The 288,358-nt window shown below is 42.3% G+C and overlaps 3 protein-coding genes, 1 non-coding gene and 2 pseudogenes across 5 annotated transcripts; 4 read left to right on the top strand and 2 right to left on the bottom strand.

Moving 5' to 3' along the window:
- Positions 1–15,880: 15,880 nt before the first annotated feature.
- On the top strand, positions 15,881–16,017 carry LOC127205413 (small nucleolar RNA SNORA17). Its single transcript, XR_007832628.1, has one exon. It is a non-coding gene; the product is annotated as a small nucleolar RNA SNORA17 (small nucleolar RNA).
- Positions 16,018–25,154: 9,137 nt separating this feature from the next.
- Positions 25,155–66,361, top strand: LOC127204916 (diazepam-binding inhibitor-like 5; annotated as a pseudogene).
- A 9,592-nt stretch (positions 66,362–75,953) lies between these two features.
- On the top strand, positions 75,954–160,974 carry Lin28b (lin-28 homolog B). 2 transcript variants are annotated; one of them, XM_051164335.1, is made up of 5 exons: positions 75,954–75,998; positions 83,092–83,273; positions 111,675–111,859; positions 113,680–113,751; positions 160,364–160,974. In XM_051164335.1, the coding sequence occupies exons 1-5, from the start codon at positions 75,965–75,967 to the stop codon at positions 160,719–160,721; spliced, it is 831 nt and encodes a 276-aa protein (XP_051020292.1). In that variant the 5' UTR covers positions 75,954–75,964; the 3' UTR covers positions 160,722–160,974. The 2 variants fall into 2 exon arrangements, with proteins under 2 accessions (XP_051020292.1, XP_051020293.1); XM_051164336.1 differs by lacking the exon at positions 75,954–75,998 and adding an exon at positions 81,975–82,036.
- On the top strand, positions 152,839–152,909 carry LOC127205423 (uncharacterized; annotated as a pseudogene).
- A 14,542-nt stretch (positions 160,975–175,516) lies between the features above and the next one.
- Bves (blood vessel epicardial substance) lies at positions 175,517–207,017 on the bottom strand. The gene is made up of 7 exons (XM_051164454.1): positions 206,760–207,017; positions 202,926–203,050; positions 199,596–199,783; positions 198,647–198,755; positions 192,812–192,979; positions 191,861–192,002; positions 175,517–175,660 (listed from the first exon to the last, which is right to left on the bottom strand). The coding sequence occupies exons 1-7, from the start codon at positions 206,983–206,985 to the stop codon at positions 175,530–175,532; spliced, it is 1,089 nt and encodes a 362-aa protein (XP_051020411.1). The 5' UTR covers positions 206,986–207,017; the 3' UTR covers positions 175,517–175,529.
- Positions 207,018–229,762: 22,745 nt separating this feature from the next.
- Popdc3 (popeye domain containing 3) lies at positions 229,763–258,604 on the bottom strand. Its single transcript, XM_051164467.1, has 4 exons — positions 258,467–258,604; positions 232,808–233,526; positions 231,580–231,688; positions 229,763–230,404 (listed from the first exon to the last, which is right to left on the bottom strand). Exons 2-4 carry the CDS (start codon positions 233,290–233,292, stop codon positions 230,123–230,125), a joined length of 876 nt encoding a protein of 291 aa, XP_051020424.1. The 5' UTR covers positions 233,293–233,526; positions 258,467–258,604; the 3' UTR covers positions 229,763–230,122.
- Between the last annotated feature and the right edge of the window lie 29,754 nt (positions 258,605–288,358).

Here is a 288,358-nt window from a genome sequence, read left to right on the forward strand (position 1 = left end):
AACTGCAGATGAAGGCGGGTGGACCAAGGGAGGCTGCAGCAGATGGTCATCTACAGAACTAAGGATGAGACTCAGAGGCAGGTTCCGGAGGAAAGGAAGGAAAGTGAAGGTCTGTAGCTAGCCGACCTGCTTCCCTCAGCTTTCAGTTATTTTCAGTGAAATTAAACCACTTGGCTACAGAACAGGCTTAAATAGCTGCCCTAAAAATAGTTCATCATCACAGCCTATCACAGAAAAAAATAAAAATCTGCCCTCCTCATAGCTTTTTGTAATTCTGCTGAGATGCTCTGGTGACTGATTCAAAGTTTCCTAGATCAAGATCCGTACTCTGTATATAACAAAACTTAGTTTTATTTTCATGTATGAAAATATAAAAACAAAACAGCTATGAACTATTCTTGAGAGTCTTTCATTTCCCAAAATTTTCAGGAAGAAATAATAAAAAATATATGCTTCAAAAATATTAATCCAAAAAAATCAAGTATTATAGCAAGATGCCTAGGTTCTCCAGAGAAACAATTGATAAAACATGTATATGCATATGTATTTCTTAGATGATTTATTATGAGGAATTTGTCCACATGAATATGAAAGTTGGTGAATCAGGTGTCTACGGTGCCAGCCAGCTGACTTGAACCTGGAACATGAAATAGTGCAGTTCCAGACCAAAAGCTAGAGTCCCAGGACAGTGGTGCTGCAGACAAAATTGGGAGCAACACACTGAAGAGCACCTTCTTGTTCTAATATTTTAGTTCTACTCAGGTCTTCAAGAGACTGGACAAGCTCTATGTTGTGGAGCACAATCACTTCGCCAAAAGAAAAAAATCACAAATTTAGATGATAACTTTGGGTCCACAAGATGGAACAACACTTGCCACCCATCCTAAGGCCTGAATTTGACCTCCAAGCCCATGAGGATCCAGAGAACTGACTCCCTCCCACAGGTGTGCTTGACCTCTATAGACGTATTGAGGCATGAGCATATTCACCCATGTGTCCATGAGTGCACATACACACAAAGTAGATAAATGTAAAAATGAATGTTTAAATGTTAACCTCTTACAAAAACACCACTTCAGTTAACACACATTGACCATTCCATAAACAATATCAGTATGAGCAATTTAAACTTTAAAGCAAAAAACTGCTCATTGGAGAATCACCAGGGAGTCGATAATATGAACCTGTAACTAACAACATAGGCTAAAAATAAAACTTCACTGTACAAGTTACAAGGAAGAAATTTCATCACCAGCAGGGTGGAATATTAATAGTCTGAAACTGATAAAAAAAAAAATTAGCAGAAAAAAACAAGTTTGGGTATACAACATCCAAAATATTCAATGGCCGACTTCATCCAAGAGTATGTGTGAGCTACCAACTTCACCTAAAAAAAAAAAAAAGAGGATGTGCTGTATCTTATATTTATAAGAACACAAAGAATGATAGTTCTCATCTGAACAGCTTCAGTGAGAAGGCAATTGGGAACAGTAATAACCAAAACCAGATTACAGTAGGAGAGAACCAAAGGACTGGAATGCACAGAGGCAACTGCCAAAGGGAAACAAGGTAGTCTGTGGGCTGGAGACACTGCAGGAAAGGCAGGGTACACTGCAACCAGAAGAAACCATGAGCCAAGAAAAGCAGCCACAGGTCTCAGTAACCACGCAGTCAAGCTGTCCCTGAGCAGCCACAGGTCTCAGTAACCACGCAGTCAAGCTGTCCCTGAACAGCCACAGGTCTCAGTAACCACGCAGTCAAGCTGTCCCTGAGCAGCCACAGGTCTCAGTAACCATGCAGTCAAGCTGTCCTTGAGCAGCCACAGGTCTCAGTAACTGTGCAGTCAAGCTGGCCCTGAGCAGCAGAGTTTGGGGTCCCTCCTTTGTACTAATGGAGTGCTGCTTCTAACCTCATCGCCATTGTGATAACGTGAGATCTTCGGAATCCCATCTTTTAAGTAGGGAGTTGTGATCCCGCTGTGCTGTACATCTTGTGCAGCTGTAACACTCTCCCTCTCTATGTAGAGACTTGAATCAGATTATGGAACTACAACAGAGATGGGGGGGTGTACAGTTGAGAGGTACAGCCCATGCTTACTGTGCTCAAGGTTCTGGGTTAAATCACCAGCGCAATAATAATGGTAATAATAGCAATAGTAGTTCTGAAACAAGAAGACCAAAATGAGAAAAATGGGTGGTTTTATTTTTTCATTGAAAAATAAATCATTCATATTACATCTCAATTGCTATCCCATTCCATGCATCCTCCCATTCCTCCCTCCTACCTGCTTTCACCCCATTCCCCTTCCCTATGACTGTGACTGAGGGGGACCTCCTCCCCTTGAAGACAATGCCATGGTATCAAGTTTCTTCTTGGTAGTCTGCTATAAATGGGTGGTTTTAAAACCATCATTAAAATTACTTAAGTATTTACCTAGATTATTGTTGGTTCATTAATGGACTCCTTGGGGTCGAGTTTTCATCATCTATTGCTATTTGTTATCTCTTTGTTTGTGGTAGGATATTCTCAAAATCACCAAGACTTCAGAATGGCCTTGAACTCTTACTCTGAATCTTGAGTGCTGGAATTATAGGCAAATGCTACAAGACACAGCTTATTTAGTGCTAGGAATTGAGCCCAGAGCTTTGCTCATGTTAGGCAAGCACTCCACACAACTGAGCTACCTGCCTGGTCCACAGATCTATTTGTATATTGAAAAATCATTAGTACAATTGCTAAGCTTTTAAGCCCCTTCATTTCCTGTCTGGGCACATAGCTCATAGAACCTAAAAATTAATGATAAAGACAGATTTTACAGCACTGGCTATTTCTGTCTTTGCTTCAAATTTTTTAGTGTTTTCTTTTAGCCTTTATTGCTGCTTTATGTGGATGAGTGTTTTGCCTACAAGTGTGTCTATATACCACATGTGTACAGGGCCCTTGGAGGCCAGAGGAGGGCTTTAGATCCCCTAGGACTGGAGTTACAGAAGATTGTGAGCTGTCATGTGGGTGCTGGGAATCAAACCTGGGTCCTCTGGAAGAGCAACAAATGTCCTTAACCATATGGCTGTCTCTCCAGCCCCGATGTTTTAGTATTTGACACAGGTCATGCTATGCAGCCAATGGTGACCCAAACTCTGTATATGACTTCCTTGTCTGTGCCTCCAGGAATCACAGAATCACTTGTATGTAGCAACATGCTCAGCAAACACAGAGATTTCTTAAATGTTTTCCAAATAATTACATTATTATTATTATATTATTAAAGCTAGAAATGAGTGCTTAATGATAGAAAAACATTCTGGGAATGACTAAGAATTTCAGGAAAGACTTTCCCAACACTCAAAAAAGATGAGGCAAACAGTAATCTAGTAACTCTCAGTGCCACTTCTTCCCTGCAGTGTGTGCAGCAGAGTAATCCAAAAATAACTTTTACAGATGTAAAAAAGAAGAAGATGAAAAGTGTTTGGATGGAAAGATGGAATTTGTAATCATCTTGAGGTATACTTAGAATGTGCAAGAGACCTAAACAACAGTTATCTCTAGGTTCTAGGTGCAAAAGAAAAGGAATGTTAAAAGTCTACTTGACTATGATGGCAGAAGAAGCCATCCATGCCAGACCTTAACGGCCATAATCGAACCTTATGCTATTGGCATAAAAGCAGTGCAAAAAGTATTAAGAATTTTACACAGGGGAGCCATTCGTTCTTGCTAACACATCAATAGTGTGTTGGGTTGAGAGTACAGTAGATAAAGAAAGACTAGTTACAGGATTACTAAGTGTTTGCATAAGGAATAATTATCTTAAAGGTAGCCATGAAGGCACTGTAGTCCCAGCCACTCAAAGAGGATGAAACTAGAAAATATCTTTGAGCCAAAGGTTTGAGACCATCTAGGCAACGTAGAAAGATCCTGTTTATGTCTCTGTACAGATAGGTGAATACATAAAAAAAAGTAGATAGATGGATGGAGATAGATATATGATAGATAGACAGACAGACAGATAGACAGACAGATGACTCTGAAAGTAGAGAAAACTGGAAGGATTGAGAAATGTTTTATAGTGAAGTCAGCAATGTTCAATGATAGACCGGGTAGGGAAGATGGCTTATCCAATTACATGGACTATTGTACCATTCCCAAGAATAGAAAACAATGGAATAGAACCAGGCTTGGAGGAGGAAAGTACATCATTGAATGCTGAAACACCACAGAGATATTGACACACAAGTATCAGGCAGATGAGTGTCTGTCATAACTACCAAGCGGTAGGGATGTATTTGGAGATGTACAGGTGACATATAAAGCCTAAGAAGGCATCAAAAGTGGAAATTAAGGAAGTTAACATGTTCAAAGTATCCCTATAGCTTAACCTCCCATAGAAGGAGTTAGCGTCCTTAAAAGCACAATATCGGTATTTTCGATCAGACTGATTAAGAAAGAAAAGCAAGAGAGACATGCAGTGAGATGCTGGGGTGAAGGAAGGTGTTTGCTTTATTGTTCTTGTTTCTAGTTGTCAGATAATTGAAATGAGTACTCTACTTCAGAAAAATAATAACCAATCGTGTTAATTCTAAAGGACAGTGAGATTTTGAGTAAAGACGTACAAAAGTCTAACAATAAGAAACTTACACAAAAAGTGTTTATGTACTCTTCAATTTTTCAGCCTTTAAAAATGGCATATAAGCCAGAGGCAGTGACTCACATCTGTAACCCTAGCACTCAGGAAGCCAGATGGGAGGTTAGCTTTAAGATCAGAGAAGTCCTGTTAAAAAAATTTTAAAAGTGTGTGAGAAAAGGACAGCACTGATGGGGGTTGTTAGAGGGAGGGAGCAGGCAAATGAACTTCTGAATGGAAAACTAAATAATGAGAAATCTGTTCACATGAGCTCCCGTTGGCGCTGGTGAGAGACTGAGACAGGATCTGACTGTGTAGCCCTGACTATCATGGAGCTCACTGTGTAGAGCAGGCTAACCTCGAACCTTCAGTGATCTTCCTGCCTCTGCCTCCAAAGTGCTGGGAATGCAAGCATTGCAGCTGTATTTGCATATCTAATTACACTGTACAATCCTTTCTAAATTATTTATTTTTAAGATTATAATTACATCATTCCCCCTTCCCTTTCCTTCCTCCAAACCCTCCTGCTTACCTTGCGCCCTCTCTCTCTCTTTCTCTCTCTCTCTCTCTCTCAAATCCATGACCTCATTTTCTTTTCTTTTCTTTCTTTCTTTTTCTTTTTTTTTTTTTTTTTTTTTTTTTTTTTTTGTATTTAAAGCATTATAAAATTTACCTTAGCAGATTTACTTATCACAGACTTACTGGTCACATTTACATAGTTTTTTTTTTTTTGTAAATAAAGTATTTTTTAAATTTTTTTATTAATTTATTCTTGTTATATCTCAATGGTTATCCCATCCCTTGTATCCTCCCATTCTTCCCTCCCTCCCTCCCATTTTCCCCTTATTCCCCTCCTATGACTGTGACTGAGGAGGATTTCCTCCCCCTGTATATGCTCATAGGGTATCAAGTCTCTTCTTGGTAACCTGCTATCCTTCCTCTGAGTGCCACCAGGTCTCCCCCTCCAGGGGACATCATGACCTCATTTTCTTTAGTTGCGTGTGTAAGCACACATCAATAATAGAGAGAGAGAATCTATATTGAATTCAAAGCCCTCTTGATAGTCTCTTCCCATCTACAATGAGAGGTGCATGCAAACAGCAGCTGATCCTTGTGGATATGGTGGCCGGCCACCAAAGCTTTCTCAGGGATAGATATTATAAGCCTGTATGTACTTTATGTCTGGATTCTAAAATGTACTCACTCATAGGAGAAACATGAATTATAGGATTTATATAAATCATGACTATATTGTCAGAGCTCCTGGCTGTGATTACAATAAATCTGGTGTTTCAGTCTTTCATATATTTATAACAAAAATGCAATGGCTTATGCTAATATTAAAGTCAGCGGTGGATCTTCCAAAGTCAACCATTATGTTAGATATACACATATTAGGAATAGACACCGACAATATCCACAGTCTGACTCATGCTGAGCATTCAAGTTTTTAACCATTCAGACTTTTATAGAAGTCTGTGGCTTTAACAACAAATAAAACGAAACAGTAATGACAGTCTGACTTTTCTGGCTTGTATTAAATTCGGTTACTTCAGTGATCATTCTGGAGGGAAGATGCAAAGATCTTATTTCCTCCCAAAAAACAATGGTTTCAGGAAAACTAGTACTATTGAACTTGTATATCTGATCCTATCCATTTTTCTTTGTGTGTAGGTTTTGTTATAGTAAGTGCCGCCTCTCGAGTGTGTGTGCGTGGTAGGGCAGAAATCTCACAGCAGGTGTCTCCCTCTATCTTTTCCCACTTTTTGAGACGGAGTCTCACTGAGCCTGAAGCTCACCATTCGCTTAGATTGTCTTACCACTCCCACCTCTAGCCCATTCCCACCCCACCTCACCCCCAGCACTGGGTTACAGGCATTAGTGATCACACCTGGCTGAGTGATCACACCTGGCTGAGTGATCACACCTGGCTGAGTGATCACACCTGGCTGAGGATCAAAGAGCCGGTCCTTGTGCTTGCACAGCGAGCGCTTTAGCCACTGAACAACACCGCGACCCAGTGATGCCTTCCTAACACTTACGTTTGGCTAGATGAGTGACGTTGGTGAGTTGAGTTCATCATGGATAATTTAATCTCAAACCCAATACGTACATTTGTGTACTTGACTGAACAACAAAGTACAAAAAAGTATAATGCATTAAGTAGAGTGAGTACATAATAAAGTGTAATAAATAATGTAATAAAGTAAAATAAAGAATAAGGGGGGTAAGGAGAGATGGCTCAGAGGTTTAGAGCACTGTCTGTTCTTCCAAAAGTCCTGAGTTCAATTCTCGGCAACCACATGATGGCTCACAACCATCTATAATGAGATCTGGAGATCTGATACCCTCTTCCAGTATGCAGACACACATGGGGGCAGAATACTGTATACATAATAAATAAATAAAATCTTTTTACAAAAAGAATAAGGCCTTGTCTTACTTCCTAAGCACTTACTTTCTGAAGGTAGAGATGTGATAGTGATGTGTATAATAACGCAGAGACCTCATCAAGGTGTGGCCAAAGCCTGAGGATGCCAGGAAGCAAGCCCTTGCTTCAGGCTCGGAAGGGAATCAAGCGGAGTTCCTGCCGGATGGAGGCCACATTTACACAGGAAGTCCTGAAGTGACCAGGATGATCAGCTGAACAAGCAACAACAGCCAGCGAGCCTCAGCAGGGGCAGCGGGATTAACTAAGGCTTGTGAGGCTTCGGGAATTGGGACTAACATATCAGCCAGATCTCTGTTAGCCTTCATTGACAGATGTAGACGCTTGATGCTGTTCCACCAACCATGGGAAAGGGAGCAGGGTGAAGTCGCAACAGCTGAGAGCTGAGAGGCTAAGAGAGTCACCTAGGTGACTAGAACAGACACTGTGCTCAGGCGGAGCGAGGAAGACAGGCAGGTAGAAGTATGATGGATTCTCAGGGTGCAGCATCTAGACTCCAGGGCAATAGGCCGGATGGGTAAGTGTTAACGATGATTTGGATGTCAGGAAAAGTCAAGAGTAGAGTAGGTCTTTTGAGAAGAGCTGGCTCAAAATAGTTTAAAAGCTGGGGAGGGGCATATGTCTACAATCGTAACATGTGAGAGGTTGGAAACAGGAAGACTGCACATTCAAGTCGGCCTGAGTCTGCCTGTCTGCCTGCCTGCCTGCCTGCCCCCCCTCTCTCCCTCCCTCCCTCCCTCACCCTCTTCCCCCTCTCCCCTCTCATACACAAAACGATTCAATTCAATTCTCTTGCCTTTCTTTTCTGACTGAACTGAATGTCTCGCACATGCTACCCAAGAGTCCTATCAACAAGCTTTAGCCACAGCATGACTCTTTGTAACTGATGCTCATTAAGAAAGACGTTGGCTTTAAATTTGAGTCATTCCTTGCTCATGAAACTGAGCCTGAGGTGTTCCAATTTAGCACCATAAGCCTTTATTTCTGCTTTTCCTCCACTGAAAACACTAGACTCACCAGTGAATATATGAGCTGGCTACCGTGTGTCTTGCTGCTTCTATACATGTACTCTAAGAGCCTTAGGCTGGAGCCTGGGGACACTATTCTATACTCATCAAATAAATCTGTCATCTGAGTACAGCTTTTCCACACTCATATTGCTGAGGCTTAATTTAACTAACTCACTTTTGCTCTCTGTGGTGGTTTGAATGAGAACAGCCCCCATAGACTTAGATGTTTCAAGATTTGGCCTCTAGTTGGTGGGGGCACTGTTTAAGGAGGCCTAGGAGGCATGGTCTTGGAGGAAGCATGTGACTAGGCATAGGCTTTTAGGTTTTAAAGCCATATGTCATTCCCAGTTTGCTCTCTCTGCTCCCTGCTTTCAGTTCAAGATCCTGTTCCTCTGACCTTGCCTTTGCACCATCATCATGCACTCTAACCCTCTGGAACTGTAAGGCCAAATAAAGTCTTCCAGGCCAGTCATAGGGGCCGACACCTTTAATTTCAGCAGTCAGAAGCAGAGATGGGTAGATCTCTGTGAGTTCCAGGCCTGCCTGGTCTATAGAGCAAATTTCAGGCCAGCCAAAGCTGCATAGTGAGACCATATCTCAGAATAAATAAATAAATAAATAAATAAATAAATAAATAAATAAAATAAGTAGATTGTTCCTTCTGTAAGTCCTTCTCTAACTGTCTTGGTGATGGTGTTTTATCACAGAAATAGAAAAGTAAGTAATACAATCAGTGTTTCAGAAAGATCTGGCATGTAAGAACTAGCAACCAAAGATAAAAAAATATCAAGAGATTAAAGACAGAAATAGACAAATCCAGCATTTCATAGAATGTTGTTTATTAGGGACTTGTAGACATCAGAATACCTAGAGTAATAGCAAGAAAGGCAAATCCTAGAGCCATGGGGTAAGAAGATTGAACTGCTAAAACAAAAGTGTGCTAACAAGAATACACCTGGGCTTTTTCAAAAACTGGTTAGCACATCAACGACCCCAGTGAAGAGACAGTCTGAAACCTCACAGAATGTTTTCAGAAGTGTGAGGTCCCAGCACTTTGAGTCAGGATAGTGAAGAGTTCTAGGCCAACCTGGGATTACAGAGAAGTTGTGAAAGGGATGGGGGAGAGTATGGGCGAAAGGGAAGGGGAGGGGAAGAGAGGAAATCTGGAGGCCAGAGATGTGGCTTGCCAAGCCTTCTATTTCCAATACTGCCAAATAGAAAATAAACAAGCAGAGCAATTGTCTTGTTTTTAAATTTATTTTTATTTTCTTACATATACATTTATATTATTATACATATATACAATAAGCTACCTATAGCAAGAAGAACCATGAAACAATAAGAAATTATATAAATGTTACATTCATAGTGTTTTGGCTATTCGTGTTTGGCAACCTCTAAGAAAACGTCTTTCCTATCATTGTGAGTCTAAAATTCTGAATGTAAATCAATATATCATATGTCATCTCTATCAGCTTAAAACATCTATCTAGACCTAAAAACATCTTAATACTAAACAAATAAGCTTAATTGTAAAATTAAACTATCTAGTCTTCAACCCTATCAGAGACTTGAGAAGGAATAAAATTAATTACATGAGTAGACAGGAAATACAGGTTAGTAGCTTCCAAAATGAGAAGGTGACAGAGACAATTTGCTGTCTAAACAGTCACCCAAAACTCTCTATAATGTTGGAGCATCATCTTCAGCCTTCTGGCCCAATATATCTGACAGACATATTTGTGAGGCAGGAACTATTGAAGACTTCCTTACCCTGTCTTGGCAGAGTTTGGCTATCTACTCTGCCTGCATCCAAGCTTGCCCATTTTCAGGCAGAATTCTGTCTGTGGTAGAAACGAAGACATTTTGCCCAGTGGCTTGTTTGTCACATTTGAAGCCATCTCCATAAGGAAGTACATTAACCCTCATCTTCTTTGAGATTGGCTGGATGTTGCCAGGAGTTAACCTGTATTATTGTCGAGGAATGTTTAAAATAATAAAAACATCTTTAAATGTCATATTCTGTAGGTCTTTGAAGTTGTTGAAGACCTTATCTATTTTACCTTATTTATCTACAAAATCATATCTGTTAAACCTAGGATGTATATTCCTGTGATAAAAATAGACTAGTAATTGGCATGACCATGATTGATCAACTAACAATTAACTTGTATTATTTAATTATCCTAAGCAGCCTGAAATAGCACTTTCAAAGTATTGGAAGTAAACCTTGTATTATAATTAAGTTGTATGGGTATCATACTTCATATTACAGTACATATATAGATAGATACACACATATATATGTGCGTGTGTGAAAATAATCTTACATTTGAATTCCACACCAATATACCAAAATTAAACTTATTTTGCCTCAATATACAAAATTATATGCCAGTGAATTGAAAATAACCTTGTGAGTAACAATTAAGGCATTAAGTTGAGGAGTAGATCCAATAATCTACTTTTTTTTCCTATCATCCTCATATATTTCTATATTCCCTCTTCTTCCTTTTCAACCCCTATCTCCAAACCTAAGAACGAGAGACAAAGGAAAAGAGAGACATCCCTGAGTCCAACCTTGATTTCTATCTAAATAAGACCAACAATGACTTATAACCAACTCCCAATGAAAATGAACATCTATAGCCCAATAAAGCAAACAAAAACCTTCCCAACCCCCCTTAGGGGAAATGGGGAATCATTCTCTTAAGGTTTCCTCCATCTGATTTGGGATGAATAATACCTTTGTAGGGTCCCAGATAAAATTAGGGAAAATGGTTAAACAAGCTAGGAATAGCATTTGTGGTCCAGTTTATAAATGGTTTTTTTATTAATTTATTCTTGTTACATCTCAATGTTTATCCCATCCCTTGTATCCTCCCATTCTTCCCTCCCTCCCATTTTCCCATTATTCCGCTCCCCTATGACTGTTCCAATTCCAGGCTTAATTAAAGTCCCGTGTGGGACAATCTGAAATGCTGAACCAATTGGGATTGGAACCTTTCTTTGAAGCTATGCTGGGAGATGTTCTGTTCTGATGAGGAACAGCAACTGAAGCATATGGTGCTGGAACATGAAGGATGCAGGATGTCAGTGTCCAACATGCGGAGAGCAATGAATCCTGTCAGGTCTGGCTCAACATCAGTGTCCGGTTCTTTTGTTCTGGAAACATGTAATTTCTCACAAGCATTACACAGTCCTAAAATTATAAATGAGAGGCAGTTCTCTGCTCTTTGCATGACAGAGGAAAGACATCTGTAAGTCTTCATTCGTGCCATATGAAGAAGAGCATCTAATCACAGAGATTTGGTAAGCAACAAGAAGCATAGTCTATGTATAGACATTCACGTCTCGGCCAGTCTCAGAGCTCTTCCCATGTAGTGGGATTAGCAATGTAAGCTACCTGCTTGCTCTGTACTTTGAATTCTTCACATCCTGATTGTAGTCCCCTCCCTCATCAACTTATGACCCTCCCTCCTTCCCTCACACCCCCTCCACCCCTCTCCTTGTCCTCAGAAAGGGGAGACCTCTTTCCCTAACATCTGACCTCAGCCTATCAAATCTCATCTGTACTACCTGTATCCTCTTCCTCTGTGGCCTGGCAAGGCTGCCATGCCAGGAGGAAGTGATCAATGTTGGGGGACCAGAGTACATGTCAGAAGTAGTCCCTATTCCCCATATTGTGGGAGCCACAAGGAGACTGTACTGCCTATGTACTACGTCTGAGCAGAGGGTCTAGGTCCGCATCATTCATGGTCCCTAGTTGGTACATCAGTCTCTGTATTGGAGTGTGGCTATCCTATATTATGTGGCTAATATCTGCTTAAGAGTGAGTATATACCAGGCGTGTCTTTCTGGGTCTGGGTTACCTCACTCAGGATGATGTTTTCTAGTTATATCCATTTGCCTGCAAATTTCAAGATTTCCTAGCTTTTAATAGCTGAGTAGTATTCCATTGTGTAAATGTACCACAGTTTATCCATTCTTCAATTGAGGGACATTTAGATTGTTTCCAGATTCTGGCTATTACGAATAAAGCTGTTATGAACATGAGCAAATGTCCTTATTGTATGGTAGAACACTTTTCAGGTATATGACCAGTAGTGATATGGCTGGATCTTGAGGTAGCACTATTCCTAATTATCTGAGAAAGTGCCACACTGATTTCCAAAGTGGCTGTACAAGTTTGTATTCCCATCTGCAATAGAGGAGTGTTTCTCTTTCTCCAACTCCTCCCCAGCATGCGCTGTCACTTGAACTTTTGATCTCAGCTATTAAGATAGGTATAAAATGAAATCTCAAAGTTGTTTTGATTTGCATTTCCCTAATAACTAGGGATGTTGAGCATTTCTTTAAATGTTTCTCAGCCATTGGATATTCCTTTGTTGAGAATTCTGTTTAGCTCTGTACCCCATTTTTAATTAGGTTACTTGGTTTGGTGGGGTTTAATTTCTTGAATTCTTTATATATTTTATATAATAGTCTTTGTCAGATGTAGGGCTGGTGAAGCCAGTCTGTAGGCTGTCATTTTGCTCTGTGACCCAGATGGGCTAGCCTAGTAAGCAGCTGGTGGGCAGAGAGAGACTCAAGCCCAAAGCTTCTTGGGTGCCACACTGTCTTTCTCGGAATGGCAGCTAATGTGGATTGTGGCAGGAGCCAGGACTTAGCTCTGCCTGTCTGCTCTTTGTTCCAGATGAACCAGACCTGTAGGCAGCACATGGTCAGAGATAGATCTAAGACCAAAGCTGCAAAGTGTCTCACAGTCCTTCTTAAGATGGCAGCTAATGTGGGTTGTCTCCAGGGACTTTTCTATGGGTTAGCTGGGTGGCCAGGGGTTGGACCCACCTGTGCTCCACACAGTTTAGGCCTCTCTCACCTGGGAATCAGCAGCTCTCAGTTTGTAGCTCTCAGTTTGGTCATTAGGTCACTGCACATTCCTGGCTGTCCTGCTGATCCGACACAGTGTGTGATCAGCACCGCCATCTTGGATCTCGCAATTGTCTTTTAAAAGGAAGAGAATGGGAAACCGTCTGTGAGTGGCCAGGACTAGCCACCACCTGACTTAGCAGTTTTGTTTATCCTGAAGGGTTTAAAGAAATGCCAGGGTCACCTTGAAGTCAAAACAGCCATTACAATGAAGATGGCTCTAGTTTGTTCAAGCTGGATTCCTACAATCATCCCTGAAGAATGTTTTTTTTTTTCCCCTCTCCTTTTCTTCAGGATAAGAGCAGCAAGAAAAGAGAAGGTTTAATGCCCCAGGGTAGAGCACTGTAGGACTAGGGAGAAGAAGTGTGTTTACTGTACTGCTGGCCTGACAGAGAACTGTGACCCACACAGATCACCTGGCAAGCTTTACTTGCATTTTAAGTTGAGTAGTATATAATGTGTTCATATAATGATATAAAAAAGCATAGAGAAAAAAAACGCCCAATATCAGCAAAAGAAGACAATTGCTACTTATCAATAAGGAAGAAATAATGGGACCTCATGCTCAAAGTACCCCTCCTATGCAGATAATAAATCGAGAGGGAGGCAAGTTTTATCAATATTGAAGCATACAGTTAGAAGATGCAGGTATTTTCTTTTATTACTTTCATTACTTTCAGCAAATAAGTAGCAAGCTCAAAAGGTAGTGAGAGGATCAAACTTACTAAAAGGCTCATGGCCAGAGTCACCTAACCTCCACAGAGACTGGCCAATCCCAGTTAGAGTCATGTAGCCGCAGAGAGGATTCCTCTAGAAACCTTTAAAAGAGCCTGCGAACTCCCTCTGTGGGTCACCGCCATCTTGTATGGATGGTTGACCCCTGTATGCAGGCTGTTTCTGTGTTTGTTCTTTGTTTTTACATACTATTTGAGTCTGGAGCCTTCCTTCAGTGATTCTTGGACCCTTATAGATGGGTTAGTGGAAAGAAAAGAACGTGGGAATAGGTTACTTAGCAGAGTAAGAGAAGAGGTTAGCTGAGATTATGTACAAATTATTTTAGGCTATGCATTTAAAGAGTAGCTTGTGCTTATACTTGTGGGGAACTGCAGCTGTCCTGGTACTGACCATTACTTGTTTTTGTCTGCAGTTGAAACATTACTTCTTTTTCTCTACAGTTGAAACAGTGTGCTCCACTGGTTGCCTTCATTTTCCTTGTTTTTAGTCTCATAGCTTGGCCCTTGGTTTGCTTCCTCTTGCGGATTTTCCACAGTGCTGTTCAATCCCTGTATAAGCAGCTCTGTTACTCCCAATAAACGGCATTCTCTTAGCACAAATGACCCACTGTTGTGTCGTCTTTTCAATCCACAGACCCTCACCGTAGCCTCACTTATTTCTGGCTGCTCCTCAAGCCACATACATGGGTCACACCCAAAGCAAGACTCATGCAAAGAACACTAAACTAAACATAGTTGGTTGCTGTGCACTTAGATTGTCTTCAATAAAAGACACACTGAGGAAAGAAAAAGGCCCTGGTGAAATTTTCAGTTGTCATAGTAATCTAATGAAATCACAAAATTAAACTAATATCTGCTAGTCAAATATTCCTTTCCACTGAATACAGTTTGTGTGTGTGTTTGTGTGTGTGTTTGTGTGTGTGTGTGTTTTGTTTTTGCTTTTTAGGTTTTTGTTTGTTTTTCTTTTTTTGTGCATAGTATAAGCCTATTTCTTCTTAATCCCTCTTTGACTTTTATACACATGTCAATATAAGGATTGTGGCTGGGCTACGGCAGTACATGCATTTAACCTAGCACTTGTAGGGCAGAAACAGGTGAAACTCTGTGAGTTCAAAGCTAGCCTGGTCTCCAGAGTGAGTTCCAGGACTAGACAAGAAACTTTGTCTCCAAATAAATTAATAAATAAATAAGGATTGTGATTCATGGGACACAAAAAATGACTAATATGTGGATAATGTGGTCATCATCCCCAGTACAAAGAGACCAGAGGGTAGGAAAGAGAAAAATCAGGTCAAAGACTCGTTGACTGTGTTCATTAGTGCATCTCCTCGGCTCTTCCACAGGGCTGTGGTCTGCCTCCTTGCCTGGTTTCGAGAGACCATATGTGTGCTGCATGGGAAAGCGAGTCCCATCAGTAGCTGGCCAGGGTTGATAGCAAAGATCCTAGCAAAAGAGACTCATTTTTCCTTCTAACAGAGACTTATGGAATGAAAAACAAACCCTGACATTTAACTTAAACCAAGATATCCCAAAGTTTATATTAAAAATGTTTGTTTTGGGTCTTTGATTTGGGGTGGACTTTGCTCTCATGGTATGCAGTGCCATGCATATATATGACAAGCTCTTTTTTTTTTTTTTTCCCTCCAAACAGAGTTTCTCTTGTAGTCCTGGCTGTCCTGGCCTCATTTTGTATACCAGGCTGACCTCACTTTGTAGACCAGGCTGGCCTGAAACTCACAGAGATCTGCCTGCCTCTGCCTCCTGAGTGCTGGAAGGCACTAAAGGCATGCATGCGCCACTACGCCCAGCTTGACAGCCTCTTCTTATTCCTCCCATATTTGCAAGGTTCACTTATTTTCTTCAGCCTTTGCCCAAATTCCTCTTTATCAGAGAAGACTTTGTTTACTTGGTTTTTGTTTTCAATTGTGATAAAATTCACATAAGCTATCGTGGCCCCCTAAGTCATTTTCAGTAAATAATATAACTGTGAAGAGCAGTGCTGGTGGGCTAGAAGGCATTCAGCAATTCGGATGTCCACACAGGATGTGTCTTTTGATTATGATCGGTTTATCCACACAAACATTCCTCACAATACCATGCTATTGTAAAGATTACAGTAGTCTCATGTAAAGGGACTTGTCATGCCCGATAGGCATTGCAGGTGTGTCTGCTGTCAGTAGGTGCCACACGTCAGTAGACAGCATAGAGGAGAGAGGATATGTTTACACTCAGTGTCCTAGCCTGTGTGAACAGCTTAATGACAAGTAGCCTAACTCTCCCTGGAAAAAAGTGAACCTGAGACAACTACCAATTCAGCACCAGGGGCCTGGACAGGGAGTCCGCCTGAGATGGCCACCAGTCTGGCACCGTGGAGGCCTGGATGGGCTCCCAGGGTAGAAATCAATCAGAGGACTATAAGAGCCTGTCTGTGACTGCAGGCCCTGGGTGCGAATGAACCAGAGATGACCACTGGTCCTGTACTGTGGAACATGGACAAGGAGATAGCCTGAGAGGACCATCAGTAGCATGCAGGCCTAGGGGGCCACATACCCTGTCTAAGATGATTCCTGCTTGGTGCCATGATGCACGGGTGGGGCGTAGCACTCCTAAGATCACCCCTAGGATGACCCCAGACACTCAGAGACCTTGCGTACCGCTAAAAGAAACAAGGAAGTTGTGGGAAAAATGAAAGAAAAACAAAAGAACATGGGCACAGTAAAGAGAACACAACTGAAGGGTAGTGAAAAACAGCCTAATGTCAGAAGCCAATGATGGCCTCTGCAAACATGATGGGGTCCTGGCCTATGCTGTCTGTCACCAGAACCCATGTCTGGGTTTGCGGCCCTGCAGTAGCAGTAGTCTGTTACCCCCAAAGGTCATGTGGACATCACAGGTCTGGGCTGCTGCCTGCGGACACGTTGATGTCTGAGGGCTGTACAGAGCTGGCCCCACCTCTCACTTGGGCAACATGGAAGAGCTGGCCCTGGGGACACAAGAGCAGGAGAGATGACCCTATACCTTACCAGCTGCAGCACTTGGGAGTTCAGGCTCTGTTCCTTGCCTTGGCAACACAGTAGAGCCAGCTGGCCCTGGATGAGACAGCCCCAGCGTGTGAGAGAGGGAGAATAGGCCCTGCCTTTTGTCTACTGTGCAGTGTAGCCTAAACAAGAAAGAGATCCCCTCCCTTCCCTTTTGTCCTCACCACCTGTGGCAGGCAGGAAAGCTGGCCCTGATGGGGTTATGAGAGTAGGGGAGCTGACTGACCCTGCCTCGCACCTGCTACAACACTCGAGAGAGCAGGCCCTGCACCTCACCAGGGCAGCACAGTAGAGCTGGCCTTGTACATGGGGGTTGCAAGTGAGCCAGCTTTTAGGGCATGGGTGTGGGAGAGATGGCTCTGCCCCTTACTGGCTGTGGCATTACAGGAGTCAGCTGGGGCAGAGCACAGCAACTTGACTCAGTGTTGTGAGTGTAGGAGAGCTGGTGGACTGACCAGCTTAGATACATCTCTGGCCCAGACTCAGGGCTTTGAATTGGCCCACTCCAACATCTATCCCATCTATAAACTGCTGGAGTACATAAAGGTGCCAGTCCTATAGACCTGGTGCGGCCAAGAGTTCTGGGAGTGCTGTTTGAGAAAGTTGTAGTGTCCTGGCAGTCAGGTATCCTGAAGACACTGCTTGAAGAAGTTCCAGTGCCTGGACACCTTGGATTGACCCTTTAACCCCTTGATGGAAATTTCTTACTGTGAAAGGCCTCTCTACAAGGGCTAGAGTGGAAATAATGTAACAAAAGCTGGTGCTAATAAAAATTAATAAAACTAATGTTGGTTCCCTGGGGAAAACAGGGATGCAAAAAAAATTGAGTCTTCCATAGAATCTATTTAGATTTACTGTTGGATTATTAATGATATTAGTAAGCATAAAATAATAAAATAGAGGATCTGAGAAATTGTTTAAAGAGAAAATTTGAAAGCTGACAAGATATAACTGAATCACCAGGCTTTTGGCATAGCCATATCTAACGGGAACAGCAAAGGGCATAGAGCCAGCACAGCTGGTTGACAAAGATCCAGGAAAGCTGAGCTGAGTGATGCAATCACTGTGATAAGGTCCCCTACGCTTGGGGCTTGATCTCTACGTGATACTGGTACAACTTGGGGATATTGAATTGGTGGAAATTTTCTTATGGATCATTTGTGCCCTCTCCCCAGAGTACTGCTTCTAAGCTTCCCCAGGAATGAATGGACTGACCACACTCATCCTCCCACTTTTAGGGAGATATCCTTATCTGACCCTATCTGAAGGTCTTTCGTATGCCATGGAGGTTGTGACAAAAGTAATTATGCCAGAGACCTCCTTATGAGGAGGCTCTGACTCACAGACACTTTTTGTCACATCTGCCTCTGAACATTCCTAACTCAGGAACAAGATAATCAAAACCAAGTCAACTTATAAAGGTACACAATATCCAGTGGTAGGCTAGAGAAGCTGGCAGCAGATCAAATTAAAGGCCTCTTCCTTATAATGATGGACAAAGAATGGTATAGATAAATGATAAAAGAAAAAATATTAAGACCTCCCTTTCTTAGAAAAAGTTAACTCATACAGGGCCACTATGGTGTCCTATGACCAAGGAACAAAAAATACCAAGGTTAGCTATATAAACAAATTCTACAGATATATAAAATAGAAACATGGAATTATGGCAGAAATTGAATAATAATGCAGCCACTTTGGCCTGAAGATTTTTCTTGGGCCTAGTGACAATTTGCATTCTGACTATTAAAGAGTTGATAATATACTGCTTGGGGCATAGCAATCTTCCCAGGCTGGCTTGGAGATTTTCTTTCAGTCTAGTGCTTTTGAAACCACAAGAGCTACCAACCGGAGAACAGGCTGTCATGTTTTGACAAAATATGCCCTTAAAACCTCAATATTGTTAAAAGCTGGGTTATGGGATTGATGAGGAAAAATTATTGTAATAGATAATTCTGTTCTGTCACAGTTTATCAATGCGATTAAACTTATGACCAAGCAGAAGTTAGAACATGTGGATGGGCACAAAAATGATATGAGCTGCGTTTTGGAACAACATGTGTCTATCCGTGCCTACTGTGTTCTGTATGAATAAGGAAGCACTCGGACTGCCAGTCAGTCAGGCTGTAACCTCCTTCCGATCCCTGTGCCTGACTCACTCCTCCCTTTCTTTCCCCATCGTTCTTGCACCCACCCTTCTTCAAGCCCTTCCCTCATCCCGTGACAGGACTCCGGCACAGATCCAAAACTCTGTGATCTCCGTGGTGCAGGGCAACAGCAGAATATCCAAGAGCAGTCCCGGTGAAGTTGCAGTACTGATAAAGCCCCGCACCAGGCCAACAACTCATTGCAATGAATATTTGCAAGGAAAGAAATGTGGACAAAAGGTATACTGGGGGACATAGTGTGACACACCATGGCTTCCAAAATGACAGGTTTTTTTGTTTGTTTGTTTGTTTTCTTCTGTGGGGAAGGAAGTTGCAAAAGTGGAAGTGGGTAGGAGGGGAGGGAGAGATGGGTGGTATTGAAGTCCATGATATGAAACTCACAAGGAACCAGTAAAAAGGGTTTTTTGTTTGTTTGGTTGGTTGGTTTTTTGTTTGTTTGTTTGTTTTTGTTTTTGTTTTCTTTTTAAAGACATCTCACCAAGTGGGGAGCAGTGGGCAGAAATTGCTGCAGGCTGCCATTAAAGAATCCTCTCTGGCGAGGGCGCTTCAGGTTCGAGTTTGGCCCATGTTCCTCTGGAAGTCTCTCAGCTGTGGCAGGTCAGAAAGATAACATGGCAGATGACGCTGATGGAAGTTCCAAAAGATCCTCGAGAGCTTCAGCCAACTTTTAGTACTGACAGGCAGGCATGTGTGAACCCACCGATGGTGCCAGAAGCTCCCCAGTCCCAGGAGCCAGAGTTACACGTGATGGTCTGTCTCACAATCCCTTTGCCAGTGGGGATCAGCACAGAGGCTTGGGGAGCCTGTCTCTAGGGAGCACGGCTGTGCAACCCTGGGGGGTTGTTTGCTTGTTTTGTATTGTTTTGCACTATCTGGGTTCACAGCTTAGGACTGACAGCTTACTTTTTTTTTTTCTTCTACTACAATATAGGATCATTGATGACAGTAACTTCCCCTATTTTCATTTGCTGCTATATCCCCAGAACCTAGCACAGTTGCTGACAAATACATGAGTACAATATGTGTTAGTATAAATGACGTTCAGTAGGAAAAGCATGCATACACTAATTTCGCAACCACAGGATTAGTCTGTCCTGGACCATGCATACTCTTTCATTTCCTTGCTACAGCATGGTCTGGTGCTTTGTATTTGATTGTTAATTATTTTGCCCCCTGAGATCAGATTGCTGTCTTTTACAAGCAGACTATCACATACCCGAAATGACATTTGTGAATCTTGCCTCCAAAATTATGCATGATTGGCTAAATGAAATGACTTTACCTGGGCAGGGCAGAAGAAACGTAGGTGGGGCAAAGGTTCTCAGGGTGAGAGGATCTCGAGGGAGACAGATGCAGAAAAAGGAAGAAAAGGCAGAGCATGTGGTTAGGAGGAGCCTGCTATGAGGGTCTGTGAGGAGATAAACAGTCTAAACGGGAAACATGTGCAAGTATTTATGGGACGGGAAGTAGCCCGGCTAGGAATTATTAGAACAATTGACATGGCATGTGGGGCTGGGAGATAAAAGATAGTTTGGATCGGGGGACGGGGTGTGTGCAGAGGGGGGAAGTTTCTGCCCAGCCCCAGAGTTTAAGGCATATTAGAATCTAACTGGTGTCTGTGTATTTTATTGACATGGTAGTGGGTTAATTAATAACCACCATAATAATTATAAGCATTAATAGCAGATATTAATAACCTATTTTCTACAACAAGCCCTCTATTAGTAACACTTTCTTAGTGTCATCTTGTTAAGATTTCCTGGTTTTTTGTTTGTTTGTTTGTCATCACTCCAACTTTTTGGTCCCTTTTCTCTATCACATCCTGAACTACCTCCAGTCCATCAGTGTCTCCAGACCTGTGAACATATTGACTCTTTCTTTCTATCTATGCTGGTTGGCATTACCTTGATGCACAAATCAAGTCTCTGAAGTAGAGACAGGCTGCTACACTTCAGTTAAGAGCAATAACAACTCAGTCGTTCCTCCTGTCCCAGTTCCTTGTACAGGGACAATGCAATAAAAGCCATATTTGTATTCTACAAATACAGTAAATGAGGTGTAGGAGTGCAAAGGCAAGGAGAGAGAGACGAGAGCTAACATGGAAGGAAAGAAGCAGAAGTCCTTTTGCGACTGACAACTCTCTTTGGATTTGGTGTACCCCAAGTATTTGGAGCAGCAGGGCAAGAAGCACAGAAAATTAAGCAATCCTAGTCCAGTTGTGGTCAGGCTATCATTGTCTCAATCCTGGTTCTTCAACATGGTCCCCAAAGTCATTATCCCTGCCATCACTTAAAGGGGGCAAGTTTCAGAGGTTACTACTTTTGCTCTAGGGTACAGCCCCATTATCCTAGATAACTATATCATGGAGAATAAATCTGTCCTGTGCGGTACTTTTGTTGTGGATCCCAAGGTTCCTACAGTTTTCAGACAATGACCTGTCTATGTGCCTCCAAGCTTGAAGGAGGAGAACATAGGTTACGTAAACACTCCTCCCGGATGGAGCATGCGATTGAGTGAACCTAGGGCCTGTTTCTGCTTTAGCTGGAAAGGAGGTGAGGAGAAGTGAGCCTGCCTTAGTTTCTGGGATAGAAATCAGGTTCCTAAAATGTCTGGTTCTCCTACTGTACAGAGTTAACCCCACCAGGATGGCGTTCAGATGCAGGGATTATATATAAATACTGGTTGTCCAAGTTCATACTGTTTGTCTCAGCCACTGTGCTGTTCCTCTGAAGAGACACCACGACCAAGCAACTCTTACAAGGGAAAGGGTTTAATTTGGCCTCGTTTCTATTTTCAGAAGGTTAGTCCATTGTCATCATGGTAAGCACGGAGGCACGCAGGCAGGCTTGGGCTGGAGAAGTAGCTGGTAGCTCTACACCCAGATCAGCAGGCAGCAGGAACAAGAGAGACATAAACACCCCTGGCAATGAGTTCCAGGCAAGGCAGGGTTATACAGTGAGACCTTATTTCCAAAACCAAGAGAACAGCCAGGCATGGTGGTGTGTGCCTTTAATTTATCACTCAGCGGGCAGAGGCCGGCGGCTCTCTGTGAGTTTAAGGCTAGCCTGGTCTCAAGCCCCACAGTCCACACCCCTACACTTCTTCCAACAAGGCCACACCCCCTCCAATAAGGCCACACCCCTCTAACAAGGCCACACCCCCTCCAACAAGGCCACACCTCCTCTAACAAGGCCAAACCTCCTCTAACAAAGCCAAACCTTCTAACCCCTCTCAAGTAGTGCACTCACTAACAACATGCCTTGTTCTGCCTCTATAATCTTGTGATTTACGCATCATAAACTGCTCCATTGTTTTATGGTATGCTCAGAGAACTGGCTGACATAAATCTACAATGTATACATTTTCCATGAACATAAAAAGTAACTAAATTGCACTTTTATAGACACTCGCTATGTACCTCAAGCTTGAGCTTAGCTATAAAAAGGCTTTAGTGCTTTTAGTCTCAGCCACTTCTCTCTCCTACTTCAGAGGAGACTGCAAGTTTGGCCCAGCCATACAATAAATTTTCACCTTGCAGCATTTTGGTGGTTGTTCCAGCTTTTGAACACCACAACAGATGGCATCACCCACAGTGACCTCGCCTTCCCACATCAATCACCAAAGAAAAAAATGCTCCCAAGCTTGGCTGCTGCCCAATGTTACAGAGGCATTTTCTCAACTGAAGCTCCCTTCACTCACATGACTTTAGCTTGGGTCAAGTTGACATAAAACTAGCCAGCACATAGAGCAAACATTAATCAGCATTCCTTCATGGTCTCTGCTTTATTTCCTGCCTTTCCTGCCTTCAGAGATGGACTGTGATCAGGACACTTAAGCCAAACAAATTTCTTCCTACTCAAGTTGCTTTGGGTCACTGTTTTATTATCAACAGAAATCAAACCAAGACAGCATTGTTGTCTTGGTATTTTTTTAAATAAATTTAAAGTGGTGCACACCTTTAATCTCAGCAATTGGGAGACAGTGCAGGTGAATGTCTATGAGTCTGAGGCCATTCTGGTCTACAGAGAGACTTCCAGAACAACCAAGGCAACCTTGTCTCAAGAAACAAAAGAAAATTAAATGTCTACATGTATGTTTATGCACCATGTACATGCCTGGTGCCAGCAGAGGTCAGAATATGGTGCTGGATCCTCTGGAACTAGATTTACAGATGACTATGATCCACCATGTGGTTCTAGGATCCAAACCCAGGTCTTCTGTAAGAATAGCAAGTGTTTTAAATGTTGAGCAACCTTCCAAGCTCCATTTTGTTGTTGTTGTTTTGTTTTGTTTTGTCTTGTCTTTTTTGGTTTTGTTTCATGACAGGGTTTCACTATGTACCCCTGGCTGCCCTAGAAATCACTTTGTAGACCAAGCTGGCCTCAAACTCACAGAAACCCACCTGACTCTGCCTTCTGAGTGATAAAGGTGTGCAGCTCCACACACAGCTGTTTTCTTGGTTTGTAAAACAAGGTTTCACTATATAACCCTGGCTTGCTGAGAACTCACTACACAGATCAACATGCCCTCAGATTCTGGGTGTTCCTCTTGCCTCAGTCTCCTAAGTGCTGAGATTATAAGCATATATAATCATTACCAGCCTTAAACCTTTTTGCTACTGAGTTTTCCCAGTATACACAAAAGCACAAGGAATCTATAACAGGAATCTCCAAGTATCTATAATCTATCTTCAGTGACTATTACCATGTGACCATATAGACTCGTTTGCCTAAAATGGAAACTTTATTTTCTCCCTTTATGTAACTTCTCTTTTGATTATTTTTTCATAATATATAGAAGATATTTTGTGCACAGACTCTAATCTACCTACTATTCACAACAACTTTTTATTTAAAATATAACTGGGTGTGGTAGTTCAAGCCCACTTGGGATCCTGAGGTAGGAGGGTCATTTGAGTACAGAAGTTTGAGTCGTGCCTGGATAACATAGCAAGATCTTGTCTCAGGGAGAGAAACACGCATGCGTGCGCGCGCACACACACACACACACACACACACACACACACACACACACACACACACGAAAGAAAGAAAGAAAAACAGAGCTGGAAAGACAGAGACAGACAGAGAGACAGAAAGAGAGTGAGAGAGATTTTAATTACTTTAAGGTTATGTCTGTCTCTATAATTCACAACTTCTGGGCAAAGGGTGCTGGAGAGAGTGTTCAGTGTGGTCAAGATCAATTGTTTCTCTCGCAGAGGATGCATGTTTGATTCTCGGCACCCACATGGCATCTAACAACCAGTTGTAACCAGTTACCCACACACCTACATGAGCATACATATCATTAAAATTTTAATAATAAATTACAACTTGTAAAAAAAAGTTGTCTACAAAGGCTGGAGAGATGGCTCAGCAGTTAAGAGCACTGACTTCTCTAGCAGAGGACCTGGGTTCAACTTATAGCACCTACACAGTGGCTCATGTTTGTTTGCAACTCCAGGTCTAGAAAATTGGACATCCTGTTCTGGCCTTAACTCAGGGCTGGAGAAATGGCTCGGTGGAAAAGAGCACTTGCTATTGTTCTTGCAGAGGACCCAGGTTCAATTCCCAGCACTTTCATGGTGGCTCACATCTGTGTCTAACTCCAATTCCATGGATCTGATGCCTTCTTCTGGCCTCTATAGGTACCAAGCATGCATGTGGTGCACAGACATACATGCAGGCAAACCACCCATACATAAAAATAAAAATAAATAATAAATCAAACATTTTTAATAAATAAAGAGAGCTAAAAAAAAAAAGAAAGAAAACTTTGAGGGAAATGACCTCATAGTTATACCTGCATTCAATGTTTTTTTTCAAGCTGTGGTTCAACTCAGGAGGCTGCTGCACGTTGAGTTCCTGTGTCAATGCACCCACATAGTATCCCTCAGTTCTAGATTAAAAACAATGTTTATTTTCCATGTGTGGCAGAACAGGGTTGGAAGGCCTTGACCATGAACTGGACTGGAAAATAAAGTGAAAGAAATGCAAACATTTTGAAGAAAAAGCCATCAAACCAACCAACCAACCAACAAAACCCTTGAAGGGGCAGTGCTGATTCAGAACCATGGACAGAGACACAGGCAGGCAATGCTCCTGAAACCAGCCCAGCTCTCCCTAGTAGCCTAGTAGTGAAGGCATTGTAACAATAACTGGAGCCAAAGCACCGACACGGTTAAAACTGCGGAGACCAATATGGCACCATGGAACTCAGGCAGAAGAACGGTAAAGGCAGTAAGAGAAAGGACAAGTTAAATCTGAGGACTAAACCAATAACGAGCATGACAGAAGCCAAGTCTGGATAAAGCAGAAGAGGAAAGGCAATCAGAGGCCTTTCAGGTGGAGGAGCAGGCAAGCAGGTCCTCACACAGTGCACAGGCAGTAAGGGCCAGAACAGGATGGCCCATTTTCTAGAACTGGAATTGCAAACAAACATGAGCCACTGTGTGGATGCTGGAAACTGAACCCAGGTCCTGTGCTAGAGGAGTCAGTGCTCCTAACTACTGAGCCATCTCTCCAGCCTTTTGCAGACAATTTAACATAAGGGAGTAAGATGAATTCAACTTAAATTGACTTAAATCTCCAAGCACACAAGGCATGTCATAACAATGACATTGTGATCCTGTGTGGGCAAATACAATCTGGCAGATTTGCAGGGCTCCCACATGTAAAGAGGACTGGACAGGTGCTATTGAGTACATCCATGGCCTCAGCCCTCAAGATCGCTTTGTTCTTGCCATATAGAAGCAGGTATCTTAATTCACCCTTGATTCTCACTATTCTGGAGGAGATAATAATGATGATGATGATGATGATGATGGCGATGACGACGATGACAATGATGATGAGGCCACTGTGGTGGCACAAGCCTACAAATCCAACACTTGGGAAGCCAAATCAAGAGGCTCATATGTTCAAGGCCAGCCCAGTTTGGGATTTCATAGTGGGAGTCTATATTGAAAAAAATCAATTCTTTGTCGTTGCTTCAGCAACAGATATACTAAAAAAAAATTTTTGAAAACAGTGTGGTGATGGAACATACCTTTAATCCCAGCACTCAGGAGACAGAGGTAGGTGTATCTCTGAGTTCGAGGCCAGCCTGGTCTACAAAGCAAGTTTCAGGACAGCCAGGGCTACACAGAGAAACCCTGTCTTTAAAAAACTAAAATAGGGCTGGAGGGATGGCTCAGGTTAAGAGCATTGTCTGCTCTTCCAGATGCTCACAGCCATCTATAGTGAGATCTGGTGCCTTCTTCTGGCAGTCAGGTACACTTGCAGGAAGAACATTGTATACATAGTAAATAAATAAATCTTTTTTAAAATTATGTATGTATGTATGTATGTATGTATGTATGTATGTATGTATGTATGTATTGCCTGCATGTACACCTGCACACCAGAAAAAGGCACCAAATCTCATTGTAGATGGCTGTGAGCCATCATGTGGTTGCTGGGAATTGAACTCAGGACCTCTGGAAGAGCAGACAGTGTGCTTAACCTCTGAGCCATCTCTCCAGCCTCAAAATAAATTTTTCAAAGAAAATCTGAAATAAATAAATAAATATTTTTTAATGGCAGAGGGCAGGAAATAAAGAGAAAGCTCAGTAGTTAAAAAGACTAGTTGTTCTTTTGGAAGACTTGAATTTAGTTTTCAGCACCCATATCTAGCCATTCACAAGCCCTTGTAATTCTAGACTTTATCACATGTATACATATGTAGCATACACTCGTTCAAACATGATAAACAGGAATAAAAATAAAATAATCTGCAACTTAAAATGTGGAAAGAACAAGGAACAATCAAGGATGGGAACACTGATGGGTAAAGACAAGGTTCTTTCTCTACCCTCTTCTTAATTGTTTCACTTCATTTATTTGTTTGTTGGGTTTTGTTTTGTTTTTTCCAGACAGGGTTTCTCTGTGTAGCCTTGGCTGTCCTAGACTTGTTTTATAGACCAGGCTAGCCTCGAACTCACAGCGCTCTGCCTGCTTCTGCTGGGATTAAAGGCGTGCATGGTTTGTTTGTTTATCTCTCAATAGTCGTGTGAGGACTCTGAGTGCTTGTGAGAACACTCCAAGAAAGCAAGTCAGGAATCTTGTGACCTGTCTCTTTAAAACACGGAGTTGTTCCTGCTCCTGGAGTGAGTTTACTTCAGTTATTATTGCTGCTTGCTGTTGCTATTCAATTAGATGTTCAAGTTGTCCTTCATATGTCTCTATGGGGAAAAAAAACCATGTTTTAATCACGCTTGGCTTGTCCTTGCAATTGTATACAGATGGAACTCATGAAGACATCATGCAAGTGACCATTTTTAACCCTCAGGGGACAAATTGTCCAAGGCTCTGAGTAAAGTCCACCATTACACGAGACTTTAGTTCGCCTCGTTTATCGGTTCCATCTTCCCAGGTCCCACTGCCCCGAGAGCAACAACAAGAAGGGAATCTGCATAATCCCCTTTTATGTGTGTTAAGTAAGCATTTCTAGAAGAAACAATGCAACAGCACAGTCCTTAGCACTGGCCAGGTGTGGTGGCACACTCCTTTAATACCACACCTGGGAGGTAGAGAGAGGCAAGGGGGCCTCCGTGACTTGGTGGCCAGCCTGGTCTATGTAGTGGGTTCCAGGATAGTCAGACCTATACAGTGAGACCCTGACTCAAAAAACAAAAACTAAAACAAACAAAAATCAGAGGCTTCTTTTTCAGAGGTTGAGTATTAAGTAACTAAAGTCATAGTTAGTAAAGATACATGATGTGAAACCACATGCCAGCTTCACTTTTTTGGCGTTACTGGCATGTGCCATAAATACAAATGCCATGGTACTACCATAAGACTTTCCATGGAGCTCTATGATGGATTTGCTAGGATGTAACTTGCTGAGCCTCTCACTCGTTGTTTTCGTTACTGTTTAATGGTGCTGGAGTTGAATCTAAGACTTCTCACACACCAGGCAAACACTCTAAAGCTACAACCCTAAGCCGTGTTTTTAATAGTAATTTTAACATATAAATATAATCCTTATTGTATTTGAAAATAGACATGAGCTAAAACACAAAGGACCTAGTTTCCCAACTTCTGCAAAGAAAAATTAGAGGTTTTTGGCCCAAAGAAGCTTTGGGATGAGAGCCTATCACTGGAACCAGGCTAGACCAAGCTTCTTAAAGATACAGTACACCTTTCTCTTGCAGGAATTGTATGGTCTCACCACATGTGTTTGGATTGACAAGTAGAGTTCTTTTGTCCTTTGGGAAATCACATGCCTGGTCATAAAAGTAAACAGAAAAACTGCAAAGTGGGGCTTTCCCCACTCATTAGACGTCCTTCCTCTTATCAGAGCAAGTTAAATAGCAATCCAAGAGAGTAAATCTTTCCTTCTATACTATTCCAGGAAATATATGTGTGCCTATGTACTTATGTATAAGAAATAGGCCTTTATATATAATAATTCATATGTAAGATCTATATTAAATACATAAATATATGTTCACATAGTTCCTTTGCCCACAGGTCCTACTTTTGCAATTTATTTATTTTATGTAAATGAATGTTTTGCATGTATGTATGTATGTATGTACACAGTGTATGTGCAGTCCCTGAGGCAGTCAGAAGATACCAGATCCCATGGAACTGGAGCTACATATGGTTGCATGCCACCATGTGAATGCTGAGAGTTAAAAGCTGGCCCTCTGAAAGGGCACAAAGTACTTTAAACTCCTGAACTGTCTCTCCAGCCTCAGGTTCTACTTTTAGGAAGCAAAGTTTTCACATATTAGAAAAAACATGGAAGGGCCCTACTGTGTACAAGTTATGGTAAAGAACCCTGTTATGTGCATGGTCAAATGAATTCAACTGAAACTCTGAATTCTGGGGGAGAGAGTATTAGAATGGCTGCATTGTGATCAGGAGACTGCCCCAGGTGCCATTTGTACATGATAGAGGCACCCAAACTCTGGAACAGCAATACGCCATGTAGAATTTGAAGTGGCCCTCACTTCTCTTGAGCAGCTGAAGGGTCCTGTAAGTGACAAGAAGAAATTAATAGTGTACGGCTTCTGCAAACCACCCAGGGTGACTACAGCATCCCTGTCCTTCCAGCCACAGATGTAGGAATCAAGGCCAAGTGAGAGGCATAGAATGTCAAGAAAGGGATGCTCAAGATGGCTGCAGTGAGCATCTATGTTGCCAAAGTGGACGATTTGAAGAAAACGGAGGATCTGTAAGGATTCTTGGGCAAACAGAAGGAAGTAGCATGTCTCCACTGGTGGGGAATGGACATCTAAAGAGAGACTGGTGACTGCAGTTATGTTGAAATGTCAGAAAAGTTAGCTGCAACATCAGTTAAATCACTTGAACTGAAAAAAAAAAAAGTGAAGGTGTGCTATAACCTAGTGGATGAGTAGGCACCATCTCTCGCTGCATCTGGCTACACCTCCATAGGTACTGGCAGCACTCAGTCATACAGTTAGGGGTCTCTATTGCTGCTCTATGGAGCAGTTGTCCAGTCTGGAGTGAAGGGGTTTGGCATTTGCTTGACTGCCATCACCAACACACACAGCACTCATTTTCATTCCATCAAAATCAGTCAAACTGTTCGGAGAAAGTCCTTCATAAACGTACATATTCAGGTTAATTAAACTTACTCTCAAGCAGGTAGTGCTGCCAACAAGTGGATTCCATGTGTGCCAACTATCTTACAGGTCACAGAAGCTGCAAAGAGATTATGGTAAGGAGTGGGCGGATGAGCAAACAGGATAGCTAGAGATGAGTGCTTTGATTTGTCTAATTTGAACTGAGCCCTTTAAAAAAGAAAAACCTGCCTAGACTAAATAATTCAACTCTTTCTGATGCTTTTAAATTTTTCCAGTATGCTTAAGCCTTTGGAGTTCTAAATTCTCATTGTATTTGCCAGTCTTCTGCCTCTAAAGAATTATAAGAGATATGAAAATGCACTCCCACAGACCTGCATTTCTAGAGGTTTATGCTTTCTCGAGAGACTATATACTGTCTGTAAGATAAGGTTTTAACAACATCCCTAAAACTACTGTAGAAAAGCTGTCAACGTGAGTATCTTCAGCAGCTACGTGGTCCGCAGTTATTAAGAACAGCTGGAAATAAGAGTCAGTGATCCTCCACATGCACATCGGAGATTAAACTTCGTGATATAGTCAGATAGCATGAGAGGAAGCCAAGCAGCAAGGACAGCAAGACAAAGACAACACTGGCCATGGTGGTGCGACCTTGTCACCCTAGCACTCAGGAGGTGGAGGCAGGAGGCTCACCCTGGGCTACATAAGCCGGGGAGACTTGGGGACCAAGTGCACTCTTTTTGTAAGACCTCACTTTCTTAGCCAAGTGCAGTGGTACACACCTAGGATCCTTTATGTGGGAATTAGGGGAAGAAGGACCAGAAAATCAAGGCCAGTCTGGCTATACTAGACTCTGTCTGAAAAAAAAAAAAAAAAAGCCACCAAGCTGGGGCTGATGGAACTGCATTAATTCCTTCTGAAGGCAGTAGCTCCAGGGATCTAATCACCTCCCATTATGTGCCAACTTTTAATGGTGCCTACCATCTCCCAATATCACCATCCAGGAGCCAAGCTGTTTCACACAATCCTTTCTCCAACCATGCCTCCCTTTTAATTTTCCTGTGTAAAAGAGTAGGGTGCCATGGACACCATCCTGGGATGGGTCTGAGGTCTCATCTTTGTGGGACGGGCGTCATTGGTGGATGGTCTCCCATGTGCAAATTCATTCCAGGAGCAGGTCCCAGTGATACTGTCCAAGAAAAGGAGGGCCCGTCACTGCCATCACTGAATGGGCACCCATATTGGATTATGGGATCACATCAGAATAAAGAAAGCCGAGGGAACTAAGATCATCCCCAAGAATGAGGTGTAGAGCGCAGGCTGTGTTCCTTGTGGAGTGGCTGCCATCTCTTGTCATCCAAATGCTGAGTTTGCTCTCCTGGCTATTTCTGGGAGGCCTTTTTCACACTGTTTCCTACTCTGGCAGTTTTTCTTTTTCACAGATTGAGAGATTTGGCAGGTTGGGTGTGAACAAAGGTCACAAGTAAATGTAGGCATGCTAGGCTAGCAAGCTGGCGGTACTATTTCAGGTCATCTAGAAACGACTGATTTGACATTTGTTTTCATTTTCTTGCTTTCTTGCTTTCTTTCTTTCCTTTTTCTCTTTTTCTTTTTTCAATAGATGGCAGCGAGGGAGCTGCTCTGCTACATAGGAAACCCCGACCCAGAAGCAGGTTGTCTACAAATGGTTAGCACCAGGTTCCACACAAACGTGTGTGCATTGACGTATTAGGCGAGAGAGTGCGGCCCTTTTCTGGCCGCACCCTGTTTCCTGGATGAATGCCTCTCTGCACTGGGCCCAGTCTTGATGCGCGGCAGGGTACTTGTTTTAATTTTCTAAGGCAATCAAAGCTATCACCTCTTATAAAGAGTAGGTCAGAGAAAGATGAAACAAAATCAGTTTCAAGCATAATCGGAAAAAGGAAAGGTTACCTATGTGTTTAAATACAATGCTGTGTCTATCCGATAAACATTTAAAGGGTCTGATCCTACTATTTTGTAAAAGATTTAGTTATTTATTATTATGTATACAGTGCTCTGCCTGCATGTAGGCCTGCAGGCCAGAAGAAGGCATCAGATCACATTGTAGATGATTGTGAGCTACCATGTAGTTGCTGGGAATTGAACTCAGGACCTCTGTAAGAGCAGTCAGTGCTCTCAACCTCTGAGCCATCTCTCCAGCCCTCTGAGACTACTTTTAATTTGCTTTGTTTCTTCTACTTTCTTCTGTTTTCCTACCTTGCCCCACTTCCTACATTTACACATACACGCACACACACACACACACACACACACACACACACACACACACACACACCCCTCAATCAAAAGATGAGTAAAACAATATGTTGCTTGTTTGGGAGGGAAGGAAGGAGAGAGTGAGGGAGCGAGGAAGGGAGGGAGGGAGGGAAGAAGGGAAGGAGGGACGGAGGGAGGACAAAAAGAAAAACCCAAGAACCACTTTACATGGTGCGCTAGGAGCCAACCAAAGAGGCACAACTTGAAATAAGTGAGGATGAGGTATTCTCTCATGCAACCGCATGAATGGACAAAAAGTGCATGCTGCATCTGCAGCTCAAATCTAATATAATACATATAAATAAGTATACAGAAGGAAGCCTGTAGGTCTTGAGGCAGAAAGTAGAGGTTGACATTTGCTCACTGGATTATATGAGCCTGCAGATGAAGGGAGACAATGAACAATGAAGTGCAATGTCATAATTGGAAAACACATTCTGAATATTTCATATATTTGTGCCCATGATTGGAGAAACTAGATTTTTCTCAATGACTCTGACGAGAATGTGTTGCCTAACTGAGACATCGCTGACAAAGAATAAATCGTGTGTGTCTGAGACATCCAACATGACTAATGGCTATGCATCTATTCACCCATGAGGGCAGCAACCAAATCAAGATGGTGAACTTACCCGTACTCCCCACTGCTTTCCTTATGCCCTTTATGATTCTTCCGCCCTACATTTGTATTTGTTACTTCTCTTCTTCTTGGGGCAAAATATCTGACAGGAGTTATTTAAAGGAGGGAAGGGTTTATTTTAGATTATAGTTAGGGAGTACAGTCCCGCAAGATGGGGACACAGTGGGGAGAGTAACCTGTATAACTCAGATAACCTGGTCATGCTCCGACAACAGCCAGGAAGCAAAGAGAGGTGAATGCTAGTACTCAGCTCAACTTTTTTTAATTCTGTCTGGGACTCCAGACCATGGAAGGGTGCGACCAATATTTAAGGTGGGTCTTCTCACCTCAGCCCAACCTGAAAACTCTTGTGGCCAGACTCTTATCTTCTCAACAGACTCAGTTCTTCTTCTTGCTGCATAAATTAATTTGAATTTACTCACCTATTCATTGATAGATGCTTGAATTATTTCTATCCTAAGCTTACTGAGGTTCTTCTTGTTTAAAAATAAAATAATTGGGGGTAGAGAGATGGCTCAGTGGTTGGGAACACTGGCTGCTCTTCCAAAGGACCTGGGTTCAAACCCCAGCACTCACATGGCAGTTCACAACTGCCTATAATTCCAGTTCCAGGGTACTTGACACTCCAACATAAACATACATGGAGGCGGAAAACCAATGTAAATACAGTTAAAAATAAAATAGTCTTTGTGCTCTTTGGTATTTGTGCCTAGCAGTTTCTTTGACTGCACATTCAAGTCCGTCTGTCTCCTTTCCTTTCTTTCTCTTTTTTGAGGCAGATTTTCATGTGTCCCAGGCTGCTCTCACCTTGAACTCACTATATAGCCAGGATGGCCTTCTGATCCTTCTCCCCTCATCTTCAAAACCCTGAAATTACAAGTGCACAGCACCACGTCTGCTTTATACCGTGCTGGGGACTGAACTCAGGGCTTCCTGAGTGGTAGGCAAGTACCCTACCCGCTGAGCTAAATCCTTAGCCACATTATTCATTTCTTTCAAAACTTTTTTTGAAACAGGGACTCATGTAGCTCAGGCTGGCCTCAATCTTGATGTGCACCCCAGGTTGGTCTTGAACTCCTGATCCACCTGCCTCCACCTCCTAAGTGCTGGGATTACAGGCATGCCCCACTTCACCTAATTCCCTTGTTTTTTTTTCCCCCAGAAACATTTCTAAAAATAATATACTTTCAGTCTTTACACACACTGAACTTCTACCAGTACACAGTATGTGTTTTATAGATATTTATTAAGAGGGCAATGGATATGCTGACCAGGCTCTGCTTTGCCACCCTTCCAAGAACAGTCAGCTCAAGACCTCAGCGAGTGGATCCTGAGGGAAGAAAGGGTGAGAAGAAAACAACCAGGAATGAGGAGACTAAGGGGGCAGTGAGCACAACAGAGACAGACTTCCTGTAAGATAGGCTTCAATGAGATAGCTCATTTAATTGCAAAGAACAAAGGCTATTTAAACCTTTGGGGAGTAGGTAAAGGCTTTTTGGGTTGAGTGTACATCATTGGCTGGGGCTAAGGTGCTGGGAATGCCTTATTTGCATAAGGAGGAATTCCAAGCACTTATTAGATACTTGCTCTCTTATAAGGAGAGAGGAATTTCAACGTGTAACCTGGCCACCAAGCTACTTGACCACAAATCATGGCAGAGGTGGGGTCATAAGGCTATGTGTACAGGCACACGCAGGCCAAAGGCAGGGAGGGGGCAGTCTGACACCTGTCACGCTTAAGATGAGATTCTCAGGGTTTGGACATGCCTCGACCTCACTCATGCTCCAGGCTGGCTCCCCTGAGTCACACAGCCCCACATCCCCCCTTTTTGTTTTATAAAGGGAGGCAACATTGTAGTCATCAACCTCTAGGTTGAAGGTTTAATACTGATCCAGAACCTGGTTGCTAGTGACTCTCACATGTTGCTTAATTGCTGTTTTAGAAATTAGATGAAACAGGAGACTGGGAGGACCAAGGTCCCAATGGCCAGTATGGATCAGGATCCTCAGAGGGTCCTGGCACTCTTTTGGATGGCAGCCCCTGTTCCTATAATTTTGTAGTGTCTATAATAGATTTCTCTAACAAAAACGTCTCCAGTGCTGAGCAGCAGGAAGATTAGGGAGGGGCTGGGTGGTAGTGGAGTTCGAATGGAGACTGACAAAAGCAGCCATAAGAATGAAGGAGAGAGAGGCCTGTGGGAGGCACATGCCTCGGACATTGGCCACCAAGTCATGGATGTCCTTCCAGGAAATCTTGTTGTTCCATGTGGGGCAGCGTCTTCTTCACTTCCTCAGTCTTTGCCCCATAAATGAAAGACGGGCCATCTTCTTGGTCGATGGCGTGATATTGGACATTTCTGGCTAAGACCCAACCTCTTCCCTCTGTGAGGAGAGTGTGGGATCTTTTCCATATTCTGTCCAAGGTTTTGTGCCATGGTACCAGGATGGGAGGAATTACCCCTGGTGAGTGCCAATGGAGGAGATAGGGTGGTGTTTGAAGCTCTTCTAAATATTAGATATATTTAGAGTGGCAAGGGTCATCATTAATTTTATGTTAGAGTGTAAGCATTTGGTTCTGTGGGATGTTTTGTTTTGCTTTATTGTTTTCAAGACAGGGTTTCTCTGTATAGCCTTGGCTGTCCTGGACTCGCTTTGTAGACCAGGCTGGCCTCAAACTCAGAGATCCACCTGAGTGCTGGGACTGCATGCATCTGCCACCATGCCTGGCTGTTCTTTGTTTTAAGTTCGGCTTTTAGGGTTTGAGGTGTTCTTTCTAAGATTCTTTGGCTCTGGGGACTGGAAAAAATCCTGATGTGGTGGGCATTTTCCATTGCGAACAGAAGGATTTAAACTGGGAATTGATAAAAAAAAAAAAAAAAAAAAAAAAAACAGGGCCGTTATCATTTTTCCTAATCTGTTGAGGAATGCCCATGTTGGCAAATGTGGAGAGCAGATGGTGAATTAACATGTTTTAGTTTTCTCCCATTTGAAATGAGAGCATGTTTCAAGTATGACAAAGACATATTTTTGGCTGTCAAATTATGGAGTGTGGGTGATAACAATTTGCCATAGGGCATTGGACTAGAGACCTCAGGAGTTGGTGGTCCTAGTTTGTAAAGACTGGGGTAGTAATAAGGGATGCACAAGAGGAGGATTTTTTTTTTTTTTTATTAATTTATTCTTGTTACATCTCAATGTTAAGAGGAGGATTTTTAAAATCATTCTCTGAAGTTGAGCAAGAGAGCCAGGGTTGGGGGAGAACAGGTGGGAAGCCCTTTGAGGAATTTGTGTGTGCGTGAATGAAATTGATCTGCTTGCTTAACAGAGGCTGTGAATATTCCTATAGATTCAATCCCCAATCAGTGAGGAAGTTTCCCTACGATATAGTACCTGTCAAGGTCTGTGGGCTCTGACATGTTGCATGTGGAGAGGAGTGGCCCTCCCTGTAGCAGTATGGAGATGCAAAGAAGCGGGGAAGAAGGTAGATTTTTGTCTAAGTTGATAAAGGATCTAGCCTGCCAAGGGAGCAGGTTGACAGCATAAATACCATCGGATAAGAGAGCAAAAGGAGCCGGGCATGGTGGCGCATGCCTTTATTCCCAGCACTCGGGAGGCAGAGGCAGGCGGATCGCTGTGAGTTCAAGGCCAGCCTGGTCTACAAAGTGAGTCCAGGATAGCCAAGGCTACACAGAGAAACCCTGTCTCGGGGAAAAAATAAACACCAAACAAACAAACAAAAAAAGGGAGCAAAAGGTTTTTCAACTCCTTCGAAGTCTAAATAAATGGCATACATTTATTTGTATTGGATGAATGATGGGGCAATTCTTTGAATTGAATACTGTAGGAGGTTGTTTAGAAAGTTTTGGTTTATATTATGTAAACAAGTTTTCGTTTTAATCCCAGGTGTGGGACATGGGGCTGCTCCAGTTTGTTCACAGCTGATAAGTGCCTCATGAGAGGGCGAGTGATGTTTGTCAGTTGGGAGGTACATCGTGCAGGGGTGTGGTCCCCAATGCCAGACCCAGAGATTGGGGCTCAGAGAAAAAAGAAGGCTGCTGGTGCTCCCCCCTGCTGCTTCTGATTGCTGTTGATACAGTTTGATTAGAAGTTGAGATATCCTGAACCTTGGTTAGACTTGCCCCAAGGTAACCAATGACCCTACACAGCAGCAAGTAGCTAAGAAAAACTACGCCCCTTCTCCCCACTAACGTTCTTTCTCTCCTACCTGGTGTTGAGGTGTTGGGAGGGATTGGGGTGGAGAAGGGAGAAAGAGATATAAGAAACTAAAATAAAAATAGATTTTAAAAATACACCAACAGGGGTTATCCTCACAGGAATACTATATTAATTCTGAAGCTCCCGTATTTCTTCCATCAGTAAGTATTGAGGGAACCCTGGTGGGGTGCTGGGGTCAGGTAGCCAGGGATCACAATAGCGGTAGAACAGAAACCCATCTTTTGTTAAGGTAATGGTTATCAATTTGTCCCAGGAATTTTATTAGGCTAACAGTAAAACAAGAGTGATTCCTGAATAGCCATTGAGTATCAGAGAGAGAAAAGGGGGGTGACAATAATATTGGGTTCTTTTCCTAAGGTTCTCAGAGCTCTATCCCTGCCATTTCTGAGCATAACAGTGCCTGCACCTACCTCAGTTAGAATTCTAGCTGCACCGCCCACAGGGGCTGATATAGTCCTCCCTTGAGAGTAAGGGAGGCGTTCACAATAAGGAGCTATACGGGCACTGTTGGCTCATACCTAGCAACTGCCACATCTTTTAGGGCTGCACTAATGAATCTAAAGCCTCAACTGCCTCAGAAGAGAGATCTCAGGGAGGAGGTGCTTTTGTCCCTTTTAAGAGATCAAGAGAGGCTGTAGAGTACTTGTGGGGAGGGAAAGCCATGGTGGAAGCCAATTAAGGTTTCCCAAAAAGCTTCGTATAGAGGGACAAGTAAGGGGGCTCCCATTTTCTGAGAAATAGGGGAGGTGTATAGGGGAGGGAGAGTGGCATCAGTATATAAAGTGAATAAATAAATAAATAAATAAATAACAAAAATTTAAAAATCTAAAAAAACTTCATGTACTGCTAATTATACTGAGTGTGCCTCTATTAACCAGTTATAAAATTACTAAAAAAAGAAAAAAAGAAAAAAGTTTGAGGGAAGGAGCAGGTAGGTTTAAGAGGGTATACTAAGGTGAAGGAAGTTTCTGTTCCTAAGAATGTGATATTCTGAATAAGCTGTGTTTTATAAGGAGCTATTTCAAATCCAGGGACGATAGAGAAGGTATTAATAGATCCTTAAGTTGGGAGGGAGAAGTGAAAGTGTCTCCCAACACCAAGACGTCATCTTCATAATGACAAATATATAGACCTTTGTCTAAGTAAGGTTTTAATGTGGTGGCACTAGCCTTTTGGCAGATAGTGGGACAGTTTTCCATTCCCTGAGGAAGAACAGTCCCTTCATACTGTGAGGCTGGCTCAGAGTTGTTAATGGGGGGCGGGGGATACTGAAAATGCAAAGCATTCACAGTCTTGAGGGTAAAGGACAGGGGGAAAAAAGCAGCCTTTAATGTTTATTGCTAACAGAGGGGCGTTGGTGGGAACGACAGAGATGAGGGGTAGCCTTTGGGGGAAGCCCCAAATCCGAATGGTTTTATTAGTTGTTCTTGTAGCAGTCTCCAGCCCCCTGAGCTCTTGTTTACAGCGAGCACAGGGTTTCTAGGAGCTACGGGGAGGGCGAATATGATGGAGTAGACGCTGCGCTGCTCTTTCATAGGTGAGCGAGGGCTTCAAGTTTCTTCCTTGATAAAGACCGCTGTTCAACCCAGATAGGCTCCTTAGAAAGCCAGTTGAGGCAAGGAGTGTTATATTTAACAGAGGTCCCTGAGAATTGTGGGTAACCGGGGGAAGGATTGTAAGGTTCGTATGGGGATAGTTATCATTATGGGTACAATCATTTACTCTACTGTAACTTTCTTTAGGCTGACTGGTGAGCGTGTCTCTTAGAGATTCTAGAATGTCTCTTTCTAGAATACTGGTGGCAGTGCTGCCCACAGGGGTGTATATACTGCCTGTGGACCCATCAGGCTTCTTTGGTGATGAAGGTATGGGAGCAGCCTCCTATGCCTAGAAGCTGGGGGCCAGGAACTAGTTCCCAGTTTTGTGGGCTGTCTTGTTGCCTTAGGATCGTCTATTATGCTCCAGTATCAATGAGGCATTTGAATGGTTTGTTACCCATTTCTTAGAGTTATTTTTGGGTGGTAGCTTTCTGAGATGCTGGAAACCCATAAAGCTCATGGGAGCAGTTTTCCCTCTTCACGTCAGGGTAAAGGGCTGCCTTGTTTTGAGTATAAAAGCTCCAGTGGTTTCCATCCTTATCGTAAAGGGTCTGACAAGGTTTCTTCCAGTGGAAACCCTTGGGGCATCGAGGACAGAGTCTTGCGGTGGTGGCATTTTTGGTGGAGGGGATCCCCCTTAGGGGCATTTGCTTCTCTGATGACCCTTTTTACCATACTTAAAGTACACCTCGTAAATTTTTATCCTTGTTGAAAAGCCTGGACAATGGAATCAGCCTGATGATAAGCTATCCCAACAATCCATCTATCATAGTGTTCACCTTTGAGGCCTTGGCAAGCAACCTGCATTCAGAAGTCAAGCCCTCCCAAATGATATTCTTAAGAAGGAGGTCTCTGGATGTAGGGTCTGGAATTTTTCTTTAAGACCATTTTAGTTCTAAGACTAGTCAGAGAGTATCTCTTCCCAATTTTTGGTAGAGGAAAGGCAAGGAAGAGGCAAGGTCTTGTAAGCTGGACAGTGGGATGATTCAGTCATAGGTTTAGAGCAGGCAGAGGTGCACCTGGTTCCAATATCTTACTGGCGCACCTATCTGCTGGGCTCCTGTGGAAAAGGTTCCTTGGCAAAAAAGCTCCTTATATCCCCATGTGATATTTCAGCCCTGATTTTGCCTTGACCCATTGGAGGCATTCATCTCTGTAGAGAGCCTCCCATTGCAGAAACAGTGGACCAGCTAGAGAGGGATGGTAAATATCTTTCCAGTCCTGGGGTGTGTTTAAAGTGATGACTTGACTTTGGAGGAGGGACTTAGTCCAATAGGCAGACATGGATGCCGTCCTCCTTGACTGACTGCCTGAGCACTTTTAAGTCTGAGCCTGGTAAGGATACTAATTTAGAGGCTTAGCCCAGGTGGGGTGGACATTAACCGGGAATGCCTGGGTTTCCAGATGTGCAGTGGAGTCCCAGGGGTTACAGAGCTGCTTGGTAGTGTAAGGAGGGGAGGAAGGAAGAGTGTCCTGAGATGTACGGAGGTAAGGGAGAGAGAGTACAAGGCAGACTGGGTGGGGCCAGAGTGTTCTGCTGAGTCTGAGGGAGCAATTGTTTTGCAAGTCTCCTCTATGCCCTTTTCCAGAGCTACTAGATCTGCAAAGGACAGTTATCGAGATAGACGCCATCATCAGAGTCATCTGACTGTGGGGCGGGGGGAGGTGACATGTCCTTGGTGGGCTCCAGCTTAGAGAAATACCAGAGCTAACAAGCATTACAAACCAAATGGATCTAACATACATTTACAGAACATTTCATCAAAACACACACACACAAAAATGTAACTTTTTCTTAGCACCTCATAAAACTTTCTTCAAAAAATGACCGTATACTTGGATACAAAGCATGTCTCAAGAGATTAAAAAAAAAAAATTGCAATAACTTTCTGCATTCTCTAAGTCTACCACAGATTAAATCTGGATATCAACAACAACAGAAAGCTTACAAACTCATGGAAACTGAACAACTCTCTACTGAATGAAAACTTGGTCAAGACAAAAATAAAGAAAAATAGACTTCCTAGAACCCAATGAAAATAAATCCACAAAAAAGAAAGAAAGAAAGAAAGCCGGGCGTGGTGGCACACGCCTTTAATCCCAACCCTCGGGAGGCAGAGGCAGGCGGATCGCTGTGAGTTCGAGGCCAGCCTGGTCTACAAAGTGAGTCCAGGATGGCCAAGGCTACACAGAGAAACCCTGTCTCGAAAAACCAAAAATAAAAAATAAAAAAATAAAAAAATAAATCCACAATATACCTAAACTTATGGGACACAATAAAAGTGGTACTAAGAGGAAATTTCATGGCACTAAGTGCCTACATTTTTTTAAAAAAAAATAGAGAGATCTCATACTGGTAACTTAACAGAGTACCTAGAAACTCTTGAAAAAAGAAGTAAGTACACCTGAGAGGAATAGATGGCAAGAAGTAATCAACCTGAGGACTGAAATCAATAAAATAAAGACAAAGAAAATAACACAAATAATTAATGAAACAAAGCAGCAAGACAGACAAGCCCTTATCCAAACTATCTGAAAAAAATGGAGATAGAATATCCTAGTTAATAAAATCAGAAATGAAGTTGGATGCAGGGGTGGCACAAAACAACAGACACCAAAGAAATTCGATGAATCATAAAACATACTCTCAAAGCCTGTACTCCTGCTTGGCAGTAGTGGCTCACACCTTTAATCCCAGAAATCAGGAGGAAGAGGCAGGTGGATCTCAGTGAATTTGAGGCTATCCTGGCCTACACAGTGAGTTCAGTGACAGCCAAAGCTACCCAGAAAGACTCTACCTTGAAAAACAAAAAGAAAAAACCTGTACTCCATCAAATTAAAAAATTCAAAAGGAATGAATACCTTTCTCAGTAGTACCACTTACCCAATTTAAATCAAGATCAGATGAGTTTAATAGACATATAATCCCCAGTGAAATAAAGGTAGCCATTAAAAGTCTCCCAAACAAAAAGAGCCTGGGATAAGATAGTTTTAATGCAGAATTCTGTCAGAATTTCAAAGAAGAGTTAGTGACAATACTCCTTTCAAGTTATTCTACAAGAAAGAAACAGATGAGCCAGGCATGGAGCAGGCTGTAATCCCAGCACTCAGGAGGCAGAGGCAGGCAGATCTCTGTGAGTTTGAGGCCAGGCTGGTCTATAAAGAGAGTCCAGAACAGCCAAGGCTACACAGACAAACCATGTTTTGAAAGAAGAAAGAAAGAAAAGGAACAGATGGAACATTGCCCAGTTCATTATATGAGGCCACAGTTAGCCTTTTACCCAAACCATAAAGATCCAACAAAGAAACAGAATTATAGACAAAATTTCCCTTATGACCATAGATGCAAAATACTCAATAAAATACTTATAAACCAATGAAATAATATATCCACCACAGCCAAGTAGGCTTCATCCCAAGATGCAAGAATGATTCAATATTTAAAAATCAGTCAGTGCAATTTACCATATTAATGAACTGAAAGAAAAAGAAAGCACATGATCATAAGGGGCATACCTAAACATAATACAGGAAATTTGCAGCATGCCTATAGCCAATATCAAATTAAATGAAGAGACAGTTCAAAGCAATTCCACTAAAATCAGAAACAAGACAAGGTTGTCCACTTTCTTTAATCTATCCAACATAGTCATGAAGTTTTAGCTAGAGTAATAAGACAACTGATGAAAATCAAGAGCATACAAATTTAAGAAAAAAGTCAAAGTATGATTATTTGCAGATGATATGAGAGTGTAAATAAGTGATCCTAAATATTTCACCAGGAAGCTCCTACACCTCTTAAACACTAAATTGAGGTGGTTTAAGATTAACAACAGCTCTAGGTGAGAGAAGCATGGGAGAATGGGGAAATAGAAGGATCCAAAGGGTCCTAGAAACCTACAAGAAGAACATTGTGATGGGCAGACCTGGGCCCAGGGGTCCTGCTCAAACTATGGCACCAGCCAAGAAAAATACGGGAAGTAAACGTTGAACCCCTACTCAGATCTAGCCAATGGACAGGACATTCTCCACAACTGAGTGGAGAGTGGGGTCTGACTTTTACACTAACTCTGGTGCCCCATATTTGACCACATCCCCTGGATAGGGAGGCCTGGTGGCACTCAGAGGAAGGATAGCAGACTACCAAGAAGAGACTTGATACCCTATGAGCATATAAAGGGGGAGGAAGTCCCCCTCAGTCACAATCATAGGGGAGGGGAGTAAGGGAAAAATGGGAGGGAGGGAAGAATGGGAGGATTCAAGGGATGGAATAACAATTGAGATGTAATATGAATAAATTAATAAAATATATTTTAAAAGATTAACAACAGCAAAAGAAGTCCTCCTATAAAGAAGTGACGGAAAAGAAATCAGGGAAACAAAAGTTTTCACAATAGCCTTAAATACTATAAACTAGCTTAAAGTAACTCTAACCAAGCAAGTGAAAGATTTGCATGATTAAAAACTTCAAGTCTTTGAAGGAAGCATTTGAAGAAGGTAGCAGAAGGTGGAAAGATCTCCCATGCTCATGGATTGGTAAGATTAACATAGTAAAAATGTCCATCCTATCAGAACCTACAGGTTCAGTGCAATCGCCATCAATAGCCTAACACAATTCTTCACAGACCTTAAATGACAAATCTCAACTCCATATGGGAAAACAAACAAACAGTTAAAATAATCCTGGACCAAAAAAGAGCTACTGAAGTCATCACCATCCCTGATTTTAAGTTGTACTACAGAACTATAGTAATAAAACTGCATGGTATTGGCATAAAAACAGACACATCAATCAATGGAATTGATTTGAAGACCCAGACTGAAATTCACATACATCTGGACACCTGAGTTTTGATAAAGAAGCCAGAAATACACACTGGAAGCAAGAAGTCAGTGTATTCAAAAAAAAAATGGTGCTGGTCGAACTGAATGTCTGCATGTAGAAGAAAGAAGATCCAAGAACGTAGAAGATCTATGCTTATCACCTTACACAAAACAGAAGTCCAAGTGGATCAAAGACCTCAGCATAAAACTAGATACACTGAACCTGAGAGAAGAGAAAATGGGGAATACCCTGGAACACACTGACACAAAGGACAACGTTCTGAACAGTTGATAGCAGTGTAGGCACTATGATCAACAATTAATAAATGGGACCTCATGAAATTGAAAAGCTCTTGTAAGGCAAAAGGCACTGTCAATTAGACATAGCATCCTATAAAGTAAGAAAATACTTTTACCAACCCCCATCTGATAGAGGTCTAATATCCATAATATGTAAAGAACTCAAGAAATTAAATATTAAAAAACCAAATAATCCAATTAAAAATGAGACACAGATCTAAATGGATAATTTGCAATAGAAAAATATCAAATGGCTAAAAAACTTAAAGAAACGTTCAACCACATTTTTTTGATTCGCATCAGGGGAACGCAAATCAAAAACTACCTTGAGAGTACATCTTACTCCTGTCAGAATGGCTAAGATCAATAACACAAGTGACAGCTCATGCTGGTGAAGATATAGAGCAAGGGGGACACTCCTCCATTGTCGATGTGAGTTCAAACTTGTACAGCCACTGTGGAAATCAATGTGGTGGTTCTTCACAAAGCTAGAACCCAAAATAGATGCAGCTATACCATGCCTGGACATATACCCAAAAGACACTCCACCATACCACAGGAAAACTTGCTCAACTATGTTCATTGTGGCTTTATTGGTAATATCCAGAAGCTAGAAACAAGCTAGACGTTCTTCAGCAGAAGAATAAGGAAAATATGGTACATGGACACAACAGTGATTACTCAGCTGTTTAAAAAAAATGGCATCATGAAAATCACAGGCAAATGGATTCAATTAGAAAAAAAAAATAATCCTGAGTGCAGTAACCCAGATTCAGAAATACAAATATGGTATGTATTCACTCCTAAGTGAAAATTAGCTGTTAAATAAATAATAAGCAAACTACAGTCTGTGGGCCTAGAGAGAAGAGGTAGTGATGAAGGATTTGGGGGGCTTGAGGGATGGTTCAGTGGTTAAGAGCACTGGATGCTCTTCCAAAGAAGACAAGTTCAGTTCCCAGCACCAACATGACATCTAACAACTATATGTAAGTCCAGTTTCAAAGGATCTGCCGTGCTTTCAACCCATAGACATGCAGGCAGACCAGTGCACATAAAACTAAACAGATCTTTTTTTAAAAAAGAAGGGTTTGCGGTATGCATGGAACTCTCTGGGAAGAGAAAATAAAATAGACCTTCCAGGTAGACTGGGGATAGGTAGAAATTGTAGGCATAAGGTTATTATGTAATTCAAATGCTGAGTTTTGTAACCTCCATATCTAGTTGCAATCCTTGTTCTGAGAATCTCCTGTCTCAATGTCGTGTAAACGTTGCTCCTCAATTGTCCCCTGGTCTGACAATAAAGCAGTTTACAGACAATTGCTGAGTAGGGAGAGAATAGGGCTGGACTTCCCGCCAGCCAGGGGAGGAGTTAGAAGAGAGGAGGAAGTAGGGGACTGAGCCATAGGCAGATGTCCAGGAGGGACCAGGAAAGAGAGCTCAGCAAGGAAAACTACAAAGTGCATGTATCTCTGGAATGTATGCCAGTGGAATGTATGTTAGGAGGAAATCAATTTAGCTTAGAGGGTTAAGAACAGATTAATAACTGCTCAGTTCTTGTGCTGTGAAGCTTGCTGAAATAATATAATAGAGTCTCAATTATTTGTATGATATCTGGGTTAAAAGAAACTAGGAAAGAAACACATGCATATAAAAATATAAATATAAAGTATAAATAAAATATAATGAGATCTGGGATTACATGTATATCACCATGCCCAGATAAAAATCAATTTTCAAAAAAAAAAAAGCAAATTTTTAGAAAACAACGTAAATTTTTTTTAAAAAGTTCAAGGTCATCTTTACCTGTATAGTGGCTGAAGGCCAGCTTGAGATACAAGAGACTTTCCCTGTCTTAGGGTGGAAAATGTTTATTTCAGGGAGTTTGGAAGACTTACCTGTCCCCTGGGAATTCCCAGCTTCCTTCCACATCCTTGTTGAAATCCAATTACATGTATGAGGATGGTGTGATGGACTTGCAAGTGGGATGTATAAAAGGAACAACAGTTGAGTATCTGGAGGTCGATGTGTAGCTCAGTGGCAATGTCTGTCCAGACTGTAGAAGGCTCTGAGTTTTAACCCCAACACCACAGAAAAGAAGAAAAAAAATTTTGGTTTAATTTCAAGGTTTCAAAATTATTCTTCCTAATAATTATTTGACATGTATAGGGTTTTAAATGGAGAAAAAAAATATTAGCTAAATTTAGAAATACCTTTTAGTTTCTCAGAGATAAGAGAGACACATTTCATCAGATGCCTAAGGAATTGGAGTATTAGGTGCACACACACACACACACACACACACACACACACACACACACACCTAGCTAACTAAGAATTTTTTAACCCACATATGGTGAAGGAGCCAAATGAAGACTACTTGAACCAAAATCCAACAGCAACCACTAGATGTCAGCATTTAAGAATTCTAATTTCAGCAATATTCGTCTTTACTCTTTTATAAAGATTGAAATCAAGACTATGATTGGTGTTTTTAAAAATGCTAGAAACTAAACATGACTTGAAATAGATGAAATATTTAGACAACAGTAGAGTAAGCCCAATTACAATGACTTTTTTGTTGTTTTTGTTTGGTTGGTTTTGAGATAAGGTCTTAATATTTACTATATAGCTCCAGATGACTTGGAACCCACGGAGATCCACCTGTTTTCACTTCCTGACTGCTAATATTAAAGGTGTGTGCCAGCCTTTAATCTCAACACTCTGGAGGCAGAGGCAGGCATTCTCTGAGTTCAAGGCCAGCCTGGTCTGCAGAGTAAGTTATGGGACATCCAGGGCTATACAAAGAAATTCTGAGTAAAAAAAAAACCAAAATGGACAAACAACCAAAACATAAAAGAATAGTCAAATAAGATAAAGGAGTGTGTCACCACACCTGGCAACAACTCCTGTAACGAGGATAAAGCTCTTTGTGTAGCAACAGGGCTCAGTGGGGAGAGGCACCTGCCACTAGGCCTGACAACTTAAGTCCAATTCCTGGAACCCAGGTGGCAGAAGGAAGTCAATGCATATAGGTTGTCTTCTACCATCCTCACATGTGACACTGCATGCACACATCCACACAAACACACACAGAATAAACAAATGTGACAAGGGAGGGAGGGTACTAATATCTCATTTTAAGAAAAAAAAAAACTTTTTTACAATGCCATTTTGTAAGAAATCCATTCGCAGAATGGTATTTTGTTAGAACAGATCCAGGGCAAAATTCTCCACATGAGAGTCTCCATAGGCAGTGCCTTCTTTGAAAAGCCAAATACATCGATTTAGAATCTATGAATCTGAAATACTCTTTACGTCACTGATGAAGATACTGCTCTGCTCAAAAGAAGCGCCATCTGAGCATCTACAGCTTCTTCCTCTGGTGGGCAGTGTGCTGGAGTGTCTCCACTTAAAACAGTGTCTTCACAGTGCTGTGCACTGAATCTAGGGCATTGCACACACGGGGCATGAGCTCCACCACTAACTATATCTCTGAGCTCTCGCTATTTTTAATCTTTTTCTGGAGACAGGACTTACTCTACCGCCTAGGCTGGGCTCAAGCAAATCCTTGCTTCAGACTCTCAAGCAGCCTGGAGCTCAGACATGCACTTCCAAGCTTCTCCTTCTACATGGAAGCGGTGGGATTTCTAGATTCTATACTACTTTACTTTGAGGCAATTTCAGAAAAACAAATAAAAATGAGTGACAGGATACTCAAAATGTCATCTTTTTCTCAGGCACAGTTATCTCTCATAGCTATGGAGAGCAGGCTGAGGTGTCTGCTGGGGGAGGATTGTGAGTCTGAGGCAGAGAGAAATACAAGTCTAATTAGCACTGTAATAAACCATTAGGAGGCTGTCTAGGTTGCCAGAGGAACATACACTTTGGCTCAGCCAAGTGGCATCACTTTCATCAATGTGTCAAAAGAAATAATGTAATTTGTTAAGCCGTTAGTTACTTCCATAAGTAACCATGTTGTCTATATCTGAGGTTCTGTGTCACACTGTGGATAAGTGGCTTCAGTTTCTTCTACCACTTGAACTTGGTTTTAGAATAAGAAAATGACTTTTATTCTGATTTTTAATTAAAAAACAGTAAAATTATACCATGGGCTATCATATTTGTGTAAGCAATGTATTCATATTGCTTTCTCTTGCCCCCAACATTTTAACTGCCCCAATTTTTGTTTGCATGCTCTGAGTCTTTTTTCCTAGACTATTAGGTTTGAAAGGTTATCATTAGCATCAAGAGCCTCCTTTAGTAATTACACATTTACAGTCTGCTTCCTCAACGTAGTTACCAAAATTAAATTCTGTTTAAACACATACACCAGGTACTACTGACCCTGTCCTATATAGTTCCTTTAATCTCTTAAAGAAGAAAAAAAAAAAAGTTTCTGAAGGTTTCAAATTTCCCCTTCTTCCAGAAAAGCCGATGTGAGTGAAAAATTGTCCAAGAAAAAAATTTTTAAAGATGGTGTGGATCTCTTGAGAGCATTTGTTTTGTTTTGAGACAGGGGTCTGCTGTCCTCCAAGTGCTCCTCCTCTGCCTCAGCCTATCAAGTTGGGACTAGACCAGTGTGGCACCACACCCAGCTAGTGTTATTTCTGTTTTTTTCTGTGACATATATGCAACTAATATTTCAAATCCCTCAAGGGCTGCTAGAGAATTCCCATATTCTTCTAGTGTGGCTCTTCCCCAAACAAAATGGCACAGGCTCATCTCCCCGTTGCCAGGTACAACTCTAAGCCCTGGAGGCGCTAGAGATAAAAGTGGGAGAGGCAGACTGGTAAGGGATAGGGGAAGACAGGTAGCCCAATGGTCAGCCACCAGAAGATCTACCCCCCCCCCCAACAGAGGCAGCTCACTTCTCATCTCTTTTGAGCCTTTATCTACTGAAAATGTCCCACATAGCCTATGTCTCCCCAGCATGGTTACACTTCTGCCAACACCACCAGACAAGCCAGGCAGCCCTGGAAAGGTAAAAGCTTCATTGATAACAAATTGTAGCAGGGAACCTACAGGCACAGGCAGCCTGTACATTACAGAGGAAATGCCTTTTGCACCTATGAGGCAACTGCAGGTATATATACAGGAAGGGGAATGACGTCACACCGAAACAGTACAGCAAAGGCCTGGGAATTAAATTGTCCGTGTAATTTATAAGTAGATCTGGATCTGCATGTGCCCGCTAAAAGAGAAAACGAAAAAGGACTCAGAATGTTCTATAACTTAAAAGTACAGCAGACAACAGAAAATTCCATGGGGTGGCTATAACTCAGTGAAAGAGCAAAGTCTGTATACTGAGGCCCTGGGTTCAGCCAAGGAAAGGAAAGAGAAGGAAAGGGGTAAACAGAGGGAAGGGAAGGGAATTCTTCCTGTCATAAATGGCAGGAAAGAGCTGGAGAGATGACTCTGTGGTTAAGAGCACTGGATGTCTCAGGTTCCATTGCTAGAACCCACGTGGCAGCCCACAGTGATATGAAACTCCAGTCTCAGGGGATCTGATGCTCCCTTCCTGGCCTCAACAGGCACAGGTACACACATGGCTCACAGACATACACACACAAAAGCAGAACATCTAGACACACGAAGTTTTTCAGGATTAAAAAAAAAAAAAACTACCAGGAGAATTGCAACTTAGCAATTAAATGACATCAATACTTAAGATAAATAAGATGTGAGTTTTAGCCATCATGATAAAAAGTGTGTAAACAAGCAGTTATGAATTTACTTGGAATAAATGCAAAGACAGAAAAAAAAGAAAAACAGCAAAGAAAGTTGTTTTAGAATCAATGGATGGCGGCCTTTACCTAGGCAGAAGGCAGATCTCTGTGAGTTTGAAGTCAGCCTAGTCTGCATAATGAGCCTCAGAACAGTGAGTCTGTCTCTAAACAATGTTAGGATTAAAACTGAGATGGCATATGCAACATATATGAATATAGAGAAATTTATTGTAGAAGCGTGGGAAAGAAAGGGGAAGGGGGGACAATGGAGGGAGGAGGGAAGAAAATAAATATAAACTGGAAAATACAGTAAGCAGAGTAAACCTGATTAAATAAGACAAAAACAAACAAAACACAGCAAACACCTCATGGAATTAACTCAGAGTAGAGATCAGCAGGCAGAAGAATTGACTTTGAAAGCACATAAACATGGGTTATCTTACAGAAAATAATCCCTTTCCCGGTTGACAAGCAAGAACGTGTCTTTTGTACAATGAATCCTTTTTCTGATTAAATCTCATCTCATAGAGGTTGAGTGGGTTTTATTTCCCCTTGGTCATAACTTGCTATAATGTAGTAAATTTTAAATGAAGACATGATTGCTCCTAGTTATGGTTGAGGAGAAGGTTTTGATTGTAAATACGAGGGAGAGAATAGCCAGAGGTGTCTAAGAGCCCAGAGCAGAGAAAGTGCTAGGCTGAACATGGCCAGTATACTGAACCAGGCCATGAGAGGAAAGAAAGAGGGAGAGCACAAGAAGAAAAGAAGAGAGTGAGGCAAGAGGGGGTGAGCGCATGGCCAAAATGGTTGTGTTATGTAGGGAAGAGGAGCTGCAGGCTCAGGCTAGAGAGGTCTAAGAGGAGGCAGGGCTGAGAAGTGCCAAGAGGAGCCAGGATTCTGTGACACGTATTTGTGATGCTGAGAAAGCCAATGGCCAGGTCCACTTTGATATGTTAATAGGCACCTCAGTTAGCCATTTGTCCTGAGTTTTTTTGGGACCTAATAATAGTAGGCATCAATCCCAAAGCTTTATCTACCAAGTTTTAAGACTTAACAAAGCAGAAAGTTTGTAAGCTACTTTGAGTTCTTCATTTAGGTATGTTAAAAACCAAGATCATTCTCTGCATACTTCTACCTCTTATTCAACAGATATTTGGGGTGTGTGTGTGTGTGTGTCTGACAGAGAGAGAGAGACAGAGAGAGAGGGAGAGAGAGAGAGAGAGAGAGAGAGAGAGAGAGAGAGAGAGAGAGAGAGAGAGAGAGAGAGAGAGAGAGAGAGAGAGAGAGAGAGAGAGAGAGAGAGAGAGAGAGAGAGAGAGACTGAGACTTACCATCTTACCATGTAGTCCTGGCTGGTCTGGAACTTGCAAAGTAGATTGGGCTGGCCTCATAGTTGCAGCAATCCTTGTGTCTCTACTTCCCCAGTGTTAGGATCACAGGGCTACCACAATGCCCACCCAGCTCAATAGGTATTCAGTATCGGTCCTCACATAAGCTAGTGTGACTTTGTTCTATCAGGACCCAGAAGCATAGCCTCCAAATTAGAATCAGTTCATTGAAAAAAAAAAAAAAAAAAAAAATCCCAGACTTCAGCACAACTGACTCCACGATGGAAGTACCACTTAGGCTACAAAACTCAGCGTGTAGCAGTGCCACCTGCCAAACACAAAATAAAAGAGACCTGATCCATCAAAGCCCAGAGTTCTGACAGTTTCTTAATGTACTAACTTGGCTTTTTAGCTTCTGTCATTCTGCTTGTGGGTAGCTATTCTTGTTAACTGAGGTAGTTCAAGCCAGGACATGGTTTTTGTGTTTAAAAGCTCACCTTGAAAAAAGCTTGGCTGCACTGGGACTCCGAGCACCCAGGATAGTTGCTGGCCAGCTTAAACCTATGTCCACATAGTCTTCTGTGGTGGATACCTCTCAACACTGATAACAAACCTGTGAGCTCCTAGTTAGGTCCTGCTGCAGGGCGTGGCCAGCATGTCTGCCCTCTACCTAAGGGCAGGGCTTCCCCTCTCCCAGAGGTTGACTATATAAACCAGACATTTTGGTTCCAGGGTCTCCCCCCTTTTTCCCCCTACCTCTCTACCCTCTCTCCTTCCCCCCCAACCCCCAGCCTGTCCTCCCCCTTTCCTTCCGCCTCCTGTGTAGCTTCCAATAAACCTGCGGTTATATATTATAACTTCGTCGCCAATTAGCTGTTACTGTTTATTTAATCAATCACTCCTGTTTGTTCTGTCAGGTTTGAGAAGTTTAAATCTATCTATATAATTCTTAATACAATAATTTACTGACTTTTGTACAAAATTTAAAGAAACATTTTGTAATAATAAAACAAAACAAAACAAAAAAAACCAAAAAACCAAAAGAAAGAAATTAAAACCTAAGTCATAGTCCCATCAGAGTAAATTGAGCACCTCTCAATAACATTAGAAAAAAAAATCTTCTGTGCCTGTATTGGACCAGTTCACAATCCTGTTTTATGGCCTCAATTTACACTGTATTTTGGAAACAATTCTGCTACCTTAAGTCTTAGTTTAGCTGTTTCAACGCTTTGTGACTTTAGGCTTCCAGTGTTTAGACCAGACGTCTGTTAACTAATTAGCTTGAGCTAATGACTTGCATATTCTAATTGCCCTAGCCAGTTCTGCCCGGCTCCGCCCTAATGGCTAAGACCCAGGCTTTTGGCAGTTCTTCCTCTTGGCAGACATTGCCCCCTCCTCTTTAGGCAGGACAATAGCAGAGGGAACTTCGCAACATGAAATGAGATCCTCACCACTTCCTCTGCTGGGCTCATAAGCTCATTATGACTACTACTACTACACACACACACACACACACACACGCACGCACACACACACATACACACACACACACGCACACACACACACACACACACGCACGCATGCACGCACGCACACACACACACACACACACACACACACGTTTCCAATGTTCAGAGCAAGGCACAGCCCTTGAGGAAAGGTAATTAGCATCTACCACACTTACTCACCCCTCAGGTGGTTCTCATATTCTGAATGTTTTTCTGAGTTTAAATTCTAGTTTAAAGACTTAACCAATTTTCTGCGTGTTCCTAAACAAATTATTTAATACCCATCCTTCACCGACCCAAGTCTAAATTTCTCAATTTATAAGAATTAAAAGAATGCATGCCTTAGGACTCTATGGTAAGAAGCAACTGTGCAGCACAGCACCTGGAATGTGAAAACACCCAATAATTATTGACTAATTATTGACTGCTGTCACTCTTTCCCGTATTTTTGGACTGTGTTATTTTCATCTCTTACCTATTGAGTTCTGCAAGGACAGGATAATCTTACTAACTTCAGTACCATGTAGGCTGAAGCTGGCTGATTCTGTTTCATGGCTACTGACACCACCAGTGATGGAGAGTCTTGAATGAAAATGAGTACATGATAACTCCAAGATATGGATGAGGAGAAGGGTTTTATTATAGACACAAGGGAGAGTCCAGACCAGGGAGAGAAATGGTAGACTGAACATGGCCAGCAGACTGAACCACACCATGAAAGGAAAGAGAGACGGGGAGATCAAGAGAGGAAGAGGAGAGAGAAGAGAGCAAAGGTGTCAAAGAGGGAGAGAGGGAGAGAGGGAGGGAGGGAGGGAGGGAGGGAGAGAGAGAGAGAGAACAAATGCATGGCCAAAATGGTGGCAGGTGTATATAGGAATGAGAAGCTGGGGGAAGCAAAGCAAAGACCCTGGGCTGGAGAGGTTTAGGGCAGGGCCCAGGGGGCAGAGGGCAGGGGGCAGGGCCCAGGGCCCAGGGCACAGGGGGCAAGGGGCAAGGGGCAAGGGGCAGGGGGCAGTGGGCAGAGAGCAAGGGGCAGGGGGCAGGGAGCAGGGGGTAGGGGGCAGGGAGCAGGGGGTAGGGGGCAGGGGACAAGGGGCAGGGGGCAAGGGGCAGGGGGCAAGGGGCAGGGCGCAGGACGCAGTGGGCAGGGTGAGAAGTGCTTGGAGGAGCCACAGGCACTGAGTGTGAGCCTGGTCCAAGCTTTCTTTGGAAGCTGACACATGTGAGTTAAGATTAGGTTAAGGATCCTTACTAAATGTTGAGAGGGGAGAGGGAGGAGGAGGAAGAGGAGGAGGAGGAGAAAGAAGGGACCCTTGACTCCTCTTGCCACTTCATACCACTCCAAACCCATCTCACTCCACCCCACCCCATCCCACAACACACACTTGAGGACCATGTGATGTCTTGCACTGGCCTTCACATAGGCACCTCCATTTTTACCACTGCTCCTTCTGCCTAAGAGTGATAAGTCCTGTGCACCTTTCCCAGGTAGCACCAATGATGACTGCATTGCCCTGAGTCCCATGCTATCCAAGGAGTAGCTGGAAAGCCTGGTGAGCCTTCCATGGATTTCTGAGGTCAGGCAATGACAGTATTCTAACTCTGCAGAAGGTTTGCTCTTTGGCTCAAGAGCTGCACCTAGCTTTGACTGAGCTGTGACCATTCACATACCAACACTGAGGACTTGATTGATTTTTTATAAGCTCTGAAAGTCCACATACTACTAAACCCAACAAAGAAATCACTATCGAAGAGGAAAGGAAAACTTTCCATAACAAAAACAGATTTAAGGCATTTACAACCACTAGGACGGTTCTCCAGAGGATTTTGGAAGGACTACTTAGGTCCTAACCCACACACAGCACTAAGTGGATTCACTTTGTTTAAGAAAAAGACTGCATGACATCAGGACGTAAATGTGTTGGAAGGGAGAAAGGAGCAGTTGCAGGAGAAGAAACGGGGTTGATTTGGTCAAAACACATTGTGTGCATGTACGAAACCCTCAAACAGTAAAAGGAGGGGAAGTGAATGAAAAGCCCAGTCATGAGACCCTCATAAGATTGAGGGAAATCCCTGAGTTCTTCAATCTGACGTCATCAAGAGGAGCAGGAAGTTACCGAGGTGCCCCTGCCCTCTTGTGGTTTTAAAGATTCTAATTAGAAGGATCATAGAGGGGCAGTACAGCCTGCACATCTGCATTTCCAACGCTTGATAGAAACGTTTTGAACTATATTATTGTTTCCCGTTGACTGCTTTGCCAGAATTAATTCATATAATTAATCATGATTCTATGTGACTTAGTGAATCTCTTCAGGAAGATGAATTCTTAAGCAAGGTGGGCCTGGTAGGGAAATTGTTATAATGTTATTTTATTTGTATTTCTGTATATTACTATTGGGAGAAGGGACAAATATTGAGAGCAGTAACCAGAGAGACTTACGACTAGTACCGTTATTCTTCTTAGAGCACTTACTATTTCTGTAGAACTAAAGTTAATGTTATTTGTGTTATTTTCATTTTATAGAAATAATTACTTTACACACACACCTTTCTTAATCATGCTCTCATATACACATATATGTATACACACATATACATATTAATATTCCTACTTAGCACTGTCTTCTAGAACTGTATCTGGAGGCTGAGGCTCTCTGCTCTCTCTGAAATTGACAGGCTTGAGGCAGTGACTGCAGAGAAGTGGATTAACCTGCAGTCCAGACCTAATGAGAAGAGCTAAGAAGCTCGGTCAGTTGTGGAGAGAAGACCTAGGTTTCAAGCTAGTTTTTTGTTTGTTTGGTTGGTTGGTTTTGTTTTAATTTCTACATCTCAATTCACTGTATATATCCTAACTTGTTCGGAAGTAGGAAAAGAAAAAGGACTGTTATTTAATGTCACTCAACTATCACCAGAAATGGGTGACAAACTAGCGCATAGTGAAGGAAGAAGAAAATACAAAAAGTGGGCAATAAACAAAGAAATAAAGGAGAATATTCAAGAAGAATATATTAAATATATGTGCAAGTAATACAAATAGTACCAATAACTTTCTATGCCATTCCTCACAGTGTCCTGAGGACTGTGTACCCACTAAAGTCTAGAATGTTGATTTCTTTCCTCTATGTGTGCTGCTTCTATTCAGCTTTTTACACGTTAATAATTTGGTGTTTTATAGCAAATGTTATTGTAGGTGCAGCTATTGATCATTAAGGAATTGTAGTGAGAGTTTTGGTTTCTTTAGAAACCTAGTTATGTTATATGAATATGTTTTTGTGTTAATCCCAGGTGTGGGAAAAGAGGCTGCTTCACATCATTATGATTTGCCTCATGCACTGGCAGAGGTGTGGTTTTGTCAGCTGCAGATAGTTTAATTCTGGTGACTCTGGAGAGGGTATAAATCAGAGAGCCCACATAGGACCTGTGGCAGTGGCTGGTCATGGTGGTGGTGGTGGTGATGATGATGATGATGAAGGTGGTGGTGGTGGTGGTGATGGTGATGATGATGATGAAGGTGGTGGTGGTGGTGATGATGATGATGATGATGAAGGTGGTGGTGGTGGTGGTGGTGATGATGAAGATGATGATGATGATGAAGAAGGTGGTGGTGGTGGTTTGTCTTGCTGCTGAGTTTGCCGTTGCTGGTTTGCTGGATTACTAGTTTGCTGGATTGCTGGTCTGCTGGATTGATGGATTGATGAACTGATGGACAGATGGATATTCTGACAATAAAGATTGGACTAGCCTCAAGGAACTCTGCATCCCTAATCAGGAGGAAGTAGCTATAGACGTCTGTGCCCCCCTTTCCCTCTAATCATCCTCCTATCCTACCTAGTGTGTGTGTGCATGCGTGCGTGCGTGTGTGTGTGTGTGTGTGTGTGTGTGTGTGTGTGTGTGTGTGTGTGTGTGTTGGGGGAACAGATTAGGGTAGAATAAGGATTGGAAGGGAGGTAGAGGTATAAGAACCCAATAAAATAGATTAAAAACATGCCGACAAGAAATTATGTTATGGACAGAGGAGAATTACCTTATAGTTAATGATCATCTACATAAAGAGAAAGCTTTCATGTATTTTACAGCTACTGTACAATGCATTGGTTCTGTTGGAAGAACCTCAGAATTTGTGATTGAAGGGCATCTGAACTGAAGACAAGGAATTTAAATGTCTGCCTAAGTTATCTGGTGTAATTAATCTGTAGAGTACACTTGGAAAGATAAATGGAAAGCACATTCTCACTTCATAGTTCCGATGTCTGTTTGTTGTTGTGTTTTTGAGACAGGGTCTTACTAAGTAGAATTGCTGCTCTGGAACTTATCATGTAGACGAGGCAGGCCTCAAACTCACAGAGATTCTCCTGCCTCAGCCTCGCAAGTGCTGGGATTAAAGAGTAAAAGCATGTACCACCGTGCCCAGCCTTTTATTCTTGATATTTTTATTAGTTCTTTGAAATTTTCATATGATGTATTTAATTACACCCTCCCCATCACCCCCAGACCCCAACTTCCCGTAAGTCCATATGCACTTTGCTTAGTTGATTTAAAGGACATGTTCTCCTGGTTCCCTCCACCCCCTCTGTCTATTACATTCTTTCTGTCTCCTCTTCTGAAGGGTTTCCTGAATTCTAAGGGATTTGATGAGGCATCTATTTACTCTCTCTCTCTCTCTCTCTCTCTCTCTCTCTCTCTCACACACACACACACACACACACACACACACACACACGTGTGAGTGTGGGTCTCTGCATCTGTTCTTATCTGCTGTTAAAGGAAGCCTCTGTAGTGATGATGGGAGAAGGCATGGATCTATGGGTATAGCAGAATATAATTAGGAGTCATTGTATTGTTCTTTTTTATTTTTTTTAAGACAAGTAGGATTTGGTTTTACCCCAGGTCTCTGGACTAGTTAGTCTATGGTTCTTGGTCACTGAAGCAGTGTTGCCTATGAGTTCCATTTCATGGGTGATCCTTATGTCTAATCAGACATTGGTTGACTACTCCCACAAGTTCTGTGCCTAACATATTTTGCAGACATGACAGATTATAGGTCAGTAGTTTTGTGGCTGGGTTGGTATTTCAATTTCTCTTTCTGTGTCCCCCTAGACCCTTCATCTACACCTAACCTCTCTGGAACTATAGATTGTAGCTTGGATATCACTGGATTAACAGTTAATATCCACATATAAATAAATGCATACCATATGTATCTTTCTGGTTCTGAGTCATCACATTCAGGATGGTTTTTTTTTTTTTCTAGTTCCATCCATTTGCCCATACGTTTCATGATGTCATTTTTTTTAAATAGCTGAATAATACTCCATTGTGTGAATGTACCATTTTCTTTATCCATTCTTCTGCTGAGGGATGTCTAGCTTATTTCCAGTTTCTGGCTATTACGAATAGAGCAGCAATGAACATGGTTATGAAAGTATCCTTGTGGTAGGATGGGACACCCTTTGAATATATCCCTAAGAGTGGTATAGTGAGGTCTTGAAGTAGATCTGTGGGGTCAGGAAAGCTGTGTGACCAGGGGAGCTGGTCCAGAGCAATAGTGAAGTTCAGATTTGTCCAAACCCTGAAAATCTTGTCATGAGACTGGCAGGAGTAAGACTGCTTCCTCCTGGCTCTGGGCATGCATGTGCTGACAGACTTAAGCCCTATGCCATTCACCTCTGGCACCCTTGAGGTGGTCGTGTAGCCTGATGGACAGGTTTCAGGTCAAACTTTCTCTCTCCTTATAAGGACATGTCCAGCAAGCACCTGGAATTCTTCTTCATGCAAATGAAGCATTCCCAGCACCTTGGCTTGAGCCAGTGATGTATAATCACCCTGAAAAACCCCTACTGACTCCCCAGGGGTTATATAGTCCTGCCTAACCCACCCATCCCGCCCAACTTTTATTCCTTCCAGTCCAGCCGAGTGCACAGTAGTGCCTGGATACCCTGAGGAGAAAAGCAGACTTGGGGCAGCATAAATCAATTCCCAATTTTCTGAGGAACTGCCATATTGATTTCCACAGTGGATCTACATATTATTTGCTCTTCTATTAGCAATGAAAGAGTATTCCCCTTGCTCCATACCCTTGCCAGCATGAGCTGTCACTTGTGTTTTTTATCATAACCATTCTGACAGGTTTAAGATGGAATCTCAAAGTAGTCTTGTTTTGCATTTCCCTGATGGCTAAGGATGTTGAACGTTTCTTTACGTGTTTATCAGCCATTTGAATTTCCTCTGTCGATAATTCTCTGTTTAGCTCTGCCCCATTTTAACATTGGATTATTTGGTTTTTGATATCTAGTTTCTTGACTTCTTTACCTATTTTGCATATTTCTGACATTGCTACCAGATATGAAGCTGGTAAAATCTTTTCTCATTCTTTAGCCTGCTGCTTTGTCCAATTGATGTTGTCTTTTGATTCATATAAGTTTTCAGTCTCATGAAGTCCCATTTATTAATTGTTGACTTTAATGCCTGTGCTATCATTGTTCCATTCAGGAAGTTGTCTCCTGTGCCAATGGTTCCAAGGCTATTGCCCACTTTCTCTTCTGTCAGGTTCAGTGTATCTAGCTGAGGTCTTTGATCCACTTGGACTTGGATTTTGTGCAGGTGATGAGCATAGATCTTCTATATTCTTGGATCTGCATTTTTCTACAGGCAGACATCCAATTGGACCAGCACCATTTGTTGAAGATACCGTCTTCTTTTATCCGGTGTACATTTCTGGCTTCTTTATCAAAAATCAGGTGTCCATGTGTGTATGAATTTATGCCTAGGTCTTCAATTCAATTCCATTGATTGACATGCCTATTTTCGTGCAAATACTATGCATTTCTTATTACTATAGTTCTATAGTACAGCTTAAAATCCGGGAATGGTGATTTATTGTTTTACTGTTTAGGAGTGTTTAAACTATCCTGTGTTTTTGGTTTTCTATATGATGGTGAGAATTATCCTTTCAAAGTCTCTAAAGAACTGTGGTGGAGCCTGGTAGTGGTAGCACACACCATTAATGCCAGCACATGGGAGCCAGAGGCAGGTGGATTTCTGTAAATTTGAGGCCAGCCTGATCTACAGAGTGCATTCCAGCAGAACCAAGGCTACAAAGAGAAACTCCATCTTGAAAAAAACAAACAAACCAAACTCACAGACAAAAATAATTGTATTAAGATTTTAATGGGGATTTCATTGCATCTGTAGATTGCATTCAGTAGGATGGTTAATTTTACTATGTTAATTTTAATCCTACCAATCCATGAGCATGGGAGAGTTTCCATCTTCAGATATCTTCTTCAATAATTTGAAGTTTTTATTACACAAGTCTTTCACTTGCTTGGTTAGAGCTACCCTAAAATACTTTATAATATTTGAGGCTGTTGTGAAAGGTGTTATTTCCCTAATTTCATTCTTAGTCTGTTTGTCATTTATATATAGGAGGGCTACTAATTCTTGTGTGTTGATTTTTGTGTTTAGATTCTTGAAGCAATTTTCTTCTGTGATTTTTTTTTTTTCTTTAAAATATTTTCTGGGCCTTTGAGCTGGGATTCTTCCCATTGTTCTAGTCCGATTCTTCTTAGGTTTGGTGTTCACATAGTGTCCCAGATTTCCTGAATGTTTTGTGTCAGGAGATTTTTTTTTATTTAATATTTTCTTTGATTGATTTACCCACTTCTTCCAGTGTATCCTCAATGCCTGAGATGCTCTCACCCATTCCTTGTATTCTGTTGGTGAAGCTTGTCTCCATAGTTCTTGTTTGAATTTCTTAATTTTTTATTTTCAGAATTCCCCCAGTTTGTGTTTACTTTATTGCTTCTTTTTCCATTTTCAGGTCTTGAACAGTTTCCTTCTACTGCTTGCTTGTGTTTTCTTGGATTTCTTTGAGGGACTTATTCATTTCCTACTATTGTTTGTATTTTTCTGGATTTCTTTAAGGAATTTATTCATTTCCTCCAATTGTTAGTTGTGGCTTTCTGAATTTCTTTAAGGGATTATTTATTTCTTCTTTACAGACCTCTATCGTCTCCATACAGTTGGTTTTAAGGACTTTTTGCTTTTGGTTTTGTGCTTCATCTATGTTGGAATATTCATTTTCTACAGTGGTAGATTAGCTGGGATCTAGTAAAGACGTATTTATCTCTGTTGTTGATTGTGTTCTAATTCTGGTGTCTAGGCATCTGGATTTCGGATAATTCTAGGTACAGGTGATGGTTTCTTTGTTTCTCTTTGCTGGGTATCTTCTTTCTTGGTTTCTGTTTCCTCTCTGAGTTTTTGGAGAGTGGGATGGCTGTATGCTGCCTGGTAGGACATTTTCTTTAGACTTGCTAATTGTGGCCACTGTGGGTTCCAGGTAAAATGTGTCCGGGTATTGAGAGCCGACACCTAGGAATAGGGATAGGCTGTATATCTAAAGGCGTTCGCGGTGGAGGGGGGGGGGGGGAGGGAGGAAAGCAGTGTGCTCAACCAGGGTCTTCTCAGTTTGTCTCCTTTGCAGTGAGGGGAAGCAGCGAAGACAGGTCACTGTGTAGGCTTTCCTACAGCACTGAGGCTCAGGTTGGGATTGGATCTAGAGCGACAGAAGGAGAGGGTAAGATGCGAAGACTGGCAGGAGCAGTCTGTGAGTTGTGTCTGCTGGAGTTGGGGTCTAGGACAAAGCAACAAGTGGGGAAGAGGGAGGGTAAGAGGTAAGGTCTGTGGGATCCACAAGAGATGTGGGCAGAGGGGAAAGGAAGGCTGCAGATGTTCCGTTGCACAGATCGGGCTTAGACTGGGATTGGATTTGATGGAGAGGAGGGAGTGGGGAAGGAACTCAGTTAGTTTCCCTGTTTCCCTGGCCTGCTCCGCTGGTGTGTCACAGAGAATGCCTGAGCCTGTTGGAGGCTGGCATATGGCATGACCTGGGGAAGAAAGGTTGGAGGAGAAGATCTTTGTGATGCATTGGGGATGAGGTCAGAAAGAGAGACCTCAGCAGCAGTTCTGCTTCAGAGCTGGGGGTGAGACTGGAGGAGCCCTGGGAGCCATGGCCCTTGGGTTACCAGAGGGTGCCTGCTGGGCTTGGGGGCCTGGGATAAAGCAGTGAGTCCAGGGAGGGAGGTTAGAAAGGAGAGGTCTGTGGGATCCAGGAGATGGGAACAGGAGCAGGGAAAGCTGCCACAGATGTTCTGCTCCAGAGCTGGGGATGAGACTGGGGGACTGGATCTGAGGGAGCAGAGGGAGAAGAGAAGCTCTGCAGGAGTTCTCTATAAAACATTATTTTAAAAAGACGTTTGATTTTTATGCTGGTCCGTAGGATTATGTAACACTACGAACTACAATAATATCTTTTTGGTGAAACACTCTCTTTTTCCTGTTTTGTTTACCTGACCAGACTAACTGCTCAAGAGAGACTATTTGCAGCTAATTAGCATACAGTGCCACAGATTCTGTTTAGTGTAATTTTGTTCTGAGGTTCTCACTATAACCTGGGCTGGCCTCAAACCCTGGATCCCCCTGTTTCAGCCTCCTGAGTGCTGGATTCACAGGTGTACACTATACCTGGCAGCCATGAATACTTTTTTAAATTATGTAAGTGTTGAACATGTGTGTGTGTGTGTGTGTGTGTGTGTGTGTGTGTGTGTGTGGTGCATTTGTACATGCAGGTATGTACATATGTGTGGAAGCCAAACGACAGCCTTGGGTGTTGTGCTGGTTGGTTTTTGTCAACCTGACACAAAGTTCGACATACCTGAGAACAGGGAATTTCAATTGAGAATGGCCTCCATCAGATTGGCCTGTGGGACATTTTCTTGATTACTGACTGATATGGCAGGGCCTAGCCCAATGTATGCAGTACAGTTCACAGGCAGGTAGGCCTGGGTCATATAAGAGAGGTAGACAAGCAAATCAGAGGAGGACCAAACCCATAAATAACATTCCTTCAGGGACTTTCCTTCAGTTCCTGCTTCCAGGTTCCTGCCTTGAGCTTCTGACTTAGCTTCCCTTGGTGATGCATTATAAGCCAAATAAGCTCTTATCTCCACAAGTTGACCTAAACGGGTCATTTCTCAGGAACACTGTCTACATTTTCTCCATTTGGATATGGTCCCACTGGCCTCGAATGCTTCAGATAGGCTGATCTGGTTGGCTAAAGACACCCCCCCCCCCCCCAGGCATCTGCTTGTGTCCCCAGAGTGGAGCTTATAAACATGTGTCACTGTGCCTGGCTTTTTCCCTTGCTGGGAAGGTAGAAGGCCAAGAATACACAATCAAGGCCATCCAGGGCTGCAAGTGAGTTTAGGACCAACCTGGGCTACAGATCACTCCATCTATAAAACAGCAAAACAAAACAAAGCAGGATGGCAAAACAGAAAGCAGACTTTTTAAAAGTGGAATCTTAAAAAAAAAATATGTCCCTGGACTGGGGAAGATGGCTTAGTGGCTAAAGTGCTGGTTACACATGTGTGATGACAAGACTTCAGATCCCCCAAAGCCTTTATTAAAAAGCTGGGTGGGCATGCCAGACTGCCTGTAACCCCAGGGCTCAGGAGGCAGAGATGCCATCCTAGGGGCGAGCTGGATACCTGCAGTAGCTTGCATCAGCGAGCTCCAGGTTTATTAAGAGTTGCTACTAGTTGCGATTGAGGAAGACATCCAACCTCAATTCCAGGGCTCCACACTCATGAACACACACACACACACGTGTATGTATCCCTGCATAGCACACACTTGTGAACATAAGTACACACAAGCGCGCATATCACAAACACATACTGTGGTTGTTGAAATGTTAATGTTCTCTAGACATTTGAGAACTTGGTCCCCAGTTGGTGGCGTTGGGTAGGTTCAGGAGAAAATAAATCACTGAGGGTGGGCTCGGGGGTTCCAAAGTCAGGCATCCTCAGAGGCTACTTCCTGCTACTTGCTTCTGGTTAAGATGTGAACTCCCAGCTTGGCTGTTCCTGCTGACACACCTATCAGCAGCTTCCTGCCATAACTGGACTCTTATCCCTCTAGAGCTGTAAGCCCAAATAAACCCTTCCTTTTCACTTTGGTCGTGGTGTTTTATCACTGCGATAGAAAAGCGACTAATACGCATATGTAAAGCACTTTCCATAGAAGTAGCATTAATCGTTTCTCATACTTTGGTATTTTTACAAAAAAAATTGATCATTTTTTAAAAAAATCAAAGCTACGTAACAAGTATACATTGTTCTGCTCCTGTGCCCACTTTCTCTCAGCCCAGCAGGCATTCAAACACACTTTAATTTCTTAGGTGTCCTGAGTGTTTTGTTTTGTTTGATTTATTTGTTTATGTATTTATGTATGTATTTATTTATTTATTATGTAGACAGTGCTCTGCCTGCATACACCCCTGAAGGCCAGAAGAGGGCATCAGACTACATTACATATGGTTGTGGGCCACCATGTGGTTGCTAGGAATTGAACTCAGGACCTCTGGAAGTGCAGCCAGTGCTCTTAACCTCTGAGCCTCTCTCCAGCCCCCCTGAGTGTTTTAATATGCAAATATAAACATACATTCATCCCCTCGTTGTCCCTTCTTCCTATAAAAGTAGTAGTATGGTGTTTGGTTGCTCTTATGCTTAAATATTCCCTCATTCTTCCCTATGAGGACACAGGAGATTTTATATCCACTGATACGACTGTTAAATGTCTGGCCAATTCTTCATTTTTCTCTTCTATAGATACAGGAACACTAATAAAAAAAAAAACCTTACAGTTTGGGTAGCTCTTAACTTTTAATTTTGAAAATAAGATCATTTACATCAGCGATGGTTACACAGACAAAAAACAAGCCTCTGTGGTTTGAGTTCCTCCTTTTACTGTGACAAATGGAGGAAACATCTATACAAATATAATCAGCTCTTTGTATAAAATATGCTCATTTTTAAACTAAGAAGCAAAACTGGCCAGTTATAAGCATGATGTTCATTATAAGTTGTATTTTGTTGTGTCAAATTGCATTGCAGTCTCAACCCCGGCACCTGTATATTGCCTTATTTGGTCATAGAGTCTTTGCAGAGAAAGTTGAGATGGTTATGCTGGGTCATAATGTGACATACTGGCTTCTGTATTGAAAGAGGAAATGCAGACAACAGAGACAAACATGTACAGAGAGAAGAGGATGTGATGACAGGGGCAAAATCTATTCACAAGCCAAGCAACACCTGCAGCAAGCTGTCTTGGCTGGAAATGGAGGCTCCCCTACAGCCCTCAGAGGGAATTAATCTGAGTGCAACTTTATTCCAGACAGCTGGCTTCCATGATTGTGTGACAATAGATTTCTGTGTTTCAGCAACCTTGATTGTAGCACTTTGTTATGGTAATCATAACCAACAAAATATTATTCATAAACCCTCCTCCTCCTTATTAAAACTGTTTTAGAGTAGGAAAGCTATGTAGAAACCAGAGCTTTTCAACATTAAAGCAACATTGTAATTCATTAGTAAAATGACATGGTGTCTGGGATTTATTTTTCTATTTGCCAGCCATAGAAAATAAAGGGCAGGAGAGGTACAACATGCTGAGTTTCCTAATTCCTAAATGTCTTGCTGATGTTTTCAATGCAGTCTATTTCTTCTTCATTCCTATATAAACTGTTGCAGGAAAGCTAAGAGAGTCGACAATCTTTGGGAATAATTACTAGATGTCACTCTATGAGCAAAGCAAATTACCACCATGACTCGAACTCAAAACATTGAATTTTTAGAAAGAAATTGCCAGAGTCCTGTCTTCTGACTTCTTATTGGCTTTGGTCTTGTTGAACTATTCCTTATTCTAAAGACTATCAGTTTTTCCTCATACCCAACATGAAACGATGCATTAAATTTTTAATTGTTCAGTTTTCATTTCTGTGACAGCAGCACAATGATGGCTTGTTGACTGCTTAAGATATCAACTCTGTGTTACATTGTTACATTTTTTTTGGTTTGGGTCAGAATCCTCTTAAGACTAAATAGATATCATATACATATCTTACACACCTAAATTATACTGAAAATGCTACGCTTTAAAAGTTATTTAAAAACAAAGTTCATTCTAAATGTCTATCACTTGTAGACATCACACATAAAGAAAAATTACTATAATGCTAAGTCAGCACGCCACATTTCATACATAATACATACATACATAATTAATGCCTTTGTTTTCCATTTTTAATAATCGATGTCTGCATCCTTTCCTCTAAATTGTATTTAAAATCATAATGCAAGGTAGGTAGCAGTATAACATCATCTACAATTAATTGCTACAAGGATTTTAAGTAATGCATCTAAAAGAATCTTAAGCAGATGAGATAAATCTGAGGATGATGGTGCTTGTGGCCACTCTTAACACATGAGTTGAATTCCTGACACCCACATGGTATAAAGAGAGAGCTGACCCCTGCCTGGTGTCCTTTGACCTCCATATGCTGGAGAAAACACAGACACACACACAGACACACACACACACAGACACACACACACACACACACACACACACACACACACACATTCTCTGTCCTGCTCAGTAAGTTATGTAAGAAATTCTTTATGTATTTGCCAATGAAAAGGTCTCTTTAAAGTAAATCATGTTTCCCACTGACTAAATGGAGAAGTAGACAGCCATCTTGGATATGCCTTCAAAGGAGCCAACTGGCTAATTCTTAGAGGAATCACAATAGGATTTAACTTCTGATTAGCTTTCTGATTTAGCTCACCCCTTAAGCTAGAAACGCCCTTTCCTTGAAGGCAGAGCTGCAGATAGCTGAACTGGGTTCTGAATCCTAATCCATTTGAAGGGAGAATATAGTCATCTTTACATAGCAATGGTTTGGTGACAAGTATTATTCAGCCAGTTGGCCTTTATTGGTCATTTCCAGAGTTTCACAATTTTAGTTTGATTTTTTTTAACTGTGTAATTTTAGTTTTGAACAAACCTGGATTTGTTTGTTGAAATATTTAATCGCCTGAAAAAAATCATCCAACTAATAGTCAATTCACACGGCTAAATATCCGTGTGTGATTTTTGCAGCTGGCTGATCATCGCTGTGAGAATGGAACGAGGATAAGAAAGAACGAAATTATCAGAAATAAAACAGGAGCGACGGCAGTGGTGTGGGAAGTTGTTCCAGGGCTACACTCACACAGCCTCATTTCTGGCCACCGACGTCACGGCTTTTTATGTGACAAGTAGTAAGTCTAACCGATTTTGAGGTCGAATATACATTTTATTAGGCACAGCGGATGCCAAGGTTCCCCAGAGTTCCTGACGGGGTGGACGCCGCACTTTGAGGGTCAGACGCACTTTCTCCTTACTGGCCCGAACCGGAGCCGCTCGGTGCTGGCCAACCCACTGAGTTTCGCTGCACCAAGCGCGAGCCTGAGGGAGGACAGCTAGCCGGCCGCCGCCACCGCGCGTGCTCTGTGCGACCCCCGCAGCCTCGCGGAGAACAAGGGGGCTGCGGGCCGGGTGCGCGCGACCCCAGCCCTCGGGGACGCGGCCGAGCGGGTCTGGCGGAAAGGGCGCGTGACCGCGGGCCCAGGCGGGTGCGCGCGCGCGCGCGGGGGCGCGAGGGAGGGAGGGGTGGGTGGGTGGGTGAGGCGGGCAGGAGTCCCGTCGCGGCGGCGCGCGCACGCCGGGCCCAGGAATGAATGGAAGGTTCAATCTCGCGCGCTCGGCGCGGGCAGCCAATGACGCGGCTCGGAGCGGCGGCGGGCAGGTGTGCGCGAGCCTCCTCCGCCTGACGCTGGGGCTCCGGTCTGTCGAGCCGCCCCGGGGTAGGGGGTGGGGTGGGTGGGGGGACTCCGCGTGCCCTCGCGGCCCTCGCGGCCCCGGGCGCCCTGAGGAAGTGACAGGCTCGGGGACGCCGCGCGCCCTCCTTCCCGCAGCCGGCGCGACCATGAGGCCGCGGAGGTGAGCAGCCCGGGCGGGGGTGCGCGCGGGGCGCCGGTGTCGCCGGCGAGCACCGTCGAGCGGAGCCCGTGGTTGAGCTCGGCGGGAGCGCGCGGCGGGGGGTGGGTGGGGAGGGTGACAGGTCCCGCGACGCCGCGGTGCGGAACGGATCGCCGCAGCCCTCGCTCGCTCGCCGCAGATGCGGGCGGTCCATGTACTTCCGGGTTCACACCTGGGGTGGCCGCCCGGTGCGCGGGTGGGCGCGGTGCGGTCAGCGCGGCCGCCCAGGCTCGCCGCCGTCCGCGACTCGGGCGGGCTCGGAGCGGGCGGGCGGACCGGCGGGCGGCGGGGGTGGCTGCGCGGGAGGGCGCCGGGGATGCGGGACACCCGCCAGGGGGCGTCCGCACGTGCCCGCCGCCGCCGCACACCCAGCCGCTTTGTACCGGCCGGCGTCGGGGACCCTTCCCGCTCGGTCTCGGTGGCATCGGTTCACGCATTAGAATTCAGCGACTGAGGGGGAACTGAGAAAAACAGATGTCGGTGGTGTTTGAAAAGGATAAAACCAGGGAAGAGAGAGAGAGGGGCAGCAGCATCAATTGACTGCGGGAACTGGGTGCGGGGTCTTGATGATGAGGATTTGTACTCCGAAAATTTTTATTTTTTTAATGGAACGTTCGTAAATATGAAGAGTTTCCGAGTAACATCTTGCAATATGTGTTTAGTTCTTTTATTGGCAAATATCTTAAATAGTAATAGTAAGGTCGCCATTTTGGATTGTTTCATGTTAACAGGATGAATCCCAGGTGCCATTGTTGCCTTGACTTCCTTTCTATGGATTTGTTCTCATATGTAGGTTTTAAAGGTTGTCCTCTAATATTACTGTTCACAGACGTAGTTTCTCCCGTACAGATTTTTATGCTTAGAATTGTAAACGCAAGAGAAAATGCATCGTGTTCCTGTATTTATTGTGGGCTTTATTTTTGGTCAAAAATATTGTAGGAGTGGATAGGACATAACATCTTGTAATCCAGTGATTTAAAACGTTTTTACAACATTGCTGGAAAACTAGAAGCAATTTTTTTTCACCCATCAGGAAGTTATGTTTTAATTTTGTGTGTTTAACATTTAGCTGAACATTAATGTAAAACAAAATTAAAAATCTAACAATTATAAAATATCACAAGCTTATCAGATCTTTTTAAGGAAACCCTTAACAATTAAAATTGAGTACTTGGAAATGTGTGCCAGTTTTGTAATTTTAATAAGATGTAAATTTGTGAGATGAATCTTCCTACTCTGTATTTGAGCAGATTTGATAGGGGAACTAAATTAGTCTTTAAGCTAAGTCATATAAAAAAGAATCTGATATAATTGGTTCTCCGTTTAAATTAGTAATACGATCCTAGTTCATACTGGGTAGAGTTCTCAAAGAAATATATATTTTTATTAAAATTAATACTATTTTTCGTTATGTATATTGACTACTGAAGTCTAATGTGCCTGGTTTCTTAAAGCCCTTTAGGATTTTAACTGCCACAGGCTTTCTAACACAAGGGTGCCCATAAATAAGAGTTTTAGACTTTACTAATTTACAACTAGGAACAGCTGATAGTTGCTTGATAATGAAATAGCTTAAGCACTTAAGGAATTTAATATATTCAGTGCAGATTGCTGATATGAATGAACTGTGTATAGATACTTTGCAATGGCTTTGGAACCAATGGTCTGGTGATTATATTACCAGTTACAGTATATTAAACGTAAGTTCAATATAAAATATACTGGGTTGGGGGTTTTTGTAAATGAAGCAGGCTGAAATGTCAAATGCTTGTGCTTAGTTTTCAGGATGACTTATTTTAAAAGGATGTTGTACATGTGAGTTCCCAGACCCACTAAACTTTGAGTAAATAAAATGGATAAAAATTTGACTCTAATGAAAGGAGAGGTAGTGAGTGTTACCTGTTTGGAACTTTAAGAATGATTGCTACCTGGGCTTGTCATTTTTCTTTTCTTTTTTTTAATTTTAATTTTTATTTTTTTATTTTTGTAACAAATTGCTATAGTACTTTACAATTCATTAATAGAGGAGAAAATATGCTCCTAAATAAAAGGTATATACATAGCGTTCTTTAGGTGCAGGGACTGGTATTTTTAAAATAATGCAAGTGATAACCACATTTCCCCAAGCTCTGATCAGGAGATAATTTATAAACATCTTCGTTCACAGTTAAGATAAAAGAAAAATAGGAATATGGAAGTGAGTCAAGTGAGACGTGATTAAAGCTACTAACCATGAAAGGGACATCACAACATTTCATTAGGGGAAGGGTTACTGGAACTTTCTTGTGTTTTAAAATTGTCAAGTGATTGAAACTGTTGTATTTAAACACTTTAGGACCAATGACTGCTTTTCTTGCTCTTTAATAGGAATGTTTTTTTCTTCATAAACATAGTTTTTGATTAACTACAAGTGAAGCAAGACTTTCTAGCTTGCCAAACAGAGCAATAGAAATTCTTTATACCCAGATACTTCAAACTGAATTATTCATACATGTGAAGAATATGATCTGTAGGATTACATTGCTTTGAAAACTTACCGTGCATATGCTTAATGGTATTATGCTGAATTTCTGACTATCAAGTCGCTGACCACAGTGCTGAATCAAGACAGCCATCTTGGTCCCTGTCCAATCTAACTGAAAACTGTATACAGAAATTGTGTGGAGGTTCAAGGAGAAATTTGTATATTTGTGTTTTATATGTATTTCCATTTAATTAGTTTTTTCCACGCAACTGCCTATCACCAGAAGATGTGATAAAGAAATTTTATTCTGAAAGTATATTCATTTACTGTTCAGAATTGATTTTGAATAATATGTGTTAAATCAATAGGATTGATGCTAGAAGGCTTTCTCATTTTTTGAAAGCTGCAAGATTCTGGTGACAGACTTTTATAACTAATTTAATCAGCCAATGTATTAACTATAAAAAAAAAAAAAAACCCGCAAACAAACCTGATTTTAGTTGATGGCAGTGCAAGGTTGTATATGAATTTTTATTTGCAAGTTTTGATTGAGGCTTATGTTTTAACACCATCAAAATCAGTATCAAAATGTGTGGTTATCATATACCAAATTATAAACTACCCATAAAATAAATTTGACAGAAATAATAATATGAACAATTTCCAAAAGAATATAGAATTTAAAATTGTCTAAGCACCTTGGGAAAATTTCTGCTGTTTGAGGCAAGAGGAGCATCAGGGTTTCGATGCTTGAGCACTGATGCATTGTGCCCTACACTGTGAGACAGGAAGCAAACAGAAATCACCTGAGAAGCTCTGTGGTAATGAACACACTGTTTAGCAAGGAAAGTACTATTTTTAGCGTAGAACTTTGACATTATTTTCTAAAAATAGAATGGATTGATATGCAGGATCATCAAATTAAGGGTCAAAGGTGACAAACCAGGACAAAGGGCATGTAGCTCATTTTCAAGCATTCAGTTCCTAGGGTCCCCCCCCCAATGTTTGAACAAAAGCTTAATTATATAGGAAAAAAAAAAAAAAGACCTAGTGTTGAATGACTAGGTCCAATGATGGAAGAACACATTTCAGATTGTTCAGATATTTCAAACGAGTGTTGCTTTTACATATTTATGAATGTCAGCTACTTCTGTGTTCTTCAGATAACCTCTTTATGCAACAGTGGCCCAAGGTCTTTACAAACATTTCATTATAATATTCTGGACTACATATTAAGGTTAAAATATTTTTTGATAGATTAAAATTTTAGAAATTGGTCAATGAAAAAATTAGTCTTGGTCTCACCTCTATCAAATAAAATGCTATTAATTTTTATATAACTGACATTACGACATTAGGTCGTTTTCCGTAATCATAAGCAATGTTTTTATTAAACCAGGATTTAAAAATAATGTTTATCCAAACTATTTGGAATGTGCTAACGGTTGTGGTATTTAATTCTACCTCTGGTCATATAAAATTTTAAGTATTAATAATGTATGTTAAAACTAAGCATATGTCAAATAAAATACAGTTAACATTGTAATGAAGTATAGCCATTCAATTTTACTTGGCATCACTTTGCTTACTCCATAACAAGCTATTTTAAAGTCACGCATGGCCTTCAAAATCTTGTGATTAGCTTTATAAAGATAGAAAACTTGCCACTGCTTGATTTTTCTCTTTGCTTCCATTGCTAATTTTTCTTCTTTTAATGTGACTTTTGAGCTTAGTTATATAAAGGTATTTCATGTGTTAGAAAGTAAGACATTTGCATTAGAAAAACCATTATGCTGTGTCCCAGTTGTATTGTAAGTCAACTGTTTTATTTGCATTTAGTTTAAAGAGTTATGCTTAGCAATTAGCATTTGTGCCATGGCCTTCATCTTCACGTGCTCTTGAGAGCATGCTGGTTGACTCAAGTTTTATTTCTAGAATGAAGTATTTGCTTACAGCATTTGAAGACATGAAGCTGGTAAAATTTTAGATTGCAAAATGACTGAAAAGTTAAATTCATCTTTTGGATTCAGCAATGCTATAAATATTGCCCTCTTATATTTTAACTTAACTTGAATACTTTGTACATATGAAAAATAATGTGACTTCAATTTTTTTCAAAGCTAACAAAATTCTCTGTTTTCAACTTAATTTTAACATGTTTCATAACATTTTATTGTCTTACAATTCCAGTAACCTAAGATTTTATAAACTGTAAAACAGAATGTATTTGTGCTTCATCTTTAGAACATTAAATTTTCTACCTTTGTGTAATTCAGATACAACATAATGTGTCCAGTTATTGTTAAAATTATAGTAGGATATTTAGTTGAGTTACAGGGTAATTTATTCTAATTTTAGGTAGGATTTAAATTTAGTCTTTCAACTAAATTTTTAGTGAATAATTAACATATGATTTTTAGCTACTATTAAACATTTTAAGATTACTATCTAAGAACATTTTGAATGAAGTACATTTTGATAAAATTCTGGAGTATTAAAGTTTTACATCTAATATTTTGTATGTGTATGTTGTATTTTAAGTTATGGTCAATGTAAGTAAGTATTTTGCTTTAGACTTTCTCTGGTTAATACATGCTTGCTATATGATTTTAACTAGTCTTGTTTAAAACCTTTTTCTGAGCTATATTAAGAAAAATCATTGTTGCCTATTTTGCTTTTCAGAAATCTATTTGATACAATAATATTTAGGTGTACTGTAAGTAGACTAATTTTTTCTATAAGCTGTAGGTTGAATATTTACTATTAATATCTTTATAACAGTTTAGTCAGTACCAATAGTGGCACACACCTTTAATCCCAGCATTTGGAAAGCAGAGGTAGGCGGATATCCATGAGTTTGAGGCCAGCGGGGTCTACAAAGAGAGTCCAGATCAACCAAGGATACACAGAGAAACTCTGTCTCAAAAACCAAAACCAAAACCAAACCAAAACAAAACAAAACAAAAAAATCTAATATCTTGTCTAATATCTATTAAAATGTTGGAAAATTGTAGAATAGTCCTTTTGTGGTGAATATTATTCTTAATTGCTAAATCACTTTTTGGGATATAAAGCTAGCTTCCCTTTTTATTAATATTAGGAATAAAAGATAACAAGAAACAAAATCCAGAGTAATATGTTTTACACTTGTATTTTTAAGATTTGTTACTCAGTATGGTTAACAGTTTGTTAGTGTTTGAATGAATGACTTAATTCAAATTAAGAATAATTTTCCTAGACAGTTAATTGCCATAGTGGATTTTAACAACATATAATAAATACTTTTACATATTGTAATAAGAGACATAAAGTTTAGGAATGCTTATAGTACAAAATGATTCTAAGTAAGTAGGTCTAAAACAGAAATGATGTATGTGTGTGTGCATGTATGTGTGTGTGCATGTATGTGTGTGCATGTGCATGTATGTGTGTGTGCATGTATGTATCTCTATGTTTATGTCTCTGTATATGTCTCATGCTCTGTATTGAAACCAAGAGCTCATGCACGCTAGGGAAAGCCTACCATCTAAGCTACACTCTCAGCTCCTGTATAGTTAAAACAAACTAAATTTGAAAAAAATATATGAATTTTATAGGTTGAATAATCAACTTACTTTCTTATGAAAAGAATCTTTTCTTTTTGGTGAAGTCTTTGTTTCTTTCATAAAAGCCATTCTGCATACTGACAACTCAGCTATAGAAATTATTGTTTATAATACTATGTTTCAAAGCTAGGTAGTGGTGGCACATGGCTTTAATCTCAGTACTTGGGAGGCACTTCTGCGTTTGAGGCCAACCTGGTCTACAGAGTGAGTTCCAGGACAGCCAGGGCTACACAGAGAAATTCTGTCTCAAAAAGTAAACATCCCCTCCCTGTAAAAAACCCAAACAAATCAAAACAAACAAAAACCAAACACTAAACACTACAGGATGAGCCATAACGCGCTAAATATACCACAGTCTGTGCTGCCATGACATCTAGTGAAGTTGGGAGAAAGAGCATCTCTTCACAAGGCTATTACAGTAATTACAAACCAGAAGTACATGGTAGCAGCATTTATTCAGTAAAGAGTACATAGAAGAACTTCAAGTGGAGGTCCAAATGATGAACAGTTGGCAGAAAAATGTATTCCATGATTTTAGTTCTAAGTCAATTTTAATAAGAGTTAATATGCCATTCTATAAAATATTTTAGGAAATCAGACTATTATACAAAAATACCCATATATAAAATGTAAGTAGCTGTTCTTTGATACTACTGTTGGATGTATGCATTTAAATTATTTTCTTTTGAAAATGTAAAAAAATGAACATTTGAATTTTAATTAATTGCGTATAACATTTACCTGTCCAATTCCAGCTGCTGTCAATCAATAAATAGTGTATGGATTGACTGTAATCCATTTCAAAACCTAGTTCTGTCTACTAACTCTTAATTTGGAAGAATGTTCTGATATATTTGTAATCCCAGCAGACTGAGTCAAGAAGATAACTACAGAGGGATACCCTCTCTTCAACAACCAAAGGAAAGACAAGGAAATAGAAAAATTGAACTTGTACTTAACCTGTAAGCATGTAGCTTAGTGGTAGTGATTTGTGCTAGGTCCTGGTTCCAGAACAGCAAAGCAAACAAGACCCAAGCATTATTCAAATGTGTGAATTTTGTGTAATAATTTTATTTTATTTTCTGTTAAAAGAATATTTGTATATGAACTTAATAATCCAAAATATATAAGTTTGCATAATGAAAAACCCAAGTTGCTTGGCTTTTGTTTTCCTTTTTGGAAAGTTCCTTTGAACTCTGGATTCTCCCTTCATAATTAAGAATTTTTGCGTCTTTCTTTCTTTGTGAGAAAAGGTCTTAACTATAGCCCTGACTGGCCGGCCATGAATTCACTGAGATCTGCTTTCCTCTGCCTTCTAAGGGCTGAGCATGGGCTACCATACCTGGCTTGCTCTTTCTGTCTGTCTCTGTCTCTGTCTCTCTCTCTCTCTCTCTCTCTCTCTCTCTCTCTCTCTCTCTCTCTCTGTGTGTGTGTGTGTGTGTGTGTGTGTGTGAGAGAGAGAGAGAGAGAGAATTTATATAGTTACAGAGTTTAAAACTTAGGTAGGGAAAGAAAAACATTAAATGTATTAAGTGACTAGAGATATGTTCAAGCCATTCTGTTTAAACTTAAGTAATTGGATGATAACTCAGTGGCCAACAGGATTTTCTCTTGAAGTGCTATTACTTATGTGGCCTGTTCATTACAAATTTCATTGTGTTGTGGCATTTGTTAATAGCTATACTAGAAACATCAATACTTAGACTTTTGTTTCCATTTATTTATTTATTTGCAGTTTTGTTTGTTTGAGACAGGGCTTCTCTGTGGAGTGCTGGCTATCTTGTAACTTGTTCTGTAGATGAAGCTGGCCCGGAACTCAGATCTGCCTGCCTCTGCATCCTGAGTGCTGGGATGGAAGGGGTATGCCACCTCATCTGATTTAATATTTAGATTTTTAAAATGAAAGTTTTTACTCTTAAAATTTGGGTTAATAGGTATTTGACATCTCTAAATATATTTAATTATTAATTAAATATATTGATATTCAAGTAACTATATCTTTAAAAAGTACTTGAAAGTTGGGTATGGTGGCACCCCATGTTCCAGAGGCAGGCAGATCTCTGAGTGTAAGGCCAGAGTGGTCTACATAGTGAGTTCTAGGACAGCCAGAACTACATTGTGAGACCTTTCTGTGCCTACCCAAAAGTATTTGAAGACAGGCACATTGAGTCATGCCTGTAATCCCAGGATTTGCCTGTAATCCCATGATTGGGGAGACTGAGGCAAAAGGATTACTCTGTTTGAGACTAGCCTTGGCTACATAATTGAGACCCTGTCTAAAACAGTAGAAAAACAGTGTGTGAGTGTAACAGCAGATCTAGTAATCAGTAGTATAGGGTTATAATTAGTTTCTTAGGAACATGATTAATTTTCTATTCTTTATCTTCCAAAATATATCTGACTAGATAGTCAAATTTATCAAGAAGCATGGTATTATAAGTTAGGTAGATTTTTAAATGAAAAAAAAATTGAGATTGTTGAATTACCGTATAAAACTTAGTATTAAAAATTTAGCCAGGTGTGGTGGCTCATGCCTTTAATCCCAGAAGCAAATGGATCTCTAAATTTGAAGCTAGCTTGGTTTACAAAGAGAGTTTCCTGGTGCCCAGGACCGTTACACAGAGAAACCTTATCTCAGAAAACAAAAACAAAACAAAAAACCCAACAGATAATATTCAAAGCTACATTCATACAATTGTGATTATTGCAAATAAATGCTCTTGCTTTATTATTTTTTTAAGGCAATGTCCCTTGATAGAAGTAACAGATAAGTTTATGGCAAATGGTTATCAACTCAGCCAGGTGGTTTTGTAAAGACTAGTTTGCAGGTGGCTTCACACAGTTAAAATATGGGCGTTTCCCACAAAAAATGGGCATTTATTCTTTTTAATGAATTGTTAAGTTTCAAAAGCAGAAATTAAATAGGCAACTACTGTAGCACTGATTTGAGCTCTCTGATTTTAGGTTCTTCAGAAGAGGATGAGGTCATTCAACCAGGTTTCATCAGCCCCAGGTTAGTCTTTTTTGTAATTAAATGTTTTACTTAACCCAATGCCTTGAATGATCAGTAGAGGCATATGAGAGAACTTGACCAACCCTAAGGATTTTACATTTTTGTTTTTCCACATGGGCAAGATTGACATCATGTCCTAGTATACACCCTCCAGAATATCCCATCTACATACCTGCTGTTTCCACCACAGTTGTGCGGGTGCCATGTTTTTACTCCCACTTTCCGTTTGACAGACGGTACTTGGTTTTGCGGTTTTCTTTTTCATAACTTGAGCAAGACAGGTAACATGCTTAAACACTTCTGGAGACAAATCCTTTGTTTACTCACTTCTCCGGTTCCCGGTAGGTACTAACTAGTATCTGTTGGATGAAAGTACAGACGCGGATGTGTTTTCAAGTGATCCACTGTCTGTCGAGTGGACTTTTCAGGAAGCATCATAATGCAGGGAGCATCCTTTATATTGCTCTTCATGGTTCATTAGCCTATTGTAAAACAGAGTTGTTTGAAGCTAAACCTAGACTTTAGACATGGAATTTTATTATTTATATTATTGATTTTTTTTCAGTAATGCTCTTATTTGATAATATTATGTTACTCTGGCATTTGTCCTAATGAGTTTAAAACCCGAGGTTAGTTGGTTTGTTTTCTTGTCTTGTTTTTGAGAAACAGTCTCAGTATGTGGCCCTGCCTAGTCTGAAACTTGCCATGTAGACCAGGCTGACCTGGAAGTCACAGAAATGTGCCTGTCTCTGCTTTGAGTGCTGTGTGCACCTCCACACCTGACTATGTCTCTTAAATCAGTGTGCCTTTGGAAGCACTCATGAGAGTTGTGATCCACAACATTTATAACGATTCATAATGAGTGACATTTTAATGTTAAGTTTACTAATAAGGATTATGCATCCAGAGAAAGGCTCAGATATTTAATGGAGAAGCCATAGCCAGTGCTGTTATTTTTGTGGAGTACAGCTTAAGGTGTTGATGGTGCTCTTAATGAGTTTCATGAAAAAGGACACTGCTAAAAGTTGCTACAAAGTGTTAATAATATCACCTCCTTTCTTCTTACTATTGACTGTGGAGTTAACCTGGAGGTAAACTGGCATTTTTAGGCATTTTTCTGTTTGGAAAAAAATTTAACACTGATGTGTTCAATGACTGCAATAAAGTCTCCTCTTGATGACAAAGGGAATTTAGAAAAGAGGGTACCACTTTCACCCAAGAGAGGCTGTTGCTGCAGGCTGGGCTATTAAGCAGAAGGCTTTGAGTATCAATGGGACACCTACCCTCACGCAGTTGATCAGGAAACTGAAGCCCCAGCAAGTTAGTAAGCGGAGGCTGCCAGTCAGGTTGGAGGTGTGTGACTCCAGCCCCAGCCGTCAGATTTCAGCTGGAAGATTTTTTCCCCCCAGGATTTGCTTCCCCTCTTTTCACCTTTTATTCCCTACCTTTCTCCAGCTTCCTATTTCTGCTGTGCTCACTAAACTCTCAGAGTAAATATTGAAATAATCCTAAGAGGTAGCTCGTACTCTTTTCAGCTGATTATTTGTTTTTATTACGTGATGTTTTAAATAATTAACCTGTAAATGGTTTTAGGGGACGGAGAGTAAATATGTGTACATGGTGTTTTTCATCCTACAGACTCAGACATTTCTATTTACTGTAAAATGATATTTGAATTATGAAGCTCACACATGGAAGTAATACAAGTGGAAACTAGTGCCTATCATTTTTTAAAAATAAAGTTCTTTTGTGCTGTAATGAATAGTTATGTAAATCTTATTTATTACCAGGTGATTGTTTACAAAGCTATCATTTTAACTAAAACAATTTACAAAAGTGTTTGTTGAACCAATCTTGAAAATATGTGAGAAAAGTAATACTCAGTTTTTCTTTTCTTTTATTGCAAGAGAAATGCAATTATAATGGAATTTTGCTAGATTTTCAAAATAACATTTTACAAATGGTGCCTTAAAGATAATGCTCATTTTATGAATGTATCGTTCCGAATTTTGTTCGACCGCAAAAGTACCTGACCAAAAACCCTTTACAAATAGCTTGTTTTTTGAAATATAAGCGATTAAGTGAAAAACTCAAGATTTATGATTATAAATTCCTCAGTTTTCACAATAGTCTCCAAGCGATTTAGTTCAGAAGGCATATTTTCATAATTAAGAGATTATTGACAATTCTGAATAACTCGAAGAAGAAAATTTGCTTGAAGTCAGGGCATTTTTGTCTCCCGTTAGGAAAACAAAAACAAAAACAAAAACAACCCAAAAAACTCAAGGAGACCGGAATTTTGTTTTTGGAAACAAAACCAAAGCGCTCTCAGATTCTGGAGGTGCGGCTAATAACACACTTAGTCGGGGTCGCACTTGCTTTGACTCCTTGTTTTAATCTACACGAGTTACTGTGAGTACTTGGCTGAAACGCATTGAGTGCGTGGAATCGGATTGGCTTTTTCCGATTCAGGTCCCTACGTAGTCTTTGCCCGAGCTGCCCTGGAACGGTCACGCGGGAACAGACGGGGTCCCCAAATCCACAGTCCCCTCCTGCCCTCCGCTGTCCAGATCCTCCTGAGAAAGGCTCTGCTGATGTGTTAGCTGTTTGCCAGGCTCCCAACTGCAGGCTCCGCAGCTTGCTCATTTTAAGCATGGCCGTGGGGGTCGGGCTGTGGAGGGGGGCAGTCACTTTCCGAGTTTCTCCTGAGTCTCCGCTGAACCTTGCTTAGATGTAGAGCGTTCTGGAATCACACAGATAAAGAGATCAAATTATAAACGAGACATGCATAAACTCAGTAAAAAAAAGTTTAGATTGGGGCTAATGTTTTGTCCTAGTAGTTAAGATAAGGATTCCTTTTGTTTGTTTTGAAGAGCCAGATGACAAATGTTTAAAAGTCCCTTACTAAGACATCAGCAGCCTTATTTGGAATGACTAGATTTCTAGAGGAAAGATGGTAGAATAAGGGGAGGGGGGTAGGAGACAGAAAGGTGCGGAAATTTCTGGAAGAAAAAGGAAGGAAAGGGCGGTATGCAAACCCTGGAGTCCCACGCTGGGGACTTGGGGCCCTGGAGGCTTGGGGACCCCGGCACAGAAGCTGCACCGGAAGGTGCTAGCTGCTGAGAGAGTTAGGGCTGCTGACCTCTGCTTACTTGCTGAGCGAACAAGTCAGGTCGGTCTCAGCCGCTCATAGTTTCCCCAAGAACCAAGGCTCTGCTTCAGCAGGCAGCAAGGACGGAGGTTCTTGCAGTGTGGTGTTGGGGAGCGCTTCAGATGAGAAAACACAACCGCCTTTAAAACCCTGGGAAGCCTAAACAAGCATGATAACCAAATGAGATAGATTGTTTGTCTTCCCATCCAGTGTTGAGTTGGGGAGTCAGGGTAGGACTTGATCTAATTTAAAGACATTTTGGAAGAGCTATGATAAATCAAACTGTGAAACATTTGGCTTTTGAAGGTTTAAAACATGCGTTTTAGTCAAATGCGGGTCTTTCTGGCACTAAAACCAAGTAGGAAATGAGAAAAAAATTAAAACCAGAAGACTTCAGAAGGTGACAAATTGAAAAGCATTGTAGGAGACCCGTAAGAACCATTTTATGTGGTAGAAGCACTCTGAGCCTTAAGAGCTTATGGTCAGTTTATAAAAAGGCTCAAAAGATTTGGGGAGGGGGCAGACAAGACGCATTTTTAAAAAGGCAGTGCCATACCCTTGAGTTGATGAGGCTGTGTCCGTCAACTCCCCCTTTCCAGCTTCCTTGCTTCCTGGTTCTCTCTGGCTTTCCCTGAGCTCTCTCCCCCCACCCCTGAGATATGTAAATGGTTGCACCTTAAATTCTTCGTGAATGAATTTTAAAGGTTTTCTCAGGGGTCCCAGTTGGGGAAAAACCTTGTACATAACTTGAAAGGCTGGTGTCCTCTCAGGAAATGAGTGAATTGATAACCCCTGACACCAGTGACCAGTCTGCTGAACCTTAATGCTTTGAATGCTGGAGGCCCCTAATCAGGCCCAACTGTGAATCTCCTAACTGTACTGACCAATGTGGCTCAGAGGTGGTGTTCTTACTTTCCACATGCTATAAGTATACCTGAAATTTGTTAGATTCAAGAAGTCAAGGACTCAGAATCAATCCACTTATTGTGTGTTGGATTCTTACTAATAAACTTTTACAGATAAAAACAAATGTAGATAAAATGTAATTCGCCATAAACCAAATTGTACAGACCTGCTAATTTTTGAGACTTTTGCATAAATCATAGCACTGTCCCAGTTTACACGAGCACTTTCAGGTTATCTGATTTTAGATTTTTAAAAAGTAATTTTTTAAAAATTGCAAAATATAATATTGAGAATCGTAGATTGTTTATAATATGTAATATAACAAGTGTGGAAATAATCCATTTCTGCTATTAAAATACTGTTTAGTAAATGCTTAGTTACCAAACAACCTCTTCAGAATGTGGAACTTGTTACACTTGGAAAATCCTTTTCCTCCATCAGCTGCCACATTGTTATCCTTCTCAAAATAAATAAGGCTTGCCTCTTTCCCTAGAACAACAAAAGAAAGATAAAAAAAATCTTTCCAAAGATCAGTTTTGATTGACACTATTTATCATAAACAGCTGAAAATGATTTGTTTCTTTAGGCACAATTATTTTCAGGTCTGAGCCAAATAGTTTAAATTTATTTTTGGTTTTTCAGTATGAGAAAGGCTGTTAATAGGTGTACTGTGTGGGTTTTTCATAATCCCAACATTTTAGTTTGTGTGAAGTAGTGTGTGGGCTTGGAGAGAGGGGGTGAGGGGTGTTTGGGCATGGTGGGGGAGGGTCAGCTGGGAGCTTTGAAGAAGGGAAGTGGTATCTACAGTTTTTCTTTAAACTACTTGTTTAAGAAAATGGGGGGGATGGGGTGGTGAAAGACTGGTGGAAACCTTATAATGTTTCAAAACAGGCAATATTTTATATTTAAAAGAAACAAAGCAGCCCAGTTATTATATATGTTTTTAAAGTATTCTATAAGGTGGTTAATATTGTTATAAACACAACAAATCCAATTTGAAAAGCAAAAAGTGTTTTGATGCAGGGGCCAACAGGAAGGCATGGGAGGAGCCCATCACGTTATTACAGACTGGTGTTTTTGACCTCTCTGCTTGCTGGCGATAGACTTCTAAGATGTCAGGGTCCAGTTAATATTATGCAGATTTACCTTGCTCCCATGGATCCTCTCTCCCCACCCCAGCAGCGCAGGCGTCTGCTCTCCGCACCTCCTCCCGCTCCGCTCCCCTCCCCCTCTGCCCCAGTCTGCTGCTCTTGGGGAGCAATCACCGCTGATTGAGGGTCACTCCACGTTAGGCTGGAAAACTGGGCTGTAATTTAGGAAGTCATTAATCACATCTCCTCCCCCGGAAAGAGATGGCGGAGAAACCTGTGAAGGACAATTTCTTACTATACCTCTCAAAAATGTTCTGGTGTGAGCAGTATTTAATAGGAAAGTAGTAGTGATTTCTCTCAGTAGGGTTTTATTTTAAAATAAAAAAATTTCAAGTTGAAATTAGATGTGCTTTTGTCTTTTGCTAGGTTTATGTTACCAATATCTGAAGTTAATTGTTACGCAATTAAGTTTAAATTTGGACGTAAGAATTACATATTTTTCTCCAAGAATTGAATATTAAATTAACGTCCCTAAGGTGGTTTTGGTGCTGTGGAATAGCAGAATGCCTGTGGGGTGTGTGGGGAATCATAACGTCAGTTGATTTATTTAAACGGCTCCCCCCATGACGTTAGAGAGGCTTGTGTGCAGAGCAAGAGTGTGCACACATACCGACGGCCGCGTTTCTAAGCCAGCGATTCACAGGGGACCATCGTTGTATTTAAATAGAACAAAAATCAGCATTCCGATTACTCATAAAGAAGCGTCCCAAATTGTCTTTAAGATAACATGTTTGAGTTTTCCGTGTTCATTCATAAATTATTTTGATGTCAGCACAGATGAAATGGCGATTGGTTATCTCTTCCTCTTGCCAGCCCCTTAAGGATCCGAGGTGAAATTAGTAGCAAGAAAGCATGTAATTGACAAAGTCACGTGTGCTCAGGGGGCCAGAAACTGGAGAGAGAAGAGGGGGAAAAAAATCAAAAGAAGGAAAGCACATTAGACCATGCGAACTAAATTTGTGATCGCACAAAATCAAGATGTTAGACTGATGCTGAAGATCTCTCCGGTCCGAAAGGAAAGTTTTCATCTCTCGGGTTTGAAGCTGAGGGCCGGTGGGGCAACATGGCCGAAGGTTAATTTTCTTTTCTATTGTTTTACTGTGATTTCTTTCTTCTTTTCTCCCCTGCTTCTCCTCAGAACGCAATTTCTCACCCCTTCTCGCCTGTCTCCCTTTACTTTAGTACTGGGCATTACCTCCCACCCCCTTAGAGTGCCATGGGGGCTTCGGCAAAACCTATTGTTACAGATCTCCAAAATGTTTTGTACCGCCCACACTGATTCACAACTTGAAAAGCTTTCGGGGGCTATTGTTTGAATTGTGTGGTGTGATTACGCGCAGTTTCAGTTGTGAGCCCAAGAAAACTTTTATACACCTGCCCCCTCCCCCATTCTTACCCTAACTTTACTTGAAAGTTAGGGGGAGGGGAATGCCCGTCGCTACTAACCCGGGATTCCTATCTGCCGCATGTGCTGCGTTAACCAGTAGCCAACCATCCTTGGATTTCTCTTTCCTCTTCCTGCTTGCTAGAAAAACCATCTCGCCGAAAAATTACTCTTTGTAAATTGGAATAGTATTAAGTCAGCAATATGTGAGGGAAGTGTCACATGTGCAACTGTAGAAGGCTACTGAGCAAAGGAGATAGATGAAAAAGTATGCGGATGTGCAGAAATGTGGAAGCTGGTGTGAGTGCTGCAGCAATGTGGCTTCCCCTCCCTGCCTTTGCTTTTAACCCTTTTCGTTTTAAATATTTTTTTATGAAGGAAAACGTTTACCAAGCTTTTGTTTTCTACCGTCATTTCCTCTTTTCAGAAGCAATCCTTTTTCTTTAGCTAAGCACTGTACAGAAATGCTGACTATCCGACTCTTGTCCTTTTCCGTGTCAGGAGGGGCAAGCAGAGGTGAAGAGCCAGCAAAGCTGCCTGAGCTGGCTGAGGACGGCTCCCAGGTTCTGCACGGAACTGGCCACTGTAAATGGTTCAACGTGCGCATGGGGTTTGGATTCATCTCCATGATAAACCGAGAGGGAAATCCCTTGGATATTCCAGTGGATGTATTTGTACACCAAGTAAGCCAGATTTTTTAATGCCCTCTTTACTCGTTTCCATGTGTATGAGTTGGTGTGTAGTTATGTTAATAGACATAGAAAAAAGTGCTCCTAAGTATATTGAAAAACAAAAGTACTCATTATAGTCAGGTGACTTTCCAGTTTAGGGCATGCATAAGAGTCCTAGGATGTGTTTTTTTAAGGAGAAAAGGAAGTCTGATATTTTGCTGGCTGGGCTCGGGATGATATTATTTAATGAACCATTCCTTCATTTGACGATGGAATTGCACTGCAGTCCGGTGTCATTGGCTTCCTAGTGCCTGTGGCTAATGAATGACTGGGAAATGCAGGCGGAAACCCTGGTGTATCCTGGAAAGTTTTTAAAAAGCCGAACAATTTGCTAATTGTAAGAAAGTATAGGAACTCTCTATTTTATTACTTGTAATGACTGCACCATCTGTATTATTTTAATCATCATCTGTTCTGTAAGTCATTTGCAGGGTTATGTCAAAATAATTTGGTGTTATAGTAAAATGACATAGAATATTGTTAATGAAGAATGGATTTGAAGAAATGCCAGAGAAGATTCTTGGTAGCCAAATCTTTAAGAGCTGTTTCCTCTTGGGTCAGGAATCTAGGGATACTGTCTCTTTAAGAGACTGAATTTTTTTTTTTTTTTTTTTTTTTTTTTTTTTTTTTTTTTTAATGCAGCCAGATACGGGCTGTTTAAAACCCATAGTTTGTTACATGGTAATTTTCTACAATTGCTTATATTGTGTATTGGTTTTAAAATTTTGACTACCAAACGGAGGGCCTCTTTTTCCCATTTAAAAAAGAATTTGCCCAGGAAACAATAAATGGCCTTTTCTCGTAAATCCTTTTCTATTAACTAATTGCTTCAGGGTTAAGACGAGTTTGCAGTTTGCAAGTAAAGGAAATAAATTCTCTAGTGAGTTCATAGACATTAAGAGGCTTATGAGGAAAGAATTTTATTTTTGGCTTACTATCTAAGTTAAAAGCAACTGAATGAATTTTATATTGTTTGTGGGCTGGCACGGATCCATGTCTGAAATACTGATGTTTCTCGCTACAAAGCTTGATACCGGGCTGCTTGCTGTTGCTGGCATTTCCACGCCATTCCTCAAGGAAGGGCCTTGTACACTGCGTCTGAACCAGGAAGAGCGCAGGGAGTCACTGCTTTATCCACTGTGCTATGCTGCTTCACAGCGCTCTGCCTTGCCTGTGTGCTTTGCCGCTTTCTTTCCTAAGGGCCTGGGTGTCATTGCTGGCTGTTCACAGTGGAAGCATAATCATAATCTGTGAAGTGAACAGTTTATACAGTTATAGGCATACAGATACAGGTACTAAGCTGATGTTGCATATGCTGATGTGTTTTTAAATTTTTCTTAGTTTGAATAACTAAAATTGATAAATCGATTTTCTTGTGTTCTTGCTTCCCCTTTGAATGTTTTTTAGGTTGTTAAATTGTTCTTTACGATGTCATAAATTTGTTTTATAGATGATAAATGAAAAAAAATAGCACTTTTTTTCTTTGATCACACCTTGTTATAATTTGGTTTTATTTGTTTGGGTTTTAAAATATATTTTAAAAAGAAACAGAAATACATTAAAATACTAGCCATCTTATTAACCAGTGTTAGTGTTTAGACCTATGAGCAATCACTTTAAACTCCTTAATAAGATATATGATTAACATTCCTATGTACACTGAATTAAAAATGCATTGCAGGTAAATATCATATATCTGTACAGTTCCTATAGTATAAACATTTAAAAAACATTTCACTTATATCTCTCTGCACGTGTGAAAGGGCAGTGCTTAAACAAAGGCTCTTAGCTTTTAAAATTGAGATTGACAAATAAGTTATGCATTATGTGAGTCCCATTAAAGAAAGCAGAATTCCTGCTGATTTTAGTCAGGCAGCAGAAGTTAGATGACTGTGAGTGAGGTGTGTAGGTGACTGTGAACATCCCTGTACAGTCAGGTTGTGGCTCAGACCTAGTCGATAACACCTTTTAGTCTAACTATTAATTTTACTGTATAAGCACTTTTAAAAGATGTGTTAAGTTTTCTCCAATTATGTTTTTATACTTATTTGCTATATAAGGATGTGTATAAATCATAATTAGACATTTTAGATGTCCAGCGAGATCAGTGCTTGAAGTTGAAGCGTTTTTAAGAACACTTTATTATTTTTGTGTGCCTGTATGTGACGTGCATGCGTGGGTGTGTATGCGTGCGTGTGTGTGTGCGTGTGTGTGTGTGTGCGTGTGTATGTGTCTTGTGGAGATTACAGATTACAGGACAACTTAGTGGAGTTGGTTCTCTCATTCCATGTTGTAGGTGCTGAACTCAGGTTACTTGGCTTGAGGGACAAGTGCTTTCCCTTTTACACCATCTGGCTGGTCTTGTTTGTACCCAAAAGTATATGTGCCATAGTATTCCAAGCACATTTTTAATGCTATGTATTTGAGGAGTCAAATGATTAAAATAAAACCACTTTGTTTTTCTTTTATGTGCATTGGTGTTTTGCCTGCATGCATGTCTGTGTGAGAGTGTCAGCTCTTAGAGGTACAGACAGTTGTAAGCTGCCCTATGGGTGCTGGGAATTGAACCCAGGTCCTCTGGAAGAATATTTAGTGTTCTTAACTGCTGAGCCATCTTTCCAGTCCCAAAACAAATTATTTTCTGTGTCTTTAATGTTTAAAATTTATGCCAAGGGACACACATTTTTTTTTTTTCTTCCTTAGAGATATTTTCCTACAGAGAACTGTGTGTCCTGGTTATTTCAGAGCAATGGAGCTGCTTTATAGGCAATTCTTTGTAGTAAATGTTTATGTAGCTCCTTAGATCAGTTATATGATTGTTTCTAAGATCTGTTGGCATTAATGCAGCTCAACTTTCTTGTGGTTCCTATGATATCTAAACTCTCAAGTTGGACATGTGCATAGGGCTGAGCATAGTAAAATGGATGAGGTTCAACTTTTGGAAGGTAGTGACCATTGGTTAAAAATAACAGTCTTCATGTGATTTCTACTGATACCATGTGATTTAAGTGAGCATGTTTTTATGGTCAGAAAATCGACATATGTATTCTGAGCCATGTTGATGGTGTTCAGAAATGCACACTTTATAAAGAATTAACAAAATATAACTATTAAATGTGTGAGCTTTGTCATATCTCCTTTCTTTCGGCTTATGTTACTGAGCTGTGTATGTCCCCATTGCATAGGAATTGCTCAAGAATCCAATGCAAAGCACAAAGATTTGTCCCAATTGAAGGACAAGTGTTCCTGGTCAAAGATCTTACCAAGAAATCTCATCAACTAGAATACAATTATTTTGTAAGTGCTAGTAACTAATACTCCTGTCAGCTTCTTTATATCAGTAAGTTAAAAAAAAATGCAGCCAAGATCAGATTGTAGGCAGAAACATGTTTTTGGACAGGGTCACTGGCACATTGTTTTTGAAAAAGCAAGATTTTAATAAGAAACACAATAGAAGATTTTTAGAAAAATCATCTGGTAATTAAATAATTTGATATTTTGTTTGTTTGCTGTTTCATTGTGTTTTGTTTCACTTTTGGAGACAAGGTCTCTCTGTGTAACAGAGCCTTGGCTGTCCTGGACTCACTCTGTAGACCAGCCTTGTCTCAAACTCACAGAAATCTGCATGCCTCTGCCTCCAGAGTGCTTGGATTAAAGGCACCACTGTCTGGTTTATATAGGTTTTAATCTGATTTTCTACGACTTTATCTCGCTTAAGAAAGCAAGATGTTAGATGTGATAGTTCCTACTGGCCTCTTTGTAGCATATTTGCCTGGCGATGCTTTTTCACACTTTGTGTTTTTATATTTGCGATTCTTGCCATTGAATATGACATAAAACATTTTAATATAAATTTTTTTGTTCTTTGAGAAAAGGTTTCTCTGTGTAATAGCTCTGGCTGTTCCCGAACTCACTTTGTAGACCAGACTAGCTTTGAACTCACAGAGATCATCTGCCTTTGCTTCCCCAAGTGCTGGGATTAAAGAAGTGTGCCACCACCCAGCTACAGTTTTTTTTTTTAAGCTGGAAGCATGGCTCAGGGCTTTTTGTTTTTGTTTTTGTTTTTGTTACTTGCAGAGAATCTGAGTCCGGTTACCAACAGCTATATCAGGCATCTCAAAAACTGTAAGTCTAGTCCCAAGAGGATCTGACACCCTTGCAAACACACACACACACACACACACACACACACACACACACACACACACACACACACACACACACACACACACACACATTTTCTGGGCTGGAGAGGACGCAGCAGGAAGAACACAACTGCCCCAGAGGTTCAGAGTTCTTTTCAATTACTAGTATTTTCCTTTTGTAGTCTTTATTTCTAATTTGTCTTTTCATCTTCACAAATAATACAAATCTCTGAATTACAAAGGTTTTATAAGTTTCATGTTTCTTTTTATTACTTGGCTTAGAAAACATCTCAAAGAGTAATGGAAATAAAAGAATTAAAAGTAATTACGGCTGAGGCCAGTTATGTGTGCCTGAGATTCCAGTTCTAGGAGAGTGGAAGCAGGCACAGCAGGAGTTTAGTGTCAGACAGCCACCATGAACTGTAGTCTGTATAAAACAAACAAGCTAGAGGAAACAAGTTATAATAAATGTAAACTTTTTTTTTCCATTTTTTTTAAAAGATTTATTTATTATTATGTATACAGGGCTCTGCTTGCATGTACTCCTGCAAGCCAGAAGAGGGCGCCATATCACATTATAGATGGTTATGAGCCACCATGTGGGTTCTGGGAATTTAACTCGGGACCTTTGGAAGAGCAGGCGGTACTCTTAACCACTGAGCCATCTCTCCAGGCCCCAATGTAAACTGTTAGTAAATACTATTTGATATTTGGAGATGACCACTACTCAAATACATGTGCCGAGGTTAGTCAACTTTTAATTCTATACGTCTTACATTTCTACACTATTTCAATACTAAACTGTTGGAGAGCATGCTTCTGTGTTAGGAGAACTTGCTATTCCTGCAAAGGGTATAGGTTCAGCTATCAGTTTCCCACAGGGCAGCTTACAACGCATCCTTAACTCCTGCTTCAGGGCGTCAGGCCTTCCGGCTCCTCTGTGTGCATGCACACACATAAAAATAAGCACACGCAAAAAAGTCTAAAAAGCATGTGAAAGGTTTACAAATATTTAAGCCTGGCATGGTGATGCACACTTTTCATCCCAGAAGCAGGAGGATCTCTGAATTTGACCCAGCCAGCACTGCACAGTGAGACCCTGCTTCACAACAAACACAGTTGATAGAAATAGTATGTGAAGACATTTGCTTTCTTGTGTTCATGTTGCAGGGCCTGCCCCTAATATCAGATTGCCAGTGAGCCACACTTAAGTCTGTCATGTGTACATTAGCATGATCACATTTTCCTGCGCTGAATAGATGGGATTAGGATTGTTCTCAAGGCTGTTTAACACTTCCCCCTCTTCACTGGCTCTTGGGTGTGAAGTCCCTAGCCCCAAATACCAGTTTTAAAAACATTCCACTGGATGTGGTGGTTTGTGCTTCCATATCTGAGACAGGGTGATCTTAGGCCTGAGGCTAGCCTGGGCTACATAGTGAAACTGTCAAAAAAAAAAAAAAAAAGTTTTCAATTTATCAACATTTTAAGATGATTTTTCTTAGTTCACCAATTCAGAAAATTGGGATAAGCAACACTTCTTTAGACCTGTATAGTCATAAAAATCACATTTAAGAAACCAACATTTGGCAAGTTTTTAATATAACATGAAAAGCCGAATACTTCTTTTGATTTTGAAATATGCTTAAAGTTTTAAGGAGAGGTTGTTAGTCATTCTCATTGTAAATTTAGAAGCAAATTAAGTGATATTTAAACCATACTTTCTGCATTTCTTAGATTTTTTTTTTTTTTTCTGTTTTTCCTCCTTTCCCCCTGCCCCCTTCTACCTTCCTGTCTTTTTAACGAGCAGAGCCTTGTGCATGCCAAGCTCGGGCGCTGAGCTCTGCTCACCATACTTAAGAACCTCCTTTCCAAGAGCAGGGTTAGGGTCACAACAAAATTAGGAAAGCACGAGAGTTTCCTCATGCCGCTTCACCCACACATGCACAATCTCCAGCTGCGTAGCACTGCGTGTGCTAACAGCTGGTGAGCCCACATTGCCTTTAACCCTTCAGGAGCTCATGTGAGGCTTAGCTTAGAATTGTGTGCCTCACCTAGCTGTCATTCACCTTTTAAAATGGCTGTGCAGAGCAACTGAGTAACAAGGCAGATGACAGCCCGCTTCATCTAGTGGAAGCCAACATGCCTTCCCTTTCTTCTGAGCTTCGGGGTGTTATGAAAATGCAAAAACCTGACCCATATTCAATATATGCTTTTAAAAAGACTATATTTTTCAAAAGATCATGTCACAAATTTTATTTTTGTTTCATTTTTTGAACTACACTTTATATATTTACTGACATTTACAGCTTTCCTGTCTTTCTCTCTTTTTCACACACACACACACACACACACACACACACACAGATGAGATTTGACAAATTATGTAACCACCACTCCCCTCATAATATGCAACAGTCTCCTCATTTCATGGTATCCATGTTTGTCACTTTTGAAGAGATTCAATTGACCAGTTATTTATTTATATGTTGTCATAACTGGCTAACTGATGGAGTTCCTTTAACCTATCTCAAATAGGAATTATTTCAGTATCCTCTGTCAAATAAGGTCCATATTGACTTCCACTTTTTTCTTAGGTATTTTTCTTCAGTAATTTCAATCTAGCTGAAAATTACTGTCACATGAGGAGTGTTTGTTCTTGGGAAAGGAAAGATCAATTCTATGCAATTTACTGATTTTCCTCTTAACTGACTCATGATCCTTTCCTATACAATATAAACTCATGGCTTACCTTTGTAACAGGACTCAAGTTTTATTAGGCTTATTTATACTGTTAAGAAGATTGTGTTTCCTTGTCACTGACATGGATATGTATTTACTTTAAGAAAATGAGTACTGTGTGTGGTGATTTGAATAGAAATGGCCCCATAGGCTCAAATATTTGAATACTTAGTCACCAGGGAGTGGTGTAATTTGAAAGGATTAGAAGGATTAGGGGTGTGGCCTTGTTGGAGGAAGTGTGTCACTAGGGATGAGCATTGCAGTTTCAAAAGCCCAGTGTCGGTCTCTTGGTCTGAGGATCAGGACATAATCTCTTAGTTACTGTCCCAGTGCCATGTGTGCCACATGCTACCTGTCATGATAATAATGAACTAGACCTCTGAACTGTAAGCAAGCCTCTAACTAAATGCTTTATTTTCACAATGGTTGCTTTGGTCATGGTGTCAGTTCATAACACTAGAACAGTGACCAGGACACTCTAAAAAATTGTGGTTCTTTAATTTTTCTAGCTCATAGTCTTTACTAGTCACTGTCTGAAGTATCAAGGTATAAAGTGACGTTTGGAAGTAACTTGGCATATAGATATTTTTGTTTTAATAATTTCTTGTTCTGTGGAGCTTTTATCTTTTTCAGATGTGCATAATGTTTGTTTATTCTTTAGTATAAGCTAAAGAAAGATACTGGTTTAATCAATCTATTTTGATAATGCTGTTAATAATTGTCTAATTCTGTGTGTGACAAAAACGTAGACATAAATGTAAAGCGCTTCCCACTGGGTGACATAGTAAAGGGTTCTGCTCTCTGGCGCGCGCTCTCTGTCTCCCAAGTTTTGTCACGTTTTGGGTTAATAGATAAGAGTGCTTGCTGTGCCAGTATGAGGACCTCAGTTCTGCTCCCAGCACACATGAAAGACACCAGGCGTGGTTCTGTGCACCTGTAGCACAGTGCTGTAGGAAGCAGGGACAGCATCGCACTGAGACTGACTGGCCACTAGCTCCACGTTCAGAGGAAGACTGTCTAAATAAGGGGGACACGGACAGAGCAGGACACCTCAGATTCCTCTCTGGCCTCTGCATGTTCACACACACTCCACACACATCTACCACAGTCTCACACATACATGTACATGTATAAATTTGGCATGCTTTTCAATAAGATTCTTTTATTATCATTACTCATAGATGACAAAGGGTTTATTTTTTGTTTATTATTCATTTTGTTATTTACAAAGTCAAATTATAGGGCTCTACTAATTTTATTTGGGAATAATTAATAGAAAACCAATGTTAGGATGGGCATATCAGTTCATGCTTATATCCCAGGCTAAGGCAGGAAGATCACCAAGCTCTTTCTAGGCCTCCCTTGGATACATAATGAATGTCAGGTCATTTTGAGATGATACGTGTGAGTTTAGGCTAGTCTGGGTTATAGAGTTAAAATCCTACCTCAAAAAACAAAACAAAAAAGTTTACTTAAAAAACATCTTTTTAAGCTATCTAAAGGGACTGGATGGATGGCTCAGTAGTTAGGAACAGTTGTTGCTCTTCCCTGAGGTCCCCATTTCATTCCCAGCACCCACATGGCAGCTTACACCTTCTTACAATAGTGTTAGAAGGTCTGAGGGATCTCGAATCAAGTACACACACACGCGCGCGCGCACACACACACACGCGCACATCTGGAATCTGGGCATTTAGAATCAAGTATACACACATGCACACACATGTGCACGCACAAATTGAGTTAAGTTCACTATTCTTAATAGTCTTAAAGTATAGCTTTTAGATTTTGCAGAGAAACTTGCTTTTGCCAATTTATTGTGTCATTTACAATCTCATTATTACCAGTTGCCTTTTAGGATTCTTGTTAAAGACATTTTACTTTTAAATATCAAATTTAGCTTAAATTTATGACTTTTATTAATCTTAAAGTTGAACTCTATTTAAAATATCATTATTTTCCAATCACTCTCAGATTTTTATTTATATTTATAGCTTGTGTTATAGGATATAAAGATTTCATGTAAATTTCAAATTACTTTTACTTTAGCCAGACATGTTCATGACCTTTCCTTTCCTTTATTTAGCAATGAATCCCTTCAATTATTAACAATAATGACTATGATGTTTATAGATCTTGTAATGCCTAAATTCTTTCATCTTAACAAACATCAAATGAATTTTCTTTAGGCCAGTCAGTAACAAAAGTGTGGCAACTTAAGTTATATCTGTAACTTTAAGTACATAGGTCAGTAATACAAAATTTATATAAGCTTTTTCTAAGGAATGCTTTCAATGCAATATAGAAACACTGATGCTTGCAAGGTAGTTATGCTTTTCAGCAACTACTTTAACTAGGTCAAATCTTACAGACACATACCTGACATAGTTGGCTCACTGTAAATCATGAATGTTAAAGTGAATGAGTCCTTTTTACTAAAACAAAAACAAAAAAGACCCTTTTTAAGAATTGGTTAAAACTATTAAAAAAAATTCATAGTGCTGATTTTATTTATTTTGGGTCATTGCTTACTAAATCTGGGAATCTACACATTTCTCCCATTTAGCTGTTTCCTCCTTCACAACACTGAAGGTTTTGAATGGGGAGGAATTTGCGCCCTTTGGCTCAGGTTGCAGGCTCACGTGATTGAGTCAGAGAAGCCCGGGTCAGGACTATTCTTTGCTTATCTTTTCTTGGGGCTACTTGTAAATCCTGCTTTCTGTTCTAGGAAAAATAAAGTAAGAACAAGCACAAAAGCTATTCTTTCTATTGGGTTTAGTTGTTGGTGCTTGATTATAACTTCATGTGAGTTAACTTCACTGTCTTATTTTACTAAGTTGTAGTTTATTTGATGTACATAATCTTATTTAAATAACTTCTGTTGGCAGTAAAACATGTTGTAGGATACTTGCTCCTTTGAAATGTAGTGACAACATTTGAGAAAATTGAATCAGTTCATTTGGATTATAAAAAGGCTCCAAATATTTTATTGTGAAGTATTTAATTCCTATAATTTATCCTGACTCTTCCAGCTCTACCTAGCCCAATGAGTTTATGAATTGTGCCAATAATGGTGCAAAGATATTACATGTAGACTCAGATTTAAACAAACACAAAACACTTTGTTCTTATCTCAGCATCCCCTAAAAGTATACAGCTCTGGTTCCAGACCTCAGGACCACCCATTACCCGGGACACTGGATACCCCTATTTATTCAAGAAGTTTGGGAAGTAGCTGTGTGCAGTGGGGGATGGGTGTGGGTCTGTGCAGAGATCACAGTGAGGCGATTTTACCCCAGCAGAAGCATCAGCATTGCTTATAAAGTGCAAAATTTTGTTGATAGTAAATCTAATTTATAGTAAATGCTTGTTATTTTAGTTCAGTGCTTGTTGTATTTATTTTCTGTGCTTTCAAAAGCTTACAGTGGACTGTTTGTAACCTTAGTCCTCAGAGCTTTCTAGGCTGCAGGCTCCATCCATTGGTCTTGAGAGCTAGTACCAAGCTTTTGTTTTTTTTCCTGCAGAAAAGAAGGAAAACTTTTCCTTTCTCTTGGATTGCTTAAGCCTAATGCCTTCTCTTTTAGTCAGTCTCTGACTGCACTGAAGTGAATTTCATAATGAATGAGTTTTCCATTTTATAGGAAATGGTTATTGAAATGTTATTGAAATGTGCTGTTATTGAAATGTTATTGAAATGTGATTACATTTTTTAGAAAGACAAAATATTTATTATGAAATAGATTTCTAACACAACTCATAAAAATACATTAGTGAGTGTGCGAGTGTGTATGAAGTACCGTGCAGAGGTCGGAGAAGAAGTCTGTTGAGTCAGTTTTCTCCTTCCACATTTACGTGGGTTCTTGGAATCAGACCAGGTGGGCAGGCTTGTGTGGCAAGGGCCTTTACTTGTTGGGGCATCTTGTTTAGCCCTAAAATAATACTTTTCAATCAGTACTAGCATATCTATTTTTCTATAAGTTATTTTCTAAATTTCAATTTATTTCTTAGTACTTAAGACGATAGAAGATAAATGGAAAAAAAAGGCAACTGGGTACAAATGTAAAAGTGTATTAGTGTATGTATTTCTTACTCTCTTCAGTGCTGTAAGATAGTGTAGGCAGGGGTTTGAGAAAATACTGTCTCTTTGAACATCAGCATTTTACTCTGGAGTTAAAAGAGAGTAACTGCCAAACGTAGTGTGGTGGCTTATTCATGATGCTTAGTTACTGTGAGCCATTAAATGGTTAGATTTTGAAGCTGCTTTTGTTTGTATTTAGAGTTCTATACTAAACATTATCACTATATCACCAAATAGTGAGTGAAATTTATGAAACAATAATTTGATTTGTTTGTTTGCTTTTGTTTTGGGTTTTTGTTTTTGTTTTTAGAGATAGCTTTCTCTATGTAGCCCTGGCTGTCCTGGAACCCTCTCCATAGGCCAGGCTGGAACTCAGAGATCTACCTTCTTCTGCCCCGCAAGTGCTGAGATTAAAGGCATGCGTCACTACCACTCGGCTGTGAAACAATAATTTCTTAAGATGTACCTTGATTGATCTTTTAAAAATATCTTGTTCTTTGGTTTTTCTATGTAAGTGAGTCCTTTAAAAAACTTCCAAGAGTGATAGGACTTTAAAGAGTGATGTGGGTTTTTGTTAACAGTATGTTGTCTTAAAATAGTCTAGACTACTGTATTTTTAAAATTTCCTAGCATCTTCATAGGCCTGTAGATGTTAAAAGGCAAGAAATGATATTTGATTGTGATTTTGTTACCAGTTCATAATTTAGTGGCCCAGATTTGTAAATATGAATTGTGTGTGTATGTGTGTGTGTGTGTTTTATTAAGATAAATAAGAAAAAAAAAAGAAAAATCATCCTATTTTGAATAATAAAAACTAAATTTAGTGATGTAAGATAAAAATGAAATGAAAGATTATTATGTTACATAGAAAGGTTATTTAAGCATCTGTTAATAAATGGGTTATCAGTTTTTGTTGTTGTTTTTGTTTGTTTGGTTTGGTTTGGTTTGGTTTTGGCTTTTTGAGATAAGGTTTCTCTGTGTAGACTAGGCTGGCCTTGAACTCACAGAGATCCACCAGCCTCTGCCTCACTGAGTGCTGGGATAACTGGCATGCACCACTATGTCTGGCCCAATTATCAGTTTGTAAAAATCTAGGATCTGGGGTAAAGTTTGTAATTGATGTGTTATAATTGATCTGTTCACCCACATGGACATTCACACGAAATGATTTTTTTTGGTCTGTTCTTTAACAGTGCTTCAGTTTCTAGTAATTATATCTTCACATAATTATGTTCCTTAGGGTTGAAGTTTTTTGTTTGTGTTCTTAGGGCTTATTAACATTTATTTAATATGTAGAAGTGTTTTGCTTGCATGTATGTTTGTGCCATGTTCATGCAGTGCCCGTGGAGGCCAGAGAGGGTGTCAGATCCTCTGCAGCTGGAGTTAGAAATGACCATGAACACCGTGTGGTGCTGGGAACTGAACTCTGCTTCTCTGAAAAAGCAGCATATACTCTTCATCTCTGAGCCATCTTTTCAGCCACTTGGGTTGAATATTTTTTTAAAAATTGAATCTTAAAAATCTCTTATTTTGGGTGGCTCACAAACACCTAATAATTCCAGCTCTAGGGGATCCAACGACCTCCTCTGGCCTTTTGTGTACTTGTACACATGTGGCACACACACAAATAAGAATCAGAAAAAGGAAGTTAGCATTTTCTGTTAAGTGCTGTTAAAAAAGTTGTAGTGAAGGAAGGGAGTGTGGGGGACAGAATGTTACTATGGATAGAGAATGAGTGACTACACTGTGCTGGATGGAGGCAGGAGTTGTATTTTCATGTGACACGGACCCTTTAATCAATCTGGGTGTTATGGAAGCAACCAGACTCCAGGTTTCAGCTAATGGGGTCATTCTGGAGTCTGGGAAACCGAAAATTTCTTAATTTTATATCTTTCCCTAAGTGAGTGAATGCTCCAAGGAAATACATGGTTTTAAGATGGAGACTTCCTGACTTGGAGCAAGGGCTATATGAGAGAGTGTTTCCTTAGGTGATGACTGTGTCCATTCTCTCTTCTGGTCACTGTTCCCACAAGTCATTCAGAGTCTGTGATGATCAATGTTAAATATATGTTCAAGGTCTTATAATGCAATAATGCTTTCAGAGTAGAATTTAATAACATAGAACAAAGTTACGTGTTGTGTATCTGTGTGCCTGCATGAGTTTATATGCTGCACTTGTGTTTAAGAGCCCTCAGGAAGCAAGGCCCTGGATCTTCTAGGCCTGGAATTATAGTTGTAAGCTAGGTGATGTGGACGCTGGGTCCTCTAGGCCTAGAATTAAAGTTCTAGGCTGTCTGACGGGGAAGCTGAGTCCTCTACAAGAGCTCAGGGTAGATTTTATACAGAAGAATTGACTTTAATTTGCACTTTCAGTTTTAAATTGTAAATTGAAGGGATTATTCAAATTACCAATTCATCTTGCCATCTCCCAATCACTTGATCATTTTGTTGCAGTCTGCCACCAGGGACTATTACAGTCCTGAGCAATGTCTTTCCTCATCTTCTTTTTTTCCCTGCTGAGGTCCTCATTCTAACAGATATTAGAACAAGCAATCACTCAGCCGCAAGTCTATCTTCAGCACACGTGCCATTTCTTAGAGAAGAGGTAAACAGCAGCTAACAAGAAATTTAGAATTCAAAATTAATTTAGAATTTATTTTGATACGACTTCTTATTGCTATTAAGAAAAAGGGAATCTATTTTGTATGTTTAACCCCTGTGAACTCAAATCTTGTTCTTCCTTCTTCTCCTTTAAGTTTAATTAGTTTCTTTCTTTCTTAAAGGCTGTGGCCAGTGTCATAAGGCACACCATCATGACCATGGTGTAAGTTCCAAAAGGCCATGTTCCTGCTGTGGTGCCACAGGTGTGTCTGCTGAGCATTTCTTCCTCACAGACATCCATGGCACCTAGTCTGCTGTCCCTGTTGACAGGACTTTGAAGAACTTAAGCAACATGATCTTGTAATCTTAGCTGAAGCAAGATTTTAGATGTCATAATTGATATCTGTAAGATAAAAGTGATTATGTAATGTTTACTCATTTTGTTACCAAGGAAATTGGGGTTTTTCTTTCTTGTTTTGGTTTTTAGTGTTGTTAATGAAAGAATTTAGAAACTGACTTGGAAACTTAAGGACAGTTTTATTAGAACTGGAAAGAATACAGCAAAGCAGGCAAGTAGTAACTCTTGACAGCTGCCAGGAAAAGGCTGGTACGTAACAGGAAGAGAGAAAGCTATGCCTTTTGTTTTAGGGTCCTAGAAATTAAACAGGGTTTCTCTATATAGCTCTGGCTGTCTTGGAACTCATTATGTAGACCAGGCTGGCCTCAAACTCACAGAGATCCGCCTGCCTCTGCCTCTGGAGTGCTGAGATTAAAAGCGTGCTCTACCATGCCCTGTCTTCCACTATGCTTCATGAAAAGTATGTTTTAAAGGAGTATCATTTTTATGACTGGCAGATCTGGGCCCAGGGGTCCTGCTCAAACTAGGGCACCAGCCAAGGACAATACGTGCAGTAAACTTTGAACCCCTACTCAGATCTTGCCAATGGACAGGACATTCTCCACAGTTGAGTGGAGAGTCGGGTATGACTTTCACACGAACTCTGGTGCCCCATATTTGACCACATCCCCTGGATGAGGAGGCCTGATGGAACTCAGAGGAAGGCTAGCAGGCTACCAAGAAGAGACTTGATACCCTATGAGCATAGACAGGGGGTGGAGGTCCCTCTCAGTCACAGTCATAGGGGAGGGGAGTAAGGGGGAAATGGGAGGGAGGGAGGAATGGGGAGATACAAGGGATGGGATAACAATTGAGATGTAATATGAATAAATTAATAAAATATATTTTAAAAAAGAAAAAGGAGTATCATTTTGTGGAAAGGATAGAAAATTCAACTGTATTCTAAAAATTGTGGATAAGGAACATAATGTAGCATTTTTAGCAGGAAGAAAAACAGGTTAATAAGCCGAAGCAAAATTTCTCAACCTTGTCACATTGGGTCTTATTGGCCCAGATAATTCTGGTGTGCTGCACAAGCTATTTAGCACTGTCTCACTTGTGCATGCTAGATGCTAGCAGCACACTTCTCCAACATGACACTGTCACCTCCATATAGGAGCCTCTGGCTTAGCGATTGTGGGTAAATCTTGTAATATATTTGAAGCTTTATAGTTAATATCTTTAACTTCTGTTTAGATATATAGTAAATTTTTTTCTTCAGAGGGTCTGAACATTTAGAATAAGAATTAGCACCAAGTTATTTAAGACTTAAGCAATGGGCTTGGAGAGATGGCTCAGCGTGTAGAACATTTGCTCCTCAGAGGCCCTCAGCTCAGTTCTCAGCACCCTCCTAGTCACTGTAACCTCAGCTCCAGGGACTCTACTGCCCTCTTCTGGCTTCATGGGCACTAGCCCCCTCCATGGCATAACCTACATGGACACAAACACACAGAAAAGAAATATATTTTTAAGGTTTAAGTAACAACATGGACTTAATGCTTAGTATGAAACATTTTAATATTTTTGTTTTTACAATATTATATTGTGATTGATAAAGCCAATTTAAAAAACACTCAGTATTTTCTCTACTGAATTCTGCTATTTTCAGAGATTACTTTAACTATTAAGATGTTTCAGCCTCCATAATATAGTTGTTTGGGGTTCAATAAAATGATGTGAGGTAATTGTTAACAGGCGTATATGACTTGATGAGTCAATGAGTGTAACCAAGACAACATAAGTATCTTGCTGTTGTCATTTGCATTGAGAGAAGAAATTTTATTTGAAGAAGGAAGATGTTTTATGTGACCGTAGAACAAGTGGAAAAATAAGCATTGTAAGGTAGAAACAGTTTTTTTGATCTTGAAAATGTTATATGACATGGGGGAATTTTCAGAAGCCATTGCCAAATTTATCTTCCTAAGTATGTAATCTTTTCCATGGCTGGAAGGTCTTATGCTGGGCCGAATGTAAGTTGCAAGTGTATTTTTTATTGTGCCCTGCAATGTAGAATTTCAAAATCTGTTGAAGGAATAGTTTCCTTAGTATTAAAGAAAACCATCTTTATACTTTATAAGATGTTCCTTTCACCACAGAGATTAATTCATGTTGTGTTCATCCTTTCTACGTGTATTCATTACTTGATAGACATGTGTCTTCCCAATTCGCATTGATATTTCCCCTCTGCATTCCAACTGGGTTAATCTTTTCATAATGCTCTTCATTATGATGCTTATTTTCTCCACACAGCCATTAGGGACAGTCTTTCTATAACCAATTGTTATTAATTTTGTTCTTACCATATGTTCAAATGCATGCTAAAATCTATCAGGTTTTTTTTTTTTTTTTAATGTTTCATGATATATATTTCCTTTGTTTTCCTGTGGATTTGGCCCATTCCTGAGATAATGCCAGACAGACTTGAGGCTGGATAGAACATCACGCTTTGAAACATTTGGTTTTGTCAGTAAAATGTGTCATTACAAAGGGCGGAGGCTATCACTGTCCACACTGTAAGCCTAGCCTAGCCACTGTTTCCTCTGTGCTGTCATTTCACATGTCTTCTGGAGCACTGCTATTTAAAATGTCTTCCTTTCACTTGTGCTCCTTACACCCCACCCCCATCCCCGCACTTAATGACACTTACCCGTTCCCTCTTCCTGCCGTAAAGAGCTTCTGTAGGAAATTGATAATCGGTGTCTTTCTGTTTCAGAGTCTTTTAACACTGGTGCTGCCTGCTAAGAGGAATTGACGAGGTTCCTGTGATCCTTGTCAGCTTCTCTTTGATTAATCAATTTTTCTTTCGTGGAGAAGCTCCCTTTAACAAAGGATCACTAAACTGACCTTTCTGTGGCTTCCCTGGCATCTGCCCCTCTTCCTCTTCTAACCCTACTACTTACCCTTTTGTTACCAACTTTAATTTTTGGCTTTCAGTTAGTCTCATGTAGTAGAGGGTGGAAACTGTTTCATTGTAATTCATGTATGCTAGGTGGTTCTACTTAATTTGAATACTTGCATAATTCAGCTTATAAAGCTGTTAGCTATTCAAGTAAGCACAAGTGCAAAGCAAATGAGTTTGGTTTTTGGTTGTTGTTTTGTTTTGTTTTTGTTTTTGTTTTGTTTTGTTTTGGTAACTGCTACTGACTTCCCGGGTAAGACCAATAGAAAGCAATTCCAAGATTCTTGAAAGAGAAATAGTTCAAAGATCTCTAGAAAAACAGGAGATGTATTGTCTCATCTAGAAAGATGCTCTGAAAATCATGCCAATCATTGTTCTACTTACAGAATTTGTCTTTCGCTCATGGGCAAGTTTAAGCTCTCAAGTTAACTTGAATATGTGGTTATAAGTACTGACGAGCCAGGCAGGGTACCAAGCCTTTAATCCCAGCACTTGGGAGGCAGAGGCAGGGGAATCGCTGTAAGTTCTGAGCCAGCCTGGTCTACAAAATATGAATCCAGGACAGCCAAGGCTACACAGGGAAACCCTGTCTGGAAAAAACAAAAAGAAAAAAGAACTGATGAGACTATATATAAAGCTGGTAAGAATATATCTGAATATTATTGATATGGATTACAAACAAATGTAAATCTAAACTTAATAAATATCTCGAGTAAAACAAAGGAGAATGTCACAGCCTTTGAGTATACAAACCATTGTCAATAGATGCCAAATAAAATGCTAACTACAAAAAGAAAATATGACAAATTGCACATTATCAAAAACTTAAAACTTTTCTTCATTTACCGCTAAGAAGCTAGAAATGTAAACCACAGTTTGGGAGATTTTCTGTGAACGTTCAGAAGATGGAAAACTTACCAAGAAGTATACTGGAAGGTGGATGTTCTGTTTATGTCTGTAATTTCAGTACTTGAGAGGGTGGAGTAGGATGGTTGCTGCAAGTTCATGGCCAGTTTAGGCTAGATACAGAACAGTCTGGATTATGAGGTGAGACCCTGTCTCAAAAGTGAAAATCAAAGGGCACAGAGATGGCTTAGTGGGTGAAGGCATTTGCCGTGCAAGCATGGTGATCTGATTTTGATCTTTGTAACTTATGCACCGGTAGAAGGAAAGAATCAGCTGTATGTTCACAGTTGTCTTTTGACCTCTATATGTGTGCTGTGGCATGTATCCACACAGCTCATGCATACATGCATACATTCACATGTAATAATAAATAAATAATTTAAAAATCCAAATGCAACAGTTGTATACCAGAGTTGGTGAGCATAGAAGGCTACAGCCGTAACCTCAACACTCAGAAGGTTGGGTGAGGACTGCAAGTTCAAAGGCAGCCTCAGATAAATAGACAGTTTCTAAAGAAGAAAGAAAATCTATGGATTAGCAAGAGTCTGTAGAATATGCCTACAAATCAGGAAAGGTCAATCAATCAGAATATAGCAAAAAACAGCAAAACAGTCCTTGCTGAGTTTCCCTTGATTACTATATTTGACTAAATTCCCCCATTCCTAAATTGGGCTTCACAGCTTTTTACTCTTTATCAAACCTTGTATAAAAATAGGCTTAACTATGTCTAATTTTCTTATCAAGGCACCTATGCCATATAAGCCTTATTCTAAACAGATTTCTGTTTTTCTGTTTTCAGATTGTTTATTTTTTAGTCAAAGAAAATTGTTTCTCTATACCTGCAGTTTATCACTGTGGCGTGATCTCCAAATGTACTAACACTGACCATGAGTGGAATGCAGAACAAATCATGGCTTGGCTCATTGTTTTGTTGGTTGTCTAGATACTTAGAAAAGTTAGTGTTGGGTGGATCTGCACCCAGGGCAGTCTGCTGAACTACTGCACCAACCAAGGACAATACATGCAGTAAGCATTGAACCCCTATTCAGATCTAGCCAATGGACGGGACAGTCTCCACAGCTGTGTGGAGAGCGGGGACTGACTCTGACATGAACTCTTACTAGATACTTAATATAATAGCTGCTTCATTGTCAACCTACTTTTTCTATGTTAAATTTAAGCATGTAGAAATAACTTCTTACCTGTAAACTATCTTTGTATCAGATGTTTCTCAGTATTTATGAGTGAAATTTGATATATATAAAATTATAACATATCATTTATACCAACTATCTATATTATATAGTTAACACATAGATAATATACATGAATATTTATATGTGAGTGGTTTTGTCTGCATACGTGTCTGTGCACCATGTACATGAAGTGCCTGTAAAGTCTACAAAAGGTGTCAAAACTCTAGTACTGGAGTTTTAGACATTGGGTACGTGCTGTGTGGATACTGGGAACAAACGTCAGACTCTCTGCAAGTGCAACAAGCGCTTGTACCTGCTGATCCATCTCTCCAACTCCTGCTGTTGTGTTCATATAAGTCAATACTTATCTTCTCAGTATGGATCATTTAACCTTTTTCTTTTCTTTTTAAAAAATTATTTCATGTATACTATTATTTTGCTTGCCTGTATGTCTATGAACCATGTGCATTCCTGATGTCCAGAGAGGCCACAGTGGGTGGCAGATCCCTTGGAATGGAAGTTAGAGTTATGAACCACCATGCCAGTTCTGGGAATTGAATGCTAGTCTTCTTGATGAGGAAACAGTGCCTTTTCTCCAGCCTACTACTTTACCTTTTTAATAGCTTTCAAAAGAGACTGTAGAGCCAAACACAGTATCATGTGCCTTTAGTTTCAGCTATTGTGGAGGCTTAGTCAAGAAGATTGCTAGAGCCCCAAAATTCAAGGTCAGCTACAGCAACATAGGACTCTGCTTCCCCAAACCTGTTGTTCAGCATCCATCGGGGCCTGGATTCCACTTTGGGTGGGCTGGTCCAGGTGCTGCTTGCTTCCAGAAGAGATCAGATATACCTCAAGATCAAAGGTCTTGGTTCTCACTCAGGGGCAGCTTAGAGCACTCAGGAGGATGTCTCATTGGGGGCAGTAGAACTGAGTTTTCCACTGAGTGTTACAGTTTAGCTCTTTTAGAATGAGATTGTTGGCATCAGATGGCAGTGGAGACTCGGGAATTCCACAAGCCTGTGATGATACCAAAAATGCTACAGCCCTTCATTAAGTTGGTGTGCTTAGGATGTGGGCAGATGCCCGAAACCAGCTGGAAGACAGGTCTGCTGAGATGCAGGCCCGTCAGCCACTTGGCAGCTCCACCATCACTGCCTGACCGGCAGCCAAGCCCAGGGTGTCCAGCTGCGATTCTCCAGGGAGGAGGGGAGCCCTCCCTTCTCCAAAATAAATGGAGTCTCAGATGATCATGTTGGAGGAATGGCACAATGGCACGAGCATGAGAGTGCAAGCCAACCTTTGTTTTTGTGAATAGGGATTTATAAGCCTTGGGCAATGGGTTTGAGGGATGAATGTGTCTGATCCACTGGGGCTAGGGTGCTAGGGATACTTGATTTACGTGCTGTGGTATAGCAACTCATTTACATGCACTAGCATGGGGTCCTACCACAAGGAGAACACAGTACTTAATTATCCTATGGGTGGGGGAAAAACTTCCAGGTGCATTAAAGGTCATCTGCTGAAGGCTAGGATCTCCTTAGCATAGGGTGGGGTATTTCCAGGAATTCCCAGGTACTTGCTGAAAAGGTTCTATCAGGAAAGGCCTCTAATCTTCGCCAAGGACTCTGTGGCACTCCTTAGGGGGCCCCAGGGCCCCCAGATCAGGTGAAGAGAGGAAGCCCACATAATAGCATGAGCTCAGTTGGCTTATCTGGAAACACCAGACTTTGACCTTAAAAAGCAGGGCTCCACACAAACCCACAATAACCAGCATCCTTCAGCAGAAACATCATTATCCTTACTTCAGAATCTTTTCTGAGCTACTTGATATACAGTGAAATTGATAAGTTCGGTAACTTTGACAAATGCCTCTGCTTTTATAACTCATTTCCCTGAAAACATTGAACATCACCATCACCCTAAAAAGATCTTTCTGGTTCATCTGGAAGTTAACTGCCTCAGTGACAGGAAACAACTATTTTTTTCACTAATTCATCTGTTCTTCTTTCCTTCCCTTTCCTTCCCTTTCCTTCCTTCCCTTTCCTTCCTTCCTTCCTTTTAAATTCTTTTTGTATTTTGAGACAGGATCTCTCTATGTAGTCATGGCTGCTCTAGGCTTCACTCTGTAGATCAGCCTCAAACTGAGAGATTTACCTGCCTCTGCTTTTGGGATTAGAAAGATGAACCACCATTCCTGGCTTGCTTTTACCTTCTTTCTTTTTTTTTTTTTTTTTTTTTTTTTTTTTTTTTTTTTTTTTTGGTTTTTCGAGACAGGGTTTCTCTGTGTAGCCTTGGCCATCCTGGACTCACTTTGTAGACCAGGCTGGCCTTGAACTCACAGCGATCCACCTGCCTCTGCCTCCCGAGTGCTGGGATTAAAGGCGTGCGCCACCACGCCTGGCTCTTACCTTCTTTTTTTAAACCATAAGTTAGTTTTCGAATTTTTTAGATCTTGAAATAAGTGAAGTGACACATTCCCTAGTTTTTGGTTTTTTTTTTTAAACAAAGCCTCTTTTCCTAGGGAAGGCAACAACTTCTGACTTCTATAGGCACATGGCACACATACATACACTCAAAACATTCATACTTATAGTTAAATCTAAAAAGAAAAGACTTCTGTTTCCGTGTACATTCTTAGTATCATTTTGAAAAAGAATTGGCTATCCATGCGTAGGCTTACTTCTATCTCTTTTCTGTTTCGTTTTTTATTTCATACCTATTCCTGTCAGTTTTGATTATTGCAAATGTATGTTATATTTTGAAGCCAGGTAGTTATTTTTGATACGATTGGTTTGGCTACTTGGACTTTTTTGTAGTAAAATGAAAAGGTTAGGGCCTGACTCATAAGACTTGTACATGCTCAAGACAGACAGAACCCTGTCACGGAGGAAGAAAAATGAGTACAAAGCTCTCTTTATTCCTGGCTAGTGTGGTTTTGTTTGAGCTCCGTTCATATCTATTGGCAGATAGCAGCCCTGGTTTTCATGTTAACTTCATATCTTGAGACCTGGCTTAATTCATTTAGTGGTTCTTACATTTTGTTTTTTCATAGAATCTTTGGATTTTTCTATATGTAAGATCATGTCTCCTTCAAAAAGTGATAACTTGACTTTTTTTTCCTTCCCTATTTATTTATTTATTTATTTATTTATTTATTTATTTATTTTTGGTTTTTCGAGACAGAGTTTCTCTGGACTCACTTTGTAGACCAAGCTGGCCTCAACGCAATCCACCTGCCTCTGCCTTCCAAGTGCTGGGATTAAAGGCATGTGCCACCCACCACGCCTGGCCTTTCCTTCCCAATTTAAATGTATGTCCTTTATTTATTTCTTTTATCTGATTGCTCTGGCTAGGACTCTCAGTATTGAATAAAAGCGATGAAAGTAGTTATCCTTGTTTTGTTCTGTATCCTATCAAGGACCTTCCAGATTTCTCCAGTTTGGTATAATGACAACTGTTATCTTATTAGACATGGCTTTTATGTGTTTAAGTATGCTGCTTCTATAGCTTTTTTCAGCATTTTTATCATGTTGAATTTAGTCAGTTGCTCTTTTTGCATTTTATTGAGATATTTGGGTTTGTCTTCTGTTCTGTTGACATGGCTTATTATGTTTATTGATTTGGCTATATTGAGCCCTTCTTGCTTTCTTGTGGCGAGTGCTCATTTTAATGTGTTCAATTTGTTTTGCTAGAATTTTGTTACAGATTTTTACATCTATGTTTATTAAGGATGTTGGCTAGTAGCTTCCTTTTAAAATTGTATTCTTATTTGATTCAGATCTCAGGATAGCCTCACATTATAAAGTATGTTAAGACAAAATAGTATCAGGGTTTTTTAAGTGTTTGGTAGAATTCCGTTTCAGAACCAAACACCCATTGTACTAAAATAATATTCAGTGTATTCATGGCAGTGAAATTCTTATGTGGCAGCAAATCAGAAAAAGTGTGGTAGAACTGTTGAGATAGCTGAGTGGTTAAGAGCACTGGCAACCTTATGGTGTCTCATGACCATCTATCAAGGGATCTGATGCCCTCTTCTGATATGCAGGTGTACAGACAAAGGACTCAAATGAATGAATGAATCAATGTCGAACCAACCAGATTGGTTCATAGTATTAATCCTTAAACTGTACACAGTGCATAAACTTACTTTTTGGGAAGCCAGAGGGATTGTTTTCTAAGTGTTGTCTTTTCATTTGGGGGAATGTATCTATACATGCATATGCATATACATCTCTTTTTTTCCCCCTAAGAAAAATTTGCATATGCTTTTAACAAGAGCCTGTGAGTCCTGGTTCTGACATTTATCAGATCAAATTTCAGGGCTCTTGAAAAGTTTTTACCTTAAAAAGATAAATGATGCCTCTAGTTTTTATTGACCCCCCTTTTCATTTGTTCTCGTCAGCCTGATTTTGCCCTTTCTGTCTCAAGCATCTATTGAGCCCATTAGAAGCATAAATTGGAAGTCCAAATTTCATAATTGTTCAGAATATCTTAAAAGTTGAAGTAGGCTTAGTGAAATCACTCAGTGGGTAAACATGTTTGCCACCTAGCCTGGCAACCCAACCTCATTGCCAGGACCCACTCGGTAGAAGGAAAGAACCAATGTGAGAAAGCAGACTGTCCTTGGACAGCCTCAGGAGAGCTGTGGCTCGCATGTGCCTCCCACACAAGTAAATAAATGTATATTAAATTATCTTCATTCCTTTGTTCATTTACTTACTCAATAGTTGTTTTGTCCAAAGAAATGGTGTAGATAAAAATGTAAGTACAAGTACCAAATTCTTGTATAATATAACTAATGTGTAGATTATTTATTCTTATTTTATGTGTACTGATGTTCTGCCTGCATGCATGTAAGTGGACCATGTACATGCTGTGCTAACCAAGGCCAGGAAAGGGTGTTAGATCTCTCCTAAGACTGAAGTTACGCAGGGCTGAGTGCTGCTCTGTAAGTGCTGGGAACTGAATCTAAGTCCTTTGTAAGAGCAATAAGCACTCGTGACCGACAGCCTAAGAAGGCAGTGTTACAGACTTCTGAGACAGGAGACTAATGGGCTGAGTTATTCACAGACACCATTCAGGTAGGTCAGGGAAGAGATGCAGTGCTGAACCGTTACACTTACTCTGGTAGGAGATATTGGGACCTGAAATAGGGAAGTGGCAATCCAGTGAAATGGGCAATTGAAAGAGAGGTAAGTATGCTAATAAACATTGGAACGTAAATATCTAAAACAATGGGACCATTTATAAAAATTAGTAGGTCAGTGGTAGAGGTTGATTTGGGGATAAAATAATATAGTTTTCTCTTTTTGCAAATCTTTCCTCATCTATATTTGACTTATTTTTAAATTTAAAAAATATTTGCTAAGAGTTCTTTTTAATTACAAAGATCTGTTTCTATAATTTTGTTTAAAAGTGTGTGTGTGTGTGTGTGTGTGTTGGTGTGGGCATGCCATATGGTATTCAGAGGATAATTTCTAGCAGTCTCCCCTCTCTTGCCATCCAATGAGATCTGGGAATTCTTAGGCTTGAGTGCAAACTAAAAACAATGCATAGCTCTTTTTTTTTTTTTTTTTTTTTGCGGGGGTCTTCGATACAGGCTTTCTCTGTGTAGCCTTGACTTTCCTGGACTTAATTTGTAGACCAGAACTCACAGAGATCTGCGTGCCTCTGATTCCCAGAGTGGTGGGATTAAAGATGTGCACCGCCGTGCCTGGCTAACTATGCCTGCTTTAATGAATAAAATTAAATTAAGTTGGCAAAAGTACACCAATATATTACACACTGTGCTTCTTACAGAAGCACACCGTGAACACAGGGGAGCTGTGACTGAAACAGCTATTCCTTAGTCAGCTCTACTTCGCCTGATTTCAAATAAATGAACTTTCTGTAATGAGACAGGAGAAAGGAAAGCTGCTCTTCTGCCTGCCCCTGGGGCCCTTTCCCTCCTCCTGGGCTGCCTCATGCAGCCGCGATGTGAGGACATGTGCCGGGTCCTGTTGTAGCTACTTGTGCTGTGTTTGGTTGACGTCCCTGGGAGGCCTGCTGTTTTCTGCGGGCAGCTGGAGGGGACAGAGGGAAGCTGCAGTCAAAAAAAGAAATCACAGACACAGATCGAACGTGCTCCTCTTCACCACGGAAGGATTTCAGTGGGGGAGGGTCATCAGGGCGACATCCTCCCTTCTAGTTTTCATCAGCTGCAGCAGACTCAGGATGGGGAGGTGGAAAGGGAAGCAAGGCAAACAAGAAGACGTTCTGTCTATGCAGTCTTTGAGAGGGCCTCACCTTTGCTGTGCTTATGTTTGTAGAATCCATGATTCTATAAGCTAGCCCAATAAACTCATTGGTTTACTTAAAAACAAACAAATAAAGAATTGTTGAAACAGCTTTAACAGAGATGATTGTTTCAGTCCTGGCTCTTTCCCTCCCTACATTCCATCAGACACCAGAAAACGTCTGTCAAATTACAGACTTCAGCCTGAAAGATTTCGTTGTCAGGTGACCTGTACCAGAAACAGGTTTTTGGTTTTCTGTTTTTTTCTTATACCACATTATTTTCACAGTGAACAGTCTCCTTTTGCATTAAGTTTTGAAGTAATGTCATTATTTGGGTTATATATAATTAAAGCACTCTCCTTTTTTATGTGGAATATACATTCTGAGATCCTTATTGGATGCTGGAAAAGGACCCGGGAAACATTGTACAAACCCTCTATTACTGTGTTTCTTTATTTAAGCTGGCTTACAAATTCAGTGTTCTTTTCATCTTCACTAAGCACTATGCTCTGCAGCCCTCACTTATGTATATGGAGGAACAATGAAATCCTTTTCCCGTCAGCACTCTCCTGGATAGATTTGTTTCATTGTTGATCTCTGCAGCCTCAGCATATGAGCATTCTTCTTCCCTTCTTAAGTCATTACTGATCACCTTTTGCCTTAGAGGACTCCCTTTATAGCTCATTCTAGCATAACTGTGTTGTCAGCATTACTGCTATTTCCCGTTGGGGCAATTTTTAAGTTGACGAGAATTAGTACAGCATCTCCTGTTGCTCTGATAACCATGGTGGCTGGTGACAAATGATCAGGTAGGACGTGTATGCACAGGACACTGACGGGATGAGTCATCCTCTTTGGTGGGCTACAGTGGGATGCCAGAAGTTTACCATGCTACTCAAATTGTTTTACATTTTAAGCTTATAAATTAGCATATAATAAGCATATACACCTGCACATCAGAAAAGGGCATTAGATCTCATTATAGATGGTTGTGAGCCACCATGTGGTTGCTGGGAATTGAACTCAGGACCTCTGGAAGAGCAATCAGTGCTTTTAACCGCTGAGCCATCTCTCCAGCCCTATAAATTATTTCTAAACATTTTCATCTAATGTTTTCTAACTACTGTTTCCTTAGGTGGTGGAAAGCATGGGAAGCCATCTGGACATAAGGGGGCTTGCTGTATTCGGCAGCCAGCTTACTGTTTCTGTAAGGAAGTAAGAATCTTTTAATAGAATAGGCTCCCGTAGTTCACAGTGCGGGAGGGTCAGAGTCCCAGCTCAGGTGGTGGGGGCACTGTGTCTGCCTGTGGTGGCAAGGTCCAGTGGGTAGATACAGAGTGGTTGGAAAGTGCATGAAGGCAAGAGGCTGCCTTACAAAGCAGGAAGTCAAGACTGCAGGCCACAACCTCTAAGCACAAGGCCAGTTGACCTGTGGACCTCCTAGTAGGCCCAACCCCCACTAATTGCACACTATTTCCCAACTTTGGGGCTATGAATTCTTCAGGGGAGGGGAGTGGGGACAAAGCACATCTAAACCGTAGCAGATGGTGTTAGGATTGTGGACTTGAAATAGATTTTCTAGCTTCTGACCAACTAAGCCAGGACTTGCTGGATCAAGCAGTATTACGATTTTTATCCTGGCAATAGTTGGGAAAGGGAGGACAGCTCTGACACTAATATGATAAGGTGGCTGTTCCAAGGAAAAACAGCATTTTACCCATCACTGGAGCACAAACTCTGCTTTCACAGTCTTTTTCAAGTCCACTGTTACTGAGAAATCAAAGTACGTGAGTTTTTATGCATCAGCAGAAAAGACAGTAATACTTCTTTCTTTTGACACACAAGTTCAGAAGACTCCTTACAAACTGCAGTCTTCCTCATACACCAGAAAAGTCCTTACAAATTGCATAATCTTCCAAGTTGGATTTTCAAAATATACAAAAAAGAATTCAGACAGTTAAAGAAAAACTAGTAATTTAATTAGTACATTTGAATCCGCACATTCACATTGATTAAAAAATATTAGAAGAGTGAAGGAGTGTTTGAAATTCAGGTTATGATTTTATAATTGAAAATTTTTAAGTAAATTATAAGTCAATTGCTTTAGTATAAAATGCTAATTAGTATCATATTAAAACTTTCTACTCTGTACCCTTCTCTATAAAAATAATTGTATGACTTTGAAAATTGTATGTGTGACCCACTACCAGGTGGTTGTCACTGAAAACATGCATTCAAGCAGCATCATACAAACTCAGCGGCCTATGTACCATCTAGTATCTGGATGTAATAACAATGAATGGAGAGAGAGGCCATGAATTTGAAAGAGAACAGGGAGGGGTATTTGAGAGGATCTGGAAGGGGGAAATGATGTAACGTATTATAATCTCAAAAATAAAAGAAAAATGTTGATAGCATTTACAGTAGGCGCATTTTTTTCTCAAAATAATCACATATTGATGAAAATATCTTTTTTTTTTTTTTTAAAGAAAAAAGAAGTTATTCGTTACATTACAAAGAGAGCAGTGGGTAGGACAGTAACAGAAGAAGCACCTGCCCAAAGATAAATAAAAACCTTAATAATGATAATCTTTATATTATATAGCTCTAGTATAACAATCTATATTCAGTAGATTAAAATGTTATTAAGGCAGATGTAATTTTTTTTTCTTGCCAAACGGTGCTTTAGTTGGTTAAAAAATGAGTATGTGAGTTTATATATTGTATAATCTTTTAAAAATGTTACTGTGTGTGTATCTGTGAATATGGGTGCATGTGTGGAGGTCAGAGGATAATGTGGAGTTGGTTCTCTCCTTTCACCACGTCGGCCCTGGGAATTGAACTCAGGTTGTGAGGATGGGGGCAAGTGCTGTGCCCACTGGGCCCCCTTTATAGGAGATCCTATGTGGCAGAGTTGACGGGACCGAGAATGCGTGCGTGTAAGTTTTCCTGTCACTAAGTTGCCTTACAAAGTGGTGTAGGCTTTCAACTGCCAGCATCGTAAATTTTATCAGACTTCAGTAAAATAAAACAAAACTATACTTTTGTAATGGATAACAAAACTTCTGGTGTTGGTAATCTTAGTCTTTCTCTCCTTCCCCTACTCATTACAGAGCAAACTGTTCATGGAAGGATTTAGAAGCTTGAAAGAAGGAGAGCCAGTGGAATTTACATTTAAAAAGTCCCCCAAAGGCCTTGAGTCAATAAGGGTAACCGGGCCAGGTGGGAGCCCCTGCCTAGGAAGCGAAAGAAGACCTAAAGGGAAGACCCTGCAGAAAAGAAGGCCAAAGGGAGACCGGTAATTGTGCTTGCTGACTTACTAGCGTATTGTTGTGGAAAATATTTTTGAAATGTTTTTATCCTTTAGCTAATGGATCTTATAGGGCCTAGCCAAAAGAAATGTCGTCAGGGTGCAGCTGAATAGCTGTGTTGAGAAGAAAGTCTCATCTTGCAGTTTGGACTATCTTCAGAGTACTGAGCTACAGTTAGAGCACAGTGTGGCATGGTGCTTGACTATGTTCCTTAAACTGTTGGAAGTCCAGAGGAGGAGCACAAATTCTCCAGAGGAAGTGCCTCTCTCTGAACAGTTCTCTCATTTCCCACCTGCTTTTTCAGTGACAGTTTCAAATGACAACTCACACATTGAAAATCCAAACATTAGAAGTTAGGGGGAGGACGGGAGAGTTGGCTCAGAGGTTAGGAGCACTGACTGCTCTTCGAGAGGTCCTGAGTTCGACTCCCAGCAACCATATGGTGGCTCACAACCATCTATAATATGACCTAATACCTTCTTCTGGCAGGCAGAGCACTGTATACATAATAAATAAATAATATATTTTAAAAAAAAAAAAAAAAAGAAGAAGTTAGGGAGAAAGTCACTTGAAATCCCAGCCGAAGGCAGAAGTCAGAAAATGTATGCCATTTTGAAATCTATGAGTCTTTAAAAACTGATTCTTGTGGGCTGGAGAGATGGCTCAGAGGTTAAGAGCACTGGCTGTTCTTCCAAAGGTCCTGAGTTCAATTCCTAGCAACCACATGGTGGCTCACAACCATCTATAATGAGATTTGGTGCCCTCTTCTGGCAGACAGAACATTGTGTACATAATAAATAAATAAATAATCTTTTAAAAAACAAAACAAAACAAAAAAAACCCTGATTCTTGCATGTCATTCATTATTACCTGCATATATACTATATGAATCTGCCAAAATTTGCAAGCAATGCTGGAAGGGCTGTTGAATCTGTTTTCTGTGCTTTGAAATCAGCACCACTGCGTCAATTTTGTATGCACAGTTTTGAAATGCCTGACTACATCCTTTGAATAATTATTCACTACTGAAAATCTGGACCAAAGATTATGTACTAAAAGTCTTTGGTACCTGGTTCCAAACTGTACTCCAAAATAATTAGAGCAAAAAGTGCAAATAACAAAAGTTCGATAGCTTACTGAGTCTGTTTTAGTCCTTTGTAGCTGCGTAGCTGTGGGTCTCAGGGCTTTGTTTTGTTTTTAACATTTGACTGCTGTGAATATGAACTTTGATTATAGAAAAAATGGAAAGCTATTAGAAAGGTTTAGTTTAAAGAGCAACATAGTCTTTTAATCTAACTTACTTTATACTAGTCGGCGTTCTGTTGCTATGATAAAATACTTGAGAAAATTACATTAAAAGAGGAAAATTGTATTTTGCTCACTTCATGACTCTTGGAAAGGAGAGAAAGTTGGTAGAGGCCCTGAAGGTACATCCTCAGTGATCTGTTTTTGCCACCTAGGCCCCACCTCCTCAAGTTTCTCATTACCCACTGAGCCTTGAACCTGACAATTATCAGAGTGTTATTAAAGTAAATCACTTCCCAAAAGTTCTACTTCTGAACACTGCTGCATCGGGGCCAAGCCTCTATAATGCACTTTTCAGAAACATTTATATCTAAATCATAACATTCCTTAAAGTACTTAAGCAGCAGTTACTTGGTTACTTTAGTGTAGTTTGGAGAAGCAAGGATGGCAGATGAGAGACCAGTAAAGGATGTTCTACCAGTGTGCCAGAAAGCGATGATGATGGTTTGGATTGGGGTGGTAGACATAGAAGTGGTGAGCAAAATTCCTGTATGTTTTGAAGGTGGAGACGGCAGGATTTACTGATGGATCAGATGTGGACTGTGAGAGAAGAAGAGTCCAGGATGATTCCAAGGTTTGTTTGGCCTGGGCAACAAGAAAGATGGAGGGACCAGTTCCCAAGATGGGAAAAACTGCAGAAGGAGTAACATATAAGCACATTGGCTTGAGGCATGATGAGTCTGCAAGAGCATTACAAACCAGGTGCATAGATACACGATGCCGATTTCTAGGGCAGACACCTTAGGCTGCTGCTCTAATTTCTGACACTTATTGGTTGTCTTACTCTAGTTAACACTGACGCAGTTGAGGTTTAATGATTTCCACCCCTTTGTTGTGTTCAAGATGCCATATTCTTTGTCACCTGAATTAGCAACTCTAGCTTTCCATCTGTCACTTTTTATAAAATATTAGAAAAACAGTCCAAATGTGGTGGCACACTTCTTACATTCCCAGCATTTGGGAAGTACTATAAGATTGAGGCCAGCTTGATCTATATAGCAAGTTCCAGGTCAACCAGGGCTACATAATGAGACTCTGTCTCAGTCAAAACAACAGATATTAGGAGACCCTCCAACAAAGCATTCAGACAAGCATGGAGACCCTGGGGACACAGAACGGGAACAAGGCCTGACAGTGTGGTAGCCAGAACCAGGGCCCGGGACGAGGAAGATGGCTGCTGAGTGACAGTCAGAGCTCAGGTCTCTGGGACATACATGAAAGCTGAGTGTGCATTGCTCAGAAATGCAGACAGTGAGTCCCTGGAGCCAGCAGGCTGGCTGCATTCTAAGTCAGTGGCTCTGGTTCATTTTAGAGACCCAGCCTCAAATACAAAGAGGGACTCCTTTTCAACATATGCTTCCACATGGACTAACACATATGTGTTTGTGACCCTACATACCTGTGAACATATGTGTACCTGCCTACCATACACATATACATAAAAGAGAAAAAGTAAAAAAATGAGTTTTTGTCAACTAATGGCTGTGATAATTACCAAGTCAGTGATTTGTTTTTTGAGAGCATTGATTTCTTCAATGACTGTTAACCTGATATCTTCCTGAAGCAAAGTAATGAGTATAAGACTTCTAAGTCAGATTTCATGTTTATTCCAAAATATGCAGCTCATCAAAAAAAGTCTTATAAAATGTTCTGAATTTTAAAACGCTTTCATCTTTACTCCCTCCTTTTAACTTTATTTTATTGTTATTGTATTTTAAACTATCTGCCTTGAGGTTAATTTTTTATGTTGTCAGTAATAATATTCTATTATTATTATTATTTCCTTCCACTTTATTTTGCTTTTTATCATGAACATTTTCACAATACAGGGAAGTAGAAAAAAATGGTGCAGTTAGCACTAATCTATACTGATGTTATAAATAAGATATATTTTATGTTTTAAGATATATTACAGAGTCCATAGCACTTTCCCACTTAGGAGAATAAGTATAATACTTTTCTTAATAGGTAATAGTCCACGTTACCATTTCATCGGTTAGGGCTGGTGATGTGAGCTATGCAGTGGTAGGGGTAGGCTGCTTAACTCACCATGCTCAAGCCTTGGGTTTGATTCCAAGCACTACAAAATAAATAGTCTTTATTTGCCTAAAACTCATGTTAATGGTTTAAAAAACAACAAGAAGAACAAAAACTAGACACCAGATAGAGAACATCTATTTGGGAGCAGAAAATATAGCTCGGTTGGTAGCGTGCTTGTTTAGCAAGCATGGAATCCTGAGTTCCATCCCCAACAAAAACTATAATTCCAGCACTTGGGATACTGAGTCTGATGACCAGTAGTTCAAGGTCATCCTCATCTATATACCAAGTCTGGGATATAAGAGATCTTGTCTCAAAAACTAACTAATGATGATTGAGGTGGCTGAGCAGATTAAGGCACTTAGCCAGCAAGTCTAATCACCTAAGATTCGTCACTGAGACCCACATGACGGAAGGAGAGAACCAAATCCTACAAGTTCATCTTATACCCTCATGCTCTTTGGCGTGCATGCACATATATACAAACTCATATACAAAGTAACTAAACAAATGTAATTTAACACCACACACACACACAGACGTACACAAAGCAAGCCTTTTAGTTAGTTTTTTGTTTTGCCTCAGGTGGCATGTTATTTAGACTAGTACCTCCCTGCACAGTTTCTTCTTTCAGGAGTACTCCATGACAGTAACTTGAACAGACTGGGCCAGTGGTCTTGAAGTGGACAGCAGACAATGAATCTGTGGAAGAGATGCGTTCCACTGTCTCTAAACTTGCTTCTTGTACCCGTACGCTGCTTATAAATTGGGGGTACTGCGCTAAGTTTTTTGAAACTTGAATCTAACCAAATTCTTTCTGTCTTACCTATTCACGTGAAAGCAATAGAAGAACGGGAGGTGAGAGTTTTGAAACAATGGCGTGAGTCCAGATCGTAGCTTGTGTGTGTGGGCTAGTCATCTTCAGCAAGGCTGCAGCGGCAGTCATGTCGAGTGGTGTTGCCATCAGATGCCACACAGCATTGTTTTCCCATTACTGATACTTTTTATCTTTAACCATGTGACCAAGCTTATGGGGCAATCTTTTGTACTTAGTTTTGCAGTTTGTTTTGTAATGAGTAAGTACTTTGTTGGGGGAGATGTCCTAAGGTTGTAAGGAATCCATTCCTCATCACACTAAAATGTTTTCATTTATTTCGTAGTCAGAGCCTTTGGTTTCTGGTTTTCCCCATGTTGTATAATCTACAGAATTATTATTGGCTTCGTTGTTCAAATTTCCACTTCTAGGAACATTTCCTTGCTCGTCTCTATACCTTGTTTGACACGTCCCTATCATATATTTTTAAGTATTTAGAACCTGGCTTAAGGCACTTTTGAACTTAGAACTTAGAAAATTTTGAAAATAACAGTGTTAGGCTGGGGATATGGGCTCTCGAGGAAGCGCTCGCCTTCTTATGTACCAGGCCTTGGAGTTAATGCTAGAGACTTAAAAAAATGACAGTAGATAGTTGATTTTGTTCGCTGAAGCACAAAAAAGGTAGAATGCCAGTTAATTTTCTTTCTTTTTTTTTTTTTTTTTTTTTTGCCAGTTAATTTTCTAAGAGAAAAATTAACATTGGTACATTTTTATATGTTTTATTTGTTTGGAATGTTTGCTTTTGTTTTATTTATCAAATTGTCATAAATAGCCATTTTTTGCTTTTATGCACAGTTCTGTGAATTCTCATACATGTGCTTTGCCTCTCTCACCATCATGGCTTACTCAGAACAGTCAGTTACCTCCCAGCAAACAACCTCTCCCTGTTGTTCATAGTTGCCCGTCCCTAATCTATAACCTTGGCTGACCTGTTCTTTCATATAATTTTTGGTTTTGGTTTTGTGAATGGCATATAAGTAGATTTGCTTCACAAGCTTTTGAATTTCCTATTTTTCTCTCATCATAATGCTATTGAACTTTTTATGCAATGTTGAATGTATCAGTAGCTCACTTTTTTATATTGTTGCATAGTATTCTATTATAAAACCCTAAGAGTGATTATCTGATTCTTTCATTAATGGAGTTTGGATATTTCTATCTCTGGCAATTATGAGCAGTATCTACAAAGATTCATGTAAGGGTTTTTATGGAACAGTCTTCGGTTCTGTAGTGACATTGCTGTGTCATGGGAGTGTATTTAAGTGTGTTTTCCAGAGGAGTCAGATTCTCGTGCTTTCCTGTCAGCAGTATGTGAGCCATCTGCTGTGCATATTTGCCAGTAATTGATGTTTTCGACTGAATATAAGCGTAGCTGCTCCATACCTCTAGTGGTCACAGTTGTGTTAGGGTACATTGTCGCGGTTAGGGCTTCATTTCAGTGGTGGTTGCTGACACTGAGTGTCCTTCGAGGTATTTCAGTGCTTACTATCTTTATCCTCTGGTGAGCTGTTTGTGTCTTTGCCCATTTTTACTGAGTTGTTTGTTTTCTTGTTAGTACTCTGAGAGCCCTTAGTGTACAGTGTGGATATTTGCCAGATAAACTTTTTCCAATTTTTTTCCTCCTATTCTGTAGCTTGTTCTTCCTCTCTTGTAGAGTAAAAGTTCTTGATTTTAAGGAAGACAGTTTAAGTAACCTTAGTTTGATGCCATGTTTAAGAATTCTTGGCTTAAAAGCTGGGCGTGGTAGTTAATGTCTTTAATCCCAGCACTTAGGTGGCACAAACAGGCAGGTTGCAGAGTTTGAGGCCGGTCTGATCTACTGAGTTCTAGGACATTTAGGGATACACAGAGAAACCTTGTCTCAAAAAAAGCAAGCATACCCCCTCCAAAAATAAATAAAAAAGAGAAATCTTTATTTGACACCAGATCACAGTATTTCCTTCCATGTTTCTCTTGTAGGATGCTTTTTTGTTCTAGTTTTTAATTTTTGTTTGTTTGTTTTGTTATTATAGTTGTACATTTTCATTTATTTAACAATCCAATTTGAGTTACCGTTATGTCTGGCATAACATTTAGATAAATTCATTCTTGTTTATGAATCATGAGTTGTTAAAGAAGACTGTTCTGTACAGTCAAGTCTTCACATTAGAGAAGATGTCTTACAATTTTAGGTGAAATAACTTTGTGTTTACTGCTCAGTTCGTTTGATGTTTGTTTTCAGAAGAGTAAGGAGAGGAAAACCCTTTGCAGCCTTTCTTACTATAAGCTGGAGGTGGTTGATGAAAAGTTAGAGACCTTAGGCTTTTTATTAAAAACTAGCCTAGTTTTGGTACTTTTTTTTTAAGAACACAGTTTTCTATGAAAAAAGAAGTCAACTATAACAGTTAAATTTGAGGTAGGCTAATAAAATGATGTTGTTGTCTGCCCTTGGATTGATGTGACACAGTCCTGTCAAACTACATTATGACATTAACAATTTTATTATAAAAGTTTAGTTTATAATTGCAGATATTTGGAATGACTAACCAGATTTGCAGCAGTGAGGCAATTGGTCTAGAAATCTTTGTACAGATGAAGGGACTTGAGGCTAAATAATTAGTAAATGAAATACATGTAACTTAAGAACATGTGTAGCGAATTCACATATGGAAGATGTGTCTATGGGTGTAGCTCTCTGGTTCCCGGACTTGTCTGTTTACGGTTTCTCTTTTCCCTCTTGTAATCCTGTTCTTCCCCCGAATGCAGTGACTGCTGTCTTTGTTCTCCTTAACCTTCTATATCTCTTGATCCATTCACACTCTGATAATAATGGAAGGCCTTTGTCAGCAGTGGTGACTTGGATTTAAATTATATATATATATATATATAAATTTTTTTTTTTAATAACGAAAAATATTCTAGTGGTTCCATTTGGGTACTTTTCATCTTCTATATAACTTAAAGTGATGTTTAGTTTCTAAGGAATATTAATTGCTAGTTTTTTGGTTTTGTTTTTTGTTTGTTTATTGTTTTTTGCTTTTTTTTTTTTTTTTTTTGACTGGAAGTGCATGTAAGTCAAATAAGAAGCAACATTCCTTTATTTGGTACTATTAAAAGGACTCTTCAGTTAAAGATGGTTTTTATTTACACTTAATTTGGATTTGGCATTCCTGGTAGTCCAATATTGAAATGACACATTGTGATATCCTATCCCTATGACCAAAAAGACCAGGGTGAGTATACATAGAATCTAATTATATGATATCTGATTTATACTCAACTCGGAAGAGTTAAAGACATACCCACACACTTCTGGTCCTTACATGGAGGCATTTCATAGTTAATTTTTACAAAACCAAAATTTTGTGGACTCAAATTATTTTAAATTTGTAAAAAAGTTTTGGAAAAGATTTGACATTAGAAAGTTCCGCAGACATTTCTTAATAAAGAGATGTATTTATCACATGGGACACATTTGCATGGTGCCCTCTTTCACTCTTAGAACTTAGTGCTACAAGGTGGATAGACAGTGGTAGTTCTGCCCTCACCCCACTCTGCGCTGTTATAGCCGCTCCCGTTCATTCTCTCCATAGTATAATTTGGAGGTTTCTAGTTACTTTACGTGGGAAATCTAGTATTGTGTCTTTTGAAATCTTAATGGCATTCCTGACAATAATAAGCCTATGCCTAGACTTTGCTGTTTTCCTTTAAGAAGTCCTTCAGTGATATTAGTTTCATGTTTACTATATCCAAGATCCTGTTTCCAAAAGAAAGTTAAAATGCTATTTAGGCACTAGAGGTATTTGAAAAAATGTAAATCAACGAATTCCAATAAATAACTGTTTCACCCTGATAGTTGTGTGATTAGATTTAGGAATTTGCTGTTTAGTTGGTTCCTATTGTGGCAGAGAAATCTGTCAGGCATGAATTGATAGGGCAGATCCTTTGAGGTCTGTCTACCCTGACCTCTGACCCCTATTCTTACAAGATCAACATGTGAGGGCAGGAGATTAAGGCAGTTTAAAGACTGGAATGGAAAATGGAATGGAAAAATTAGCCAGCACATTTTGGGTGCAAAACATCAAAGTCATCAAATAGCTTGCTTATTTTAAACCTGCCTTATGGGTGTAACAAGCTAATTTTACCATGTCTGTTGGATTCAGAAAAAAAAAGGTTTAACTTTAAGGTACTATTATGTCATAATACATTTTAACTATATGATATAGATTTAAGTTCATACAACATAATTTCAGAATATAAAGAAATGCAAAATAATTTGTCTCAGTACATTTTAATCTGTAACCAGTTTGGCTACTTACTTTTTACAAAATCTTACTATTTACTATGAAATACTTATTTAAAATGTAGAATAAAATATAAAAGCTACTGTCTCACAATTTCAAGTGTCCAAACTGTAATTCTAGATGTACACTGTTCATTGCAAGAAAAGTAAACTTTTCTTTAAACATTGGAGGTGGAAAATAGAAGAAAATGCATTGATCAGGTAGAAACAATTTGTTCTTTTCTTCTGCTTTGTCTTTTTGAGACTTTGCTGTTCAAAGCTTTACATCCTGCCTTTTAAAAAGTATTCCATAAGCTTTCTAATTATATGCTTTTTATACAGTAATTTCAAAATTCCTGTGTTGATCCTCTGTTAGAAGTTTCACACAATCCTTCATCTCACATTTATATCCCAGTAGCTGTGAATTTGCACCCTTCCTTCCAAACAATTGCTGAGGCCTACAGATGGGAAGCTCAACTGTTGCTTCCACATTTTTGTTAGTTTAATGTAGCACCTAAGAAAGCTGTAAAACCAGTAGTGAACCTATCTCTTCAGTTTATTCTTCACTTGAAAAAATTCTAACCCCAAATTTCCTCATTATAGACCTAATCTTTGGGTGGTTTTTCTACTCCTTTCTCCTTGTGATTATTTGGCCAGAGATCTTTTAATGAGGCAATTATAGTTGTTTCCTCCACTCGCATTCTCTTAGCAGATGCTCCCCCTGCTGTGACCTCGGGTTAGACCATGCAGACAATGTGCCATTCTCATCACCCTCTGCCAGACGCTGTGGGGCTGACTTCATCTTGGTGTTGCATATATGGGAGTGGTCAGAAGCCAAGTGGCAAGCAAGCAGACTTTTAGGTTGATTTTTTTTTTTTTTCTGATCATTGTTTTATTCTAAGTTAACAAATGCATAATGTCTCTAAGTAAAAAAATGGAAGCAATTTTAATAACACTGCAAATAAATATGGACTACATTGTTTCAGTGTAAAGTTCTATGAGAGATGGATAATTTAAACTTTGAGATCCTTGCAGAAAGGGGAATACATGTAGCCTCTAATGCTCATTATGTGTTTTTTTACCACTAGGATGATAGCCCACTAGCATCGGATTGTCCTTATGTATGTCTTTAAGATTAGCATTATGGCATTGTTTAAAGTATTATTTGCTTAAATGTTTGAAATTTAATCATAAATTCTTATCTATTATATCTCATACTTTTAGTGTCCTGTTTGTTCCTGTGAGAGCAGAATAAATTGTGGCCAAATTGAATATTAATCAGCAAAAATTTCCATATGTATGCTGTTAAATCCCTCTGCTGAAATAGTAGTCCTGTGCTCCAGTTACAAGAGACCCAGGGCAATAGCCAAACACAGGGCAACAGCCAAACACAGGGCAATAGCCAAACACAGGGCAGTAGCCAAAGCTCCATTGATGAGAGGCAAAGTGAATTCTATGCTCATGAATCTGAGGAGCTCTCAAAGGTTCTTATACATTTATACTAGAATTTAACATTTTCAGTTTGGTTAAATAGATTGTGAACATGAGCTACTCTAAAAGAAAATGTTATTTTTGGTTGATATAATAAGTTAATTTTATGTTAATAGCTTATAACACATAACACGAAATATCTTTATGTACTTCTCTGAAGTAGTAATTAGGTAAAACAGACTGTTTTGTAAAATCAGATTTATCATCAGTAAATTTTTATATATTGTCCTTTGTTTTCAAAATACATTTTAAGTTATCGGTTCTTTGAGGGCTAGGCAGAAAGCTTAGTCAGTAAAGAACTTGCCTTGTAAATCTTAGGACTTGTGTTTGTTTCCCAGAACCAACCTACAAAATTAAGTGTGGCTGTGTGTTCATAATCCCAGAGAGTCAGAAACAAGCAAGTAAATCTCTGGGACTCACTAGCCAGCTGGTAGCCTAGCCTCCTTGGTGAGTTCCAGGCCAGTGAGAGACTGCTCAGCACAAGGCAGGGCGCTGCAGAGGTGGGTCAGTAGGTAAGAAGCACCAGCCATGCAAAGCTGGTGACTTGAGTTTGGTCTCTGGACCTCAAGTAATAAGCCATTGCTGTGGTGTTCATCTGTAATATTAGCACTTTGGATGCAGAGCCGGTTATCCTAGAGTACACAGTGTGGCAGTAGAAGCGAGAGAGACCCTAACTCAACAAAATAGAAGGTGAAAAATAGTTCTGAAAGTTATATCTGGGACATTAACATGGCTGAGCGAGTATAGGTACTTGCTGACAAACCTGACAACCTGGGCTTGATTCCCAGAACCAGTGTGGTAGAAGGGGAAGACCTAATCCTGCAAAGTTGTCCTCTGACCTTCACACATGTGCTGTGGTACACATGCACCTGCACACACACACACCTGCACACACGATGTGCGCACGCATGCACACACACTGTGGTACACATGCACCTACACACACATACCTGCACACAAAGAAAACCAGGTAGATGGTACTTGAAGAAAGATGGTTGAGCTTTTCTGCTGTCCTCAGCACATATTCCTATCTTCACACACTTGCGCATGCATACAGACACACGCATAAATTATTGGTACCGTTACTATAAGGAGAGAACAGCATTAAATCTGAAAAACAAAGAAGAATTGAAAAATGTTTGTTTGATTGACTGTTTTCGAGACAGGGTTTCTCTATGTAGCCCTGGCTGTCCTGGACTCCTTTTTGTAAACCAGGCTGGCCTCCAATTCACAGAGATCCTCCTGCCCCTGCCTCCCACGTGCTAGGATTAAAGATGTATACCACCACCACCACCAGGCTTGATTGTTATTGTAAACTGGGTTAGTAAGAGGGGAAGGAATCACACATCTCCCTTGCTTTTAGAAAGAAAGCCCCTCACTGATGGGGGGTGGGGTAGAAAAATGCTTAGTATGGAGGGGCTGTGGAGATAGTTCAGTGAGTAGGGTAGGGTCTACAGAACACATGTGATGCTGGTACAGCAGAGCAATGCTGCTACAGTGAGACAGAGAGGTGGGAGCTGGAGAATCCTCAGGAGCCTGTAGGCTAGGTAGCCTGGGGTACGCGGAAGGAAAGAATGACACTAGAGGTCCCCTTTGTGGCACAAGCGCATGCACGTGTCCCACACAGAGAGAGAGAGGGAGAGAGGGAGGGGGGGGAGAGAGAGAGAGAGAGAGAGAGAGAGAGAGAGGGAGGGGGGGAGAGAGAGAGAGAGTGTGCAGGTGCCTGAAGAGGCCAGAAACATGACATAACAGACTGAAGTTACAGGCAGTTGGTGAGTCAATGTGAGGGTTAAGAATCAAACTTGAGTCCTCTGGAAAAGCAATGCAAACTCTTAATTAAGCATGGAGCCACCCTTACAGTACTTTTTTTTCCCCCTGAGACAAGGTTTCACTGTGTGTTCTGGACTGGGCTAAATTCAAAGCCATCCTCACAACTCACCTTGCCAGGTACTTCATCAACAGCTCTCACATGGGAATGTTAATTTCTATCATGACTCTGAGAGATGCTGCTGCTCCAGCAACCACCTTTCTCAGTTCTGTGCATTTCAGACACTATTCTTCAGGTTATTTTCTAATATTCTTCATCTTAGCAGTGCCAAACTGCACCCCAGTGTCACTACAGTCATTAGCACCTATATTTCCCTTCTGTGGGTAGTCCTGGGTTAGCACCACCAAGAGAAAGCTTTTCAGAGACTTCAGTAGGCGGCATGGAAATAGACTGAAAAGTGTAGTAGGTCTCAGCTGGTTTTGCTTTCTCTGGTGCTATATGCCTAGACTGTATCCCAAGTATTGAATCTGTTTTAATTTTTTTAAAAGGAGAGAGAAGTGAAAACTCCCAGCCTTCCCTAGCCTTACCCTGCGGCCTTGGTCTCCCAGCAAATTTTCCACATAATGTTGATAGATTGATATTGGACACTCCTTGAGTTAAGGATGTAGGACGAAGCATCTCTACTCAAATAAAAAGTGCTCTCTGGCATATGGGGAAGTAAGTGCTCGGTCGCAGAATCAGGAGGGATTTACTTCCCAGCAATTCTAACAGAAGCCCAAGATTGATTTTATTGATCTGACTACAATGCCGTGCTCTGGTCTGTTAAATATGAGTCACTTGCCCTCCTTATGCTGGGGAGTCACATGAACCTCACACACACTGTAAGCATCAAAGATACAGTGGTCATGGTTCTCAACAAGAGATTATGTGATAAGAATTTAATAGAAGGAGGTTTTGGGGGGTGGTTGGGTTTTGTTGTTGTTGTTTGGTTTTTTTTTGTTTTGGTTTTTGTTTTTTGTTTTTTGTTTTGTTTGTTTCTTTGTTTTGTTTTGTTTTGTCATACACTTAAATAGCCTCCTCAAAGAATCCAGCTCACAGGTTGTCACCAGACAGGGTTCTGCCCTGGGGTTTGTCAGGACAGCACTTCCTTCATTCCAAGTTCTTATTTCACCCTGTTGCCTGTTCTGTGAGTTTACTTCCTGTGTCTTTAGAAATTGCCTCACGCTGTTTGTTTCTGTGATTCTTTCTTCTCGCTTCTTTTTACCCTTTGCTGACTCACTGTGCTCCTAGATTAGTCCTTAGAATTTGGCCCTTTCTCATAGCACTTCCATCTCCTGTCTTGCTTTATGCTAATTTTCTTTTGGGTTTTAATTGAGTTTTAGTATATTGGCTGAGATTGGTTGTGGCTGTCTTTTACTATTGTTTTTTCAACTCACGTTCGCATTTTAAAGTCAAGTTTTCAGTTCCAGAGAACATCCTCTTGTTCCAGACTCACTTTGTGGTAAGTTAGCTCCAGATGCCAGTAGAAACCATATTTTCTAAAAGCAAACAGTATTTCCCCTCAGTTGACTTTGTATGGGTTATTGGTTTTCCACTGTGTCCTTTCCACTTATTTATTTTTTTAAATTATTTTTAAGTGTATCTGTAGGTGGCCCTGGTGTACTGGGGCATCTGTGTGGAGGCCAGAGAACAGCGCTGAGGGATCTGCTCTCCTTCCAGTGAGTGGGTTCAGGGGACCAAACTTAGCTTGTCGGGCTTCTCACCAGCCTATTTTCCATTCTTAATACAAACTCAGAATGACTTTTAGCTCTCCTGGGCAAAGTCAGAACTTGGAGCAGTGTTTGGAAGGTATGGTCTCCGCACCTGTGAGGCCACAGTAAGGAAACAAGCTCTAACCCTCTGCTTAAAGAGATGAGAAAAGATGGCGCAACCTACTCAGAATTGGGTGGCAGTGGTCATGGATGTAGAAGCATAAGGATTCTTTAGGTTGTATCGAGGCCAGAAGACAGAGATGTTAGGATGTCAACTCTGCATTCTGCTGAGCTTTCCTGAAGGTCAGAACAGAGGAAATGCTGGAGATAGAAATTTGGGAACCACTAGGTTCTTGTTATTATAGTTTTTAAAAATGTATATAGAACTGACTTATTGACTTAAAATGTATTTTTCATGTACATTTTAATATACTGTTTGGTGCATTCCCTCTTTCAGCTTGTTTATCCAAAGGGATCATTACTATAGAAGTATTATAAGAATGTTTTATAAACCTGAAAATAGCACACATTTTAAAAAAGAAAAAATACTAGTCTCATAATATTCCTTGTTCTACAACAGAAATTTGTTTTTCCCATAGTTGTGGAGACTGAACATCCAGGCAAGATTGGGTCTCCTCAGTGTGTATATCCATGACTTGTTTTCCACTGCTGTTTTCTTGTTCTAACATGCCTTTTCTCTGAACACACAACCCTCATGTCTCTTATGAAGTAGATATTGGATTTGGTATATTCAAGTGGCCAGCCCACAAATAAGTGACTTCTCACCAGGGTTGGGACTCAGCATATAAACCTGCTATGAGAAGCACAAATTGACTGTCACTACTTCCATTTTTTTCTTTTTGTATTTTTTTTGTCTTTATGTCTTATGTGTCCCATTTAGACAACTTACAGCTGAATCTTACATTTTTAAAATCTTCTTTTAAATGATCATTTAAAAATTTTTATATACTATATTTTAATCATATTTTCCTTTGCCCAACTACTTCCAGATTCTCCACCACCTCCTTACCCACTCAGTTCCATGTTCTTTCTTCCTTTCCCTCAATGAGGGATAGGAAAAAAAAAAAAAAAAACAGGAAAAGCAACAACAACAACAAAAATGAAAATCAAAACAGTATAAAATAAAGAAAATCAGTAAGCCCAAACAAATAGAGCACACACGACAAAGCAAACCAAACCATGGAGTCCATCTTGTGTTGGCCTCGGCATAGGGCCTGTGTTAAAATTATTTTTATATAACTGTGTTTGTTTCTCAGTTTCTCTTAACTCAGCTATATCACACAAATAATTGAGAATAGCAAACTTCACGGCATAAGAACCGAGCAGTTATTACACTATTCTTAACACTCTAGTCTGCTTTGTTTCCCTCCCAGCGTACATCCTAGAGATACTTGTACCAGCTTTCCTGGTTTGGTACCTCTCTCCTGATATCTCCTAGACCTGTCCCAGGGCACAGTGCCCCAGCAGAATCCCCCTGCCTCCTCTTCTAACTCCTCCCTGGCTGGCATGAAGTCCAGCCCTATTCTTTCCCCTGCTCAGGTATTGACTGTAAGTTGCTTTATTTGCATATCAGGGGGACAATTGTGGAGCAGTGTTTATACAATACTGATAGGAGAGGCTCAGAATAAGAATTGTAGCCAGACTGGGGTTGGGGTACAGAAATCAACATTTGAATTACATAATAACTTTATGCCTCCAGGCCTCCGCCTGTGGTCAGTGTGTCCAGTGACACTTGACTGGATGCTGCTGACTTTCCCTTTCCTAGCAGGAGTCTACTGCAAAGAGATCCCTGGGTGAGGGTTTCTTCTCAGTGCTGAGATTTTGTCTATTTGAACCTCAGCCTGTCTTGTGTGTGCTGTCATCGTCTTAGGTTCATATTTATATCAGTCCTGTTGTTTCTGGAAGACACTGCTTCCTTGGAATCCTCCACTGCCTCTGGCATTTAAAGTCTTTACTCCTGCATAGTTCTCTGAGCCTTGAGGGGAGGGGTTTAATAAAGACATCCCATTTAGGGATGGGTGCTCCAAGTCTTTCTCTGTACTATTGAAGAAGCTTCGCTATTGAAGGTTGAGCCGTACTCTCTTCTATGGGTGTGGCACTGTATCATTTTGAGTGATTTTATTGCTATTCCTTGAATAGTAGTAGTAGGTCTTCACCTGTCTGGTCTCAGGTTCTTGGCCATTTTTTTGCAGTGTAATATATGAGTTCCATCTCACAGAATGGGCCTTAAAATCAATCAAAAACTAATTGGTTACTTCCATCTGTGCCACTATTATACTCCAGCGTATGTTTCAGGCAGGTCTCAAAGTTTAGTCAGTAGGGGTAATCTTCTAGTTTGGCATCAGCTTGATATGTTTTTTCTATACTCTATGACATGTTAGTCTTCAGCAATAGAATACTACTACCATCAGCTTATGGAGAGTAACCAGTAGCTTTGGCAGTAGCCTGTGGTATTTGGGTGTTGCATGTCTATGGAGTCCCTTTGGCCAATGACTCAAATGACGTAACTTATTCCTGTCACTAGAGGTTTTAATTGCTGGTATAAGATGCCCAGGTGGGGCATTATTAACCCCATTTGCTTGCTTGTTTGTTTTGTTTTGTTTTGTTTTTTGAGACAGGGTTTCCCTGTGTAACAGAGCCCTACCTGTCCTAGACTTGCTTTATAGACCAGGCTGGCCTCGAACTCACAGAGATCCACCTGCCTCCCAACTGCTGAGATGTCAACCCCATTATATGGTGATTACAGCTAATTTTTCATATATGTATACATTTTAGGAAGCTGCTACAATAGTAGGTTTCTTTATCATTCTTACAAAGGCTGTTAGTGTTGCTTGTCCCTCTCCTTAATTCCCCTTTTACCGTGTATCTCATCAGCCATCCCATTAATATTCCTAGTCAGATTTCCCCTTTATCTCTTTATAACACTGTTTTACTTCCCTTTCCTTGGAAGATTCCCTGCTCCCCCCAGGTCCCTTACTAGCTACCTAACATCTATGGTTATTCTGAATAAGACCCATATACCTGAAGCTTAGAAGCTGATATTCATCTATAAGAGAGCATGTAACTATCTGTGTAGTAAGATTAGAGTCCTTTGGCTATGCCTGAGTGGTATGGCTGGATCTTGTGGCACACTAACTTTTCAGCTTTTTGAGGAATCATCTCACTGACCCCATAGTGGCTCTACCAGTTTGCACTCCCGCCAGCAACGAATAAATGGACATTGTCCTTTCGTTGCATCCCCACCAGCGTGTGCTGTCGTGTGTTTTATTACTTCTTGCCCACTCTGGCCAGTGTTAAGAAAATCTGAAGTAGTTTTACTTTGCAATTCCCTAATGGCTAAGACTGTTGAACATTTTTAAAAGTTTTCCTCAGCCATTTGTTTTTCATTCTCTGAGAACTTCCATTTAATTTTATGCCCATGTTTAAATCAGGCTATTTGTTTTCTTGATGTTCAGTTCTTTGTTTTTGTTCTTTTTCATTATTTTTTCTTTATTCTAGATACTAGCTCTCTACCAGATGTGTACTTGGTAAAGATCTTTCCCCGTTCTGAAGGATGTCACTTTTCTAGAATGATGGCATTCTTCATTGTACAGAAGCTTTGTAGCTCCGTGGAGTCCTGTTTGCTAACTGCCACTGTTAATGCTTGTGCTGTCAGTGTGCTGTTCAGAAAGTGCTTTCCTGCATCAGTGAGTTTGCCCCTGCTCCCTGCTTTCTCTGCTGCCAGGCTCAGTTTGTGTAGTCATATCTTGAGGTCCTTTATCCACTGGGGTTCAGTTTTGTGCAGTGTGATAAGTCTAGATGTTTATTCATTCTTTTACATGGCAGCCATCCAGTTTAACCAGTATTCTCTGTTGATTTCAAGTTCCACTACGAGCTATAGCAATTAAAACAGCATGGCATTTTCATTACAGCGAGCATGCTGATCAGTAGAACGGAACGGAAGACCCAGACAGCCACAGGCATCAGCTTGTATCCCATCAGAGTGATTTCAGAGCCCATCAAGTTGACATCAGAATTAACCACCTACTCCTTGTCAGTTTGACACTGAAATGCATCACTTTAAGTTATAACACTTTCACAGTATAACTCCATAGGCTCACGGCCACATCATCACATCATAATGCAAAATGCATCCAGTTCAGCCTGGGAAATCCCCATAGTCTATAGAACTGTGTCATGCATACTTAGGTGTGTTTTCTCACTTCAGTTAATCTAGTTGGGATTATTTTCATAGGCATGCCCAGAAGCTAGCCTAATTTAGATAATTCTTCACAGGCTTGTCTTCTAGATGATTCCACACCCTGTCGGGTTAGCAAACTGAATTAACCATTACATTATTTTACAGTCTTCTGGGGATTGAACTTTGGGCCTTGTGATTGCCAAGTATTTGACTTCTGAGCTGTAAACTCAGCCCTGTCTATATTTTTAATGTCTGTAATGTATAGCAGTGGTCCATATTTTCATGTCTGATAATGGAACTGTTTTCTTTTTCTCATGTTTATTTCTAGTCCATTTCCATAGGACTTTACCAGTCTTTTCAGGGCTGGCTTTACTTTTCTAGTTTTTCCACGTGTTTTTTCCCTATTTTCTTTCTAACTTCTCTAAATAAAACTTAAACTACTGACTTTGAAGGTTTTGAACTTATCAAATACAAATGTTTAAAGCTCTAAATGCTGTCTCAGGCATATCCCCCAAAATTTAATATTTTTATCTCATAACTTTAATATTTTTTATTTTAATTTCTCTTATGGTTTCTGATATATGTTACATTGGGACTTCTGTCTGTCTTGTTTATTTCTGATTTAACTTTGTTAAAGTCAGAAAACAAGTTCTGGTAAGATTTCAACTTTGTGAAATTTGTTGACATTAATTTTTTTTCTCCAGATGTAGTCTGCCCGGGCAGTGTTCTGTGTGTCCTTGTAAAGAATGTATATTCAGCAGATACTGAGTGTATTGTTTTATGGTGCTAGTTAGATAATATTGTCTGCTAATGTGGTCCAAATTTATATTTTACTTTGGTATGTCTCCTCTTTTATCACTTATTGAAAAGGAATGTTAATTCTCAACTGTGATTGCTCCTATCTCTGCTTTCCTTGAGTTAAGATTGTCTGCTTTGTGTGCCTGGACTTCCCATCAACAGCAAATTTATTGCATTACATATGGACATATCTCTGTCTTTTGATTGAGTGTGCAGAGGCAAACCATCTGTATTTAGCTATTGATGCTATTAGACTCCAACGTAACATTTTACTGATTATTTTTACTTCTCTGACTTTTTTGTTTTTAATTTACACCTTTTAAAGATAGATGCCATGTATAATTTACCCTCCAAGATCATGTCACCTAGTGATGCCTTATTTTTTTTTTAATTTTTTATTAATTTATTCTTGTTAGATCTCAATGGTTATCCCATCCCTTGTATCCTCCCATTCTTCCCTCCCTCCCATTTTCCCCTTACTCCCCTCCCCTATGGCTGTGACTGAGGGGGACCTCCTCCCTCTGTATATGCTCATAGGATCTCAAGTCTCTTCTTGGTAGCCTGCTATCCTTCCTCTGAGTGCCACCAGGTCTCCCCCTCCAGGGGACATGCTCAAATATGAGGCACCAGAGTTCGTGTGAAAGTCAGACCCCACTCTCTACTCAACTGTGGAGAATGTCCTGTCCATTGGCTAGATCTGGGTAGGGGTTTAAAGTTTACTGCCTGTATTGTCCTTGGCTGGTGCCTCAGTTTGAGCGGGACCCCTTCTCTGACCTTTTTGTTCCTTTATTGTCTGCTTCTTTTGGTTAATATTACTCCATTTGGGAATTTTACAGAATTCTAAAAAGTTGTACTCACCTTGTCATACAATACTTCTCTCTCTTACTGTATTAAGGCACGGCACAAATATCACAGACGTTTGTTTCAATGCATGAAATTAGCATTTTTGCAAACATAGCTTTAAATTTTTTTCATTTACTCATTTGTTTATGTGTTGTGGGAATGAATACACATATGCATGGGGAGACAGGAAGACAACTTATAGGTGTGGTTTCTTTTCTCCTACCATGTGGATACTGAGTTCCATGTGAACTTGGGTATCAGGTGGTCTGGCTTAGTAGCAGGCACCTTTATGCACTGAGCCATCTCCCCACCTTGTATTCAGATCTTTCATTTGTTGTTGTAGTAGTTGTTGTTGTTGTTGTTGTTGTTCTCCTCCTCCCCCCTCTTCTTCTTCTTCTTCTTCTTCTTCTTCTTCTTCTTCTTCTTCTTCTTCTTCTTCTTCTTCTTCTTCTTCTTCTTCTTCTCTTCTAAATGTCCATGACATAACACTTCTGTGAAATCCTAAGATCATGGAGTTGGCAAAAATTAATTCAGATATTTTATCTTTATTTTAAAGATATTTTAATAAATTTAGTATTTGCCTTGTGTAGCATGTAGGAGGATCTCCCTGCATTTTCTTTCCAGTGACACAATAAACAGCCAAGCCCACACCCTACCCCACCCTCAAAAAAGTTCTTCTTTGTTAGGTTTTCTATTACTGTGCTAGAACACCATGACCAAATCAACCTGGGGAGGAAAGGGTTTGTTATCTTACATCCTGTAGTCTAGCACCAGGGCGAGAAGTCAGGGCAGGAGCCTGGAGGCCATGGAGGAGGCTTTCTCTTTGTGGCTTGCTAAGCTTGCTTTCTTATAGTACCCCAGACCCTCACCCAAGGGTGGCACCACCTACAGCGAGCTGGCCCTCTGACATTAACTATCAATTAAGTAAATACCCCACAGGCGTGCCCACAGCTCAGTCTTATGGAGGCATTTTCTCAGTTGAGGTTGCAGATGACTGCAGCTTGTGTTAAGTTGACATAAAGCTGGTAGCACAGCTTGCAAGTGCTTTTATCTTTTACCACCTATCAGGCGTGTTCGTTATCATCTTGCTTCTGAGAAAAGTAATATACATGACTTTTTCCTTGTATGGTTTCCTTTTAAACTTTGTTATTTTTATTTATTATTTGAAAGGTTCATATGTGTATAATGTTTCTTGCTGGTATCTAAACCCCCCCCCCCACACACACACACACTCCATCCTGTTTCCCACTTGGACCCTACCAACAACACATCTGCCTTTCAAATAATTTGCCCTTTAAAAAACAAAACAAAACAAAACAAAACAAAAATACTTATAACCCACAGAGTCCAATCATTAATGCTCCTATGTGCATGGATATGGGGTCATTTACTGGGGTACAGGCAGCCTACCTGTAGCCACAGCACTCCCCAAAAAAGTGACTCCACCTCTCCCAGCAGTCCTCAGCTGATAGGACTTACGTAGATGGGGCCAGGGCTTCAGAATCTTTTCTGGTAGCCACATTGGAATTTTGACTGACTTGGTCTTGGGCTGTGAGTTGATGTGTACAACAGATTTCATGCCCAGATAACAGTATTTCACAGCTTTCCTCCTGTGGTGGTCTGAACAGGTTTGGCCCCCATAGACTCATATGTTTGAATGCTTGCCACAGAGAGTGGCACTATTAGGTGTGGCCTTGTTGGAGTGGGTGTGGCCTTGTTGGAGTAGGTGTGGCCTTGTTGGAGTGGGTGTGGCCTTGTTGGAGTAGGTGTGGCCTTGTTGGAGTGGGTGTGGCCTTGTTGAAGGAAATGTATTACTTTGGGGTTGGGCTTGAGGCCTCCTCTGCTCAACCTCTGCCCTGTGTGGCGCACAGTCCTCTTCTGCTTCCTGCAGATCAAGATGTAGAACTCTCAGCTCCTTCTCCAGCACCATGTCTGCCTGAATGCTGCCATGCTTCCCACCATGATAATACTGGACTAAACCTCTAAAAGTGTAAGCCAGCCCCAATTAAATGTTTTCCTGTCTAAGAGTTGCCTTGGTTATTGTGTCTCTTCACAGCAGTGAAAGCCTGACTAAGGCACCTCCCCATCTTCCAGCTCCTGCATTCTTTTTCCCCCTCAACATAATGCTAATATTATTTGGGAATTTCATACAATGCACCCCATCACACTCACTTCCCGTTCCTCCCAGGTCCATGCTCCCACTCTTGCACCCTCTCCTAAAATAGAAAAAAAAATTACACCAAGTCCAATTTGTGTTGCTCATATGTATTTTGGAGCTTGGTCCTTCCCCACTCCCACTCCCACTCCCACTCCCTCAGCCCCACTCTCACCCCCCACCATCCCACACCAACAGCCATTATTTGTGAAGAGCTATATTTTTTTATGTTGGGAAACCACAGATATTTACATATGATCTATAACAGTAGCAAAATTACAATTATGCAGTAGCAATGAAAATAATTTTACGGTTGGGGTCAGCACAACATGAGGAACTGTCTTAAAGGGTTGCAACAGAGGAAGGTTGAGAGCCACTGCTCTTGAGGAATGCTACTGACTGATTTACTGGAAGAGCTATGTTTTAATCCCAGTTTTTAAGGACTTTCTTCAATAGCTTCCTGTCTAGACTGTTTCTTTTTGTTTGTTTTTGTGGGAGAAGAGGTTGTCACTGAAGCCTTCAGTGTCTCTCATCAATTATGGGTCTGCAGTCATCAATACTTCTGCAAAAGAGGCTTCCTTGTCCATAACAGCTATGGCAGCACAGATCATTGACTTCTATATGGCTTCTGGTGATAACACAGACCCCAGACATCCAAAGTCTCCAGCTGCAACTTGGAACAGGGACCTTAACATGGTCTCTAATAGCAGCATGGGCCACAGAGGTCCATATAGCTTCCTGCAGCCCTGATCAGTGTGGTCTCTGGCAGTAGCACAAATCATGGACATCAGCTTAGCCCCCAGTGACAGCATGGACCAAGGACATCAACATGGTTTCTGTGGGCACCACGGATCACAGATATGAAAATGGTCTTGGGCAGCAGAACAGACCTTGGACATCTACACTGCCTCTGGCCACAACACAGACCGCAGAGATCCACAAGGCATACCACCACAGTCTCTGGCAGCATCATGGATCACAGATGCCAACATGGCCTCCAGGGGCAGCATGGAAGTCTTTCCAGGAGACTTAATCTGGAAAACGAACCTATCTTGTTGTGGACTACAGTCAGGTAATCCTGTGGTTGGTCAGCACACACGGCTGGAGGCAGTCAGCACAGAACCCCTGTGAGCTCCAGACTGGTGTACACCAGCCTGCCATGCTCCTTTGGTTGCTGTAGCCACACTCCCATACCTATCACCACTGTGTCTCTAGGTCTGCCTCTCTCCTCGCTCCTGCAGCCAACACCATGTTGAATCTTGACTCCCCTATAATTGGTTTTTCCTGTTTATAAAATGAATTGGCTCGTCTCTGTCCCACTCTTTCTGTCACCTCCCAGTTTCTAAAAGTATACAGCTCAGACTATTTTATGATTGTCCTATATGTCACAGAAATCCTGTTTCTGTTTCTTTTCATTTTAAACATATTTTAAATTTGAGAATTTTATACAATGTATTTTGATCACATTCATCCCTTCATTTCTCTCTCTGACTCCACCTACACTGCTAAACCATGTGTGGTTTTTTTTTTTGGTTTTGTTTTTTAAAATAATTAATTGAGTCCAATTTGTGCCACCCATATGTTCCTGGGTGTGGTACCATCCCCTGGTACATAGTTGACCTCTATTTTTATTCTATAAATCTTATTTTCTTTGTAATCCAATTTCTGCCATTGCTTTTGTCATCAATCCTTAACTTCACCGACTTAAAAAGATCCCCACCTGTTTATTTTGTTTGTGTATACACAGGAGTGCTCTGGCATGTGTGTGGAGGTCAGAGGACAGCTTTCAGAAGTCAGTTCTCACCTCCCACCAAGTGGGTTCTGGAAATCAAAGGCATGTTGTCAGGTACAGTGGCAAGTACCTTCACCAGCTCCTTAGATGTTTTTACTCTATTGGTAAATTTGTTCATTTTCAACATTGTAACTTTCAATTCCAAATTTTCCTGTTATAATTTTCCGTTTTCTTTTAAATGGTTGAATGTATATATAATAGCTGTCTTGAGGTGTTTTTGTTTGTTTGTTTGTTTGTTTTTCCTTCCTGTTTAAAAAATTTGAGACTTTTGAGGTCTTGAATGGTCCCACCCCACCCCCCAAATATGGGTTACTTTTCCCTGCTTTTCATGTCTAGTAACTTGTTCTATGCAAAACGTTGGGCTGACAGACTGGTGGTTATTTTAACTTTATAGACTGTTGGGTTTTGTTCCGCACAAGGTGATATTACTGCATGTTTACTCTGGCTTTGCGTTGCAGGTTAAGGTAAACCTATTTTGAGTTTGTTGCTGGGTCCTGGAGAACAGCCCTTCCTTTCTTTAAATATGGTCCTTTTTCCATAAGGCAAACATTTGCTATGATTAAGTAGCATTTCTGGATTTAAATTTCAGTGTGATTTCTATGTGCTCTGGCTAATCAGTATTTCCCTCCACTGTCTGACTTCAGGTACCTTTCTCTTTGAATAATGAAGTCTTTCTTGCTCTGCCTCACAGAGCAAATCTCTTAATCAGAAGTGTTTGTGCATTGGGTGGGAGATGTCTTTGCATATAGTCCTTGCCTCCAGGAAACTGGCTCATGAATTCTACTGCTTCAGGAATCCTGAGTTCAAATCCATTTGTGGCCTTTTTGTGATTCTTCCTAAGGAGATGTGAATAAATGTCTGTTCATCCTGCTTGAGCACGGGCTGACCCAGTGCATACCATCTATGCTTAGCTTATCGGGTTGGCTTTTAAGAACATAGATGAGGGATTATTTACAGGAGCGTGGCTGACTCAAAGACAGCTGCATGGCTGACAAGCTCACAGCAATATGACCAACAACCAGGGAACACCAGATCCTCAGGTTTCCTGTCCAGATTGTAGGCAGCTTCTGAGTCAGAGTCTCTTCTCCCACCATTGTTACAGCTTTGGGGAGGGGCCTAGTGAATATTATGAGTCTCCTTCCTCCTTCCTGAAGAGAATGTTTCAGTGAAGAGGAAAATGCTACACAGCAATACCTCTTCAGCTCAGGGACACTAATGTAGGCATCCATTTTTGGCCCCCCTGTCTTAAAAGACCGCCTGGGCAGAAGCAAGTGGTTTATGGTTTTTACTCCATCAAGCATGGAAGCTCTTTGCTGTCTATTTCTCCATCCTGTGACTGTAAACAGTTGCCTTATACATCTTCTCCAGTTCAGGGTTACATACTACAGGAGAGTATGTGTAGTGACAGTAATTCATAATAGAAGTCCACCCAGCCTACCCTTAATTCTTTTGTCATATAAAAATATAACCTATATTTTATAATTACATATAGATATTATTTATTTAAGGCTTTGGGTTTTTTCATTATTGCTATGATTCCAATCCTAGAAAGGATTTTTATATAATCTCTTGGGGTTTTGTTTTTGTTTCTTTTGCTGGTTTTGTTTTCTAATTTGTTATCTGTCCCCTATAATCTATTAAAGGTTATGGACCTCCTTGTGTTTTCATATACATAAGGCCAAGTTTATGTCTCAGTGTATGGTGGGATTTAAACTATGTGACACATTCCTGCTGTGTTTCAAAATTTATCTGCCACATGACAACATAAGGGTCACTTGGATGCTACAGAAACTGTAGCTCACTTGAAGCATATTTTCTCACCATGTTTTCTATATTGGTTTCTCTGCTTCAATGTACTATGTTTCATCAAGGTGATTTTCCTCTTTTGTATCCTTCATTTTCCTATTTTTGTAAGGAGTAACTTCTTAAATCACATATATTTGTCTTGGATAAATACAAAATTGATGATTTTATTGTTTCCTTGTATAGTTTTCTCATTACATCAAAAATTGTGATGTACATTATTTTGCTCTAAATTATTTACCTTTTTCTTGTATATTAAGGGTAATAGTTCTGTGCATTGCTTTCCCTAAGACATGAAGGAGACATCTGTTCATACTCCATGGGCCCCTATTAACAAACCAAAGAAACCAAGTCTAGCTTGGCATACCTGTCAGGTTACTTAGAGCATGGTAACTCAGGCAGCTGCACCTCTAACCAAAACTGTCCTACCTCCAAAAAGAAGCACTGGGAGGAGTCCCAGCCTCACCCAACTTTCTATCTCCAGTATGCTCCATCACTCCTTAAGACCAAGTTCAGCTGCTGGGGCAAGATGGAGGAGCTGGCTAGAAAGCCTTTCTGAAAGGGAGTAATAGCAGCACTACACCATCCGTGCTTATAGACCTGGGTGTTGGCTGGAGTATTTTATCATAGCTGTTTGCCTGACAGCAATCTTGGCTCAATACCGGCAGTTTCAGTGGCATTCCTGGAGGAAATAGTTACATCACCACAAACATATGTTTCAGGTATAAATCTATACAGATTATATTTTTAGTTCCAGGATAGGAATAGCACATTATAAAAGGAGGTATCAGCTCGATAATGCTAAGAATATCTCCATAAGTGCTTTAAAATATATTTATTGTGCCGGGCATGGTGGTGCAAGCCTTTAATACCAGCACTTGGCAGGCAGAGGCAGGTGGATTGCTGTGAGTTCGAGGCCAGCCTGGTCTACAAAGCGAGTCCAGGACAGCTAAGAATACACAGAGAAAACCTGTCTCGAAAAACCAAAGGGGGGGGGGGGGGAGGGAGAGAGAGAGAATATATTTATTGTATTATCCATGTTTGATTTTATCCAAAAGGCCAAGAGGTGACTTATTGTATAGACTGAAACTGACTAACCCAATATTTGAAGTATTTGAGTCTGAGTCTACTGAGGTCCATAATACCCCTATTTAATTTAATTTCATCTTTTTAAAGAAAGGAATTCATGATTCTCCAATATTTATGTACAAAGAATTCCTAGATTAAAAGTACATTTTCTACGGGGGGATTTTGTGATTACTCTGTCATGAACTTCAGACTACTTGTATCAGCTAGGAGCTATGCTAATACTTAGCTGGGGTCATAATCCTTCTTACGCTGGTACACCATAGAGTCTGGCTTGTAACTATCAGTTCCCAAGGAAAGATTTTCTCCTGCACTGCACTAGGCACACAAGAGCTCTTTTCCCAACTCCTTCTGCACAGCGGCTTTCATTGTCACATGCCTTTACACTGTGAGTATGATTTTTACAGGGTCCAGCTCTGAAGTGCAGGGTCTTCTACTAGAGTAAGCTTAGGTGGGCTTGGCTTGTTTCCTGACATGTCTGCTGCATCACCAACATTACATGGAAATAATTTATCCAGCAGTGATAAAATTGCTCAAAATATTTTATTTATGCTAAAGAAAATTTAGTTCATTGCTCATTCATTCCCACAACTGTTTTGTTAATTTGTATGTTTGTTGTGGGTAGATATTTTTAAAATATTTATGACCTTTTGGGCTGGAGAGATGGCTCAGAGGTTAAGAACACTGTCTATTCTTCCAAATGTCCTAAGTTCAATTCCCAGCAACCACATGGTAGCTCACAATGAGATCTGGTACCCTCTTCTGGTATGCAGGCACACATTTGGGCAGAATACTATATACATAAAAAATAATATATCTTTAAAAAGAAGAAAATAACAAAAATATTTATGACCTTTTTCTATATCTATGAATTATATTTTCATGATTCTCCCACCCCTTGCATGCACACATGTGTACAAATGTGCAGGCATGCATGTTTAAAGTGTATGTGTTTCTGCATAATGTGGAAATGAAAGGTCACCCTCAGATGCCATTCCTTCAGGTGACGTTTCCTCAATCCCCTTCTACCTTACTTTTGAGTCAAGTTTTTTCAGTGGCCTAGAATTTGCCTCTTAGGCTGAGCTGGCTGGCCAGCCATGAGCCCTAGGGATCTACCTACATCCTCCTGGTGTTGGGCTTACAAACACATGCCACCTCGACTGCCATTTTCATATTGTATCTGGGGATTGAACTGCACTTTGCATGGTTAGTACTTTACTGACTGAGCTATCTGCTCAGCCCTAGTCTCTGTTTTTCTGTTGAACTCTGGAGATTAACTTTGATACTGGCACTGAGGATCAGTTTTAGTTTTCACGTTTAACCTGGATGCTGGAGATCCAGACTCAGGGCCTCATGCTGTGCAGCAATCCCTCACTCACTGACCATCTCCACAACTATACACTATTTTTGTGTGTGTGGTTGTTACAATAAAAATAAAAGGTGACTTATTTAGAAATTAGTTTTTTGGCTACCTCAATTATATTATCTAACATAATATATGCATAACAATTATATTATTATTGTTGCGGTGGTGGTAGTTTTTCCTCCTAGCCCCAAGCTCCTGAAATAATGACTCATAAGGCTCAAAATAATTTTACAAATACTTAGGTCATATAGCTAGGTTCTTCTGACTAGCATATAACTTAAAATAACCCATTTATTCTAATCTACATTCTACCATATGGCTGGTTACCTATACTCAGGTACTATGTCTTCCTCACATCTTCAAAGGTGAGTCTCTCCTTTCTGGCCCTCTCCCAGAATCCTTTCTGCCTGCAGATGTCCTTCCTCCTATTTGCTGCCTTAGCTTTTTATTGACCTGTGATGCATCCATACAATACACAAGATATTCTCTTAACACTTGCCCCTTTCAAGTCCAATAAAAGGCTCTTTTTCTTTTAATAAAAAAGTATATACAACAATAACAATTATGAAAACTATTAGGTAAGATTTACATTCACGATGTTCAGTACATATGTATTTGGCAACTTTGGAAAAAGTATTAAATTATCTATCCTATCTTGATGAGTTCAGAATTCTGTACCTGAATCATTTTCTATTATAGCTTGTATTTAACAACATAAAAATTCTATTCAGACCTAAAAATATCTTTTCAAATCCCAAATAACTTAAGGTTAATTGTTAGACTATAGCTATCTAGTCTTCAACCCCCATCAGAGACTTGAGGAAGGATAAATATTACCTAAGTATGCAGGAAGGGCAGGCAAGAAGCTTCCAATACAGAGAATTGACAGACAGATGACTGCCTGGTCACCTAAAATGTCTTTATAATATTGGAGCATCTTCTTCAGCCTTCTGGCCCAGAAGACCTGACAGACATATTTGTGAACCAGGAATCATGAAAGACTTGCTTACCCTCTCCAGGCAGAGCTTGGCAGTTGACTTTTCCTGTGTCCAAGTTTTGCCCATTTTGGACAACATTCCATCTGCAGTTGAAGCAAGTACATTTTGTTTGCCTGGTGGTTGGCTTGCTGCATTTGAATTCATCTCCTAATTGGAGTTTCTTCGATGTTCAACATCATCTTCCAAGTTTAATGAGGTGCTTCCAGGAGCTGATATGTTTCAATGTCAAAAGGCCTTCAATTAGTAAAACCATCTTTAAAGTGGACAGCTTTGTCTTGTCCCTGATCTTAGTGAGATTACTTTGAGTTTCTCTCCAGGTAATTCAATATTGGCTATTGGCTTGCTGTATATAGTCTTTATTATGTTTAGGTATGAGCCTTGTATCCCTGATATCTCCAAGACTTTTGTCATGAAAGGGTGTTGGATTTTGTCAATGTCTTTTTCTATATCTAATGAGACGATTGTGATTTTTTTTTCAGTTTGTTTATATGTTGGATTACATTTGTAGATTTTCATATATTGAACCATCTCTGCATCCTTGAGATGAAGTCTACTTGATCATGGTGACTGCTGTATTTGATATGTTCTTGGATTTGGTTTGTGAGTATTTTATTGAGTGTTTTTGCATCAATGTTCATGAGTTTGAAGTGGTCTGAAATTCTCTTTGTTGAATCTTTTTTTGTTTTAGGTATTAGGGTAACTGTGGCTTCATAGACTGAGGTTGGAAATATCCTTTCTGTTTCTATTTTGTGGAATAATTTGAGGAGTATTGGTATTAGCTCTTCTTCAAATGTCTGGTAAAATTTTGTGCTAAAACCATCTGGCCCTAGGCTTTTTTTGCTTGTAAGACTTGATATTTGCTTCTATTTCCTTAGAGGTTATAGGATTGTTTAAACTGTTTCCTTAATCTTCATTTAACTTTGGTAGGTGACATCTATCAAGAAAATTGTCCATTTCCTTTAGGTTTCCCAATTTTGTGGAATATAGCTTTTGAAGTAAGACCTAATGACTCTGGATTTTCTCGGTGTCTATTCTTATGTCCCCCTTTCCATGTCTCATTTTGTTAATATGGATACTGTCTCTGCCTTTTAGTTAGTTTGGCTGGGGTTTGTCTATATTGTTAATTCTTTTGAAAGTAGCAGCTCTTAATTTCATTGATCTTTGTATTGTTCTCTTTGTTTCTAATTTATTGATTTCAACCCTGAGCTTGATTATTTCCTGCCCTCTACTCCTCTGAGGTGTGTTTGCTTCCTTTTGTCCTAGAGCTTTTAGGTCTGCTTTTAAATTGTTAGTATGATAACTTTCCAATTTCTTTATGAAGGCACTTAATGCTATGAACTTTCACTTTAGTACTGCTTTTGTTGTGTCCCATAAGTTTGAGTATGTTGTGCCTTCATTTTCATTTAATTCTAGAAAGTCTTTAATTTCTTTCTTCTTTTCTTCCCTGGCCTTGTGGTCATTGAGTAGAGTATTGTTCAGGTTCCATGAGTTTATAGGTTTTTCTCTTATTTCTGTTGTTAAAAATCTAGCTTTAATCCATGGTTTCTGATAAGCTATAAGGGGTCATTTGAATTTTTTGTATCTGTTGAGACTTGCTTTGTGACCAACTACCTGGTCAATTTTGGAGACTGTTCCATGAGGTACTGAGAAAAATGTTTATTATTTTGTGTTTGGATGAGATGCTCTGTAGATAACTGGTAGGTCCATTTGATTCATGACATCCATTAGTTTAACTCTTTCTCTGTTTAGCTTCTGTGTTGATGATCTGTCCTTTAGTGAGAGTGGAGACTTGAAGTCTCCCACTATTAATGTGTTGGGTTTGATATGTGATTTAAGGCTTAGTAATGTTTCCTTTACAAATGTGGGTGCCTTGTATTTGGGGCATAGCTGTTTAGAATTGAGATGCCATCTTGGTGGATTTGTCCTTTGATGTGTATGAAGTGTCCTTTCTCATCTCTTTTCGTTAATTTTGGTTGAACGTCTCTTTTATTATATATTGGGATGGCTATTTCAGCTTGTTTCTTGGGTCTTTTTGCTGGCAAAACTTTTCCTGCCCGTTCCTCTGAGGTTATGTCTATATTTGTTGCTGAGGTATGTTTCTTATATGCAACAGAATGATGTATCCTGCTTATGCATCCATTCTGTTAGCCCATGTCTTTTTATTGGGGGAATTAAAGTCCTTGATGTTGATATATTAATGACGAATGATTGCTAGCTCCTTTTATTTTGATGTTGGTGGTTTGTAAGTGTATTTATGTGTTTCTTTTCTTTTGGTTTTGCTACATTGAAGTTATTTATTTTCTGTGTTTTCTTGGATGTAGTTTACTTCCTTCAGTTGGAGTTTTCCTTGTAGTATCTTCTGTAGGGCTGAGTTTGTGTGTAAATATTGTTTACATTTGTTTTTGTCATGGAATATCTTGTTTTCTCTATCTATGGTGATGGACAGTTTTTCTGGATAGAGGAGTCTGGGCTGACACCTGTGATTTCTTAGGGTCCACAAGACGTCTGTCCAGGTCCTTCTAGCATTTTAAGTCTTTGTTGAGAATCAGGTGTAATTTTGATAGGTTTGCTTTTATATGTGACTTGACATTTTTCCCTTGCAGCTTTTAATATTTTTTTCTTTGCACTGTATATTTAGTCTTTTGATTATTCTGTGGCGGGATGATTTTCTTTTTGAGGATAATCTATTTGGTGTTCTGTAAGCCTCTTGTATGTTTATAGGCATCTCTTTTTATTTTATTTTATTTTTATTTATTTATTTATTTATTTATTTTTAAATAGGCATCTCTTTAGGTTGGGGAAATTCTTCTATGATTTTGTTGAGAATATTTTTAGGACCTTGGAGTTTCTTTCTTTCTTCTATTCCTATAATTCTTAGTTTTTATTGTTTCATAGTTCCCTTGATTTCTTGGATGTTTTGTGTCAAAAATTTTTTAGATTTAACATTTTTTTAACAGATGTATCGATTTCTTCAATTGTGTCTTTTGCATCTGTACATCTGAGATTCTTCCCTCCATCTCTTGTACTCTGTTGGTGACACTTACTCCTATATTCCTTTTTTCTTCCCTAAATTTTCCATCTCCAGGTTTTCCTTAGTTTCTGTTTTATTATTTCCATTTTCAGGTCTTGAACCATGTTATTCATTTCCTTCACCTCTTTGTATTTTCCTGTATTTCTTTAAGGGATTTATTCATTCCTTTTTAAAAGCTGCTCTTTGGTTGTATTTCCCTGTATTTCTCTAAGGGTTTATTGATTTTCTCTTGAAGACCTCTATCATGTTCATAAGCACAGATTTATGGCCATTTTCTTGTGTTTCAGTTGTGCTAGGGTATCTAGGGCTACTTGCAGTGGGGATAACTGGGTTTGAAGGCACCATATTTCCCTGGATTTTGTTGATCCTGTTCTCATGCTAGCATCTAGCTTTCTGATTGTCTCTGGCATTGGCTGGTTGTTCCTGGTGCCCACTGGATTTCTCAAGCCTGAATGCTCCTCGGGATGGTGTGTGTGGCTGTGGACTGGCTGCTGGGTCTTCAGGGATAGCTTCATCAGGTGGTTGTAGTGGATATAAACATGTTGTTGCTCTGATCCCAAGTGTGGGGTTTGAACCTGCCTCATTTGAGGGTGTGTGATGTTTGTCTACTGGAAACAGCCTCAAGGGATGCTTGTCTGCTAGAAGGGGAACTGCCTTGTGCAGGAACATCGTCTTTGCTATTTGAAAAACATCCTTTACAGACCATGGAAGGGTATATAAATAGCCCCAAAAGAAAAAGAGATCACGTTTGCATCACTTTGCATTGTTTCTTGATTTTTGCATTTCTTTGCTTAAAGACACTCCTAGAAAGAAATGCTCCAGAATGCTTCAAAGTTCCTAATGCTGTAGTTGCAGTTGATTTTGCTGGATTGCTGGTTTGCTAGCTTCCTGTTTTAATGCATCTGCTGGAATCCTGACAGTGAAGAGTGGAATTGTTCCAAGGAACTAAGTAAAAGGGTCTACCGCTCCTGCCCCTATTAACCTTTCTCTCCTACCTAGGGCCAGTGGCTTGGAAGGGAGGTAGATGCATTAAGGAACCTTGAATAAAGTCAATTTTTAAAAGATCAAACGCTACAGGTGGCTATGCCCAGTTAGAGCCACAGGCAGGGGATTAGAATGGGGGTGTCTAGCCTATATGATCCTGAGGACCAGCAGGTCTCCAGGAACCCAGAAGCCCTCCTCTCACCATGGCAACTCCTGGAGTCAACAGCTCCTTCACTTGCTCGCTATGGTCCATGGTCTCTGAACTCAAACTGCCTAGACACTGAGCGCTGGACACTGCCATCTTAGAGCCAGATCCTATATGTTCTTGAGGTCTGGCCAGTCTTCTCAGGGTGATGGGTAAAGCCATGGACTGGAGGCTGGGACCGTTTCCCTGGGTCCCAGGAGTCAGGTGGTCACAGGCTGGAGCTGTGCACCCTAGAACCTGGGAGGTTTCCTTGGGATGGTGGGAATAGCTGGGTGTCCAAAGGCTAGAACTGCTTTTTCCCTGGCACTGGTGGACCCTCCTCTTACCTGGGAAACACAGACACTTGCATTTTGGAGTCTGCAGCATGGCTGCAGCAATCACTACGATCATATTACCCAGACAGCTTATGTTCTAGACACCACCATCAAAGCAGAGGCTTTGAAACGGCTGCTTACACACACACACACACACAGAGTCTCTTTTCTGTAAGAGGCTGAGCTTTGAAGCTGTTTTGTTTTGGAGGGTTTCTGCCTCTGCCCAGGACTTTTCTCAGGTTAGTCTGGATTCTATGCCTCACATATGGTACGTTATTATCTTGGGGTAGTTTTTCCTCCTGCCCCATACATAGGCCATACAGCCAGGCTCATGTCTGACTAGCTCATCTACATTCTGCCATGGTTACCTGTGCCCAGGTAACATGCGTCAGTCCTCACATCTTCAAAGGTGAATCTCCCCAGCCTGGCTTTCTCCCAGGATCCTTTCTGCCTGCCGGATGTCCCACCTCCTATTTCCTGCCTCAGCTATAGGCCATTAGCTTTATATTGCCAAGTGATGAATCCATACAGCACACAAGATTTTCTCTCAGCATTATAATAATGTGGCAATCAAGTGAAGTTCAACTCTTCCCCTGTATATGTTTTATATTCGTTCAGATTCTAAAACTTAACTTTATGAGGAGAATTTCACATCCATTGTGATAAAGAAGAAACATTTTACCATTTGTGGTTTGTTTGTTTCTTCTCTGAGCTTTTATATATAGTTAGTTATGCCTTATCTTTTCTTCCTGTTGTTGCTGTTTGTTTGTTTATTGTTGTTTTTTGATACAAGGTTTCTCTCTGTAGCCCTGGCTGTCCTGGAACTTGATCTGTAGCCCAGGCTTGCCTGATACAGAGATCTGCCTGCCTCTGCCTCCTGAGTGCTGGGATTAAGCCTTTTTAGTCAGCATCCTCCTGTCTCAGCCTCTCAAATCCTAGCGTTACAGGCATGTACATCACCACACCTGACTGCATGTGATAAAACACCATGACCAAGACAACTTCTAGAAGAAAGAGTTACTTGAGCTTACAGTTCTAGAGGGTTGGAGCCCATAATGGTGGGGATAGCATGGCAGCAGGTAGCAGGCACAGTGGCAGGAGCAGGAAGCTGAGGGCTCACGTGAAGCACAAAGCAGAGAGAGGAACTGGAAGTAGCTGAGAAGTTTTACTCTTGAAGCCTGCCCATGGTGACGTATATCTCCAGCCAAGCTGAACCAGCTAAACTTCCCCAAATAGCATCATCAGCCAGAGACCATATGTTCAAATGCCTGGACCCTGGGGGCATTTCTTATTCAGCCATCACACTGTAGATACCACATTTTTAAAAATCACTCTAGATGTAAATTATGTGATACTGTTACAAAAAAGACACTTTCACACATGTGTATATTATACATCATTCATATTCTTTCCATATTATTCTACCCCTTTCCTCCTCTGTCCCACTAATCCTTTAGACGGCTTCACTTCTGCTTCTGTTGTCCTATATACATACATGATTTTATGCATTTATATAAAATACAGAAACCACTAATCAGAGAAGATATTAGTCTTTCTGAGGCTGTTTTTAATATGATTTTTTTTAGTTACATTGATGTACATACTTTTTCATGCCTGAAAAATTCCATTGTGTGTATGTATGTGTGTGTGTGTGTGTGTGTGTGTATGGCCTCTGTTATAGAACACTTACACTGCTTCCATAATATTATAAAGTTGTAGCTATCATACTTTAAAATACTTTTATAACATAAATATCACTCCTATTCTGTTAAGAAGTTTACTTTCTTTTATTACAACTATAAGATTTCATTAACAAAATACGTACACACACCCACACATATATATACACACACACACACACACACACACACACATATATATATATATATATATATATATATATATATATATATGTATGTTTGTTTCTTCATATAAGTTTTCATCAGCCAAATCCATAAGATGACTGGAGGAAAGGAAATCATTCTGATCATTGGGCAGCTGTCCTTGTTAAAAAGCATATTTCCCTTAACTTAAGAAATATACACACATCAGTGTGTTATCATGTGTAATCTGGTTGTAAGGATTAGCAGTTATTAAAGGATTTTGAACTTGTGTGAACAGTCTAATACCATCCAAGAGATTTAATTTCTTCACAGAGTCAAATAGTGAGGCATAATTTTTTAAAGATTTATTTATGTGTGCTGTCATGTATATATGTGCATCATATGCCAGTGCCTGCAGAAGCCATAAAAGGGTCAGGGCCGTGAGTCTGTTCTAAGCACCAGCAAGGGAAACATCCGCCCACTCGGGGCCTCTCCTGCCCAGTCTGTCCCAAGTGTGGAGTCCTGTTCTCTGGGAACTCGCCATTCCACTCAGGGAGAGCCAGGTTAGGGCCAAGGGAGGCCCCAGGCTCAGACCTTTCAGGGGGAACTGGAGTTACAGGTGTTTATGAGCCATCTGGTGTAAGTGACAGGAATTGAACCCAGGTTCTCTACAAGACCAGGAGGCACTCTTATCTGCTGAGCCATTGCTCCAACCCTGAGACACACTTCTTTAAATGTGTCAAAGGAAAGATTACAGGATGTTCGCTTCATCAAGCTTAGTCCCATGTATACCTTCGTGGTATAAAGTGTCCCTGCAAGATCAAGAAATAGAAGTCCTATGGGCAAGGAAGCTTCCACGACTTCACCTGCAGCTCTTCACTTTTCAAGATGAGACCTACATGGGAGAGAAAATACCTCATTTTACAAAGGTGAATATTATAGCAATTGAACTTGCTCAGTTTTCACCTTCCATGTGTGGAGAGCAATTTTAAAATGCTGATTCTTGGCAAAGGATAATATGTCGCCAGTCACAAGAGAAGCAATTTGACCAGGGAAGCAGGACAGAGGTTACTTACTTCTCATCTCTGCCTTGTCGTTTTCTTCAGCAGTATCTAGGCTGGAATGACAGATGAAACTCACTGATCACTGGAAGCCTATCTTTAGTGATTTAAACAAAGCAGGCTTAATTCTCTCTATGCATTTTTTTCAAAGGGTTTGTTTTTTTACTTACGTCTTCAGTGGGTGGGCCATGTGAGTAAAGGTGCCAGCAGCGGTCAGAAGATGATGTTAGAGCCTCTGGAGCTGGAGCTAGCGGCAGTTGAGAGCTGCCAGATTTGGGTGCTTGGAACCAAACTGAGGAATTCTGGAAGAGCAGGAAGCACTCAGCCTCTGAGCCATTCTCTAGCCCAAGTTTAACTCTTTCTGGTTCCAGTGTAGTTATTAAGATAGGATATAGTTTGGCACAAGTTTTTATCGTCCCTTGCCCATGAATTGTTCTCAAGGGCACATTAGATAAATCATCTAAGCAGCATGCGCCTAAAACAGCCAATCCTCTGTAAATAAGTGTTATTTATATAAAGTAAACATTGTTAAAATGAACTTAGGACTATCCTTAGAAATTCAGTCCTACAGGACTAATTCAGTAAAATTTACCAATAGAGAGGAGGTATTTTAATACCATCTTCATGAAAACATTATTATTTGTATCAAAGGTAACTAACATTGTAATATCAAAGTTCTGCATAACAGAGCAGACATGCTATTGGTTACACTCAGAATAACATCTTTTAATTTGCCTGCTATGAGTACTGACTGCAGACAAGCAGCACAATCTGTGTAACTTACCTCACCACACAGTTAATGAAGTCATACCACCAAAATTAACTTGTGGCCTCTGTGCGTTCTTTCCTCTAAAATTTCATGTTGTCTCTTTTCTGGCGGGGGAGGGGGGTTAGAAAGAGACAGAGACCGAGATTTGGTCTCTTTTGAAATCCTGGTTTTATATATCTAATGTTTTTAGGGTATTTTATTGTGTTATTTAACCATTCTGAGGTAAGTTACATGTGTGTTCTCCTTGTATGTAAAGTACTTTATTCCTAAAGATAAATGTGACCAAATAGTAAAACTAAAAGCTTCCAGCTAAAATGCAGGTTTTCAGCTTGGATAGTTTTGCTACTGCTGCTTCAGGCAGGCATCTGGCCCGTGTAAGTACGTGAGGGAAAGTCATTTCTGACCTAGACACTCCGTTGTCATCGTCTGATGCTGACAGAGGGGCTACTGTGTGTGGGATTCAGCCCTATTTCATAGGTAGCTGCTTTTACTCCCAAGAAAGTGGGAATTATCTGCCTTTGAATATGTCCTTCCCTAAAAAAAAAGAAAGAAAAAAGAAGGAACGAAGGAAGCATCTCACCAACCTTTTCCATTAGCCAGAACAGATTACTTGTCTGCAATGTTGTTGTCAACCAACAGGGAGATAACATGTATTTCAAATAAAAATTTAACTTGTGACCTAGAATTCATTATTTTGCTCTTCAAGTTGTGATACAAAATAGGTAACTCTGAGCAAATGGCTATTGTTTCATGGAGTTGTTGCAGAATCTACCAAGGGCTCTTAAATAAATGAATTAACTCCAAAATACCTGTTTTATAACCATCCCTGAATGAGCTGTGTTGACATAAAAAGGTTCCCCTGCCCCCCAAGCTTCTGGTTATTTCTCTCCCCACCTGGGGTCTCCTCTTTTAAACCCACTGCATTTGCCATTTCTACTTCTCAGTGACCTGCACTGCCATTTGTCTTATATCTGCCCCCCTCATTTTTCATCTTGTTGCTTTTATAAGATGATGAAAGGCTTGCAAGAAGAGCTATCAGTGTATTTTAGCTGGTTTCCAGGGTACTTTAGTACATTTTTAGTTGCTGTTACAAGCCAGACTACATCATTAATCAGAGCCAAAAAGCTAGTAAGCCTGAGTCGGTTCAAAAAATAGAAGACATCAAATAAGGTGACAACATAAGCATGTAAATTTTGTTATCCAGCTAATTATCACCATACCTGTCATTGGAGTCTAGTATAAAGTTTTGCACATAGTACAGATTTTTAAATACTTTTTCTTTTAGGAAAATGATTGAATGGATATTATAAACAGTAAGAGATAGAGATAATTCCTCACTATATAACCAACTAATGAATGAGGTCAGTAGGGTGGTTAGCAAATAAAGAAACGCCCTTTTGAACTTCTTACAAACCCACCTTCCTTTCAATAGTCTGATACTGAGATTAGAAGATGGAGAATTCATTTCTACTGTCAGAAGCTTTAATTTCAAATTTTGCTAGCCAGAACTAGGAAACACAGCCATCCCAAACACCTACCTTTTATTGAGCACTAGAAAAAGCTGGTTGGCAATTATATTTTTGGAATTTCACAATTATTTCAATATTGCTGAGAATCTAATCTGAGTGCCTTAAGAAGAGAAACACAAAGTAGGCTATTGTTACAAGGATATTCTTTTAGGGAGCATGCAGCTTAAATACTAAAGGAAAGTCATTTTTATAAACAATATGGAAAGTAAATTTTCTATTAAAATTAGCTAAATTTGCAAGACTGTTCTAAACTGTAGGGATCTGAATGGTCAATGGCCTCCATAGGCTCTGAATTTTACATGTGACCCTCTGTTGGTGGCATTGTTGGTGCAGGTATGGAACCTTTAGGCCATGTAGCGGAAGATGGGGAGGGTGCTGGGAGAGGCAGAGGCTGATCCCTCATGCAGTTCATAGTCTCTGCTTTCATGTTGTAGGGAGAAATGTAACCTTGCCGTTTCCTGATCCAGCCTCCTACTGCTGTGCTTCCCTCATTATTGTACGCTCTCCCTCAGGGACCATAAGCCAAAATAAATTCTTTCTCCCGCACATCACTTTAGTCAAGGTGTTTTTTCACAGCAACAAAAAGTGAGTAATACATATACCTAACTAATGTATATGTATGCATTTCAAGATTATTTTATAGTTAGGCAACTAAGGATAGCAAATTAAGAGTTACTATAGGGAATCTTGATAAGGACAGTAAATTAATTTGTGATGATGAAGTTCAGGGAAAGTAGCAGTTGATTAGGGAATGTTAATCTTCTCATCCATTTTGAAGACACAAGTACCCACACTTTGAACCTGTTACTCATAGATGCGCTTGGAATTGCATAATGGCCTCAGAACAGGAAAGGCAGTTCTAAAATTAAACTCAGGAGATTTATATAGTGTTTTCCTTCCTAAGCAAGCCAAGATCTGTGATGGTGAGAAGTTGAAATCTTTTTGGCTACCACAACCAGAAACAGGGGTCGTTTTATATCCCATGAAAGAAACAGGTCCCCCTCCCACTCTCTCCCATATCTGCTGAGAGGTCTGCTCTGTTCCTAACCACATTCATTACAGTGTCTCTTGTTAAGACGTGGGACTCAAGCAACTGCAGGAGTCCCAAGTTGTATAGAAGTTCTGTCATCCCACTAGGAATAATAGTAAAAGTCAAATAGTAGAATATAAATAAATTTCTATAATTGTAATTGCTTTCTTTTTTCATTATACAAAAAGCATATTGATTCTTTGGTTATTTTAAAAGGTAACTGTAGTTAATCTCATGGAGGAACAAAACACCACCTTACTAACTCTTCCGTGACAGGTGTGACCACTATTTGTTATCCATTTATCCTTCATAAGCTTTGCTATGTACTTAAAGACACATAAAATTATTTAACCATGTTTAGTATGCTTAAAGCATAAAGTTGAGTATATTTTATTATTTGCATGCAATTTTTAAATTTTATTTTTAATTTATATATTCACTTTACATCCCAATTGTAGCCCCCTACCTCCTTTCTTCTTGGTCCCGCTCTCTTCCCATCTCCCCCCATTCCCACCTCCCCTTCTCCTCAGAAAAGGCGACACACACACACACACAAACACACACACACACCAACCCAACCCAGCACATCAAGTTGCATCAAGACTGAGCTTATCCTCATCCACTGAGGTCAGGGAAGGCAGCCCTGTTGGGAGAAAGTGATCGGAAGCTGGCAACAATCCATGTGACAGACAGCACCTGCTCAACTTAATAGGCGACCCATAGTTTCCATGCAATTTTTAAATGAATAATTTGTCTTGGAGTTTTTCCATATCAGTGTATATAGACAGATCTACCTCTCTATTTAAATATTCCTTTCCTTTATACCTATTACTATCTGAAAATATTTCTTGGTATTTGTGGCCTTTGTTTTTCAGTTTTATATATTTATAACTTAGTATAGATGTACACTCTAGCCAGACCACCTAGGTTCACTATAAGCATTTCTTGTTCTTATTATTGTTTACTTTTCTAACTTTTTACCAGTGTGGACAAAGCTTTAGTTCAATCATTCTCACCCACAATCTCCGTGCTTCTCACTGTGGTGAACATGGGCTAATTCCTATAGCTACAGTAGCTAGCCCTGGGGATGTGTATTAATTAGGGCTTGAAATTTGCTGTCAACTTGGTCTTCAAGAGAGGCACCCCCCGTTTAGTTTTACTCCAGCCTGTGGAATCTAGCTGCAGCTCCTTCAGACATCACACCACGATGTCAGTCTTCTCTCGTCTGACAGTACCAATTTTATATAGCACGTCAACCCAGAGTTTTGACTTACAGCCCCACCACCACCACACCACACACAGCACAGGGTTTCTCTCTGTAGCCCTGGCTGTCCTAGACTCACTTTCTAGACCATGCTGGCCTCGAACTTAGAGATAGACCTGCCCTTGCCTCCCAAGTGCTGGGACTAAAGGTGTGTGCTACCAAGCCTGGCTATCTGACTTACAGTCTTAAGTCTGTGATTAAAGTAAATGGAAACGGGCGTGGTGGCACACACATTTAATCCCGGTACTCGGGAGGCAGAGGCAGGAGGATCGCTGTGAGTTTGAGGCCAGCCTGGTCTACACAGCAAGTCCAGGACAGCCAAGGGTACACAGAGAAACCCTGTCTCAAAAAACTAAAGTGAATGGAAAAACTCTCTTGCAAGTGACAAAAAGTTGTCAATGTATGAGTATAGAAATATAGGGGGAGCTTTACGCAGTGGCAGTGTCATAGCCAGTGAGGGTTATCTGAGGCGCGATTATTGCTAATAGAAATATGGGTGGGGGTGGAATCTGTCCTTGTTGGGGAAAAGTCTAGACTAGACTGAAACCTGTCCTTTCACTTTGTAGATAAAGTAACTCAAGGAGAGAAGCCCATATCTTAGGAAGGGTCTGCTTCAAATGGTAGTGGGGTGTGTATGTGTGTGTGTGTGTGTGCCATTTGCTGCTTCAAGTCCAATATTTATAACCAATGTGGTTGGAATCAACATTTTTATATAAAAGAATTGAAGTAAAATTTGTTTTTTTCTATTAAAATTTCCTTCTAGGCAAAACTTTTTTTTTTTTTTTTTTTTGAGACAGGGTTTCTCTGTCTTGGTCTCCCTTTGAATACCAGGCTGGCCTCGAACTCACAGAGATCCACCTGCCCCTGTCTCCCCAAGTGCTGGGATAACAGGTGTTCCACTACACCTGGGGCTAGATAAACTCTTAAGTCTTCATATTCTCTCAATGCCATGCAAATATTATATTGGTACTCATGGAGATCAGTGGGTTTTATTAAACAATATTTCAAAAACTTCTAGTACCATATCAGGAACTTAGTAAGTTCTCAGTAAGTAGAACATAGTCGTTAGTGTATCTATTATTATCGTTCTAATTCTGTTAATAGTGTGGCTAGCCCTGTTCTGTATAAATTTATTTTTTTGTGGGGTCAGAAGACAGGAGACAGGGCCTTTTGGGGCATAGGCTGGCCTTATTATATACCCAAGGATGACCTTGAATTCTTGGTTCTCCTGCTTCTAATTCCTGAGTGCCAGGACCACGGGTACTCACCACTGCATTTGATGGGTCTGTTTGATTTCCTACAAGAGAATAGCGTAGGACTCTGTGAACACTAGGCAAGCACTCTGCCAGTGAGCTACACCCCAGCCCCACATTTTATCCTTTCCCCCCTTTTTAAAATTGTAGGTAAAAATAATAGAGGAAGGGCTGGTGAGATTACTGAGCTGTTAAGGGCACCTGCTGCTCTTGCAAAACAAAACAACAACAACAAATGAACTTTGCCAGAATGTTTTATTTAGTTAACTTACAGTGTTAAGAATTTAGATATGGGCTTGAATGATGGCTCAGGGCTTAAGCGCACTTACTGTTCTTCAAGAGGACCTGGTTTTGATTCCCAGCAGGCACATGGAGGCTCTCAACTCTGTAACTCAAGGGTCAGACGATCTGACGATGCTCTCTTCTAACCTGGACACCAGGCACACATGGAATACAGACATACTTAAAGGCAAAACACTCATACACATAAAATCTTAAAAAGAAAGTTAGTTACCAAAACTAATTTAAAATTTAAAAAGTAATTTTATTACAGGTTGCTTTGAGAGAAGTTAGACAATACGTGTACTGATAAAGAGCCTCTGTGTGCTCTACTCAAGTTTCCTGGCTCTACTGGACCCTTTAGAAACAGAGTGCTCCACAAGAGCTACACTTTAGTCCTTTACTTTCCAGCTCTCTTGGGTTCTCTGACAAATACTTCAACCCACCACTATCATGCTAGCTTGATTAACAGATAATTGAATTAAAAACCATGTTCCAACATATTAGACAGAAAACCATACAGCCGAGAAATGTTAGTATCCCCTCTCTCTGTGTGCTTATTGAGAATTGAATTCAGGACCTTGTCTGGCTGCACCCTCTGCTCCCTGTTTCTGGATTTTATTAAGTTGCATCAAGGTTACAAACACTAAAGGGTCCCTTTAGAGAGCTTTCTGCAATTTAGTCCCCAGTTAGAGCCTTTTAAGTTCCCACGGCCTCTTATTTGGAAGTTGTATTGACCCTTCTCATCTTCCGTCTCCATGGGTGTTTATCTATACCTTTCTATATTTCTTTCTCTCCAAAGCTTGCCCTTCTTCTGCTGTACTCTGCCTGTGCCCTCTGATAACATGCTCAGACACTGATTTGAGTTTCTATGTAAATACTTATGAATTCCAAACACTGAGAATTATTCCAACTTGTGTTTCTCCATAGTTTAAGACAGTTGCCTGGCTGTCTACAGTATGAATACTCCTTGACTTTTTTTTTTTTTTTTTAAACCACTTTTGGAGCCAAGAGGAAGCATACAACTGAGAAAGCCTTTTTCGGCATTGAAGTATTATTTGCAAAATAACATTGTGATTTAATAAACCTTTAGTTTAACTCATCTCTGACCTTTGTATTATGCTGGTAACATTTGGATGTACAATTGACTGGGCTGGAGAGACGGCTCAGTGGTTGAGGGCACTTGTTGTCTTTCTGCAGAACCTGAATTCAGGTCCCAGTACCCAGGTGAAGCGCTCGCACCTGCCTTAACTCTGGCTCCAGTGGATCTGACATGCCTAGCCATTGTGGGCACCCACACACACATGATGCATATAAACCCATAAGGTACATGTACATACACATAAATAAAAACTTTTTTTGAAGATTTTATCTTTAGTTCTGTGTATACATACAAGGCTGTGCAAGTGTGTTTAGCTTCCACTAGAGGGACACATCCCATCTTCCTGGAGCTGGAGTTCTAGAAGGCTGTGGGACCTAAGCTTGGATCACCTACAAGAGCATGCTCTTAACCACGGACCCACCCATCTCTCCAGCCCCATAAATAAATCTTTTCTTTAAAAAAATATAATTTTTAATTAATATATTTTGATTAAAATAAATTTCCTAAGAGTAATAGTTACATCTAAATTCCAATTTCCAAATCGAAGCTTTTATTTTTAAAACAGAATCATCAAAATTTTGAGTATGCTTTTAACATACATGTACAAATACAATTGCTTATTTCATAATGCAATGAAATAATCCTAAAGGTTTAAGAGATTTATGAATATTTTGTTGGCTTAATTTTGCCATCTTAGGTCTTCTGTACTATCTACTGATGGAATTCTCCTTTCAATTAGAAATTTTAATCTTAATTTTGTAGTCTTAAAAAGTTGACTCTTATTAACTGTTACTTATATTTCATCTTTAGCTGGGCATGGTGGAGCACCACTTAATCCCAGCACTCGGCAGGCAGAGGCAGGTGGATTGCTGTGAGTTCGAGGCCAGCCTGGTCTACAAAGTGAGTCCAGGACAGCCAAAGCTACACAAAGAAACCCTGTCTCAAAAAAAACAAAAACAAAAACAAGAAAAACATATCTTCCATCTTTAAAATCTGCTAAACTACAATAAATAATACTTACAGAATGTATGCTAGCTGGTTGGAATTAAATTTTCTATCAAATGATTCCACCAAGAACTTAATAAGGAAGTCAGGCTTGCATGCCTTTAATCCCAGGACAGCCAGGGCTATTACACAGAGAAACCCTGTCTCGAAAAACAAAACAAACAAACAAAGAACTTAATAATGTTCTAAAAGTAAAGTACGACTATAATATGTAGGCTCTGTTTCTTAACAATTAAACTTTATTATACAACCCAACTAGCTTACACAAGAAAGAAAAAAGGTTAAAGGAAAAAAAGAGTAAACCTTCCGGTATCCGTTCCACAGGACCGGTCCCTAGGTGTCTCTGGCATGCATGCTAGTCCGGCCTCTTTGCTGATTCTCCTTCCAATCCACGTGTGCTCAAGCCAGGTCTGAAGCTGTGGCTGCTCTCTCCTCTCCACCTGCCTGTCTCACGTGGGTGCAAGGGGCAGTCTCCTCCTCACATTGAGGGTCGATTAGAAACACAATAGTCCAGGTGGAGTCCCCAGATCAGCTTCCTGAATTCCAGGCCTAGGATGGCTCCACCCAGTCTATCTCAAGGTTAATCTCAGGGAGTATCCGTGGTGTTTCCAAGGGCAAAACCCACCAGGATTGCTTTCACCTGTGACAAAGCTTACAGTCTTTCCCACATTTGGATAGTCTTTAGACCATGACTCTTTCTTTCTTTCTTTCTTTCTTTCTTTCTTTCTTTCTTTCTTTCTTTTGGGGGGGGGGCTGGTTTCTCTCTGTAGCCTTGGCTGTTCTGGACTCACTTTGTAGACCAGCCTGGCCTTGAACTCACATCAATCCCCTGCCTCTGCCTTCCTATATAAATATCTGTGTATGTACACTTACTATTTTGATGGCTACATTGTAATATAAAATCCATTCAAATTAGCAACACCGAACTGACTTGGAGAAGTGTAGAGTATGGATGAAGGGTCTAGACCCACATACATCATGCTTCACACGCGTGACTCTGGCGTTGTTTATGAGCTGAACATTAGTTGTTTTGGTGTCAGTCCCTTGGGATGGAAGGGTTTCCGTGGTCTGTGATCTGCGTCTCTGTAAGAGCAGTTAATGTTGAATGATTAAATAGAGGAGGGGAGTACATAATGCTGTTTCCCTACTTTAAGGCTACACATGTATACAGTGAGTGCTAATCTTAGAGTGTGAGAGGCAGAGGGGCCTAATGTTAGCACATTTTAACATTATATGAAAAGCCAAACATGGGAGAACGAGGAGATAGAAGGACCCAGAGGGTCCAGGAACCCTACAAGAAGACCATTAAGGCTGGCAGATCTGGACTCAGGGGGGTCAGTTCAAACTACTGTACCAACCAAGGACAATGCATGCAGTAAACCTAGAACCCCTATCCAGATCTAGCCAATGGACGGCGCATTCTCCACAGTTGTGTGGAGAGCAGGGATTAACTCTGACATGAACTCTGGTGCCCCCTATTCGACCGCTTCCCCTTGGTGGGGAGGCAGCTCTCAGAGGAAGAGGAAGCAGGCTATCTGGATGAGACCTGATAGGCTGTGATCATATAGTGGGGGAGGAGGTCCCCTTCTGTCACAGGTCTAGGGGAGAGGAAACGAAAAGATAAAAGTAAGGGGATAACAATTGGGATGTAATCTGAATAATAAAATGTAATTTTAAAAATCTATGGGGGAGAAAAGAAATGCAGGAAAACTAAAGCTGTTTTTTTTTTCTTTAAAATCATTTTTACAACCAGGTACCCAAAATGTGATGATCTAAGACTCCATTTGTAAACACAGAATTCTGACTTGCACGCCCTTGTTCGTGAGTGGGCAGAGTGCTTCCCTGAATTGGATAAGGCAATATGTAGCCACAGTAACTGAGATCGGTATTCATGCGAGAGAAGTAGCTTTATTTCCAGACTCTTCCTGACCTCCTGGCTGCACATGGGCTTCAGGATGTCAATTTAATTAAAAAAAAAAAAAAAAAAAGTTTTACAGGTAGGCAGAAAGCAAAGTCAAGACTTTCAACACTCATTGTAGAAGAGAGCTATGTGGGAAACAGTTCTGTAAGTAGCGTGGTCACATCCACAGATGACACTGACTTTCAAGCATTGTCTGATACTTTGTGTCATTTGCTTTTATACTCTCAGGCCATTTGATGGGGCTACTTGTACCTTAATTGCAGTGCTTATTAAATTACTATGGCTATGGTACATGTTTGAGCAACAAATGATTAGGACACTTTATTTGAAAATATGATGCAGTCTATTAGGACAAGTATATACTTGATTACTACAAAGAATAAAAGCCCACCCTGACAAATGGAGAAGCAGACGATGATTAACCTCAACTTTGCTAACAGAGGAACTTCATTCTTTATAACCAATTCTAGAAGATAAAACCCTGAGTACCCACATACACCGCTCACTAAGTTGCTAGGAATTAGTAGCTTATCTTTGAAATGTAAAATAATGTAAATTATTAAATTTGGTGTTCTCAAATATACAAATATAACTAGTCATAATTTTATATCATATGTCAAAATAAAACTAATTTTTACATCATATTTTGCCCTCTTTTTTAAAAAAACATCAATTTATAATGTGCTTTATAGTGAGAATTATGGAATCATAGGTGTACTCGGAAAGTAATTTAAAACAAAAATATTACTGCAGTTTACCTGGGAGGCTGGAGAGATGGTTCAGCGGTTAAAAGCACTGTCAGCTCTTTCAGAGGTTCTGAGTTCAATTCCCGACAACCACATGGTGGCTCATAGCCATCTATAATGTGGTCTGATGCCCTCTTCTGGCCTGCAGGTGTACATGCAGGTAGAGCACTCAGATTCATAAAATCAGTACATCTCTTAAAAAGAGACAGTTGGCCTAGACACAAATCAGTGAGCACACTCTGTCTTTAAGACTCAGAGCGAAGCTCTTTGAAGTACAAGTGCTTCTTATTTTTTCCACTTTTAACTGCTTGAAAAAGGGACTTAGGATTGAAACAGCAAGTGTATTTCTTTGCTCAGATTTTCAAAGTTAGATTTTCTAGCTTCTAGTATGGATCCTGCCTGCCTGTGTCCCCAGGGTGCCTTCATGTTAAATACCAAATAAAAATGAGGTTTATGCTTACTTCAAATCAGGAAAATTTACTCTAAGGGAAAGTTAGTATCTATAAAAAGAAAAGCCAACTTTTCCAAGCTAACACCAGACTGAATTACCTCCAGCCTCAGGGCCTCCTCTGCCTCAGAGTTCTGGTTTGGACTTTCACTGTACACTGCCTCACACTGGATACTTTTTTTGACTAGATGGCGTAAGCATTGTAGGAACCAGGCCCGACTGGGCTGCCTGCCTGTTTTGCTGTTTGTCTTGTTTCTAGCAGCTTCCATGTCTGTGTTTATGTTGACTAGCTAGTCATGTTTACTGCTCTGAGAACACACCCCTCCCCTCCTTGGGACTTTTCCTCCAGTGTGCAATCACCTCTTGAGGGATTTCACCTGCGAGTGGCAGTCCTTTTTTGCTGCCTATAAGAAGGCTATTTGGACACTGAATAAAAGCTGCCGCCGCCACTGCTGCTACTCTCTTAGCACGAAGGACCTGCTGTTTTTGTGTGTGTGTGTGTGTGTGTGTGTGTGTGTGTGAGTGTGAGTGTGTGTGTGTGTGTGTATGCGCGCACGCGCGCGCGCTTTAAATCTGCAGTCCCTCGCCCTTGACTCGGTACCGTGGTGCATCATCAAATTTTCTTGTAAATTGTATACAAGGGCAAAAAAATTTATTTCCATTCTATTAGCTTCCACAGATGAAATGACAAGCACTGAAATATTTAACTTATAAAACTCCATTCAGTCTGTAACTTTCCTAAATGCTGAACAAGTTAAGTCCTAATGGCACACAAATATATTTTTATACTCATTTCTAAAGCCAGCTGGCAGATTTGGGGTTTTTATTGACAGCCATCTAGTGAGTTAAACTATTCTTTTTCAGTAGTCCCTTAAATTTGAGTGACTCGTTTCTGTATGGAAATACTTATCATGTTTTGGTGCCTTCGTTTTCACTGGCTGTTGTGTTTAACACAACTAATTTATAAAGTTGTTGGAACATTTTGGTGATGATAATTCTTGAAGAAATCAGTATAAACAACATAAATAATATATTCTTTAAAGTAGTCAAAATAAACTGCTCTCATTGACAGTTTAACTTTGGCAAATTAAAATGCTTATAAATGTAAAGTATTGTGTTGATAATTACTACAGTTTTAAATATTAATGATACACACTACCAACCTTTAAGATGTTTTTCTCATTTTCCTTTGTAGATGCTACAACTGTGGCGGCCTTGACCATCATGCTAAAGAATGTAGTCTACCTCCTCAGCCAAAGAAGTGCCATTACTGTCAGAGCATCATGCACATGGTGGCAAACTGCCCGCACAGAGCTGTCACACAGCTGCCCACCAGTTCTCAGGGAAGACAGGAGGCAGAACCCCAGCCGTGCGCTCCTACTTCGCCCGGAGAAGCGGGAGGCGGGCATGGCTGCACTTCACCGTTTCCCCAGGAGGCGAAGTCAGAGATGGCAGAACGGCCACCCCAAGAAGTATATTCCATGAAGGCATTTGTAGTACCAGAAGGGCCACACAAAAAGGGGCCTTCAATTCAAAAACGGAAAAAAACTTAATACTTGTCAGCATTTTCTTCACCCTGTTGGGAAGTCTACCTCATGCAAGCACAGGGGAATAGTATTCCACAGAGAGCAGCTGACCAGGGATTTTAACTACTGTTGAGGAACTGTGAATTTTTTAATCAGACAAATCACTCTTAAGCAAATTACATTTAAGCAGGGTGTCGTGTTTTATAGAATTGAAAGTATGTGCATAAATGAGAGGGGAGACCTGAATTGGGGGGGGTGTTTGTGTGTGTGTGTGTGTGTGTGTGTGTGTGTGTGTGTGTGTGTGTGTGTGTGTGTGTGTTTCACATACATACATATATATGTGTAAGCACATACTCTCTCTCAGATAATTGGGCATCTCCAAGCATTGAAAATCCATGTGAAGCATTTGAAATGATTTCAGAACTAACCCTTGGATTTTCCCTAAGAACCACTTCTTTTATATTATGTAAAAATAACCATGTGACTGTTACCTTTCATGTGAACCAAAGCATACTTCAGATCTCAGAGCTGCCAGTCAAATGGTACTGAAAGCTTTTGGGATACGCAGTGCCTCCCACGTCTGCACGCAGAACTGTGCCGCGATGCTGATGGAGTGTTTTGCTGTCACTGTTAGCTCTCTTCTCCTGTTTGAAGGCAGTAACTTAACTCTAGATGCCTCTGACTGCCGCAAGCTTTTAATTCTTGGATACATAACTCCAGAAAAGACAATGAACGTGAAGTCTCTGTGCTGATATTTCGGTGTCTTTTATTCTGTTTTGATTGTAAATTACTTGCCTATTAAGACAAATGAAGGAGAGGGCAATGTATAAATAGTAATATGACCCTTTCAGCGGTGTTTTGATACCACCTACAACTGTTCTGAGGTTTTTCAGGGATGGTGGCAACAGAAGGCTCCCTTGACTAGGGAGCTTGTGACCCATCACTTAGAGCGGGAAGGTCTTGTACTTACTACTGAAGCCTTAGAGGAAAACTCTAATTCCTGGGTATATATTGGTGGCTGTTTTTATTTCCCCCAGAGAGTCCTCAGACCTTTTTCTAAAACAAACAAAAGCAGCATAAGAATAAAATAGTGGGGTTTAGAGTGAAAATTAAGTAGATGGTCACAATTGCCCAGTAGATAAAGCCCGTGATCGATACTAAAAAAAAAAAAATAGTGTTTGGTGGCAGGCAGATAAACTGACAAGCCTGGAGCAGAGGGACCAATTTGCCCACTGCCGTGTGGCTAGAATACTTTATATAATGTTGATGCAATGACAGTTTCCTTGCATATAGAAGCTGACATAACCTATGTGATGGATTCGGGGTGAGCATTCAGAGCTGGTCGTAAGATCTTCTCAGATGGATTCTCAGTCTGCTAACAGATCGGCTAGGGACCGAGCTAGTATCAGCCTGCTTTCCATCACATGTTCTGTTCTGTTTTTAGTGAAGTTAGCCTGCTTCTAAATGTAATGCACAAACTTTTGAAACATCTCCAAGAAGGCACCAAGGAACTGCAGTGCATAATGTTGGCAGTAAATATATGGGCCTGTTGGTATAAGCTCAGATAATCAAATAAGAAAGCCTAGTGACTCAGAGGAGACACGTTCTGCTGAGGAGTTCCTCCTGTGTGTCTTGTCATGGGTTTCATCAAGCCACTTGAAGAGGAAACTGCCTCTGGCTGGCCTGCCAGTCCTTTTCAGATTAGCTTGAATTTCTGACAGTATTTATGAGACTTTCCGTAGTGTTTTACTGAAGTGTCAGTGTGCTGTAATGCAGAGGTTTCCTTTGACGATACTGAATGTGATGGAGCCGTAGACAAGTACTGCCTTGCCTTACGTGAGGATTTCAAGCTTATTTAAATTATGTAGACAAATCAAAGTGTCACCCAAGTATAATGAACAAGGTAACAGTTCTACAGGCAAAACATGATAGGTCACATTGAAAATTCAAACCAAAGTTCCTTGACTATAGAAATAGGAAATTATGGACTTGAAAATTGGACATTCTGTTTACATATAAAAGTTCAGAGCAGAGATCACTTTAGAACATGAAAGCAGAAAGTTCAGAAACACTTGGACTGTGGACCTTTTGGGTGCAGTCAACGTCCTTTTCAGCATCTGACCAGACTGAAACTAAGAGCAAACACCAAACCTATCTTATGGTTGAAAGTTTATTTTTTATATGAAAATATTGTCATTGTTACATGCTCAGGACAAAGAACTTTGCTCAGGGAACATACCATATGAGGTTTTTATTATTTCTTTACAGACTAGTCTATAGTCCTACCTACTCAAACCAAGCCAAATAAATCGCATCTTTATGTATGTACATGTACTTGTTAGTAACTACCTCTGAGTTTGATATTGATCATAATTTCTGAATATCAGATACTGGTCCTCCTGTTTTTATTTCATGTCTAAGTCGTCTAAAGCCAAAGTCCACTCCTTGTAGGTGTGGATTCAATGATATGGGCATATTGTTCATTCACACGAGTGAACCATTCTGTTTACAGCAAATGGCTACCTCCTAGCTACTACATAGCACACCTTGCTGCTGCAGCCTTACAGGTTGGTGATAATTCTCTGGTACAGACACTTTTAATCTGTAGCACAGATTGGCATTTACTACTGCATGCTTCTGAAAACTGCCTGTGAATATTAGGACTTCTCATGTTAGATAACAAAGTCTCCAAGCTCCGAGTTTCCTCAAGTTATCACACATTGAGTTTATGGCGGTATGGACACTCTGCATCCCAAGCGAAACAGAACACAGAAAATAGCTCTGTTGCCCGAGGGGAGGGTAGGAGGGGTAACAGAAGCAAACTTGGCGTTTGTATTTTGCTGACAAGTGTTATAAAAGGTTCCTACCCCCTTCACTTGTGTCTTTACTGTGCTGAGGCAAAGCATACTGCAGCATTGCAAGCCCCAGGCACAAAACTAACCTTCACCAGCAGGCCAAGGGGGGACAGAAAGTGCAGTGCCACCCCAAGCAAGGAGGGAAGGGTCTGTGGAGCACCGCTCTGCAGGGCTTCCTAACAGTGAGGCAATGGTCTGTGAATTCAACCACCTTTTGACCTCCCCCTCATATCAACACAAATGTAATTCCTAAAAATGATGCATTACCAGCTTTTTAGCCTGTGAGTTCTTCATTCTCTACACAGCAGGTCCTAGGGGAGACATTTTTTATACTTGCATTTCTAGTCTTTGGATGTATTTTTACAAGTGAAAGTTTTAGCAAGAATTTTATCTGCTTATAACTTGGAAATTTTAGTGTGCAATCTAAAGGAAAAGATAAAGACATCACATTATTAGCATCAGTCCACCCCCCAAATATAGGGTGTTTTTATTGCCAATTATTTTTATATTCTGGCTCAGATTTATCTTGCACCAGTGCAGGCCTGAGTTGCTGCTGGTTGTATGTAGTTTGTGAATAGAAGCCCATACGTGTTAATAGACCTTGTAACATTCACTGTAAGATGAATTATACAGGATGTGGGAAATCTCATTAAGTCTTAAAGTTAATTTAAATTAATTTATGTTTTCTCTAAGAAGTGTTTATCATAAAATATATATGTAATTTCCCCTTTGGTATGAAATCCAGGAAAGTATGTGCAAGTGGAGTTGCGCCAACTTTAATTTTCTAGATGTCTTAATGAGATTTATTTGTTTTAGAAAAAGACCAACTTGTTGAAAGCATCCAGTTCTGTCTTACATACTGTCAACAGCCTCTTCAGATGCGCCTGTGTGTTCTGTGACCTAGCTCTTTAGTTAAGAGTGAGAGGGTGACCTATGACTCATTGCTGATCTTACGCTTGGAACAAAGCTCTGGCATGAGGTGAAGTGCTGTGCTGTGAGGAGGTGTTCCAGTACTTAACACACCTGCGGCTTAGCGCCTGCAGGCTCCCGGCCTGAATACAATGGCGTTGACTACCTCTTCAACCACAGGCACCTACCCCCAAGCTGGCTTTAACTAGCGTGTGTTGTTGGTGTGATGGTAACAACTCTGACCATGCAAAGACCAAAGTGAGCCCTGGTTTCTATGCGTCTTTAATACAGTGTTTTATCTAGTATTTCAAAGTCATCCTGTGTACTGTTTAGGTTACCTCAGTCCGTTTTGATTCATGTTGTTTGCAAGTGAAAAGTTTTTTTAAAAATACACTTGAACTCGCGTTAGAAAGAACAAAAAGAGGAGTTGATGTTAGAACGGCACACCACATCCCGTCACCTCCGTGAGCTGTTCCCCAGACATGGGCTTAGTGCTGTCTTCTCGTGCCGAACGTCTTACTCTGTTAGCTTTTGATATTTTGAGATTTGAAGTTACATGATAGAAAATAAAACAGTGTTGGCATTTATGATGGGTTTGGAGATATTCTGTGTGTGATCTCTACGATTGAGAAACTACGTGAATGAATAAAGGGCCCTTTGGAGGTATTTATGCCAATGTGCGGATGAGTAAAAGGTTTCAGCTTGGTCTAGTGGTGGTAAACAAGGACGTTTTTTCCGTTGGGGCTTGTCGTCATCCGAGTGTCCAGTATTATCAAACTTGTAAATCAGGACAAACTCTTTGTGTGGCCAGGAAGAATGGCATGAAGCTTACAAAAACCTTTTGGAGAAATCATTTTAGAATTTTCTTACCAGGTTTCTAATAATTATAAGGATTTGGCAAAAGCAAACTAGGATATCTAAAATCTAAAATGTTAGTGTAACTTGATTAAACTGTGCGCAGTAGTCATGTACTGTCAAAATAAATTGGTGAAAGTGTTGAATGCTATACACTGCCCAGTCTCACAATTAAACTTATGTTTACTCTATTCCCTGGGTGATTGGCTTTATTATTATCTGGTGTTCTATGACTCCTATGTTATTATAATTTTAAAGAGTTAAGCCGGGCGGTGGTGGCACACTCTTTTAATCCCAGCACCCGGGAGGCAAAGGCAGGTAGATCCCTGTGAGTCTGAGGCCAGCCTGGTCTACAAGGCGAGTCCAGAACAGGCAAGGCTACAGAGAGAAACCCTGTCTCAAAAAACAAAACAAAACAAAAAATTAAAAGCACTTTTTAAAAGAGTGTGTGTGTGTGTGTGTGTGTGTGTGTGTGTGTGTGTGTGTGTGTGTATTGAGTACAGGTACTCTTGGAGGCCACAGGCATTATATCCCTCAGAGCTTGAGTTACAGGGGGCTGTGAGCCACCTGACATGGGTGCTGGCAACTGACTCAGAGTCTCTGTAAGAGTAGTAATCTTATCTAGTGAACCTTCTCTGCAGCCCATGGTTTTTGTTTTGTTTTGTTTAATTGAACCTTAGCCATTTTAAGTGAATACTTCCATAGTTTCAAGCCACTTATGTGCTCACATATCAGTGGACAATTTTGCTTTCTCATGCTATGAAGAGATTTTTGTTATACTTTTGTTTAAAAATGTAGTATTGTACTTCAGAAAATAAGAAAACTATAGGAGATGGAGAGAGAGTTCAGTGGTTAAGAGTACTGGCTATTCAGGTAGAGGACCTGGGTTTGGTTTCCATCACCCACATGGTGGCTTAAATCACCTGTAACTCCAGTTCCATGGGATCCAATACCTTCCTCGGTCCTCTGTGGGTTCCAGGTACAAATGAGTTATACATACACTTATACACATACTGAAGGCAAAGCAGTCACATACATAAATAAAAATAAATATTGAAAAATAAAAATATATAATAAAATATATAATACCACTACATGCAAATAGCTGATAATACTTTTATTAATTTTAAAATGAAAAAATTCTAAAATGAAAATTGTACATAGTCCTATGATCTAGAGATAACCATTATTGGTTTTTTGTTCATTTTCTTATGGTCACACAAATATGATGTATACACACATATGGAGTCTCCATTAGATTAAATTTGGAGCAGCTTGTCTTGACATTTGTCATACAATGTTTTCTTGTTTAGGTAAAGATTGTTCAGGGTACTAGAGAGATGGACTGCTCAACAGTTGAGAACATTGGCTGCTCTTCCAGAGGAACTAGATTTGATTCCCAGCATTCATATGGTAGCTCATAGCCATCTGTTATATACTTTGGGGGAGGGGTTGGTTTTTTCGAGACAAGGTTTTTCTGTCTAGCCCTTGCTGTCCTGGAATTTGTTCTATAGACCAAGCTATCCTCAAACTCAGAAATCCACCTGCCTCTGTCTCCTGAGTGCTGGGATTAAAGGTGTACACCACCATCGCCTAGTCTTGCAGTGTGTATACGTACCTTGTTTGTGCCTGGCACCCTCAGAGAACAGAAGAGGGCACTGCATTCCCCTGGAGCTGGAGTCAGATGGTTTGTGATGTGCATGCCCTGCAAGAGCACCAGCCAGCGCTCTTAACCCCTGAGCTAGCTGGCACACATGTGGGTAAAACATAAACAAAATTTAAATGAATTGTTCAGAAATGCCACTTGAATGTGCGCTTATTTGAAGGCTGAGCACAGGAAGGGGAATCTCAGACAGAAGAAATCGCATAAAAAGGCCAGAGCCAGATTAAACAGTTCACACAGGTAGGCCACAAGTGAGATTGCTGGACTCCCGACAGCTCACTGGAGGGCAGCTGACATGACCAGGAGCCTGAGGAAGTCTGACCCACCCAGCACCCCCTTCATTAGCTTCCTGGGAGTGCTACCCAGCTGCTGTTGGAAGAGAGGGCCAAAGAGGAAACTGTGCTCTGAGCAGAGGAAAAGGGAATTCAGGGAGGCCAGAAGAGAGCATTTGAAAGACAGTGACAGAAGGAGGCTTTTAAGGGAAGGAAGTGCCCAAAATCTTCATAGAGAGTCTTAAAAAAAAAAAAAAAAGTTACTGCATCTTTGTAGGGAGGGGGTGTGCCATGATACACAGGTGGATATCACAGGACAACTTGCAGGTTTTTTTTCCTTGCAGTATTTTCTCTCCTTCCAACATGTAGAGCCTGGGGTTCAAACTCAGGTCACCCGGGTTTGGCAGCAAGTACCTTTACCCACCAAGCTATTTCCCATATATAGATTTTGGGGGTTTTTTTTTGTTTTTTGTTTTTTGTTTTTTTTAAGCCACTTAATGACTCTTAAGACTTAGTAAAAGGACTTGACATCTACACAGATGACTCACTTGTCAGGGACACTTTCAGAGGACTCCAGTTCCCAGCGCGCAGGTGAGGTGACTCACACCATCTGTACTCTAGCTCCAAGGGGTGTGATGTTCTCTTCTGGCCTCTGTGCGCATGCAAACGCACACGCGCGCGCACACACACACACACACACACACACACACACACACACACACACACACACGAGATAATACAGCTTCTAAAACCTAAACCTAGAATGTGTGAAAATAATCCAATAGGTGAGTTGCAGGCTAGAAACTGGAGATTAGTGCATCCGAAGATGGGTCAGTAGGGTGCATCCAGATGCTACGAAAAAGTGAGTGGTGCATGCAGTACACGTGAAGCCACAGAGCAGAAGCCTGGCAAAGCACACTTGTGCTTATTTGAAATAGGGGTAAAGAGAAAAACAAATACAGTATAGTCGCTAGAAAACACAGGCATTTAGAGTTCAAGATTGGAGCTGCAGAGATGGCTCAGCGGCTAAGAGCACTTGCTGCTCTTTTTTTTTTAATTAAAGTATTTATTTATTTTTATTTGTTTAATATATTTTATTATTTATTCATATTACATCTCAATTGTTATCCCATCCCTTGTATCCTCCCATTCCTCCCTCCCCCCTACTTTCCCCTTACTCCCCTCCCCTATGACTGTGATTGAGGGGGAGAACCTCTCCCTTGGCTGCTCTTTAAGAGGACCCAAGTTCAATTCCCAGCACCCACATGATGGCTCACACCAGCTGTGTCCCAGGCCTTCTTCTGACCTGGCTTTTTTGTTCACTTTTATTTCATGATGGGGAAAATACACGAAAGAGAACTAATATGGAAACGGTAAGTTGCTGCACCAGATGTTTCCTTAACAGAGATTTGCTTCCTGCTTGTTGCTGGACTGTTAGCTGCGAGCTCACTGGGCCTGTGCTCTTTGCTCTTCTTCACTATGGATGTCTTGTCCAGTCTTCATTGTACACTGGAACTCAAGTGACTCTAAGAACAAAAACAAGAAACTGAGCCTCACAGTGAGGGAGAAGAACCCTTTGTTTCCTTTCCTTGCGTTCATCTCAGAACATTGTGCCTGTCTCCTTAGGATGACCTAGCTGGCATGTGATGGCAAGAGGGTACAGGCTCAGGAGGAGCTGGGCATGATGTGGCCAGTTACCTGGAAGAAAGGTGGAGACCAGGCGGTCCTCACCTTTGGCTTGTTAAGTAGCTGGCATGTGGAGTGGGAGGGTGCACACCTGGGAGCTGACGCTGCTCCTGCAGTTAATGTAGTTCATGTCTGTGATACAGACCGGAAGTCTGAGTCCTTCAAACACAGAGCACTGTGTTTACACTGTCTGCTTCTCTACAGCTCTAGTGCACTGTGGAAACTGTCAGACACAAAACACACTCTCCCATGCCAAGCCCTAACAGAGAAATCAAGGAAGCCAGGCATATCTGAAGGGTAAAAGCACTTCCAACATATATGCAAGTTCCTTAGACCCTCCATCCAGTTCCCTGCCCCACCCCAGAACAAAGCAAACAACCACCCTATGAGCCACATTCACATCCTTGGAGATCCTATTCCTCAGACTCACACAATAGCCCATGAAGCTTTTCTTGAGCGAGAATGGGAAAGATGACTTAATCACACCACACAGAATAGTATATCTGAATGCAGTTCACTCACAGGCGGTCTGGTACTTAGCAGTAAGAAGTTCAGCTACACTATCGTTTAGTAAGGGTGACTAGAGGGAACAATTTTTATTTTATTTTATTAATTTATTCATATTACATCTCAATTGTTAGTCCATCCCTTATATCCTCCCATTCCTCCCTCCCTCCCGCTTTCCCCCTACTCCCCTTCCCTATGTCTGTGACTGAGGGGGACTTCTTCCCCCTGTATATGCTCATAGGGTGTCAAGTCTCTTCTTGGTGACCTGTTATCCTTCCTCTGAGTGCCACCAGGCCTCCCCATCAAGGGGACGTGGTCAGAAATGGGGCACTAGAGTTTATATGAAAGTCAGACCTCACTCTCCACTCAACGGTGAAGAATGTCCTGTCCATCAGCTAGGTCTGGGTAGGGGTTCAAAGTTTACTGCCTATATTTTCTTGGCTGGTGCCATAGTTTGAGCAGGACCCCAGGACCCAGATCCGCCCATCATTCACCCAGAAGCAAAAAGAGACAAATGGTATATACTCACTTATATCGAGACACTAGCCCAAGGGGTATGTCCCATGAAAGACTTTACTTACCAGGAAAGTGGGTCAGAGGGGAGGACATCCTATTGGGACTTTAGGTGAAAGAAGCATAGGAGAATGGGGAAATAGAAGGATCCAGAGGGTCCTATAATCCTACAAGAGGGAACACTTTTAAACTGTATATTTCAGGCCAGTGAGATGGCTTGGTGGATGAAGATACTTGATGCCAAATTTGATGCTCAGGGTCACATGGTGGAAAGAGCTGACTCAGGTTGTCTCTGACCTCCACATGTGGACAGTTGCACTCCCAGAAAACAAAATAAATAAAAATTTTATACAAATTAATTTAAAATAAAATATTATTGGTTTTACTTAAGTGCTGCATGTTGAGGAGACATGACTAACTTAAACATCTTTTTCTGTCTTTCCCTCCAAAGCTCCCTCCCACGCTGTACCACAGTAGTTCCAGCAGAGGGCGCACTTCCCACACTCTGGTGTGATTCTTTTACCACCTGTGAAATTTTCTAATTGTTATCTGGAAAGGTTGGCTTCTAGAACCTCAGAAAATTCAAGTATCTTACATAAAACAGGAAAAAAACAAGAACTGCAGTCCCCCACATAATCAGCACTAGATTACTTATAATGCCCAACACAAAGCAAAGGCTGTATAAAAAGCTGTTACAAGGTGCCTTAGGGTCTGAGGAAATGTGGAAAAGCTTTCACGTGTTCAGTAGAGAAATAATAATTCCTTCCATTTAAAAAAAAATTTTTTTGAACAGGGTCTTACTATGTAGCTCGGCTTGGTCCAGGAACTCACCATGTAGACCTGATTGGCCTGTAACTCAAGAGTTCTGCCTGCCCCTGCCTCCCGGAGTATTAGGATTAAGTGAATGTGTCACCGCATCCAGCCTCAAATATTTTTGATTCAGGATTGGCTGACTTCCTGGACAAGGTGCATGTGAACCCTTGACAGCATAGGGTGGCAAGCCAGAGTTTCTAGAACGTCACAGGGGATAGATGCAACAAGGCAGCTGGAGAGTTAGCTGCCTACTGTGAGGACCTCAGTGGAGGGGAAAAGCAGGCACAGCCGACACCAGGTGGCTAATGTGCCCTGGCTGAGGCTTAGGGTAGAAATAACTGAAGTAGGAAGGGCCTTGATGGCTGTGGTTAAAAACATTAGCATTTGGCAAAAGGCAGGAAAGACAACTTGAGGCTAAAAGCACTGACTGCTTTTCAGAGGTCCCAGGTTCAATCCCCAACACCCACATGGTGGTTTACAACAGTCTAATTCCAGTCCCAGAGGTTCTGACAATGCTCTGACGATCTCTTCTGACCTCTGCAGGCAACAGGTGTACATACGGTACGCAAACATACATGCAGCTAAAACACCCAAACACTATTAGCTTTGTTTCTGCAGGTAAAGAGACCCAACAGAACAGGTTTTATTTCAGTATGCACATTTTCTGATGACTTTAATGCCAGGACTTGCAAGGTTGACTGGCCTGACTGGGATGACAAGGAAGGACAGACACACAGACATGTGAACAGAGGAGCTGGGGTAGAGAGGCCATGCGTTCTGATGGAGACACAACAGCAGCAAAATAGAAGCTCAGCTTGTTTCTTTTATACATCTAAGGGAGGGGTTACTGTATTTAGCTGAATGAGGCTGGGTTAGCTAATCTTCACAGGTGTCCAGAGGGGAACAAGGTCAGGTTGCGGTCATCCAGAAGGAAGCTGTGTGGTTGACAGTTTCTATGTGCAACAGTCAATCCTTTGTAAACACTGTACTTGGACGAGAGAAAGGCTCTGCAAATTTCCACGGGCCTGAAGCATTGGGCTGCGCGTCAACAGGACATATTCACACGGTACTTAACCTGCCCCTCACACATAGACACCAACTGTAAATTATGAGCCTAGAGTTGTCCTAATATAGGAGATGCCAGAAGTGGAGAATTAAAGTATATTTATTATTTCATTAAAAAAATCATCTGGGGCTGGTGAGATAGTTCATTAGTTAAGCCCACTGGCTGCTCATGCAGAAGACCAAGGTTCAGTTCCCTGTATCCACAGGACTCAAAACTGTCTCTAACTCAGTTCTAGGGGATTCAACGCCCTGTTCTGTCCATTGTGGGCACCAGGCATGCACACGGTACACACACATGCAGAAACACACTCATACACGTAAAATAAACTTACAGATCCTTGGAGGCACAGTGGAATAAAGTGGACCTCGCAGTCCCCGGGAAGCTGCAAGGGCCCCTGGCTGTTTCAAGAGACCCCTGAATCGCTGGACCTTTTAGAACTAGAGGGTTGTGAGCCTCTGTCCCAGAAGGGGGACTCCAAAGGTGTGGGGGTTGTGTGCAGTGAACTCTACACTGCCTTGCAGCGTTCTCTTACGTTGGCCAAACGGAGTCAAGACAGCAGAGCCCAGCAGCACTACTCTGCGGGCTGCTCAGCAGAGTGGCTCCCTCAGCCTTGCCCAACCTCTGCTCCTGGGACGGATTGAAGACCAAGCCCTAAGTGCAAGAGGCATCAAGCAGGAAATATACACGTTTTTCTACGTAAAAGTTTATTTGATCAAATGACAAAGTCTGAAGTGAATTTGAACTACATTATATCCAGCAAACAGTATCAGTGTAAACGGCACCTGAAAAGTTTCCTATAATGTATCTGCATAAAGCCTTCACGAAACTCACCATCTTAAAACTGGCTTGCAAGCTTGACAGAAAGCCTATAAATAGCACTTAGAATCGGTTCCCTTAAATTAGAACATGTACATTATGTCATCATACCCGAGGTGCTCCGAGGGGCTCTGATGATCACAGCACGGCTGCTGCCAGTGACAGCGCCATCCTATGCATAGCAGAAGCAGAACTGAAGCGTGCATGCATGTGCTCCCACCTCCCACAGAGCTGGCAACCCCTGGAGACCTAGCGACAGCAAAGGAGGCTGGGAGCCAGGAAAGGGAACAGACATAGCAGGGTCAAAGGTTTCTGTTTCCGTTGTAGAAATGACCAAACAAATGAAAAGTCAGCCCTTAGGAGTCACACCCTAGGACACTGAGCCCTAAAAGCAGGGAAGCCCTTCTAGCGTGGGACCTTTCCTAGAAGCCATGCTTCGGCCTGGGTGTGCTGGGGGCATGGGAGCTTTTCCGAAAGATTTTTCCAGCATCCAGGTGCTTCTATGGTTAGGACCTCAGTGGGAGAAGGAAGCAGAAACTAATGGCTCTAAGTTAAAAAGAACAACTTACCAACCAACCCCCTAAAGTTCTGAATCTTCGGAAGCCTGGGGGGGGAAAGCAGCGCAGCAGAGCAGACGGCGCAGCAGGGTGACAGGGAGAAACAGAGTTCAGAAAGCACTGATAGGGTATCATAGCACCCATCGTGACTACTGTAAGATAGATAAATATAGATGCAGGTCTGTATTATATCTGTGCTGTCTTATAAATGTTCTGAGAGCTCTCAAAATATTCTAAATGACAAGTACATAGTCATATAGACATTATACCCTAAAGGCATACAATTGACTGGACGGTACATTTACACATATATCGGGGACACTGATAGAATTCTTTCTGCAGACCATTTTCTGAACCTTGGTCTCAGAGCTAATTGAATGCTAAAAGCCAGAGCCTGGCACAAACATCCTTTAGTCTGTTAATTTACGCTTTGTACAAAAATACACTTGCTCATGTGTGTGAATGAATCTAGAGTTGTCCCAGGACCTCACCCTTGGAACTCTCTTCTGTTTTCTCTGCTCCTTTGCAGTCAAGTCTAGGTGGGAGGGCTGCTCAACAGCCTGTGGCTCCTGTTCTCCGAGGCTCTTTGTCTCCCTTGGAGATATGTCTTTAGAAATAGTTTCAAGTTTCTTGCTCCCACTAAGTGGCTCTCTGAAGATTCCTCACCACAAGATTAGGATCTTCGTTATCAGTGACACTGATACACACGCCTTTCCGTGGTAAGAGGGACGGATTCTAAATTACCCACTCTTACCTGTGTGCTTTCCCAGCACCACAAATACCTCAACTCTATCCAGGCAGGTCAGCAGAGATGACTTTTTCTACTATCTAGGATTGACAATGGAGTCACCACACATGAAGACTGGTCACCTTGGAATCTGATATTTCTGCCTTCTCAGCGGGTGTCATTGTCAGACTGACTTTGTAAATTAGCCTTCTGTGTGGGTGAGTAGTTCCGTAGAAACTGAGACCCACCCTATCACATCTTCTGTGGGCTAATGGGCTAAGTGTCCCCCTGGCTGACAGCTACAACCTTCAGCCCAAGCCTAAGTCATCACTCTTTTCACTTTTCCAAAACTGAGAGACTTGTTCAGTGAACCCACTCAGCCTAGTTCACCCCCAAAGAAGACTCATTCAGAACTTTTCTTAGCTACTGAGCATGACAGCGGGCTTGCTCAAGTTGGTTTGAGAAGATGAAACAATGAACAGTCATGACTACCAGAGCCAGCTGGTGGCCCCAGCTGATCGGCCTGTGTGCCAAGTGATTTTGGCAAAACCAAGTATATCACCCATCCCTAAAAACGTGACTAGCAGGAAAGAAAGATCCATGCCACGGCCCTCATAACAATACCCAGCTTGGATGCCTCTGGCCTCAGGGGAAGCCTCTACCCACGGGTGTGCCTCTTGAGTACAGCTCTGGAACCAGCTGGCCCTTAAAGTCTCTCTAGGTGACCCCAGGTGGGCCTCAAACATTCAGTCCTCCTGCCTCAGCCTCCCAAGGGCTGACGTGACAGGTGCGAGCAACTGGGATCCCAGAAACAGACAGAGGGCAAAGCTCATTTTCAGCGAGGCCACCCCTGATACTTGCCCAGCCCTTCTTCCTTTGCTTTCTCTAATGTGAGGCCGTTCCCGTATCTGAGTGTGTGGCCAACACAGCTCCAAATGACAAGGCAGAAACTTGATTTTAACTGCAAATCGGCACCGAACTCAGAAATGCGTATATTCAGTGGCACTGCAGGCCCAGGCTTCAGAGTCATTTATAAACCGGCAGGGGACAAGGGTCACTCAGATAAGGATGGTCACTGTCAATCGATTTGCAAACCAAGCAAGGAGGGTGATCTAGTGGGGACACTTCTGGTTTCAGTGCAGGAAACAAAACCAGACACATCTTTCTCTAAAATCTGTCGTGAAAAAGTCAACTGAACCAAAGGTAAAATTTTTAATGTTATGTCAGCCTCAATTTTGACTTACATCATTAAAATTATCAAATGAACAACTTGTTCTAAATTACCATGGTAGAGAAAAAAAAAAAATACATGTGAGAAAAAGAGCCACAACTTAGAAAAATAAGTGAAAAGGCATTTGTGTCGATAGCTCTAAGGTTAATTAAAAATAATATTAATATATCTACTGCAAAAATACATATCTCAAAACTGAGCAAGGCCTGGTTGTCAGAAGGTTCGGCTAAGTTAAGAAGCTGACCAACAGGACAGGCAGCCCACAGCTTCCGTCTGCGGCCCTCCCTCACTTCCGGAAGTCACGGCAGAAGGTGGGACTTCTCTTGCCTATCAGGACAGTTTCCACCTCAGGCAGAAGATGCTCATCAAGGCAGCTGACGGACTGTAAGTGCGCCTGGAGACACTGGTACGAAGACCTCATCGTCGTCATCGTCTTCCACCCCTTCCTCTATCGGCTTCATCTTGGCAGAGGCTCGCTGCTGCGGGGACGACATGGCTGTAAAGAAGCACAAATTGCGGGCTGCTGAGTGTGGAGCTCGGTCTAGACATGAAGCACCTTCACATGTTTCCACTCTAGTGGCTTAATGAGCGACTATGTCAACAGTGAGAGTCTCAGTTCAGAGGACAGACCTGAGCGGCTCCGTGAACGTGCAGAAATCCCGGGGAATGCGCCGAGGCCCATCTCGGCACGCATGCCCCACACTGGTACCCTCCACCTGACTCCACCTAGTTAATACTGGCCTTGGAAAGTTGTTTGAACTCACAGTTCCCTAAGGAACAAGTTCTGTTCCCAAACTACAGACTTTGACAGAAACTGACCTATAAGTACATTTTCTGCCACCACGAGCTTGGCTCCTTCCTGGACCGAAGTGTGGGAGTGAGCAGAGATGTGGAAGAGCAAAGTGTCAGGTGGGAGGAATCCAACCCTGGGCCTTTGCTATCTGACCAAAGAGACAGTTCCTACACCCACTCATCTACCCAGACAGAGCTCATGATGCTGCATCCTACCTACCATGACCCCACGCCTGAGGAGGGACAGCACGCCGCCTAAAAACACGTAAGATTCTGACTCTATTTATTGTGTATGTGTGCTTGTGCCACAGTATGTGTGTGGAAGTCAGAGTTGGTTCTTTCCCTCCACACACAGCTCCTACGGGACCCGACTCAGGTTGGCAGGATTGGAGAAAGTGCTTTATTTATTTATTACACCTTTAAGATGTGTGGCCAACTATTCACATAACAACATAAGCCCAAATTCCCCTCTTCCAATCACTTGGCCTTCAAGGCCAAGAGTCTCCACCTGCCCCACTTTCCCCTACACCTGCCCATTCCTTTGTGCCTACCCACGGGGTTGGTGGCAATCAGTCAGCTACTGCTGGACTGTGTCGGGGAAGGACTCAACTCTCCAAATACTTGGTGGACTTTAGATGTGAAACAGACTGGCCAAACTGAAATGATACAGGTCACTGTTGATGTGAGCCACACAGCAAGACTGGCCAGCACTGGGCATGCATGCCTGCACCTATCAAGGAAGAGCAGGATGGCAGGTATGTCTCAAGCTGCTCCTGAGAGGTAGGCAGTACTGGTGAGAGCAAGATGCTTTAGTTCTTAGCCACAACACGCAGCTCTGTAAATGATAAAGCCAGCGCTGACAGCGGCCAAAACCAGAGAAGCTCAGGAAACATCTCCCACTGTGCTGCCCCCTAGTGATAGGACTGGGTAGGACACTTCACTTCTTGCCTGCTTCCCCCTTCTATGAAATAGGACTTTGAGGACAGCGCTTACCTGGCAAAGTTCTTAGGAGGCGTATGCAATTTCTGAGTTCTTAGATCAGTATGGGAAATAGAATGATCACCTTGTTAATGTTTGTGAGAACGGTAATCAATACAACCCGTGGAGGTCAGTGCTCTGGATGAAAATGAGTATCAAAATCCATCACCGCCTCAACCGGAAATGGGTCTTGTGCTCAAACAGCAGTTTGTGATTCTGAGTATCAACTGCCTTGAGAGTAGCAAGACTGCCTTTGCCATGGCTTCCATCACTGGCTCCAGTGATGACTGAAACTCATAAAATATTAACTCAGGTCAGGAATCTGCAATCTCATAAAGCCCCGAGGACGGCATGCCTCAGAGCATTAAACCCAATCAATAGCACACAGCACACAGCCCCGGCTGGACGTCCAGCTCGCTCTGACGGAAGAGTGGGGCTAATTGATCTGTAGCTTCCAAGCCCATTTATCAAGCCAGGGATGGGTAGTCTATGGTCTGTGAGGCTGGACTCTCCCCTGGAGCCCAAATGAGATGAGTTTCTCAACTATTTAACCCAGTCTCTCTTGTTATCTTTTCAGAAGGAAAAAAAAAAAAAAAAAAACATGTAACTTCCAGTGTTCCAGTGTAACTGGAAATGGTCAAGGACAACCTTCCAAGAACTTTCAGCTCTTCTGGGAAAGAGTTTTATTCTGTTCCTGGGGAAAACAGTTGTGGTATTTACTGTGGAGCATTAACAGGCTAAGGAGCGGGCACCTACAACCCTTAGACGACACACAGGTAGGTCCAATGGGAGCCTATGCTCCTACACTCGCTGCTTTCCACGTGCACCTGTCCTTGCCCCTCTCTTGCTGCTGTTGTACCTGGAATGGCCCCTCCCTCCCTCCGTAGCCACCCAGTCTTTGTGCCGCACCCTCCATAATTCCTTCCACCACCTTCATCTCAGTTCTGCATCGCAGTGTGTGGTGGTGATGTGCACCTCTCCCTTGCCGGAAAGTGAGCGCCTTGAGGGCTGCACTCACCACGTTCTCTCCCCTTCGGCCTACCGTGCACACACAGTCAGGACAGGCTGTTTAGAATTAGTTAAATGTGTGGTGACTTTAAAACCCCTCCCATCAAGCACGCCACATAAACGATCAGAAACTAAGGCTAAGGCCATGGGACGCACACATGGTCACCACACAGAATCCCAGTGGAGCCCAACCTCAGTGCTTGGGTACCACCAGCCATCCTTGAAAGAAGTCCTGTGCTGGTGGGATCTCACTGGGACAAAGGGACTCTATCTCATCCCTTATCATGCATAGATTTCAACTCTTGAGAGCATTTAAGTCTCGAGGTTTGACCACTATAATAGGCCTCTGTTGCAACCTTTGTTAGGCATTCAGGTCGTTACCCTCACTGTGGGGCGCACTCAGTACCCCACCCTCACTGTGGGGCGCACTCAGTACCCCACCCTCACTGTGGGGCGCACTCAGCACCCCACCCTCACTGCGGGGTGCACTCAGTACCCCACCCTCACTGCGGGGTGCACTCAGTACCCCACCCTCACTGTGGGGTGCACTCAGTACCCCACCCTCACTGTGGGGTGCACTCAGTACCCCACCCTCACTGTGGGGCGCACTCAGTACCCCACCCTCACTGTGGGGCGCACTCAGTACCCCACCCTCACTGCGGGGTGCACTCAGTACCCCACCCTCACTACAGGGTGCACTCAGTACCCTACCCTCACTACAGGGTGCACTCAGTACCCCACCCTCACTGCGGGGTGCACTCAGGACCCCACCCTCACTGCTGGGTGCCCTCAGGACCACACCCTCACTCCTGGGTGCACTTAGGACCACACCCTCACTCCTGGGTGCACTTAGGACCCCACCATCACTGGATGCTGCTGAGCATATGACAAAGAATTCTGTCACTAAGAGAAATATCAGTAGGAAGTTTTACCAGCACTATCAACTGCTAACTCCTTCCCATCCTCTCAGACAAGAGCAAGTGGCAGGAAGGTGTTAGATGCTGGCTTTTATCATGAAGCACTAAGCTGGGCACGGTCATGCCCCTGCGACTCCAGCACCTGGGAAGCTGAGGCAGGATAGTGGTGAGTGCAGGTCAGCCTGAAAGCCATGGTCACGATAAGATCATCCACCCACCCAGTCCCACCCCACACACTAGGAGAAGAACTAAAGGTGGAGCTGCAGTCTGACTGATCTATACTATGGGTGCTCAGACCATTCTTCAGAGCAATGCGACATCACCACACCATTACTTCTCCTTTATCCCTACAGATAGGTTCAGTGTATGCACAAAACAGAGAATATTTGTTAGGTCTGCCCTCTGAGTTTCATGGCTGACTTTGGGTGCTTCACACAGCTAGGTCCTCTAGCAGTGCTGCTTTCACGCGTCTCCACCGTGGCAGAAAGACACAGTGAGGAATGAACCAATCACCACCCAGTCACCGCCCCTAGCAACCGCCAGTCACCGCCCCTAGCAACCGCCCAGTCACCTCTTGGCTGCCTAGCTCCTGGCTAGGAATCAAAGCCACACAGAGTACCCAATTTTGGCAAGCATCTCAGCCCGGGGTTCCTGTGCCACTGAGGCTCAAAGGGAATGTCACAGTAGGCAGTTTGACAGGGTCACCTGTCCTAAGAATCTACCACTGTCAACACTTGTAAAGAAGGCTGGATTTGAAGAGTGGGAAGGACGCTAGGACCCACTGGGCCAGGTTAGAGGGGACTCCACACCCACTACCACACGGCTGTATACTATTCCCCGGCCCCTTACATCTAAAACCACGCTGGAGTATGAGCACAAAGTCGTGTCTTAACATACCAGAAGTTGGGCTGGAATATGCTCTTCCTACCAGCTTGCCCAGTTTGCCATTAATTTTACACACTGAAGCATCCCCAGGCATTTCCCCAGGAGACCCACCTGCCTCACACACGTGTGAAAGCTTCAGAGGCTGAGGAAGAAATGGGGCACGTTGTTGCTCAGGTGCCTTTTCCTATTATCTACATCCTTGGAGGACATTACTTGGAGAGTAATGACATCTCTATGACGGGGGAAGGCAAAATAATTCTCTGTAGCCATAAAACTTCTAGAAAACTGATTCTTGCATTTAAAAAATTTAAATAACTTTCACAGTTGGGAGACAGAAGAGGTTAACTATGAATTATGGTCAGGAAGAAATTACTACAATTATTATATATTTTTAATTACATTCTAATTTGATGGTCTATGGCTAATAGTTAGCAGTTTATTATAAAAGAAATAGTCTCCAACTGAACCGCCCCCAGGCAGGGCATAAAACTGCCAGATAGTTACACAAAAAGCCACCTTCACATGGCAAAGAATCCTTGTCCACAGAATTCCACACCATTCCCCATAAACACTCAATCCATGGAGAAGGCACAGGCAGAGGGACACCCTTTATTCTCCCTGGACCCCAGGTTCACAGGTGCTCAAGTGAGGGGACAGAACTGTCACCATGGGTTGTACTCCTAAGCACAGAAGGAAACTGACAGCAAATGTGGAAGAATGAGGTTCCACAGCAGTGGGCACCTCCACGTGTACCTGACATCACAGAGTGACAGCAACATCTGCCTGTCAACAGGGATCAGTGCACACTGTGAGCTGCGAATGGGTCCTTGCAGGTCCTTGCCTGCTCTGCAAATAAAGACAGAGTGTGAGTGTGGGCTGGGTCCTGCACAGACCCTTTTCTGTCATCCTGAGATCTTGAGTTAGAACCGCAGGGGCCTTTTATCACATGGACCAGAAGGATCAGACGTGGCAGTCAAAACTGACGCACTACGGAGGGAAAAGTCAGCGAGGGAAATTCCAGAACTCTGTGCCTCTTAAGCTCACTTCTATTTCCGTGTACTTATAATTACACCAGGCCCTGAGGGCCATTCCTAGGGGTCCAGAGTAAACAGATGATTAGCTGTTCTTGGAGTCTGAATGAAGGTCATGCCTGCTGCCTGGGGTAAGGGAGTGGGCTCAAGTCTGAGCCTCGAGGAGGTGGTGTTCTGCAATCGGAAGTCTGTCCGGGACTCTGCTTGGCTTGAGGAGCAGTCTTTTAAGGCATGACACTTTTGTCATCTACCTGACATCTCTTAGGTCGTTCCCTTTCGTGTGTTAACTCTCAAGACATTTTCTTCATGGTTTTCCAAGTCTTATAACCCTTAACCATCTGGCCAACTGCTTTAGCAAGTAAAGTAATTAAAAGCTTTGCAAGGGTTAAGACCTTAATTAGATTGTACAGTTTTTGAATGGTGATGAGGAAGAACTTAAAGGCTTTTTTTGCAAGAAAGAATTATCATTCATTTCCTGCCTCTGTTTATTTATAGACACCGCTTCCCTTTCTTCCCCTCCCCCCACTTTCCCCTTCCTTTCTTCCCTTCCCTCTTAGGCTGGGGATCAAAGCCAGGGTCTGCTGTTAGGCAAGCTCTCTAGCACTGAGGCACAGGCCCGGCTCTATGCGAGTTTTCTTGATTGAGGAAACTGAATTGAAATTCTGAACAACAACAGTGGAAGGTGGCCAATTTTCCCTTGAATGATTCCACACCAACACTGGGGAACTAAAGCCGAGGATACAAGACGAGAAAATGTAGCCAGGACAGAACAGGGTAGTGGCTCTCGGGAAAAGCTTCCCCTGGGGTCCTTCTCAGGCTACCCTCTGACCGGCCACATGTCACCTGGGTGAGCAGCAGGAATCCACTAGCCCCCTTCTGCCCATGAGGAGGAGACAATAGACCAGTCCAGGAGGACAGACAAGGGGATGTTTCAGGATAACAGCCCTGCCCTGGCTCTGGGAGCCACCTGTCCTAGGGGAGGTGAGAGACTGAGAAGAGCAGAGACAATAGGATGAAAAACAGGGGACAGGAAAGACAGAACTGACACACACACACACACACACACAGAGGCATGGTTCTCACCCAGAGACTTCGAGAAGCAGGAAATAGTGTCCCCAGAAAAGGCAGAATGATGGCAAGACACTGCAGAGTCAGTGTGCAATGTTTCCTCCTACAACCACCCTGGCAAGAGGAAGAGATTCGCAGGGGACACCTGTGCCCTTCCCTTTGGCTAACAGACCATAGAGACAATGGACCCTGAGAAATCAGGATTGTCCCAGAAGTCTGAAGCTGTGGCCCAGCTAGCCAGGAGAAAGAGATTTCACACATTCCACAGTTTGTCAGACCATCCTGCAGGAGAAGCCAGGGCCAAGAAGATGGGGATGCCACTGCACACTGACAGGGGCTGAGAGCTGTGCACACCTCCTGCCAGGACCCCAAAGGTGGACGTAAGGGGTATGTGTCACAGGATCACTTCGCTCCTCCTCCCAATGTGGCCACAGTGCAGAGACTGCCTTCCTCAGCCTTTCAGTATGAAAGTGGCCTCTGATGGCAGAGCCCAGAGCCTAGCTCCTTAGGACTTCCGGGCTCAGGCTCTGACTGACCCTGACACCCCTGCAAATGCTCTCAGGGAAAGCAAGGTAGCACAATGGCTTCAGAGTAAGTATCCAGTGAACTGCAGCATGGCAGGGGCAGTGAGACAGGATGGGTGAGTTTCTACGCTACTGTACAGTAGAGTAACTATAGTTAACTGTGCGCTGACTAGTTCCAAGTAGCCAGAAGAGGGCATTCTCAAGTTCTTAGCACAAACACTAGATAAATGCTTAACCCAGTGCTCTCAACCTTCCTCACGCTGAGACCATTTCACACAGGTCTTCATGCTGCGGGGACCGGCAACCTGCTACGTCATAGCTGTAATTGTGCCGCTCCTGTGAATTATAGTGTAACTAATCCAATATGCAGGGTATCTGATAGGCGATGCCTACACACACACACACACACACACACACACACACACACACACACACACACACACACACGTTGAGAACTGCTGATCTAAGGTGAAAGCTGTTGCCGTTGTGTGCATCTATCAAAACATCACACGGCCCATAAACATGGATAGCTACTACATGTTAATTAAAACCTAAATCTCAGGTGAGACACAGCTGTAACGCCAAAGCTTGAGAGGCAGAGGCAGGAGATCAAGAGGTCAACTTCATCTACCTAAGGTGTTTGAGGCCAGGATGGGCCGTGGGAGACCCTGTCTCAGAAATCAAAAACAAAAACAAAAAACCCAAAACCGTCACCACCAACCAAAACAAACAACCCCCAAACTACGCAAACGGTTTAAAGTTTGTGGGATACATACAAAAGGAAAACGACGCATTTGTACTTAATATTGGGACCAGAGGCCTTTAAGATGCCGTGACGCGTCGTGGCGCACGCCTTTAATCCCAGCACTCGGGAGGCAGAGGCAGGCGGATCGCTGTGAGTTCGAGGCCAGCCTGGTCTACAAAGTGAGTCCAGGATGGCCAAGGCTACACAGAGAAACCCTGTCTCGAAAAACCAAAAAAAGAAAAAAGAAAAAGAAAAAAGAAAAAAAAGATGCCATGAGGCAAATTCAACAGTAACAAATGCAGGAAGAACCTCCCAGCTGGTTCTGAATGAGGCCTAATGTCAATGCTACAAAGCGGGGTAGATCTAGCTGTAGTTACCAAAGAGAACGCACAACTCAGGGTTAGGCGTGGGACTTTCAGAGAGACTCGAAATGTGACACCCTATGAGCATATACAGGGGGAGGAGGTCCCCCTCAGTCACAGTCATAGGGGAGGGGAGTAAGGGGAAAATGGGAGGGAGGGAGGAATGGGAGGATACAAGGGAGGAGATAACCATTGAGAAGTAATATGAATAAATTAATAAAATTAAAAAAAAAAAAAAGAAAACCACAAAGGTCTGAAAGGAGAGACTAGGAAAGGTTGCTGTGTCAGCTACCTTTCTCACTGTTCTGGGGAAAAAAAAAATTCACAACAACAGCAAAACCAGGAGAGAAGCGCTGACTTTGGCTCCTGGGTAAGAGGGGCCAGTCCGTTGTGGTGCAGGGGGAGGCACAGAGGCAGGAGCATGGCTGCTGGTCACACTGCTTCCCAAGTCAGGAAGCACGGAGAAGAAAGAACAGGATTGAACTACAGAGACCCAGGGCTCACCTCCAAAGACACACTTCCTCCAGTGAGTTCTACAACCTTCCAAGGCTGAGCACCAGCTGGGGACCACGTGTTCAGACACATGGACCCCCGGAAGGCACTCCATATTCAAACGACAAAAGGGAGGGACAAATCACAGAGCACTCTGAACAAGTGCTTCTTGGAAGAAGAATTAAATAAGACTGGAAGGGGCTGAAGAAATGGCTCAGCAGCCAGGCACACTGGGTGTTCCTCTGGAGGACCTGGGTTCAATTCCCAGCACCCACAAGGCGGCTTACAACTGTCTGGAATTCCTGTTCCAGGGGAGCCACGGCACCAGACACACACACAGTATACATATATATGGTATGCATGCAGGCAAAGTGCCCAAACAAATAAAATAAATAAATCTGTTAAAATAAATAAGGAGAGATCAACTTTTTATAAGATTTCTTGTTTTGCTATACTATATTTATATGTGAATACTACTTAATTTTCCTTTTAGGGTCCTGTTTTATGGCTCAGGCTGCCTCTATCTTCCTATCCTTCAGCCTCTGCCTCTCTCTCCTCTTCTGGGGTTGCAGGAAAGCACCCCGGCACCTGGATGCTGTAGAAGTACTTTTATTCTCTTGGCTCAACTCTTGTCTGGGAGACTTACTGCTTCCTTCTGCTAACCTAGGCCTAGTCCCAGAAGCTTCTAGCCTCCATACAATCTAACCTCGGCCTAGAATGTTTTCATCCTCTGAGACTTACTGCTTAATAAGCTCACCCTTACTTGTTCTTTCTGAGCTCTGGGCTGGCTGGCTCAACTCAGCTGTTCTGGCTCAAACTCTTCTCCCAGCTGACTTATATAATCTGGCTTCTCTCTCGACCCAGAATTTCTCTGCTTGGCGTCAGACTAACTCAGCAATCTGCTCGAATCTTCTGGCTTCTTCTCATTTTCTGGCTCGTTCCATCTTCACCTGAGTTCTCTCTCTGCAACCCATCTCTCTATTACTGGTAAAACTGCCTCCTCTCTCTGCAAACTGCCTCTTAAGTAGCTTCCCTTTCCTCTCTCTTCTCCTGAGAGTTGGGTATACCCTAATCTGTCAAATATTCTCTGATTCGTCACCTTTTCTGCCACTCAATTAGACATCATTTTCAAATATGGGTGCTTCCTTCTAGAAAATAACTTTACCTTCATTTGGTATTAAAGTCATGTATTACCACACCTGGATCTAAGAGTTTCTTTACCTGATATTTTCTCTATACCAGGCTGGCCTAGAACTCAGATCTGTTTGCCTCTGTCTCCTGGATTAGAGGCGTGTTTGTATTCCAGCTGGACCACACAGACTTAGAAGGTCTTTGTATGTGATTTTTTGTCAGATCAGCCATATTATGAGTTAATATTCCTTCTATTTAATTAAATGGAGTCAGAGAGGAGGCTTTTAAAATGCACATGTTTATGTGGGTGTACTGTTTGTTAGGTGCATCATGTATATACATGAGTGTGTGCGTGCACATATAATACACATGCGTGAAGGTGAGGGATTAAACTCTGGGTGTCCTCCCTGAACAAGCATGCTGCTGTGGAAGGGGGAAATCTCATGGAATCGACAACTAGACAAAGAACTACAGGCAAAAAGGGAATGTTGAGAGGTAAAGAATTAGTCTTCCACAGGGCTGAGCACACTAATGGGCCAGAAGGAGATGTGTGTGTGTGTGTGTGTGTGTGTGTGTGTGTGTGTGTGTGTGTGTGTGTGTGTAATGAAATATAAAGAGACCATGAGTGGGCTGGGCACAGAAGAAGTTAGAGGGAGGAAAGGGAAGGGAGAAATGATTCAATTATACTTTAATTAAAATAATAGTAACTATGTCTTATAGGGACTGGAGAGATGGCTCACTGGCTGCTCTTCCAGAGGACCTGGGTTCAATTCCTGGAATCCACATGACAGCTAAACGCCATCTGTAATTCCATTTTCAAGGGATCTGATGCCCTCTTCTGGCTTCTGAGGGCACTGCACACATATAGTAACATGCAGGTGAAATATCCATACACATAAAAATAAAAATTTTATGTCCTTCAAAAAACCCACTGGGTATCTTCTTCCATCACTTCATATTATTTTTAATTTTTAGAAGCTGCTTTTCTTGTGTGTGTGTGTGTGTGTGTGTGTGTGTGTGTGTGTGTGTGTGTGTGTGTGTACACACATTTATGGAGGCAAGGGAAGGGCACTGGGCATCTTCTTCTCCCACTCTTCACTGTATTTCTTTAAGGCAGTGCTTCTCCTTAATCTGAAGCTTTTTGTTTCAGCCAGACTGGCAGTCTACAGACAGAATTCCCCCAGTTCTACCCATCCTATCCTTGAGACAGACTCAGCTCCAGGGGTCTGCCTGGCACCGCCCCACAGCTCTGGGTGACTGATGCTTGGTCCCAATGTTGAGATCCAAACTCGGGTCCTCATGCCTGCACAGTCGACACTCTACCAACTGCAACATCTCTCCATCGCTCTTAAACATTTTCATTAAAAAGCTTAAATCTGTGTGAAACCCTATTACTGTCATCCTAGAAGTTGAGATGCTATTGTGTGGGGATAACAGCCAGCCACAGGATTGAAGAGGAAGGACATGGGTCAGGGGACCATACCACAACCCCTGCTGGCTGAGGATCTAGCAGAAGAGGTAAATACCACGTGACTCCATCTTACAGGGACAACAAACTCTGTTTCAAAGAGTGCTGTTTAAGGATTAAACAACAAAGGATAAAACAAGTACGGCCAAGCTATGGCAGCCAACGCAGCAAGTTAGAGGCCGCCAAGTATGTTTACTCTAAACTGCTAAGGTGACTGTAGGATAAGAAGCAACACAAGACCCTGTAACACAATCACCTGACCACAGCCAGGTGACCTAACCTCCCAAGCCACACCTTCCTCGTGCACAAAACTGGGGCTGCTCCTTTGCACCCACCCATCAGCTCCCCCTCCAGGCCCCTCCTGTCTTTCAAACCTGCTTTCTCTGTACCATGTGCAAAGACCTGTTTACAACTCTGTGGTTGTTCTCAGCAGGCACGGGGACAACCTGAGTTGAGCAGATGACCTCATGAGGCCAGCCTTGAAGCTGAAACTGTTTCCCTGGCTTCTGTATCCTCCCAGGAATAGCGTCATCCACTGTCTAAGAGAAGCTCACTGTGGCAGGCCAGTTGCTAGTCTCTGCAGCTAGAATGCTGACTGATGCACACTGAGCATGTCTGCACAACTCACTGTGGGCTGTGCTCAACAGCCTGTGGCACCGCCCTGATGCAAAGCAAAGGCTTTCCTCACTAAGAAATCTCTTACTTCATACTAATAACATCATAAATATTAATTCTACTTCAGGAAAAATGGCTAACAAACTCGTTCAAAGACAGCCCCAACTGACGACACTAGCCAAATTGTGATTTGAAAAACAGAAGCCAAACAACTATGATTCAATTCCAACTAAATTAAAACAATATTCTGCAACTTCTAGGGAAATATACCAAAGCTCTCTTGTCGCCAAGACAGTGCCTATGCTTGGCCATACTTACTAATGATAGAACCGCCAAATACAATTCATCTGTGTGAGAGACAACGGAAAGATGGAGAGTCTCCGACATCATCGTAGGGAGCTAAAGTCTGGAGACAAGATAACAAGTTCTCCTTCCCACAGCACACAGACCAGTCAGCAGAGTGGGGCAGTTTGTACATATGTGACAACATTACGTCCACTTGCACACTTTGGCTAGCTTAACCCTTCTCATCCATCTCACTCTTAAACGTGCAAACTTAAAACACAGCAAGTCAAGTAACAGAAGAGTCACAAGAGTTAGGTGGGTAACAACACAGCTGAATTTTTCCCAGGCAACCTCAATGCCTTTTCCCCTTTAAGTGACAGCGCGAAGCAGGACTTGGAATCCTTGTGGTAGAAAGTTCAGATCCTGCTGTGAATCTGGCATTGGGACAGGTATAAAAACGGAGCACAATATAACTGGGGGTGGCAGCAATTTCACTGAAACACTTCATTTAACGTTTCTCTTCACCTTCTCACGAACTGCACATCTGTTGTGTAACACTATGAGTGCATTGAGTGTGACACCACATCCTGGCCTAGATCGTTACAAGTAATGTCCCATAGTGGTTCATGCAAGTCCCAAGGCTGGGCTACTGTTAGGCCAGTGCAACTGCAGCCACCTCCAGAACACGGGCCACTCCGCAGTCGCTCCATCAAAGTCTTGGGCAGAATGACCACACATGCGTATCACCTGGGGATGTGTTAAAACGTGAACTCCCAAGCTGCACTACTGCATCAGGAACTGTCACAGGAATATTTAATAATTGATGTTCTAGGGCTGGTTAGTAGTTGGTACAGGGCTCACCTGACACTCACATAGCCCCGAGTTTAGTCCCTAGCACTGCATGGAGTCAGGCATGGCGGCACTCATCTGTAACCCCAGGACTTGGGAGGGAGAGGCAGGAGGAAGAGTTCAAGGCCAGTCTGGGCTACCCAAGAGCCTGTCTCAAAAACAAAACAAAACAAAAACAAACAACAAAAACCCCAAACCAAACCAAACAAACAAACAAAAAAATCCAAAAGAATTTTAAAAGGAAACAATGTTCTGTAGGTCAAGGATCTTTAAAGGAGGAGAAGCAGGGGAGCCCATAAACAGATTTGAAAACACACATACATACCCACACACACATACACACATACACACAACATACCACACACATACACATACACAAACATACATACACACATACCCACACACACATACACACATACATACCCACACACATACACATACACAAACATACATACACACATACACACACATACATACGCACACACACACACATACACACACACACACACACACACACACACACACCACACCCCTACCTATTGGCAGAGTAACTGCTTTGCCTGACTCAGATCAACCAATCAAAAAACATCAGCTAGGTGGTACTTGCATCTTTTTTTTTTTTCTTTTTAAAACAGAATTTCAAAACTAAGCCTGTTTGAAAATAGCGACACAGCCGGGCGGTGGTGGTGCACGCCTTTAATCCCAGCACTCAGGAGGCAGAGGCAGGCGGATCGCTGTGAGTTCGAGGCCAGCCTGGTCTACAAAGTGAGTCCAGGACAGCCAAGGATACACAGAGAAACCCTGTCTCGAAAAACCAAAAAAAAAAAAAAGAAAATAGCGACACCCTTGTGTCTGAAAACTATTCAAATTATTTACTAGGATGTTGGGTCAGACCTAAAATGACAATGGCAACACAATAGAACCAAGTTTCTAAGAAGCAGAACCGGAGGATGGAAAGAAGGCTTCAGGGACCTGGATCAGACTCAAGGACGGATCAACAGTTCTGAACTATCCACAGGTTTGCCTGGCTCGGCCTCCACAGGCCAGCCATCCCATAGAGACCCACAGTGACAATCATGAGCTCTTCATCTCGCCTTAGCCCAGTTGCCTAAATTCCTCCGCCAGATAGGCAGCTGGTGAGGAGCAGAGCTAGAACTGTGCCCCGTGTCCATAAGATAGGCAGCTGGTGAGGAGCAGAGCTAGAACTGTGCCCCGTGTCCATAAGATAGGCAGCTGGTGAGGAGCAGAGCTAGAACTGTGCCCCGTGTCCATAAGATAGGCAGCTGGTGAGGAGCAGAGCTAGAACTGTGCCCCGTGTCCATAGCAGCCGGCCTTTCAACAAACCCCATCCCATTTATAGCCCCCCAGAGCTGCGCCTGTAACACTAGCTTCTGTGACCACAGGGTAGTAAAGCCTTTGCTGAGGATCAACTTGTCTTACAAGCGTTGAGGATTACATTCAGACCAGATCCCTAAGTCCCAGCACCCCCTGCTGCTGGGGGACAAAACAAAACACTGAATACTACCAACTTCCTCTCCTGGAAAGCTAATAGTCCCTGAGCTACCACAGGGCACTATAGGAAGAACCCACCGGTCTCTCACTCTCACTAGCCCTTCTGCACAGCGGAAGGGTTCAGTGCCCTGTCCACAGGGGTGATGCTGGCTAAACTGCATCCACTGTCAAAGCAACATGTACCTGCCACTCTGGGGTGGAGCTGCAGGACTCACAGAGCACCTGTGATGTCTTCCCTCTGCCACAGCCATGGCACCTGCCTGACAAAAGATGCTCCTTCTGGCCGGGTCCTGGAGGAAAGAGGGCCGGGCACAAGCTTTAACACCCTAAATCAAGCTGCACTGGAGTAAACCACAGCCATCTTTAATTTCTCATATGTGTTGCCCTTGAAGTCCCCTTTAGGTCTGTGGCATATTTTTTTATCTATCTATGGTTTGATGCTTATAGCTGAAGGAGTCAAAACTGTGTGTGACATGTTGACTGTTTTGAGCTTAAAAAAAAATTTAAAAGCCCACCCAATCCCCTATCACTGACAAGATATCCCTCTTACATTAGAGGGAAAACAGTGTTCTTTATCAAGGACAGTGCGCTGGGACAGGATTCTGTGCAAACCTTATTTATTTATTTACTTTTTAAAGATTTATTTATTTAAGTATACAGTGTTTCACCTTCATGTATGCCTGCCCACCAGAAGAGGGCGCCAGATCTCTCTGTAGATGGTTGTGAGCCACCATGTGGTTGCTGTGAATTGAACTCAGGACCTTTGGCAGAGCGGGCAGTGCTCTTAACCACTGAGCCATCTCTCCAGCCCCAAACCTTATTTAAATAACTATTATGTTGAAACCTTCCAATCTAACCCATTGCCTTCCTACCCTCCTGTCTTTGTTCAAAGTGGTCCACGGAAGCATCTACCTGCTTCTACCTGAAATGCCTATGATCAACGTGCATATTCTTTCCTTGTGAACTCTGTCTTGAGTCAATTTAATTCTGAGGCCAAAAAAATGCTAGAAGGGAGGAAGTAAAGCGCTGCCTCCCTCACCGTGCAGTATTTACAAGGTTATCCAGCTCATGTCAAGCATGCAAAGTTACATGACCATCTGTGTAGACAATGGGGGGGGGCGAGGCTTTGAGTTCTCAGTTTCTTTGCCTAGGAACATACCTGGATAAATGAAGGGTTTTAATGTCTATGCAAGGGGAGGATGTGCCTGCCTTTATGCAGCTTTACACCAGCCGACCCAAAGCTCTCCTACTTTCAAAATAATCCTTAAATGTCAAGCAATGAATGAATTCTTTTTTTTTTTTTTTTTTTTTTTTTTTTTTTTGGTTTTTGGTTTTTTGAGACAGGATTTCCCTGTGTAGCCTTGACTGTCCTGGACTCGCTTTGTAGACCAGTCTGGCCTTGAACTCACAGCAATCCACCTGCCTCTGCCTCCAGAGTGCTGGATTTAAAGGCGCCACCACTGCCCAGCCAAGCAATGAATTCTTAAAATAGTTTAGTTTCTTTCACTTTAGCAGTCTGAACATCCCCGTGACGAGTGTCGTCTATAATGGTATAAAGCATAGAGGAAGAATCGTGGGGACCTGGTGGTGTGTGGCTGTTACCTGCGGGCACCAAGTGGCCATCTTCAAGAACACCCCACGCCTGCTCGCTTTTTAACTCCTGGGTGAACACTGGGATAAGCAGCCAGCAGTCAGATGCTCACAGACTATCTCACACTGCTATGTCTGTCTTTTCACTACAGTGAAAACCACGTGAACTCCAGCGCCAAGCATCCACCTAACCATGTGGACACACGCACACCACTCCAACGGGCCAGAACATAAACCAAATATGGCCAAAGAAGCAAAGATTTTCAGAAGCAGAAATAAGAGCTCTAAAGCTGGACTACATCAAACACAGGGGCAGTAGTCTCTCAAGGCTACCAAGTAGTTACTTGCAAAGTAATCTATCTGACCTACATGTCTGTTCTAGTGACAAGCTGTCAGAGTGGTGGGGGAAGTCGGGGGCGGGGGGGGAGGTGGAGGGAAACTCACGGAGAGAAGACGTGCTGGTGGAGCCCCGCAGGAAGTGGTGGAGGCCGTCCTCGCCGTCACTGGAGCTGGTGATGCTGTTCCTCATCTCCAGCATGGAGATCTGTGTGCAGAGGCTCATCTGTGTCTCCAGCTTCTTTGCTTTCTACAAAGCAGAGTTTAAGACGCCTGAGACTCAGAGAGGATGAGTTATATATTCCCAGCTGGGTCGACGCAGCACTCCCCAGCACTCAGGGAGGCAGAAGCAGGTGGATCTCTGTGAGTTCAAGGCCAGCGTGGTCTACTGAGTGAGTTCCAGGACAGTCAAGGCTACACAGAGAAAAACCCTGTCTCAGAAACAAAATTATAGATTCCCCACAGGAAGCAGGCACTTTTCTTGATGTTAGTGCCCCCCCCCCGCAAAAGGAATAATTGAGTCCCTACAAATATGTCTTTTATCATTAGCTATTATTTTAAATACATTATTCTAAAACTTACAAATATGAATAATCTATTTAATTCATCCAAAGTATTAAGTCACAACTTTTTCTTTCTTTTTTTGTGGGTGTTAGGGATCAAACCCTAGGCCATGTTTGCTAACCATAATTGGTAACATTCTCCTGTGTAACTTGGGGGAGAAGCACCCAGGCAAGGGAACCTCGTAGGCACATCACGCTCAGTGTGCCTAGTAGATAGTACATATCACAGGAAAAAAGTTTTAAAAGTTCTCATCTGTAATTGTTTTAATTTCCCTCTTAACAGATGCAGAAAACTAAGCTGCCCACAGCTCTGAAAGCCTATCTTCCCCTAGTCTCTGGATCCCAGGGAGATGCACTTCCTTGCCTTCAAGAAAGAGCTTGCTAAAGAGTCTCTCCATTACAACTAACCCCTCTTAAATTTATAAAGACTTAATGAAAATTCAGGAAAATGGACATTAATTCTGCCCCCCAAAAAAAAAATCAGAAAGACACTTACCTTATCATTTAAGGTAGGATCATTCAGTGAATAGAGTTTATTTGTAATGTCTTTTCCTATAAGGTACCTAAAAATTTCATAGAGAAAAGGCTCCGACTCCAGAAAGTAAGTCAATCTTTCTCTTGACCAGCATAAAAACCTGCAGTTATCATCCGCAACAATGGTGACCTGTTGAGGAAACAAACACACTAGCAAAAGGTCCGTCCACAGACATGAGTGTCACAGAAGGACAGAAGAACAAACTGGCAGACACTATCAGAAATATTTGTAAAACCGGGTAGCAGTGGTGCACACCACTCAGGAGGCAGAGGCTGAGGCAGGTGGCTCTCTGAGTTTGAGGCGTGGTCTACAGAGCGAGATTTAGGGTAGCCAAGAATACACAGAGAAACCCCATCTAAAAAAAAAGAAAAGAAAAGAAAAAGAAAAAAGAAGGAAGGAAGAAATATTTGTCAAATTGGTTATAACCTAACACACTATACAAAATTATGTCTAAAGACAAGCGATCTGTAGACTAAATCCAAGCAACTTCTTTGCATTTTATTGGTTGGGGTTGTGTGCTTTGAGGGCAGTGTGTCGACTGCTGTGGATGTTTTGAAATTTGGGGAATTCCTGCGGAAGACAGGGAGAAAGGGTTGTAGAAACCAGAAAAGTCAAGGACACCACAAGAACCCAGCCCACAGAATCAACTAAGCAGGGCTCATAGGGCCTCACAGAAATTGTGCCAACAGTCATGGACCACATATGGGTCTGAGCTAGGCCCTGTTTATATGTGATGGTTGTGTAGCTTGGCGTTCTTGTGAGACTCCTACCAGTGGGAGTGGGGATGCCTGTGACTCTTTTGACGGCTCTTGAGCCCCTTTTCCTCCTACTGGAATGTCTTGGCCAGCCTTGGTATGAGGGATTGTGCCTAATTTTATTGTTTTGCTGTGCTTGGTTGATACCCTGGATGCCTGGCCTTTCTGAAGGGAATCAGAGGAGGGGTGGATCTTGGGGAGAGGGGAAGAGGCGGGGGGGGGGGGAGGTGTGGAGTTAAGGGAAAGGGAAACTGCAGCGGGAATGTAACAGATGAGAGACGAATAAATAAAAAGTAAGGAGAGAAGGGAGAAAGAGAGGAAAAGAGAGAGTGCAAGTGAGCAAGCTTGCTGCTCTTTTTTTCCCTTTATTTAATTTTTATATTTTATTAATTTATTCATATTACATCTCAATTGTTAACCCATCCTTTGTATCCTCCCTCCCTCCTGCTTTCCCCCTACTCCCCTCCCCTATGACTGTGACTGAGGGGGACCTCCTCCCCTGTATATGCTCATAGGGTATCAAGTCTCTTCTTGGTAACCTGCTGTCCTTCTGCTGAGTGCCACCAGGCCTCCCCATCCAGGGGACGTGGTCACATATGGGGCACCAGAGTTTGTGTGAAATTCGGACCCCACTCTCCACTCAACTGTGGAGAATGTCCTGTCCACTGGCTAGATCTGGGTAGGGGTTCAAAGTTTACTGCACGTATTGTCCTTGGCTGGTGCCTTAATATGAGCTGCCCTTCTAAAGGACTTGAGTTCAGTTCCTATTACCCACATCTGTGACTTCAGTTCTGTGGTGTCCGATGTGCTCCTCTGGCTTCCATGCACTCACTCACGTGTGCATGTGAATAAACACATATGCGTGCATACAATTTTCTTACAAAGACAAGAACAAGATCCAAGAGGGCCGGGATGTGTTTCTAAGACCTTCCCCTCAACGTCAACAGACCTACTTTTCAGGTTTTGCAGCACCAAGGTACGTGACTGACCGTGAGAGGGCGGCAGCCTCAGATGGAATCCCAAGAAACACGTCTACCAGAAATGCTCACCTGATACGCAGTGCATGAAAATAAACGCAAACACAAAACACTACTTCTATGTATTGCAATAATGACACTGAAGATCTTGTAGACAGCTCTAATTGGCAGCCTGATCTACAAGTCCTACAACAGCAAGCACTAAGGATGATGATCTTTGGGACCATTTTCCTAGTGTCACAAGTCTGCCTGTAGCATTAGAATCACCACAGTATTCACCAAGTGATGATCGATGCTGCCCTGCAGTCTTTCTCTTCCCCACTACCATACAGCCCATCAGATCCACCCTAAGCATTGAATACATTTAAAGAAATAGCAGCCTAGAGTGGGGGTACATGAGGCAGGAAGACTATCGTTGCCTTGAGAACAACCTGGACTATACAGTAAGCTCAAGGCCAACTTGAGACCCTGTGTCAAAAAAAAAAAAAAAAAAAAAAAACCCAAACAAATAAAAAATAAATAAGGGTTGACAGTGTAGTGCAGCCTAGCATGCACGACACCCTGGAGTTGATAGCTGGCATGGTACACACTGAGTGTAGTGGCACATACCTATAACCCAGGACCCAAGAGGTAGAGGCAGGAAGATCCAAAGCTCATGGAGACTGGCCACACAGAGAGTTCAAGGCCAGTCTGGGATACATAAAACCCTGCCTTAAAAAAAAAAAAAAAAAAAAATCCAGTGGACCTAAGTCCTTAGCAGAATATCTGTTAGGGAGAGACGGGGCTGCGCTTCAGAACACCCAAGTGCATAGCTCGCTCACATGGAGTACAACAAACACACTACATAACAACCACTTTTCGCCCCAGTATCTGACAACGGAAATGTTTCGTAAACAGTCAACTCCCTACGTTTATTCTGATGAAGTTGGCTCTGTTAGAGCCACAGACTTGATGGCAGTGTAGCGTTTGGCCACTGCCAATCACAAAATAGGACACCCTGTGCCAAGAAAACCTGGCAAGTGTAGTTGGCATTTGCTACTTTTTTTTTTTTTTTGGTTTTTCGAGACAGGGTTTCTCTGTATAGCCTTGGCCATCCTGGACTCATTTTGTAGACCAGGCTGGCCTCGAACTCACAGCGATCCGCCTGCCTCTGCCTCCCGAGTGCTGGGATTAAAGGCGTGCACCACCACGCCCGGCTGGCATTTGCTACTTTTTGGGTTCTTTTTTCCATTCTTTTCCACCCTTCCAACCCCTAACACTAGATATAAGAGAAAAAGGGATAGAGAGGAAAGGAAAGAGATCCTTGAATAAAGTCAAAGGTCAGAAATGGGGCGGTGTTTCTGTTAGACTACTTGCTGATTAGGGTCTGATCAAGTTCCTTGGAGCAAGTTCTGTTTTTTGTTTTTTAAGATTTATTTATTTATTATGTATACAGTGTTCTGCCTGCACGTACACCTGCACACCTGAAGAGGGCACAAGATCTCATTATAGATGGCTGTGAGCCACCACATGGTTGCTGGGAATTGAACTCTGGACCTTTGGAAGAGCATGCAGTGCTCTTAACCTCTGAACCATCTCTCCAGCCCCTTTGGGGCAAGTTTGATTTTCGACATCAGGATATTTAATTTCTTCTTGTTGTTTCTTCTTTGTGCATGACTACTTAACAAACCACGACCAATGGCAATCAACAACCAACCAATGACTCACCACTCCTCTTGGGGCTCTGGCATTTATATACCCTCTAAAATTCCAAATATCAAACAATTGCAGAAACTATCTACAGCTGACAAAATCATGCCTCTGCTAGAGCATGAGGCAAATCATAGTCAGCTGCTGTGCCCCATATCCCACACCAGGTACTGAAACAAAAACATATATGTATATATACACACACACATACATACACACATACATGTCTGGGATTACATCCTGCTTATATTTGTGTTTTTTAAAAGAAACCAAAATTCTAAAAACTGTCACTACAGGGAGGAATTGGTAAGGATGAATGGCCAGCTATGGCACCTCAGTTTTTACCATGTTCTTGGAATCCACACTAGTTAAGAACAATTCTCAACTACTAAAACTCAGTCCCCCCCAAAAGAAAGAAAACTGTTGTTAGGGCTAGTAACTCTTTTGTTAGCTTAATTATAAATATAACTTGGAGTCCAGTGGGAAGGAAGAATTTATCTGTACACCTGGTTTTTTTTTGGGGGGGGGTCACTTGCTTCTTGAACAAAGGTTTAGTTTCCACCCCAGTCTCAATTCTGGTCCCTTCAGGATAGTAAGAGACTGAGTTATTATATAAAACCACCTGCTACCACCCAGGAAGAAAGAGCGTAACAGACAGAGGAGGAAGACACAAGTGGAAGGAGACCAGAGAAAGGAGAGGACGTGGCCCTCTGCTGGTTCATTAGTGGTGATGGTTAAACACACGCCTCAAATAGGAGCAAGCATCCCGGGGCAGACAACTCTCCCCAGCAACAAGGAGCCAGAGCAGCTAGGACTCAGCACCAGCTTTCTCTTCCTATAGGTCAAGTGCAACCAGCATAGGAATAGTGCTGCATCAGTCAGTTCCACTGTTCCACTGCTGCGAGGACACGCTATGCCCAGAGCAGCTCTTATACTGGAAAGCATTTAATTGGGAGCTTGCTCACAGTTTCAGAGGCTCAGTCCACTATCATCATGGCAGGGAGCTGACAGACATGGCACTGGGACAGTAGCCTTTACACCCTGATCTGAAGGCAGCAGGCAGACAGAGAGGGAGAGTCTGGGGCTGGCCTGGGCTTTTGAAACCTCAAAGCCAATGCCTAGTGACACACTTCCTCCAATAAGGCCACACCTCCTAATCCTTCCCAAACAGTCCCACTAACTGGGGCGGTTCTCCTTCCCCTTCCCACAGTTAGGGAGCTTAAACTAGTAGTTCTAGCAAATGTGCCCCAACTGTAACAAACTCCATAACTACTCAGGCCACTTATGCAGAGTGGCAGCGAGACAGGGCTGACCCTCTAGTGAAACAGACACAATTGCACTTTCCCTTCTTCTCCAGTCTACAGCATCCCAAAGTGAGCCCATGAGGTTTCCCAGCAACGGGCGCTGACACGCCCTCTTCCTTCAGGGGCTGATGTTCTCTTCAATTCTATCTCCTACTAAATCTGTACTGTATGCTAAGGCACCCTTGTGCCCAGGACACCCTTCCTGCTGTTTATCCTGAGACATGTTCTTGGCTACTTTCCTAAGAATAACAAACACAACAGGAGGCCTAGGGACTTTCAGAAAGAACCAGAACCAGCTGAAACACAACGGACCCATTTAAAAATAAAAAACAAAAACAATTAAACTAAGTGGTTTGCATTTGAACTGCTGAATTTCCTCTTTGTCGTTAAACACAGTCACTAACTACTGTGTTTGGATGAAGCAATTAGAGGGTTTTTTTTGTTTGTTTGTTTTTTTAACGGCATGTTCTCTGGAGTAAAGCCAGGTTTGTGGTTTCCCTAATAAAAGTAATCGATGATATGTTTAGAAACATGAATTATCCACAAGTGATACAACTTTTCTCTTAATAAAATTTGATTTTAAAAAAATGATTGCATTTCATGTGACTTCTCCTTTGCCTGAACGTTGTCTGTGCATCAAGTGCATGTAATGCCTGCAGAAGCCAGAAGAGGGCACTGGATCCTCGGGGACTGGAGTCACAGCCCATTGTGGTGTCTCAAAAAGAACCTAGGTCCTCTGGAAGAATAGCCAGTGCTCTTAACCTGACAGCAAAACAATAATTTTTTTAATGAAAATATACTTCAAAAAACCAAAAAATCTTGAAAAAATGAAATGGTAAGCAAAGTTACATCCCTGAAATGACAATGCTAGTGGAGTGTCTACATTAGAACCCTCCACCTCCAGTTGTGCGCATACAAACACTGTAGAAAGTGTCATTTTTTATGGCAATATATTATATATACCAATGTGTCTGGCTCCTTTCTAAAAAGAAATTATGGTCACTTTCCCCTTTTCACTTGGTCTAAATGAGACACGAAATAGGGTCAACCTTCCTCAGAGCCAAATCATACCTGGAATTTTTCACCTTTGTGCATCTGTGTTGATCTGAATTCGGGAGAATCTATAAAGGCACACGGGTAAATGTTATGCAGAAAATGTCCTCGATAGGATACCTTCATTCTGGTAACAGAAGTCAAAAAGTTAACACATAGCGCTTCACAAAACAAAAACAAAAACAAACAAAAAAAAGAAGTAATTCTTTTTAGGGCTGAAACATCATAGTAATATGTTTGTACTCACTTTGAAGATTCCACAAGTGATGGTCAGTTTAAAGCATGCCCAGAAACCCAGGTATTTTTTTTAATGACACCAGAAACAAACAGCACCCGTTATTAGCTCAGCCCATGGTTACCACTGTCACTTTTACATTTGGAGTGACTATATAATTTGTACACAACAGACTCTGAGACAAAGAGGAATGTATTGGTAACTACGCTTCAGGGCAGGGACAGTGGCACACATCCACAGATCCAGTTACTCAGGAGGCTGGAGCCGCTGAGTCGCCGGAGCCCAGAAGTTTGAGACCTTATCCAAAACCACCACCGAATGACACAGTAACAATCACACCCACGCAATGTCTGTGACTTCACTCAGATGATCCGTATGCACTGTGATATCCAAAGCATAAACATATCACCTTTGCAACAAGCACGAGCTTCTTGAATTCAGTTTAAATGCATTTCCGTTTTGACTTATTAACTTCAAGCAAAAAAGTCAACATGGTTTAAAAAATATATTCACTGTAGAAAATGTGGGTATCAGTAAGATTCAGGGGCCTGGTGTCTGCTTAGCTTCGGCAAGCTGCCCCACAGCATCCAAATTTCAGTCGCAAAATTGACCTTCACCAACACACAGTCACTGCTTCCTCCACTGGCTGGCATTGCTTTCTTCTATGCATCTCCACAGAGGCTAAAAACGACCCAAGGCACCCCAGGAATTCCTATATCCACGCCCACTTACCTTCCCCTTAGGAGAATACTAAGACGGTCATCAACCGAGGTCTTATCCTCTGTGGCGTACGTCTGGCCCCTTTTCAAGGTCTGGATCACACAAAACTGTCCAGTCAACCTTTTAAACAAGTCAGGAGGGACGCGGAGTGGTTCAAACAATCGGTGGTAGACACCACCCAGCTCCTTTTCGATCTTGACCTGAAAGACAGGGATGCCAAGGTCCCGCACTAAAGCAGTCCCCAAACACTGAACACTGGCTCTCGAGGGCAGGATATGGGATTTAAGGATAAGCCAACCTGTGATACACACCAGTGGCAGGCTGTGCGTGGTCGGTGGGGACCTAGAAGGTTAGCAGTGGTGTAAACTTAATTCTCTATTTGCTAAAGGTATCCTGAAACTCAAAGTCAAGTTGAAGAGCCTGGTGTGTGGGGGGGGGGGGGGGGGGAGGAGGGAAGGGATGAGACTGGTCATACCTCTTTCTACTGACATGAGGCAACAGGAACGTCTGGATTTTGTCAAATCCAGCCCTTTCCTAACCTTAGCAGCAGTGCATAACAAAGTTTGTTTCAAAGGTAAAATTACCCTAACTTTTAAATTACGACCGTGAGAAAGTAAGAATTAATGTAAAAACAAATTTACAAAATAACTGAGCATGTTATCGCCAAGTGACTGTTTACCTCTGTCGATGCAGGAAAGCCCACACCTAGTGCTGAAGTTACTGCCTCTCATTTCCTGGTTCACAAGCAAAGTAAAAGAGAAGGGAAGGGAGAAGTGAGACCCCCCTCCCCCGCAATGAGTGAGGCTGGCTAGCAGGTGAGTAGACAGTGCAGTGTCCTCTTGTCACGTGCCCGGTGTCTGCACACAGCGGTGTCCTGGAGCCACAATGATCGGGCGCACGCACGGATACTGCACTGCGCTGTGGACAAACTCGGTCCCACATGACTAGGCGCATGGATACTGCACTGTGCTGGGGATGAACTTGGTCCCAGGGAAGAAGCTCTGACAGACACTGATGAAACCCGCAGACCAAGAGCACAAAAGCTGCCCTGACCTAGTGGCACTCTAGTCTGTCCCACTGTCTAATTTGGATGAAGAATCTTATTTATTCAAGTGACAGTCTGAGAAACAAAACAAACAAGAGGCCAGACGTTGGATGTTCCTCCTGATGCTTTAATCATCAGTCCCCGAGGAACTTTAAATTTGGGGTTCCGGATGGAACTGTCTCCCTCATCGTTACAATGTCTGCTTCCTCTGTGTACCACAGCTCTGGTAGGGAACATTTAACACGGTTTCTTCACAAATGTGTTCCACTTCCAGCCCTCACAGTATCTACTGTGTCTGTGATGAACACAGGACCTGTTACAGTCTAGTAACCTGAGCATGCCCTGCCCTTCCTTTACACCTCAGCTCAAGACTCTGCTTCCTCATGAGGTTGCCTACATTCTCTTCTTTGGAAGCATTCGTTCGTCAAAAGTGTCTCTGAGAACCTTCAGTGCACATAGGGCCACACAGTAGTGTGCAGGGTTACATTATTGGCTGTCCCATAAGAGAACTACCCTACCCTCCAGCATCAGTAGGCTTGGCCGTGTCACTAGCTTTGGCCAATGAAATATGAGCTGAAGTGACACATTTATCCTGAGCAGATTTAATTTTGTTTATTTGTCTTGTTTTTTAAATTTTGTGTGTACATATATTTGGTCTGCATTATGTGCATACAGGGTCCACGGAGACCAGAAGAGGGCACTGGATCTCCTGGACCTGGAGGTGCAAACGGTTGTGAGGAGCCACGTGGTGCTGGGAACTGAACAGGGGTCCTCTGCAAGAGCAGCCAGTGCTCTCATCCACAGAGTCACCTTCCAGCCCCTTGAGCAGACGTCTTAGGAGACATCAGGTGTTTTTCTGACCTTCCGTATGGCCCCCTCTGCCATGAGAATGCACAGTCCAAAGAGCCCGCTGCTTTAGCAGAGACCCGGAAGTGAGTAAGATGACGGGGTAAAGCCAGTGGTGCTGGTCAACAGATAAGGGGTGAGAAGAAGAGCTCATTGCTGGTCTGCATCACGGACATCTTCAGATCGTCCCTTACACAGCCTAGCCCAGAGAAAAGCCGACCAATAGGGCAAAGCACCCAAACTGAGCTGTTGTCTGTGTGCACAGAGGTTATGGAGTAGTGGAGTGCCCACAATATACATCATCTTACTTACGTGTGAAGTCCTTACTTTCTAACAGTTTTCTACATTAAATACAGAGCTAAGGGCGAGCATTACAGTCTTAGGTCACCGAATGCTTGTGCTTGAGACAGCCAGTGAAAACGTTTGGCGTGATTGCTAGGAAGCCAGGTGCTTTCTACTTTGTTTTTGTTTGTTTGTTTCTCTGCTTATGTTTTTGTTCTCTCTCTCTCTCTCTCTCTCTCTCTCTCTCTCTCTCTCTCTCTCTCCCTCTCTCTCTCTCTCTCTCTCTCTCTCTCTCTCTCTTTTCCTCCCTCCCTCCCTCCCTGCCTCCCCCCACCCTATTCACAGCTCCAAGCTGACGTCAAACTCACTGTTGTAGACCAGGCTCACCTTGGACTGTCACTCCACCTGCTCTGTAAGTGCTGGGATCACAGGTGTGTGTCACTGCACTCAGGCTTGTTAGATTACTAAGAACACGTAGTAAGAAAAGCCACTGTTGACAATAAAAAGGTGGGGCTGGAGAGATGGCTCAGAGGTTAAGAGCACTGTCTGCTCTTCTAAAGGTCCTGAGTTCAATTCCCAGCAACCACATGGTGGCTCACAAATCATCTATAATGGGATCTGGTGCCCTCTTCTGGCCTGCAGGCAAAACTCTGTATATGTAATAAATAAATAAATAAATAAATAAATAAATAAGAAAAAGGTAAGTATGGGCATTCTGGTAAATAGGCCCCAAAAGTGCTGATTCCTTTACATGAGTATTCTAGGCTTAAGAAAGATAATAACCACTATATTAAGAAAAGAGAACAGACCATTTGCAAGTCATTAGTATGGGACAGGAGTTGCTTACCAGTAATTTTATAATTAAGCAAAGATATTCCCAAGTGATAAGTGATTAAACCAGGAAACAGTCACATAATATGCCTTTTTTTTTAAAAAAGACAGTATTAGTTATAGTTTTCATTGTTCTAGTGAGTTAACATTTTGAAAATTCATTTGTTAAATTTCACAGATTTCAAATGTTTTTCTCTCAGGCATTTTTATATAGAAAGCTCAATATTCAGAGAGGGACTAAGGTTGTCAAGTGATCACCTGCAAGTCTCAATTAAGTACTTTTAAAAAGCTTTCATATTTAAAGTCACTTTCTTATTAAAAAAAATTTTAGTAATTACCGGTCTTTTCTTGTACAAAAGATATGAAAGATGCAAAATATTGATACCCAAGAACACAGAGTTCCAGATCACCATATCCAAGGCACATCGGTAGAGAGTGGCCCAGACCACATACAGGGTGCATCCTGTTGAAGGACACAGTCAACAGGTTAGATTCTTAAACAGACCCAGCAAACAGCTTAACTCAGCCCCCTCTGTAGAAATACCTAAGGCAAACACCACATTTTCATTCTAGTTTATAACTAAAAACAGATTACAAACCAAAAAACACACGCTTTGATATTTCTAGAAAAGTTTTGATGTTGTTTTCGGGACAGGGTCTCATAATGTAGTTCTGGCTGTCCTGGAACTCTCTGTGTAGACCAGGCTGGCTTTGAACTCACGGAAATCCACCTGCCTCGGCCTCCTGAGTGCTGGGATTAAAGGCATGTGCCACTGTGTCTGGATAGGCACAGTGGATAAAAAATACATTTTAAAGTAGTAAAACACTAGTAATGTACCAGCTAAAGAAAACCACAGTTGAGATTTAATACTGCCTTATGGTTTTCATATAGTTTCACTTAAAACAAACCTACTCTGTGTACAAACTTAACACGTATACTTATGGCAAAGATTTTCCCATCTTATTAAAGTTCTTTGTAAGGGGTTTAGAATGACTACAACAGGCTTAAATGTAACTCATTTAACCATCTGCCTCTGGGATTTGGAACACCCACATACACATTCCATACACAGTACACCACACACAAAATACAGCACATACACACATATGCAACACAACACACACATACACACAAAGCACAGAACACACCCTACACACACAGAGACACACACATACACACCACACACACAAACATGCAACATAACACACACCCTACATAGTTTCTCTGGTTTTCCATGATTTTTCATTGTATTCCATTCTGAAGGATCTCATTTGAAGTGGGGGGCTGACAGTATTCTACCAACTGTGCTACATTCCTGGCGCTAGATTTTTAGGTTTTTTTTTTTTTTTTTTTTAGACAAAAAAAGAGTGTCTCCCTTTGTAGATCAGGCTATCTCTAAATCTCTCTGCATCAGCCGCCCATACACTGGGATCACAGGCACACAAGACAGCACCTATCTAAGGGTATCATTTTGAGTAAGTAACAAAAGCAGCCTTATATGGAAAAGAATTCTCCATTTATGACTCTTTACTTAACTGGAGCTTAAGGTGAAACAGGGGACTGAATGGCACAGCTTCAGATAACACTGAAGAAATGTTTTCCGAAAGGTTTCTAGAAACTTACAAACCTACTCGTTGGGAGCACCAGTATTGAGTTGTCAGTATTATTTGAAACTCCTCTCCAGGCACAATGGCACACACCCTCAATGACAGCGCTTGGGAGGCAGAGGCAGGTAGATCTTTTGTGAATTTAAGGCCAACCTGGTCTATAGTGAGAGGCCCAATTTCACTGTGATTTTTTTTTTTTTAAAAACCTCATTATTTGATAAGGGATTGCGTATGACATTTCATTTTATATTTCCGTGATTAGCCATGGACTTAAACACTCTATGTACTTGGGTGTTTTGAGACAAGGTCTCATGTGGCTCGCCTTGAGCCCTCAGTGTGGCTGAGGTTTTCACTAACCCACATCGCTTCTAGCTCCTGAGTGCTGGAATGCTCTGCTACACCTAGATTATGAGATGCTGCGCCTCAAACCCGGGACTTCACGTAACCTAGGTAAGTACTATACCAACAAGTGCTATTCACAGCCAAGGGCAAATATTTCACTGAAACTTTTTAATGACCTGACTTTGCACTGGGTGATCCATTCACCAACCGGCCTCTTCCTGCACTGTTCCCCTCCGTTCTCTTGCTTTGTATATCTCTACTTTCTAGTTTCTGTTTCTGTGGCTGAAAATGATGACTAAGACATATTTATAGATTCACATGCACACAAAAGCTAATTATTTACATTATGGGCAACGCCGGGCTTTATTACATTGGAACACCGGAATAAACCCGATCCCTTCACTTCCTGGGCCCCAGTTTCCTCATCTATGGACGAAGGTATCAGGCTAAACAGATGCTTCCTAGTACACTTCACCTCCACAGCTCTTGTCTTGATATTTATACCCTAGATTAAGGGTTCTCCTCAGCCAACGACATGTTCCTGTGATCCCAACCTTAGTGAAAGTCACACCACCACCCCAGGAATCCCAAAAGGTGACTCCGAGCTAACTTCCCGTCTCTTCCTGTCACTTTTTGTATATTTCAAGCATGAGAAGCTAGTCTTCCTTTGCACTATGCTAAAATGTCTTCTCTTCTGGGCCGTTCATCAAGCTCACACTTAAGAGAAGCCCTGGTCACTTTCCCAAAGCCAGCTGCAGCTGCACTATCATAGAGGGACCTTGTCTTGCATTACCATGAAGCCTGTCACCACTGTTTGCTCCAAACACTGAGTACAGGCCTGCAGAGCACATCTGACAGCCTACACTGGGACTGCCCATCTGTTCTCACAAGGATGGAGACTGCCTTCTTCACTCTTTGTCGGATTTATTATTACAAGAGTCATAAAAATCACCTAAGTAAATGGAGAATCAAGGGGAGGAACCCTACCAAAAATTTGTTACGAGTCACTGGATAAAATAGTGGAGTCTATTGTTTGATATTCTGATGTGAATAAACTTAATGTGTGCTCAGTCAGTTAATAGGGCCAATATATACACACACATACACACACCCACATATATATAATGTACATGTTATACTTGAATTATTATATATGGGAATTGATTTTTTTGCCCCCAGTATCAATTCACTTGCTATACCAAATAGTCTTGCCAAGTCATAATGGTTGAGACACCGCTTACTCTGCTGCAGGCGCTATCCTAACATACACCTACAATAACCCTAGAAGGTGGTTTTATTTTATTTTTTTTCTTATTTTTTAAAATATTTTATTTAATTTTAATCTATGTGCATTAGCGTGAAAGTGTCAGATCTTGGAGTTACAGACAGTTGTGAGCTGCCATGTGGGTGCTGGGAATTGAACCCAGGTCCTTTGGAAGAGCAGGCAGTGCTCTTAACCACTGAGCCATCTCTTCAGGTTTTATTTTTACTCTTCTTTGATACAAAGGGAAACTGGAGTGACAGAAAATTAAAATCATGTGCTCAAGTTATACAGTTAGCACGCTGCGGAATTAGGATGGGAGTCGCGCGCTCTGGCTCCAACACCCACATACTGCACACAAACGGATTCTCTGCCATGTAGAATCTGAACAGTACAGGCATACACAGCTCATTCCCAGTAAGAACCGGAGACGCTCGCCGTGTGACCTACATCCTAAGTTAGGATAACAAAAGACCTGCACTTCTTGTGTGTAATACACCTGATAAGAATACTCTAAGCATAGCCGGGCGTGGTGGCGCACGCCTTTAATCCCAGCACTCGGGAGGCAGAGGCAGGCGGATCGCTGTGAGTTCGAGGCCAGCCTAGTCTACAAAGTGAGTCCAGGATGGCCAAGGCTACACAGAGAAACCCTGTCTCGAAAAAAAAAAAAAAAAAAAGAATACTCTAAGCTAGCTGGGTGTGGTGGCGCACACCTTTAATCCCAGCACTCGGGAGGTAGAAGCAGGCGATCGCTGTGAGTTAGAGGCCAGACTGGTCTACAAAGTGAGTCCAGGACAGCTATGACTACCCAGAGAAATCCTGTCTCGAACCCCTCCAAAAGAAAATAAATAAATAAAATAAAATAATAATAATGATAATAATAATAATAATACTCTAAGCTCTTAGTACAAAGTCAACTCGATGCCCGATGCACAAGTTATTCCCCACGAGGGTGTCTCACCTGTGGAGAGCATCACTCTAAGCAGGATCATATGGAGGTGAAGAGTGGTTGGAATGACCAAACCAACTGCAAAACAAATGTTCGCTACATGAAAAACCAGATGATGAATCTCTCTCCAGTTTTCACAACTTGTCTCATTGGAAGGCACAGGAGTGATACGTTCTAACTCAGAGGTAAAACCTATTAGAGTTGATCCCGCCAACGGGCTGGACTCCGTATAATTCATGTCGAAAAGTCCTATAAAGAAAATACACAGATAGTCATAACTGGAAACTGCATCTTTTACACCTAGGACAGGTGATATGCCAGAAATCACTGTTATGAATCACGTGCTGGCAGACAGTCTTCCGGTCTTCTGGAACTTATTAAGTACATAGGTTCAGACTGCAGTCCTGTCACAAAGTAAGATGTCCTTTTCTTTATCTGTCATAATGATCCCGCCATTTGCCTTATGATGAAACGAAACATCTAGGAGAGTGCATGACTATTACGACACGCACACACACACGCACATGCACACACACGTGCACACGCATACACACATGCACACACACATGCACACACACATGCACACGCATACACACATGCACATGCATACACACGCGCACACACATGCACATGCATACACACGCACACACACATGCACACACATACACACGCACACACATGCACACACATATGCACACGCACACATGCACACACACACACATGCACACACATTCATGCTTAGAAAAGAACACACATATACTTGAAGAGGATGAGAATTAGCAAGTATAAGAGAGAGAAAAAAAAAGAGAGAGAAACACCAACATCTATGAACCACAATGGTTTAATAGTCTTCAAACTATTCACACTGGAGACCAAAGCCAATCACAGGAAAAAAAAATTATATATATATATATATATATATATATATATATATATATATATATATGGTTTTCTGAACCCTTTAAAAATGAATATCCTCATACTAATTGCTTAAAAGCTTAAAGTATGTAGACGGGCTCCATTTTGTGCCAGTGTTAAATCATTGCCACATCCCTCCCCTAATCTGTGCACCTAATACATAACCATATACATTGCTAGCACATACACACATATAAGGAGCTTAAATAGCATTTAAAGTTTCTTTTATCTGCAATAAAAGTTCCTTTATTATTTCTCAAGTATCTCTAGTTGGTGGCATCTCACAAATCAAAAAGCAGTAAGTGTACAGTTTATATGTAGGAAAGTCCATGAATATACATTTGGCTCTTTAATATTAAGCATCATAGCAAATAGATTTCAAGTAATATACATGTTACACCTATTTATATGAAGCTTAACACAAAGCAACATTCTATCCTGTCTATTATTATCCATTCTTGGTGTCTACTCCACATGCACAGAAAACAGAAACCTTCATTATTAATTACACAAATTTGGTTCTTGAGAAAAACTATGTAGGTTTACAGGAGACATGGGTTAATCTATTTCATTTTTTAAAGTCAAATGAAGACCGAAAAAAATCTTTAAATTTAATTTAGAAATATATCTTTCAAAATAAAGAAATTCACAGTTTTAACATAATAAACATTTTAGGTGGTATATAGTAGATATGGTTTGGACATCTTGGAAGGACATTAGACAAGTATATGTATATCTTAAGACGGCAAATAAGTTTATGAATATAAAGTGAGTGAGCCAAAGTTTGCTTTTGTGACATTGTTTTGGGGTGCTGAGCACCACACACAGGACTTTAAATATGATAAGGGATTACTCTACCGAGGAGCTACCTACCCACCCCACACACTACACAAAGAATAACAGCTGATTTAAATATCGATTTAGTCCAAAAAGAAAAACACGAGAATTCAATTACTTCCCAAAAGTCTTATTAAAAGCATAAGCTTAAGCCGGGCGTGGTGGCGCACGCCTTTAATCCCAGCACTCGGGAGGCAGAGGCAGGCGGATCGCTGTGAGTTCGAGGCCAGCCTGGTCTACAAAGTGAGTCCAGTATGGCCAAGGCTACACAGAGAAACCCTGTCTCGAAAAACAAAAAACAAAAAACAAAACAAAAAAAAAAAAGCATAAGCTTATTAAATGGGGGTGGGGGGGGGGATCAGGGCTGGTACCAAGGACCTGAAGTGAGCCTGGGAGCCAGTCATCCCTGCCCCTGTTGTTACCCACCGTCCAGTAGGAGGCAGGGGTGGTCCATCCTGATTTACACACTCCCAAGGCCTCTCTGCAGCTACTGTCACCAAGGAAGAGACTAATGAGATCACACACATACGTTCATAACACATACCTAGAAACCATTTTTCACTCACACTTTCCTGAGGTCGGGTCAGCGTCTATACCGCAAGCCACTAGGGAGCCACCTAAGGTAGCGAACGTTGCTTTCTCTTCAATCTGGTTTTTTCCCCCACTTGGACTAGAGACAGCGGAACTACATGGTCTGAAGAACTCCTCCGGGTTTTGATGTTCTAAAACAGACTTATGTCCTAAATCAGCACCAACTCCTCCTCATATCTCCCCTGTGTTGCCTCCTAACGTGGCCGCAGTTCACGCCCAGACTCTTAGAAGCGGCATTAAAAGCTTACATTTCTGGCCAAAGGAAACTGATGAGAAAAACTATAATCTGGCCCCCCCCCGCAAAAACTATTAATAGCCATTGAAATGTACTTATTATTTCTGCGGGGATCCGTGGGTGCACATGCCAATGGATAGCTTGCTGGAGAAGCTCCCCTTCCACCATGCAGATCCTGGGGATACAACAGAGCTTGCTGGCTAGTGCCTTTACCGGTAGGCTGAGCTTTTCACCAGCCCTAATAGTCAGTTTTAAATGTAGGATCATTTACTGTAAGATATTTTGATATGCTACACTTTATTAAAGATACACAAATTATAGAAGTAGCTGTAGGGTATATAGATACACATATAAAAGCGCCTTACTGTGAAATGCTTCTTATCTGTCATAAAAAAATCAGATTTTTAAAATATATATTTAATGATTAACCTAACGGGTTTGGGCTTGCTTAATAGGTTTAAGTGGCCTACACTGAACCGCTCTTACACAGAGGAGGAGTGGTGGGTCTAATGAAGAAGGCTAGATTAGTGAGGGAATATGTAAACTGTCAGATTAATTTTGACTAAATGAAAATGTTACCTTACCCTTATCATCAGATCCTCAACGTCTAAATTACCTACGGTAGTAAAATCGTGCCCATCTATTGGTTTTTCAGATAGACATCTGCAGGTCTGACTAGCTGGAATGAGGACGCCAGCATTAAACCTTGACCAAATTACAAAAAATGAAGATGAGCAGCAATGAGTAAAAAGCCGTAAAAGTAGACGCAATTCACTGTCATTTTTCTCGGAGCCTCCGCGCACCTCCGGCGGCCGGCAGTGTCGCGTGGCAAAGAGCGGCAGGTTTCGGGGGTCTGTGTGGCAACCACGCGTTCCTCCAGGGCTTTGGAACGAGGGCGCGGGCCGGTGGCGAGGTCCCCCGGCTCCCGGCCAACTGCACCCTCACCCCGGGACACGCTCACCTCGCTCTTTAAACTGTGTCAGCGACCACAGCTCCGCGCCCCGCCGCTATCGGGCTCCGGGCTGGTGAAGGGCGGCTGCAAGGACGGCGCGGGCCAAGTTGCTCGGCCGCTCGGGGCCCAACTTTCCCCGGTGAGCCGGCGCTCCGGCTCCTTACCTGACGTGTCCCGCCCGGGAACGGGCGAGGACGGCGCGCACAAAGTTTGCGACGGTCGCGGCAGCTGGGAGCGGCAGCGGCTCGACGGACTCGCGGCGGCTCCCCAGGCGGCGCGGCCCCGGCCAGCTCCCGGTTCGCGGCCGCTTTGACTAAAATAGGCATCGCGGCGGCCGGCTGGGGCGCACGGCGCACGCGCTGCCTGGGGTTACCCCGCGGGCGGAGCCCCGCGCCCGGCAGACCCGCCGCCCCGGCCCGCCGCGTGCGCGCGCCCGCCTCCCGCGCCTCCTTGTTTGGGCATGAGTGGGGACGCGAGCACGCGGATCGACCCCGGCAGGGGAGGCTAGGGGAGCGCCGGGGATTGGGACAGACCCTTGCTCCTGCTCGCGGAGAGCTGCCCAAGGCTCGGAGAGCTCTGTGGCGCCGCGACACCTGGCAGCCCAGCCTGAAGCGTGGACCCCTGCGACCCCACCTACAGCCACTGCGCTGGATTTCAAAGAAGCTTGCTTGAGTGCTAATCTGAAATTCGCACGCCTGGATTGAAGCGAGACCTGTCTCGTAGGCCAAGCTGAGTTTGAATTTGCCACTTAGAATTAGGACCAGAAATTGGAAAGAAAAGGGGCGGGGGGAGTCGAGGGTGAAATGGACGTATGCTCCAATCCGTATTTGTACTGGGTAAGAAATGCAGAAAGATTACAGTAATGAAAAGTCGGTGGAGTTGGGGCTATAGGACAATAAGAAGGTTAAATGGGCACCCGCTTTCTACCATGGGTCTACTGGCGACATAATTCGCACCAGTTATTTGCCTCGAGGTAGTGTGTAATCAGAGAACAAAACAGGCCACCGCTGTGTAAAGGTGTATTATAGAATACCCAGAGGTGCACGTTGGTCCAGTGTCCCTACTAGAGAACACGCCTGCTCTTCCAGAGTCAAGTAGTACAAATCAAGTTTCAACCCGTCTGCTCTAGTTGGCTCTGGGGCACTCCCTCAAAGGCCTCCGTGTTCGCGGCTTGGCGTGGCCCCAGCCTTACTGAACTAGAAGAACCTTCTAAGCGCTTACTACCGCCAACAGTCTGAGTTTTCAGCTCTGCAAAGCAGAATGCCATAGCCTGAAATCCGTTATCCCAGCGTTCCCATGGGAACAAGGGAGAATCCCCGGAAACTCCTGTGGCACAGCAGAAAAACTAGTCTCAAACGAAGTGAGATGATAGGACTGCGTGGGAGGTTTTCCTCTTTCCTCTCCCTGCAACCTCAGCTTGCGCTCAAATCTCTCCCTCTCCCTGACTTCTCCCCCCCCACACACACACCCCATTCACTCTCTTCCCACTTTCCTCCCTCTTTCTCCCTTCTTCCTCTCTCCATAAGTGCCATGGCATATGGAGGCGACAGGTCGACTTCAGGTGTCATTGCCTAGGCACCATCAATCAGCCTTGTGTTTTGAGACATGGGCTCACGTTGCCTTGGAAGTCCCTTTATTAGGACAGTTCTACTGACCAGTGAACCTCAAGGAACCTCCTGTCACACCCTCCCTCTACGTGGGTTTGGGGGACCAGACTCGTCCTCTCTGGCTTCTCTACATGGGTTTGGGGGGTCAGACTCTTGTCCTCGCAGGCTTGTGCAGAGAGAACTTTACTAACTGAACCATGCCTCCAGCTCCCCACGGTTGTGAACCGAGGACTGAATTTCATCATACGTGCAAAGGTCTTAGAATGGTGCTAATGCAAATTCTGTGTGTCTGTTTAATTTCCTTTAAGTTGTCTGAAATTAGTTTTCACTACTACCTATCCAGTCTGTTGGTTTCCAGATGCTCTGTCTGCCGGTTTTGGTTGCCTCAATTAAATACATTTGAGGTATGGGTGTCAATTTCCGTGCACAAAATATTCCACTGCGTGCCTGGTCCTTGGAGGATGGCTATATGAGACCTGGAAATAGTCTAGATTCTAACCACGGAAGACTGAGTAAAGTTTCGAATAATCGACCAATCTTCTTCTAGACAGCTATTAAAATAATTCATAGGGTTGGGAAGTGATGGCATGGCTGTGCAAGCAAGAGGGGCCAAGTTCTTATCCCTTCCAAACCCAGGCAAATCCCAGGATGGGGGTCCCCAGAGCAAGCCATCTAGTGAGCTAGCCATATGCAGAAGCTCTGGGTTTGCCCCTCTAATTTTAAAAGATTTATTTATTGATTTTATTTGTGTGTGTGTGTGTGTGTGTGTGTGTGTGTGTGTGTGCTTTCTTGAGGCTATATGCACCATGTGCAGATCCCCGTCCCTCAGAAGCTAATGGGTGTACTAGAATTGAGGTTATAGAGAGTTGTAAGCTGCCATGTACTGCTGGGAACCAAACATGGGTCCTCTTTAATAAGAGCAGCAAACACTCTTAACTGCACATCTGTCTCTTTAGCCTTGGAGCTCTGAGTTTGATTGAGAGGTCCTGATCCTAGATGAGGAACTGCCTCTTGCTGGGCGTGGTGTTTGCCAGCTGATGAACATCCTAGGACAGACTCTGAGAGGATGCATATATGAGCCCCCAAGCAAGAGGGCTGGCTTTGTGGTCTTGGCGTTGCTTCCTATCGTTTGGCTGGTCATCGCTCTGTTTCAAGACCCTCCTAGAAAGAAATGCTCCAGAGAACGCTTCGAATTTCCAGGTTCTGGCTGCCGCTCTGGATTCCAGCTGCTGTGGTTACAGTCACCTTTGCTGAATTGCTGGTTTGTGGTTTGTTTTGTCTGCTACAATCCTGATGACAAAGAGAGAGATCACCCCCCCCCCCCCCAAGGAACTGAGTTTAAAATGATCTGTTTTTCCTGTTAACCTCTTTTCTCTCCTATCTAGGGCAGGTGGGTTGGAAGGGAGGTATAAGCATTAAAGAACCCCAAATAAAGTAAGTTTGAAAAAGTTCAAAGCCCACACTTAGGAGAAAAGTATCCAGCATTTTACTATTGTCTGTAAGTTTATGGTATATGGACCTCTGTATCGAATACATTTTTTAAAACTTTATTATTTGTTCAGTTTTGATCATGAAATAAAGCTGAATTTTAGTAAGTTGTTCCCCACATCTATTAGCATTATTTTTATTTGTTTGTTTGTTTATTGTTGTTCATCCTATCAATGAAGGATATCACATTAGCTGGTTTTCATGTTAAGCCGTCCTGGCTTATAAGGGTAAATCTCACTTGATCATGGTATATGATCAATTTAATGTGTAGTTGAATTTCGTCTACTAGGGCTTTGTTAATGCTTTTCGTCTGTGCTTAGACATAGTGGTCAATAATTTTTAAAGATTTATTTTTATTTTATTTTATTTTACTTTTCCTAGACAGGGTTTCTCTGTGTAGCCTTGGCTGTCCTGGACTCGCTTTGTAGACCAGAATGGCCTTGAACTCACGGCAATCCACCTGTCTCAGCCTCCTGAGTGCTGGGATTAAAAGCGTATGCTACCACACCTGGCTCTTTATTTTATTTTTTATTTGTGTGTGTGTGTGTGTGTGTGTGTGTGTGTGTGTGTGTGAAGAGGCCCAGTTGTAGGCTCTTGTGAGCTGGGAACATGTCCCGTCCAGCAGGACCAGTAATTACGGGGTCGCGAGGGGAGCCATACCTGAAATGATGGGACGGAAAAGAAAGAGGCGAGACCAAGTAGCGTTCCTATCAAGGTCCGTTTATTGAATCAAAAGCAAAAGCTTATATGGGGTGGGGGCAGGAACTAAGCAGTAGGAGGGGCCCGAGAATGTCTAGCTAACTATCTCTCAGGAAGTCCCGAGCTAACCTGATAAACAACATCTGCATAAGCTGAAAGGAAGTTATGCAGAGGCTGAAAGAAGGAAGTTAGCTTTGGAACGGGGCATCAGTATTTTTTCATAGCCAATAGACTTTTAGCCTTGAATGACCCGGGGCTGAATGACCCCAGGCTGGCTCCGAACAGGAACAGAACTCAGGTCCTGTCCAAGAGCAGCACCATTGTCAACCCTGGCCCGTCTCTCCAGGCCCCACTTGTTTCTTATCTAGCTTTGTTATTAGGTAATGCAGACCTTGTCACATGAATTTAGAAGTGTTCTTTCTTCATTTTTTTTAGGAAATGTCCAAAAGGAATTGGTACAAATTTCTCAAGCATTTGGTAGACAGTCACAAGTGAGGCTGTCTTCTCTTCTGCTTTCCTATATTGGAAGATTTCTTTCTTCAAAGTGGACAAAAGAAACTTTATTCAAAAACAAAGTGATGACACCAATCGATTGGATAGGCTGCAAGAGGGCAACGGTCCCTTGAATTGGAAGACTCATCAAGAGCATGGAACGGTATCGGCTGTTGTTGGGTCAATCTTCCTACACACGTTGTTCAGCTCAGATTTTCCATTACTTCAATCTTGGCAGGTTGTGGATTCCTAGCAATTTATTTTTTCTATAACATATATAGATATAGATAGATATAAATATAGATGTAGATAAATGTGGTTTTGACACAGAGTCTCTCTATTTTTCTATGTAGCCCTGGATGTCCTGGAGCTCATTATACACCACGGATATATACCTTTTTTTTCGAGACAGGGTTTTTCTGTGTAGCCTTGGCCATCCTGGACTCACTCTGTAGACCAGGCTGGCCTCGAACTCACAGCGATCCGCCTGCCTCTGCCTCCCGAGTGCTGGGATTAAAGCCGTGTGCCACCACTCCCGGCTCGATATATATACCATTATATACCCTGAACTCACAGAGAACCTCCTGCCTCTGCCTGGCAAGTGCCGGAAGTAAAGGTGTGAGCTACTATGCCCAGCTTCATCTGAAAATTTTCATATGGGTGCATTTTGATTATGTTTGGCTTTGTAAGAAACTGCCAAGCGCTCTTCCGAAATGGCTGTACTGCATTGCCATGCCACTAGCATCGAATGGATGTCCCTGTCACTCCACTTCTTCCGTAGCAACCGTTTGTTGTTTAGATTTTAGCCGTTCATATAGTTGAGTCTTTTGCTTCTTAAATGGACTCTTTTGGTGAATCTTTTCAAGATGGTCAAGTAGCACACGCATTGGGCAGATGTTATTTAATGTGCTTAGCGAGCAGAAAGAGCATCTTAAAGCAAAGGGTATAAACTTTGATGTTACTGTGATCCAGTTCCCAGAGTCTGAAAACGGCCAGGTGTTTGTAATATTAAATTTATGGAGAAGCCTCATTTAAAAAGTGGTGCTACAATTGGTACATTAGATAATAGTTTTGCTAAGAGTTGTCATCTCGGAAGAAAAATGGCACATAACTGAGACTTAAAAAGATCAGCTGAGAATCTTAAAGGATGAGGGATTATGAAGGCAACTGAGATCTGGGGCTTTGAAATTTGCAGCTGGGTTTGAGCAATGGTTCTATATTTAATAAATAAATAAATAATTTAAATTTGAACTTCAGTTTAGTCATCCATAAAACCTGGGGAAAATAATGCATGACTAACTAGGCTGTTGGACATTTAGAAAGTGTTTTTTAATTTATTATTATTTATTCATTCATTCATATTACATCTCAATTGTTATCTCATCCCTTGTATCCTCCCATTCCTCCCTCCCTCCCATTTTCCCCTTACTCCCCTCCCCTATGACTGTGACTGAGGGGGACCTTCTCCCCCTGTATATGCTCATAGGGTATCAAGTCTCTTCTTGGTAGCCTGCTATCCTTCCTCTGAGTGCCGCCGGGCCTCACCATCCAGGGGACGTGGTCAAATATGGGGTACCAGAGTTCATGTGAAAGTCAGTCCTACTCTTCACTCATCTGTGGAGAATGTCCTGTCCATTGGCTAGATCTGGGTAGGGGTTCAATGTTTACTGCACGTATTGTCCTTGGCTGGTGCCATAGTTTGAGCAGAACCCCTGGGCCCAGATCTGCCAGTCATAATGTTCTTCTTGTAGGTTTCTAGGACCCTCTGGATCCTTCTATTTCCCCATTCTCCCATACTTCTCTCACCTAGAGTCCCGATAGGATGTCCTCACATCTATCCCACTTTTCTGGTAGGTGAAGGCTTAGAAAGTGTTTTTTAAGGTGCCCAGCACCTAGGTTTTGTCTGATGAACAGTGTATCCAATCCCTGTCCTGCCCCCTTCACAGTGCTCAGAACTCCCTAGTCTGAGAAACTAAGCTGCCTGGTGAACACATGAAGTAGCTACTGGACCATTACATCTTCCATACATGTGCCTGTCTTAGGCAGGCAGGATACAGCACACACAAGATAGTTTAAACAAGACTTCTTTAAAAACCCCAAGACTTCGGTGCATTCTAAAATTTCCAGTATTTTGGGATTTCCCTGGACTGGCCAAAAGTTAGATATTGGCTTCAAAGACAAACTCATAAGATATACAAAAGTACAGATTTTAGAACCTGGGCAACTGGTAAAGCTCCATTAATGTAATTTGCCATCTTGTGGGTATGTGGCAGTAATGGTAACTAAAATGCCAACTGAGAAGGATGGTGGTCCCTGTGGCTATACTCACATAGCTTCCTTCTAAAACAGAAATGATACTTGTGAGTTACTGGTTTTAAATATTAATAATAGCAAAAAACAACTGATAAAAGCATTGAATAGGACTTACTAACCGTTTAGGAAATGATTTCAGAAGGGAATAATTTATAATTAGTAAACAGGCAAAACAGAGGCCCTCTTTTTAAAGGAAGATCAACCCCCAAAGAAGACTCAGAAGGCATGGGGGATGGGTTGGATCTTAGGGACAAAGTTAAGCTGAGGCCCAGGCATACACACCCTCCAGGAAGGACAGGGGCAAAGATTTGGACAATCTAGCATCGAAAGACCTCCGTGCCTTTTACTCTTTTCTTTTGGCCCTCAGGGAATCACAGACACTCCCACCTACTTAAGCCATCACATGAATCCCAAGGACCTGATTTCAGAGCAGAGAGATTCAAAGACCATTTAATCCTGGAGGAGGGCACATGTGCCGGTGCTGCTCTTCCCAACACACAAACAACTTGTTCATGGGGAACATGAGGGATGTAGTTGTTAGAAATGGACAGTGAGGGTGCATGCCTTTAGACTCAGCACTCAGGAAGCAGAGGCGGGGAATCTCTATGAGTTCTAGGACAGCTAAGGCCATGCAGAGAAATCCTGTCTCAAAAACAGAGGCAAGGGAAGGAGGTCGGGTAAGGAAGAGAGAGAGAGAGAGAGAGAGAGAGAGAGAGAGAGAGAGAGAGAGAGAGAGAGAGAGAGAGAGAGAGAGCACTTTATTATAGAAAAATACTTCTTTGAAATTCTTAGTAACAATTCTTAATTTGATGGTATTGATAAGGATCTAGTTGGAAGTGAAGGCACAGCTGCCTTTAATCTGGGTCTGGTGAGAGCAGGACTTTGAAACATATGGCTTCTATTGTGTAATAGCATCCTGCCTTACAAATTAATTATCCCAAAAGATGATTTTGGAGGCAAATGTGAAGCCTGATAATAGCCAGCCGAGTAATTGACGGGAAGCAAGCAGCACACCAGCAGGTCGGAAGAAAGCTGGAAGTGACGCTGCTGCCATCCAGCACCGGCGGGTGTGCCAGAGCCCCGGAATTCCCAGGAGAAATGAATTATTTAAATGCAAATTTTATTATTATTACTACTTAAATTGTTGTAATAAATTCATGAAAATAAGACACCTCTCAAGCTCAATGCATACATTAAAGCCCAATAAAATATTCATGAGCCACACATCAGCAGTTTGATCATTCAGCATTAAAAGAATGGCAAACACAGTGAAACATTTCTTTAATCTCAGATCAAACATATTTGGCCCAATTTTGAGCTGCTCAAAAGGCTTACAGTGATACTTCATTTGAAAACCACAGAGAACCTCATGCGCTTCCACAGAAGAGTAAAAATGTTTGCACTTTGCAGGGGAGGTTTGAGAGCAGTGCAGTCTGTTTGGATGTGGAAAGACAACACCAGGGGAAGTGTCTGAGACAAAACAAGTGTTCTTAGGCTGCTGACGTCTTTAAAAGCTCGTCTGATTTGTGTGTGTGTGTGTGTGTGTGTGTGTGTGTGTGTGTGTGTGTGTATCAGCTACACTATTTTATCACACAAGAAGTGTATGAATATATTATGAACTAAGAAATTGGCATCTGAAAGCAACAGAACATTTAAATATGCCAGGAAATCCCACAGATGTTTTGAAATGGTTAAATGATTTGGTTTAATGAATAAATAACACTTCTAATGGCTAGAAAAATGGCCAGCAAATGGAGAAACTCAGTAGAAAACATGGCTGTTAATCACTTGGCATCAGTTCTTATGTTACAATGACTTGACAGGTCCATGTGTGTTTCCCACCTGGTTTGGTTTTTTGTCTTTATTTTTTTAATATTTTAACTTTTTAGAATTGTTAGGTAGCTACATCCTAAAGTGTTTTCTCAACTGTTTTACAGTGACATTGCAGATGCTTTGTTCCCCCGTCTCATAGCCTGGACCACTTGATACATTTTACATATTTGGGTTCCGGTGCTGTTTCTTCAGCTTATTAGTTACTGGAGGCCAGGGTGTCTAGCGTGCCTTTCATATCAGAACAGTGTTGAACGATTGAAAATTTAAGTGTACTTGCAATAAAAGAAATAATACATATTTTTCCAATGAGGAAGTAACAGATAGGGTTTTTTGTTTGTTTGTTTGTTTAGGGTTTTTTAGTTGTTGTTTGGTTGATTGATTGGTTTGGTTGTTGTTGTTATTGTTTGGGGGAATTTGTTTGTTTTAGTTTTTGAGACAGGGTTTCACTTTACAGCCCTGGCTGTCCTGGACTCTGTAGACCAGCTGACCTCAAACTCACAGAGATCCACCTGCCCCTGCCTCCCTGAGTGCTGCGGTTACAGGCATGTGCCACCGCACCCAGCTAACATATAGTTTTTAAAATTTGTGTTTTACAACTTAAATTGTTATGAGTAAGACATATAAAACACAAAACAATTCAACATGTGGATAGAAATGGGTTATGACAGTACAATTGCCCTGTTATCCTCTCTCATTCAACTTGTTTAGAACAGTCATAATACTGTCTAATACAAGAATAATACTAAAGGCACTTAGTGTCCTCCCAAACCAGGACACTTCCCACTGACAGTGACAGCCACTCCTCTGCACATCCCAATGTTCTCCACTCTTACCTTCCTCTCCCCCATCCTCCTCTGTCTCAGGCGATTAATGGAAGAGCAGAAAGGTGTGGAAGGAGGAAGGAAAGATGTGTTGAAAATGGAAACTTCGACCCCCGCGTTCTCCCCCCCTCCCCACCGCACCCACGGCCCCCTACCTCGGGTTTCTCTGTGGAGCCCTCACTATCTTGGAACTCACTCTGTAGCCCAGGCTGGCCTCAAACTCACAGAACCACCTACCTCGGCCTTCCAAGTGCTGGGATTAAAGGTGTGCACCACCAGCAGTCCTGAGTTCAATTCCCAGCAACCACATGGTGGCTCACAATCATCTATAATGTGATCTGACGCCCTGCGAGTGGACATGCAGACAGAGCACTGTATTCATAATAAATAAATAAATAAATAAATAAATAAATAAATAAATAAATCTTTTTTAAAAAGGTGTGTCACTTCTCACTGACACCACCCAAAGAAAACAACTTTTAAGGGGAAAGGATGTGTGCCACAGGATGAGACCAGTGGCAAGTTAAGAGAAAAGTTGCATGCACATGCTGGATTAGTGTCCTTTCAACTCACTTTTTAAAATAAGAATTTAATGAGCATTTGCTCTATACCAGAAACTAAATTAGGGGTAAGCTTTTTCCAGAAAAAAATGTTTGTTTATAAGTAAAATAGCATTAAAATTGGTTTAATATGAAGTCAGAAGAGCTCCCCTCCCCCAAACTATTCATTTTTACAGAAAAAAACAAACAATTGCATCATTTAATTATTTAAAACAGGAAAATTTGCATAATAATGCATTGCTTGTTTCTGTTTGAAAACATTAATTGGGAGGCCATTAGATAGCGTGTGCCAGTGTCCTGAGATCCTTAGCAGCAAATCCAAGGCCAAGGTACATGATGGACCCTGAGTATAACCAGCCAGAAACCACTAGGTCGTCACTGGTACAGACTTTCACTGACGTCCTGGATCATTTCCATTTGCCTATCCGTCTCTCTCAGTCCCACCCCAGGAGAATGCTCAACTGCTATGATTGCTGAAGGGACCAGTATTCACAAAAGACACCCCCAAACCAAGTATTCAGCTCAAACTAAAGTATTTGCCCCAGAGGGACCGAGACAAAGACAGGGGAGAAGTGTGGAGAGCTGCGAAGTGCCGCGCCCTGACATGGCGCCCGTTTCCGCCTTCCGCCTTCCCGCTGGCGAGTGCTCTCCAGGATAAACAAGTCCTCATATGGCGAAGGGCTGTGCAGGGGTAACGGACGATCTTGTGACGAGCGGCCTTGCTCTGACTTTGACCTATGAGGAGTTAGCACCTGGCAAAAGCTGATTGGTACTTGGTTGTTACTTAAGCTCTGTTCTTCCCTTCTTCGGGGCCATTCCTGCTTAGCAAAATCCTGAGTAAAGATCTAGAGAAGAAGTCTGGTTGTCGGTGTCTTATTTCCGCTGGACGGTGCGGCGCCGACAGAGAAGGAGAAGGAAGAGAGGGAGAGGAAGGGTATCTGCCCCGAGGCACAAAGGACTGCCTCTGGATAGGGTGGAGGCGGAGGTGGCCCACAGGCGAATGGCGCTTTATAGGTGTTAGGATGAGGGGTTTTAATTTGAGGTGGGCATGGTAATTAGATGAGCCAAAGGGCGTTTTTGATTGCTGGACTTCAATACTTTGATAGCTGTCAGCCTCAGGAGGAGGAAGTGGCCAAATAATGGAATGGACCTTGCTGACCAGCCTTAGGTCAGCTTTTCAGCAAGGGGGAGGGAACGGGGGAAGGGCAAGGCCTGCCAGCGCCATGTCTGCCATGCTTGGGCTGCCTAGAGTCCCCCACTGCTCCGTTCATGAAACACCGTCTGCTCAAATACTCTCTTCAAGTTCTTAATGTGCCTAAGTTTATTTTTTAGTATTTCCAACACAAAGCATCTCTGAGCAAATCAGCGTTCAGGTTTTCAACCCAGAGTCATCTTGGAACCCAAGAACTGCTTTGGGGCTCTGCATTCAGAAGGAATATTGTTCCAACTCCCGACAGTATCAGCAAGAGGGTAAATGGCATTTTCACAGCCCTTCTGTTTTACTTCATGATAAAATTGCCTGGTACTGCAGAGTTGAAATCAGATTTGATGCATCTACTTGTGACTCAGGTAGATGGCAAAGCTGCTGTCATGCGCCCAGCACTGCTCCTCGACGCTCAGGAAGACCTTAAAGCAGATTCCCTTCTCTGAGACATAGATGTGAAGTCAGTGCCCCCCAGCTGAACTTTTATCTCAGGGGAACTGGCTTATACTCGGTTCCTCGGAAACCTCTTGTACCATATCTTGGATTGCTGTACCCAGATCTCGAGAACCCCCCAAAAAAGACCACCAGGACTCGACATCAATGCAATACACGCAAGGACCTTTAATTTTCCGACTTGAGTTGAGCTCTGACCATCACCAACGCAGTGATATCAGGAAAAGAGCCTCAAACTCTGAGCTGAGGGTAAATTTATAGGTTCCTTTCCCTCCAAGCATTCCCAAAGCAGGGGAGTTCCAGCCTGGCAAGTGCTTATTGGTTGAGCAACATAAGGAGGTCTCATGTCTAAAGGTGACAGGCTACAGAAAGAGGCACCAAGACCGCTCATGGCTTAGCTTTCTTTGTTCTCTTTGTTCACGACTTTGTCCAGGGAAGTGTCTGGTTTCTTATTAACCCTATCTCCGGTGGGCAGAAAGGAAAGCGGCCGTAAAACTGGGTCTCTTAGCAACTCTATATCCGGAGGGGCCCTTTGGGTCAGTTGCTAGGCAACGCTCTCCCTGGTGGGGCTCTTCTTTGCAGCTGTGGGCCCAAATCCCCTGTAGGCCTGTTTCTTAACCTTTGCCCCGGTTACCCTGATACCCAATTTTAGTTCTTCTGATATCTCAGGATCCCTTAACAACTTCTACTTGAAAAAGCTTCAGTTTACAAAATTTCATTGGGCGTGAAGTGTTACTTCAGAGAGGAGTGAAAAAATGAGAACCACGTGAAACACGGAATTAATTCTTCCCCTCGAAGGGAGTGATGGGTAGCACGGAGATGGGGTGAGGTGAGGGAGGCTTCTCAGAAAACGAACCTCTTGTGAGCTGTGAGAATGTCTGAAGTGGCAGTGGGCCACCCAAATTTTACAGAACTTGGCCGTGGTCTTTCATTCTCCAAACTGATAGCCAATTCTTGTTTGTTTGTTTTTTGGTTTTTCGAGACAGGGTTTCTCTATGTAGCCTTGGCCATCCTGGACTGTCACGAGCACTGAGTACTTCGCACTCAGGATCCCGAATGAACTCAATCTGAGACTGATCAGTGGTTTTGCAGTTGCTAAGTTTATTAACATAAACGGGTTCAAGAATATCAGTCACCACTACACAAAAACAACACCAAATCAGTCCAAAAACACAAATGGCCAAAATCATATAATGATACCATTCCATACTATTCTATCTTATACTCAAGCATTCATAACTATCTTAATTCTAATAGGAGTAGCATCTAACATTCCTAATCAGGGTTATACGACCTGATGGAGAGTCGTGTCAGCGACGACAGGTCCAGAGCTGCGACTTCTGATTACAGCAGTAGGGTCCTAGGAGCTTGAGCCGTCATTCGTGTTTGGGTATTTGGGCAGAGTCTCGGTCTGTTCGGTAGATCTCGTTCCAGGCAGTCGGGATTTATGCGGCCATGGTGGAAGTGAGATACTGAATGGCTTTCGACCGAGGTTTATATACTTTTCACCGAGTTTGTTTACTCTTTATCACATCACACACTCAGGTCTGCTTATCTATTACTATACGCCACTCATGTTTACTGGCTCAGCTGGCTACAGCTGTCCTTATCACTTCATAACACACTTATTATGGTTTTCTACACTGAGCAGTTGACATTGCTCTTACATGCTCATTACATGGACTCACTTTGTAGACCAGGCTGGCCTCGAACTCACATCGATCCGCCTGCCTCTGCCTCCCGAGTGCCGGGATTAAAGGCGTGCGCCACCACGCCCGGCCTGATAGTCAATTCTTGATGACACACTCAAGTGGTGCCATTTGCTGTGAGCCAGGCTCTCAGAGCTCTTACACAAGGAGCAAGCCAATGGAATTATATGTACTTTTGATGATATTCTCTGTAAATCTTTAATGTAGATAGAATGTTTTAAAGGTAATCAAAGTTAGCATAATAATAAAGATTCAAATTATTCTCAGACTGCTATGGCATATGTACAAACATACAGCCTGTCATTAAACTGCTGGCATGGTAGGATGGCAAAAGTTTCAGTCTTGTCACACTTTTTCATAGCTGTATGCTTTTGGTCTATCACAGTAAATCTATTTTTATTTGTACTTATGCATGTATTACATTTTAGTAGAATTAAAAAATAGAATAAATTGGGCTCAGAATATGCTAAAACTATCTTTTATAAAAATATTACTTAGAGACTTCATTTCTGAAGGGTGTGTGTGTGTGTGTGTGTGTGTGTGTGTGTGTGTTGTGGTGTTGTTGTTGTTATTAAACAGGGTCTTACTATGTATCCTTGCCTGGCCTGGACTTACTATGTAGACCAGACTGGCCTCAAACTCACGGAGATCTGCCTGATTCTGTCTCTGCTTCCTGGATGCTGACAACAAAAGCAGGCACCACTATACCCAGCTGAAGGTTAAGACTTTAAACATTTCACAGTTTATGGGAGCATGGAGCCCATTAGGAAACCAAACACCGTCTAGTACCTCACAAAAATGTATGTCCTTGGTCAAACCAAGCTTCTCACATCCCTCATTTTCTGCCATGCTTTGTTTGTCTTATGGCCTTTGTTAGTGAAGCCGGGAGGGTTTTTGTTGCTGTTTTAACTCTTTCTTTGTTGGCTCTGTTTTCTAACAATTAAACTTTATTATGCAACCCAACTAGCTTATACAAGAAGGAAAAAAGGTTAAAGGGACAAAAGAATGAACCTTCTATTATACGGTCCATGGGACGGGTCTTTAGGTGTCTCTCTGGCCCGCGTGTTGTTCCGGCCTGTTCGCTGCTGGGCTGCACCTGTTGTTCTCTCCTCCCCACCTGCCTGAGTCACACCGGAAGGGTGGTCTCCTTCTCCCGTAGAGGGTCAATTAGAAAAACAATAGCCCAGTTGGGGTTCTCAGGTCTGCTTCCTGAATTCCAGGCCCAGGATGGCTCCATTCTGTCTGTCACAAGGTATTCATGGGGTGCCCCAAGGGGAAAGCCCGCCAAGATTGCTTCCACCTGTGACAAAGCTTAATCTTTCCCACGTTTTTCTTTCTTTCTTTCTTTCTTTCTTTCTTTCTTTCTTTCTTTCTTTCTTTCTTTCTTTCTTTCTTTCTTTCTTTCTTTCTTTCGTACTGGGGATTGAATTTACAGCACTGAGCTAAATCCCCAAGTACTGCTGGCTTTCCCTCTCTCCCTTCCCCTCCCCTCCTACTTCATCCCTTCCCTCCCCCCACCTCTGTGTGTGTGTGTGCGCGCGTGCGCGCGCGCACGCACGCATGTTGTTTTGCAGGCAAGATCTCACTCCTTAGCCCAGTGCTGGGGTGATGGGCATGAGCCACCTCCCCTGCCAGGATAAGCTTCAACACAAATGAAAAGGGAGGGAGGGCAGGTGGCGAGCACGTCCAGATGTGTTCTTCCCTTCTGGGTGTTTGCAACGTAAGTGTGACAGCCTGGGCTCATCCTGAGGATAGCACGTGACCTTCCTTGTGCTCCTCCGTTGGAGAGGTGAGGGAACTGCTCAAATGCACAGTGGAGTGATCTCCGAAAGCCATGAGGGGGGTGAAGTCCAGGGCAAGCAGGGCTCACATCAGTTTCAGGAAATAGCTCCAATAGAGTGGGAGGCTTCAAAACTGAGGTGAAGTAAAGACCGGAAAGATGCAGCTGCAGCCCCGGGAACTCCAGGGCAAGTGCAGTATGGGTATTTATGGGTTCGCGCATTGGGTGTGGCAAGGGTAATTACAGAGCTTATTTAGCTTGCAAGTGCCGTGAACTTGTTTAATTTCTTCTTCTTTTTACAATTTCCTTGAGATTCTTGCTGCTTTTTGAAGAAGGTTCCATTTACCTGAGAATATGCAGGTCTTGTACCCAAAGCTGTGTAGCTTTTTTTGCTTTTGTTTTTGTTTTTCAAGGCAGGGTTTCTCTGTGTAACAGCCCAGGCCGTCTTGGACTCTTTGTAGACCAGACTGGCCTCGAACTCACAGCAATCCGCCTGCCTCTGCCTCCCAAGTGCTGGGATTAAAGGCATCTGCCACCATGCCCGGCTCCCTGTGCAGCATTTTTAACACAAGAACATACCCTGTGTTTCTCATCTTACCGCACTCTTAGCAATAAAAGAACCCAGGGAATGTAGAGGTGGCAGCAGTTAGGCATGGGTAAAAATAAGCCCAGTTTTAATAGAAATTAAATTCTAAGTGCACCACAGAAAGGCCAGTCATGGGCGTTCCCACTTCTACCTTCCATCAGGGCTGGCTTCTACCTTCCATCAGGGCTGATCAGAATATTTTGAGGTAGTAAAATATAGTTTTCTAGACATTTCTTTCTAAATACACAGTGTACTTACAAGGCGGTCCCTGTAGGGTCTTCTGTTTTTACTTTTTATCAGGCTAGAAAATCTGTACGCAAACCAGTATGTTGGATCACAGCATGTCTGTTACCACAAAAGTTGGCACCAGCCCTTTGTGACAGCAGAGATGGCAAGGATCTCTCCACTCGTTCCCTCTCTTCCCCTCAATACCCCTTCATCCCCCTGCGTGTGTGTCCTATCCTAAAGATAGATTTGTGGAAAACTCGTCCACACACTTTTCTTATTTTCTTCCTGCTGTGTGACCCGAGCTTATCTTCATTGTGGCTTTGCTCTCAGTTACTTTCATAGTTAGAAACTAGTTGCTAATTCATTCCTGCTGAATTACCCGGTGTTCCATTATCACCTGGCATTAATGTAAGGTTGGAATTTGTTGCTTAACTGCAACAAAGTCTGAAAGATACAAAGATCCGAATTTCTCACGGAACCACAGTGAAGCCCACCGAAAAGCCTACGGCACTTCCGGGAGGTCTGACCACACCAGCGGCATGGCTGCCCCTGTAGCTGACTGCGTCTGTTTGCTTAGGAACTGTTACCGTCGGTTACCGCCGGAAGAAACGCATCCCACGTTGTACTTAGTCCATGCTGGACTTGAATAATCCAATAGCTCATTCACACTGGTAACAGAGACCTGGCTGTGCTGTGCCGTTTTCAGCAGATGCGGACACAGAAAGCCATGCATGTTGCGTGACCCTCCCGGCATCTTTCTGACTTTGCTTTGGGGTCTACTCTGCTTCCTGTCCGTGATGGCCATGGTCCTGTTTAAGGACTCTGGATCCTATCCTCACAAACCTGCTCAGGGTCAGCACTCAGGGAGCTCACCCTCACTTGCAGGTTGTGCCATTTGTGTACTTAGGTGACATTTTTTTTTTTCCTAATCTTCATCGGCAATAACCATTTCTCAGTCCCACTTCCTGCTGAAGCTACTGCCTGTTTCCATTTCTCTTCAAATCAGAAGTGCTTGAAAAGCATACCTGGTTTTGTTATTGCCGTGTGTTGCCTCCCACTCCCCTTTGGTCTGTTTTCATATCACTCTACTCAAAACGTTTCCAGTGGAGCTCACCAGTGGCGCTCCATGCTGCACACAGTTCAGTGCTTTATTGCAGACCTCCTACCATTCAGCCTCTCAGCCACATTGAAGGCACTTCACCGTTCCTTTCTCACACTTGCTCTGGGGAAAGTCTGGGTTTTCGTGTCCTTACTATGTTAACACTAGGTGATAATTTAACCCCTCAAGTTGCACCAGGCGAGAAGTTAGCAGGGCTGCAGTTTTGCTCTGAGTTGCTGCTTCTAATGGTCCCTGTAAAGCGTGAGCTTCGGATTTGTTTGTAGCAAGAAAGCAGTCTTTAAATTGGTGTGTTGCTTTGACTTCTTCCTTTCCGGTCTGTATCCCCTTGGTCTTATTGCACTAGCTAGGACTTCAAGTACCATATTGAAGAGATAGGGAGAGAGTGACAGCCTTGTCTCATCCCTGATTTTAGTGGAATTGCTTTAAATTTCTCTCCATTTAATTTGATGCTGGCTATAGGCTTGCTGCATACTGCCTTTATTATGTTTCGGTTTGAGCCTTGTATCCCTGATCTTTCTGAGACTTATCATGAGGGGGTTTTGGATCTTGTCAAATGCTTTTTCAGTATCTTAATGAGATGATCATGTGGTTTATTTTCTTTCAATTTGTTTATATGGTGGATTACATTGATGGATTTTCATTTGCTAAGTCAATCTAATTTTCTCTGACTTTTCTTATTTGCATAATATCCTAAGTTAAATTCTTTTCAGTAACATTACAGGTACTTTTCAACTGTAAGTGCAATAAAAGTTGAAGGATTTTGCCTCGCGATGTCAGTAAAGGTATTGGGTCTAAGACAGACAATCAGAATAAGTATCCTCCCCTACACACAGGACTTCCTAATTGGATTTACTCTCTAATGTTGCATGTATATATGTGTATATATGTATGTATCTGTCTGTACATTAATCTCCACAGGTGTTTTATATATATATATATATATATATATATATATATGTATGTATGTATATATATATATGTATGTATGTATCTGGGCCATGCCCTCTTTTTGCTATGTCATCTAATAAATGTTAAGTATAACATAAAAACACAAATTGGCATGTTATCATTTCTTACATTTATTCTACTTTTTAGCCATGTCAAAGAACTCAACATGTAGAAGAAATAATTGCCTCCCATACCAACAGTGCAATTTAAATTGGTCAGAGAGTCTCTCTCTCTCTGTCTCTCTCTGTCTCTGTCTCTCTCTCTGTCTCTCTGTCTCTCTCTCTCTCTCTCTCTCTCTCTCTCTCTCTCTCTCTCTCTCTCTCTCTCTCTCTCTCACACACACACACACACACACACACGGCTTCTGAGCCGTCACACTCCCTTGTCATCCTTGCTGCCCCACTGGCTGCTCCTTCATATCCTTTTGTGACACTTCCCCACCTGGTCCTGGGGCCATCTTTGTTCTGATCTACTCTCACTCACTTGGCATCTCCTCTAGACTCATGAACTCAGACAGCATCGACTGCTAAGCATCTCAGAGCTTTACCTCTACCCCGGATCTTTCTGTGGCATCCATACTCACATTCAGGATTCAGGGTGCACCTGACTCCTGATCTTCCTCACCCACTATTTCCCCCATCCTCAGCAGGCCACCAAGTGATCAAAGGGCAGAACACCTCACTATTCTATTTCAAACTCTACAGTGGCTGCAGAATATAAGACCAAGTCCCCTCCATGTCTGTCCAGCCCAACGCAATATCCTACAGTTACTTTTCTCGGTGGTCATTTTGCTCTAGTCGTGCTGGCTTCCCCACTGGTCTTGACCTGGCCAGCGGTACTGTGCCTAGGAACCTGCATGTGCTACCCCTAGCCCAGACTGCCCTCCCCAGCGTCCCCACAGGATACTGCCTCTTCCGGGTCTTTGGTAAGCATCGCCTTCTTGCTAAGACCTTCTTTCTAACCACATGCAGCATTCCCCCATCCGTCTCCTTTGATTTCCCTTTCTCCTTGACCCCATCACTTTCTATCTATAAGCTTTTCTGGTTTATCTTCTCTCCTGCCCTCCAGGATATAAGCTGGGGATGAGGGATGAATCTCATCCGTCACTGGATATATCTATCATCAGGGCCCAGTTTATAACCCAGAGCCACAAACAGGGCACAAGACCCATTTGTCAAAGCTGTAACTGATGGTTCTACAGAGGAGCAGTGCATATGGGCTTCAGGAAGCCAGTTTCCCAAAGATAGGGATCGAACATCTCTTAAGCTCTTCTTACAGGGCTGAGAGCGCAGTGTGAGGCCATCCCTGTCCTGCCATGCCCTGCCTCTGCAGCTAAGCTTGAAATTCAAGGGTATATGCATTTGTGCTATCTGTTTGTGGGCATTCTGTTTTCTCAGTAGTTACTGTGTAATTTTGCTTTCTGTGACTTGCCTCTTTTCATGGTAATTGTAAAGCATGAATTTAGGACTAGTTTGTAGCAAGAAAGTAGTCTTAAAATTGACATGTTATCATTTCTTACTTTTATTCTACTTTTTAGTCACGTCAAAGAACTACTTCACATGTAAAAAGAAACAATTGCTTTCCACACCAACAATGGAACTTACATCCATCAGAGATTGTCGCAAAACAGCAGGTTCCAGAGATGGGTCTGTGGACTGTAGCAACCTGCTCTCCCGGTGAAAACATTTGGTTCTCCTGGGCCAACAGTAACAAGACAGTGCATTTGAGAAAGTATCAGAGAATGTGAAATCACATCCTCCCAGGCATGATGGAGAAAAAAGGACAAACTGCCTGTCGTTATTCATCTCCATGTCCCATTATAACAGCAAGAAATACAAGACAATTTGTAAATTTTATTTGCAATGCAGAAATTACAATGAATCAAACAGCTGGCAATGGCGTCCTGACTCTGATTTTAAGTTATAAAAATAACAATGTGCTGATGTGTCTCGGGAATGATGAAGTCCTTTTGCAGTCATCATATGACTTCAGGTTCTGGCGTCATTTGTTACAGTGTTGTCTGGAGTTCCGAAACTGGTCTGTTAGGGGTGATCCGGACAAGTCTGGACTTGACATCTGATAGTAGTTGGGCAACCGAATATCATAGTGATGTTTTTTTCCTATGTAAACCCTGTCGTTCAAGGCATAAAGTTTATCTGCAATGTCACTGCCGATTAAAACCGAAAACAGGCGGGAGATGTAGCGATGCTGAGCAAAGAGCAGATATAACTTCTTCCTCCTCCAACACACATATCGACAATCAGTTTCTGCTGTGAGGGTTACCTAAAAAAAACATAAAGACACATATAAAACAACACTAGAAAGCAAGATATTCAAACCCAGTTAGTTAAGGTTTATTTTTATGTGTATGAAGTATGTGGCCTTCATGTATATATATATGCACACCACATGTGTGCAATTCCCTCAGAGGCCAGAAGAGGGCATCAGATCTCCTGGAACTGGAGTTACAGATGGTTGTGAGGCGCCATGTGGGTGCTGGAACTGAACCCAGGTCTTCTGCAAAGACAGCTAGTGCTCTTAACCTCTGAGCCATCTCTCTAGCTCCTTCAATCACATTTTTCTGCCCCAAATTTGAAATGAATTTCTTACTGTTCATTTATGTTAAAAAAAAAAAAGAACTCCTTAGCTGATACACAAAATATTATAAAGAAAAGATATTAAATATTAAAATAAACTACATAATGTATTACCTCTTATCCAACCACAATGCTGCATGCCCACGCTCCTCTTTCTTGTGTTTTGCACTTTGCAGAGCTACTGGTGTGAAAATGAAATAGGAAAGCTGGCTAATGTCAGAGGAATACACAGGTATGAAGATTGTGGACTTTTTACCCTAACATGGTCTCTCTAGAACAATACGGAATTTACAAATACCACTTTCGCATATTTACATGAATTTGAATTCCCATGCGCATGTGTGTTTTGGTTTATAGGAAACAGCGCAGCATAATGAATGGAACCAACTGAAATGATTCTTTTAATACTACCAACACGAGACAGCACAGAAATGACAGCAAGATTAGAAATAACCGAATCCCATCAGCACTTTCAACTTTCAAAAACCATTTGTTTTTGTGGTAGATGCAATTCGTTTTCTTTTTTTTTTTTTTTTTCTCTTGGCATTTTCTAAACTATTACACAGTGTTTAAAGTCAAATCTTTACATATTACTCCCCAGAGATGAGGTTCAACAAGGGATTATCTACAGAGTTCTCATCACAGACTCCACATCTGTTCCTGTTCTCCCTGTGGCTGCCCCTGGGACCGACGTCAGTCAGCAGGACCCAGGGCTGGGGAGCTGGCGCGAAGCGAACTGGATCCCAAAGTTAAATGCAAGTTAAAGCTATGTTGTACACTGTTCTATTGTTCGCTTTAAAACAAACAGCCATCTGTCTGACAAGGCTGACGCATTCACCATGCAACCGACTTAGCCCTCACCTGGAAAATGCCTTCCTCTGTGGGTCTCAGCGAGTCCCACTCGGGAGAATCCAGGAACTGAAACGGGGAGATATAATGCAGGAACTCGCCATCGACTGTCACTCTGATCCTGCCGGGACACAAGAACGTCAGTTACGAGGTGAGAAGACTGTGTGGACATAGCGGGTGCATGCTGTGCTGGATACACTTTTCCAGCCTCTGGTGACTTCTTCTCTGCTGAGTTTTGAAGAACAAAATACTAACTTCATATACTACCATAGTACCCTATATGATTTGGGTGCTGATATTCCTCACTCAGGAGTCTGGAATAGCAAGTAAAAGTCACCAAACGTTTAGCAAGCCGCACAGGTGTGAGATGATTCCATCCCATGTGTATATTGTGCCTTCGCACAAGACTTGAGTGTACTCAGTCAGATTTCCTGATTACTCAGGAAGGAATTTAAGAGCTTAGTGGAGATCTGCTATAAGCACCACTCTGAGTTAAAGGTTTAATCTTTTCTTTTTGTTAAAAAAAAAAATGCATGAATTTTTACTTCATGTGCATTGGTGTTTTGCCTGTATGTATGTCTGTGTGATGGTATCAGATTCCCTGAAGCTGGAGTCACAGGCAGTTATGAGCGGCCATGTGGGCGCTGGGAATTGAACCCTGGTCCTCTGGAACAGCAGCCATCTCTTCAGGCCCTAATATCTTTCCAATTACATGAAAAATACATTATTTTTGCCCCCTCAAACTTTTCCAAGTTTTGATTCTATACATAGATACGCTTGAAGTCCCCCCCTCCCACTTCTAACAAGGGGGCAAGTGCTAGAGTTTACTGAATAAATTTGATAATATGAAATTAAAAGTTCCTAGTTATTGGAAGAATGCCAGGAGTGTCTACCAATGAGGAATCTATCAATCAAGCTGCCTGGCCCTCCTTGACTTTTAGCATCATCCAGCTACGATGCCACTACTGCACTCACAGAACTAAATCATGCTTTGGTTTTGAGGCGTGTGGGTTTTATTTCTGACATCAAAGAGTAAGGCTCTAGACTATTTCCTGGTTCAAGTGAACAAAGCAATGTCCTTTAAACATCCCCACCTATGGCATGTCTCAAAAGACTGCCTCAACGTCCCAGGGCGCGAAACGCCACCCGGAGCTAAGCTGTACCAACATAGAGAATTACAGACCAAAGACCCACAGACACCCACTACGGAGAAAAGCCACACAGCACGGAGGGTACAAACCTTCCTGAGACAAGCATGGAAAGTCTATCTATGGAGGTCTTCCCCTGCATGGCGTAACAGTGCTCCTTCTCCAACGTGACCACTTCAGAGCTCAGAGCAATCGTCCTGAAGACGGGCAGGGGGATCCCAAGGGGCTTGAAAAGGGAGCTATACAACACCTGGAACTCTCGGGCAAAGGTTACGCTGTGGACTTGATACGTGATGTGAACGAACTGCATGAAGCAGATGACGAACAGCACGAAATTCCAGGAAAATATGTCGGCAGCACAGACGTCTACCCACGCCCAGACGGCAGAGCAGAGGAAACCCAGCCCCAGCAAGCTGAAGACGTAAAGGAGACCGAAGACTCCACTGCCGCCCATAAACCCAACCACAAACAAGATACAGGCGAGATGGTAGACGGCCCCTTCCGCCTCCTGCTTCCAGGCTATGCAGAGTGGGTGTTCAGCCACCAGGCTCTTCCACACACTTGAATTTTTTTCCATGGCTGTACTGTCTGCCTCCCTTGTCAGTTTACTCTAGATGATGCTGAGGCTGGTGGTGGAGTCCTTCGCTGTCCCATCACAGAATGTTGCTTCGCCTGCACAGGCAGGAGACACTGGAGCTGGCATGGAGGGGTCTAGTGTACAGGGAGCCCAAAACCGAGGGTTCCGCACCAGTTTCTTTAAGCTCATCTGGGCTCCTGATTCAGGCCAAGTCCACAAAGATTTTGCTATTTCCTGCATAAAAGAAAAAAGGGACAGAGGATCCTATTTAGCAAAAAGCATTAATTATGCAAATTGGTCTTCTGAAATCAGGATGTTTTATGCACAAATATTAATTAAATTTCTAATAAGAGGATATTTACTAAAATTGGCTAGCTATTTATTTTGGGGAGTATTCAGGTTAGTTTTTGTCAACTTGACACAAACTAGAGTCACCAGGAAAGGAACCTCAACTGAGGAAGTGCCTCCATCAGACTGCTGTAGGTAAGTTTGTGGCGGCATTTTCTTGGTTAACGGTTGACGGGAAGGGGCCTTGGACACTGTGGGTTCTGAGTTATAGAAGAGAGCAAACTCAGTAAACCATGGAGAGCAAGTCAGAACCAACACTCCTCCACGGCCGCGGCTTCAGTTCCTGGCTCTAGATTCCTGCCTTGAGCGCCCTGCTCTGATGCCCCTCAATGCTGGACTCTAATCTGTGAGCTGCCATAAACTGTTTTCTCCCCAAGCCAGTTTAATCACAACAGCAGAGAGGATACTAGAACACAGGGTAACTGAATCCTTCAGTCAGCTGCCTGACAGCTGTGGTACAGCATAACTCAGAATCAGTTGACACAAAGGACTAACAACAGGGAGCTACAGGCTTTCCCCACATTTATTAAATCAGGAGCGCTGAGGCTGGTTCCCAGGGATGTGTATTTTGAACAAGCTTTCCGAGTAATTAGGATGGCTCCCTGGACCTCCCGAGATCCTCCTCTCTTGAGGGATACTGTCTGATGCTACAGTATATACACCTTATACATGAGACATTGGAGGCTCAGAGGAGCCAGGATCGCTACACAGCCGTCAAAGCAGAGCAGGACTTGAGCACCACTGCCCACCTGTTGGATCCGATCACATGGTCTGTCATGAAAGATGGTTGAAACTTGACACTATAAGGACCTCAGTAAACATAGGAAACACATGGTCAGGAGAGAGATCTTTAAGAATACATAATAGTCTACGAAAACGTTTAATAAGTTAAAATTAGAGAATTTAAGAAAGTATAGAGAAGAGAAGGTATATATGATTTTCTATATTAGTGGATCAGATTAATATCACATGCATAAACACACACACACATTAATTCCTATTACTTAAACATTTACCAGATGGTCAACAATATTATTGAGTCTGTTTCTCTGCTCTTTCAAGCATGTGGTAAAAATGCTCCCATGGTCTAAAGAGAGCTGGGTACAATGAGGGAGGTCCAGGATGAGTGCATTATTTAGCGCTCTTCCTCCGCACTAAGGCTTTCACTGTCAAGTATCAGTTAGGTTGAGCCTTAAGGAGCACTAACATGCAAAGACCTTGAATGCTGATGCTGGATTTGCTTTCTTCCAGGAGACCTGTTAAAGTGTCATGGACCACAGCCTGGGTCTCACAAGGAAAGAATACAAGTCCACACATAGAAGTGAGCGTGTCTGACTGAGTGGGAAAGAACAGGGCATCACTGACAGAACTGGAAATGAAGGTGCTGCTGCTGCTGGCACCCGTCGTTCACGAACCTGTTCTCAAGTAATGAGAGCCCTGCAGGTGGATCAAACTGGGGCGGGGGGGGGGGGGGGGGGGGGGGGGGGAGAGGAACAAACGGCTTAGATATACAACTTAGAACTATACTGTTATTTTTACTTGTTTTAAAAGACATTTCAAGCATCTTGCAGATCCCTAATTACAGTCAATCTGTTAGATACACCACTCAAGCAGCCCAGGATTCTGAGCATGCTCAGTTGCTCCTCTCAGAAAAAACAACACACAAAATTCTACGCTGCTGGACTGTCACAACAAAGAGCAGTTATTAAAAGTGCAAGGAGGAGTGAGGACCGCAAATACCAGCCTGCAAATGTCACTCTCCTGCTGTTTTACTTTCAAAACCAGGCTGTTTTTAACCAATCAATTCTTCTGGAAACTCAACCCAGCCACAGAAACCAATATGAAAAGAATTGCTAGTAGAGGTCTATGAACTTTGGTTTGAACTTCCTTAAAAATTTATAATCCCCAATGAAATGTTAAGACGGTGCTAATAAGAGAAAGGCCACGTAAACATTTATGGCGATTCAGAAAGGAGTACGGGGAATCGGCTCCTCAAAATGCTTTATTTGGAGGGTACGCCGGGGCGTCTGCATTCTAGGATTGTGATCCAGAGGGTTCTAGGAGGAACTGTACTTCTGGCTTACTTCAGTTGCACTAAGCAGCTAGCTCCCGGGCTGTCTCTCCACCCTGGGCACAGCACCATTGAAGAATGCTGACTTGCCCTGATTGAATTACTCCATACCCAGCTTGGTGTGTTTTTATCCAGTCACCACAACAGATGTACTTTATGAGACAAGGACGAACTGACAGGAGCAGGTGACAGGCAGGAAAGGGCCTCTGTCATGTGCCACCATCGTGCTGATGACCAAACATGATTCATCCACCAGCCGCCTGCCTCCCAGACCCTCAGGCCTTGTCATTTCCGTGTGTAAATAACTGCTGAAATGCCCAAGCCACACAACAGACTCCTTCCCCCAAGCAGTAACTGATCTTGCCCTCTGAGCTATAAATGGAGAGTACAAAATCTACCGAACCAACACAGCAGTTCCAAGCTTATCCAGCTTTTCTCTTAAAATCCTTGTGACTGTGAGTTATAAAGGAATAAGATGATACAAGGCTCCTCAGTAGCAGGTGGCATAACCCTGGCGGCACACTGACGGTGCTTAGCTAAGTCATCAAACCAAGCATGGGGTAGCTCGGCACAGCTTGGGGAAGTTCCTGGGGGAGCTGGGCACAGCCTGGCAAGGTCCCTGGCATCAGGGGAAAGGGTAGTTAGTTAGTCCCACCCTTCAGCACGGAAGCTCAAGTGCCCCTCTGCTCAGCTTCACCCTGGCCAGGAGGTAGCATGAAAGTGCTGGGGAACAAGTTTTGCCATGAAACTGAAAACACTCCTCAATGGATGTTTAGGCGCTGCTGTATCTGCTCGCCCTGCTCAGTCCATAACACTATACTTCTGGGGGGAAAAAAAAGACAGCTATTTGCCGTATTAGTTAACATTGACTGATTCTTCCTCTAGGCTTAGAGATTCAAAAGGGCAGCGAGGCCAGAGACAGATGGTATTGTGTGCCTGATCCCTGGCGTTCAATGGAGGATATTCTACCCCATGGGATGTTGAAATACCTTCCGGGTGCCCTGAGGGCACAGATGCAGGGAAAAGCCCAACCTCTGAGATACTTCAGCACAAATACACTGGGGAGTTGGGTAATCTCCCCCCGCCCCCCAGCAAAACATCTGGACCAACTACAAATTCACAAATCCTTTGCCTACAAGCAGGAGTTTCTTAAAAGCATTTAATTACTGCTTTGACTAAAAACAACAACTAGTATGGTAGCCAGTGCTACTGAGTTAGTTTGGGTTGCCAGGCAACCCACAATCTCAAAATCCCAATATTCCACTCATTAATTAGAATCAGATCCCAACTTCAGTATGTGTTCAATATGCTAAGTTCTCACTTTCCTTGCCTGTCTTTTTTCCCCTCTACTTATCCTTGAAAATGGTACATTTAGTCAATACCTATGTGCTAAGCTGATTTTTAAAACTATCTTACTCAATAACCCCAGGTAATTTCATCTCAATTTTACAGAAGAGTATTTTGAAATCCAGAGAAGGTAGAAAAGTTGTTCAAGGTCAAAGTGCTTAAATGTGACACATTCTCTCCTGTCCTCGTCTGCTTCCACTGCCCGTCACCAGGACTTAGAAACCAAAGCTCTTACTCTACCTCCTGTTCTCTATGTGAGCCTCAGAAAGTTTAGTCACCAACAAAGCAGGGGAAACACCACCTATTCTATTTTCTTAACGTGGTACCAGAAACCAGGTAAAGTGACAACTCCAGAAATCCCAAGACTCAGAAGGCTGAGCAGGATGATCTTGAATTAGAGGCCAGCCTAAGCTGCACAGTGGGACCATGCCTACAAAGTAAATAGCAAGCAAATGAAAAGTAGCAGCTCCCCCTTCTGAGTCTCTTTGTGACCTCCCCAACCATGGGCTTCTGACTAGGTTTGTAGTATTAGGCATGAATTCTCTCCTGTTAAACAGACCTCAAATAGACTCAGAAAGCAGTTGGTTACCCCGTAACTGCTGTACCACTATTGCACCAGTGGGAACAGTATTGTACCACCAGGGTTCACAATAGGATGAGACAACTGATGACTCCTCTGCCCCTGCAACCTCCACTGTTCATTACAGCACGATGAAAGCTAGCCAGCAGGGAGGAAGCCTGAAGCTCCATTTTAGCTTAATTTTTCTGTCCTGAAACTGAAGTGTATGTCACCTTCAGCAATAGGGTCTTATCACCTAGGTCTGGTGCATTACCAAGAGCAGTGGCAATAGCCTGTATTGTTTTGGGGGCTTCTGGGATCTCCAGAACTAAGGAACTAACAACTAAGGAAGGTTTGTCATGCCTACCTCTAGGATACTCCTTTAATTACCTACAGCTTCAGGAACAGCATTATCCACCCATACACACACACACACACACACACACACACACACACAAACACACACACGTTACAAACACACACACACGTATGCACACATATACACACGTACACATACACACACACATACACACATACACACACGTACACACACATATACACACATGTACACATACACACACATACACACACATACACACACATACACACATGTACACATACACACATACACACACACACGAACACACACATATACACACAAACACACACACATTACAAACACACACATACACACATGCGCACACACACACACACACACACACACACACACACACACACACACACACACCATAGCACATGTGTGGAAGTCAGAGGACAAACTCCGGGCTTGGTCCTCATCTTCCTTGTTGGAAACAGTCCCACTGTTGCTCACTGCAGAATACACTAGGCCTGTGAGCTCCTGGGAATCCTCCTCTCTCTGCCTCCCATTCCACTGTAGGAGCATTAGGTTTACAGATGCACGTGGATGCATCAGGCTTTACATGAATTTTTGGAATTCAAATTAAATCCTCATACTTGCATCACAAATGCTTTACCCACTGAGTCTTTTCCCTAGCCCTTGTTTTTCTGAAATCATATACTTTAATAGTATATGATGCCAAGTGCTCTCTTTGCTGTTATTTTCTGTCCTGTGTTCTGGCCTCCTCTTTATCCTGTGGACCCATTACTGCCTACCCCTCTTCTTTCCAGAGGGTGTAAAGCCCCTCTCTGGAAGCCAGCAATAGTTTTCTCCTGAGTTCAGTATTTCCTATCAGGTCTTCCCAAGTCACTCACATCTGAGTCACCTTGGTGGCTAAGCTGCCTGACTCAGCAGGTAACAGTGCTGTTTACTCAATCATGAGGACTGTTTCCACCACTTTCCTATTGCCATGATAACACACCATGGCCAGGACAACTCATAAGACAAAACATTTAATTTGGGGCTCATGACTCCAGAGGGTTGGAGCCCATGCCTATTATGGGGGGAGCATGGCGGCAGGCTGGCAAAGTGCTGGGACAGTAGCTGAGAAATCACCTCAGGAGGCAGAGGCAGCTAACTGGAGTGGCTTTTGAAACCTTAAAGCCTACCACGAGTGACACACTTCCTCCAACAAGGCCACACCTCCTAATCCTTCCCAAACAGTTCCACCATTTGGAGAGCAAGTATTGAAACACAAAAGCCTAAGTGGGTGGGGGGGAAGGGCACTCTCATCCAAACCACCATAGTGCCAAAGTGTGGATCCTGGAGGCCTTATTGGGTAGCATACACATGTCTCTAACTCCAGACCAAGATCTCACCTGCGCTTTCAGCCTTCACAGGTAGGTACCCCTTTCAAACACATACATGTCTGTTCATACACTCACAGAGATACACACACAGACACAGGTTCTAGACATAAATAAAATGCTTTTCTTTTCTTTTCTTTTTAAAACAGGTTCTCATTTTGTAGTTCTGGCTGACCTGGACTTAACTTGACTGTGTATTATAGGCTGGCCTCAAACTGACAGACCTCTGCCTGCCTCTGTCTCTGCCTCTGCCTCTGCCTCTTGAATGCTGGGATTAAAGGCATGAGCCACCATACCCAGCCCAATAAAACAATTCTTAAAAATAAAATAAAATAAACCTTCCCTCTTTATAAGATACTGTCACAGGAATGGGAAAGCTAGCACAGCTGTTTCCAAGTCTCTTCTTTGCTTAGGAAAGGAGGCATTTTTCTTTCTCACTTAAAAGGGCTCAAGACTTGTGGAGATTTTATATAAGTAAAGTGACAGACGCTTTCTAGGCTATGAGGTTTTTTTATGGTCTTTTACTTTTTAATTTTAATTTTCTTCCTGTTATGTATATGATTGTATTGCCTGCATTATATTTGTGCACTGTGTGCATGCTGGATGCCCATAGAGGCCATAAGGGGGCATCAGGTCCCCCGGAACTGGGGCATTGACAGTTGTGAGCCTCCATTTTGGTGGTAGGAACTGAACCTGAGTTCTCTGCATGTTCTTGGCTTGAGTCAGGACCTCAGGAGCTGTGCTCTGCAAAATGGCATCTGTTAACCACATACGGTAAACCATAAAGTCTCTCTAAAAATTACACGTGGCTTGCATTATATTTCTATTGAACAGTGTTGGTAGAGTCTCTCAAGTAGCAAGAGGGGAATGGAAAGACTTGGCAAGATGCTGTCGAACAGTGCACATGTATAATACATTAACATATAAATATGCAAGAACCAGCCAAGATTATGAACAGAGAGTTGACACAAATGTAAATGAAATTGGCTACAATATTCGTGCACCACAGGCAATCAATTGCTACCTGAGGCGTTGATGTCACCGTCTGGTTTCTACCCACAGGAATAGGCAACCGTACAGGTTCCCTTTATCCTACCAAAGGGAACAAATTTTCCTTTTACATTAGGAGAGTTTCACTTGCCCAAGTAATATGATTACTTAAACTAATCCTTTTATCCCATCTTCTGGTGATGCTTCACCAAATGCATGACTACAGTGAAATCACAGACATCTTTGTGCTCTTCTGGGTTCTAGAGGGTTCGCACCAGTGATGGGTCTCACTTAGTATGTGGAGGAAATTCCTTGTGTCCCGGAATTCTGCAGTCTGGACTGTGCCTCTGATGGTGAAACAGTTACCCCTGTGATTAAGTTATGTGGGCCTCAATCTGAAGATGGGGGTGGGGATGGGGGAGTGCAGGGCAGAGCTGTGCTCCTGAATACCCAGAGGAAGGCAAGCACGCAGGTTGTCATCTGTCTGGGGAGTCCCTAAGGAAAGAACCTGAAAACTGTCTATGAGATGAAAGAAGACCTGAGTCAACAAGACACCCATAAGGTAATTAAGACCTTGGTCCTATAGTCACCGAGAACCGAAATCCTCCAACTACTTGAGAGTTTGGAAAACTGCAAACTCCAAATGAGAAATGAAATGTGTTTGACTGAAGTTCTGTGAGGCTGTGTGCTGAGGATCCTGAACTCCTGGCCCAATAAAGCTGTGATAATGTGTGTTTAAGACAGTAAGCTTCTGGTTTTGTTTATATATACCTATAAACACGCACACACACATGAGAGAGAGACAGAGACAGAGACAGACAGAGACAGACAGAGAGACAGAGAGAGAGAGAGAGAGAGAGAGAGACTAAAATAAGTAAGTTAGGAGGAAGGGGTTTATTAGGATTTGGCTTACACTTCTGCATCACATCACAGTTCATCATAAGGAAGTCAGGACAGGAACACAAACAGGACAGGAAGCTGGAGAAGGAGTTGATGCAGAGGCCATGGAGGGATGCTGCCTACTGGCTTGCTCCTCATGGCTTGCTCAGCCTGCTTTCTTATAAAACCCAGGACCACCAGAGAGGGTTGGCACCACCCACAATGGGATGGGCCCTCCCATATTAATCACTAATTTAAAAAAGGCAATGCTCTGTAGGCCTGCCAACAGCCCGATCTTATAGAAGTTTGTTTGGTTTTGTTTTGTTTGCTTCCTCGCTTGCTTGCTTGCTTCCTTGTTTCCTGAGACAGAGCTTCTCTGTGTAGCCTTGGCTGCCCTCAAACTCAGAGATCCATCTGCCTCTGCCTCCCGAGTGCTAGGATTAAAGGCCTGTGCCACCACTGCCCAGTTAGAGGCATTTTTCTCAATTGAGGGTCCCTCCTCTCAGATGACAGGCACACACACATACAGCAATGACAACAATAGAAAGCCAGTCACACACAGATACTATACACAATGCCCTTCACTAAAGTAATACTAGTATTAATGGCATTTAAAGCACATGTCGATGAAGCACAGGACACTCAATCCCCACTACATTTAAGTCAGGAAAATACAATGATAATCATCTCTTTGAAGCGTCTTGAAAACTAGGCACAGAGAGATGCTGGAAATTGCTTCAATCGCTGTGGTTCCCAGAGCACTCTTCCTAGAGCCTGGAGGCTGCTGTACTGTCAAGGCATTGAGTACTTGGGAAACTTCCAGAATAGTTGTGATATACATATACGAATCTCCAGAATGCCTCAAAGACTTGTATTCTTGGATGGCTTCTACAACAGGAATCCTTTAGGATAGGAAACGCTAGTCACCCTTATCAAATGGCATGACACTGCTCATCTACTTTTAGCCATCTACAGGCAACTCTGCTATAGCACAGCATATGCGAGCCTAAAAAAATAAAATTAAATTTAAAAAATCACTGCACTGTGCAAAACTGCAACCTGAGCCATAGGGAGGAAAACAGATTAGAGATTTGTCTAATCCCTCACCTTTGTAAAAGGACAAAAACTTAATAAAAAAAAATAATAGTACCATGTTATATATGTAAAATGGATAAAAATACACAAATACGGCTTTGACCTTTAAAAAGAGCTGCAACCTGCCTAGCAGTGAGACCACTCCGCCTGCAACCTCAGAAAAAAAAAAAAAAAAAAAAAAAAAAAGAGGCAAAAACCGAAGGCTTGGAAGGGGCAGGAAGTGCACGTACAGGGAGGGTTGCAGCAGGTGGATAGGTGGGAGGAATGCAAAACTTCCATGTCCCACAAATCCTGGGAGCATCTTTCTGGCTTTAAAATGTAGGCCAGAGAAGCATGCCTGTCCCATCAGACACTGTATTTTGATCCATTGCGCAGTTTTCCTCAACTGACTTCTAGATCCTGGCTGGGAACGATTTTGGTTTAGCCCAACATTTGGCAACCTCCAAGCAGCCACGGCTAAGGCTCAAAGAGTTGCCCTGCAGCAGGCCACAACCTCTTTCAAGGCATTGGTGAGTGGCTTGCACTGTCTCCTCACCCACATGCCCCACACTCCTTCTTTCTGTTTTTCTTTAAGCCTCCTGTCTGACCTGGATTTTATTCCAGGCACACACTTTTCTCTCAACAGCTCTGACAACTGGCAAAGCGCGTTATCGCCTCCTTCCTCAGGTGATGCCCTGACACAGTACCTGGACTCTTCCAGAATGCTTCCATTATTTCTCTTCCATGTGTAGACTTTCTACTAGCAGACACTAGTTGGCACTTTTGAACTGAACTGTGTAGACATGTTTGGAGTGTTGAGTGAACATTTTTTTTTCACATAGGAAAGGATAGACATGTGGAAAAAAAAAAAAACAGCAAAACCTGACATCAGAGGGCAATGTGTGATGAAGGCAGGGTATTTGAGACGTGTGTGTTGGCATTTTGTGTATTTCGCCCATGGCTTAGGGCACCCGGTCACAAGCTAATACGTTCGCCAGCACTTTCTTGTGTAATAAATCACACAGGAGGAAGCAGGAGGGTTGCACACACTCAAGCTCTTCCTTAGTGTGTCAGCTGTGTTTGAACAACGCTTTTCTTCAAAACATGCAACAGAGCATTGACTCACAAGTAACCAGTAGATCAGTTTATGCAATAATGCAAACTCCTTCCCTCACGGAGCTGGCCTTTTACTGAAATCCAAATGTTGACACTATATAGATCTAGTTTCCAAATTACAGGGGCCATTTGCCTCATTAAAATAAGAGCTGTGCACAAGTAACACTTAAGAGTCATCGATTGAGAGTCAGTGGTTCCACGCTGATTTTTAAGCAAATGCTGTCTTAAGAACAGTAGCACATCCTGTCCAAGGAGTGTGATGCGCGCAGCACGGGCAGGTAAGCTCTGCAGGGCTAAACCACCCCGTGTGTACTCCTTTCCCCAGTCCACAGCAACCACACGAGGCATGCCTGAGAGAAACACTTAAGTTCTTCTGCCTACCACAAAGACTTCCCTTTCCTCACAGACTCGAGATTAGAGACACGTTCCGCAAGGATGAAAAAGTCACTATTTTGTTATAGTGTTCATTAAACAAACAATAACCCTCATGAGTCACGCTTTACTGAGCTGGTCTACAAAAGTCTATCATCAGCACCCCTGCCTTCCTTGCCATGTCAATCACATAACATGCACTAATGATGAATGAATATTTAATGTCTGCCTAAAATACTCACTACGATAAATCTGTAGTTTTAAACAATGTTTTAAGGCCCTAGTCCCACAAGTTTTTTTTAAAGGCAAAACCAAACTCTTTAGTTAATGTTTCTTCTATGACAACGTCATCCAGAATATATACTGCATCCTGATCACTGTCTTCCCCACACCCTCGCATCTCCCTCTTATCCCCATCAGCCCCGTCCCGAGTCCCTTTCCAACATTCATGACTTTCGGTTTGGTTTTGTGCCCACCCAGGGTAAAGGCTGTCCATTTGGATGATCACTGGAACCTGGTAAGTTCTCAAGGAGGTACCCAATGGAACTCAGTGACTCCTCCTCCCAGAATTCACCGGGAGTCAGCAGCTGAGCAGTGAGGGATGCGGGAAATACATAAACCTTTTCCATGCGCCTTTTCCCCAATTTTACAGAATCACCATCCTTCTACCATCACATTTTCTGAAACTAACCTTCAAATTAAAGTTAACAAAGAGTTAGCCTCCGGTCCACATACACATGACTACAACTGAACCGCATCCAACTTGGAAAAAGTGTTTTTCTTAGATAATTAAATATAAGCCAGAATGAAGAAAATATAAATATTCTATTAATTTAAATTCATGGTGTTGACCTAAATGGCTCAGCAAATGAATTGTTTTACCTCTTTTTCTTTTGTATATATGTGTGCATGGTATATATGTTGTGTGTGTACAGGTGTGTTTGTGTGTGTGAATGTGTGTTTGGAGGCCAGAGGCTAACACTAGAAATCTTCTGCAGTTGCTTGCCACTTTGTTTTTATTTTAGATTTATTTTATTGTATGTGTATGAGTGTTTTGCTCACACATATGTCTACATACTAGGTGTGTGCTTGGTGCCTGAGGAGGTCAGGAGAGGATGCTAGATCCCCTAGAAATGAAATTATGGATGCTGTGAGCAACAATATGAGTTAGGGAACCAATGTGGGTCCTCCACAAGAGCAAGTATTCTTAACCGCAGAGTCATCTCTCCAGCTTTTTTGTTTGTTTTGAGATAGGCTCGCACTTTGTAGCTCTGGATGGCCTGGAACTCAGAGATCTTCCTGTCTCCGTCTCCAGAAGACTGGGATTAAAGGTGTGCATACCCAGACTAGCCTACCTTATTTTTTGCAGTATAGCTCACTACTTCAGCTTGACTGGCTGACCACCAGGCTGCAGGGATGCACCCTTCTCCACTCTCTCAGCACCAGAGTTACAGGGCACATCAGTGTGCCCAGCTGCTGCTGCTGCTGCTGCTTCTTCTTCTTCTTCTTCTTCTTCTTCTTCTTCTTCTTCTTCTTCTTCTTCTTCTTCTTCTTCTTCTTCTTCTTCTTCCTCCTCCTCCTCCTCCTCCTCCTCCTCCTCCTCCTCTTCCTCCTCCTCCTCCTCTTCCTCTTCCTCCTCCTCTTCTTCTTTTTTCGAGACAGGGTTTTTCTCTGTGTAGCCTTGACTGTCCTGGCCTCACTTTATAGACCAGGTTGGCCTTGAACTCACAATGATCCACCTGCCTCTGCCACCCAAGTGCTGGGATTAAAGGCGTGTGCCACCACTGCCCAGCCCAGCTTGTTTTGTGAGTGCTGGTCCTCACGCTGTGAGGCAAACATTTCACTGAACCATCTCCCCATTCCTCCACAAAGTTTCTGATGGCTATTAGTCCTTCGCAGTCAACTCTTGCTTTTACTAGGTGTCTTTGGTTACACAGAAATCAAGACCTGCTATTGGCTACTGGATATATTTATATAAAGATTACATTCTCCTCCACCCCCTCCTCTCTCTCTCTCTCTCTCTCTCTCTCTCTCTCTCTCTCTCTCTCTCTCTCTCTCTCTCTCTCTTTTTAAGGAGTTAGTCTGAGGTGATCAAAACAGAGAGGTAGGATATAGGAGATTTAGGTACTAAAGGGCCTGGGCACTGATCCGACTCAGTCATGGCTCTTCTCTGGGCCCCAGCTGGCTCCTCTCAATTGAGGACTGGTTGGTTTTCTTTAGCACATTCTCACTGGGTACACAATTCACACCTATGGGCAAAAGCAATGCCCAGCAGCAGATGGCCAACAGGAACTCAACGGCATGTTTGCAGGGTTTTTGTTTGGTTTCCTTTTTCTTTTTTCTGGCTTCATGATGCCTTGTTTGAGCTCCTTCTTCTTTTTTTTTTCTCCCAGATCTTTTGCTTATATATTATGATTTCCAATGTTATTTTTATAGGTATCCTGTGTGCAAATGTGTGTCTCTGTGGGTGTTTTTGCCTTTTCTTGGCTCTTTTTTTCCATTTGTTTGTTTTTGTTCCATTTTGGTTTCTCTTTATTTTATTTTGTTGTTGTTGTTGTTGTTATTATTATCATTATTTTAGATGCCTGTTTGTATTCTAATAAGAGAGAGAAAGAAAAAGAAAGGATGTGGCTTTGGGTAGTCAGGAATGTGGGAAGGAGTTGGAGGAGGGGAACAGTGATCAGAACATATTGTATGAAAAATTATTTTTAATAAAAATGATTTAAAAAAGAAAGAAATGAGGACTGATAAGTATACTCATCAGGGGATACACCGAGTGGTTCCTTCAGCCACTGGACCACCAACATATATGAGTGAATCCATATGTAAATAGCCCTCAGCCTGTGCACAGCACATCCACAAGGGAGCCCATCCTCCTGAGCTCTGGCTGCCTGTGCACAGCACATCCACGAGGGCGCCCATCCTCCTGAGCTCTGGCTGCCTGTGCACAGCACATCCACGAGGGAGCCCATCCTCCTGAGCTCTGGCTGCCTGTGCACAGCACATCCACGAGGGCGCCCATCCTCCTGAGCTCTGGCTGCCTGTGCACAGCACATCCACAAGGGCGCCCATCCTCCTGAGCTCTGGCTGCCTGTGCACAGCACATCCACGAGGGAGCCCATCCTCCTGAGCTCTGGCTGCCTGTGCACAGCACAATCCACGAGGGCGCCCATCCTCCTGAGCTCTGGCTGCCTGTGCACAGCACATCCACAAGGGCGCCCATCCTCCTGAGCTCTGGCTGCCTGTGCACAGCACATCCACGAGGGAGCCCATCCTCCTGAGCTCTGGCTGCCTGTGCACAGCACATCCACGAGGGCGCCCATCCTCCTGAGCTCTGGCTGCCTGTGCACAGCACATCCACAAGGGCGCCCATCCTCCTGAGCTCTGGCTGCCTGTGCACAGCACATCCACGAGGGAGCCCATCCTCCTGAGCTCTGGCTGCCTGTGCACAGCACATCCACGAGGGAGCCCATCCTCCTGAGCTCTGGCTGCCTGTGCACAGCACATCCACGAGGGCGCCCATCCTCCTGAGCTCTGGCTGCCTGTGCACAGCACATCCACGAGGGAGCCCATCCTCCTGAGCTCTGGCTGCCTGTGCACAGCACATCCACGAGGGCGCCCATCCTCCTGAGCTCTGGCTGCCTGTGCACAGCACATCCACGAGGGAGCCCATCCTCCTGAGCTCTGGCTGCCTGTGCACAGCACATCCACGAGGGAGCCCATCCTCCTGAGCTCTGGCTGCCTGTGCTGAGGAGCCTATGCTGGCAGATCACCTGGACGATCATTAACAACAGCCAGGACTCAGACTTTGCGAGAACTCTGCTGACTTTGAAATGCAAGTTAAGTGGTGGTTCTACAAGCTCTGTCAAGAGACATTGCTGAAAAGGCTTAACACCGAAAGCCAGACCTGCTTGGTCTACAGCCTGGCGACTCAGAGACGCACGGAAACCTGTCAGGTGGAGGGAGCAGAGACCAGAATTGCTACATTTACATCTTTTCATGGCTAGCTTTCTTACTTACCAAGAGGAATTTCTTTGGCACGAATGACTTTGACAAGAGAAATCAGAATCTTTATGTTAACTGCCCTTGCCTATCTGACCAAGAACTGGGCAAAGACAAACCCCTAGTTAATGCTGCCACTCGTTGCTAAGATGCATTTCAACTTTAAAATGAGCATTAATGATTGAGCATAGATGCCACAAGAGCAAACTCTAAAAGGCTTAAATTGTTTTGCTTCTTTTTTTTTTTTTTTTCTATAGAAACCCCATTTCTTTTTGTGGCAGAAAAAAGGCACCACTATTCATGTTCTGCACTTTCCAGAGCAGTTATGACATAAAGCAACATGTATGTGGAGCTTGGTTTTTAACGTCATCCCTTTGCTGAGTGGGGGAGACTCTGTGAATAGTGAAAACTAAAGTCTGTTGTGGAGAACTCTAAACCAGAATGTTCACTGCTATAGGAACAGTGTAAGGAAGAGGGGTGTGTGTGTGTGTGTGTGTGTGTGTGTGTGTGTGTGTGTGTGTGTGTGTGTGTGTGTGTGTGTGTTACAAACAAAGAAATGAGTTGGCCACATCAGGATCCTAAAATCCTCATTCCTGACGTGTTGTTGTCTCTTTTAAATTACACTTACTCATTTGGCGGTTGATGTACAAGCCACAGTGGGTGTGTGAGGTCAAAGTAAAACTTGGAGCAGTCAGTTCTCTCTTTCCAAGCCTGACCTGATACCCAGGGACAGAACTCAGATCATCATACGTGGCAATAAGTGTCTTTACACACTGGCTGTCTCCCCAGACCTACTGAGAAGTGAACAGGAAAGAAACTAAAACTAAAACAGCATGACTGATATGGAAGGCAAAGTTAAGATACTGTAAGAATTACTGATGTTCAAAATAAAGACTTACAAAACAGAGGGAGATATGTTAGTGATGGAAAATCATCCTCAAATTAAGAACAATAAATTATTCCAATAGAGAGACCAGAAGAAGTTTCATAAGAAACTGATACAGAAATTATGACACAGCCCAATTGAATTGCTAAACCTCAAGAAAAGAAACTCGGAAACATCAGGACTCTAAGTAGAGAAAGTAAATCAATTGCGTTGGGGGGAAATTGTGATGCTGACCTTGGACCACAGCCACATTATAGACCAGATAGCTTGCATTTTAAACGCAGGGAACCACACACAACCCGCTCTTGAGGCACATTTTCTTTTTAATTGGGAAACAACTGTTATCACCCTGGACATTAAAACAATATCTCTCCCACTTCTCTGCTTTCTTCTTTTTTCTCTCCTTCCTCCTCTTCTTTCTTCTTTCTCTCTCATCTCCTTTCTTTGTGGTATAGCCCAAGGTAGCCTCAAATTCATGGTGTCCCTTCCTCACCTTCCTAGATCTTGGGATTACAGCTACACACAGCCATGCCCACTCACTACTGATGCCAAGTTCACTACATTTTCTTTTCTTACCCTGAAATATTACTTTTTTAGATAAGAAAAAAACCACTATTGTTATCTCATGAGAAGAAACATTTTAGACAAACTGACAGGGGTGGGGTAAAAAGGGCCTCAGTCTGTAGGCACACAGAGGGACTTGGAGGATTTGCCTGGCAGAACTACCCTGGCACAAACCTCCAAAACTCGAAACAGGACAACAAAGCAAGGAATCTCCATGCTGGCTTTAACGAGGCATCTGCCACATTTGTGTGGAGTGATGAGTCGGCTGCCTATGGATGGCTGAAAGCCAGATGTTTAGGACTTGTTGAAACTTGGCCATTTGTTACAGAAAGCATTCATGTAAATTGGGTTTCCAGTGGATTGAGGTTGAAGTTAGGTTCAGTTTGTTATAAAAGAACAAAGTAGGGCAACAAGACTAGACTAACAGCCTCCTGTGTTTCTGGGTCTGGCTCCCTCTTTCAAGGCCATTGCTCTCACAGTACATAGAGCTCCACAGAGACAGAGATGGGCCAAGTGAGAGCCGGGTGAGCACTATTCAGCTCAGTGCCTCATAGATGAAAGCCAACTACACAAGGTCAAAGGGGAGCCTAAGAAGTCAAGAGGCAGAATGTCTTCACATGCGTGTTTGTGCAAACCTGCCGGGAGGAGCACAAGGAGCACCAGATGCTTCTGTCAGCTCCTCGGAGTTTTATAGGAAGTGCTCAGAGAAGCAGGGACCATGTCTGCTAAACCAAAGGGGAAGAAATGGCAAAGGCTGACATGAAAACCTACATTATGCCCCGCCCCCATCCCCCACCCCCTGCTGCCCCCAGGGGAGACCAAAGAGAACGTCAAGGACTTCCTTTGTCCTTTTTCTTGTTCTGTCCTGAGTACAGCCCCAAATCGAAGAAGAACATCTTGGTTGGTCCATTGATGATGCTGCAAAGATAGAAGCTAGGAGAGATGTGGGGCAGCACCGCTGCGGATGACAAGCAGCCCTACGACAAGAAGGCTGCCGAGCTGAAGGAAAAATACAAAGAAGATATCGCTGCTAAAGGAAAGCCAGATGCAGCCGGAAAGGAAGAAGACGAGGGTGAAGAGGAGGAAGATTAAGATAATGAATAAGTTGGTTCTAGAGCAGTTTTTTTTCTTGTCTATAAAGCATTGAACCCCCATACACAACTCACTCCTTTAAAAGAAAATAATTGAACGTAAGGCAGTGTAAGGCTTGTTTTTAAACCGTACAGTGTCTTTTTTGTAGAGTTAACACACTACTAAGTGTATCTTTAGATAGTCCTGTCCTGGTGGTATTTGCAATATCTACTAACCCTGCCTGGGTGTTGTAAATCGGCATAGAAACTTGAAACAGATTCTTGTTAGTTCACAGGACAAATTAGTTATATGTGTGGACCGTAGTTTTTGATTGGTTTGTTTTGTTTCATCTTCAGTTGTCCCTGATGAGGTTTATATGTCGGTAATTGTTATTCTGCTAATGGAATTCTTCTCTGTATTGACATTTTAAATGCCTCTAAATAAATACAAATGTTTGTTAGGAACAAAAAGTTTCTGCCTTTAAGAATGTAATTTGTTAAAAAAAAAAAAATGTACACGAAGACAGACAGGGTAACTTTCACTCTGTGGTAAAGATGCAGATCTTGTTGGGCGAAGTGGTGCATGCCTGTAATCCCAGCACTCAGGAGGCAGAGGGAGGCAGATCTCTGAGTCCAAGGCCAGCCTGGTCTACAAGGCAAGTCCAAGACAGCCAAGGCTACACAGAGAAACCCTGTCTCGAACCAACCCCCCCCCATGCAGATCCCTCTATGATGGGACACACTTCTTTGAACCAACCCCCCCTCAAGCAGATCCCTCTATGATGGGACACTCTTCCTTGAACCAACCCCCCCATGCAGATCCCTCTATGATGGGACACTCTTCCTTGAACCAACCCCCCCATGCAGATCCCTCTATGATGGGACACTCTTCCTTGAACCAACCCCCCCCATGCAGATCCCTCTATGATGGGACACTCTTCCTTGAACCAACCCCCCCCCCCATGCAGATCCCTCTATGATGGGACACTCTTCCTTGAACCAACCCCCCCCCATGCAGATCCCTCTATGATGGGACACTCTTCCTTGAACCAACCCCCCCCATGCAGATCCCTCTATGATGGGACCCTCTTCCTTGAACCAACCCCCCCCATGCAGATCCCTCTATGATGGACACTCTTCCTTGAACCAACCCCCCCCCCTCAAGCAGATCCCTCTATGATGGGACACTCTTCCTTGAACCAACCCCCCCCTCAAGCAGATCCCTCTATGATGGGACACTCTTCCTTGAACCAACCCCCCCCCCATGCAGATCCCTCTATGATGGGACACTCTTCCTTGAACCAACCCCCCCCCCCTCAAGCAGATCCCTCTATGATGGGACACTCTTCCTTGAACCAACCCCCCCCCATGCAGATCCCTCTATGATGGGACACTCTTCCTTGAACCCCCCCCCATGCAGATCCCTCTATGATGGGACACTCTTCCTTGAACCAACCCCCCCCCCCATGCAGATCCCTCTATGATGGGACACTCTTCCTTGAACCTCCCCCCCATGCAGATCCCTCTATGATGGGACACTCTTCCTTGAACCAACCCCCGCCCATGCAGATCCCTCTATGATGGGACACTCTTCCTTGAACCAACCCCCCCATGCAGATCCCTCTATGATGGGACACTCTTCCTTGAACCCCCCCATGCAGATCCCTCTATGATGGGACACTCTTCCTTGAAACAACCCCCCATGCAGATCCCTCTATGATGGGACACTCTTCCTTGAACCCCCCCCCATGCAGATCCCTCTATGATGGGACACTCTTCCTTGAACCCCCCCCATGCAGATCCCTCTATGATGGGACACTCTTCCTTGAACCCCCCCATGCAGATCCCTCTATGATGGGACACTCTTCCTTGAACCAACCCCCCCATGCAGATCCCTCTATGATGGGACACTCTTCCTTGAACCAACCCCCACCCCATGCAGATCCCTCTATGATGGGACACTCTTCCTTGAACCAACCCCCCCCATGCAGATCCCTCTATGATGGGACACTCTTCCTTGAACCAACCCCCGCCCATGCAGATCCCTCTATGATGGGACACTCTTCCTTGAACCAACCCCCCCATGCAGATCCCTCTATGATGGGACACTCTTCCTTGAACCCCCCATGCAGATCCCTCTATGATGGGACACTCTTCCTTGAACCAACCCCCCCATGCAGATCCCTCTATGATGGGACACTCTTCCTTGAACCAACCCCCCCATGCAGATCCCTCTATGATGGGACACTCTTCCTTGAACCAACCCCCCCCCATGCAGATCGCTCTATGATGGGACACTCTTCCTTGAACCCCCCCCATGCAGATCCCTCTATGATGAGACACTCTTCCTTGAACCAACCCCCCCCCATGCAGATCGCTCTATGATGGGACACTCTTCCTTGAACCCCCCCATGCAGATCCCTCTATGATGGGACACTCTTCCTTGAACCAACCCCCCCATGCAGATCCCTCTATGATGGGACACTCTTCCTTGAACCAACCCCCCCCCCATGCAGATCCCTCTATGATGGGACACTCTTCCTTGAACCAACCCCCCGCCCATGCAGATCCCTCTATGATGGGACACTCTTCCTTGAACCAACCCCCCCATGCAGATCCCTCTATGATGGGACACTCTTCCTTGAACCAACCCCCCCATGCAGATCCCTCTATGATGGGACACTCTTCCTTGAACCAACCCCCCCCATGCAGATCCCTCTATGATGGGACACTCTTCCTTGAACCAACCCCCGCCCATGCAGATCCCTCTATGATGGGACACTCTTCCTTGAACCAACCCCCCCCCCATGCAGATCCCTCTATGATGGGACACTCTTCCTTGAACCCCCCCATGCAGATCCCTCTATGATGGGACACTCTTCCTTGAACCAACCCCCCCCATGCAGATCCCTCTATGATGGGACACTCTTCCTTGAACCAACCCCCCCCATGCAGATCCCTCTATGATGGGACACTCTTCCTCGAACCAACCCCCCCCCCCTCAAGCAGATCCCTCTATGATGGGACACTCTTCCTTGAACCAACCCCCCCCCCATGCAGATCCCTCTATGATGGGACACTCTTCCTTGAACCCCCCCATGCAGATCCCTCTATGATGGGACACTCTTCCTTGAACCAACCCCCCCCCCATGCAGATCCCTCTATGATGGGACACTCTTCCTTGAACCAACCCCCCCATGCAGATCCCTCTATGATGGGACACTCTTCCTTGAACCAACCCCCGCCCCATGCCGATCCCTCTATGATGGGACACTCTTCCTTGAACCAACCCCCGCCCCATGCAGATCCCTCTATGATGGGACACTCTTCCTTGAACCAACCCCCCATGCAGATCCCTCTATGATGGACACTCTTCCTTGAACCAACCCCCCCCCTCAAGCAGATCCCTCTATGATGGGACACTCTTCCTTGAACCAACCCCCCCCCCCATGCAGATCCCTCTATGATGGGACACTCTTCCTTGAACCCCCCCCCCATGCAGATCCCTCTATGATGGGACACTCTTCCTTGAACCCCCCCCCCATGCAGATCCCTCTATGATGGGACACTCTTCCTTGAACCCCCCCCATGCAGATCCCTCTATGATGGGACACTCTTCCTTGAACCAACCCCCCCCCCATGCAGATCCCTCTATGATGGGACACTCTTCCTTTCCCTTTTTATGACACAGCAGCCTCACTTTGCATTCTTTATATGATTTAGAAAACAGTAAGGTGATTTTACATTTAAAAAAAAAAAATCAGGGGCTGAAGAGATGGCTCAGCAGTTAAGAGCACTTGTTTGTTGCTCTTGCAGAGGACCCAGGTTCAGTCCCAGATCTCACATGCTGATTCACAACTCTAGTTCCAAAGGATCTGGCAGCCTTTTGTGACCTCCATGGGCATCAAGCATGCATGTGGTGCGCATACATACATACATGCAGACAAAATACTCATGCACATATGAAATATAAAGTATAGAAATGGTTTTAATTTCAAAGATAGTAATGCATTAACACAATAATCAGAACTTTAAAAAAATCAACACTATCGTATTTTCTTTAGATCTTTTCATCATTAAATCCACAAGACACTGAAAATCACCATAGGCTTTTACTCTGGAGCCTTCCCTGCCTACATATTCGCTATATAAAAGGAATGTTAACCTATATTCAAATACACAAAATATATTTTTAAATCCTTATATGATTTGAAATTAAATGCTGAGTTGATAAATACCTCATTTTTCCAAATCACATTTCTTCCAATGAAAAAAAATTTTAATTTGGTATATGTGCTTAATGTGTGTTTGTCCAAGTGTGTATATATGTGTATGCATATAGACATTAGAGTCCTACGTCAGTTGTTTTTTTCTATTGCTCGCCGCCTTAGTTTTAAAAACATGACCTGACACGTCTATAATCCCAGCACTCAGTGTGTGGGGGGGAGCGCGGGCAGGGGCAGGGCAGAGTTAGGCCAACCTCCAACCTTTAGGCTAGCCTGGTCTACAGAGTGAGTTCCAGGTAACACAGAGAAATGCTGTCTCAAAAAACAAAAAAACCCAAACGGAAACAAAACAAAAAGCAAAAAGAAAACAAAACAATGGTCTGACACTGACCTTGGAGTTCATTAATGGTCAGACAGGTTGGCCAGCAAGCTTGGGGGCTTGCCTGTCGCCACCAGTGCCCAGCACTGGGTGACAGATGTCCTGTTCACAGGTCCTCATCATGAGTGGCAGGGACTTAACTGACTCTCCAGCTCCTGGATGAATAATTTTATACATATATAAAACAGAGAAAACAGAGGCTGAGGTCATAGAGTGCTTGCTTAGAATGTCAAAGGTCTTGGGTTCAGTTCCCAGCACTACAGGGAAAAACCATAGAGAAAACAGGATAAAACAAACTCAGTATCCCATTGCTAATAGTAAACAAATATCAAGATTTTTCACAACACAGTTGTGAGACTAAAATCGAAACTGAACTTACTATTTAGCCTGCATGTCACTGTTGGCTGACAAATACCTTTGGAGGAAGACAGGCCACCAGATGAGCTGTGCCCTTGCTGTATGTGGGTATCAGACCTAACAAACACCAACCCCCCTCAAAGAGCAGAAGTTCTACCATCTAAGATTCTTTTTTTTAAATTTTATTTTAAGATTTATTTATGCATTATTTATCCTGCCAGCATATGTGTGTGCACGCCAGAAGAGGGCACCAGAACTCATTATAGATGGTTGTGAGCCACCATGTGATTGCTGGGAATTGAACTCAGGACCTTTGGAAGAACAGACAGTTTCTTAACCTCTGAGCCATCTCTCCAGCCCCCCATCTAAGATTCTTACAGATCCGGGTTCCCTTGTCTGGAATGCTCAAGAATACAAGAGAACAAATTTCAGAATTGTTTGAGTTCCTTCTGTGTCACTGTGATTAAAAAAAAAAAAAAAAATTACCTACGAGAACAACTTGAAGGAGAAACAATGTATTGGGGCTTGTGTTTTCAGATATAGCCCAGCAGAGGACTTTGTGTCCCAGAGACAAGGATGCAAAGAAAGCGGGAATACAGGAATAGGCCAGGACAAGATACAGCCACAAGGACACACCCCAATGACACTGCCTTAGGGTGTTATTACTGTGAAGAGACACTATGACCAGGGCAACTCAGAGAAAGGAAAACATTTCATTGGGGCTGGCTTACAGATTCAGAGGTTTAATCCATTATCATCATGGCGGAAAGCATGGTAGTGTGTGGGCAGCCATGGTGCTCGAGCTGAGAGTTCTACATCTAGATCCACAGACAGCAGAAGGAGACTGTCCCCCTGGGTGTGGCTTGAGCATATATGAGACCTCAAAGCACACCTCCATCGTGACACACTTCCTGTAACAAGGCCATACCTACTCCAACCAGGCCACACCACCTAACAGTGCCACTCCCTATGGGCCAAGCATTCAACACAAGAAGCTATGGGGGCCAAACCTATTCAAACCACCACAGACATAGTCCTCCCGCTAGGCCCATCTCCTACCATTCATCACCTGCCAGGTATGCCACCAAACCCTGAACAAACCAGTCCAGGACTGAATTCACCCAGTCATTACGTCAGAGCCCTCAGGATCCGGTTGTCTCAGAGAATGACATCACAGACATGCTTAGACAGATGCTTTCGCCTGTCCTTTCTCACTTAATCAACTTGACAAAACTAACCCTTCTTCTAAGAACTGTCTGGATTTTGGAGAGACTCTCCTATGAGCTCAGGAAGTTGCTAATCTTCCTGACGGTACTCCAAACCCTATTCTTTGCTAGTCCTATTGTGGCCAGTTTCATTGTGACAGCCCCTGGAGGTTATTTCTGTTAAAGAACAGAAAGTGGCAAGGGGACAGTCACTGTAGGTCTGTGTGAATTAACACTGGATTCTCTGGGCTGGAGGAGGTCTCTGCATAATTATACTGCTGGTGATTTAACCCATCAACCTTTGGTTACTAGTTAATACCAATAAGGAGTTTTACTTTAAAATATTTTCTATACTTAGATAAAAAAAATTCTTCCTTTCTTTTAAAAAAAATGTAATTAGTGATCCAATATGCTTCTCTATCTCACAGGTAAATTCAAACTCTGTATTACTCATAACCCTAGCCGACCAGTATAATTCCAAAAAAAAAAAAATCAGTTTGAAATCGCAGTTTGCAGGCTTTCATAGCCACCACAGACATTTTTGCAAAGCACTTTTGAAATGTCCGGTTTTGTGGCTTGTTTGTTACGCACCACAGCAAATGCTTCCCAGTTCTTCTGGTCTGCATGGCCCACACTCAGGCAGAGCACACAGGTGCTGTGGCTGTCCCTGGAGTGAGCCTGGCAGTTGGTACTCTAGGCTCCAGGCTTCCTGTGACTTCTTTGCATTCAACAGCTCAGACTGAAACAATTCTCAAGCTCGAGCTACACAATGATTCAGCTATTTTGAAAGACTAATTGGATTAATAAGATTAACCATAAAATGCCTCCCATTTAACTATAAAGTTTTGACAACAGATGTAATGTAGATTTTAATGTAGATTTCCGTTTGGATTTGTATCTCAAACTCTTGATAACTACACACAGATTTTTTTTTTTCAGGACATAAGAACCTCAGATAATTCGGGAACAGGAACAAACTAGAACTAATCCCTTTACTTTTTTCAAATGGGGAAACGGAGATCCAACGATCCAATAGCTCTGATTTTTTTTTTAACTTCCACCAAGGACAACACCAAGTTACTGTAATAACACAGAGTGAATATTTTCATGCAGGGGAACAAATAACCACTAAACTCAAAACCGACAGACACCAATCCTTTTTTTCCAAGGTTGTCAATAAGTTTCATTGCACTTTGTAGGCCCCCAAATTCAAAATAACTTAGTACACACAAGAAACACAGGTAATTTTGTTTTGTTGTTTATGATTCAATTTTCCTTTAAAAGCGGGATTCTAAATCTACTTTGAAGTAATATATTACATTTTATCTTTTCAGTACTTACTAAAAGATCTCATCGCTAGACTATCTCTATATCTATATCTCTCTCTCTCTCTCTCTCTCTCTCTCTCTCTCTCTCTCTCTCTCTCTCTCCCTAGGTGTTACCTGGCTAAAACTTCTCCCCTTCTCCCCTCAATCCTGGTACTACATTTTGATACTGTCTTTGATCTCTTCCTAAAATACAGACTCTCAGAACTAAACAGCTATAACCAACCTTGATGATGACATCTGGGCCTTATAAATTTCGTTCTTTCTCTGGCAAGGGGATCCCCAAACACAGAGGGGTCAGAGCCCTAGCTACACAGACCCTTTATCATGCATGCTCTTTCTTAGTCCGGGGAGGGGGGAAGGCATTGCTATGGGACACGACTCGACCCTGGAGAAACTGACGCCCGCCGGGGCCAGGATCGGCTTTTCCCCCTTGAAATCTTTTCCTCTGGGCACCAGGTATCTAGGGCGCCGCGAAGGTTCTGGAGCGCTGGTCTGGCAGCTTGGCAGGTAGGACAGCTTGCTCTGCTACTGACCCTGGCGGGAGCTGCGAGCCACGCAACGCACACTGGGCGCCGGGGTGCGCGCAGAGGGGACGCGCACCAGGGTCTCGCCCTCTCCTCGTCCCCGGTCCCGGCAGCCCCGCAAAGTTGGCTCCTGCGCGCGTCTCTCCGCTTACCTTCCCGGCCCTCGCGCCGCTCCCGATGGATCCCGAAGAACTTTTCGGGAGAGTGAGCAGGGGCGGGCGGCTCGGAAGGCCCGAAGCCCGCTTCCCGAACCGCGCCCGCCCCGCTGCCCCGCCGCTCGCTCCTGGATCCCGGACGCGTCCTCCCGAGCCAGCTGCGGCTGAGCGAAGCCGCTCCCAGCGGCGGGGACGGGCTCGGGCGCGCGCTCCGAGGCACGCGGGCAGCTAGCGGGCGCCACCCGCGTGCGGGACTCCTGAGGCCCTAAGTTGGCAAAGACAAGCTCCCGGTACCAGTCTTTGGTTACCCTGGGTGGAGAGTGATGGAGCTGGGCACCAGCACAAAAAGCAACTGTCTGCTTTCTCACGCCGCTGCACCCCGTCAAAGAGAAGATAATCACCAGACGGGAATGGGATGTATAGATATTCAGGGCAGAGAAAGGGCAATGTTTATTGGTGGGTAATTAGGTTAAAAGAAAAACTGGTAAAAGACATAGATCATCATAAAATAGAAATAGGTTCAAGCACAACTGCCACATAAGCTCAAATAATAGTCAAACATGCAGTTTAAAGCAATTGTCACATGCATTTTTGCCTCTAAAGTTTTAATTTTGTTCAGGTGACCGAACCACGTAGTGATTGTGAATAAAGTACAGACATGATTTTCCAAGGTATGGTTGAGGAGAAGGTTTTTATTGTACATACACGCGGGGCGGGGGGCGCGGGATAGGGGTACAGCCAAAGGGCGTCTGGAAGAGCCAGAGCAGGAAGAGCAAGTAATAAACTGAACATGGCCAGCAGACTGAACCAGACCCTGAGAGAGGAGCGTGAGGGTGAGGTGGGGGTGGGGCGTAAGAGAGGACGAGAAGATACAGGATCAAAAGAGTGGAGATAACCAAGCGCCAAGCGCCAGGAGAACATGTGGCTGCAATGTCAGGGTTCTGTAGGGATAAGAAACTGCAGGGGAGGAAAACTAATGGGTTAGAGAAGTTTAGGGCAGGTAGTCCCTGTAAGGCGTGCTCCTGAAGCCGAGAGAGCCTGGCCCCCAGAGAGTGCTTTGTTATGCTAATAGGCACCGCAGGTAACCAAGAGTTCCGCTGGACCGTGCTCAAGGATTTCAGTGGCATTCTTTTTTTTTTTTTCTTTTTCTTTCTTTTTTTTTTTTTTGGTTTTTCGAGACAGGGTTTCTCTGTGTAGCCTTGGCCATCCTGGACTCACTTTGTAGACCAGGTTGGCCTCGAACTCACAGCGATCCGCCTGCCTCTGCCTCCCGAGTGCTGGGATTAAAGGCGTGCGCCACCACGCCCTTCAGTGGCATTCTTATTACTGACTTGTGGAAGGGATATTAATTAGACTCTAGAGGGCTCCTCTACCCCAGCTAGTTCCCAAATAATTGAGACAGAGACCTTTTAGATTTATTTTTAAGTATTTGTTTGTTCATGATATATACGGTGCTCTGCCTGTGATGGCTCAGATGTTAAGAGCACTGTCTGCTCTTCCAGAGGTCCTGAGTTCAATTCCCAGCAACCACATGGTGGCTCACAGCCATCTGTAATGTGATCTGATGGTCTCTTCTGGCCTGCAGGTGTACCTTTTAGATTTATTAAAGCTTTCAGGCATCATAACTTGGCAGGTATCAACCCTCTAAGCTATTTTGTTATTTCCCAGCTACACAACCCAAGTTACTTGCCATAATTGTTCCTGCCTGGGCTGTTTCTGCTCCATCAGGCCAACCCTCATGGCCATGTGTCCGTGGTCCTTACCACCCCCATGGCAACCTCCTTTTCCCCAATTTCTTCTCCTGTTCCTACCTTCCGCCTCTGACCCTGAGCCCTAGAACGAAACTCTACCTACTTCTCTTCTGCCCAGTTACAGGCTTATAGCTATTTTATTAACCAACCAACTTTAAATCGAGGTTTCCACAACATCACTTGGTGTGTGTGAGAATGTGCTCCTCCGGGTAGCAACCAGATCTTCGGGGTCAGTATTTAGTATTTGAATACATTATCACCAGAACAACCCTCAACGGTTCCCCCTCTTTTTGCCTAAATAAAAAGGCTCTTTCTCTTGCAATAATAAACTACATACAATAAGGACAATTATGAAACAATCAGGAAACCCATCATATTTACAGTGTCTAGTCAGTCCGTATGTATTTGGCAACTTAGCACAAAGTATTCTACTACCTAGCCTATTTTACTGAGTTCAGAGTACTGTACCCAAATCATTTATTTATTTATTAATTATTATTGTTATTACTATTATTGGTTTTTCAAGAAGGTTTTCTCTGTGTAGCCTTGGCTGTCCTGGACCCGCTTTGTAGACCAGGCTGGCCTCGAACTCACAGAGATTCCCCTGCCTCTGCTTCCCGAGTGCTGGGATTAAAGGCGTGCACCACCACACCCAGCGAAATCATTTTTTTTTTTTAAATCACAGCTTGTATTTAATGACCTAAAAATTCTACTTAGTAGTAGAAATTTCTTGTAAAAAATATTTTCTCAATCCTAAACAACTTTGGCTTAGTTTTGAGACTAAACTGTTCAGTCTTCAATCCCATCAGAGACCTGAGAAGGAATCAGTATTACCTGAGGATGCAGGAAGTGCAGAGCAAGCAGCTTCCTAAAGACAGGAACGACAGAGGCAGCTGGCTGTCTGGACAGAGTCACCCAACTTTTCCAGCAGCTGTTGGAGCACCATTGTCAGCCTTCTGGCCCAGCATATGACAGACTTCTTTTGTCAAGCAGGTTATATGAATGTTGTCTTGGCAACTTCCGGCAATTGACTTCTTTTTAGGGTCCTACTTGTCTATAGTTTGGACAGCACGCTGTCTGCAGTTAAAGCAACGGCAGTTGTTTTTTTTTTGTTTTGTTTTGTTTTCTTTCGTTTTTTTGGTTTTTGTTTTCCCTCGGTGGCAATTTGCCACCTTGAAGCAAATTCCATAAGGAGATTCTTTGATGCTCATCACCTTCCTCGAAGTTGAATTGGGGTTCTACCGAGAGCTGACATGTCTCACTGTAAAAAAAAAAAAAAAAAAAAAAAAAAAATCCTTAAAATAATTTAAAAATCTTTAAATGCCATACTGTGTAGGTCTCTGAGGTTTTTGAAGACCAACTATCTCGCTATAGCACACTGAGCAGTCAAATATTGTTTGTTTCTAGCTATTTACTGTCTGGTTTACTTAGGAAGTCTATTTCTGTGATAAACTAGAGTAGTACCTGGCATGAGCATGAGTTTGGATCACTAAACATTGATTTGCCTTACTTAATCATCCTAAACAGTTTGTAATAGCAGCTTTTAATAGGACTAGAACTAATCATTGCATGTTTAAATAAGTTGCATAGGTCCAATACCTTATACAGGAGTTGGAACATAATGCATAGTATGTTGTAATAAAAATAACCTTATATTTTATCAATATACAATAATTTAAACCAGTGTAAACCTTAGAGTTGTGTCAATATACAATAATCTATATCAATATAAAAATGTTTGGCTTATACAATGCTCTTTAGTTTAAGAGTAAATTTAATAATCTACCCATTTATCACTATTATTCTTATATAGTTCTATATTCCCGCTTTTTTTCTTTTCAACCCTTCTCCTCCTATATAAGAAAAAAAAAATGTATAGAGAAAAGGAAAGAGATCCCCGAGTCTAACCTCCTATACCTTGTTTTGTTGTTGATGGTTGGTTTTATTTTGTGTTTTGGTTTGGTTTTGGTTTTGGTTTTTTATTTTTCTTGGTTTTGTTTTTGACTAAAACCATATAACAATCTATAACAAACCAAAAATCATCCACCCCATTTTTGGGGGAAATCAAATTGTTGCTGCTGGGAAAAATTTCCCGGACACCACAACCCAATTTGAGTCAGGGCCGGTAGGGAGCTTTGGCCACCCAGACTTGGGTCCAGTGAAACTGGTTCCTGGTGCCTTGGATAAAGGGTCAAATTTTTCTGTTTTTAAAAACATTACCACCAGACGGTGGTGGCGCACGCCTTTAATCCTGGCACTAGGGAGGCAGAGGCAGGTGGATCTCTGTGAGTTCAAGGCCAGCCTGGTCTACACAAAGAGAAACCTTATCTTGAAATAAAAAATCAAACACCCAAAACCAATTTATTATCATTATGTGCACTTGGGTGGGGGCAGAGGACACTTTGTGTAAGAGTCTCTCCTCAGCTTTGCATGGCTTCTGGGGGTCGAACCTGGTCCTCAGGCTTGGTGAGGAGTATATTTTACCAGCTGGGCCATCGTTTTGATTCTCGTGACAAACATTCATTTGTTGAGTATTCAGTATCTGTTTCAAGTCTCAGAATAACCACAAAAACAAGACTAGAGATGACACATGAGCCTTTTCTCCATTGCAACTAGAACAAAGACTAAACACCTCAATTCCTGCACCATGGGTAGCCGGAAACCACTAGACTTACTTCCAGGCCTTGCTCCCACTCTTTACCCAGGCCTTGCTCCCACTCCTTACCCAGGCCTTGCACCCACTCCTTACCCAGGCCTTGCTCTCACTCCTTATTTGGGGATTTGCCCCAGCATTTGAAGTCCTTTGGAGAAGTGAGAAAGCAATGAACTTTTACGTCAGATATGTTCCAGGTTTATGCTCGACTGTATGAGTGACCTGAGTTTTAAATTGTTATGGATTACATTCATATTTTTAGTGTTAAAAACTTAGAAGCAATAAAGTTATGTTGTGTGACGGAGTCTCAGGTTGCCACTATGCTTCAGAGCACCTGATGCCTGGCTGGAACGCTTCTTTGCTAGGGCAGGTGGGACCTGCGATGGATCAATGTTGTTCTTGTGATGACTCTTTGATGTAAAGAGCTCCCTCTGGTTATCAGTCTTCCTGGAGTGACTACGCCTTCTGGCTTGGTGAAGGAAATGGCCATGGCATCCTGCGATGAGCAAGTGTGGTGGCCTCCAAGAGTCCACAGGCAGCCTCTAGCCAACAGCCTGGAAGTTGATGCTCCCTCCCCCCTCCCCCCCCACCCCTCCCCTCTCCCCCCACACTAGTATCCAGGTGAGATCAATCATGTGATGTATCCATTGTAGTTTTACAAAACCCAAAGCAGAAGACCTAGGAAGTCCTTCCCCATGGGGCCCATTTGTCCACAGACTACAATTCCTTCTATGGTCTGTGTTGTGGTAAACATTGCTACCAAGTGGCAACCTTGTTTTCCTCTCTCTTACTCTCACTTGCTTGGACCTTGAGCACAGCAGAGTTTCCATGATATTAAAACAGCTGATGGAATAGAGTGTCAAAGGCATCGGACTCTCTGGGTCTTCCAGCTACATGAGAAAGGCAGCTTCCTACCCCCCACCCCCCAACCCCCACCCCCACCCTGGCCCCATCCTGTCCTGTGGGCTTTGCCCTGGACTGGTACTGAACAGGAAGACAGTCAGCTGTGCTCACCTGTTGCCCTGGAGATGGAGAATATTTATTTTGAGGCTTCCAGGGTCGCCTCCGTTCCTTCCTGTTCTCATCAGCTTGTTCTTTTTCTAGCCTCAACCCTTGAGGCTTATGTACTTGCTAAATGCTCCTACTGAAATCCCGTCCGACTTCTCCTCTCTCCCTCTTTGCTGGCTGGTCTTAAGCCAACTTGACACACAAACTAGAGTTATCTGAAAGGAGGGAAGCTTAGTTGAGGAAATGCCTCCGTGAGCTCTGGCTGTAAGGCATTTTCTTGATTAGTGATCAATAGGGGAGGGCCCAGGCCACGGTGGGTGGTGCCACCCCTAGGCAGGTGCTTCTGGGTTCTATAAGAAAGCAGGCTGAGCAAGTGACTGGGAGCAAGCGTCACCCCTCCATGGCCTCTATCTGCATCAGCTCCTGCCCCCAGGTTCCTGCCCTGTTTGAGTTCCTGTTGTGACTTCCTACAATGATAAACGATGATTTGGAAACATAAAGTAAGTAAGCCTTTTCTTCCGCAGCTTTTTCTGGTCATGCTGTTACGTCGCAGCAATAGAAACCCTACCTAAGACACCCTCCCTCCCTTCCTTCCTTTCTTGACTTATCTCATTTTTTTTAAGCTGCAATAATTCTTCCCGCTTCTCTTTATATCTTTCATTTCTTTCTTTATAATATAGTTTTATGATACGAGCAATGTAACCTGCTTCAAACTGAGGCTCCTCTTTGAACATCTGCTTTCATCTTTAACGTAACAGAAGCCATTTTTGTTTTAAGTCTCAATTTTGATCATAAGGTGAAAGACATTAAATTCAGGTTCTGAGGGTCAACCTGCCTGGGAGCTTGAACAGACTTTTATTTATAATTCGATGCTTGTTGCATGTTCTGCTAGAATTAATGATATATGTTCTACATAAACAAAACTACAATACCTTGCTATGTTTTTTTTTTCTCTAGGAACAGTGGGGAACTGGAAAGTCCTCAAACCTATATCCTAGCCAATCAACTTAAAATGCTTTGGATATATTTTGCTTGAAACAAGAGCAATTCTCCTCTTGTGTTTAGCTAATCAAAATGATGTAATGCTCCCCCCCCCCTTGCTTCCCACAGGTTACCTGGTTGTTATGTGGTTAGAGATTTTCTTATAAAAACCTGCCTTAGAAGCAGATCAGCAACACAATTTGGCTCCTGAGTCCACTGTGTCCCTGGCCATGGTCAGTCTTGGGGTGTGGCGTTCTAATAAACCATGAATATCTCACTGAGATTGGTACTCAAGTGCTTTGTGTGGCAATTCTTGTGCTATGCCAGTAGCACATTAGTCTGCCATCATATGTTAGTGTCTGTTGTGTAAAGAGCCTCTGGGCATGCGGGTGGGGGATGGCCTTGATTTCATTATGTGGGAAGAAGACTCACCTACAGTGGATGCTCCTTCCCTGGCTGGGGTCCTGGATTGTCCAAGTAGAGGACCATGCATGTGTTCATTGTTCTCTGCTTTCTAGTTGAAGATACGATGTGACCAGATGCTTCAAGCTCCTGCCTCACTGATTGCCCTGTCATGAGGAGCTGTACCCTTGAGTTGTGAGCAAAACAACAACAAAAATAAAACCACTGTATTTTCCCGTGTATAAGATGACTGAATGTATAAGACGACCCCCAACTTTTCCAGTTAAAATATAGAGTTTGGAATATACTCGCCATATAAGAATACCCCTCTTCCAACACACACCCTGTGCAGCAGACCCAGGCATGTGTCTGTTTACAGGCAGGGCACAGACAGCCAGGAGCTTTATTAAATGCCAGGCACATAGCCAGTGCCAGCCTACTCTGCCCCTATGAGGTGTACACCACTCTCAACCCAAAGATGTGCCACTCTCCAAGTCAAATGGGCAGGTTCTAGTGGAGAGCCAATCCACGCTCGTGTTCACCTCCTCAAGATACAGGAAGATGTGTGCAGCTTGCTCCTCCCTGCGTCATACTGCCCACCCCCCCCCCTGCCACAGAGAGGGGAATCAGCATGGCACCCCGCCCCATATGTGCCAGGCGTACGAAGCTGCACCTGGTGTATAAGACGACCCTGACTTTGGCATGACTTTTGGGGGGGGGCATTAAAAAGTCTTTTTATATTCCAGAAAATACAGTAAAGTAAAACTAAACCAACCCCCCCAAAAAAACGCATTGCTTTTTTTTCACAGTCTTTTATCACGGCAACAGGAAAAGAAACTGAGACAGTAATACACCACAGTTTAACTGTCCTCTTCATTGTGTTTTTTTCCCTAACACTTTAGCATGACAAACCAGTGCTCTGTGCATGATGATTCCCTGTGATGTACATCCAAAGTGGAGCTCTGAGTTATGCCTACATTTGCCAAACTGTTTTCTAAGGGGCTAAGGCAGTTTATCTTCCAGCCAGCTTCATGGGAGAGCACACCTTTTGTATTCTTTCTTTCTAAACCTCACTTGCACTTGATATTTCCCAACCTAAAATCCTTTGCTGTAGCACTTGTGTTTATCATTTTCTTTCTCTTCTGTTTTTTTCTTTTTCCTTCCTTACCCTAGGCTCTTCCTCTTCCTCTACTTTTCTCTCCTGATCTTCTGCTTTCATATCCTCTCCTGCTTGTAATTCCCACTTATTAAACTTATAAATGAATTTATAATTGAGGAAGATGTTTATAACAAAAAAACAACCTTCAAGTGTTCAACTGAGAAACATTTAGTTCGACCACCAGTGCAAACAGCATCACTATGTACTTGGAAGACTTTTAGTTTCTACAAGAGGATATGTTGTGCTCTAAAGCCTTCATTCCCGTTTCTCCCTCCTCCAGAGCCTGGCAACCATTAGTCTTTTTATATCTATGGGTTTACTTATTCTGAACATTTCGTATAAATGGCTTATGCAATATGTGACACTGTCTATCTGTTTTCTTTCACTGAGCATAATGTTCTTTGATATGAACCTCTAGAAGCTTACTTATTTATTATAGCCAAGTAACATTCTATTTTACTAATGGCTCAAAATCTGTTCGTCTACTTACTTAGTGAGCATTGAGCACCCCTACTTTTGTTTGAATACCAATATTCAATTCTTTTAGGTAGATGCTTAGGAAAGGAATTGCTGTGTCCACTGGAGATTTGTGTTTGACTGCTTTGGACACACAGCCTCTTTTTTATGCAGCTTACCATTTCACACTCCTCCAACAGTACCTCAGAGTTCTAATTTGTCTACTGGCCTCACTTATATAGTCTGTTTTAAAAGCATGAAAGCTGTCCTGGGGATATGAATGGGTGATATTTTGATTTTCATCTCTGTAATTAACCATTGTTGTATCCTTTCATATGCTAATTGGGCTTTCGTATAGTTCCACTGCAGAAATGTCTGTTTATGTCCTTTGATGGTTTTTCAGTTGGGTTGCTTGTTATTGTTGCCTTGTGAGATATCTTTACATAGTTTGCTTGCGAGATTACCTTTATCTTAAGGCATTTTCTTCATTCTGCATTGTATTTTCATTTTCTTTTTTCTTTTCGTGTGTGTGTGTGTGTGTGTGTGTGTGTGTGTGTGTGTGTGTGTGTTTAAAGACAGGGTTTCTCTGTTAACCTCAGCTGTCCTGGACTCACTCTGTAGACCAGGCTGGCCTCAAACTCACAGAGATCCTCCTGCTCCACCTCCCCTAGTCCTGGGATTAAAGGCCCGGCTGTGTTTGCATTTTCTTGATAGTGGTGTTAGATGCATGAAAGTTTTAAATTTTACTGAAATCTAATTTATCTAGCTTTTCTACATGCTTTTTTCTTTTCTTTCTTTCTTTTTTTTTTTTTTTTGAGTCATATCTAAGAACTTATTGTTAAATCTAATGTAATGAAGATTACCCATATGTTTTCTTTTAACAATTTTAGAAGTTTGTGGTTTCAACCTTTATGTTTAGGTTTTGTTCTATATTGGTTTAACCCTTCATAGTTCTAAGAACTGAACAAAGCTGTACACATACTGGGAAGTGTTCCACTAATGAGCGACACCCCTGTTCTCTCATTAGTTTTTGTGAGGGAGTGAACCACTTTCATTGTTTAAGGTAGGTGTCCAATCGTCCTGGTGTGTTTGAATAGTCTGCTCTGCTCACTGAGTGGGTAGGTCAGGCCACCTTTATTGAAATCAGTTGACCTATCAAGACTTTAGTCTTGTTACTTATTAATCAATATACAAATATTTGTGGCAGCACCACACTGTTTTGATTACTGGGTTTGTTGCTGTTCTTTTTTGTTTTGTTTTCTCATAAGATTTGAAATCAATGATTGAGAGTCTTACCATTATGTCTTTTCTCTGGTTTTTCATCTCTGGAAAAATGGCTGTTGAGATTTTGCTGGGAGTTGAGATTTGGTAGTTTGGTAGTATTGTCTTTTTTTTTTTTTTTTTTTGTGAAGGGTCGTTATTTGGCATATAGGTTATAGTCTGTCATCAGAAGAAGCCACAGCAGGGACTAAGGCAGAGATCGTGAAGGAACAGGGCTTCCTGGCTGCTCCCATGCAAATGTTGTGCTATCTTTCTTAGACAGCCAGACCCACTTAGGTGCTAATGTTATTTCTATAAAACTGTTTGCTGGGCCAGGCGTGGTGGCGCACGCCTTTAATCCCAGCACTTGGGAGGCAGAGGCAGGTGGATCGCTGTGAGTTCGAGGCCAGCCTGGTCTACAAAGTGAGTCTAGGACAGCCCAAGCTATCACAGAGAAACCTTGTCTCGAAAAACCAAAACCAAAACCAAAACAAACAAACAAACAAACAAACAAACAAAAAAACTTTGTTTCTCTCTTAACCTGGCTCTCACACAAATAATTGAGATTCCTTTATATTTGCTTAATAATGAGATTCACAGCACAAGAACTGAGCAGTTATCACTCTACTCTTAATCCTTTATGCTAGTTTGGCTTCCTCCCAGTGTGTATCCCAGCTATGCTTGTACTTTGTAGCATTCTCTCTCCAGCTCCTCTCCTGATGCTTTCTGGACCTCTGCCAGTGGTTGAATCCCTTGAAATCAGCATTTAAATTACACAATAACCTCATGCCTGAATTCAGGGATGGCACCTTCGTAACAGCAACTCTACCAATGCGTGAACATGGGAGTCTCCCCACTTGTTTGGTTCGCTTGTGATTTCCTCTGGCATTATTCCATACTTTTCAGCTATTAATCTTGTACTTGGGAAAATTTACTTCTCAGGGTTTGGTTTGGTTTACTCACCAGCTATCCTTTGTCGTTTTCCTTAGTTCTTAAATTTTTTCTTAGAAGCTGAACACTTTCCCATGTAAACACTGAGTCCACTACCAAGTGTACATCACCACGAGGAAGCTCAGGACTGCAGTACAGGACAGGCACCAACTTGTTTGTCTCCAGCAGCAGCTGGGAACCCAGAGTCATTCCTTCTGCTCTCTGAAGCATGGTTCGTGTTGTGTTTCTAGACTATTCATTGGTTGGCTTTTATTGTTGTTGGTTTTTCCCTTTGGCTTCCCATTGCCTTTAAAAACACTTTATTTATTTATTTTGTAATGTTTATGGATGCTATGTCTTTATGTATATCTGTGCACTGCATTTATTCCTAGTGCAAGCAGATCTCTGAGAGGGCATCCGATCCCTGGAGCTGGAGTTATAGATGGTTTTGAGCCACCACATAGGGACTGGGAAGTGAACCTGGGTCTATTGGAAGAGTAACCAATGCTCTTAATGGCTGAGCCATCTCTCCAGCCCTTTCTACTGGTTTTTGAGACTGTTTCACCCCGTCCTGTCCTTCGAGAGGCCTAAGAGCTCACAGCTCTCAGTGAAGTCACATCTAATGAAAGACATTCTCTCCTTTGGTGTTCCCTAACAGTAGCCATTAGTGCTTGGAGTTGACTAGGGTTTCACAGAGGCATTCAAAGTGTTTAGGGAGCAAAGGGATTTTATATATATGGAATTCAGGGCTTTAGGGCATATTATATGTCTCTGGTTGGTTTTGAATTTTACTGCTTTTCAACATCCATCTTAAAACATTTGCTGAAAGATGAACCTGGACTTTAGTGTGTCCCAGTGAAGTCCAGCAGGTGTTCGTTAATTCTTCATTCCACATTCTGTCCTTCTTCCACCTACCGCAAGGAGAAAAACAGATTTAAGTTAGAACATTGGATTTTTAAAGCACACGTATCTACAGTTTTACATCAAATTATGTAATCATTCTTTAAAATTTTTCATGATTTCTCTTCATTTTTCATGTGCATTGATGTTTTGCTTTTATGTATGTCTGTGTGAGGGCATCACATCCCATGGAACTGGGCTTACAGACAGTTGGGAGCTGCCTTATGTGTGCTGGGAATTGAACTAGTGTCTTCTGGAAAAGCAACCAGTGCTCATAACATCAGAGCCATCTTTCCAGAGTGCAGTCATTCCTTTAATAGAAATTTTGAGCTAGATAATCTTAAAAAATTCATTATGCAGCTGAATAATATTTCTCAAAATGATAAGTAAGATGAATTGATAAAAAGTAATTGGAGCTAGTGGAGTGACTGGATGGCAGGCCTGTGAGGAGAATGACCTGAGCAATTTAAAATTGATTGTAAAGTTAATCAAAATAGAGAAACTTTCAATTGCCAATATGAAGTATGCCACAAATGAAGCATAATCATAAAGAAATTTATTTAGAAGTTCACTTACCAAATGGTGCATTTAAACCGTGGTGTGAAAATGGTTCATGTGTGCACAGCTAAACATGTTTTAATGTTTTTTAGACTTATTTTCTATTGGTGTGACTGTTTGCATATTTGTATGTGTACCACACGTGTGCCTGGTGGGCACAGAGGTCAGAAAAGGGTGCTGGATTCCCCGGAAATCAAGTTATTAGCTGGTTGTGAGCTGCCCTATGGGTTCTGGGATTCGAACCCTGATCCTCTGCAATAGTAACAAGTATTCTTAACCACTGAGCCATCCCTCTAGGCCTTAAATTCTGTTAATATAACATTATAACCATCCAAAAGGCAGATTCTGTGCATCTTATTAAGAGGACGTGCGTGAGCAGCTGCAACTTGAACACAGTCTTAATGCTTGTGCCATATTAAGTAATTGTTCTTTCAGAAAATGAAAAATGAGTGGAGAAATAACTACTGTGTAGCAAGATTTTCTTTAACTTATACAAAGACGTTCTTAGGAAAAAAATGTAAAGGCCCACTGAGTAAGACCCTAGTGAGGCAGCATTTGTAAAGAGGCCTCGCTCTGCTCTACAGCAAAACCTCCACTACAGCCCATCCCTGAGGCCCTCTGAGAGCAGACTCCATCATTCCAGGGACCCCTGGGAAGCCTTCAGGACCTCTTTGCTTGGCTCATTGTAAAGGCGAGGGCCTGTGCCCTTTCTCTCAGTGCTTCTCAAGGCATTGTGTCTGGTATGAATCCATTCATTCAAAGTACCCCTGTGGCCAATGCTCTTCTCCCACAAATGTGTTGTCTCCCCAGCCCCCAGTGTCACGCCGCTGTTGTTGGGGCTGCATGCTCCCAGCCTCTGTTGGGAAGCTCATTAGGAATCACAGCATACGGCTGACAGACGCAGGAAAGGGAGCAGCTTAGCCTTTACATTAACACCTGATTACTAAATGACGATAGAGCTATTTCTGTTCAGGGGAACATCGAATAGGAAGTGTCTCATTTTCTGTCTTACAGGTATGTTGGAAATGGGATGCAATGAAAAGACAAAACATATGAAAAATATGTCGTAACGGTAAACTTTTTTTAACAGTAAACTTTTGTTTTTCTTTTTTCTTTTTTTTTTAATTTTATTTATTTATTATGTATACCGCATTCTGCCTGCAGGCCAGAAGAGATGGTTGTGAGCCACCATGTGGTTGCTGGGAATTGAACTCATGACCTTTGGAAGAGCAGTCAGTGCTCTTAACCTCTGAGCCATCTCTCCAGCCCCTAACAGTAAACTTTTAAAATAAGACCTTTTGCTAAGATTTCTAGATAGAAAATACATTTTAAGCTTTAGTAGCCTTGAAAGACTTTTAAGTCGAGAGAAATGTAAAGTTTCTGGGAAATTGAAAAATATACCAATTAAGTGAACAGATATCATAACGATGCATTTCCATGTGGATTTTAATTTTTTTATTGATTGTTGTTTAATATTACAACAATTTTAAACAAAATTCTGTTAAAAAATTGTAGCCAGAAGAAACTTCTATCTTCAGATATGTTGGTCTTTTAAAAATTATGTTTTCAAAACCTCAGCAAAATGTTTGTCACCGCATCTTTGATGTCTAGGTGACAAAGGCCACAGAACTGCTCCAGGAAGTTTTCCTTGGCGTGTCAGCGGATAAGAAGTGGCGAGGCGCACTTTGTCCTGTGGTGGCGCTGTTCTTTCTGCCGTGGGCCGGGCATGGCCTCCACAATCCAGTTTCCGCATTACCGCTGGAGGTGGCTCACTAGAGTGGATCCTCACTTCTTCTCGTAACGTTAACCCCACCTCCAAGGCTATAACCAAGATCATTTAGGCTTGAAGGAGCGTCCCGTGTTTTAGGATTTCTAAAGGAAAGGGAAGAAAATACCTGATTTCTCAAAGGCACTTCACAGCATTGGGCCAGGAGGAAACTGCAAATGTTTCCCCAGGACTGCTGCAGTGACTGTGACACAAACTATGCCAGTATAATCATCTGTACTAAGATTCATACATACAGGAATTTGTAAATACATATGTATACATGTATATAGTTTATATATAAATTCAGTAGATGAGAACACTTGCTGCTCATGCAGAAGAACTAAGTTCCTAGCTACCACGTGAAAGGGGCTCACAGCTCCCGATAACTTCAACTCCAAGGGATCTGACAGCCTTCAGGCGTCTGCAGGCACCCCCACACATGTGGCACCTCCCAGCCCCCACCCTCACCCAGTCCCTCCCCTCTCCCCCACAAATCACACAAAATCTTTTTTTTTTGTTTGTTTGTTTGCTTTTTGTTTTTTTCAAGACAGGATTTCTCTGTGTAGTCCTGGCTGTTATGGACTCATATTGTAGACCAGGCTGGTCTCGAACTCACAGAGATAAATCTTAAAAACAAACAAACAAATAATATATATTAAATAAATTAAATATATATTAAAAACAAACAAACTATATATATATATATGTGTGTGTGTATATATATATATATATATATATAAAGTGTATGTTTTTGTTAGTAGAGATGATTTTTATCTTCACACTTTCCCTTTAATAAATTGTACATGTGGTTTTAAAAAGGCAATTAACAACCAAAGGACTCTTTAACAATGTCAAGGAAGGTAGAGAACCTTGTCTTTTGTGTGAACCAGGTACTCCCAGAAGCTTTGCTATAGAGAGATGTGCTACTCAGATTGCCACGGGTAGTTAACCCCAGGTCAGCACGTTAGACAGCCTTTCCCTCAGGTCACACCAACCCACCAATCAGAAGTTACTAAGTACCCTCTGTGCATCTCCTCTGGCCCAGGGGATAGACCTGGATGTTTCACACACAGTAGGTGGTGTCCTCTCTCAATGATGTCATGGGAAACTGATGTAGGTGGGTGCTCTAAAGCTGCTCCCTCGCCCAGACACAGTCACTCTTTGGGTTTCTTTTATTCATGTTAAATTGGAGTCAGGCAGCCTGGCAAGGTAGAGCGCGCCTGTAATCCCAGCAGAGGCAGAGGCTGGTGGATCGCTGTGAGTTTGAAACCAGTCTGGTCTACAAAGCAAGTCCAGGACAGCCAAGACTACACAGAGAAACCCTGTATCGGAAAGCCCCTCCCTGCCCCCCCCCCCCCCCGCCAAAAAAAAAGAAAAGAAAAAAAGAGTCAGGCAATTATGCCTGTTCCCTTCACCGAGGCATTCTGGGAATGCGAGTCTCTCTCTTTTGCTACATTAGTGACCGATGGGTGTATTCCTGGAATTGTAAGATCGAAAGTGTCTCAGAGGGCACCCGGCCAGCCCATCCTTAAGAATGACTGATTCTTCAGGCTTCTCAACATCACTAATTTATGGCTTTAAAACCCAGCAGAGACAATAGTGCCCTTTCTCTCCCTCTCTATCTTCCCACTCTTACACCAAATCCCCCGGGATTTCTTCAGCTGGCTTCTTGGTCTTCTCTGGACGGTCTCCAATGTTTTCATATCTATTTGAAGGCGAGGTACTCTGAGTTCACTCTCCTCTCACAGACACTGAGGAGTCTTGAGCGAAGGCAGTCTGGGTTCCTCAGTGTTATGTCATACTGAGTCCAGGTGGAGCTGGAAGAGACATCTGAGGCAGGAAGGGGTGCAGGATTAGGGCACTGGCATTCAAGAGAACCAAGGTCAATCCTTTGTTGCACAGTTCACCTGGCAGACAGCGGACTTTGCTCTGCCCCCATCGTTCACAGGTGAGAAGGGAACAGGTTATAAGGCCATCCTGGGGAGTAAGTGAGGTGCTAGGTTTTTTTGTTTGTTTGTTTGTTTGTTTGTTTGTTTTTTTGGTCTCTCTGTGTTAGCCTTGGGTGTCCTGGACTCCCTTTGTAGACCAGGTTGGCCTTGAACTCACAGCAATCTGCCTGCCTCTGCCTCCCATGTGCTGGGATTAAAGGCGTGCGCCACCACGCCTGGCTGGTTTTTATTTTTTAAGTACTGGCTTTGTATTGTATTTACTTTGTATACAGAGGCTCATCAGTGCAAACCAGTGACTTTATGGGGTGTTTACTAGAAGAAACAGGATATTCAAGCTGGAGGGGAAATGGCTTTAGCGATTTCATATAAAACAACTCTTCTGGCTGCAGAGGATTTTTCATGGCAATTTAACTATCTTTAATCTTTCTCTTAGATGCTGAGTTAGCTTCATGAACAGAACCAATTTCCCAGGGGAAGAGTGTACCTTAAATCCTGCAATCTCAGCAATTCATGAAACATTTTCTAGAACCTATTTAAAACAAAAAGGCTTAGTGATTTTGGAAACAATACCCCCAAAGATAAATAATTCAAAATTTATACTCTTGATTTAGAAATATCCCTACCAATCTCTAGAAATCCCAGTGAAGTAAAAAGTTGAGGGGGCAAAGAAAGATAAAAGGTGCACACTCAGACTTATTTGGACCAAATTTACAAAATCAAGGCATCACAAACAAGAGACTTAATGATAAAACAAAACAAAACAAACAAACAAAGCCATAGGCCAAGCAAGCAACAGTAGCCACCGCTTCCAGTAGGCTGGGCAGCATGGCCAGCAGGTCCCTGTTGTGAACGCATTTGGACTTCCTACACAGCTGGAAGCAGCTATTGCTTCCAGCTGGATTTCCTACATGAAGGAGCCCAGGTGTGATAAGATTGATTCCTGGGGTTTTATAGCACTCCTGTCAGCAGGCTTGCAACTCAACAGGCCACATCTGTGGCCGCTGTGCTGGACAAAATCTTTTTTGTGTTGCTGGTTGGAAACTTCTAGAACAGCCTCACCTTTACAGTAGTTGTAAGACCGTATTTTGATATCTAAATGTGTACGAGTCATCATTTTGTTAACATATTTTAGTTGTACAAAATAGTGGTTTTTGTTGTGATATTTCCATATGTGCACAACGTACTTTAATCATATCCGCACATCCTGTGACTCTCTTCCCCTCCTTCCACTCCACTGACTCTTCTCTGTTGGGGACAGTAGGCAATATGGCCAATGTTCAGCCATCTTGTCAGAGCCTAGGGTTCTATCTCTCCAGCAGTCTGCCATTTACCAGAAACCAGCTGACCCTGTCGTGGTTCGGCAGTTAGACTAAAGATAAGATTTAGATGGAGCCACCATGTTGTAGTTTAGCAGTTAGATTAAATAAAGATAGCAAAATATTCGGTGTGGTAGAACATTGTGACCTACTTGGAATTCCTTGCATCTTGAGGTAGCCTGCAGCTGGGTTGCCATAACAATATGTTTCCCTGCCCCCTGCCTTATAAAACCTTCTACCTGAAAAATAAAATTTGAGAGCTTGATCAAAGATTGCTCTCCTTCTTCATGTCTTGTGTTCTGTCCCTATACAGGAGAATTCTCCTCCCAAGCATTAGTCGAACCCCCGCTGGCCAGGGCACTTCTCAATTCACCCTTTAATCCTGGTTAATACTAGAGAATCAGTGAGGACGGTTAGTTCGGTTACTTTGCCGGCTTCTTTCATCTCAAACCCTGGCTGGTGAGGAAACTGGGCTCTGGAGGCCCAGGAAGTCTAGAATGAGAGTCATCTTCTATACCCAAACACGGAGTTGTTGGCCACTTTCCGACTCACAGCACTGTCACCGGATCCTTGTGCACTCAGAAATCTTCCGGCAGGCCAGCTGTCTCAGATGCAATATGTGGTTTTATTTTTTAATTATTTTATAAAAACACTTACTGCCTGCACGTGTGCCGTGTGTTGTAAGATTCCAGGTGGCCTGAACTCAGCAGTAGCATTATTAGCTAAGAAATGTAAGACACCAGGTGGCCTGAGCTCAGCCATCATAACAGTAACATTGTTAGCTAAGCAATGTAAGACTCCAGGTGGCTTGGGCTTAGCCATCAGAACAACAGCATTGTTAGCTGAGCAAAGCAAGTTAAGAATTGCAGGCTGATAACAAGGACAAACAAATCAATGGTAAACTGAGAAGAACAAGTTAAAAATTCTCCACCAGCCTCCTAATCAACCCTGCCCCCAGAATTTACTGCCCCCATCTCAACTCTGCCCCCAGAATTTACTGCCCCCATCTCAACTCTGCCCCCAGAATTTACTGCCCCCATCTCACCGTACTTGGAATTTACTACCTCAGACCCCCATTCACCTAAAAGGTCACCTCTTGTTAGCCTATCACTTGCTTACTAACCATTGTTGCTAAGTTCGGCTTCTGTATATGGTATATTCATCCCCGACTCTTGCAGAATGGGGTCTTCCATCTGCTCGGAGTTTGGTGGACCCTGGTGCGTCAGCTCAATAAAATTCCTTTGCTTTTGCATCGACTCTGGACTCTGACTCTCAATTGGGCTTCCAGGAATAGACTCTGACGATCTGAGTCTAGCTCTGTGTGTGTGTGTGTGTGTGTGTGTGTGTGTGTGTGATAGCACATGTATCTAGGCCAGAGGACAGGTTGCAAGAGTTAGTTCTTCTCTGCCACTATGTGGGTCCTGGGGTCAAACTCCAATTGTCAGGCCTGGGGGCAAGCACCTTTACCCACGGCACTACCTCACCAGTCCTCACCATTTCTTCCAATTGGGCGCATGGTCTTCATCATCACCTGAGGTAGCATCATTATCTCCATTTGAGAGTTAAGTTGCTAGTAGCAATGGCAGCACCTGCTGAGAAGCCACTTTGTGCTACAAGGATACTTTATGGAAACTGAGGTAGAGACAGTCTCTAGCGTCTAGTCAGAGGCCCCAGCATAACCTAGCTTGATAGGACCAGTGCAGGGCAGGCTCATTTTGATGTCCCTGAGCATGGCTAGCTACACTTCTCCATCAATTCCCAAGGTCTGAAGACAAGCCTGTGTTTACCACTGATGATTTGTTGCCTGGCAGCTCCGAGGCCAGCATCTATCTAATCTGTATGTCTCTACAAAGTTTGAATAGTTCTTCGGAGCACTCCACATCTCCAGATGAACTTCTGCCCAGGCAGATTCCAGATTATGAGTCTCACTTAAAAAAAAAACAAACATTTCCTATTGGAAAAATAAGAGGCATATTTATGGTTCTCTCAAACACTGATATCTAGAGAGGGGAGGAGAATCAAGTGACAGTGCACTGCAAAGGCGAGTGAAAGCCCAGCTCTGATTTGCTCAGTTTGTGACTGAGTTATTTCACAGTGGCAAGAGCAGAACTCCCTGGCTGTGTTAGTCACACTTGGATCTGGTTTTATAGAACTCATCCCCAGATTGCTGTTCTGTTTCTAGCATGCTAAGACAACTAATTCATCAGGAGAATCAGCAAGCCAGACTTTCTGTGATGAAACAGCCAGCCCCAAGCTGTTCCCAGGTTTGGAAAGGGCTACCCTGGCCTGCTCTTTGCATGCTTGGTTTCTGGATTCAGTTGGCCACCAAGTACGTGATTGGAATAGATGCTCAACATAACAGGAAGCAACTATGAGGCGTCTCTCCCAGTTACTCACTGGACGGCTCTTCCAGAACAACCTGCTTTTCTTAACTACCTAAACACATCCACACACCATGTTAGGACTCACAAATATTTAACTTGTGTGACATTCTGCTCACTGACCAAAGTGGATAACGGCGAGATGAAAATACAAGCTAATCATCCCATGTTGGAAGTGAGAGTCACATCAACTTGTCTTCCTCTAAGAGGCTCCTTCCTCCTCATCCAAGAGGCACAGCAGAAGCAGATCGGATCCGGCACTGTGTTTGTGGCAATTCTTTGCCAGCCTGAGATTACAGAGGAGACCCAGAAGCCTGGGTGGTAGCGAAGGGCATCCTCCTGAATCATTGTACCCCATGGGACAAAGAAGGAGCCCGTCAACAGGCAGCCCGCCCACGGACACAGTCACTATAAAACATCTCAGTGGTGAGGAGAACTCTATGATGTGGGTCTGGTACATGACTCTCCTGAGGAACTGGGATCAGTGACTCAAACAGTAAGTTGGTTTTGGTGGCGATGAGGACGGAGGTCCCCTCCAGCCCCTGTAATCCTGTCCTGAGTTGTAGGGCTGAATCGATTATTGGCTCCTCTGCTGACTGATTTCTACCCTTGTGTTCTGGCAGGGTGGGGAAACTTGGTCAGAGTCACACAGCAAGATGTGAGAGCTGGAGGGAGAGAGCAGCAGAGACAGAAGTGGATGTAGGGACTTAACTACAGTCGGATGTAAAACTGTTCCTCCACTGGCTCGGTTCTGGGGGTAGAACTCCAGAATTCACTCATCTTGTACCGTATAGGAAGACAAGAATCTGTCGACAAAGGAGTGATCATAAAAATTGACTAAACTTTCCTTAGGCTACTGTGTGTGTATAGGCTACTTCTTCCAAGTGGCATTTACAAATCCACCCTGTCTGGTGGGGCGGCCTTTGTGAGGCCACAGAGGAAGAGGATGCAGGCAGTGCAGATGAGACTTGATAGGCTCGGGTCAGATGGGAGGGGAGGAGGGCTCCCCCTTTCTGAGGACTGGGAGAAGGGGAAGAGGAAGGAAAGGTGGGACTGGGAGGAAACAAGGGAAGGAGCTACAATCGGGATGTAAAGTGAATAAATTGAAAATAAATACATTTTAAAATTAATTAATTAAAAAACAAAAAACCACCCTGTATTAGTACTAATTGAGTTCCACTGAGGTTCATTCAAAAAACTTTCTTGGTTTGCACAGAAAATTCAACTTAAATGATGGTTTGATATTAAATGCCAATCTTAATCTTAACTTAAATATTTCCACAGTCTACAGACTCTGTTTATTTATGTGCACTAATATAATGGGTTTAATTATTTCGTATAACCATGTTTTATCTTGCCTATGTGTCTTTGCCACATGCTGCTGCGCACTACCAGCGAAGCCTTCATGGCGCAGCAATATGAAAGGGTCGTCTCACTGTCTGAGGGGTTCTGTTTGTATTCTTTCTAAACATCTGGTGCTCTCTCATGCATCTGTTTTTCAGCAAAACATCGCATGCCCTCTCACAAGGCAGCTTCCCCGCCCCCCGCAAAAAAAAACATGCCCTCTTACAAGACAGTTTCCAGAAAAACATCACATGACACAACTGAGTTTTTAAAGAAACCAAAAATGTCCAGTTTAATTGATGGTCAGGAATGAGTGAGAGAGAGAGAGAGAGAGAGAGAGAGAGAGAGAGAGAGAGAGGCCAGGCTGTAAAACCTTGAGGTCTCCTCTCTGGCAAGATTCCTCCTCCTAAAGGTTGCCCCATAACCTTCCCAAACAGCACAGTCAACTAGGGACTAAGTGTTCAAACACGTGAGCCTGTGAGGGATGTTTCACTCACAAAGCACAACACTAGAGAAGGGGGGGGGGGGACTCACAAAAATAACAAGTGACCTCTCAAAGCCCTCTCCTATTGTAAAGAGCCAGGAGAGACAGGAGGTTGGGCTTTGTAGCATCTCTAATTAGGGTGTGAGCTCCTTAAGAAGATGCCTTAGGCTAAGGAAGGCCACAAACAGGAACCCAGAAGAATTGCCACTCCTTGTGTTCTTAAAACATAGTGCACCCCACCGTGTAGTCCCACAGTCCCTCTCTTGGATAGTGAAAGTGCCTGGACTTAAACCAGAATATCCCAAATAACGTGTCCCTGCAGAGAAAGCCAGGCTGTGAGGGGTGGTAAGATATAGCCTTCCTTGTGCCTTTTCGGCTCCAGGCTCTTCCCTACATTTGGGATAGACCTGCCTCAGTTACGATGCAACAACACTCTGGGTATGGGGACAAAGCCTTCTGCTTCCCTTAAGGAAGCTTTTTCCAGAGGTGGCTATAGCAGTTCATTTGAGAAAGTAAGGCAGGTAGATTACGAGTCCAAGGCCAACTTGGGCTTTATAGTGAAAACCTGTCTCACAAAAAGAACATTTCTTTGAAAAGAGATGAGAGAAGCCTGGGGTACAGGGTCAACTAAGTAGATATTCAGTTTACACAAGGCTCTGACTTTCATCTCTTTAGGCCTCACCATAAGTTAGTGAGAGAACTGATAACTGCTGTAGTGCAACGCATAACTATTCCATCTGCTGAGCACAAACCATGGGCCAGCATGTAACTAGCATCCTGAGCACAAGGTAACTCCAGTGGAGCCCAGATTCTGATGGGAGTGACATACACTCTTTTGTGCATAGGCGGGAACCGAGGCAGGAAATTGTACATGAAATTATCGTCAGTGCCGCTATCTATTTGGGAACTGGCTAAGCTTTTACAAAGAAATTTAAGTATTTGATCTTTTTAAGAAGGTGAGACTGGTGCTTTTATACTTTTAAAATGTTACATGTTTGAGCAATTACTAAAAGTATTTTTTCGCAGCCACTTTATTCTAAAAAGCATTTGAAGTGTCTTTAAAGATAAAACTGGAACACATTCATCCACTTCAAGCACAGATTTGATTCAGGTTATATTCACTTACATTAGAACAGATGCATTCACTTTTTAATTTTTTAAGATAAAATTGGGTAGATAAAAAATATTAATAAAATATATGCAAGTCATGGGTTTTCAACTCTAGACGCTTAAAGATTATGTAAGGAAGAATCGCAAAGACTCATAGCAACAAATCCCTCTATCAGTTGTGGTCAGTTTTTAACCATAAATTAGGATTTCTTTTTTTTTTTTTAAGATTTTATTTACTTTATGTATGAGTGCTCTATTTGCATGTACACTTGAATACCAGAAGAGGGCACCAGATCTCATTATAGATGGGTGTGAGGCACCATGTGGTTGCCAGGAATTGAACTCAGAACCTCTGGAAGAGCAGACAGTGCTCTTAACCACTAAGCCATCTCTTCAGGCCCCAAATTATGATTTCTTAACAATGTGTATATGATAATAAAGTTGATTCAGAAAGAAATGAAGTACATAATAAGTCTCAAAGAAATTGAATGATGATTTAAACACTGAATTGTTAATCAGTAAATATTGATAATTCTATTTCTAGATTTATACATCAGATTCAATATTCATGTGTACTTAAAACATGTAAGGGATAGACCGGGAGTGATGGCATACTCCTGTAATCCCAGCATTCAGAGAGACAGAGGCAGGCAGATCTCTGTGAGTTCGAGGCCAGCCTTGTCTACAAGGTGAGTCCAGGATAGCCAGGGCTAGACAGAGAAACCTTCTCTTAAAAAAACAAAACAACAACATGCAAAGGCTGTGTTATCAAAGTATAGACCACATGAGAGATATACACTCAAAGGGGAGATTCTTTTAATTTTCAGAGTTCTCAAAAACACTTGTAATAAACACTGTGCAAAATGACTCCTACACAGCCACAAAAGAAAAGAAAAGAAAAAAAAAAAAAAAGGAAATATAGCAATCTTTTTTTTCCCCTGTCAAAAATTGAAAAAACAGATACCTTTCACCAGTGGAAGACTGCAATAGTGAAAATGAACACACAACAGCCACATGGAGCTGTTTGAATGGCGCTTGGGTGTTGCTGAATGAGAGACTGACTCAATGCAACAATATATACAGTGTGTAAATCCATCGTAGGCTGCTCAAAAACAGATGTAACTAATTAATTGTATTACTGCTGAGCACAGAGATCTTTGGGGACCTGATGGTGTTGCTCTTTTTTTTTTTAAATCTAAACTCTTGTTAATGGTCAGGCATGTAGCTCAACTGTATAATGTGGGCTTAGTAGTGCTAGTTTCAACCCCCAGTGCTACAAACAGACACTTGTCACAAGCCAGGTGTGGTGGCAAACTAAGAGAATACAAAGAAGATGCAGGCTGCGAGGACCGAACAGAGGCTCTGGACGTCATGGGGCCAATGTGCATGTGTAGAATGAGTTAGTTAAGATGGCTGCTCCCTGACGTCCAAGGAACTATGGGTAAGCAGTAACATGGCTGTTATGGAACTCCTTATGTGACTTGCTCTGATGTATGACAATCCATAAATGTCCTTGGCACCATGGCTGCGTGTTCTCATCCAGGATAAATTATGTCCCAACTGCCCTGAGTATTTTCCTTTGTGCTCACTAGGGAAACAGTGGGTATTAAACATGCAGACATGTTAAAGAGCAGAAGAGATGTATAGTTGTTTTCTACTCAGAAAGTTGGGTGTAGATATAGTTAACATCCTGGTGGTAGGTGGTATCTGTAGGGCCGCCACACCTGAATGTCTCACATTACTAAGTTTAACCCAGACTTTTCCTTGCATTGTTCCTCTGCTGGTAGAAGCCTATATTTTGTAATTGCAATGTATATCCTGTGCCATTATATGTTAGAAGCATGTGATCTCTTTTTTTAATTTTTATTTTATAGGGGATTATAGTTAAGAGATTGTATGACTCTCTGAAGAGACTTTGAACTTTGGACTTTTAAGCATTGTTGAGACTGTGATAGACTATAGGGACTTTTGAAGTTAGACTAAATGCACTTTGCATTTTTATGACCACAAGCCTATGGGAGTGGAGTGTGGTGGTTTGAATAGGTATGGTCCCCCATAGATTTGTATGTTTAAATGCTTGGCCACAGGGTGGCACTCTTAGGAGGTGTAGCTTTGTTGGATTATGTGTGGCCTCGTTGGAGGAGGTATGTCACTATAGAGGGGGGCTTTACGGTTATGTATATTCAAGCCACGCCCAGTGATACAGTCTCCTGCTGCGTGTGGATCCAGATGTAGAATTCTCAGCTCCATCTCCAGCACCATGGCTGCCTGCACACCGTCATGCTTCCCACCATGATGATAATGGACTAAACCTGTGAACTGTAAACCAGCCCCAGTGAAATGTTTTCTTTATTAAGAGTTGCCTTGGTTGTATTGTGGTGTCTCCTCACAGCAATGGAAACTCTAACTAAGACACCATTCTTACATGCGATGCCACATGTACTGGATAATATCTGTGCAATCTGCAGGGCCAGGTCACTCCTGATTTATGTCCCTCATTTCCCTAGACCTCATCTTGAGCACTGTTTCTGAGTCAATAGAACCCATCACTATGGGAGAAGAAGAAGCCATATGTAGTTTGTAAACAGGGTCAATGTAAACATTTGTTGTATACAGGGGATTGATTTAATTATCATCAGGAAACTTTTTTTCTAAAATTGTGCTATGCTTAAATATGCCTGAAATAAACTGCCCAGTGTCAAACTACAAGTTGGAACCAACACTGCCTACTGAGTCATGTTGAACTGGATTTCCTCTCACCTCACACAAATCAACACCCTGCTGATCGTGGTGTTTGCTGAGACCCCCACACAATCCTTCATCCCCGTCCCCCACAAACTGAGTCCCATCACTCACATATATATACACTCACACACACAGAGATACACACACACACACACACACACACACACACACACACACACACACACTTTGTAGTCCCACCTACTCTGGTGACTGAGACAGGACAATTGCTTGAGCCTAGGAGTTTGGGGACCATATACAGCAAGAACCTGTCTGTAGGAAAGGAAAAAATATTTTCATATAGGAACATTCATTTGTGAAAATTCATTCAGCTGTATACTTTTCAACTGTAGACTGTCAGTACATTTTATATTACCAAATTAAATCTAAAAGATGCTCATGTGTCATAAGGAAAAAAAAAATTCCCACAGAGCCTGCTCTTGGTTTTTACAAAACTGAGTTAACAGTCAAAGATAGTGAAATTTAGCTGTTTACTTTTTCCAGTAAGCATGGGACTTTGACTTGAGAATTTGGACTAAGGAAGTTGGGGTCTGCTCTTGTCCCACTGGGGAAAACGCTACTTCCTGTTATACTGTTGTACACAGAACACGTTCTTCTCTCTCACAAGAACTCTGACCACCTGCTAATCTGATCCCTGACAGCTCTTCTCGTAACTGTCCACTCTGAGCCCTTTCTTCCTGTGGAAAGGGAAAGGGATATTCATTAACTTACAACAGGGTTAGGTCCCAGTGGCCAATCATTAGACAAGAACCTGATCTACAGGACATCGCCACTTAGTGTTGTAGACGATCCGTGGTCACCAGGATGAAAAGAAGCTGCCGCGGTCCAGAATCTTGAGAATTGTAACAGATGCTCACGGCCTAGGAAGCAATCAAAGTTCCACAGCACACCTACTGCTCTTGTGCCTTGTGAAGTCCAATTATCACTAATCCTTGAAGGTACATACATACCACTCTGGCTCTGAGTAAGCAGTCTTTTATTTTGATCATTAATAATGATATCAGAATATTGAAAAATTGCAAATTTGGTCCTAGCTTATTTTTATTTAATTTCTGCCTTGGCTCACTGGCCAACTGTAGCAATTTTTTTTTTTTGGATGGGGGTGGGGAGAAGTGATGAAAATGTCTATTTCTCTCATAAGGGAAGTCTTGGTGGAGCATTTCCTGCCTCAGCCCTGTCTCTAGTAAAGCATCTTCCTCCTGAGCAGTGTGGGGGTGGGGGTAGGGGAGCAGGGTTTGATTATTTCATTCTTGGTCTATGGTGTTAAGAAAGACTTCATTTTCTGAGGCGGTGTTCCAACTCTGCTTGCTTGCTTAGAAGAATCTCTTTAGAAGACTCCTGAATTTTGGCTTTCTCTTAATTTATGTCCTGACTTTAGACATAGATTATCCATTATTCTGCTGTTTGTCAAGAGTCCTACATTTTTCATTTTAACCTCATTTTCTGCTTCATAGGTTTCCATTCTGAGATGGAGATAAATCATCCTGTCCCAACCTGTGTGTAGTGTATTAATCACCCAGCTCTCCTCGATGGGTTGCCCATGTGGTTGCCTGTTCACATCTGCTCCTTCCTCTCTCGCATGATGCACGGCCTACTTTTATTTTCCACTTCCTTTCAAAATCAAAGGTAAAACAGGAGGTTTTCCTCATGGCATTTCTATTGAAGACCTGTCAGGTGCTCTTGGGCTTGGGTGACACTGTCATTTCTGTTTGCATTATTCTTGTGTGTCTTTGGGTATTTCACATCATCCCTGCACCCTGAAGGAGAGCAACGTCTACTGTGACCTCCTGAACTCATTACTTCAAGCTTGCATTATCATGAGATCATGTGGCTCTGGAGTGTCTTCAGGGCACAGACAGCCTGATTTCACTTATCATCTAGCTAATCCATAGATAAACCTAGCAGTGTGTGTGGTAAGATACAGAGAGAGAGATTTATTTGCAAAGCAAATAAAATCAATGAACAAAACTTTTATGTTCTTTAGACAAGATGACCAGAGAAACTTGTTTTGTTTGTTTGTTTGATTTTTTTTTTTTCTGAGATCTCAATTTGGTAGTGCATGCTTGGAAACTTAGAACAAAGAGGGTCAGGGGTTCAAGGTCATCCTCAGCTATATAGCAAGTATGAGGCTAGTCATGACTACATAATACACACTCAAAAATAAAAAAATAAAAACATCCCAAATCTATATTTATATATTCCCTGAAGACTTGATTACTTCATAAACATAAAATGTCTTGTGCCTTAGAGTGAAGCCAGGAACTGTTAATGTCTTGTATAGACAATCTGCCAGTGTATTTCTAGTTATATTGTTTTGATTATATCAGTATCACCGAAGGTCCACGTGGGTATATTTAATTTTTTTCATCATCAGAATCAATTTTCCTTCTAATTCTTTGCATGAAATCAGAAGATCTGCCTCCCGTGCTCGTAGAACTCTCAATGCTGGGCTCTTTCCTATCCTGCAGCCCTGTGTCTAACTAGGCATCTCTCCTGCAGCCCTGTGTCTAACTAGGCATCTCTCCTTCAGCCCTGTGTCTAACCAGCCATGTCTCCTTCAGTCCTGTGTCTAACTAGCCAAGTCTCCTGCAGCCCTCTGTCTACCTAGCCATGTTTCCTTCAGTCCTGTGTCTACCTAGCCATCTCTCCTGCAGCTCTGTGTCTAACTAGCTATCTCTCCTGCAGCTCTGTGTCTAACTAGCTATCTCTCCTGCAGCCTTGTCTAACTAGTCATTTCTCCTGCAGCCCTGTGTCCAGCTAGCCACATCTTCCCGAGTACTGAGTCCCAGATGGACTGTGAGAACAGTCTCTTGGCACTTCAGTTTATCTGTGTTCTGCTTCCAAAAAACCTTCCTAAAATGTGCTCAATCTTGCTAGAATCTGTTTTAAACTCTTCACTGTTTTGCTGTCATTGCTGGCACATTCTAAACACTTGGGATGCAAAACAAGGGTTTTCCCAGCAAGAACATCCAATGAGAACTTTCCCCTCAATGGAAGATTCCCCTCTCTTGGCACTTAGCCATGTTTTTTTTTTTTTTTGAGTTGATATGCATTTCTGGTTGGATCTCTTCGAAGCAGACCCTGAGATAGACATTGGAAAGCGGGGATTTCATTAGAGCATGCTTGGTTAGGGGAAGTGAGAGGGAGGAACTGGGAGGAGAGGAAGGAGGGGAAGCTGCAATATGGATGTAAGATTAATTAATTAATTAAAATATTGCTATTAAAAATCCCATAAAAGAGAAGGGAAGGACGGGTAGAGGGGCTGAGGGAAAGGTTCAGCGCACAGCACACTAGAACTAGCTTGTATGGAAAGTGGTAAATAATTTAAATCAGTTTCCCTCCTCCTCTGGAGGGCCCGCTTACCAAGCCACACCCAGCAGCAATGCAATCAAGCAAGCCCACAGAGGGCTGAGAGGCTGGGGCAGCCCCCTTTAACGTTTCTTGAGTTTGAAGGGAGTGTTCAGACTCCTGGACTGCTGGGTCAGCTGCTGCCATCTGTGGACATGCCCTTGATACCAGCCTGACTTTGGGTGGTGCTAATTCCGGCGAGACTGGACAGCTGCTCAGCAGTGCTCAGCACACCACCCTAGAAGGGTGGCAATGCGTCTCACAAGGGCTGCTTGCCACCAGTTTGCGTGGCCTCGTTTGCACATCACAGGCTCCATTGGGTAGGGAGCCAGGTTCAAGGTAGAGACAAGAGGGGCCTTTACCTCCTACAGCTCTGTAAAGTGGGGGATAAAAGAGTTTAGCTAAGTCAGGTGGAGTCCCCGGTTCTCTCTGTCCCTTGGACTAGGATGAGAGTGTTGTCATCCTTTACTAAGTCACACCTGAGTTCCGTGAGTCACTAGTTTTTTTATGTCCTTCACAGCAGTAGTTTTGAACCAGGGACACATTTGGCATTACTGGTTATCATAACAGGGAATGGGGGCAGGAGGGGTGCTATTGGCATCTAGAAGACAAAGCCAGGGATGCCGCTAAATGTCCCATATTGCACAGGACAACCCCATCGCAAAGGATGTCACAGTCAAGCTAAGCTTGAGGAAACCTTGCCCAGAGCAGTAAGCATTCAATGTTCGAGTCTTCTGATAGGCCAGGGAAGCGAAGATATCAATTGCTTTGCCTCTGTTGTCAGGGGAGAGCTGGAGTCCCCCATCTCCACGCAGCTGGATTTGTATTGCCTTTCACCTCAGCTGGGTCATGGTACTAGCCTCAGATTCCGTCCCCCTCTCCCCCCCACCCCATTTCTCTCAGGGCTTTGTTGCTGACAACCGTTCCTGAATCAGTTAGGATGCTTTTATAGGAAAAATCAGCAAGCACGCCTCAATTTAAGCAGAAATGTATTGTGAGAAATACAGAAAGACAACCCAGCTCATGTAGATCCTAAACATCCCGAGTTGTAGGACAGAGTTGGTTCAGGGAGCTGCTGCCCCTCGGGCTGAACCCAGCTCTCCAGCCGGTGCCCTGGACAGGACACTCCACTGTGGCACAGTGCTGCCACAGCGCGTGCAGCTGGGAGCCATTGCTACAGACAGGCCCTCTACGCGCCCTCCTCTGTGTCCCCATTCTTTACAGCCTGCAGGTGCTTATTTGTCAATGAGCTCCAGGACAGCTACGACAAATGACACTATGAAAATGTGTCTTAGCTCGTCTCCCTGGGTGCCACTTGTGACCACAGCTCCTATGGTGAGGATTTCTGCAGACCCTGGCCACTGTCTG

The sequence above is a fragment of the Acomys russatus genome, chromosome 21 (genome assembly GCF_903995435.1).
Source record: "Acomys russatus chromosome 21, mAcoRus1.1, whole genome shotgun sequence".
NCBI lineage: Eukaryota > Metazoa > Chordata > Mammalia > Rodentia > Muridae > Acomys > Acomys russatus.

What these genes read in the sequence shown, in the direction of transcription:
- Lin28b (XM_051164335.1), top strand. Translation starts at nt 75,965, where the DNA reads ATGAGGTCATTCAACCAGGTTTCATCAGCCCCAG. An exon ending in TGGATGTATTTGTACACCAA is followed by an intron (nt 83,274 to 111,674) that starts GTAAGCCAGATT and finishes TACTCATTACAG; the next exon opens with AGCAAACTGTTCATGGAAGG. An exon ending in GAGTCCAGGATGATTCCAAG is followed by an intron (nt 113,752 to 160,363) that starts GTTTGTTTGGCC and finishes TTTCCTTTGTAG; the next exon opens with ATGCTACAACTGTGGCGGCC.
- Bves (XM_051164454.1), bottom strand. Translation starts at nt 206,985, where the DNA reads ATGAATTATACGGAGTCCAGCCCGTTGGCGGGATCAACTCTAATAGGT. An exon ending in TTTTGTACAAGAAAAGACCG is followed by an intron (nt 199,784 to 202,925) that starts GTAATTACTAAA and finishes CCTGTCTTTCAG; the next exon opens with GTCAAGATCGAAAAGGAGCT. An exon ending in ATCCTACCTTAAATGATAAG is followed by an intron (nt 192,003 to 192,811) that starts GTAAGTGTCTTT and finishes TCTGCTTTGTAG; the next exon opens with AAAGCAAAGAAGCTGGAGAC.
- Popdc3 (XM_051164467.1), bottom strand. Translation starts at nt 233,292, where the DNA reads ATGGAAAAAAATTCAAGTGTGTGGAAGAGCCTGGTGGCTGAACACCCA. An exon ending in TCCATGCTTGTCTCAGGAAG is followed by an intron (nt 231,689 to 232,807) that starts GTTTGTACCCTC and finishes GTGTCCCGGCAG; the next exon opens with GATCAGAGTGACAGTCGATG. An exon ending in CAGAGGAAGGCATTTTCCAG is followed by an intron (nt 230,405 to 231,579) that starts GTGAGGGCTAAG and finishes TGTTTTTTTTAG; the next exon opens with GTAACCCTCACAGCAGAAAC.